This window comes from Mastigoproctus giganteus, chromosome 10 (assembly GCF_048544385.1).
Source record: "Mastigoproctus giganteus isolate SK-2022 chromosome 10, ASM4854438v1, whole genome shotgun sequence".
Taxonomy (NCBI): domain Eukaryota; kingdom Metazoa; phylum Arthropoda; class Arachnida; order Uropygi; family Thelyphonidae; genus Mastigoproctus; species Mastigoproctus giganteus.
The window spans coordinates 126,317,555-126,585,019 of NC_143584.1; the positions used below are offsets into that span (position 1 = coordinate 126,317,555).

The 267,465-nt window shown below is 38.2% G+C and overlaps 1 protein-coding gene across 3 annotated transcripts; it reads left to right on the forward strand.

Moving 5' to 3' along the window:
- The first annotated feature begins 15,060 nt into the window (after window positions 1-15,060).
- Window positions 15,061-226,515, forward strand: LOC150079276 (centrosomal protein of 104 kDa). Of its 3 annotated transcripts, XM_090383351.1 has the most exons (18): window positions 15,061-15,173; window positions 20,590-20,681; window positions 25,208-25,289; window positions 60,652-60,790; window positions 83,458-83,529; window positions 93,348-93,373; window positions 105,645-105,754; window positions 112,494-112,549; window positions 133,187-133,342; window positions 147,170-147,197; window positions 147,295-147,415; window positions 155,228-155,357; window positions 186,120-186,287; window positions 187,753-187,814; window positions 192,120-192,192; window positions 200,196-200,261; window positions 223,980-224,104; window positions 226,241-226,515. In XM_090383351.1, the coding sequence occupies exons 1-18, from the start codon at window positions 15,061-15,063 to the stop codon at window positions 226,470-226,472; spliced, it is 1,851 nt and encodes a 616-aa protein (XP_090239477.1). In that variant the 3' UTR covers window positions 226,473-226,515. The 3 variants fall into 3 exon arrangements, with proteins under 3 accessions (XP_090239477.1, XP_090239478.1, XP_090239479.1); XM_090383352.1 differs by lacking the exon at window positions 133,187-133,342; XM_090383353.1 differs by lacking the exon at window positions 20,590-20,681 and having other exon boundaries at window positions 15,096-15,173.
- The last annotated feature ends 40,950 nt before the right edge of the window (window positions 226,516-267,465 follow it).

Sequence of the window (267,465 nt, forward strand, 5' to 3'; positions counted from 1 at the left end):
TATAAATTGCACATTAGCTCCCTCTAGAAAGTTTTAAAACTGTAAAAAAAAAATTTCAGAATGATAAAAATTATCGTATAAGTAGGCTATAGCAATGTTCTACGTCTTATTGCATCGATCTCATATTGTGAAGACACTTTTCTACGAGATGTCTTAGTATTGCGTTACTCTAAATAAAAACAGAACACCACAGTAAAAACATGTGTTTTTACTCTGTCGACTACCTACCCGACCATGAACGTCGAAACCGGGGTATCGGCAATGGGCTACACTTTAAATACAATACAGTACTATGCGCTTCTCCATTGGATCGGTGTTCTTTTTTTTTAAATTTAGAGTAGCGCAATACTAAGACATCTCGTAGGAAAGTGTCTTCACAATATGATATCGATGCACTAAGACGTAGCACATTGTTATCATTCTAAAATATTTTTTTAACAGTTTTAGAATTTTCTAGAGGGAGCGAAGGTGCAATTTATAACCGCATCCGTATATTGGGTAATATGAATACGTATTCTTACGGTGGCGATGGGTAGGCACATTGAACGCTACACAACTCATTGAGGAGATATTGTATTGGTATTATAATGGCTAAATGATGCAAAAGGTCCTTGAGGTTGTCACAGACATTCTCTCAGATTTGCCAGACAACTGTACTTGCTACTGGGAGTTTAAAACGCTGATGGAACTGACATTCGGGTGACATTCGATTCAAGTGGACCCCATTTCGGCGATGTCTGGACGAACTGTGAAAACAAAATCCTCTGCTTGCACCTTGACGATGGTGGGAATGTTAGTAATCCTGGGTATAACCTCCATGCTAGGTTAGGCAGGCGAAGGGAGATTACGAGAAATCTTTGGCAAGGGATGCAAAGAAAAACAGCAAAGAGTTCTTTACTTATGTAAACTCTAGAAGGAAGGGGATGAATCATATTGGTCCACTTGATATCGTTGGGTCAACTGTTGATGATCCTGCTCAGGTAGCTAACAAACTAAATGAATATTTTGCGCCGACATTCACACATGAGGAGTTATTCAGCGAAAGGAATGCCAGAGGTGTATTCAACTCTGGCAGTAAGCTAGAGAATCTTGTAATAACTGAGAGTAAAGTAGAGGAGAAATTGTTGAAAATAAATACAAGGAAGGCACCTGGGGTGGATGGGATCTATCCAGTTATATTAAAGGAGGCAGCAAAGGAAGTAAGCAAACCTTTAGCCATAATTATGAGAGCTTCCTTGGACTCAGGGGAGGTACCCATGGACTGGAGATGTGCAAATGTGACCCCAATTCACAAAGGAGGATCAAAGGGCGACACAAATAATTATAAACCTGTTAGTTTAACTTCTGTTCCGGGAATATTAATGGAGGCACTGGTTAAAGAAACACTGCAGGATCATCTAGACAAGACTTCAGTTATAGCTCAGACACAGGATGGTTTTGTTAAGGGGAAGTCTTGCTTGACCAATTTGATTGGATACTATGATGCAGTCAAAAAAGAACTGGATGCAGGGAATAACTTTGATTTTATATACTTGGATCTTAGAAAGGCTTTTGATACTGTTGCACATGGAAGACTGCTGCACAAATTGGAGCAGTGTGGCATTGGAGGCAAATTGCTGCTATGGATAAAAGGGTGGTTGACGGGGAGAAGACAGAGAGTGCTAATCAATGGACACCGCTCATCGTGGACTAATGTTATTAGTGAAATCCCTCAGGGTTCAGTATTGGGTCCATTATTGTTTTCTGTATTTATAAATGATATTGATAATGGTATATCAAGCTTAATGTCCAAGTTCAAACAATGCGAAGTTTCGCAGGATTGTCAAGGACACTACGCTACTGCAACAGGATCTGGAAAGGTTGAGCAGATGGGCTGAGAGGTGGCAAATGAAGTTTAACATTGACAAATGTAAAGTACTACATATGGAAAACAGCAACCCCAGAGCAACATATCAACTCTGTGGTACTACACTGACAGTGGTAGAGAATGAAAGGGACCTGGGGGTGGTTGTGCAGGCAGATATGAAGTTTTCTGAGCAGTGCAGATGGGCTGCAAGAGTAGCTCATGTGTATTGTCAATGATATATAGGAATTTTTCTAGCAGGGATAAGGAGGTGATTATTCCCTTGTATAAGGCAATGGTCAGGCCACACCTAGAGTATTGTATACAGGTCTGGAGTCCTCATTTCAAGAAGGATGTAGAGATGCTGAAACGAGTACAGAGAAGGTCAACAAGATTAGTGAATGGAACGAAGGGGTGGTCTTACGAAGAAAGACTTAAGTTTTGCAAATTACACTGTCTGGAGACTAGGCACCAGCGAGGTATATAAAGCCTTGAATGGTTTGAGCATGCTCAATGCTGATGGGATTCTTCCTCTAGCTCAGAATAATCACCTGAGAGGGCATAAATTCAAATTGAGGAAGGACAGATGTAGGATAGATGTGAGGAAATTTGCCTTTAGCCAGCGGGTGGTTGGTTGGTGGAACAGACTTCCATCCCTTGTCGTGGAAGTTGATAGCCCAAATAAGTTTAAGGCTCAGCTGGACAGGTATTTCGAATGAACAGAGGGGTGAAGTGGATGTGGTTATTTTTTATTTATTATTTATTATTTTTTTTTTTTTTGGCTGATGCTGCATAAGCTTGCTTCCTTGCATCAAATGCCTCTGCTAATGCTAATGCTAATGCACAAGCACACTGTTGGTGACCACCCGGGTGTGAACCAACCTAAGCAGGGGTCGAGGTGTGTGCCCACACCACATGGAGGAACGCCGCCCCTGAGTGTTACTAGGCAATACGAGGTGGAAGATGACCCTCATCAAATGGTGCACCACAACTTTGGTTATTTGTGGCTTGAAGTGGTGGAACCCATGTTTAGTCTCCAGAGCTAACTTCTGGTTAACCGTTTCTGATCTCTTCCATCATGCAGTATGATTGATGACTTTTGAGGTTATGATGAACATCATAGCCAGATCCAATCTTCCTTACATTTCGAGGCAACAGCTCTATAACTGTGTTCGCAGGCCAGCCGCTAGTTATTACACAGGACCGAACCTATTGGTAACTCTTCAGAAGGTTTCCGGATCAGCTAGTGTATAATCTTGCAACCACTACTCTGCCAGATAGTGACTGGAGGGCGTCTGAGTAGTGTGTATGCGGCCGGCATTGTCGAGGCCACGTTGTGTCAATGATCTGGGTATATTCTTACCATGTGTGTACGCCATAACCAAAAATTTCATAACTTCTTAGAACAACGTTCCCCCCACTTTTTCTTACTATTTAATACACCATGAATTATCAAACTAATAGAGTAAGCTTATCTGCGAAGAGAGCTAAACCTCCCAAACAATTCCTAGTTCATTTCATAAATATACGTGGTCTCAATTCTAATCTCAGCGATGTCCATTTCCACTTGCAGTCTGCCAAACCCCATGTACGTTTTTCTGACAGAATCTCAGTTATCGGTTGATTCAACTACTGCTCATCTCTGTTGCCCAAATTATTCGCTTTATGATTCCTTTCGTCTCAAAGGTGATATTTGTGCAAATGACCGTTCCGATATTCCCTGTCAAAGACTTGGTAATCTGAAATCTCTTCTTTTTGATTTTCTCTGGCTTAAAATCTCTCTGCCGCATTGTGGCAAATTCATCTGTTGTCTCTACCGTTCTCCCAACTCCACTAATCACTTGGAGCTCTTCAAATTCCTCTCTTTTCAACTTGACTTTCTCCAGTCCAACTTTCCTAACCGTGAGGTGATTTTTAATATTCACAACTCCAGTTGGCTTCCGTTTTCTAGTCACACGGAGGACCCAGCTGGTCGAGATGCTGAGGCTTTTGCAATTACTAATGACCTTGCTCAGATTGTTCATTTAAATAAAAGAATACCGGACAATGCTGACCATACAGCTAACAAGTTTGATCTTTTTCTCACAAACAACCCTTCTAAGTATACGGTCGAAGTGAGTGGTCCTTTAGGAACCTCAGATCACAACTTGGTGATTGTCTCTTCTCCAATGGAGCTTTTATCTCATGGCTATTCCCAACCTCGTATTGTTTGGCATTACAAGAATGCAAAATGGGATGACCTGCGAAATTCCTTTTCTTTTTTTTCCTTCGTTGGATTACTGTTTCAAAACTTCTGATATCAATGTTTTCTCAGATCGTGTCAGTGAAATCATTTTCGTAGGAATGGAATCCTTTATTCCACATTCCACTTTAAAATCCTGTCCTTTATCTAAACCTTGGTTTTCCAATAAATGTGCTAAGGCTGTTCCTGAGAAGAATTGTTTCCAATTCTTCAGTTTCATTTTCTGCCTACACCAAAGGTGGCAACAATTGTAAAACAGTTATTAATCAGTCCAAACTAGATTTTGAACAGGCTAAGAGTAGAAAACGTACTTCTTGCCCTAATGGAGCCAGGCATCCTTGTCTCTAGCCAAAGCTTTTGGCCGTAACTGGATGGTCTTGCCCTTCTTTTGTGGTAGCCATACGGGGGACAGCGCCAGTTGCTCCACTGTCTTCCTCGGGAGACCTCAACGCAAGTGACTTTATCCTGCGCAACACTCGATGCAGTATGATTAATATTTATCTGCGACATTATCCATCTTTAGAGGTGGATCTGTTTAGCTTCGGCTTATATCCAGTGGTAATTCTCTGGAGTGACGCCTGATGGCGCCGCCACAATCTGCCTTATCCGACACTCCTATCTTGGAGTAGGTAGGTAGGTAGGTCCATTGGAGCAATTTTCACGATGTTTATTTATTTATTAATATTTATTACTTTTAATTTATTCTGATTTTATTACTATTATTATACTGGTCTCCCAGCTTGATGGAGCCGCGTTCTCTTCCGCCAAGGCGGTACTCGAAACCGGGTCCATCAGGCTAGTTAGTCCAGTGTCGAAAAGCCGCGTTTGCTTCCGCCAAGACGGTACTGGAACCCTGTCCATCAGGCTGGTAGTTCAGTGTCGAAACCACTGGGCTGTTGCACCCCCTGTGCGATGACCCATTGGTTACGACACTGGATTATTATTATTATTATTATTATTATTATTATTATTATTATTATTATTATTATTATTAGCCTTATGGTGCAAGGAAGCCTGAGGCTTATGCTGCACCAGCAAAAATATTCCCGAGTTACCCTGAGAAAGAGAGAGACAGAGAGAGAAGTGGAAAGGAATCACCTAGAAAGAGAAGAATGATCTTATCCAGCTCAGGATCCTGGGTGTGCCAAACCCATACTCACCAGATGTGAGCCCCTGGGGTTTAGTAGAACTTCTGAAATGCGCAGGAAGAGAAGTGGCTGTTTTGATACAAAAACTGTTAAATGGTATACTTAGAGGAGAAGAAATACCGAAAGAAATGCAAACAGGATATATTTCATCAATTAATAAGAAGAGCGATCGGAAAAGTAGTTCAAATTACAGAGGAATATGCGACCTGAATCTGCTGTTAAAGATTCTTGGAAAACGGATCAGAAATCATTTCGAAGCCCGAATCGAGGTGGCGGACTAACAAAGTGGTTTTTCAGCCGGGAGATCACAAATAGACCATATCGCAACGTTACGACAGATACTTGAAAAATGCCAATCGAAAGGAAAAGAAATCTTTATGATTTTCATTGACCTTTAAAAATCATATGACAGTGTTCCAAGAAAACTCTTATGGAAAGCACTGAAAGAGGCAAATATTGGTGGATAATTGATTAACATTATCAAGACAATTTACAGGAATAATAGATGCAGAATTAAAGTGGGATCAGCTTTGTCACCTGAATTCCACACTTCAAAAGGTTTATTGCAAGGCTGTTGCAAGTCACCAACACTTTTCAAAATTTATATCGACATCTGTCTAAGATGCTGGTCAAAAAAATGCAATTAAATGCGATTGCCGATCAATAAGAACATCTATATTCACAATTTACTTTTTTGCAGTCCAACAGGTGGTGATAGTACAAGATTTAGATGATGCAGCCTATGCATGTCGTAAATTGTTTGAGGATTATAAACGATGGGGGGGGGTCTAAAAATCAATTTTCGCAAGACTGAAATGTTGTCTTCAGGATCAGGACACATTCTAAATATTGAAGGTTTTAAAATCTGAAAATTTTTTTCAGATTTTAGATTCTCAGATTTTCAGATTTCCAGGCTGAAAATTTTTTTCAGCCTGGACTGTACTTGTTAACAGGAGAGATTGCTTCTACAGGGATGGGATACACTTAAATAGAAAGGGTGCAAGAATATTTGCTGATGCTATCGAGGCAGTGTTAGGTGGGTCGGAAAACTGCTAGCTTGGGGGGGAGACAAAGACCAATAGATTGACAGTAGCCACTGGCAGAGGTGAAAGAGATTCTTGCACTGCTTCTATTAGAATGAGCAGAAGCCTAAAAAACAAGATGCATGGTATTTCAGAGACTGCTGGGAGCCATTGCGGCACAAGTAAACACATGGGTTGTGTTAGGGTAGCTAAGAATAGAAACAGGTGCAGGTATACTTGCGTGTACACCAATGCTAGGAGTTTAGTAAATAAATTTGATGAATTTGAGGTATTGCTCAAAACATCGAAGGCAGATATTGTTGGGATATCAGAGACGTGGTGTCACACAGATATAAGGGATGCGGAACTGCAATTTGGGGAGTACAACGTCTACAGAAAGGATAGACAGGATAGGAAGGGGGGAGGTGTTATGCTATTAGTTAAGAAACACATAAAAACCAAGGAAGTGAAGCCAGTCGACATCGCTGGACAGTGCAGTGTGGAGTCAGTTTGGTGTGACATAAACATTGGGAGATCAAAATTGAGAGTAGGAGTGTGCTATAGGCCTAATGACTCTGATGAGTATAATAAGGAACTGTACAGGGAAATAGAGTGGGCCAGTAAATGAGAGTGTCTTATAATGGGAGATTTTAATTTCCCAGATATTGACTGGATTTTGGGGGCTGGTTACTCACACACTAGCAGGGCTTTTGTGGATTTATTGGATGATTGTTTTCTACATCAGCATGTTCGGGAGGCAACTAGAGGGAGTAATACTCTTGATTTGATTATCAGCAGTGATTCTTCATGCATTAAGAATCTGCAGATAAATGAACCACTAGGTGGCAGTGATCACAGTGTGCTGAAGTGGGATTTACTCAAAGAGGTAACTACCATTAGGGGTAAAGGGAAGGGTTATTGCTTCCGTAAAGGCGACTACGATGGACTGAGACAGTATTTAAATTCTATACAGTGGGACCAACTGATGATGTTACCAACAGCAAATTCAAAATGGGAAGCATTCAAAGAACTTATCTTGGAAGCTACTAGGCTTTACATACCAACTAAGAAATATTGTTCAAGGTTTAGGCCAAAATGGATGTCAGATGAACTAATGAGGCATATAGCAGAGAAGAAAAATGCATGGGATACATACAAATTAACACATGACACAGAAGCCTATGATAGATACAAGTTGATATGCAACCAAGTTACAAAGGAGGTTAGGCAGGCGAAGGCAGATTACGAGAAATCCTTGGCAAGGGATGCAAAGAAAAACAGCAAAGAGTTCTTTACTTATGTAAACTCTAGAAGGAAGGGGATGAATCAGATTGGTCCACTTGATATTGATGGGTCAACTGTTGATGATCCTGCTCAGGTAGCTAACAAACTAAATGAATATTTTGCATCGACATTCACACATGAGGAGTTATTCAGCGAGGGGAATGCCAGAGGTGTATTCAACTCTAGCAGTAAGCTACAGAATCTTGAAATAACTGGGAGTAAAGTGGAGGAGAAACTGTTGAAGATAAACACAAGAAAGGCACCCGGGGTGGATGGGATCTATCCAGTTATATTAAAGGAGGCAGCAAAGGAAGTAAGCAAACCCTTAGCCATAATTATGAGAGCTTCCTTGGACTCAGGGGAGGTACCCATAGACTGGAAATGTGCAAATGTGACCCCAATTCACAAAGGAGGATCAAAGGCTGACACAAGTAATTATAGACCTGTGAGCTTAACTTCTGTTCCAGGAAAATTAATGGAGGCACTGGTTAAAGAAGCACTGCAGGATCATTTAGACAAGACTTCAGTTATAGCTCAGACACAGGATGGTTTTGTTAAGGGGAAGTCTTGCCTGACTAACTTGATTGGATACTATGATGCAGTCACAAAAGAACTGGATGCAGGGAATAACTTTGATATTATATACTTGGATCTTAGAAAGGCTTTTGATACTGTTGCACATGGAAGACTGCTACACAAATTGGAGCAGTGTGACATTGGAGGCAAATTGCTGCTATGGATTAAGGGGTGGTTGAGGGGGAGAAGACAGAGAGTGGTAATCAATGGACACTGCTCGTCGTGGACTGATGTTATTAGTGGAGTCCCTCAGGGCTCAGTGTTGGGTCCATTATTGTTTTCTGTATTTATAAATGATATTGATGATGGTATATCGGGCTTAATGTCCAAGTTTGCAGACGATACAAAGGTTGGCAGGGTTGTCAAGGACACTACTGACACTATGCTGCTGCAACAGGATCTGGAAAGGTTGAGCAGATGTGCTGAGAGGTGGCAAATGAAGTTTAACATTGACAAATGTAAAGTACTACACATGGGAAACAGCAACCCCAGAGCAACGTATCAACTCTATGGTACAACACTGACAGTGGTAGAGAATGAAAGGGACTTGGGGGTGGTTGTGCAGGCAGATATGAAGTTCTCTGAGCAGTGCAGACAGGCTGCAAGAGTAGCTCATGGAGTATTGTCAATGATATACAGGAATTTTTCCAGCAGGGATAAGGAGGTGATTATTCCATTGTATAAGGCGATGGTCAGGCCACACCTAGAGTACTGTATACAGGTCTGGAGGCCTCATTTCAAGAAGGATGTAGAGCTGCTGGAACGAGTACAGGGAAGGGCAACAAGATTAGTGAATGGAACAAAGGGGTGCTCTTACGAAGAAAGGCTTAAGTTTTGCAAATTACAGTGTCTGGAGACTAGGCACCAGCGAGGTGATCTGATAGAGGTGTATAAAGCCTTGAATGGTTTAAGCATGCTCAATGCTGATGGGATTCTTCCTCTAGCTCAGAAAAATCACCTGAGAGGGCATAAATTCAAATTGAGGAAAGACAGATGTAGGATAGACGTGCGGAAATTTGCCTTTAGCCAGCGGGTGGTTGGTTGGTGGAACAGACTTCCATCCCTTGTGGTGGAGGTTGATAGCCTAAATAAGTTTAAGGCTCAGCTGAACAGGTATTTTGAACGAACAGAGGGGTGAAGTGGCAGTGGTTTTTTTTTTTTTTTTTTGGCTGATGCTGCATAAGCTTGCTTTCTTGCATCAAATGCCTCTACTAATGCTAATGCTAATGCTAAAAATCAAACAAGTTGATAAAATCAAATATTTGGGATCAATCTTACAAAGTGATAGATCATCTCAAACAGAATCAATAAGAGAATTGCAGACGGCAGAAAGACAATCGGCATGTTAAATTTTATTCTGTGGAGCAGAAATATTCTACAAAGAAACTTATATTTCAAACGATTGTACAAAGTCTTCTATTGTATGGAGCGGTATTCTGCACGTTGAATAGGCGAAGGGAAAACAAATTGCTCTCCACAGAAATGGATTTTTGGAGACGCTCAACAAGGACTTCTGAAAACGGAATTAAGACATTAGAGAGAAAATAGAAGTTAAAAAGAATATTATTGACACTATCAAAGAAAAGCGTTTAACATGATATGGATATGTAAAACGGACGCAAGAAACCAGATATCCAAAGGCTATCCTGGAATGGATATTATGAAAAATATTTTCATTTCTAGCCCTTTCGCTCGCCCATAAGAAGTATTCTATGCTGCTAAGCGCCCTTTATTTTTTTCACCGCCTGTACAACAAAAATAGTGTCACTTCGTCGGAGCTTGTTGCGTTGCACTTTCGTTTTCGAATGCCTCAGGGGATGCGGTCGTTGACGTCAGGCCGTTCTCCCGATTGTAACGAGCAAGCATCGAACGCATTATATCTGAAATGACAGTGAGGGTAAAAGGTGACTATTGAAGTAGAAGAATTAGCAGAACAAAACACATCACTTCTTGTGTAATCAGAATCCTATAAACACATTAATTGTCATTTCGACATTCCGTGCATGGTATTGAATCAATATTTGACAACCCCCCCCCCCGAAAACGACAGAAACTGTCCTGTACAAATATTTTCTTTCTCCAAATTATATATCATTTTTTGTAGTGTCTAGTCGCAATAGGCGACAGGTCCCGAGGTTTGTTCTTTTCCCCACATTATTGACCTGTGAGATCAGAAAATTTGAAAAGGGGAAAGCAAGAAGGATATACTTTTGGGTGAGACTGAATGGTAAGAGCAGACCAGTGAGAGATTTGGAAGATTTTTGTGGTTTTGTAAGTCAAGAACAGAAGAAAGGAATCAATCGGTAGGAAGAAGACAGAAAAGAGAAAAAAATGAATCTCTGGACAAGAAATGCGGCCCCCGAGGCGCCGCGAAGTTTTTCGGGTAAGTCAACCCTCGTTGCTTAAGAAGAAACGGTACTAAATCGCCCAGAGTCAAACCTACCCTACTCTTATTGTATTCGCGTTTATAAGACATTTCTCCTTATAGACTATCAGACAATTGTTGTATCAATTTCTTAGTACTCGAGTTTTAACAGATAATGTGACCTGTCAAAATACTAATTATACTATTAATTTGACATATTTTCCTGTTTTAGCATTAGAACAGTTGTATGTTATAAGACTCCAATCACTCTGGATACTAGTGAGAGCAATGAGGAAAAAGCCCACATGAAGAACACTGTTTATTTGTTGCTTACTAGCAGTAATGTTTTAATCTGCTATCTAGTTTGTACCCAAGCAGTCTTATACAAGTGTTACCCAATTCATGACCAATTACATAACGATTTATTGTACAATTTTGCGTGTTTAATAAACCTTGTTTTGTTTGTTTACCCTTTTGCGTCTTGACCATTCTTTCTAGTTACACATAATTCACTGAATAAGTTTTGTAAAAGAACCATAGTTAATGCGGTGCTTTGGAGCCCAATCACATAGAAAGGAGTCCAAAGTAAAATCACAACGCGGTCCTTGATGCTGCAAGCTTACTCACAGTGACATTCTGAGTAAGTCTTGAGGGCACAGGATTTATTGTCCTAATATACATTGCTAGATGATCATATGAAACCCAGGTTTTCGGGATACACATGGTAGCGTGCGGTCTTGCCGGAAGCCGAGTGATCCACGAGTACGTTGATTGGCAAGCACACACTACAACAGAAAGACGTACGGAACACTATCTCCTGAAGGAAGAAGAAGTGGAAGACCTAAGAGGACGTGGATGGATGGAATATGGGAGTACATGAGAGCCCGAGGTTTAACTGACCAAGACACCTTGAACCGCACTTTATGGCGTTTATAGCTGGCATTTAGAGCAGAAAATTAAAAAAAAAAAATAACTTGTAGGCTGAGGAAACCCATTGTAAATGGAAACACTCCTCTTGAAGAAGAATGAAGCAATTTTAAAACAGATAACTGGTCCATTGCATCATTAAAATCCTGGGGATGGGGCCCTGCTCTACCCACCGTAGTTCCGGCTCTGTATACTCAGTAATTGAATTCAGGACTTCATTTGTAAAATAAATGATCGTTTCAACAATGCACTCGCAAATTAAAAAAAAATGAATAAATAATAATAATAATAACAATGGGCTTTCGCGAGCCCACTATAGCTCACCACTGCCCACACCATTAACCTACACCACCAGCTTTCAATGTTGCACCTAGCAGGACGGGTCCATGAACTCATGGACGTTTGGATTGCTATTTTCTCTATTCGTGTTCTCCCATTTTAGAAAACATTTCCAGGTCTAACGAATACTGACATCTGAAGCATAAGGATTCGTTAGGCCAGGAATGTTTTTCCCATCCTACACTGTGCAGTGTTGGTGTATCTGAACCCACTGTAATCAGAGCTTATTTTTTTTTTATTTATTATTATTTTTATTTTTTTGCTGAAAGGTAGAACTGGGTTCGGTCGTCTGCTGCGAAGCCCCATGACAAATCACGACCAGTTTCTAGTTTCGCTTCTAGCCGTTGGCTGTATGTTATTTGGTTGTGTGACCAATCTCAGTACGCCTGAGAAACAGTTGTATGTGAAAACTTCAGCAGAGTTGCAGTTGCAGATATACTTATACCTATTCCCCAGAAACTGGGATTTTTCATCCAGCAAAACAGGCAAATCGACCAGAGAACACACGCAATTTACAGACACAATGCACATGGGTATTATTATTATATTAAGGTCACCCGTAATTTTTTACATAAATCTGTATTTGTGTGTGTTCTCTGCTCGATTTGCCTGTTTTGCTGGACAAAAAAAACCCCAGTTTCTGGAGGGAAAATCTAGCTATGCTCGCATCATCGACGGGACTCGAACCCGGATCTTTTTCACTCGGGTAGGGAGGACGGAGACGATACCACTGTGCTACCCGCACAGACATGCATGGATATATGAAATAACTTTCTGGTAGACCTTAATATAATAGTTTGTTTTTGCTTTTATGCTTATACCTGTGGATCTGGCGCCGACTACCACGCCAAGTTCAAAGTTTCTTAAATCTTTTGTTTTACCCATTCTTGCACTGAATTGCACAGCATTTCTATGCACATAAAAACATTCAAGAAATCTGCTCACCTGCTTTATATTGCATGGTACAAACACGTGATCCTATCACCGATAGTTATTGTTGCTGTTGTAGAGTTTTAGCAACATTAACGACTAAAGCCATATTGCTCCTTTTTCTGTAAATTGTGTGCGTTCTGTTGTCGATTTTCTATTTACTGGACGAAAAACCGGCGTTTCCGGGAGAAGAAAACCATGTTACCCTCGCCTGAGACCGACTAACTCAGCCACATTGTGAAAAAGGCTCATAAAAATTCCTCACGTCATCGACGGGACTTGAACACATGTCTTTTTCACCCGGTGTGGGGAGGACGGCTATTCTACCAATTGTGCTAACCCCGAGGATTATTACCGATGGAGCACTCCATTTCATGAAGAAGAAGTAGGTGTACTCAATAAAGGGGCCACTCAATATATATTGTGTTTAGGAAAATCGCTCATGGAGTCCCACAGGGTTCGGTGTTAGGTCCACTGTTGTTTTGTATATTTATCAATGATATTGATGAAGGTATATCAGGCTTAATGTCGAAGTTTGCAGATGATACAAAGGTTGGCAGGGTTGTTAATGACAGTAATGGAAGTGTGCTACTGCAACAGGATCTAGATAATTTGGGCAGATGGGCTAAGAAGTAGCAACTGAAGTTTAACCTTGACGAATGCAAAGTACTGCATATGGGTAGAAGTAACCCCAGAGAAACGTACCAACTGTGTGGTACTACACTTAAGGTGGTAGAAAATGAAAAAGACCTGGGAGTAATTGTGCAGTCAGATATGAAGTTCTCTGAGCAATGTAGACAGGCTGCCAGGGCAGGTCATGGGGTTTTGTCAATGATATATAGGAATTTTGCTAGCAGGGAAAAGGAGGTGATTATCCCTCTGTATAAGGTAATGGTCAGGCCACGCCTTGAGTACTGCGTACAGGTCTGGAGGCCTCATTTTAGGAAGGATGTAGATTTACTTGAGCGTGTACAGAGAAGGGCAACAAGATTGGTGAGGGGAATGAAGGGATCCTCTTACCAAGAGAGGCTTAAGTTCTGCAAATTGCAGTGGCTGGAGACTAGACACCTGCGCGGTGATCTGATTGAGGTATATAAGGCCTTGAATGGGTTGAGCACGCTGAATTCTGATGGGATCCTTCCACTTGTTCAGATTACGAACCTAAGGGGGCATAAATTCAAATTAAGAAAAGACAGATGTAGAATAGATGTGCGGAAATTTGCCTTTAGCCAGCGGGTGGTTAATTGCTGGAACAAACTTCCATCTGTCGTTGTGGAAGTTGATAGGTTGAATAAATTTAAGGAGGAACTGGACCGGCATTTGGAGGGGATGGTGTGATTTTTTTTTTTTTTTTTGGCTGATGCTGCATAAGTTCATACATTTGCTTTCTTGCATCACATGCCACTACTACTACTACTACATCGGCAGCTGTACGGTTAATATTAAAAAATCAATAACTTAATGAAGAAAAATTAGCACTTCTTTGACGGTAGCGGAAATCTGTCTTTCGATACTCTCCGTCCTAGTGTGTCTCCGAAACTTGAAGGTCGCGTGTACTGCGAGTGAAGCTCACTTATGCCACTAATACTGTACTTGAGAACACAGAGTAGTCAGAAATTATTAGCTACATGATGCAAGGAAGCCTGAGGCTTACACTGCACCAGCCAAAAAAAAAAAAAAAAAAAATTCTGAATCACCTCAACAGAGAGAGAGCTTACTACTCTGTGCTTTAGAAGGTGCAGAGTTATATCCACATTACCGCCACACCCTTATGGCATCTTTCATAGTGTGGATATAACTTCGCAACTGAGATGGCTTGTTGTATTACCTACCCGCCCACTGATGACGAAGCCAAAAAGCTTCGAAACGATCGTCTGGGTGGTGGTACGCTGAAAATAAATAACAGTAGTATTCTCTACTAGAGAAGCGTTATTTATTTGAAGTAATTCAATAGTAGCTATCTTGTTGTGAAGGCAACCACATTATGAGATACAATTAAAACGATGCCTTCTACGCTACAATCGTAGCTCAATGATGTATTTACACCGATATTATGGACACATTACACTGTAATGTGTCCATTTGAGCACAAAACTTTGGTCGTGACGTCCAAATGTCATAATCACTTAAAACTAGCAGATGTTTACACGTGTTGAATAAACTTAAAAATATGTGCTTCTTATTTTTATTTTCAAGTATTAGCGTTCCGTTTTTTAAATATTTTCCAATTCTAATATTGATTATATGTTACAAGAAAACAACACAACACAACTTTGTTTACGTTGCTAACTAAACTATCCTCTAGTATCTAGTCTAGTTAATGGCTTTCGGAGTGAAGGCTGTTGAATACTCGTCAATTAATATGCGTTAAGAGTTGTCCGATAATGCCTGAGAAATTAGAATTTTGTGTTATGCAAGTTTCTGGGGAAGATGAAGATTACCCTGCTTCAGAGCTTAATGTGCATTGTCCAACCGTAAAAGGATGGCAATCTCCCAGGTTTGTTTGTTTATATATATTAGGTGGGGAAAAAAAAACGGACTGGCTTCGCCAAAACAAAAAAAAAAAAAAAAGAAAAAGAATGGGATTTGAATAGGTATTTTAATGGGTTACTAGAAATTTTGTTTTGTGGTGTAGTACGTTCCAACATTAGTAGCGTTTACAAGTGTCATCACGTGACTACATTTATACTGTATAATATAAAAAAAATGTTCTTTGGGGCTTTATATCCCCATCATGTGTGTAGTTATGTAGAAAAATTTCCGTTTATACTCCGGACGGCTGAGGCCAGAAGAGCTTACAGCTTTTCTGTAACTTTTATTGCGTCTGATTTACCACCGCAACATTCTTAGTATATCGAAGAGGCCCAGTTGGTATTTGATGCTGGCTATTAAATCTGCCATTTGCAATCGCTAACAGAGAGGAAAAAAAAAAAAAAAAAAACTGTGTATAGGGGCCACCCGAGAACCAACTCAATTGTCCAGGGGCGTATCTAGGGTATGTGAGACCGGGTGCCAATCGCAATATGGTGCCCCCCTCCCTTTAAAATTTTTCGTATGTGGATGTTTCAGGTTTTCAGTTGCCCCTTGAACGTGGGTCCCCGGTGCAGTGCATCCCTTGCATCCTTGGGACAGCCAGCCTCTGGATATGCCCATAAATTGTGTGGGTTTTCTGGTTGATTTGCTGGATGAAAATCCTGTGTTTCTTGGGGGGGGGGGGTCGGCCCTTGCTATCTATGTCCAAAACTGACTAATTCAGCCATGGAGTGAAAAAACCCATAAAAATTACTTACATCATTAACAGGATTTAAACTATGGACTTTTCTACTCAATGTGGGGAGGGTGGGAGGCAACAGCTAATGATGAACCATGCACTTTTTTTGGCAGCATAGGGAGTTGATCTCACAATGTCAAATTTGTGTTCGTGTCCATTACCCTAGGACTGTTTCCCAAACTGGAGTCCGTGGACGCCTGGGAGTCTGTATACCAGTTACAGGGGGTCTGCGAAACAGCAGTTGACCATATATATATATATATATATATATATATATATATATATACATGCATGCATATGTTATATATAGGGGTCTACAAACTTTTTTTTATATCTGAAGGGGTCCATGAATTTTTTTTTATTTTTGAAAGGGCCGTAAATCTCAGTCGTTTGGGAACCCCTGTCCCAGGACAACAACCAGCCAGCCTCACATGTATTTGTAGTGTACATGAGTATGATGATATTTAAATGAAAACTGGTACAAAACAAATTCTAAAGGTGAAAAAAACAGACAAAATGTACTCTACAGATGAAAAACTGGGGCATTGCCAGGAACCAGCTGTAAACATTAAGCATGTTTACAGCTGGTTTCTTATTTATATAAGAAAACAGTTGTTAATGTTTTCTTATATAAATAAGAAAACATTAACAACAAGAATACAAATATCAAAAAACATTTTATACAAAAAAAAATTAGATAATCCTATTCACATTCATTAGATCTAGTGAATATTAGTCATTAGAACTTGAATTGTTTAGAAGATATTTTTGTTTGATTTAATGGGGATAAAGCCTGGCCTCTGAAGTTGATTTTCCAGTTAGAAAAAAATATATACAGGACCACAGTTTTCAGAATGTTATAAAAAAAAAAATAATAATAAAAAAATATAAAAATGTGCTTTACCTATGAAATAGAGAAACATTCATTATATGTTGTAATATTATATTTCATTCAACTTACTATGTGGAGTTGAAGAGCTTGAAATTTTTCTGTCATATGTATTTGTGGGGATGAAGATCCTGGCTCCCTGGTAGTCTGTTTTATTATGAAAATATTTTAACTGATGGCATTTACATCAGGCTGAGACAGTTGTCATATAGGTTCCACACAGACAAAAAGCCTGGTTCTTTAAAGCAAGGGTTTACTATAACAAAGTTATAAAATTCCATGCGAGTCAGTTTGTAATCAGTTGCTACTTGCTGAATCACTTCTGCATTTTTTTTTTTACAAGTGCTAAGAAAAATGGGCAAGGAAAAACAAACTTTATTTTTCTCACCAATACTAGAATAATATATTAAGTCAGTATAATAATAACTGCTCTTCATGGAAAAATGTTATTAGTGGAGTTCTCCAGGGTTCAGTGTTGGGCCCATTGTTGTTTTACATATTTATCAATGATATTGATGAAGATATATCAGGTTTAATGTCCAAGTTTGCAAATGATACAAAGGTTGGAAGAGTTGTTAATGACAGTAAAGATAGTATGCTACTCCAACTGGATATAGATAAGTTGGGCAAATGGGCTGAAAAGTGGCAACTGAAGTTTAACATTGACAAATGCAAAGTACTACATATGGGTAGCAATAACCAAAGAGAAACATACCAACTGTGTGGTACTACACTCGGGGAAGTGGAAAGTGAAAAAGACCTGGGGGTAATTGTGCAGTCAGATATGAAGTTCGCTGAGCAGTGCAAATCATGGAGTCTTGTCAATGATATAGAGGAATTTTGCCAGCAGGGACAGGGAGGTGATTATTCCGTTAAACAAGGCAATAGTTGGGTCACACCTAGAGTACTGTGTACAGGTCTGGAGGCCTCATTTTAGGAAGGATGTAGTTGCTAGAATGAGTACAAAGATTGGTCACAGGAACAAAGGGGGGTGCTCTTACCAAGAAAGGCTTAAGTTCTGCAAATTGCAGTGCCAATCAGATCACCTCACAGATCATCTGTGAGGTGATCTGATTGAGGTTTATGAGGCCTTGAATGGGTTGAGCAAGCTGAATGCTGATGGGATTCTTCCTCTTACTCAGATTAAGAACCTGAGGGGGGGGCACAGATTCAAATTGAGGAAAGACTGTTGTAGAATAGATGTGCAGAAATTTGCCTTTAGCCAGCAGGTAGTTGATTGGTGGAATAGACTTCCATCTTTTGTTGTGGAAGTTGATAGCCTAAATAAATTTAAGGCTGAGCTGGACAGGCATTTGGAACGAATGGAGGGGTGAAATGGGAGGTTTTTTTGTTTTTTTTTTGTTGATGCGGCATAAGCTTGCTTTCTTGCATTGTATACCTCTGCTAATGCTAATAATAATTCAGTATAAAAATAATCAATAGATTTTTAAGAAATTGTAGTTAGAGCTGATTTAATATGGAAATCTTGAAGCCACTGCTTCCAGAAGTCAGCTGTCAGGGGCAGCAAAACTGCAGTAGTACTAGTAGTACTGCCGTTGATTTCTTTGTGTAGTGAGGGACATTTTCCTGATTGCAACCAGGTGCTTAGGTTGTTTAACATAGTCCTGCCTGAATGGTAGTTATGTTTATGTGTTTTCGTAATTTTAAGTGACCTATCAGTGCAATGCCACGACCATTACTGAAAAATGTCATGCATACTGTGCAATCAGTTTAATCTCTGAAGCAATCTTTTTTGATTAATGTCCTCTCCTTCAAATATTCTGATCTTAAAATATTTATATGCATAAGCTGACTATGCATATAAATATTTTTATATGCATAGTCAGCTTATGGACCAGGCATATAAACATATATTATATGCCGCTCTATTTTGTGTTCTATTTTTTTAATAATTATAAAATGCTTCTGCATGCCAAGATTATTTTAGCACATGAACAAGATGTCAATACATAGTGCATTCGGAACTTTTTGCATTCATCTTATAACAGTAGTCTCCAATTGATATATTCAGACTGACAATTAGAGAAACTTCAGATGTATACTATCCATGTTCCTGTGTGTAAAATAACAAAATGATTCCTTTCTGATGTGTGCACTTTAATTCACTAAGTCTTATCACTAATGAAATCTTGCCAGCCTTTAGAGCATATTCTTGTATGAGTGTTCAAAATCCACGTCTCACCTTCATACATGGAAGTCTTTGGGATTGGAAGCACTTCATTTTTTTTCAGAAACTTTTCATTTGGCAACAATATCTATATCCGGATTTTCTATCAAAAATTTTTTGCCGTTCTATTGATTCCATTTCACCATCAAATTCAATTGCATCTCTAAGTTTCTTAAGTAGGGAAGAAAGTTTTGGGATTTCCATTTTTGAGAACATTTCATGAATCGTTTTATGAATATTTATGAAAATCATATATTTCGTGTTTATTGTTCTTTCCTTGGTCTTTTCTTCCTGGGTGTTGTTAGACTGTTTCTGGAATTGCATTGTTTTGGAATTTGGCACACTCTGTGCAAAGACCATCCATTTTTAACCAAAACAGGCCCATTAGATTTTTCAAAGTCCAGATTAGACTTACTTCCATTTTCCTTCATCCATAATATTTGCGCTAATTTCAACAGCTTGACTTTTTTAGAATATTGCCTCTTTATGATATGCTTATTTCTATAGCATCAGAAAAGATGGATACAGAAAAAAAAAAAATGCCAATATCCTCAAGAAAATACTATTCCACATTGAAGGGCCAGGGCTGTGCAAAAGCACTTGGGGGCATGGATGCAAATGGAGTTAAGGGGCCTTGTTTATTATGTTGAGACTTTGATGGCTCCCTAGATTGGGGTCCACTAGATCGGGGGGCCCTGGTGTGGCACATCCAATGTACCCCTCATTTGCATGGCTCTGTGAAGGGCTGCTGTATAAATTGGAGTAGTGTAGTTGGGGTGAAGTTACTACCATAGATAAAGAGATTAGCAACAAATGATGCAAAAATGCAAACTTATACAGCATCAGCCACAACCCCCCCCATTTCCCATCGCTTGTCATCCTTCTGATAATTTGTTTAGTTCTGCCTTAAATTTATTCAAAATGGATGTTTGCTCCAACAATCAACTATCTGCTGGTTGAAGGCAAATTTCCACACATCTATCCCATATCCTTTTTCAAAATTTTAAATTTATGTCTCCATCAGATCTCCTTGCAAGCACCCAGTCTCCAGTTGTTGCAATTTCCAGGCCTGAAACCTTTCTTGGTAAGAGCACTCTTTCATTCCCCTCACTAATCTTGTTGCCTTCTCTGTACCTTTCATTTTTTACAGATTCCAAGAGTTATATAGTATGAATCAGAGCTGAAATACTCAATATGTTCTACGTTGATAATAATTTTAATTGTTTTGAATTGATTTTGAATTGTGTTAAATTGATTATTTAATTATTTATATTTTACTTTAATTATTTATATTTTACTTTAATGTACCGGTAAGTTGTCGATTTTTTCGTTTTTTCCGTTTTAATTTCTGGAGGGTATCATACGGAAGTGTTCACGTACGATATTGAGGTAAACTCCTCTTATTAATTTACTAAGATTCCAAGAGTATACAGATACTTTCAGCAATATGGTGTATGTATAACAATTTTTTCTATTAGTTTAATGTATACTTGTTTCTGTTTATTTAGCAGTACTTTTTGGGTAACTTTATTATGTCAACTTTTCTATCTCTTGATTGCCTGTAGATTTTGTCCCTATCCTCAAGTTATTGTCATCCAGTTGGAAAGAAGAGCAAGAATTTGTAAATTGCAAATTTTGTCCCACCAGTATCTGATAGGTAAATAAAAATTCATTTCTTACACTTGTAACTAATCTTTTATCAGTATTTTATATGATATATTATGGAGTTTTTATAAATTAAAGGAAATATTTATAATACTGGGAGTAAAATACTTTATTTGGCATTAATTCTTTCATCAGTAACTAGATGGATATGCATTTTGAAGTTTGTTTCAAACTGTGTTCATTTATGTATGAATTGTTTTGAAATTTTTCTGATATGTGCGGCTATCACATCTCTTTCCAATTAAATTTTGACAAGATTTATAGATAGCAGCATGAAAATTGATTTGAAAATGAGAAAGGTTGTATCTCTTGGCCTAAGTTGTCTGATTTATGCTTACAAAAACTGAAATGCAAAAATTTCTATGCAATTCAGATCCAGAATTTGATAAAACTAAATAAGTAATACATAAATAGATGTAGAGGATATTATTGCATCAAAAAATTAACAATAGGTTTTATTTATATTTGTTTTTGAATTTTTTTGTGAATTTTTTATAGTAATTTTATTCTAATGTTGGGCAATGAAGGAAAAAAAAAAGAGAAAACATTAATAATATTTTGTGAAAAAACTCATTCCATAAAGCTTGCTGCTATTGAAAATTCACTGCAGGGGACCTACCCTTGTTCGGCAACCTTACCAGTTTAAAGGGTTAACATTAACATATTTTGTAGTGGAAAAGCTCATTTTATATATGATCATTTTATATATGATCTTGCACTTCAGGCATATTTATTCTGTATATCGTCTACAGTCTGCAGTTAATTTAGCTCTTGATGATTTATGTCATTAGATATTGTATACCATGATAGGAATTGCTGTAAACTGCAACAAGTAATGATGGAAATGGGCTCCAACTGAAGTATATCTGCAACCTTTACAATCTTATCTGTAACCTCTTCATATGATTCATCTTTTTCAAATACTTTGAACCCTTTTACGTGCCATGGGCATATTTTATTCCATGTGCCATTTAAACAACTTTTAGTAATTTCTGCCCAGGCCTTATTAATGTTTAAGATGCCATGGTAAATATTGTAAGATTTCCAAAGTCTCTTAACGTAAAATTTTTCTCACTGTCTACTGCAGACAATGCCTGAGCAAATGTTGTGCGTAAATAGTACGTTTTTAAATTCGAAATAACACCCCGATCCATAGGTTGGATGAGTGAAGTCAAGTTTGGCGGTAGAAATATGACTCTCACATTCGAATTGAAATCATCTAGCTGCATAGGATGTCCAGGAGCATTATCTAATAGAAGCAAAATCTTGAAAGGAACATTGTTGTCTTTACAATATTTTTCAACCTAGGGAATGAAGCAGCATTTAAACTAATTCTGAAAGAGATATATTGTTATTCATGCTCTCTGGTTCGATCAGAAATGCATGGGTAGGGTGGCTTTATTGATGTCCTTAAATGCATGAGGATTTCCAGAATGGTACGCAAGCAGTGGTTTTAATCTGTAATCTCCCACTGCATTAGTCCCAAGCAAGAGTGTGGCCCTATCTTTTGACACCTTGAAACCTAGCATTGTCTTTTCCTCTTTGGCAGTGTATGTTTGATCCGGAATTTTTTTCCAATACAGAGCTGTCTCATCAATGTTAAAAATTTGCTGCGTTGAATAGCCGCCTTCATCAATAATTTTTTCCGACACATCACAAAATTTCTCTGCAGCTACAGAATCAGCACTGGCAACTTCACCACATACTTTAACGTTGTAGAAACCAGCTTGATGCTTGAACCTATTAAACCACCAGTTGCTTGCCACGAACTTGGGTTGGGGTTTGCCATGCTTACCCTTAATATCTTTATAAATACTTGTTGCTTTTGCTTGAATGGTCATTAGACTGTGGGGGAATCATTTCTGAATCTGATTTTCCATTCATATTATTAACAGCTGTTCCATCTTTGACATAACACCTGAACGCTGTTTTGTGATCACTGTTGATCTTAAGTGTGTTGATCCTTTGACATGTTTTTTTTTTTTTTTTTTTTATTAGTGCAATGTCTTTTAAAATAGTATTCACTGTTGAAGCAGTGAGACCTAATTCCCTTGCAATAGAAGACAAACTTTGTCCTGCTTCGTACTTCTTAATCATTTTCATCCCTATTTCTAAATCAATTTTGTTTCATTTCCTGGCACTACTACCACTTGCACTTTTCGTTGGTCGCTTTCTCTTCATCATTGTAATATGCAGTGCTTTTTTTGGGATGGTATGCAACGGTATGGTGTACCGGCACCTTTATTAACAGTGACGTGTGACATTTGGATGCAGCGCACTTTGAAATTTGTTATGTTTGTTGTTTGGTTTTTAGGAGCATTAGCAACTGAAGCCATATTGCTCCTGGATATGCGGTGATCATTCCCCGACCTTTCCGCATCTTCCGTATTTGGTGGTGACGGGCTCGAACCCCGGTCTAATCAAGAAGCGTGTGCTACGCACTGCAGCTCCTTCCCACCTGGCTACTGAGGCGCCTGAAATTTGTTATACTCTGTAATTTTTTTTCAACATGTTTACCTACTATTCAAATAAGCTTAAAATTATTTAACTAAATTTGCATTTTTTACTGTCTATTTTTAAGATATTTTCTATATAAAACTGTATAATCATTTTTATAATTCTAAATTACTCAGTCGGACCTCTGTTTAACGAAGTCCTTATACAGCAAATTATTTTGAATTCCCCTTGGAAGTTATGTTTAAAATAGAGTCTGTAGAGCGAAGAAAATTTTCGTATAGCGAACAGATTAAGAGAGAATTAACTTGGTACGCACTGTTCGCATTTCTGGCCTTCAGGCAATTAGTACATGTAACTGCAGCTCCTTAACATTACAGCTCACGTGAAGCACAATTTTAAATGGAGTTAGAGGACTTAAAAATCAAGGACATGTGGAGTCTTGCACTCCACATGTCCTTGATTTTGTTTGTTTAAGAAAAACAATGTTTCCTTCAGCAAAATAACTGCAGTGGCTACTGATGGTGCACCAGCATTGGTTGGCCATTACAGAGGATTTGCCGCCTTTCTCAAAGAAAAGATTCCAGAAGTACCCACTGTTCATTGTGTGTTACAGAGATACCATCTTGTAGCAAAGAAACTCAATGGTAAGCTGCATGATGCCCTAAAAGTGTGTATCAGATAAATTAATAAAATCAAAACACATCCGCTTAATTCACGTCTGTTTGCCTTGTTATGTGAAAAAATTATGAAATGTTCAATCAATTACTTTTTCATATGGAAGTAAGGTGGCTGTCAAAAGGCGATAGTTTGCAAAGACTTGTCGATTTGTATGACTCAACTGTCAAGCTTCGTACAAGCATAGCTCCATCACTATGTGATGAATTGAAAAAGCATAAGAACCATCTGTTCTATTTGGCAGACTGTATCCAAAATTTAATGAAGTACAGAACTGACTCGAAGGTAAAGATGTTACCATTATTCAAGCGTGCTAAATTCTATTAAGGTTCCAAGTCAAGATAGGCTTATATAGGCTTATATAGATCTTCATTGGCATGCAGAGATTTTTAGTATTTCTCAAACTTAAAACAATTGGAAGGAGGAGGTAAAAAACTTTAAGGTGATCATTTGGAGTGAAGAATGAAAAAGACTTGTGCAGTGAAATATTTGTCAATGATATACAGTAAATTTTCTAGCAGGGATAAGGAGGTAATTATCTCATTGTATAATGGAATGGTTAGGCTATACCTTGAGTACATGCCCACAGATCTCGAAGCTTCATTGTAGGAAGGATATGAATCTGTTGGAACAGGTGTAGAGAAGGGAAACAGGATTATTGAGGGGAACAAAAAGAGTACTCTTACCAAAAAAGGCTTCAGTTCTCCAAATTGCAGTGTCTGAAAATTAGGACCTGCAAGGAGTTCTGATTGAGGTGTTTAAGGCTTTAAATGGGCTGAACAAGTTAAATGTTGATGGCATCCTTCCTCCTACTCAGATGATATAAAAGAGGGGACATAAATTTAAATTGAGGACTGATTGTTGCAGGGCAGATGTGTTAAAATTGATTTCAGTCAGTGGGTTGTTAATTGTTGAAATATTCTTTCATATAGTGTTGTGGAAGTGGGTACTTTGAATTAATTTAAAGAAGAACTAGACAAATTATTGTCATGTTGGACAAGTGATGTGGGAAGTTTTTTTGCTTTGTTTTTGGCTGATGTTGTATAAGCTTGCTTTCTTACATCATTTTCCAGTATTATTACTAATACTAAATGCAAGGTATTGCATATGGTTGGAGGAAAAGTTCACTAATACTGACACTCATAAAAATCAAATAAGAAGACATGTGCAATGCACCACATGGTGTGTACGTGTAAAAAAGTTAAAATGAAAGGAGTTAAAAAAGAATAAATATAGACATCTGATAAAAACTATATCAAAAGATAATTATTTCTTAGATTTTTTTTGCCCCTTTAGTAGGTTGTAGTAGAAGACGAGTATGGATGCATTATTTGAGATTAATAATGCATTGGTTGTTATTTTCATTATTTTATCTTTTTTATTTAGCTACAAAGATTGAGCTACTGGTTGGTGATGTACCAAATGGTATGTTGGAATCCCCTCAAAATGCAAAGTGGGAGAAGTTTGGGTAAGTATAGGCAACAATTTTTTTTTTATTATTATAAACAATAATTACAGATTATTCTCAGATGTTTTGTGGACTTCAATGACTATAAAGATAGGAACTGATAGATTATGGTGACTTTGCTTACATAGAGTTGTTAATTTAATTACACATTTCTTACTTTTAATATTTAGCTTTTAGTACTTATATGTATGATGGCCTCTGTAGCCGAGTGGTCAGCAGCAGGAGTGCAGTGGCATGTGCTCTTTGAGTATGCTTGGTTCAAGCCCCTGACTGCTAAATACAGTCAATCTGCCAACCCACATTAGACCAGCATGGCAGATTATGATCCATAATCCTCAATATGACTTGTTGAGGAGGCCTCCATCCTGCAGTAGATTGATAATGGCTGCAGATTAGACTTATATGCATAATAGAACATGAATTAGTCAACAGATAGCTATTAGTAAACATCTATTAAAGGTTAATTTTAGCAGTTTAAATAATTTTTTAAATCAGTTAATAATTTAGTTAATAAGTTTTTTTCGTTTTTTTTTTTTTTTATGAAAACCCCAAACACGAGGGGTATTAGAACCTATAGTACTTAGTACCATGCATGGACTGAAGATTGAGAAGATGAAAGAAGATACTTGTTGACATTAGACTTCAACTTCTGTAGATTGTAATTTTCAGGAAATACATATGAAGGAAGGTTGTTCCAGAAAACGGAAGTTGAAGTTTAAAAGTCATGCAGCAGAAACAGAACATCCATGAGACAGAGATTGGAGGGACTCTTTTAGAGATGAGTCATTAATTAATCTGGAAGCCTGAGAGAGATTTTTGGGGTACCCCTCCAGATGTGGGAACAGTATTCCATGGTAGGGCAGATTTGAGATTTGTACAGAGTGAATAGCTGTTTGGAAGAAAAGTAATGTCAAGAGTGAAAGAGAAAACCCAGTTTTTTAGATGCAGAGGAAGCACTATTTGTAATGTGCTTATGCCAAGAGAGATTAGAAGTCAGAGTAATCCCCAATAGAGATATATGATCTTGCTTAGAAATCGGAGATTAAAATTTAATAAAATTAAATAAAATTAAACTTAAGTAAATATATAGCCATGAATACTTACATTCCATGAATACATAGAAGGACAGCATTACAGGAATGCTGTCCTTATGACCCCGTCAGCCTCACATACCAAGACAGTGGTTTTATTAATTATATTTATATGTTCTATACTCTCAAACCAAGAATTTTTGAATCAAAATTCAGGTAAAGTTTTTACCTGAGGGTAAGGATTTCCAGAGAGAGAGCATAGGGATTTGGACATTTTAGGATTAAACATCTATTTGGCAGTTAATCTTCGTGAATGTCTTAATTGTGTGGATAGGGTGAAGATTACGTTAGAGTGAGGATTCTTTTTTTTTGAGATATAATTATTATGGTTATAATTATACCTTGAAAAATCAGGATATAATTATAATATTATTTTTATTAATACAGTGCAACCTCGATATAACATGGGCATCAGACAACAACTTTAATATGCATATTATAAGTGATGCATGTTATAGCTAAAAAGATTTTACCATTTTTTTTGCCAGTTTTTTTTTTTTAACATATATACACTTTACTTAATAAATAAATACTTGTTTTAATGTTTTATGAGTATACAGACAAAAAGATGTAAAGTATTAAAGTATTATGAGTATAAGACTAAAAGATATAAAGTATTATATTATTCCCTTTACATTCTACTAATACACAATGCTGTTATGGACTTATATTTTACACATCTGTTCTGAAATAGTCATGTAATTTAGTTTGTCAGAACTGATGGCAGGATTTTTTCAGTACATAATTCTTATTAGTGGTCTGATGTAATAAATGAAGATGTTCACTGTCCTTCTGATGTTCTAACTATGCCATCACCTCATTAATGTTTTCAAGCACTTTGAAATCCGGTGCTTATTCCTTACACAAGTCATCCACATTATTCTTTTGAGTCATTTCCTATGTCACTGGCCTTCTGTTTGTTGATTGTGTTTCCACTCTTCATAGTGGCTGAAATTTCTTATTTGCTCAGGTAATACATAACTGAAGCTTTTTCATCCATCTAAATCCAAGCAGCCAGGTCATTTTCTCCAAGACTGCCACCAAGTACGTTACAAGCAGCCTTTGATTCTTGTTCTGAAAATGTTGCTAATTTAAGGTTATTATTAATGATCTAGTCTTTTCTAATACATTTTTTCCAGCAGTTTTTGGTTGCTGTTGAGCTTACTTTCTCCCACACTAATCCAATATTGTACGCAACATCTTTCAGTGTTAATGTTTTCAGACAGAAGTTCTAGAACTTAATGATTTCACAACACCAGTAAGTAGCACACCATGATACTAGGCTTTGAAGGCTCAAATAATGTTCTGATCCATGTACTGAATTAGTACAGTTGCGTTCCTTTTGCAGAGAAGTGACTCTGATTTTGCCATCTTTTGATTTCAGGACATCAGCTGAAGAATGAGCTGAACAGTGATCCCACACTAACAGAGTCTTTTCTTCAAATTTTTTTGGAAAGCAGGTGGCATCTCACCAATGGTACAAACTCACTTTCAAACCAAGTAAAAATATCACTCTTCATCTAAGTAATTGTTTTTTATAAATCAGGCAGGAACTATTTTTATAAATCAGGTAGAGATTTCATGTTGATGTGCTTAAAACACCAGGGACTTTGGCTTTTACTGATGCACAATGGCTTTAGCCATTGTGCATCAGTAAAAGTGATTTGTGATTTCTGGTTTTGTTTGTACACAGTAATTTTCTCTTTGTTAGTTTACACGTCTACTTTGTTGGGTGTTTTTTTAATATCAGTTGATTTGTTGGGGAGAAGATTATATTATAGCTTTGTTTCGTCAACTGTTCATCTGTGAATGCACAACCTTGAATCACATCACACAGAAATGCAGGAAGCGCTTCTGCTGCTGTAATGCCACCAAATGCAGATTCGTGTATAAGACTAAGCTGGTATATACCATGATGAGCTTCCATCTCCAAAGCCACCCTTCAGAAGCTTTAAATGTGTCATCATCTTCACCAAGTATTTTATGAAATTTAAGTGCCCGTGCTTTCAAAATTACCCCATTTATTGGTACTTCTTCATTATGCTTCTGTAGAAATCATTGATTAAGCATTTGTCTATATTACTGTTTTCACAAAGTCAGGTTTTCTTTCTTTGGAGGCCTACTTCATCAAGGTTGCACAATATTTCTGTGGAGTTTGTGAATTAATGTAATTCCTCTTTTATCCATAGAAGATTGTTCCTTCTGGATTTGCACAAGAATCCAAAAAATGTTAGAAGATTATCAGTTATGTTCAGAAGCACAATATGGCTTCAAGAAAGGATGGTCAACTGAAGACGCTATAAATCTTCTGACCAACTGTGTCCAACTCACTTGCTGTGTTTGTGGACTTTCAGGGCGTGTTTGACACTTTATGGTGGGAAAGCGCCCGCAGGAGCGTATATCTACAGTGTTATGTGATTGTACTTTAGCGACAGACATATTAAGGTGGTGGCAAAACATCTTACACACTGGGCTCAGATTTAAAGAGGATGCCCCAAGGATCAGTGTTGGACCTCTCTGCGTTCCAGAGGGACCTCTCCTCTGGAACGCTGTGCTGAAGATTTATATCCAGATTTATATATTGCTTTTTGGGGTTTGATTTACTACCTAAAAAAAGGACAGTCTAAGACAATGCTTGAAATTACGACTGACTCAGCCAGCAACTTTAAAAGGGAGAAGAAAAGGCTTTGGAAGGAATTTACTGTTGTCTGGCAAAAAAGATGGGATGAGAGCGAATTTAGTCTTGTAACAAGAAAGTATATTGTGCAAGTGGAATTCTCAACAACCCCTGGAGTTATTTCATGGTTTAGACCTTCTATGACAACTTCTTATCTGCTAACAGGGCATGGGTTCCTCCGGGCTAAGTTATTTTAGCGTGGCCTGGAGCCTGATCCTTACTGCACATGCGGGGAATATGAAACGTGGATTCATGTACTTCTGAACTGTCCATTGTACTCTCAACCTAGAACGGATTTAATGTCTGCGGTTCCAACCGTATTGGAGAACAATGTAAATATCTTAGTTGAAGACCATAATGACTTTACTGCTCTGCAAACCTTCTCAAGATCAGTTTTCATATTGAGGACTCAGCTAAGAACTTCAACTTCTTCTGGGAATTGACTTCACAAATGACCAAAAGACAAAAGGTTTAAGTGTAAACAGAAGATTTAAGATAATGTTATTGTGTTGATTTATGTTAATTAATGTTGCATTGATTTTGTCCAATTGTTATTGACAAGATTTATGTCAATTGTTATTGTAAAGATTGGTTTCTGTGAAACACAAGGCTTATGAGAATCATTTAGTAGCTATCTGATTGTGCTTGTCGACAGGTTTGAAAGTTCAAGCAGACAGAGTAGACAGTGTTGTTAATTGTCCATTGTATATTATATATTGTTTTCTTGGTTCTCAGTAATTCAGAGACTGAGCATATTTAAAAAACAAAGTATTGTACACATCTGTTTAATATAATAATTAGTGGGTGTAACTGAGGAAAATTTGTGGAAGTTCTTCACTAGTAATTCATTTGTGGACACCCACTGGTATTGCACTACATCCGGTGGGTGCAGGACTTGTGCATTCAGCACAAATACCTAATGTAAACCCAGGCCTAGAGAAGGGCGCTGTCTTATATTGATGGTAGTAAAATACCTCGCAAATGTTTTTAGGCTAGATTTGTTGAGGTTCTATGCCAAAACAGATGAACTAGGTGGAGATGGGCTTTTGCCTAGCAGCCACCCTTGACTCTGGGATATACGTACGAAGTGCACCAGGAGGTACAATATAATGTCTTATGTATGTGTAATGAGAATGCTAATGTATATAAAATTGTATATAATATATATATATATATGTTATTATGTTATTTGGTTTTTTTTAGGAGCATTAGCAACTAAGGCCATATTGCTCCGGGATATGCGGTGGTCATTTCCTGACCTTTCCGCATCCTCCATATTTGGTGGTGATGGGCTCGAACCCCGGTCTAATCAAGAAACATGTGCTACGCACTGCTGCTCCTTCCCACCTGGCTACGGAGGCGCCATATATATATATATATGTGTGTGTGTGTAATAATTGTGCATACAAATAAATGGAAATGGAATGGAATTGCACATTGTGGAATGTATACTGCATTTTGTTTCTCCACTTTTAACTCTTTCAATAATCTTTAACCTTTCTTCAATTGTATAATTTTTTCATTTAATAATAATAATAATAAAATTCTTTATTCAATAAAAAAAATTATACAAAGACATGATTCCCGCTACAGATAACCAGAGGAATCTAACAATTAACTAGAGACATCATATTCAATACATATAAACTGCAAATACAAGAGAAACTACTTAGAATACATAGGAATGTGTATAGAAAGGATAGACAGGACAGGAGGGGAGGAGGGGTTATGCTATTAATTAAGAAACACATAAGGTCTAAGGAAGTGAAGCCAGTCGACATCGATGGACAGGGCAGTGTTGAGTCAGTTTGGTGTGACATAAGCATAGGGAAATCAAAATTGAGAGTAGGAGTGTGCTATAGGCCTAATGACTCTGATGAGTATAATAAGATATTGTACAGGGAAATAGAGTGGGCCAGTAAATCAGAGAGTCTTATAATGGGGGATTTTAATTTCCCAGATATTGACTGGAATTTGTGGGTTGGTCACTCGCACACTAGCAAGGCTTTTGTGGATTTATTGGATGATTTTTTTCTACATCAGCATGTTCGTGAGGCAACAAGAGAGAGCAATACTCTTGATCTGATTATCAGTAGTGATTCTTCATGCATTAAGAATCTGCAGATAAATGAACCACTAGGTGGCAGTGATCACAGTGTGTTGAAGTGGGATTTACTCAAGGAGGTAACTACCATCAGAGGTAAAGGGAAGGGTTTTTGTTTTCGTAAAGGCGACTATGATGGTCTGAGACAGTATTTAAATTCTATACAGTGGGACCAACTGATGATGTTACCAACAGCGAACTCAAAATGGGAAGCATTCAAGGAACTAATCTTGGAGGCTACCAGGCTTTACATACCAACTAAGAAATATTGTTCAAGGTTTAGGCCTAAATGGTTGTCAGATGAACTAATGAGGCATGTGGCAGAGAAGAAAAATGCATGGGATACATACAAATTAATGGGTGACATGGAAGCCTATGATAGATATAAGTTGGTCTGTAACCAAGTCACAAAGGAGATTAGGCAGGCAAAGGCAGACTACGAAAATTCCTTGGCAAAGGATGCAAAGAAAAACAGAAAAGAGTTCTTTACATATTTAAACTCGAGAAGGAAAGGGATGAATCAGATTGGTCCACTGGATATTGATGGTTCAACAGTTGAGGATCCTGCTCAGGTGGCTAACAATCTAAACGAGTATTTTGCATCTACATTCACGCATGAGGAGTTATTCAGGAAGGAGAATGATGTAGGTAAAGTAAACATTGGCAGTGAGCTGGATGATTTTGTAATAACTGAGAGGAAAGTGGAGGAGAGATTGTTGAGGATAAACATAAAAAAGGCACCTGGGGTGGATGGGATCTATCCAGTTATATTAAAGGAGGCAGCAAAGGAAGTATGCAAACCGCTAGCCATAATTATGAGAGTTTCTTTGGACTCAGGGGTGGTACCCATAGACTGGAGATGTGCAAATGTAACCCCAATTCACAAAGGAGGATCAACGGCTGACACAAGTAATTATAGACCTGTTAGTTTAACTTCTGTTCCAGGTAAATTAATGGAGGCACTGGTTAAAGAAGCACTGCAGGATCATCTAGACAAGAATTCAGTTATAGCTCAGACGCAGCATGGTTTTGTTAAGGGCAGGTCTTGCCTGACCAATTTGATTGGATACTATGATGTAGTCACAAAAGAACTGGATGCAGGGAATAACTTTGATATTATATATTTGGATCTTAGAAAGGCTTTTGATACTGTTGCACATGGAAGACTGCTGCACAAATTGGAGCAGTGTGGCATTGGAGGCAAATTGCTGCTATGGATAAGGGGATGGTTGAGTGGCAGAAGACAGAGAGTGGTAATCAATGGACACTGCTCAACGTGGACTAATGTTATTAGTGGAGTTCCTCAGGGTTCAGTGTTGGGTCCGTTGTTGTTTTTGGTGTTTATGAATGATATTGATGATGGGATATCAAGTTTAATGTCCAAGTTTGCAGATGATACAAAGGTTGGCAGGGTTGTTAAGGACACTGCTGACGCTATGCTGCTGCCACAGGATCTGGAAAGGTTGAACAGATGGGCTGAGAGGTGGCAAATGAAGTTTAACATTGACAAATGTAAAGTACTACATATGGGAAACAGTAACCCCAGAGCAACATATCAACTCTGTGGTACTACACTGACAGTGGTGGAGAATGAAAAGGACCTGGGGGTAATTGTGCAGGCAGATATGAAGTTCTCTGAGCAGTGCAGACGAGATGCAAGAGTAGCTCATGGTGTCTTATTTATAAGGAGGTGATTATTCCCTTGTATAAGGCAATGGTTAGGCCACACCTTGAGTACTGTATACAGGTCTGGAGGCCTCATTTCAAGAAGGATGTAGAGCTGCTGGAACGGGTACAGAGAAGGGCAACAAGATTAGTGAATGGAACAAAGGGTTGCTCTTACGAAGAAAGGCGTAAGTTTTGCAAATTACAGAGTCTGGAGACTAGGCACCGGCGAGGTGATCTGATAGAGATGTATAAGGCTTTGAATGGTTTGAGCATGCTCAATGCCAATGGGATTCTTCATCTTGCTCAGAATAATCACCTCAGAGGGCATAAATTCAAATTGAGGAAGGATGGATGTCGGATAGATGTGCGGAAATTTGCCTTTGGCCAGCGGGTGGTTGGTTGGTGGAACCGACTTCCATCACTTGTTGTTGAAGTTGATAGCCTAAACAAATTTAAGGCTCAACTGGACAGGTATTTCGAACGAACAGAGGGGTGAAATGGGAGTGGGTTTTTTTTTTTTTTTGGCTGATGCTGAATAAGCTTGCTTTCTTGCATCATATGCCTCTACTAATGCTAATGCTAATACATAGAAAACATAGAAACTGCAAAAACCTCATTTCTACTAACATAAAGCAAATTTGGTGGCCACTACTTCAGTCCTACTGATTTATTCATTTTGCAGTGTATTTATATCTGATGCACTAGAATTTAACTTGTTTTTCAGAAAACTAAATTAAATAAACCAAACTGTCCGGCATATCACAGTGTCAAAGAAAGTCACTTGATTTCTTTATAAATCACTTGTCACTTTGTGTATTTTTTATCTAGTTGAATCCATATCAGTTTTCATACCCTAAGTGTAATTTATAGTCAAAGGAAGGATGTGATGTGTTTGTTGTTTACAAAAAAATTTATTTTGTAACTAATGTAACACATTTGACAAATGATAGCCATATTCCCCTCCAGAGGTAGCTGTTTGTAATTAGTCCCACTTATATACTCTTTTATAGCATTTCTAGCTAAAGGCACATTATAGCCTTAGCAGCTTATGTGCCATTAAGCCTCCATAACAACAATAACAACAACAATTTCTAGCCAAGGTGAAAAACTTGGTGTTTATAGTGTCTGGGTCTCTGATGAATCCTGCTGTTTACAAAAATTACTCTTCAACTGAATATATCAAAGTGAATAGACAGCCAATTTTTAGGTACTTCTTCAAATTTCTCTTCTTGTAAATATGCTAGTAGGATGTACAATAGATAAGAGTATATATCATATTCAGTTTTCTAGTTTCCAATACAAAATTGCTGGTTCTTTGAACACATTACTTTTTTCATAAATCGTTTTGGGGGACATGATCATAGCTATGATATATATCCTTGAAACCACGGAATCAAGAGGTACGTTATATCGAGGTTGCATTGTATTTATTAATATTTATTTATTAATTATTATGGTTTCTGTAATAGTTATATCTCAAAAAAGGATCCCCCATCCCCCTTTCCAATATAATCTTCAACCAACCCACACATTTAAGATGCTCATAAAGATTAGTTACCAAACAGATGTGTAATTAATCATACAACATCCAAATCCATATTCTCTCTCTCTCTAAATATTCTCACCCTTAGATCTGAACTATGATTGGCACGGAGTTTTGATTAAAAAATTCCTAGTTTGAAAGTACAGTATAGATCATAAATATAATTAATTAAACCACTGTCAGGCTGCTGATTTCATAAGGGCAGCATTCCAGGAATATAAGTATTTGTAGTTATCTATTTACTTAAGTTTCATTTTAATGTTATTAAATTTTAATGTAATTAACTAAATTATTAAAATTTAAAAATTATTTAAACTGCTAAATTAATCTTTACTAATAAATTTCTGTTGACTAATTCATGTTCTGTTACACATAGTATTAGTAATAGTAGTAGCAAATGATGCAAGAAAGCATGCTTATGCAGCATCAACCAAAAAAAAAAAAAAAAAAAACCTTTCCATTTTGCCTATCCATCCCATGAAATAGTTTGTCTAGTTCTTCCTTAAATTTATTCTGGCTATCCACTTCCAAAAAACATATGGAAGTTTGTTCCAGCAATCAATGACCTGATGGCTAAAGGCAAACTTCCACACATCTATTCTGTAACCAACCTTCCTCAATTTGAAGTAGTAATAGTACTAGTCAGTACCGTACCTAGGTGTGGGCGAACTGGGTGGCTGCATGGGGTCCATGAATGTAGGGAGCCCAAATTCCAATGATATTTAAATTTTTTTTTTTAATATAAAAAAAATGGTTGTTTCTTAATATGATACTTTAATTATACAAAAAAATTAAATATTGGCTTATTCCAGTAAATATATTTATTTTATAATCAGTGTTAAAAGAAATTAATTTTTGCCTATTTTTATTATTTAAACTTATTTTTAATGCAACACACCACCACAATAATGTTGACTTAACATTTAAAAATTTGTGCACTCTAAATATTTGTGAACATTTTTTGGGATACTTGGCCATTCATGATACTTCAAGGAAATGACTAACAGAATCTATACTAAAAATGTTAGAAACAAACAACATCTACCAAAGTAACTACGGCGGGCCAAGGTATGATAACGGTAGTTACATGAAAGGTAAACATAATGGCGTACGAGCAAGAAGTTTACAAGAAAATAGAAGAGCTTTTTATGTTCCATGTGTTGCTCATAATTTAAATTTAGTTGTATCTAATGCAGTACATTCTTCAACAACAGCAGAATTATTTTTTGGAAATTACAAAGATTATACAGGATTTGCACTGCTTCGCCAAGTAGGTGGGATATTTTAAAATGGCATGTAAAAATTACTGTGAAATCTCTACCATAAACAAGATGGGAAGGAAAGATAAAAGCTATTGAAACAGTACGATATCAGTTACGGTATATTATAACTGCCTTAAATGAAATCAAGGAACAGGCCAAAGGAAAAGATGCAAAATTGCAGTCTGAAATAAAAGGTTTGTTAACTACTACTACTGCTTCAAATTGAGGAAGATTGGTTACAGAAATAACTTCTTTTAAATTTATTATAAGTGTAGTTGTTTGGTATGAAATATTAAGTATTATAAATAAAGTAAGTAAAGCCATGCAAAGTAGTACAATTGATATGAACACTGCAATTATATTGATAGAAGGTGCTCTTAGTCAACTGAACGAACTTAGAACATCAGGATTTAAATTGTGTATGGATAAAGTTATAGACTTTGCAATTGAGTTGGAAGTACCATCAGCATTACCAGAAGTGCAAGTTTCTAGAAAAATACATGAGTTTACCTATGAAACTTCATAAGATGAACTCTTTATTAATCAACCAAAAGGTTTGAAATGGAATTTTTTAATATAATGATCAATGTTGCTATCCTTAGCTTACAAGAAAGATTTGATCAGATGAATGAAATATCCTTGGCTTTTCATCTTATTCTAAAATCAGAAAATTTCATGAATTTATTAGAAAGCGCAGTAGAAATGAAATGTCAACATCTTGAAAGATTTCTCACTGGTGAAGACGGGAACAGCGACATCGATGCCAAAGAGTTATTTCAAGAAATCAAATCTTTGCAGCATGTTTTAAAATGAAAAAAAAAATTGGTTGCTTCGAATTATTGACATTTATTCAATGAAGAAAAAACAGTTGAATTATATCCCAACATTACCACTTCTCTTCAGATATTATTAACATAGTAATAGTATTCGCCATGTAGTGCAAGGAAGTCACAGGCTTTTGCTGCACTGACAAAAAAAAATAATAAATAACCAACCATGGAAATAAGAAAACACAAATGTTTCCCTTCTCACACAGGTAAGTATTCCGTAGACCTTTGAATTTATTCAAACTGTTAGCCTCAACTACCTGTGAGGGCAACTTGTTCCAGCTATCAACTACTTACTGGCTAAAAGAAAACTTTCTACAATATGATCTAAACCTCAACCATTGTAATTTGAATTTATGAACTCTAGTTCTGAAATTGTTTATATCAGTGAGAATTCCACCTTCATTCATTTTACTAATCCAGCTCAGAGCCTTATAACCTCAATCAGGTCACCTCTGAGGTATCTGTAGCTCACATAATCAGAATCTTTCAGTCCCAGATCTCGTTTCTCCACGGTTTTTAATTCAAAACCCACCAAATGTATAATTTATTTGAGGGTTGCTATTCCCAAGTGTAAGACCTTGAATTTAGCAGCATTAAAACATAGCTACCATTTCTGGTCATCTTTGAAGTTTGTTCAAGTCATCCTGAAGGAGTGCTGCTTGCACTGATCATTAATGACTCTACCAATCTTTACATCATCTGCAAATTTTGACATCACACCTTCTATCCCTTCGTCAATATCATTTATGAAAATGAGAAACAATAGTGGTCCAAAAACCGATCCTTGAGGGACCACACTCCTGATGTTACACCAATCTGAACAATATCCATTAATCACAACTCTCTGCCTTCTACCCTGCAGCTTACATGTTAGAATCATACCAGTAATTCCAACCTGTTCAAGCTTATACAGTAACCTCTCATGAGGAATCGAATCAAATGCTTTGCTAAGATCCAAATAAACTATGTAGAAATTATTCCCTAAGTCCAGCTCAGTGGCCATGACTGGATGTTGTTTCATGACAAACGCATTGCGGAAATGAGATTTAGCTTTGATGAGCACGTCTATAGTAGATCTGTTTTTCTGAAAGTCATACTGATATCAGGAGATTTTGTGACTCAGGGAACCAAGTGAGCCTTGTATGAAAAATCCTTTTTGAAAATTTTACATTGCCAATTACAGTTGTGTCTGGAGAGAGGAGTCTTTCAAGACTCAAAATAATTAAAACATATTCACAAGCAACAATTGGCCAAGAAAGAATTAATGGATTGGCCATTGTGTCAATAGAACAAGATGTACTAAAAGATATAAAAACATCAGACGTTATACACAGATTTATATCAAGTAAATATCATAAGATAATGATGGGAAAACTTTTAAGTTTATATAAATAATGTACTAGTTATTAAAGTTTAAATAAATAATTAGGATTTGAATAATTTTTGGGTGTTTCGTATATTTTCCAATTTTACAAATTCCATCTTTAATTTTTGTGAGGGGACCCCAGATGAATATTTCATCTGGGGCTGACAGAAGTCTAGGTATGGCACTGGTAGTAGTAGTAATGGAAAATGATGTATGAAAGCAAGCTTATATAGCATCAGCCAAAAAAAAAAAAGAAATCCGCATTTTGCCCAACTGTACCCTCTAAGAATTTGCCTAGTTGTCCCTTGAATTTATTTAACTCATCCACTTCCACAACAACAGATGGAAGCCTGTTCAAACAATCAGCCCCATGCTGGCTGAAGGCAAACTTCGCTCATCTATCCTGCAACTATCCTTCCTCAACTTGAATTTATGCCCCCTCATGTGTGAAGTCTCATTAAGTGGAAGAATACCATTAATTACTCAGTCTATTCAAGGCTTTAAACACCTCAGTCAGGTCTCCCCGCAGGTGTCTGGTCTTGAGACACTGCAGTATGCAGAACTGATGCCTTTCTAGGTAAGAGCAACCTTTTGTTCCCTTCACAAGTCTGGTTGCCCTTCTTTGCACCCATTACAGCACATCTACATCCTTCCTAAATTGGGGCCTCTAGACCTGTATATAGTACTCAAGATGTGGCCTAATTATCGCCTTGTACAAAGGGATAATCACCTGCTTATCTCTGCTAGAAAGGTTTCTTTATATCATTGACAAAACCTCATGTGCTGTTCTGGCAGCATGTCTGCATATAGAATTTCACTGCTCATAGAATTTCAGGTCTGACTGCACAATTACTCCCAGGTCTTTTTCATTCTCTACTATCCTGAGTGTATTATCACACAGTTGATAAGTTACTCTGGGGTTACTGCTACCCATTTGCAGGACCTTGCAATTGTCAGTGTTAAACTTCAATTACCATTTCTCAGTCCATCGACCCAATTTTGCTAGATTTTGTTGCAGCAGCTCACCCTGACGACTGTCATTAACCACCCTGCCAACTTTATATCATCTGCAAACTTAGACATTAAGCCTGATATACCTTCATCAATATCATTGACAAATATTGAAAACAACAATGGACCCAGCACTGAATCCTGGTGAACTCCACTAATAACATTAGTCCGTGAAGAGCAGTGTCCATCGATAGCCACTCTTTGTCTTCCACTTAACCATTCCTTTATCCCTAGCAGTAACTTTCCCTTAATGCCACATTGCTCCAGTTTGAACAGTAGCTTTTATGTGCAAAAGTATAAAAAGGCTTCCTGAAATCCAAGTACATGATGTTTAAATTATTTTTTTCATTCAGTTCCTTAGTCACTGTATCATTGATAACCACTGTCTCTCATCTTCCACTTATACCCCCTCACATGTGTGTAGTCTGAGCAACATGAAGAATCCCATCAGCAGTGAATTTGCTCAGTCTATTCAAAGATATAAACACTTCAATCAGATCACCTAGCAGGTGCCTAGCCTTCAGATGCTGCCAATTACAGAACTGAAGCCTTCCTTGGTGTGAGTGCCTCTTTTTTCCCCTCACCAATCTTGTTGCCATTCTCTGTACTCATTCCAGCAGCTCTACATCCTTCCTAAAGTGATGCCTCTAGGCCTGTATGCAGTACTCAAGGTGTGGCTTGACCATTGCCTTATACAATGGTATAATCATCTCCTTACCCCTTCTAGCAGAATTCCTTGACAAAACCCTACGAGCTGTCCTGACAGCCTATCTACACTCTCAGAGAATTTCGTATCTGACTGCACGATTAACAGCACTCTGAGTGTTGTACCATACAGTTGACACATTACTCAGGGATTACTGCTACCCATATGAAATGCTTTGCAATTGTCAATGTTAAACTTCACCTGCCATTTCTTAGCCCATCTGCCTAATTTTTCTAGATCTTGTTGCAGTAGCTTACTCTGATTACAGTCATTAACCACCCTGCCATCCTTTGTATTATCTGAAAACTTAGACATTAAGCCTGATATACCTTCATCAATATCATTAATAAATATGGATAACAACAATGGACCCAGCACCGAATGCTGAGGAACTCCACTAATAATATTAGTACATGAAGAGTAGTGTCCATTGATAACCATTCTGTCTTCTCCCACTCAACCATTCCTTTCTCCATAGCAGTTACGTGCCCTTAATGCCACTCTGCTCCAATTTGTATAAGTCTTTTATGTGCAACAGTATCAAAATCTTTCATGAAATCTAAGTGTATGATGTCAAAATTATTTTTTTTTACAACCAGTTTCTTTTCATCTACATCTGAGTATCCAGTCAATTTGGTCAGACAAGATTTCCCCCTTAACAAACCCATGCTGTGACTAAAGTATAGCCGACCAGGCTAGCCAGGTGGGTAAAGTGCCTGCCTGGCAACCCAAAGGTCGCGGGTTTGAATCCCGCCTCGGGCTTGGATCAAAGTACTGCAAAAACCTTGGGAGGTGCACTATGGCCACAGAAGCTGATGCGCCAACAACTACAAAAAAAAAAAAAAAAGAGACTAAAGTATAATAACACTCTTGTCTAGATGGTCTGCATTACGTCTTTAACCATTGACTCCATTGTGTTCTCTTCAACATAAGTTAAGCCAACAGGTCTGTAGTTACTCCTGTCACCCTTTGATCTTCCTTTTGTGAATTGGGGATACATTCACGCATCTCAATCCACTGGTCTTTTCTGGGACTTTCCAAAAGTCTTTTCTGGGACTTCCACTGAGTCCAAGTATGCTTTCATAATTATGGCTTAGGGTTTTCTTACCTCCTTTGCTGTCTCCCTTAATGTAATTGGATAAATCCCATCAACCCCACATTCTTATGTTTAACTTCAACAGTTTTTTCGCTTTCCTCTTGGTTCTTATGAAATCATTTAGCTCCCTGTTAGAGTTTCATAAACTACTGATATTCACTCACCTAAATGATTCCTCATGTGTAAATGTGGTTGTTGAATTCTTATTCAGTTTTCTAGCCACCTGAGGAGGATCATCACAGTTGAACCATAAATATCAAGTGGGCCAATGTGATTCATCCCCTTCCTTCTAGTGTTTACATAAATAAAAAAGTCTTTTCTGGTTTTCTTTACATTCTTTGGCAACGATTTCTCACAATCTGCCTTAGCTTGTCTAACCTCCTTTGTGACTTGATTACAGACTAGTTTATCACCTGATAATTTATATGCATCCCATTCATTTTTCTTCTCTGCCATGAGTCTCAGTAGTTCATCTGACATCCATTTAGGTCTAAGCTGGAATAGTATTTCTTAATTGGTATGAAGAGCCTAGTAGCTTGTATATGATTATTCCCTTGAATGCTCTCGTTTAGAATTTTCTGATGATAACATTAGCAGTTGGTCCCACTGTATAGAAATTAAAAACTGAGTCCACTGTAGTCACCGTTATGAAAGTAAAAACTCTTTCTTTTATCCTTGATGGTTTTTACATCTTTAAGTAAATCCCACATCAATACACTGTGATCACTGCCACCTACTGGTTCTTCTTTTTGAAAATTCTTAACGCATGAATAATCACTGGTGATAATCAGATCAAGGGTATTACTCTCTCTTGTTGCCTCTCTAACATGCTGCTGTTGAAAACAGTCATCCCAGAAATCCACAAAAGTTGTTGCTAATATTTGAGTGACCAACCTACAAGTCCTGTCAATATCTGGAGAGTTAAAATCCCTCTTTGTAAAACATTCAGATTTTCTGGCCCACTCTATTTCCGTGTACAGTTGTTTGCTGTACTCATCAGAGTTATTAGGCCTATAACACACTTAACTGTCATTTTTGCTTTTCCATTGCTGACATCACACCAGACTGACTCAACGTTGCACTAGCCACCCATGTCAACTGGATGCACTACCTTAGATTTTACTAACTTCTTAATTAAGAGCATAACACCTCATCCCTCCTCCTCTCCTGTCTGTTGTTTCTGTATATATTTGTACTGCCCATATTCAAATTCTGCAACCCTTATATCTGAGTGACATGTCTCCCATATACCCACAATGTCTGCATTTGATGACTTGACCAGCACTTCATACAGGTACTAAAGTTAAATATTAAAAAGTTAAAAATGGGTAATCAAATTAACAATTCTGTGTAAATGAAGTGATCATAATTTACCAGTTCTGCTGTATTTTCAGTCACTTTAGAAATGGTGCAGGAAGTACCATGAAATATCTGTGAATAATTTGTAATTCTTTAAGAAATTAAAGGTTTAAGTGCTGATTATTTCCCTATTACATCATTTCACATTTCCAATTATAAATCTATTTGATCAGCAGTACACTGTAAGCACCTGGCATGCTGGTCTTTAGTTTATTCCAGTGCTGAAAAACACTACCCTTGGAAAGACCTATGTGACTTGACTTGCTGAAATTTTGGCTTTCTTCATGGGACACTTCCTTTGAGAGTTTGTTAAAGATTTTGTGTACCAAAAAAAAGTTCTGTGCATCACAGAACAATGAATCAGAATTGCAAATGCAATTGTAATAGTAATGGTTAGTACTGATATGTTGGAATGCACATGGAGAGAATGTTGTTGTTGTTATTTGGTTTTTAGGAGCATTAGCAACTAAGGCCATATTTCTCTGGGAATATGCGGTGGTCATTCACTGACCTTTCCCATCCTCCGTATTTGGTTGTGACGGGCTCGAACCCCGGTCTAATCAAGAAGTGTGTGCTACGCACTGCTGCTCCTTCTCGCCTGGCTATGGAGGTGCCATGGGGAGTAGTAGTAGTGGCACATGATGCAAGAAAGCAAGTGTAGGAGCTTATGCAGCATCAGCCAAAAAAAAAAAAAAAAAAAAAAAAAATCACACCATTCCTCCAAATGCCTGTCCAGTTCCTCCTTAAATTTATTTAACCTATCAACTTCCACAACGACAGATGGAAGTTTGTTCCAGCAATTAACCACCCACTGGCTAAAGGCAAATTTCCGCACATCTATTCTACATCTGTCCTTTCTTAATTTGAACTTATGTCCCCGTAGGTTCGTAATCTGAACAAGTGGAAAGATCCCATCAGAATTCAGCGTGCTCAACCCATTCAAGGCCTTATAGACCTCAATCAGATCACCGTGCAGGTGCCTAGTCTCCAGCCACTGCAATTTGCAGAACTTAAGCCTCTCTTGGTAAGAGAATCCCTTCATTCCCCTCACCAATCGTGTTGCTCTTCTCTGTACACGCTCAAGCAAATCTACATCCTTCCTAAAATGAGGCCTCCAGACCTGAACGCAGTACTCAAGGCGTGGCCTGACCATTGCCTTATACAGAGGGACAATCACCTCCTTTTCCCTACTAGCAAAATTCCTATATATCATTGACAAAACCCCATGACCCGCCCTAGCAGCCTGTCTGCACTGCTCAGAAAACTTCATATCTGACTGCACAATTACTCCCAGGTCTTTTTCATTTTCTACCACCTTAAGTGTAGTACCACACAGTTGGTACGTTTCTCTGGGGTTACTTCTACCCATATGCAGTACTTTGCATTTGTCAAGGTTGAACTTCAGTTGCCACTTCTTAGCCCATCTGCCCAAATTATCTAGATCCTGTTGCAGTAGCACACTGCCATTGCTGTCATTAACAACCCTGCCAACCTTTGTGTCATCTGCAAACTTCGACATTAAGCCTGATATACCTTCATCAATATCATTGATAAATACACAAAACAACAGTGGACCCAACACCGAACCCTGTGGGACTCCACTAATAACATTAGTCCATGAAGAGCAGCACCCATTGATTACCACCCTCTGTCTTCTCCCACTTAACCATCCTTTTATCCATTGTAGCAACTTACCCTTAATACCATTCTGCTCCAATTTGTACAGTAGTCTTCCATGCGCAACAGTGTCAAAAGCTTTCCTGAAATCCAAGTATATGATATCAAAATTATTTTTTGCATCCAGTTCCTTTGTGACCACATCATAATAACCAATCAAATTTGTCAGACAAGACTTTCCCTTAACAAACCCATGCTGTGTTTGAATTATTGCTGCAGTCTTGTCTAGATGATCTTGCAATGCATCTTTAACCAGTGACTCCATTATTTTACCCGGAACAGAAGTTAAACTAACTGGTCTGTAATTACTCGTGTCACCCTTCGATCCACCTTTGTGAATTGGGGACACATTTGCACATCTCCAGTCCGTGGGAACCTCCCCTGAGTCCAAGGATGCTCTCATAATTATGGCTAAGGGTTTGCTTAGTTGCTTTGCCACCTCCTTTAAAATCAGTTAGATGGGGCGAAATCAGTTAGATGGCATATATGTAATTAAGGGTGTACACACTGAAGTGTATTGATTGTTTAAATAAAATAGACGTCTTGCTCTTCCCTAAAATGAAGAAACCATTACAGGACTGCAGATTTCAGACATCAGGTGGTAATTATTGAAGTGGAAGCCTTGTTTTCCGTTCATAGTGTGGAGCTCCTTTTAACCAGTCTGAAAAAGCTTAATCACAAATAGGAAAAATGTGTAGCTCTAGAGGATAACTACACAATAGAGAAGGAAGAAACTACCAGCCAAGTTTCAAATCCCTAACACTACTGCATGCATTTGCAGAGAGTGGATGTATTTTAATTTAGCCCAGTGACTGAAGGTGATTAAGATCAGATATATCGAGTCTTAACCTTTTTAAGCCCAAATATGGAGGATAATATGGAAATAATAGCCCAAAATGGAGGATTGTGGTAATTTGGTGACCCAATCCCTCTCCCCTGACAGGAATCAATAATATCCAAATTATAGCTAGGTACTTTCTAAAATAAAAAAAAACACAAACAAGCTAACAAAAATTCTATATTTTTTCAAAATTAAGATGATTATCTTACTGTTGGCATTAGCATTAGTAGAGGCACATGATGCAAGAAAGCAAGCTTACCTTCAGCCAAAAAAAAAAAAAAAAAAAAATTTCCCATTTCACTGATCAATTCATCCCAAATGTTTGTCTAGTTCTACCTTTAATTTATTTAAGCTATCAACTTCCACAACAACAACAGATGGAAGTTTGTTCCAGCAATCCAACTACCCACTGGCTAAAAACAAACTTCTGCACATCTATATTCTATAACTGTCTTTTCTCAGTTTGAATCTATGCCCCCTCAGGTTTGTAATCTGAGCAAGAGGAAGAATCCCATCAGCATTGAGCCTGCTCAATCCATTCAAGGCCTTATATACTTCAATCAGATTGCCTCGCAGGTGCTTAGTCTCCAGAAGCTGCAATTTGCAGCACTTAAGCCTTTCTTCATAAGAGCACCCCTTTGTTAAGAGCACCCCTTGTTAACAGGAGAGACTGCTTCTACTGGAATGGGATACACTTAAATAGAAAGGGTGCAAGAATATTTGCTGATGCTATCAAAGTAGTGTTAGGTGGGTTGGAAAACTGCTAGCTTTGGGGGATACAAGGACTTATAGATTAATAGTAGCCACTGGCAGAGGTGAAAGTGATTCTTGCACTGCTTCTGTTGGAATGAGCAGCAGCCTGGAAAACAAGATGCAGGGTATTTCAGAGACTGCTGGGAGTCATTGCGGTACAAGTAAACACATGGGTTGTGTTAGGGTAACTAAGAATAGGAACAGGTGCATGTATACTTGCATGTACAAGTTTGGTAAATAAATTTGATGAATTTGAGGTATTGCTCAGAACATCAAAGGCAGATATTGTTGGGATATCAGAGACGTGGTGTCACACAGATATAAGGAATGCAGAACCTGAATTTGGGGAGTACAATGTGTACAGGAAGGATAGACAAGATAGGAAGGGAAGAGGGGTTATACTATTAGTTAAGAAACATAAAATCCAAGAAAGTGAAGCCAGTCGACATCGCTGGACAGTGCACTGTCGAGTCATTTTGGTGTGACATAAGCATTGGGAGATCAAAATTGAGAGAAGGAGTGTGTTATAGGCCTAATGACTCTGATGAGTATAATAAGGAACTGTACAGGGAAATAGAGTGGGCCAGTAAATCAGAGAGTCTTATAATGGGGGATTTTAATTTCCCAGATATTGACTGGAATTTGTGGGTTGGTCATTCACACTAGCAAGGCTTTTGTCGATTTGTTGGATGATTGTTTTCTACATCAGCATGTTCGGGAGACAACTAGAGGGAGTAATACTCTTGATCTGATTATCAGTAGTGATTCTTCATGTATTAAGAATCTGCAGATAAAGGAACCACTAGGTGGCAGTGATCACAGTGTGCTGAAGTGGGATTTACTCAAAGAGGTAACTACCATTAGGGGTAAAGGGAAGGGTTTTTGCTTTCGTAAAGGTGACTACAGTGGTCTGAGACAGTATTTAAATTCTATACGGTGGGACCAACTGATGATGTTACTAACAGCAAATTCAAAATGGGAAGCATTCAAAGAATTTATCTTGGAAGCTACTAGGCTTTACATACCAACTAAGAAATATAGTTCAAGGTTTAGGCCTAAATGGATGTCAGATGAACTAATGAGGCATGTGGCAGAGAAGAAAAATGCAGGGTACGCATAAATTAATCGGTGACATGGAAGCCTATGATAGATATAAGCTAGTCGGTAACCATGTCACAAAGGAGATTAGGCCGGCAAAGGCAGATATTAGAAATCCTTGGCAAAGGATTTCTAATATCTGCAAACTCTAGAAGGAAAGGGATGAATCAGATTGGTCCACTGGATATTGATGGTTCAACTGTTGATGATCCTGCTCAGGTGGCTAACAAACTAAATGAGTATTTTGTATCTACATTCACCCATGAGCAGTTATTCAGGGAGGGTATTGCCAGGGGTGAGTTAAACTCTGGCAGTGAGCTGGATGATTTTGTAATAAATGAGAGAAAAGTGGAGGAGAAATTGTTGAAGATAAACATAAAAAAGGCACCCCGGGGTGGACGGGATCTAGCCAGTTATATTAAAGGAGGCAGCAAAGGAAGTAAGAAAACCCTTAGCCATAATTATGAGAGCTTCTTTGGACTCAGAGGAGGTACTCATGGACTGGAGATGTGCAGATTTGACTCCAATTCACAAAGGAGGATCAAAGGCTGACACATGTAATTATAGACCTATGAGTTTACCTTCTGTTCCAGGAAAATTAATGGATGCACTTGTTAAAGAAGCACTGCAGGATCATCTAGAAAAGACTTCAGTTATAGCTCGGACACAGCATGGTTTTGTTAAGGGAAAGTCTTGCCTGACCAATTTGATTGGATACTATAATGTGGTCACAAAGGAACTGGATGCAGGGAATAACTTTGATATCATATATTTGGAATTTGTGCAGCAGTCTTCCATGTTGCACATGGAAGACTGCTGCACAAATTGGAGCAGTGTGGCATTGGAGGCAAATTGCTGCTATGGATAAATGGATGGTTGAGTGGGAGAAGACAGAGTGGTAATCAATGGATACTGCTTGTTGCGGTCTAATGTTATTAGTGTAGTTGCTTAGGGTTCAATATTGGTCCATTGTTGTTTTCTGTATTTATAAATGATATCATTTATAGATCAAGCTTAATATCCAAGTTTGCAGACGATACAAAGGTTGGCAGGGTTGCGAAGGAGACTAATGACAGTACTCTGCTGCAACAGGATCTAGAAAAGTTGAGCAGATGGGCTGACAGGTGGCACATGAAGTTTAACATTGACAAATCTAAAGTACTACTTATGGGAAGTAACAACCCCAGAGTGACGTATCAACTCTGTGGTACTACACTGGCAGTGGTAGAGAACGAAAAGGACCTGGGGGTAATTGTGCAGGCAGATATGAAGTTTTCTGAGCCGTGCAGACGGTCTGCAAGAGTAGCTCATAGTGTCTTGTCAATGATACACAGGAATTTTTCTAGGAGGGATAAGGAGGTGATTATCTCCTTATATAAGGCAATGGTCAAGCCACACCTTCAGTACTGTATACAGTTCTGGAGGCCTCATTTTAAGAAGGATGTAGAGCTGTTGGAATGAGTACAGAGAAGGACAACAAGATTAGTGAATGGAACAAAGGGTTGCTCTTACGAAGAAAGGCTTAAATTTTGCAAATTACAGTGTCTGGAGACTAGGCACTTGCGAGGTGATCTGATTGAGGTGTAAAAAGCCTTGAATGGTTTGAGCATGCTCAATGCTGATGGAATTGTTATTCTCGCTCAGAATAATCATTTGAGAGGGCATAAATTCAAATTGAGGAAAGACAGATGTAGGATAGATGTGCAGAAGTTTGCCTTTAGCCAGCGGGTGGTTGGTTGGTGGAACAGGCTTCCATCCTTTGTTGTGGAAGTTGATAGCCTAAATAAATTTAAGGCTGAGCTGGACAGGTACTGGAAACGAACGGAGGGGTGAAATGGGAGCGTGTTTTTTTTGGCTGATGCTGCATAAGCTTGCTTTCTTGCATCTTATGCCTCTACTAATGCTAATGCTTTGTTCCATTCACTAATCTTGTTGCCCTTCTCTGTACTCGTTCCAGCAGCTCTACATCCTTCTTGAAATGAGGCCTCCAGACCTGTATACAGTACTCAAGGTGTAGCCTGACCATTGCTTTATACAAGGGGATAATCACCTCCTTATACCATCTCACAAAATTCCTGTTTATCATTGACAAGACTCCATGACCTACTCTGACAGCCTGTCTGTACTGCTCAGAAAACTTCATATCTGACTGCACAATTACCCCCAGGTCTCTTTCATTCTCCACTACCCCGAGTGCAACGCCACATAGTTGGTACATTTCTCTGGGGTTATTGCTATCCATATGCAGTACTTTGGATTTGTCAATGTTAAACTTCAGTTGTCAGTTCTCAGCCCAGCTACCCAACTTTTCCAGATCCTGTTGTGACACACACCATACTGTCATTACTGTTATTAACAACTCTGCTGACCTTTGTATTATCCGAAAACTTTGACATTAAGCTTGATATACCGTCATCAATATCATTGATAAATATACAAAACAACAATGGGCCCAACACCAAACCCTGAGGGACACCACTAATAACATTAGTCCATGTAGAGCAGTACCCATTGATTACCACTCTCTGTCTTCTCCCACTCAACCATCCTTTTATCCATTGTAGCAACTTGCCCTTAATGCCATACTGCTCCAATTTGTACAGTAATCTCCTATATGCAACAGTATCAAAAGCTTTCCTGAAATCCAGGAATATGATATCAAAATAATTTTTTGCATCCAGTTCCTTTGTGATCACATCATAGTATCCAACCAAATTGGTCAGAGAAGACTTCCAGGAGAGATTGTAGAAGCAGTCTCTACTGTTAACAAGCACAGACCAGGCAGAGAAAAATTCTACCCCTTGAGCTTTGCACAATCTCTCCAGGACCAAATTGATCAATAAGGCTCTCATCCTATACTCCCTTCTATCGTGTCTGGGCAGAATTGCAGACACTTTCAAATTTTACCCTAACTCAATGCTTTTTTTCAGAATTGACCTGTACTGCTTAGTAAATCTGCAGATCTCCTGCACTTAATGTCATTAGTGCCAACATGTACAGCGATATCACCTTTTGTGCCCTTAAAAGATGATATCTGCTGTAAAACATCATCAAATTTTGCCCATGGTAGACATACCCTTGTCCTATTCCACCTATCCTTTTGCACAATATATTTCCCATTTCCTTGACAATTGAGTCACCAACAATAACCAGCTCCTGTGGGACCACAGGAGCTCGTTCTGCCCTGAAGGTTGTCACTGTTTTGCCTGGTGCATAAGAGTGTGCTCTGGCATTGAGTTGGGCAGCTGAGAACTTGATGGGCCGCCCCATTTTAATTCCTTCGAGGACATCCACCAACTCTTAAAACTTTCATAGATGCCCATCAGAACAATTAGTTGGCAACTAATTTCTTCACATTCTCTGCACCTGGCACACACAAAGACATCCTCCATGGCTAGATCATGTCCTAGTCTGGAGCATGATTTCCATTTAAATACAATTTAATTAACAATAAAAATTAAAAAGATTTATAAATTTAATTGATTAATTGCCAACTATACTAAGCTAACAGATTCCTGCTACAGTGCTATGTATTATGCTATCTAGTTTTATGTTATGTCTTACACTATCAAGATCAAGATATAGACATTGCTATTCTAATGCTGATGTTGTAATAATTAATAAATACAAAATTTATTCCTTCCAAATAAGTTCTGAAAATATAATATAAAATTTAACAATCAAGCAAAATATATCATATTTTCAAAGAAATTACAATAATTATCGGACCTTTGTACATTTATTAACAAATTCAAAATTTCTCTGAAAATATGTAACTTTATAATAATTATTAAAAAAGTTACAAACAAGAAACCCTTGATGTTGAATACCTTTTGAAAGTTCTTTAAGTTGTGGTTTTATCCTGGAAAGACTCCATTTTAAATCATGTTGTGACTTCTATTGATTTTTTAATTTTTGTAATTGTGAGGGCTGAAAAATCTGATAACTACATATATATGTTGTAGAAAAAAGGAGAATGACCTTCATTGCTTCATTTCTCATGATTTTTTTTTTTTTTTACCTTCATCCTGAATTCACTCAACTTATGTTTGCTGTAATTATATCTGAATGTTTCATCACTTTGCAGTTCAATAAATTGCTCTTGAAAAAATTGCTTTGAACAAACGTTAGAAACTGAAGTGAATTGAGTTTCCAACTTTTGTTCAAAAATTATATTTTGTATTTTAGTAAAATTAATATTTCCATTCTCAGTTAGCAAGTTATCAAGTCAGGAAAGAAGCAAATTTACCTTCCTCCACTCTTTTTTTTTCCACAATTTTGAATTTCCCTTAAAACTGCTTATCTTCTCAGCTAATTCAGTTAATGTCTGATTACAACTTTGTATCAACACATTTAGATCATTAATTTCAGAAAATACATCTAAAAGATATGCTGTGTTTAGCATTCAGGTTAAATTAGATAACCTTGAAATAGGGGGATGACTTTTTTCAGTTAAGAAAAATTCATACCTCATCATGTAATGACATAAAGCACTGAAGAACTTTTCTTTGAGACAACCACTTCACTTTAGAATAATATAGTAATTATTCATATTCAGAACACATCTGACTAAAAAGTCTACTATTGAGAGCCTGTGTTTTTATAAAATTAACCATTTGAATGATGTCACTCATTACAATATCTAAATCTGGTGACAGCCTCTTTACGGCCATATTTTCCCTATGCAAGAAGCAGTGATAGGTGATAATATGTGGATTATTTTCTCTCACTCCAGCACAAAAACCTTGATGAGCTCCAAGCATTGCTGACACGCCATCAGTACAGATACTGAAGCACTGATTCCAGTCCAATCCTTTGTCATTAAAGAAACAATCCATCATTTTAAAACATATCTTCTCCACTTGTAGTTGTGTTGCAAGTGGTCTACAAAATAGTCTTCTTCCATATCAGAAATGCCTGGATATAAAACATACACCATGAGATCATCTTTGTTACTTACATCAGTCAATTCATCCAGCTGAATACTAAATGCTCCGCTTGGTTTTATAGCCATAATAAGTTGATGCTTAATATACTTTGATATATTGTTAATTTGCAACCAACTGGTATCATTCGGATAATGGAATCTGTTGCAACTTCTTGGAAAATTCACTTTCGCAAGTAATACCCACCATGTCAATAGCAGCAGGCTTGATAAGCTCCTCTACTGTTCTGTGTAGCTTCTTGTGCTTTGCAACTTGCCAAGCAATGTAACAAGATGCCAAAGAAGCTTGTTGCACAGAATATGCAAAGCTATTGGCAGGAGTACTCTCAGGCAATGTTGTTTGATTTTTCTGTTCGTGTCTTTCAAAGAAACTTTGTCGTTCTTTTCCTATGAAATCCTTATGTTTCATCTGAAAGAGTCTTTTTGTTTATTGTGCTTCAATGATTCATTACTAAATACTTCACAATGTAGCACTGTGGTTTGACAACTTCACAATTAGTAATAAATGTGAAGTCAATATATAAAAACTGTTCTTTGTATTGTTTTGCCATTTTCAATGTTACATTTTTGTTTAATATTTATTAATAACAATTAAAAACAATTACAAAAAAGGTCTGAAAAACACATACTAAATTTTTCACCAATATGACGCAATATAGCAACCATGTGAGTGCTTGTGAATCAAAGAATTAATGTCCTTACCAGTTTGTCTGTCTGTGATTATACACCCCTCTCATGACAAACCTGCCATTTCATGTTGTATGCTAATGTAATATTTTCTAATGGATATAAAATGAACTATTAACTGATAATTTAAAATCCCTTATTTATTTGTACTTGCTTGAAATTTTAAAAAGTTTGTTTTGATAAAAAATATTTAAAATTTTTTTTCAAAATTAATATTTTTTTCTCGAATGCTTCACGACCTGCTCAAAAACCTTGGAAACCCTAATTTGGGTCACGACCCAGGGGTTACTGGGTCGTGACCCAAAAACTGAAATACTGATTTTCTTTAAATACCTTGTAAATTAAATTTCTGTAATTTTGATTTCACTAATTGTCTGAGATTTAAAATATCTTCTAAATTCTTGCCTTTCCTAAATGGTTCTTTTAGTAACTTCAGTAGTTTTAACTTCAATAATGGATAAAGTTATCATAACAGTTTAATTGCTATATTTTGTTAATTTAAATTCTGTAATAGTTTTAAAATTTAATTCTGTAATAGTTTTAAAATTTAAATTCAGTAATAGTTTTAAAATTAAAATTTAGTAATAGTTTGTCAATTTAAATTCTGTAATATTTTTTAAGTTCAAATCTTATCTAAATAATGGTTGTTACAAGATCCACTTTTAGTAGCTCATTCAAAGATACTAACTGTGCATACCAACATACACTGATGTGCAAAATTTAAGGACAAGTCAGGTTTTCACCTGTATCTTCTCATAGGAGTGGCCTGGATATAGGAAAAGCATAGCAAAGGAACCTCATGAGGTACAGAAATGATGAAGGAAACAATACTGACACAACAACAGAAACAAAACGGTACAGAGGGACTTTATTGAAAAATGGCAACGTAGCACTGGCTGCCATGATACAGATGCATCACTGCTAAAGATGGAACAAAGGGAAGAGGTGGTCCTCAATAGGAGATATGGCCAACCCTAATGTCGATGCAGGCTTTGCACTGCCTGTCCATACTTAGATCAGTGTTGTTGATAAGTTCTTGCGGTAACATCGTCCATTCCTCTGTCAGTGCCATCTTCAGCTGGTGAACATATTCTGGTGGTTGTGGACATGCCGCTAGGCATCTCCTGAGAGTCTCCCATATGTGTTCGATGGGATTTTGATCGGCACGGGCAGGCCAATCCATACGAACAGTGTCCTCACTTTCCAAAAGTTATATCAACAGCTGCAGTGCAATGGGGTGTGGCGTTATCATCCATAAACACGAACTCGGGGCCAATGGAACCTCAGAACAGACACGCACGGGGAAGGATTACCTCAGTACAGTAGCGTGCACCGGTTACAATACCGCCTTCCAGTATCTGGAGTTGTGTATGTCCATCCAAGATAACGCCTCCCCAGACAAGAACACCTCGACTGCCATATCGATCCCTTTCGGTGATGTTTGTGGGGTATAGTGTGCCAACCTCTCGCCAGATTAGCTGATGTCCAGAATCGCTGCTGAGACTGAATCTACTCTCATCAGTAAAGAGTACCTTAAGTAAAAATTTTGTGGTCGTAACCTTTAGAAATAGTGTTGATCCTTAAGTTTTGCACATCAGTGCAAAACTTAAGGACCAACACTATTTACTAACTACTAATGTTGCTACTAAAGCACCAACTGTGCAGTACAACACTCAGGTTAGTGGAGGGTGAAAAAGGGGGTAATTGTGCAGTCAGATATGAAGTTTTCTGAGCAGTGCAGACAGGCTGCCAGAGCAGCTCATGGGGTCTTATCAATGATATACAGGAATTTTGCTAGCAGGGATAAGGAGGTGATTATCCCTTTGTATAAGGCAATGGTTTGGCCACACCTTGAGTATTGCATACATTTCCGAAGGCTTCATTTTAGGAAGGATGTAGAGCTGTTGTTGGAATGAGTACAGAGGACAGTGAGATTGGTGAGCGGAAACAATGGGTTGCTCTTTCAAAGAAAGGCTTAAGTTCTGCAGATTGCAGCATCTGGACACCAGGTACCTGCGATTGTGGTGTATAATGTCTTGAATGGTTTGAGCAAGCTCAGTGCTGCCAGGATTCTTCCTCTTGCTCAGATTGTGCACTTGAGGGAGCATAAATTGAAATTAAGGAAAGGCAAATGTAGGATAGATGTGCAGAAGTTTGCCTTTAGCCAGTGGATAGTTGGTTGTTGGAACGGACTTCCATCCTTTGTTGTGGAAGTTGATAACCTAAATAAATTTAAGGCTGAGCTGGATAGGTATTTGGAACGAATGGAGGGGTGAAATGGGAATTTTTTTTTTTTTTTTTTGCTGTATAAGATTGCTTTCTTGTATCATATACCTCTACTAATGCTAATCCTAAAGATATCATGACTCAAACAGGAAATGGCCATAGGCATTTATGGTATGGTTCATGAGCTCATTGCTTGTATAGTTGTCATTTGCGGTACTTTTCATGAGCACATTGCTTGTATATTTGTAATTTGCAGTATGGTGCATGAAATCATCACACATGGCATGTATTCTAAGGTTGTAAGGTCAGTCTATTAGAAAAACCAAGTTCGTATGACAGTTCTTTTCTTTTTTATTTCCCAATGTAGTAGTAGTGGCAAATGATGCAAGAAAGCAAGCTTATATAGCATCAGCCAAAATAAAACTACACAAATCACTCATCCATACCCTCCAAGAATTTGTGTAGTTTTGCCTTGAATTTATTCAAATCACCTACTCCCACAACAACAGATGGAAACCTGTTCCAACAATCAACCACCTACTGACTGAAGGCAAACTTCCACACATCTATCCTCCAACTATCCTTCCTCGACTTGAATTTGTGCCCCCCCCCTCATGTGTTTTGTTCCCTTTACCAATCTGGTTGTCCTTCTCTGCACCCATTCTAGAAGACCTACATCCTTCCTAAAGTGAGGCCTCCAGACCTCACTTTAGGAAGGAATGTACTGTATACATTACTTTAGGAAGTAATGTACTGTATACATTACTTAAGATGAGGTTAACCATGGCCTTGTACAAAGGGATCATCACCTCCTTATCCCTGCTAGCAAAGTTTCCATATATCATTGACAAAACCACATGAGCTGTGCTGGCAGTCTGTGTACACTGCTCAGAGAATTTCTTTCGTATCTGACTGCACAATTACACCCAGATCCTTTTCATTTTCCACTATTTGCTCAGAGCCTATACGCTAGATGACTAACCCTTCCACTGCCTGCAAACCACGAACAACAAGGACAAATGTAGTACTCCATGCACCCCCCGAACCTGAAAGCTCCACGATCAGGTGGAAACTTATAATTCCATCAATACCAGATTACTGAGGTAGGACCATTAAATATCCCAACTCATCACAAATTATAACCAAATGGAACACGTATCACAGGAAGAGTATGGGGGAGAACCTCCCAATTCTACCCCCATTGATAATGCTGGATATCATAGCAGAACTGGAACTCACCTCAACCATACTCAATTCCTTTCCACCACAAATTGACCCATGGGCGGGACATGGGTCGCAAGGGCAACCTCCAAAGAAAAGAACAAGCACAGCCTCCATGCACAATATACCACCCGGACTTGCATTCTGCTTGACAGCTCCATTCTCCCAAACAACAAAGGAATCAACCCTAATAGTGAATAAATCCTACTCTTCCAAATATCCATGGATGGGATATGGGTCCCACGAGTGACTACTCAACAAATTGCTTCATTAATTGCACTGTATTGACTTGGACCTATTGATCCTACATTTCCAGCATTGAATGGACCTGGACTTGCTTCTTGAATACTCAATCCTGACCTACAGACAGAGTATGCACCAAAAACGGCGAGCAGCCCTCTATACGTTATCCTATGGACGCTAAAATATGATTTATCTGGACGGGTCCCAGTTCCAATGAGCGACCTCCAAATTGGCGGCCAAACTTGGCGCACACGAACGTCAGATAATCCTAGAAGAGACTCAATCCTACTGGTCTATACCAAAAGCCACATGGACAAATCGCAGTCTCTGCATGCAGTGCTGTATTAGTGACCCGAGTTAGCTCCCTTGCCTGGCTCACCTTTTCCACCCCTCCCCGGCGGGTGGGGGAGTGTGACGGTTCCGCTGTCTCCACCCACGCACCACCCCCCATTCTTACTCTCTGGTGGGGTATGCCCCACTGTAAACTGGAGCTGTCTTCTCTATCGGCTCCATGTCTCTGCCGTTCACCCCCGACTCTTCAATCTACCCCTCCACTCTACCTGCACGCAAGTGAATGCTCCACACAATCTAAGTTAAACTATCTAAAATCACCTTTGCCCACTACTTTTGGCCTCTCATTCCTAGCACTTCCCTGCCACGCGAGTGCGTAAAGGGTATGTATATATATATTTTTTTAATATGTTTAAAATATATATATATATATATATATACAAAGGGTACTAGGAAAGTTTTGCAATATGACGCAACAATGAATCACAGGAAGCTGTTTGTTGCTGCATGTTGAGACATGTTCATACGTGCATAGTAGCCGCCGCGCCAAGTCGATGGGCTCAGTTATTCATTAGTAGTGAGAGTGTAAAGTGCTTGCGATGGCATCGTGGTCACGAAATGAGATAAGGACAGTTTTGCGGTATAATTTCGTGCGTGGTTTAACCACAGACCAGTGCTTAGAAGAAATGACTCTTGCACTAGATGATGATTGTCCACATCGTACAACGATATTCAGGTGGTATAGAGAATTCCAAAGGGGAAATTTCACTCTGGAGGATTCTGAGAGGCCGGGAAGGCCACGAACGTCAGTTACGGAGGAAAACGTTACTGCTGTGAGGAAAATGCTAGACGAAAACAGGCGAGTGACCTACCAAAAGATAGAGGATACTTTGGGCCTAAATGCACCAGCAATTCGTTCGATTCTGCAAGATCATTTACACGTGAAGAAACTTTGTTCTCTCTGGGTGCCGTATCAACTGACTGAAGAGCAGATGACACGACGTGTGACTTGGTGCCGGGATGTGTTAAAAAAGTTTGATAAGGGACAATCTCGGTATGTGAACAACATCGTGACAGGTGAAGAGACTTGGCTGTACTATTACGATCTGCCGACCAAGGCTCAAAACAAAGTTTGGGTCTTTGATGATGACGACACACCCGTAATTGTCAGAAAATCCCAATCTGTAAAGAAGAAAATGATAGCTGTATTTTTCAAATCGAGTGGAATTGTGGAACGTGTCGTTTTGGACACGCAGAAGACAGTCACAGCTAAGTGGTATACTGAACAATGCCTACCTAAAGTCATTGGATCTATGAAGAACCTGCGGCGAAAGTCAAGAATGGACACCTGGTACCTCCATCACGAAAATGCTCCAGCTCACCGCGCCAAAGCCTGCACCGAATATTTGACCACGACAGGACTGAAACTTCTCGAGCACCCTCCCTACAGTCCAGACCTTGCTCCCTGCGACTTTCGACTGTTCCCGCATGTGAAAATGAAGCTAAAAGGGAGGCAGTTTTCCAGCGATGAGGACCTTCTATGGGCTTGGGACAACGAGTGTGCTTTACTTCCTAGTGAAACTTGGCAGAACTGGTTTAAAGATTGGTTTCGGAGGATGGAGAGGTGTATTGAATGTAGAGGAAATTACTTTGAAAAAATTAAATAAACAAAGCTGTATTGCAAAACTTTCCTAGTACCCTTTGTATATATATTTTTTTTTTTTTTTAGGTCCTAGCCACTGAAATCTCAGGAAATTAGGTGGCAGGACCTGCCAGAGTAAATCTTAGTCTACTGGTGTTTCCTGGTCTGCCTCCACGGGGCAAAAGTGGGGCAATGTTGGGCCTCAGTAGGGGTCCAGCGGCTAAACGATCAGATGAACAACGGTACACGACACCACACATGTACAATATCCATACACTTTTGAATCTCTGGAATTTCCAGTAAACTGGCATATTCATCACAATGCAAGCAATGCGGAGTTGGGGGAAACCCCTGGTGCTGCTTGACACCAAACACACTTTACACTTTACCCTGAGTGTAGTACCACACAGTTGATGAGTTCCTCTGGGTTGCTACCCATATATAATACATTGCATTTCTCAGTGTTAAACTTCAACTGTCATTTCTCAGTCCATCAACCTAATTTTCCTAGATCTTGTTGTAATAACTTGCCCTGATTTTATTATTATCATTATTTTTTGGCTGGTGCAGTAATAGTTTGTGGCATCCTTCCACACAATATGGCCGATACTAATACTAACTCGCATATTTCTAGGTGAGGGTAAATACCACCCATCGTATTTGATTGAAATGACAATACACATAGCTGGGGTTGTTGTATGTTATATTATTATTACATTAATTATATAATAATAATTGTTATTGTAATAATCTTTATTCACAAATACAATGAGACTTTGCTCAACATATTAAATATGTTCTTATAAAATACAAAATAGCCAAATCAGTGCTAACCAAATTGTATTTTCTTATAGGTTTAATGTTATAAATTGTTGTTTAAGTCTCAGACAGATAATAAGAAACATTTTATGGGAGAATAAAACTGAAAATATATTTCATTGGAAATGTTTTATCAACCTAATTTTTGATAAAATCCTTTCTTGATATCACCTTATTGGCTGAATGAACCTGTCAGTCAGTCTCAAAATGTATTATTTTATTGGCTATTATACTTATCTTCCAAATTAATCTATCAATTGATCACTATGACACTAATAAATATCACTCAAAGAATGTGATGTTTTTAAACATCATATTCTTTGAGTTATATTTATGTTTGATATGCTTAAAAGCATATCAGCCAGACAGTATATTAATTTATTTAACATATTTGAATACCCACCAAATGCACAACAAGCCTTTCCTGGAAGGACTCCTCTTAGCTATAATGTGACAGATTCTCCACCTACTAATCCACTATCAATGAAACTTTGATGTAGCACCCATTTTTCATCCTCAATAATGAGTTAATTCAAAAATGTCACCTTTAAGTCCTTGAGAATGTAGATTCAAAAATGCTTGCCTGATGTCTAAGATTATCTGGTGATATCATGTGTGAACCAGCTTTCCAATTTTCAACACATTTCTCAGCTGAACAAATGGTGAAATGGGTTCAGCTGAGTTTCTGGTTAACTTCTTCAACAATTACAGCATCTTTAAGTTTATGACTAGGTCATAAACTTTAAACTACAAGAAGAAATTTTAAAGTGTGGTCTGAGTGCTTTGTCATTTTTTGTGGTCATCAGACCTGAACTTTCGAAACTACCATTGGCATTTCCTCATATTTATAGCTTCCTCCCCATATATATCTTCAATATTTTTTGGCTGCAGTCATGTTGTTTCTCTTTTCTAAATTTATGCAGTGGTCAGGGTTGGGAGTGCAGTAGCATATTCATTTGTTTTGATCATGGTTTGAGTCTCACATAACTGCTAATACAGTAATTATTATATTCTCATCAAAAATGATTAGTTGTAAACTTCTGTGACTTATGTGGTCTTGTTGGAGTATAAACAGAACATTTTTATGTGCACCATAGCAGAGTAATCAAATCAAATCAAATCAGAAGGCTGTAGTAGTAGTATGTATTTGTTTGACCATAATTCTGGCCTGTGTGCTGCTAAATGTGGTGCTGTTCTTGCATTCGCTCTATCTTGGAAACTCCTTTGACCTTAATGTGACCATACTGAAGTGTAAATAGAAAATTTAAAAACCAGATCATTGTTAACTTGTTAAAACTTACAAATAGACATAACTTATGTCTACACAAATTTTCATCAGTATTTTTCATAGATTCTTGTATAAATAAGACACAAGTTTGACAATGTGAAATGACTCTTAACTATGGGTTAACAAAATATTTACTGATTTTATAACATTATTTATGCAAAAGATTGCAAAAACTGTTGCAAAAATCCTCCAAGCTTCATTTACTTGAAATTACCTACAAGTTTTGTTACCTACAGAATATTCTCTCTTACTCAAATTTTAGTAAAGAAGCTCAAATTTTAGTAAAGAACCTTGGACTAAGAAACATAAAAGAATGAAATGTAAACTGTATGATTTACATAATTTATGATTTATTTAATGTTTGGGTATGTTAGCAACAGTGAAATTGTTCTAAAAGAAATTCAGTTCAGTGCTTTCAGTAATTCATTCAGTTAAATTCAGATTTAACTTTACAATGTGATTTCATTCCTTGGTTATTTGAAGTGGATGATGAGTGAAAATGCACAACCATTAACCATTAGTTTTTACAGAGTAGTATGAGAACATATTCCTCCTGAAAGAATTTTTTTGTGAGGATGAACTTAGAAAAAAACATGTTTTTTTTCTCAATAGTGTTGAAAAATTATACAATGAGAAAAAATGTTTGGCTATTCAAAATACTTTTGATATAAAATATAATATTTGATTTTATCTCTATTAAATATGTGTCAATATCATTTAAATATTTAATATTTATAATTATCAAAATTAATTCTTTTACTTAAAAGAATTCAAATTCTTTTAAGTTGGCTCAGTTATTGTTTAAGCTAAGAAACTATTCAGACTATTGCAATTTGGGTTTGGATAGTTAATAAGAATAATTTTTTTTATAGTTTAAATTTGATGTTTTTTTTTAATATATATGTATTTTTGTTTTAGGGAAATTTCATTATCTGACAATATCCAAACTATGTATAAGGCAAGAGAACTAAGATCAATGCTTGTAGATGTTGTAGCCAGATTTGTTAAATTTGTTCTTCACCAAAATTATGTCAATAGACTAAATTTGTATAATCAGGTATTTTATCTTGTTCTATTAGATTATTACTGATAATTATTACACCGATAATGTATATGTTTTTTAATAGAAATTACATGCAAACAATAAAAAATTTTAAATTATTGTGTCATGGTTCCCTTATAATTTATTTATTTTTCCCATCAGGAGATTACAAACACCACCTGACTATGAATTAAATGTATCAGAAGTTTCTCATCAAAGAGGCTATTCAAAAGCTGTGTGTGTGTGTGTGTGTGTGTGTGTGTGTGTGTGTGTGTGTGTGTGTGTGTGTGTGTGTGTGTGTGTGTGTGTGTGTGTGTGTGAGGAAATGACGGAGAAACTCATATTATTCAGATAATGACACAGTTCATAGACATTACCAGGAATTAGTCTTCTTCTTAGGATTTATTCCATTATTACATTGGTTTTCTTCAACCTAACATCGAAAAGTCATTCCTTTATTCTTTTTTTCCATTTTCTGCTGTCTTCCCAATCTCTATCCATATTCAGGAATCGGTGCAATGAATAATCTTTCATGAACATATAGGCTAAGGTAAAGAAAGCCAGCACAAGAACGACGAGAAACGTCGGATAACTTGCACAGAAAATTAGTTTCTCAACACGGCACTCTAGCGCTGCTCGCTCGGTAAACAGATGGTAGGTGTTATTGGTCTGGAGCAGAAATCGAGAAGAATATATTAATTGACAGGTAGGCATGGCAAACGATGAAATGATTGGTGGTGGGCACGACAGACCACAAGCTACAGGGCATATTATTGAACAAGAAAATAAAAATACAGTCTTAAAAAAATTTATTTTTTTATGACTGTGATTCTAAAGAAAAAAGGTTAGATTACCCCCTCCACTTCGGCCGGGGTTCAAGCTCCCATGGGATTCAAGTCAAGGTAATCTGACCTTTTTTTCACCATTACGAAATAATGGTGAAAAAAAGGTTAGGGCATGTGCGATCAGGGAAAGTTACCATTAGTGCTACTAAAGTAATACTAAACCAGTGTTATCGTGTGTTGTGTTATCGCACCAATCAGCACATTCTTTTCCACCCCTACTTGTCAATCAATATATCATTCTCGACTTTGCTCCAGACCGATAACAATTACCATCTGTTTACCGAGTGAGCAGCGCTAGAGTGCCGTATCAGGAAACTAATTTTCCGCGTAAGTTATCCGACGTTTCTCGTCGTTCTCGTGCTGGCTTTCTTTACCTTTGTCAATATATACTGCACTGTGTGATGCCTATTCAGTTTGCAAGTTTAAATTTAATAGAAAGTATGTTTCTAGCCCAACATTTCAGAGAAAGTTTTGCTCTCTTATTAGTAGCTGAGTAACAATATTTGAAATTAAAATTATGACAATCTTGTAAATAGATAGATGAAGAATACAAATGATATTTCGTTTGTATCCTGACATTATGTTTGCATCATGTACTTGGTTTATGTGATTGTGAAGGCCTGGACCATGATATGGCATCACTTCCATTTGAAACTGAACTTCATTTGGCAATGTTGCCTTACTTATCAGTGAAGACTCATCTCGCTGACTGCTATCAGTATCAGTTGACGTTCTGGTCATTCTTCCCAGTGCCATCAGTTTCCAGTGCTTGTTTCCTTTAAAAGTGAATCTTCACTCAATCTGTGTATTTCATTTTTAATTTTTACTAGTAACCTGATTATGTCAAGAAATAAGAAAAGAGCATTAAAGGAAGAAAAGAGAGTATGCAATGAAGAATGGGGCTTGCAGTATTACATTGTTGCAGTGAAAGATAAAATGATGCATTTGCTCTGCAATGCCATATTGGCAACAGGGAAGAAATACAATGCATATCAGCATGATGCGACTCATAAGGACAAAAAATATGCTAAAATAGGAGAACCACGAAAGTCTGCAATTAATGAAAATGAAAGATTGAAAGCTGCAGCAGCAACAACAAGTATTCAAAATGATGTCAGGACAAGGGATTGACATCACTGAAGTGACATATAAAGTAGCATATATACTTGGAAGAAGAGGTAAGCCATTTTGCAATGTGGAAATCATAAAAGAATTCATTGTTGAAGTTGTGAGATATTTAGATTCAGCTAAGGTTAATAAGTACAAACAACTATTTCTTTCAAGGAGGACCATAACTGATCAGCAACATGAATTAGTCAGCATGCTTCTTCCTTATTACTGTAAATCGAACTTCTCTAAAATGTTCATAATAAGGAAGCACATCAGGGTCTGATGATGATTCAATATAATGTATGATGTCATCCATATGTTGTCTTATAACAGACAATTTAGGATGAGGTGCAACTGATTCTTTGTCATCATCATTGTCCTCTTGTTCTTCATGAAAAAAATTTTCTATAATCTCTCCCTAAGAAAAAATTTGATAGCCTGGATCACCATCATTTTCGAGCCACTGTTCCACATTTCTCAGTTGCATTTTTGTTGCCAGCCCTCAGAAGAGTGTCCTGAAAATTAGACACCTCAACTCCCTCAAATTCCATTTCAGGTTCTATGTTTCGAGCCACTGTTCCACATTTCTCAGTTGCATTTTTGTTGCCAGCCCTCAGAAGAGTGTCCTGAAAATTAGACACCTCAACTCCCTCAAATTCCATTTCAGGTTCTATGTCATACAACAACTTCTTCCAAGCATTGGTCAAGATAGTAATCTCCATATCTTTCCATGCAGCTACTAAGAAAATAGTAGATCTGATGTATGCATGTAAATTTTGCAGTGTCCTGGTGCCTCTTGTATCTTCTTCTGTGTCTTCTGTGTCAAAACAACAATCACCTCTTCCAAAAACTTCTTCTTCAACCTCTTACAAGCAATGATTACACTTTGATCCATTGGCTATATCAGTGAAGTAGTGTTAGGAGGCAGAAAAACACATTTAATTCTCCAATCCCTGCTAACTAACCTCTCAGCATTAGGGTGAGTAGGTGCATTATCTAGCAGAAAAACAGCCTTTATTTCATTAGAAGGAATTTTCAGTACATCTGTCTGATAGCGTTGCACATTGGGTTCAACACCTGGCCACCATTTTTAGGGTAAAAAAAAAATACTTAAAAAAAAAAAAAAAAAAAAAGTGTTCTGGGCTCTGAAAATGCCATTTACAGCCTACTTGAAATTATCATCATCATCACTTGAAAATCGATACCCATGCAGGTGTTTCTTTAAATTTCTGAAGAAAAAATAATCGCTATAGGCCACTGATTTATCCATATTTATGAATGCAGGTCAAGTCTATCTAGACTGTGTGTGGGGGGGGGATTAATTCCTGAAATCTGCAATTTAGAGCAGCACTTGCTTTATGAAATTTGTGTGCAGGAGCATTGTCATAAAGAAGCATAACATGTTGTGTCAATTTCCATTTTTTCTGAGACTATGCACTAATGACTCATGCTGCAAGCCTATCAGAATGGGCAGCAGTATGTCATTCCCAGGTGCCTCCGTAGCCAGGTGGGAAGGAGCAGCAGTGCGTAGCACACGCTTTTTGAGTAGACCGGAGTACGAGCCAGTCACCACCAAATACGGAGGATGCAGAAAGGTCAGGGAATGACCACCGCATATTCCCGGAGCAATATGACCTTAGTTGCTAATACTTCTAAAAACCAAATAACAACAACAACAACAATGGCATTCCCAAACTAATAATAAACTCTTTCAGATTAAACAGGTTCCGAAAATATGGCTCTCCAGTGTCCAGACATCAAGACGAGTTAGTTAGTTAGTTAGTTATTTTGGTTTTTAGGAGCATTAGCAACTAAGGCCATATTGCTCCGGGATATGCGGTGGTCATTCCCTGACCTTTCCACATCCTCCGTATTTGGTGGTGACAGGCTCGAACCCTGGTCTAATCAAGAAGCGTGTGCTATGCACTGCTGCTGCTCCTTCCCACCTGGCTATGGAGGCGCCACACATCAATACGAGAAGAAGTAAGTAATCCTTTCAAGAGCAAGAATAGGTCATACTCACCTGACCTACCTTCATTTACTCACAGAAGATGATCCACAACAGTGTTCACATTGCTATATTAATATGACACATTCTCATTTACTGCTCCTATTATAAACAAGACGAACAATCTAAACGAGTATTTTGCATCTACATTCACGCGTGAGGAGTTATTCAGGAAGGAGAATGATGTAGGTAAAGTAAACATTGGCAGTGAGCTGGATGATTTGTAATAACTGAGAGGAAAGTGGAGGAGAGATTGTTGAGGATAAACATAAAAAAGGCACCTGGGGTGGATGGGATCTATCCAGTTATATTAAAGGAGGCAGCAAAGGAAGTATGCAAACCCCTAGCCATAATTATGAGAGCTTCTTTGGACTCAGGGGTGGTACCCATAGACTGGAGATGTGCAAATGTAACCCCAATTCACAAAGGAGGATCAAAGGCTGACACAAGTAATTATAGACCTGTTAGTTTAACTTCTATTCCAGGTAAATTAATGGAGGCACTGGTTAAAGAAGCACTGCAGAATCATCTAGACAAGAATTCAGTTATAGCTCAGACGCAGCATGGTTTTGTTAAGGGCAGGTCTTGCCTGACCAATTTGATTGGATACTATGATGTAGTCACAAAAGAACTGGATGCAGGGAATAACTTTGATATTATATATTTGGATCTTAGAAAGGCTTTTGATACTGTTGCACATGGAAGACTGCTGCACAAATTGGAGCAGTGTGGCATTGGAGGCAAATTGCTGCTATGGATAAGGGGTTGGTTGAGTGGCAGAAGACAGAGAGTGGTAATCAATGGACACTGCTCAACGTGGATTAATGTTATTAGTGGAGTTCCTCAAGGTTCAGTGTTGGGTCCGTTGTTGTTTTCGGTGTTTATGAATGATATTGATGATGGGATATCAAGTTTAATGTCCAAGTTTGCAGATGATACAAAGGTTGGCAGGGTCGTTAAGGACACTACTGATGCTATGCTGCTGCAACAGGATCTGGAAAGGTTGAACAGATGGGCTGAGAGGTGGCAAATGAAGTTTAACATTGACAAATGTAAAGTACTACATATGGGAAACAGTAACCCCAGAGCAACGTATCAACTCTGCGGTACTACACTGACAGTGGTGGAGAATGAAAAGGACCTGGGGGTAATTGTGCAGGCAGATATGAAGTTCTCTGAGCAGTGCAGACGAGCTGCAAGAGTAGCTCATGGTGTCTTGTCAATGATATACAGGAATTTTTCTAGCAGGGATAAGGAGGTGATTATTCCCTTGTATAAGGCAATGGTTAGGCCACATCTTGAGTACTGTATACAGGTCTGGAGGCCTCATTTCAAGAAGGATGTAGAACTGCTGGAACGGGTACAGAGAAGGGCAACAAGATTAGTGAATGGAACAAAGGGTTGCTCTTACGAAGAAAGGCTTAAGTTTTGCAAATTACAGAGTCTGGAGACTAGGCACCGGCGAGGTGATCTGATAGAGGTGTATAAGGCTTTGAATGGTTTGAGCATGCTCAATGCCAATGGGATTCTTCATCTTGCTCAGAATAATCACCTCAGAGGGCATAAATTCAAATTGAGGAAGGACGGATGTCGGATAGATGTGCGGAAATTTGCCTTTGGCCAGCGGGTGGTTGGTTGGTGGAACCGACTTCCATCACTTGTTGTAGAAGTTGATAGCCTAAACAAATTTAAAGCTCAACTGGACAGGTATTTCGAACGAACAGAGGGGTGAAATGGGAGTGGGGTTTTTTTTTTTTTTTTTGGCTGATGCTGAATAAGCTTGCTTTCTTGCATCATATGCCTCTACTAATGCTAATGCTAAAGACAGAATTTCAACCCTGCAATCACTGGTTATCCTTCAACAACCAATAACCCTAGAGAATTTAATTGATGATAAGGCCAATATTTCTGAATTTTTATGCTTTCTCAAGCAAACTGGTATTTTTAATCTTTTCTGATTAAGGACTTTTATGACTGTATGATATTTTCTTATTTCCTTTTTATTATAAATGAGTAGGCACATTATAGCCAAAGTAGCTTATGTGCCATGAAATCCCAACAACAACCATTTTCTCTGTTCCTTTATGGCTCCTCTTAAATTTTTGAGAACAGCAGCATAGGTATTTCTAGTGACTGTTTTCTTAGCATGTGCTATATCAAAAGAATTTTTTTGCATATCCCAAAAAGTGGTAGTTGTGACTTCCTGGTAGAGGACTCTCCAGTTGAGTCCTAAATTTTTTCAGTAATGGTGACCCATGGTGTTTCCATTGCATGGACTCCTGTTTTCTGTTGGGATGTTACTGATGATGAGTTCATGTTTCATCACCAATTATTATTCTTGAAAGAAACCCTTTATAGATCTTCATGGTGCATATGTAAATTTTCCTCACATATTTGAACCCTGCACTGTTTCTATAGAGAAGTGAGCATTCTTGCCACCTGGTAAGAGCTGATCTTTAACATGGCCAAGTGTTCGTGGAGAATGGTCAGTACTTATTGCTCAGAAATGGTACATTCTGTGGTGGCTATAGACTCTCTAATATGTCTGTCCTGCAGAACTGGATCTTCAATTTTTTGGCACATTTCTGGAGTTGTCATTTCCATTGGTTATCTTGTGTGGATTCTCAATTCCCTTTAAACTGCTTAGACCAAAATTTTACCTGATATTCGGAAGGAGTAGCTTTACCATATACAGCTTTCATGCATTCATGAATAATTTTGGTTCATTCCTTCTTTTGTCAGAAATTTGACATGACCTAGTTTTGCAATTTCATGACATTGGTGTTTTATTTTGGGTTAGGTATTTTAAATCTGTTCTATTCCTTTTTAATTCACTGTATTGAGCTGGACCCACACAAATAAGATTCAGATATTTATGAATATATGATCAAACTATAGTTTTTTAATATATCAACTATCAAGTATATTTATAGTAAAGGTACAACGAATGCCCCTCATACTTAAATTCACCTTGCATTCATAATGCCACACAAAACTCAAAAAAGATGTTCAAAGTCATATCACATAGATGTTCATAGGAATGTGAGTATAATAAAACTACATTTTTTTTAATATATCAAGCATATTTATAATGAAGCTAGATTACCTATTGAATTCCCCTTGAACTATTTTATTACTCAAGATAGAACAAACTTTCTTAGTCGCATGTCTAATACTTTTAAACAAATAACATTACTCAAATATGTTATTTTTGCTTAAAATAATATTCTATTACATACTTAAAATATGAGACATCGCTATTGATGGTCTCTCAAACAGATAGCAGGTGGTCTTAATCCAGTGGATCTGTGATGGCTCACAAAGAAGCATTAGGATTAGCATTAGTAAAGGCATATGATGCAAGAAAACAAGCTTATGCAGCATTAGCCAAAAAAAAAAAAAAGGAAAAAAAAAGGAAAAAAAAAAAACACTTCTACTTCACTCCTCCTTTCGTTCGAAATACCTGTCCAGCTGAGCCTTAAATTTATTTAGGCTATCAACTTCCACAAGGGATGGAAGTCTGTTCCACCAACTACCTACCCGCTTACATCTTCTTTCCTCAATCTGAATTTATACTCTCTCAGGTGATTATTCTGAGCAAGAAGAAGAATCCCAACGGCATTGAGCATGCTCAAACCGTTCTAGGCTTTATACACCTCTATCAGATCATCTCACCGGTGCCTAGTCTCCAGACACTATAATTTACAGAACTTAAGCCTTTGTTCATAAGAGCAACCCTTTGTTCCATTCACTAACCTTGTTGCCCTTCTCTGTACTCGTTCCAGCAGCTCTACATCCTTCTTGAAATGAGGCCTCCAGACCTGTACACAGTACTCAAGGTGTGGCCTGACCATTGCCTTATACAAGGGAATAATCACCTCCTTATCCCTGCTAGAAAAATTCCTGTATATCATTGACAAGGCACCATGAGCTACTCTTGCAGCCCGTCTGCTCAGATAACTTCATATCTGCCTGCACAATTATCCCCAGGTCCTTTTCATTCTTTACCACTGTGTAGTACCACAGAGTTGATACGTTGCCCTGGGGTTGCTGTTTCCCATATGTAGTACTTTACATTTGTCAATGTTAAACTTCATTTGCCACCTCTCAGCCCATCTGCTCAACCTTTCCAGATCCTGTTGCAGCAGCATGGCGTCAGCAGTTTCCTTAACAGCCCTGCCAATCTTTGTATCGTCTGAAAAGTTGGACATTAAGCTTGATATACCATCATCAATATTATTTATAAATACAGAAAACAATAATGGACCCAACACTGAACCCTGAGGGACTCCACTAATAACATTAGTCCATGATGAGCAGTGTCCATTGATTAGCACTCTCTGTCTTCTCCCCCTCAACCACCCCTTTATCCATAGCAGCAATTTGCCTCCAATGCCACACTGCTCCAATTTGTGCAGCAGTCTTCCATGTGCAACAGTATCAAAAGTCTTTCTAAGATCCAAGTATATAATATCAAAGTTATTCCTTGCATCCAGTTCTTTTGTGACTGCATCATAGTATCCAATCAAATTGGTCAGGTCAAATTGGTCTTTCCCTTAACAAAACCATGCTGTGTCCGAGCTATAACTGAAGTCTTGTCTAGATGATCCTGCAGTGCTTCTTTAACCAGTGCCTCCATTAATTTTCCTGGAACAGAAGTTAAACTTATAGGTCTATAATTACATGTGTCAACCTTTGATCCTCCTTTGTGAATTGGGGTCACATTTGCACATCTCCAGTCTATGGATACCTCCCCTGAGTCCAAGGAAGCTCTCATAATTATGGCTGAGGATTTGCTTACTTCCTTTGCTGCCTCCTTTAATATAACTGGATAGATTCCATTCACCCCAGGTGCCTTTCTTGTGTTTATCTTCAACAATTTCTCCTCCACTTTACTCTCAGTTATTACAAAAATTATCTAGCTTACTGCCAGAGTTGAATACACCTCTGGCATTCCCCTCACTGGTTGGTTTTTTTTTTTTTTGGCTTTTTTTTTAGGAGCATTAGCAACTGAGACCATATTGCTCCAGGATATGCTGTGGTCATTCCCTGACCTTTCCGCATCCTCCGTATTTGGTGGTGATGGGCTCGAACCCCGGTCTAATCAAGAAGCATGTGCTACGCACTGCTGCTCCTTCCCACCTGGCTATGGAGGCACCTTCCCCTCCCTGAATAACTCCTCATGTGTGAATGTCGATGCAAAATATTCATTTAGTTTGTTAGCTACCTGAGCAGGATCAGCAACATTTGAACCATCGATATCAAGTGGACCAATCTGATTCATCTCCTTCCTTCTAGAGTTTACATAAGTAACGAACTCTTTGCTGTTTTTCTTTGCATCCTTTGCCAAAGATTTCTCGTAATCTGCCTTTGCCTGCCTAACCTCCTTTGTAACTTGGTTACAGGTAAACTTATATCTGTCATAGGCTTCTGTGTCACATGTTAATTTATATGTATCCCATGCATTTTTCTTCTCTGCCATATGTCTCATTAGTTCATTTGACATCCATTTAGGCCTAAAACTTGAACAATATTTCTTAGTTGGTATGTAAAGCCTAGTAGCTTCCAAGATAAGTTCTTTGAATGCTTCCCATTTTGAATTTGCTGTTGCTAACATCATCAGTTGGTCCCACTGTATAGAATTTAAATACTGTCTCAGACCATTGTAGTCGCCTTTATTATGAAAACCCTTCCCTTTACCCGTGATGGTGGTTACCTCTTTGAGTAAATCCCACTTTAACACACTGTGATCACTGCCACCTAGTGGTTTCTTTATCTGCAGATTATTAATGCATGAAGAATCACTTCTGATAATCAAATCAAGAGTACTCCCTCTAGTTGCCTCCCGAACATGCTGATGTAGAAAACAATCATCCAATAAATCTACAAAGCCTTGCTAGTGTGTGAGTGACCAGACCCCAAATTCCAGTCAATATCTGGGAAATTGAAATCCTCCATTATAAGACTCTGATTTACTGGCCCACTCTATTTCCCTGTACAGTTTCTTATTATACTCATCAGAGTCATTAGGCCTATAGCACACTCCTACTCTCAATTTTGATCTCCCAATGCTTATGTCACACCAAACTGACTCGACACTGCACTGTCTAGTGATGTCGACTGGCTTCACTTCCTTGGATTTTATGTGTTTCTTAACTAATAGCATAACCCCTCCTCCCTTCCTGTCCTGTCTATCCTTCCTGTACACATTGTACTTCGCAAATGTCAGTTCAGCATTCCTTATACTGTGTGACACCACGTCTCTGATATCCCAACAATATCTGCCTTTGATGTTTTGAGCAATACCTCAAATTCATCAAATTTATTTACCAAACTCCTAGCATTGGTGTACATGCAAGTATACATGCACCTTTTCCTATTCTTTGTTACCCTAACACAACCCATGTGTTTACTTGTACCGCAGTGACTCCAGCAGTCTCTGAAATATCCTGCATCTTGTTTTCCAGGCTGCTGCTCATTCCAATAGAAGCAGTGCAAGAATCACTTTCACCTCTGCCAGTGGCTACTGTTAATCTATTAGTCCTTGTATCCCCCCAAGCTAGCAGTTTTCCAACCCACCTAACACTGCCTTGATAGCATCAGCAAGTATTCTTGCACCCTTTCTATTTAAGTGTATCCCATCCCTGTAGAATAAAATTCTACCCTTTGAGCCTTGCACAATCTTTCCAGGGCCAAATTGATCGACGAGGCTCTCATCATATAAAAGCAGTTCTATGTCTATTACCATGCAGTATAAAATAGTTAATTTTGATTATTTTAATATAGCAAAAGCTAGACCTTGTCTTTCTATATATCTTGAAGCCAGCAGGATTTCAACTGCCACAAGTAAACACTATAGATCCGTTAATCAGCCCTACCATCTGATGAGAAATCAGTGTCTCAGAACATACTATAATTTTTCACATTTAAAAAATTTAATTTATGTATATATACAGGATATTTGTGTATATATATATACACGACTTTTTTTTTTTCTGCTTGAATAAGGTGGAAAAGTGTACTGGAAGTTAAAAAGAAATTAAAAGAAAAATGACATTTAAAAAAAAATTATTTATTTTAAAATTTATTTATTTGTAATAATAAATAAAAATTATTTATTATTATTATGTCAGTGGAGAGTAAAGCTAGATTTGACTTTGCCTCATCTATTAAAGTGTTTGCCAATCACAACACTTAATAATTAAAATGTATAATAAAACCATGGCATATTCAGAGCCATCATGCAGCCATAGACATGAAAACAGAAAAAATAAATCACATTAAGAAATACGATAACATGCTTTTACTGTGGATACCTTTATAAAAACATTTTAAATAACAAATAAATAATACCCATTAAATTAGTTTTATTAATTAGTTATACTTTTATATTATTGAAATGTAAAATCAGTAATTATGACTCCATTATTTAAAAGCATCACTGGAAAATGAGAATGTGTATAGTTTATTGTGTAAATGCAATATTATTGAAGTATTAAATAAAGGAAAAAGGTGACTTTATTAAACCCCGCAACAAAGAAGCAAGAGTGCAGGACGAGCAGCAAAAGTAATAAGCGGCCAAAATGATAAAATAATTTTTTTCTTGAGATCTCAGAAAAAAAAAGCTGGACTAATTGTTTAAAACTGTAAAACTTCCCCAAATTTGAAAATTTGGTGCATTTAGCATCATAATTTTCTAAATCATTTTCCCAAGGAGGACCCTGGACCCACTTCCTTTTTCCTAGGATGATTTCCTCGACATTCCAGAAGGTTATATTTTACAAAATAGCCCTGTGTGTGTGTGTGCATATGTATTATTAATAGCCTCTATATTATTATTAATATGCTCCACATCAGGGCAGCCTTCTGATGATGTTATTTATTTAAAAGTAGTGCTTTTTGAGATTACTTTTGCTAAGGAATTTTTTTCTAATTTATATCATAGACTATATTCTCTATTAACCCTCTACACAAGTAGCTTTCCAGACAGAATGCACATGACATGTATATGGTAAACCACTTCCCAGGGATCATTATTTACAGTCGCAGACACAAGCTGCCACCATGAGGCTCTCTTATACTTCCATATGTTGTCTGTATGTCTGTTCTGCAAGACCCTATAGTACTCCCTAGATGCATCAATTTAAACAATTAACATCTGACCACAAGGAAAAGGTTCACCTTGCGGTCAGATGTTGTCCAGGACTTGTTGACCTTCTTGTCTCAAGTCAGGACTTGTTGACTTGAGAATTTCCGTGCAACAGCAGGAGTGGCTAGAGTTACTTCAGTAGTACTCTCCCAGAGGGTACTGCTAAAGGTGGAGGGGTTAGCTGGCTTGTTTAGAACCTGAAGATTGGTAGAGATGATATAGTTTTCTAAGTCTTCACTGCTTCTGGTGTCAGCATGGCCAGGGGTTTGTGCTGTGCCACAGCGGTGAGTGACAGTTTGCATCCATTGAGATAAGAAGCTTCCCCCCCCCCCAAGGAGTACATCAAGTGCAGTTCGGATTAAGTTGATTAAGTTAAAGTTATCCACTCCACGATGACTGTAAATCAAAAGCACATGTAGGGTAATCTGTGTACATGCACTGACAGGGGTGCAAAGAGATCAGATCTTTATTACTGTAATTTCAGTGTTCCTAATTGCAATTGCTGCCCATGGCATTTCAGCATTACACTGTTTAATCTGGTATGAAGAGGGATATCCTAAAGGAGCCTTGTACCCATAAGGGTACAAGGATCCTGTAGGAATATTATGTCAATTTGTTCTCAATTTGAGCTCTAAGTTTAATTTGATCACCTACCAATCTAGCTCTTTGGCCATTAATTCACATACATTTCACCCATTGAGTTGCTGCAGTTGTGGGTGTTCTTTCCATAATTAATTATGTTATGTTATGTTATGTTATTTGGTTTTTAGGAGCATTAGCAACTAAGGCCATATTGCTCTGGGAATATACGGTGGTCATTCCCTGACCTTTCCGCATCCTCCATATTTGGTGGTGACAGGCTCGACGAACTCCAGTCTAATCAAGAAGCATGTGCTACGCACTGCTGCTCCTTCCCATCTGGCTACAGAGGTGCCCCATTGATATGTATGCTTGGCTTTCGAGTAAACAGCACAATTTGGATCCCTGATTGAGTGGTGATGGGGTAGTCTTGCACCTTTTCAGTTGGAGCAAACAGCAGCCTGTTCCTTGTTTGGGCATGCACTGAATTTGTGGCCACACCGAGTGCAATGCCCACATGTTGAATCCTACTGATTACAAGCGTGTAACGTACGGCCAAATTTGAGACATCGCTAACATTTAGGAACTGGAATGTATTCTCTAAACCTGTGACAGTCCCAGCCAACATAAACTCTTTCCTGCTGAGTGAGAATCTGCCCAGCAGAAGGAGAAAGCTCAATGACCCAGTTCACTGCAGTCGGGACTTTAGTTTTGTTAGCGTATTTCGGAATCACGTGTGTCAAGCCCACCTTCCAGGCGCCTCCGTAGCCAGGTGGGAAAGAGCAGTAGTACGTAGCACATGCTTCTTGATTAGACCGGGGTTCGAGCCCGTCACCACCAAATACGGAGGATGAGGAAAGGTCAGGGAATGACCACTGCATTTCCCAGAGCAATATGGCCTTAGTTGCTAATGCTCCTAAAAACCAAAAACAACAACAACCCGCCTTCCAAGTGGTGGTCACTAGGGTTTCTGAAATAGATCTCTTCCTTCAATTTGGTAGAAGTGGTAGGCTTATCAATATCAAATAGTACAGTAGATGAGATGGACCCTTGCATCTTGGGGTCTCTGCTTTTAAACCAACGATAGTTATATGTGGATTTTCTAATATGGAGAGAGCCTCCTCCCTGGTGGAAGTCTCAAAAATGAGACCTGGCATCCTTGTTTTCTGAATGGTTTTAATTTTCAGCTTCCTCATTTGCTCTTTAAGATTTGCTGTTAGGACATCCTTCACAGCTTTGCTATTTTCGCTTTCTCTGTTGGTTTCAGCAATACAACACGAGATTCGGGTATCTTTTTCTCAGCCTTTTTTGAGTTCCTTTTGCTTTGTAGTAGTAGTTTTTTTTAAGTCAGATGGTTTGCTCCTCAATGCCTCTGCATAAGAAAAGGGGCCTTATGGCATTTCTTGAAAAATAGAAATTTTTCAAGAATGGGAATTCTTGAAATATTTCTATTTTGGCACTAAGCCTCTTATTTTCAATGTGCAGGTACAGTATTGTTCCCTCCATTTTAGACCAGCTATCAATATTATCCTTCCTAACAGCCGCTGAGATACAATTTTTTTTTTTTTTTTTTTTTTTGCCATGTATCTTTCCAGTGCTCCTCTGAGCTTTAAGAATTTGTCTTAAAGGTCTTATGGGGTTCTCTGTTTCTGACCTGAGTAGTGATTTCCATTTCTTTTTTCTATTTATGGACATGAATTTTCAAGTCATGGATCACATGAGCACCTCAGAAATTTGATAGTAAATGGATGTTGGCTGGGAGCGGCACGTGCTTGGACTGTTTTTGAAAGAAAGAGTGGGAATTATAGAACCTAATTCAGAAGAACAGTGCCCATGGAAGTATCTGTAGAAGAGCAATGCAGCAGAAACAGTACATGTATGAGACAGAGAGTGGAGAGAGACTGTTTGAGAAGAGTCATTAATTAACCTAACTGCCTTCTGAATGGAATCTAGAAGTCTGAGAGAGATTTTCGGGGCACCAACCCCAGATGTGGAAACAATATTCCATGGTAGGGCGGATTTGCGATTTGTACAGAGTAAACAACTGTTTGGAAGAAAAATAATGCTGAGAGCAAAAGAGAAAACCAAGTTTTTTAGATGCAGAGGAAGCAATATTTGTAATGTGCTTGTCCTAAGAGAGAGTAGAAGACAAGGTAATCCCTAAAAGAGATATATCATCTTGCCTATAAATCGGAGTGTCACCAAAGATAAGCATAAGAGCAGAAGAATCCTTTTTGTGAGATATGAGACAGGACTGAGTTTTAGAAGGATTGAAATCAACTAAGTTGTCTCTGCCCGACTGGAGAATTACCTGGAGATAGGCATTTAAGGAATTGGCAGCAGATATTTGAGAAGTTGAAGCTGATTGATCGGGGTGAGGTTTCTCAAACTGGAAAGTGAAATGCAATGTGCTATCATCAGCAAAACTATGGATAGGATTTCCGGTCAATCGAAGAAGGTCATTAATATACAAGAGGAAAACAGTGGGGGAAAGAACTGAACCTTGGGGACCACTAGCATTAGTGGAAGAATTAGAAGACAGAGAGCCATTACCATCATCATCAGTGAGCGGTCAGAGAGAAAACTGGAAAACCAATTGCAAAAAACAGTTGGCAAACCATAAGATGGAAGCTTGTTTGGAAGACTTTTATGCCAAACATGATCGAAAACCTTTTTAGATGTCAAGAGCAATTGCTTGTGTCTCACCGAACTTTTCCAATGAATTTGTCCATAAATGGATAACATAAGCCAGAATATCATCAGTGGTTCGACATTGACTGAATCCATACTGGCAATTGTTGATCAGACGGAAGGTTTCTAGGTAGTTAAAGAGTTGGCAGTTAATTGATTTCTCCATTACATTAGAAAGAGTAGAAGTAATTGCAATGGGATGATAATTGGATGGGAGGAATTTGTCACCCTTTTTAGGTACTGGCTGGATATGAGCAAATTTCCAAGCAGAAGGAAAAACACCTTTGGAATAAGAAAGTGAAAAAAGGTGGCAGAGAACATGAGTAAGTTCAGGAGCGCAGGTTTTGAGAACAAAAGGAGAAATACCATCAGGACCTGAAGCTTTCTTAGCATTGAGATTCATCAAAATCCTTCTGACGTCCTTTTGATGGAAGAGCACAGGAGACATTGAATGGAGCATGCTGGGAATGGTGGGAGGTGTTTTACACAGATCATTAATACATGAATTGGAAGAAAAATGGGATGCTAGCAGGTCATCTTTATCCTTGACTGAAGTGACAATAGAACCATCTGGTTTTGACAGAGGTGGGAGCAGATATGGGCAAAAGTTGAAGCCAATAGCTTTGGCAGGAGACCAGAATGCTCAGCTACCATTAGGGCAAGAAGCAAGTTTTCTACTCTTAGCCAGTTTAAAATCTAGTTGGACTGATTAATGACTGCTTTACAGTTGTTGTGAGCTTTGGTATAGGCAGAAAATGAAACTGAAGAATTGAAAACAGGCCGTTAAGATATGCAACATTCTTCTCTTGAACAGCCTTAGGACATTTATTGAAAAACAAAGGTTGAGATAAAGGATGAGATTTTAAGCTGGAATGTGAAATAAACAATTCTATTCCTACAAGAATAATTTCACTGACACGATCTGAGCAAACATTGACATCAGAAATTTTGAAACAGTAATCCGACCAAGGAAAAGAAGAAAAGAAATCTTGCAGGTCATCCTATTTTGCATTCTTGTAATGTCTAACAACATGAGATTGGCAGTAGCCATGAGATAAAGGCTTCATTGGAGAAGAGACAATCACCAAGTTGTGATCTGAGGTGCCTAAAGACCACCTCGATCGTGTACTTAGAAGGGTTGTTTGTGAGAAAAGGATCAAGCATGTTGACTGTATGGTTAGGATTGTCCGGTATTCTGGTAGATAAATGAACAATCTATGCAAGGTCATTAGTAATTGCAAAAGCCTCAGCATCTCAACCAGCTGGGTTGGTATGACTAGAAAACAGAAGCCAGCTGAAGCTGTGAACATTAAAATCACCGAGGAAAATTACCTCACTGTTAGGAAAGTTGGAATGGAGAAAGTCAAGTTTCAAAGAGAGGAAGTCAAAGAGTTCGAAAGGTTTGAGATGGGGTGACCAAAAAATATCGCTGGTCATTCTCACTAGTGTTCCTTTTATGGTGGCCGGTATGGCCTGACTCATAGACAAAAATGCTAACTAATTGCATACAAAAATCAAGCAGGAATTCCTTCACACACAACACCAAACTTAAACAGGTGATTCCTCTTCCTAGGCCGAATCTTTTGAGTACAAAAGTAACACATTATTCAAAGATAATCCAAAGAAAAGAACATTAATTTGCAGAGCTAAAAAACAACATGGATGGCCAATTAAATAGCCCTAGAGGGTGCCAAATGCTTTGGATAGTGACAGATTATTGAGAGACGCCAATTTATATAAGTATTATAAGCATATAGGTAACAGAACCACTGATGGATAAGACAGGTGAAAGCTAAGACCAGGGACAAGTGGTTCTATTCATATGGGAATACAAGAAAGATGGGAGTAACTCAGTTATCCCCCTTAAAAGATGGTAGTGGCAGAATCATAGACAACTCACACAATGTGGCAAATGAGTTGAACAGATACTTTGGAATGACTTTTACAATTGAAAATGAGTTTGACCCAGAGAGAAACAGTGAAGAGGAATCAGTTTGCTGTAATTTTAATGATATAATTGTCTCAGTGATCAGTAATCAGTAGCTAAGCCAGGATTTTTTATCAGCAGGTACATTCACAAAAAAAAGGTGTCAACTGCCTAATGCTAAAGTGCAACAATACCAGATTTCAGTGTCTGGGGGTTCAATGTACCTGCTTACCCTACTCTTGCTATGCCACTGTCAGTGATCCATCTGTTGTAAAAGTTATCAAACAAAGGCCTAAGAGGACAAGGCCCCAGAGGCAAATGGTGTACATCTAGTTATACTGAAAAAGTGGTATGCAAATGTATCAAAATATTAGTGCCCCTCCCTTGAACTGGAGAAACATTAATATTTCTCCAATCCGTGAAAGAGGTGGTGGTGGTGTGTTCTGGATATGTTTGAAAAGTAAATGTCTTATGTAGTGTACACTCTTTCACAAGAAACCTTATAATTCAAACCCAAGGACAAAATAATCTTTGCAGCCCTTTTAATTTTTATTAATAAAAAAGTATTTGTAATCTTAAATTTTACCTTAATTGAGCTGATATGGATCTCCAATTTATTCACACAAACTGAGACATTTTATTTATTTTATTTATTTTTTACTGATTCTTTATCAGTGTAACTTATTTGTTAGGAATGGGAAATGTCTGTATTTCCTGGAAAAAAAATTCTGCATAACAAAAAATTTGAACATTATAACAATTGGCATCTAATTCATATAATTTAAACACACAAAGGAATGGTGACTGCCAGATTAAAGTTAAATACAATTTCTAATTTATACTTTAAAAATCTTATCAGAACTCAATTAAAATAGAATTATTATGAGAGTTGTTGGTTATTCGAACAAACGTCCATAGTTTGGCCAAAAATTCTTGTATCAACTTTTGAATTTCTTCTAAATCTCACATTTTCTGTAATGTAGTGAAATCAGTTTATATTCTTAACTTGATAGGTAAAATAAGAAGGAAACATATATCCTTAGTTATTCAAAAGGAAAAATACTTGCGTTATTAATTATTTGAATTCTTTTTTAAACATTCTGTTATGAACAACACAGTAATACTGATGATCAAAAACATATATTCTTTCTTTCTTGTTCTGGCTTTAAAGTTAGCAATTATCTGCTCCCTTTTATTTTTTTATACTTCTCTATTCTTAGCCTTTCAAAAAAACATGCCTATTTCTCTTTAGTAGCTACCCTAGTAGCTACAAATGTGGCACTTTTTTTTTTTTTGTTATTTACTGTGCATAATTTAGCATTAGCATTTCACTTCAATTTAGCTTTAGTAGAGGCATATGATGCAAAAAAGCAAGCTTATACTGCATAAGCCAAAAAAAAAAACAACTTCCCATTTCACCCATCCATTCAAATGGAAAAACCATTTGAATGGATGGGTGAAAAGTTTTTCTCCAAAAGTTTTTCTACTTCTTCCTTGAATTTATTTAAGCTATCAACTTCCACAATGGCAGATGGAAGTTTGTTCCAGCAATTAACCACCCATTGGCTAAAGCCAAATTTCCGCACATCTATTCTACAACTGTCTTTCCTTAATTTCAGTTTACGCCCCCTCAGGTTTGTAATCTGAGCAAGAGGAAGAATCCCATCAGCATTGAACCTGCTCAAACCATTCAAGGCCTTATACACCTCAGTCAGATCGCCTCGCAGGTGCCTAGTCTCCAGACACTGCAATTTGCAGAACTTAAGCCTTTCTTTGTAAGAGCATCCCTTTGTTCTCCTCACCAGTCTTGTTGCCATTCTCTGTACTTGTTCTAGTAACTCTATATCCTTCCTAAAATGAGGCTTCAAGACCTGTATGCAGTACTCAAGGTGTGGCCTGACCATTGCTTTATACAAGGGGATAATCACCTCCTTATCCCTGCTAGTAAAATTCCTATATATCATTGACAAGACCCCATGAGCTGCTCTGGCATCCTGTCTGCACTTCTCAGAAAATTTCATATCTCACTGCACAATTACTCCTAGGTCAATTTCATTCTCCACTACCCTGAGTGTAACACCACACAGTTGGTACATTTCTCTGGGGTTACTGCTACCCATATGCAGTACTTTACATTTGTCACTGTTAAACTTCAGTTGCCACTTCTCAGCCCATCTGCCCAACTTTTCTGGATCCTGTTGCGGTAGCATGCTGTCATTGATAACCCTGTCAACCTTTGTATCATCTGCAAACGTCGACATCAAGCTTGATATAACTTCATCAATATTATTGATAAATATATAAAACAGCAATGGGCCCAAAACTGAACCCTGGGGACTCCACTAATAGCAGTGTCCATGTAGAGCAGTATCCATTGATTACCACTCTCTATGTCTTCTCCCACTCAACCATCCTTTTATCCATTGTAGCAACTTGCCCTTAATGCTGTATTGCTCCAATTAGTACAGTAATCGTCCATGTGCAACAGTATCAAAAGCATTCCTGAAATTCAAGTGTATGATATCAAAATTATTTTTTGCACCAGTTCCTTTGTGACCACATCATAATATCCTATCAAATTTCTCAGACAAGACTTTCCCTTAACAAACCCATGCTGTGTCTGAATTATTGCTGCAGTCTTGTCTAGATGATCCTGCAATGCATCTTTAACCAGTGACTCCATTATTTTCCCCAGAACAGAAGTTAAACTAACAGGTCTGTAATTACTCATGTCACCTATTGATCCCCTTTGTGAATTGGAAATACATTTGCACATCTTCAGTCTGTGGAGATCTCCACTGGGTCCATGAAGGCCTCATTCTGTGTGTAGCATTGAACAGACTAAGTTTGCTACTTAGTGGATTTCATATTGTGGATGCACTTTGCCATGAGTCACCATGGTATTGGCTCCAGAGAAATATATTGCTGTCTTGTTTAAAGTTGTGCTACTACCCAGACCCAGGTTTTGATGCTTTTTTTTGGAGATCTCATTGATAGGCAAGTATGCACAGTGAAGACCTGAACAACTCAGTGACAAGAAATATCCACAATATGTGAGATGCAAGAAGGTGCAGTAAATAAAGTGATAATGCTATAGACTATTGAGTTTGATTTCTGTAGTGGACAACATTATGTAGTCTGTGAGGATTAATAAATAAATTTATTAATGGGAAAATTAATAAATGCAAGGCTTGCACCTGGGGAAACAGAAACCCAAAAATAACTTTAAGATGGGGAGGGGACTAGTTAAAAGTAGTTTAGGACACAAAGAAATAAGGGCAAAAACAAAATTATACCGTCAAGTATGAAGTTTACCATGCAGTGTAAATAAGCAGCCAGGAAGACACATGGCCTCTGAATTATTTATTAGAACTTTGGAAGTAGGTAAAGTGTAAAGTGTGTTTAGGGTGAAGCGGCACCAGGGGTTTCCCCCATCTCCACGTAGTTTACATTGTGGGTGAACCAGTTGACTGGAAAAGCCAGAGATTTAAAAGTGTATGGACTTTGTATATGTGTGATGCCTTGTACCGTTGTTCATCTGGTCATTTAGCTGCCAGACCCCTACTGAGGCCCGACGTTGTCCCACTTTCGCCCCGTGGAGGCAGACCAGGTACTCACTAGAATATAATTCACTCTGGCAGGTCCTGCCACCTAATTTCCTGAGATTTCAGTGATTAGGACCTAAAAAAAAAAAAAAAAAAAATCTCGTACGCGTCGCGGGAAGCGCTAGAAGTCCAAAATGTTGGGCAAAATTAATTTAGATTGGTGATTTTAGATTGTGTGGGGCGTGTTCACGTTGCTGTCAGATAGAGTGGGGTGAAGGCTGAAGACTGGGGGGCAAATAGACAGAAATATGGAGCCGAAAGGGAAGGCAACTCCCGTTTACAGTGGGGCATGCCCATGCCCCACCAGAGGGAAGAAGCAGGGTGGGGAGGGGACAGTTTACTGTCCCCCTCCCCACCCTGCCAGGAAGAGGTGACACAGTGAGCCAGACAAGGGAGTTGGCTCCTGAACAGGTTGTGCAAAATGCCATAGTTGGGAGTCATTCATGGGACTATTGTCCCATCTGGTAGTCAATGTTCTGGGAAGTGGAGTTTTGTCACTTCTCAGAAGAGTTCCAATTTTGTCCTACATGAAGGATCAAGCAGTTAAACCTGACGTCTGGTTGGGGGGTCTCTGAGAAGCTTTGTTTGACACGTCTATTCGAAGTTTGCAGGCAGAGGAATGGTCAATCGTCTGGAAGTAGGTAGTGGGATGACTTTTTTTTTTTTTTCCCTGTATAAGGTAATGGTGAGACTGTACTTGAAAAATATCAGAAAAGCAAGTAGAAGGGCAGCCATATTGGTAAGGAGATGCAGACAGTAGAGAACTTGGAAACTAGACAGCTTAGGGCAGTGGTTTTCAACCTTTTTTTAATAACAGCACCCCTAAGTAATTTATTTTATTTGGCAGCACCCCTACTCAATTTTCTGCCTATTAGATCTGATTCTGTGTGTGTGTGTGTGTGTGTATATATATATATATATATATATATATATATATAATATTATGATATTTATTATAATAATATAATTATAAAAATTACATTTCATAATACAAATTATATATATATACAGTATATAATGTTATTCTTTATATAGAGGCACTAAATAAACATCAATTATAGATCACCACAAAATTAAAAAGATACTGTACACCTTTTTATAATGAAATAAACATATAAATTAAAAAATAATAATAAGTTTAAGTAACTTAAACCCAAATTACGTGACACCCCTGGAATGTTGTTGCGGCACCCCGGTTGAAAGCCACTGGCTTAGGAGAACCTAACTGAGATTTATAAGGTCCTGATGGGATTATTAAAATGAATGAGGGAAGTATATTATCACTGTAAATAGGGATAAGAACCAAGGGATAAAAATATAAAATCTTTCACGAAGTTTATCTTTAGGTAGCATGCTACAGATCGTTAAAGTAAGTTGAAGTAGAGAATTTAGAGTACTGTTCAAGGTGGAATTGGAATGTCACTTTCTGGCAAAAGGAAAAGTATTAATGAGAGTTTTTTCATATGGCCATTCTAATACTAAACCCCTCTAGAATTATCTCTTCAGAAGTATGCCATATTTTTGTATTAATTACTTGTTTTTTAATTTGTATAATAAAGGAATTTATATTCCTTTATTAGCCAGATTTATAAGGAATTTATATTCCTTTATTAAGAACCTGCAATCATTTTGCATTTTAAATAGCAAATTGTAATTGAATAATTATATCTCATTATTCCTGTGGAAATGACTAACAACATATTTTGATTATACCATAAAGGATGATTTATTTGATTTAAAATACTTTTTTTTTTTTTTTTTTTTGTAGATAGGATTGATTGCAATCAATGCTGTTGGAGAAATTACGCCAGAAAGTGGTTCAATTAAAGCGAAGTGTTTGGTAAATTAATAAATTACTCTAAGCATTGTTATCATTGTATAAATTTTTTTATCCTTTTTAAAAGAATTTTAAACATTATATTTTAAGGACATAGTTGCTACTTTAAATAATAATAATAATAACGGTGTGATTAGCTCAGTGGTTATGATGCTGGACCACCAATGCGATGCACCTGAACTTAGATCCCACAGCGAAAAAAAAAAAAAAATTGAGATGGAAAATAAAATACCCAGATATCTCTTTTTACTAAAAAAGTTTATTCACACACACACACACACACACACACACACACACACACACACACACACACACACACACACACACACACACACACACACTCATTGGCGTTTTCTTTGATGTCATCCATTGTAGCAAAACAATGACGCCAAAGCTCCATTTTCAGTTTAGAGAACATACAGTGCAAGGTTGGGGGGGGGAGAAAAATGTCACAAATTCGTGGTGTACTATGTGCTCCTCATTGAAAAAAAAATGATCAGCATGACTTTAATGTTGGATTTTGTTGCACGGGACTTCTTGGGCTTGGGGACACTCGTGTGCCATTCAGATGATTCCACTTTGGTCTAGGATTGTAGGCGAACACCCAACTCTCATCCCCAATGACCATTTTTCTTAGGAAGCTTGGATCCTGCATAGATTTTGCAAACAAATCACCTGCAGTGGCTTTCCTGTAGTCCATTTGATTGTCCGACAGGAAGTGTGGAACAAACTTTGCACACACATGACACATCCTTACATCTTACATCAGGATTGTGTGTGTACTGAGCCTACAGACAGACCAACTTCATGAGCGATCTCAACAACAGTCATTCACCTGTCATTTTGCATGAATTCCTTTACTTTTGTAACATTTTCGTTGTTTCATGATGTCAGAGGGTGCCAATTGCATCTTCCATTGTTTCTTTTTCATTTTTAAACCAATTGAACCACTCGTAAACTGCTGTTTCCTTCAAAGCATCATCTTTATAAATATTCTGTAATGCTGGCAGTGTCTCTGTATTACTTTTCCCAAGTTTAAAGAAGAAAACAAAGTTTGAACATGCTGTTCAAACTTTGACATTCCACAATCAGTCAGCTGTAACATAAGAGTAAAGTGGTTGTGTCAGTTCCCACTTGGCATATGTGCACGCCAAGGTCAATGTCAACACCCCATGAAACCTTATGGCCATAGCACAAACCATTTAAATACCAGCATGCGATTCCAGTAACTTTTTGAATGTATTACGTGTACACCCTAACAAATATTTCTATACTCATTTGTGTATGGTCATCAGTCAGCATGTAAATTTTAATCAGTTAATAGTCAATCAATTTATTAATACTATTATCTTTCTATACTTTAAAATAATATTCTTCCTAATGATATTTATTCAGCCAATGGGAGAAGAAAGATGTGGGTTATATGATAATATGTAACAAATACAAAAATACGTAACAGAAGCTTGTTTTACTGTGGTAAAACAAGCTTCTCTTTAAGCGTGGTCACGTGCTATGTTTATCTAACGTGGCCACGTGGTACCATTATTTATTTAAATAAACTAAATTCAAGAAGGCATAATATTTTCAGATTTTAAAATTCTATATCTATATAACATCGGTGTAGATACAACTCTTAAAAGAAAAACTGCAATCGTAGTGTGAAAGGCACCCACCAATGAAAAGCCAACTAGCTTTGAAACAGTGCCATCTGGGTAGTGGTGGTGCCCACTGTGAATAAGTGACAATAGTCAAACAGCAAAGAGTTCTTTACTTATGTAAACTCTAGAAGGAAGGGGATGAATCAGATCGGTCCACTTGATATTGATGGGTCAAGTGTTGATGATCCTGCTCAGGTAGCTAACAAACTAAATGAATATTTTGCATCGACATTCACACATGAGGAGTTATTCAGCGAGGGGAATGCCAGAGGTGTATTCAACTCTAGCAGTAAGCTACAGAATCTTGAAATAACTGGGAGTAAAGTGGAGGAGAAACTGTTGAAGATAAACACAAGAAAGGCACCCGGGGTGGATGGGATCTATCCAGTTATATTAAAGGAGGCAGCAAAGGAAGTAAGCAAACCCTTAGCCATAATTATGAGAGCTTCCTTGGACTCAGGGGAGGTACCCATAGACTGGAAATGTGCAAATGTGACCCCAATTCACAAAGGAGGATCAAAGGCTGACACAAGTAATTATAGACCTGTGAGCTTAACTTCTGTTCCAGGAAAATTAATGGAGGCACTGGTTAAAGAAGCACTGCAGGATCATTTAGACAAGACTTCAGTTATAGCTCAGACACAGCATGGTTTTGTTAAGGGGAAGTCTTGCCTGACCAACTTGATTGGATACTATGATGCAGTCACAAAAGAACTGGATGCAGGGAATAACTTTGATATTATATACTTGGATCTTAGAAAGGCTTTTGATACTGTTGCACATGGAAGACTGCTACACAAATTGGAGCAGTGTGACATTGGAGGCAAATTGCTGCTATGGATAAAGGGGTGGTTGAGGGGGAGAAGACAGAGAGTGGTAATCAATGGACACTGCTCATCGTGGACTGATGTTATTAGTGGAGTCCCTCAGGGCTCAGTGTTGGGTCCATTATTGTTTTCTGTATTTATAAATGATATTGATGATGGTATATCGGGATTAATGTCCAAGTTTGCAGACGATACAAAGGTTGGCAGGGTTGTCAAGGACACTACTGACACTATGCTGCTGCAACAGGATCTGGAAAGGTTGAGCAGATGGGCTGAGAGGTGGCAAATGAAGTTTAACATTGACAAATGTAAAGTACTACACATGGGAAACAGCAACCCCAGAGCAACATATCAACTCTGTGGTACAACACTGACAGTGGTAGAGAATGAAAGGGACTTGGGGGTGGTTGTGCAGGCAGATATGAAGTTCTCTGAGCAGTGCAGACGGGCTGCAAGAGTAGCTCATGGAGTATTGTCAATGATATACAGGAATTTTTCCAGCAGGGATAAGGAGGTGATTATTCCATTGTATAAGGCGATGGTCAGGCCACACCTAGAGTACTGTATACAGGTCTGGAGGCCTCATTTCAAGAAGGATGTAGAGCTGCTGGAACGAGTACAGAGAAGGGCAACAAGATTAGTGAATGGAACAAAGGGGTGCTCTTACGAAGAACGGCTTAAGTTTTGCAAATTACAGTGTCTGGAGACTAGGCACCAACGAGGTGATCTGATAGAGGTGTATAAAGCCTTGAATGGTTTAAGCATGCTCAATGCTGATGGGATTCTTCCTCTAGCTCAGAATAATCACCTGAGAGGGCATAAATTCAAATTGAGGAAAGACAGATGTAGGATAGACGTGCGGAAATTTGCCTTTAGCCAGCGGGTGGTTGGTTGGTGGAACAGACTTCCATCCCTTGTGGTGGAGGTTGATAGCCTAAATAAGTTTAAGGCTCAGCTGGATAGGTATATTGAACAAACGGAGGGGTGAAGTGGAAGAGGTTTTTTTTTTTTTTTTTTTTGGCTGATGCTGCATAAACTTGCTTTCTTGCATCAAATGCCTCTACTAATGCTAATGCTAATGCTAGTCTTCTTTATTAGTGAAGCGTTATTTATTTGAGGTAGTGCAATACATGGTAACTCATGAAGGACAAGCACAATATGAGATACAGATGAAATGATGCCTTTCACACTACAATCATAGTTTTTCTTTAAGAGTTATCTATGGTGTATCTACACCGATATTATATAGATATAGTAACGTATTTATGTATTCATAGCTGAGCAAGAGACACACAGGGTCGAAAGCTTCTGTAAGTATTTTATGTTATTTTATATCAAAAGAAGCGAGTGCAGCAAGAAGGAGGCAAAGCCTCCTAGTTATTATTGTTATTATTATTATTTATTTTTTGAGATGTTAAAAACAAAATTAAGATGTCAATAAAATATTAGGTATAAAAAATATTAAATGTTTATATGGTGAGGAGAGCTCTAAATGTGAGGAAATTCCACCAGTAGTCACCAAATCAGAACTTATTCCATAAGTTCTGATGTGGTGACTATAGTTAGCTGATGAAGCATGATCAGACTGATCTGTTTTGTTTAATGATAATTTAGCAACACATACAAGAGCTACATCAGGAAGAGGAGTCTGATGTAGCTGTTGAAGGAACTTACACAGAAACTCATCTCAATCTAATGATTTTGTAATAACTGAGAGCAAAGTGGAAGAGAAACTGTTGAAGTTAAACGTAAGAAAAGCACCTGGGGTGGATGGGATCTATCCAGTTATATTAAAGGAGGCGGCAAAGCAACTAACCAAACCCTTAGCCATAATTATGAGAGCATCCTTGGACTCAGGGGAGATTCCCACGGACTGGAGATGTGCAAATGTATCCCCAATTCACAAAGGGGGATCGAAGGGTGACACGAGTAATTACAGACCAGTTAGTTTAACTTCTGTTCCGGGTAAAATAATGGAGTCACTGGTTAAAGATGCATTGCAGGATCATCTAGACAAGACAATAATTCAAGACAATAATTCAGACACAGCATGGGTTTCTTAAGGGAAAGTCTTGTCTGAGAAATTTGATAGGATATTATGATGTGGTTACAAAGGAACTGGATGCAAAAAATAATTTTGATATCATATATTTGGATTTCAGGAAAGCTTTTGACACTGTTGCGCATGGAAGACTATTTTACAAATTGGAGCAGAATGGTATTAAGGGTAAGTTGCTACAATGGATAAAAGGATGGTTAAGTGCGAGAAGACAGAGGGTGGTAATCAATGGGTGCTGCTCTTCTTGGACTAATGTTATTAGTGGAGTCCGACAGGGTTCGGTGTTGGGTCCACTGTTGTTTTGTATATTTATCAATGATATTGATGAAGGTATATCAGGCTTAGTGTCGAAGTTTGCAGATGATACAAAGGTTGGCAGGGTTGTTAATGACAGTATTGGCAGTGTGCTACTGCAACAGGATCTAGATAATTTGTGCAGATGGGCTAAGAAGTGGCAACTGAAGTTTAACCTTGACAAATGCAAAGTACTGCATATGGGTAGAAGTAACCCCAGAGAAACGTACCAACTGTGTGGTACTACACTTAAGGTGGTAGAAAATGAAAAAGACCTGGGAGTAATTGTGCAGGCAGATATGTAGTTTTCTGAGCAATGCAGGCAGGCTGCCAGGGCAGGTCATGGGGTTTTGTCAATGATATATAGGAATTTTGCTAGCAGGGAAAAGGAGGTGATTATCCCTCTGTATAAGGCAATGGTCAGGCCACGCCTGGAGTACTGCATACAGGTCTGGAGGCCTCATTTTAGGAAGGATGTAGATTTACTTGAGCGTATACAGAGAAGGGCAACAAGATTGGTGAGGGGAATGAAGGGATCCTCTTATCAAGAGAGGCTTAAGTTCTGCAAATTGCAGTGGCTGGAGACTAGGCACCTGCGCGGTGATCTGATTGAGGTGTATAAGGCCTTGAATGGGTTCAGCACGCTGAATTCTGTTGGGATTCTTCCACTTGTTCAGATTACGAACCTAAGGGGGCATAAATTCAAATTAAGAAAGGACAGATGTAGAATAGATGGGCAGAAATTTGCCTTTAGCCAGTGGGTGGTTAATTGCTGGAATAAACTTCCATCTGTTGTTGTGGAAGTTGATAGGTTGAATAAATTTAAGGAGGAACTGGACAGGCATTTGGAGAGAATGGTGTGATTTTTTTTTTTTTGCTGATGCTTCATAAGCTCATACATTTGCTTTCTTGCATGACATGCCACTACTACTACTGCTATTACTACTACTACTATCTGAAGCAGTTACAAAGGAACTGGATGCAAAAAATAATTTTGATATCATATATTTGGATTTCAGGAGAGCTTTTGACACTGTTGTGCATGGAAGACTATTGTAGAAATTGGAGCAGAATGGTATTAAGGGTAAGTTGCTACAATGGATAAAATGATGGTTAAGTGGGAGAAGACAGAGGGTGGTAATCAATGGGTGCTGCTCTTCGTGGACTAATGTTATTAATGGAGTCCCACAGGGTTCGATGTTGGGTCCACTGTTGTTTTGTACATTTATCAATGATATTGATGAAGGTATATCAGGCTTAGTGTCGAAGTTTGCAGATGATACAAAGGTTGGCAGGGTTGTTAATGACAGTAATGGCAGTGTGCTACTGCAACAGGATCTAGATAATTTGGGCAGATGGGGTAAGAAGTGGCAACTGAAGTTTAACCTTGACAAATGCAAAGTACTGCATATGGGTAGAAGTAACCCGAGAGAAAAGTACCAACTGTGTGGTACTACACAGTTGGTAAGGTGGTCGAAAATGAAAAAGACCTGGGAGTAATTGTGCAGTCAGATATGAAGTTTTCTGAGCAATGCAGACAGGCTGCCAGGGCAGGCCATGGGGTTTTGTCAATGATATATAGGAATTTTGCTAGCAGGGAAAATGAGGTGATTGTCCCTCTGTATAAGGCAATGGTCAGGCCAAGCTTTGAGTACTGCGTACAGGTCTGGAGGCCTCATTTTAGGAAGGATGTAGATTTGTTTGAGCGTGTACAAGAGAAGGGCAACAAGATTGGTGAGGGGAATGAAGGGATCCTCTTACCAAGAGAGGCTTAAGTTCTGCAAATTGCAGTGGCTGAAGACTAGGCACCTGCCCGGTGATCTGATTGAGGTGTATAAGACCTTGAATGGGTTGAGCATGCTGAATTCTGATGGGATCCTTCCACTTGTTCAGATTATGAACCTAAGGGGGGCATAAATTCAAATTAAGAAAAGATAGATGTGCAGAAATTTGCCTTTAGCCAGCGGGTGGTTAATTGCTGGAACAAACTTCCATCTGTTGTTGTGGAAGTTGATAGGTTAAATATATTTAAGGAGGAACTGGGCAAGCATTTGGAGGGAATGGTGCTTTTTTTTTTTTTTTTTGGCTGATGCTGCATAAGCTCATGCACTTGCTTTCTTGCATCACATGCCACTACTACTACTACTACCTCTTCTGCTGTTCACTGCCATTTGAAACAGCTTGGGGAAAGTGTCAGAACATGGAACTTTGATTCCATACTTATCACTAGTCTTAAGAGACTGAATAAACATTTGGAATTCACTGTATCCTCGTGAACATCAAGTGCCCTTTTTGAATTACTGGGGATGAAAAATGTGTACTTTATCACAATATTAAGTGTTGTTAACACTGAGTAGTATTAGATAATCTGCTTCACCACAGCCCCGAGGCAAACCCCAGGAAGGTTTTGCTGGGCATATGGTTAAATATTCAAGGCATGGTTTATTTTGAACTGTTGTGGAGGGATAAAACCTGCATCATAAACCTGAATCTCCAAATTTTGAGTGCTGCTTTCCAAGAAAAATGGACTTCTTTGATCAGTGTCAAAGGTGTTGAGTGTCATCAGTACAATGCCCAGCCTTATATAGTTATAATCACATGTTGCAAAATTGAGGTGCTTGGTTGGGAAGAAAAAAAAAATCCATACGAGCCATATTTTTCTGACCTTGCAGATTACTACATATACAGAACTTTACAATGCTTGAGAGAAACAAAAGTTTCAATTTAAATTTCAAACTTTTGAAAATAAAATTTTGTTTCACAGAAAGGATTTTTTTTATAAATATTGCATGGAAATGCTTATAAGAAGGAAGCAAAAAGTCATAGAAGGAAACAACAAGAACAAAGAAAAGAAAACAAAAAAAAAGTGAACAAAGGAATATATATATATATATATTTAATTAAAACTTCATTTGAAATGGTTCTATTTTTGTTTTGAATAAGATGAAAAAAAATAACATCACATATGCAATGTCCTAATATTTGTGGTTAGGAGATCAAGGTTGAACTCATACCTCATTTTGGGCATCATTGGATACCATGCTAATCTGTTACATGTGTGCACATTAGTGAAACATGGGAGTTAAATATGCGGTATTCATTGCTTTGAGATTCATAAGAAGTCAAAGATGACAGCACTTGTACAGAATCAGTCAGAGTGTGTGTCCTATGGTTTGGAAAGTTTGAAACAACAGTTTTCTCTGTCTACTGCCAGCTGTGATTTGATTTTTCTTTTATTGTTACTCTGGAATAATACCATTTCTGTTATTTGTGGGCTGTGGTCACATTTAATCAGCTGAGTGTATATTCATATGATTAAGTTCAATAAATGTTGCATATTGCTTCTGCACTTTATGTGTAATGTAAATCTTCATTGCTTCTACCTGTTACCTATATTGGTATTGTAGAGAAATTTCTCTTTTGTTGTTGATTCGGAATCAGCACCTAACCAAGAGTCTATGGTTTCCATTAAAAAAAAATTTTGTTTCTCCCCCCCTCCCCCCCACAAACATCAGGGGTTTTATATTTTGTTTCTAAAGAGATATTTCAGGCCTTCTGTGATCATCTTGCCCTGGAAAATGCCTCATTTCCCTTTTGGTTTGTCCACCTCTCCCTCTCCCCTTCCCAATTTGTTGGCCACTGCAGATTTTATTCTAAGACTTGATTTTGTTTCATTACCACTCCAGTGGCTTCTGACCATTGTTTCTTATAATTGCAATAGTGATGCTGCATTGTGTAGATTGACATGTGGTATTTTATTTTTGGATTTCATCTATTAATAATTGTTTCTATATTAAAATTTTGCAAGTCATTGCTGGCATTACTATTACTATTGTATTCTGAGTACTGTTATATACTTTTTAATACCTATAAATTTACAATGAGAGAAAGGCTTATTTAGCTAAGGAAATCAGAACCTCTCTTAACTTGATTCTGTATATTTACATATATTTACAGTTAAATACTGATGTAAACTGTCAGACAATATCACTTTCTGTGCAGCAGGACAGATGTTATATGACTTTTAATCTTTTTAGAAAGGTTTGTTTCAAATCCCATTGATAAATTACAAAACTTATAGAGGTATTTCTAACCAGGATTAGTCAACTGATGGAAGATGCAAGTATTTTGATTCCTAGTTAGAGAAATGGGATAAAGATCAACTGCACAACACAATGGATGCACGAGTAACATGTAGAAATTTATGAGAATATGATAAAAGCTACTTTTTATTTATGTATCAAGCATATTTATAGTCAAATTAGATAACTTATCAAATGCCCCTCATACTTTAAGTCGCCCTCCATTCAGATTTTCACACCAAACTCAAAAAAGGTGTTCTAAGGCATATCACACATATGTTCATTGTTCATCCTGATTGATTTCTATATGCAGCCATTATCTTTTAAACCAGTTGCAGCAACATACCACAACATGCCACCTTCCCATTTATATCACTCAGAATATCACTCAGAATCCAACAAGTTAAACACTTATTTATAAAATAATAAACTTTTATACCATGTGTAACAATTGATGAATCTGCACCAAGATTAAGCTTGCAAAGGCATTTCTGCAGCCTGTATTACAAGCTACCTTTATAAATTAAGCATTTAAAAATTAAAAACAAATTATTAATTAATTATTGAGAAATAGGATTATCAACCAATTAACTTTTCTTCTGGCCTTTTATCTCTTTTACTTCTATTCTTTGAAGCACCTTTCCTATCTTTCTTTCATGTGCATTACCTGAAAAGCTCAGCTTACAGGAGTTTAAAATCTTTCTACAGTATTATAATGTTCATTAAGGAGTACTATAATAAATGTCTTAATAGTAGATGTGGTCATCTCAATTTTTTTTTTCTTTACTGTCTTCTTTTTTTTTAAATAATGTTACATTCATTTTTATTTAAATAATGTAACATTCATTTTTTTTTAAATAACGTAACATTCATTTTTATACTGATATTTTTACCATTTCAGCTAAATCCAAACACTTTATTATTTAGGTAAGTATAACTTTAGAATTTCGGTTGCATTTTTTTTTGTACCTTCTCAATTTTTATCATTTTGTATCTGCTTAACAACTTTCTTTGTCATTATTATTCTGTTTTAAAGAATAGTATGATTATTTTTGAACATTTTAGAATAATTCTTTTTTGGTTGCTGATATCTTAGATGTAATTCTTTTTAGTTTTGTAAATTTTGTATAGTATAGAGACTGACATTAGTTGTTTGCCTCAAAGAAGAAAGCTAAAAATAAAAAAATAAATCATTTAATTTCTGCATTATATTTTGTAGATTGACTTCAGAAAGGTTCAGTTGGTGTCAAATTAAACATTCTCTATGTTAAATTTATAAATGGGCATACTGGGCATGCATTGATGGGAGCCATAGGTTTTCAGTCCCCAGAATGATAAATTAAAGTTGATTCTTTTGAACAGAATACTATATAATTGTGTAATCTTGCCAGTGATTAATGAAAGCATAATAATAATATTGCTGTGTAGATCTTGCTCATACTGTATCCAGAAATAGTTATATATTGAACATATGTTTTCTGCAAGATCTATCATCGTCAGCCATTTTCAGTCCATTGCAGGATGAAGGCCTCTCCAGCAACTTTCCAGTTCTTTCTGTTTTGTTTAATGGCCATCCATTTACCATCCATTGTTGCCTTCCAGGTTTTCTTTTAGCTCCTCTTGGGTACCATTCTGTTATTTTCTTAGTTCATCTGTCGTCATGTCTTCGAGCTGTGTGTCCTGCCCAAGACCATTTTAGTTCTTTAGTTTTGATAAGAATGTCCTTTACTTGAGTTTGCTGCCTAATCCATGTGTTTCTCTTCTTATCTAACAGTCTGATTCCCAATATAATTCATCCCATTCTTTGCAGTGTAGTTCTCAACTTTTCCATTCTTTTGGTGAGTGCCCAAGTTACATTTCCATAAATCATGGTGGGGGAATACATTGGTTCATTATTTTACATTTCAGAAAAATTGGGATATTGCTCCTCAATATGTGACTATATTTGCTGAATGCTGTCTATCTGAAATTTATTCTTCTCTTGACTTCCAGCCATTTATCATTATTACAGCTAATGACTTGTTCAAGATAAGTATATGAATCCATCTTTTCAATTTCTTCTCCTTCAATGATTATATCCCTTCCTGTGGCATACTTGTTCATCATTACTTTTGTTTTAACCATATTCATCTTTAGTCCAAAATCCTTACTAACTTTGTATAACTGATTAAGATTTTCCTCTAATTCTTCAGGATCATGGCTTATGCTTACAATGTCATCTGCAAATCGTAAATGGTTTAGGTACTCTCCATTCACATTAAATCCTTTATGTGACCAGTCCAGTCTTCTGAAAGATTCTTGAAGGGCAGCAATAAACAACTTCAGAGATATAGTGTCTCCTTGTCGAACTCCTTCCTCAATTTTAAACTTGCTACTGTCTTTGTCTAGTCTAAGAAAGGAAGCAGCTTTCTCATATATTTTCTTCAAAATCATAATGTAAGGGATGTCTATGCCTTGTCTTTCCAGTGCCCAAAACAGTGCCTTATGCTGTATACAGTCAAATGCCATTTCAAAATCCACAAATGCCAAGCATAATGGCATTTTATATTCATTTTCTTTCTGCATTAACTGTGATATTACATGAGGGTGATCCATAGTTGAGAATCCTGTCCTAAAGTCAGCTTGTGGTCCTTGAGGTTGTCACAGACATTGTCTCAGATATGCCTGATAAGCTGTACTTGCTATGTGGGAGTCTAAAACGCTGATGGAACTCATATACTAAGATGAAATTGAAGTCAAGTGGATCCAATTTCGGCGAAGCTTGAATGGCTTGTGACAACCAAATCCTCTGCTTGCACCTTCACGATGGTGGAAATGTTAGTAATCCTGGGTATAACCTCCATGTACAAGCACACTGTGGGTGACCACCCAGGTGTGAACCAACGTAAGCAGGGGTCGAGGTGTGGTGCTCACACCACATGGAGGAATGCCACCCTTCTATATTACCAGGCAGTACTAGGAGGTAGATGACTTTCATCAACTGGTGCAATACCACCACTTTGCTTATTGGAGGCTTGAAGTGGTGGAACCCACGTTTAGTCTTCAGAGCTAAGTTCCAGTGAATCCTTCCCCATCTCTTCCATCATGTAGTATGACTGATGACTTTTGAGGTTATGATGAACATTATGGTGAGATTCAATCTTCCTTACATTTCGAGAGTACAGCTCTAAAATGGTGTTTGCAGGCCAGCCGCTAGTTAGTACATCGGACCAAACTTATTGGTAACTCTTTAGGAGGCTTCCGGATCAGCTAGTGTATAATCTTGCTACCTCTACTCTGCCAGACAGTGACTGTAGGGAGTCCAAATAGTGTATATGCGGGGGAGAGGGCATTGTCATGGGCACGTTATGTCAAGAATCTCGGTATATTCTTACCACATGTACACCATATCCAAAAATTTCATTATTTCATACCCAAAGGTCGTGGGTTCGAATCCCGCCTCGGGCTTGGATCAGAGTAGAAAAGGCAAAAACTTTGGGAGATGCAATATGGCCACAGAAGCCGATGCGCCAACAACTAACAAAAAAAAAAAAAAAAAATTACTTCATACAGCATGTCCCCCCCACTTTATCTTACTATTGAATACACCATGAATTGTCAAACTAATAGAGTAAACTTATCTGCAAAAAGATCTAAACTTCCCAAACACTTCCTAGTTCATTTCACTAATATATGTGGTCTCAATTCTAATCTCAACGATGTCCATTTCCACTTGCAGTCTGCCAAGCCCCATGTACCTTTTCTGACAGAATCTCAGTTATCGGTTGAGTCAACTACCGCTCATCTCAGTTGCCAAAATTATTTGCTGTATGATTCTTTTCGCCTCAAAGGTGGTACTTGTGCATGTGTCTGTTTCGATATTCCCTGTCAAAGATTTGTTAATTTGGAATCTCCTCTTTTCAATCTTCTCTAGCTTAAAATCTCTCTACCTCATTGTGTCAAATTCATCTGTTGTCTCTACCATTCTCCCAACTCCACAAGAGAGGAAGTCAAAGAGCTCTAAGTGATTATTGGAGTTCTTTGACTTCCTTTCTCTTTGCAACTTGATTTTCTCCAGTCCAACTTTCCTAACAGTGCAGTAATTTTCCTTGGTGATTTTAATGTTCCCAACTCCAGCTAGCTTCCGTTTTCTAGTCACACCAACCCAACTGGTCAAGATGCTGAGGCTTTTGCAATTACTAATGACCTTGCACAGATTGTTTGTTTACCTACAAGACTACTGGACAATCCTAACCATACAGCCAACACACTTGATCTTTTTCTCACAAACAACCCTTGTTTGTTGTCTTCCAGGTTTTCTTTTAGCTCCTCTTGTATACCACTCTGTTATTTTCTTAGTCCATCTGTCATCATGTCTTCATGCTATTTGTCTGAAGTGAGTGGTCCTTTTGACACCTCAGATCACAACTTGGTGATTTTCTCTTCTCCAATGAAACCTTTATCTCATGGCTATTCCCAACCCCCGTATTGTTTGGCATTACAAGAATGCAAAATGGGATGACCTGTGAGATTTCTTTTCTTTTTTTCCTTGGTTGGATTATTGTTTTAAAACTTCTGATGTCAACTTTTGCTCAGATCATGTCAGTGAAATTATTCTTGTAGGAATGGAATCCTTTATTCCACACTCCATTTTAAAATCTCGTCCTTTATCTAAACCTTGGTTTTCCAATAAATGTGCTAAGGCTGTTCAAGAGAAGAACATTGCATTTCGTAATTAGCTTGTTTCCAATTCTTCAGTTTCATTTTCTGCCTACACCAAAGCTCGCAACAATTGTAAAGCAGTCAAAACTAGATTTTGAACAGGTTATGAGCAGAAACCTTGCTTCTTGCCCTAATGGTAGCTGAGCATTCTGGTCTCTTGCCAAAGCTGCTACTTTTGCCCATCTCTGCTCCAACCTCTGTCCAAACCAGATGGCTCTATTGTCACTTCAGCCAAGGATAAAGGTGACCTGCTAGCATCCCATTTTTCTTCCAACTCATGTATTAATGATCTTGGTAAAACACCTCCCACCATTCCCAACACACTCCATTCAATGCCTCCTGTGGTCTTCCATCAAAAGGATGTCAGAAGAATTTCAACAAAATCCTTGAAGTTATTACAAAATCATTTAACTCCCTGTTAGAATTTGATAAACATCTGGCCCTCTCTTCCTTGAATAACTCCTTGTATGCGAATGTAGATGCAAAATACTCATTTAGTTCGGCAGCTATCTGAGACTGATCATCTACAGTAAAATCATTGATGTCAGGTGGACCAATCTGATTCATCCTCTTCCTTTTAGAGTTTATATAAGTAAAGTCTTTGCTGGTTTTCTTTGCATCCTTTGCCAAAGATTTTTCATAACCTTCCTTTGCTTGTTAACCTCTTTTGTGACTTGATTACAGATTAGCTTGTATCTACCATAGGCTTCTGTGTCACCTGACAATTTATATGCATCCCATGCCCCTTGACGTGGGCACCTGTACGTGGTGAGGGGACCTCCCAGTGACGCTGCTGGACTTCCAGACTAGCATCACTGGGATCCAACGCCCACAGCCCAGATTCCAGGCTTACATCAATGGAATCCGGCGTGTTTGCCGTGCGCTGCGACCCGTGGAAATTCGGAAAGGGGGATCCTGGTGGTTGAGGGGCCCAGCTTCAATACACCACTTTGGCCCCTGCTTTGACAAGACGGGAGGTCCTGGAAGGCCCGGCTAGGATCAATCGGCTGCGAGGTTCGCCTGCGAGGGTCAACCGTGTCAATGCCATGCCCCTACCCTCATGGTCCGAGGGACAGGATTCAGGCTGGCGGCGGTGCGCGTATGGTGTCTGGGTAGCCCTGGTTCCACTCCCAAGCGCATTTATTGCGTGCCAGGTAGTGGGCGTCCCTTTGGGCTCCGTGGTGGGTGGGGAGCCCGGGCACTGAATCATATAAAAACTCTATGAATCCTGATAAATTATCTTCTTCAGGGGCCCCAACCCAGTCCCTATCTGAAAGCATTGAGAAAGATTCAGATAGCATTATTGCTACAAAGAGGCAGCGAACAGAAATATCATCAGGGCCTGTTCCAAGATTTCTAATTCTGCATTCTACGAATGAAACACCGATTGGTGTTTATTTTATTTATATATTTATATAAATAAAATAAATTATAAATATATTTATACTATAAATAAATATATTATTTATACAAAAGGGTTTAGATGGGTTAGCAGGGTCACCCAAATCAGTTAAGAGGCTCCGTTCTGGAGACCTTTTAATTGAAACTAAAACTGACAGGCAATCTGAGCAGCTACTCCGAGCAACATCAATAGGAGGAGTACCCATAACAGTGACACCACACAGAACACTAAATTCATTGAGAGGTGTCATTTCAGAATGGGACCTTCTCGACATAACCGAGGAAGAAATCTGCTTGGAATTGAAACCACAGGGAGTTATTGCCGTCAAGAGAATTAGTGCGCGTAGGGATGGGAAACTTGTTAAAACCAGGAGCATTATCCTGACTTTTAACTTGCCCAAACCTCCTGATGAGATTAAAGCTGGCTACATTAACTGTCCAGTGCGTCCATATGTTCCAAACCCTTTACGGTGTTTCAAATGCCAGAAATATGGACATTCTCAAATGGCCTGCCGTGGAGTCCTTGCATGCGCTCGGTGTGGTGCAAAGGACCACGAAACAACAGCATGTTCAGCCACAAAACCCACCTGCATTAACTGTGAGGGAGCACATCCAGCCTATTCACGAGCATGCCAGAGGTGGAAAGAAGAAAAAGAAATTCAACGGCTGAAGGCAGAGCTAAACATATCGTACCAGGAGGCAAGGAAAGCGGTGAAACCTCTCAACATCAACAAACCTACCTACGCCCAGAAGGTAGCAGGGAGGTATTCCATTGGAACTCAGACAGACATGTCCATCCCTCCAAAAGAATCGTTTACTCCCATCGCACATTATCTTTTAAGCTCCCAAAAACCTGCACAGAAGGACCAATCAGCTGCCACTCCTATATCGGTACCTCCTAATGCTCCACAAGTAACAAAAGCAATTGCAAAAGAAAAGAATAAGAAAGGTGAAACATCCGTTAATACCCAAGAAAACATGGATGTTGAGCAGAAGGAGGTACAAGAAGACTCAATTTTGGAGCTCTTTGCTGAGGAGGAAATGGACACTGGACAGCGTCCATACTTCCCCAGGAAGGATAAAGCCAAAACTGAAAAAGGTAAGCCCTCAGCACCTCGGAAGCTGCCTGATGGACCCACCAAGCCAAAATAATGGCTAAATTCCTACAGTGGAACTGTCGTGGATTCCGGCAAAATACTGATGACATCAAGGCACTCCTGCAAAAGCATGAGCCAGTCTGCTTTTGCTTACAAGAGACATACCTGAAGGCAAATGAAAACCCTTTACTTCGTAACACCATTATCATTCGAAAGGACAGAACTGGGGATGGACCTGCTCATGGGGGTGTTGCTATAATTCTGGGCAACCATACCCCATATCAAACTATTGCGCTCACCACCAACATTGAAGCGGTAGCAGTTCGCCTTACGGTAGGTTTTTTAATAACAGTCTGCTCAGTTTATTTACCACCTGGGGCTGATATCTCCCAGAGAGACCTTGATGATCTCATTGTGCAGCTGCCTACTCCTGTCTTACTCCTGGGCGATTTCAGTGGACATAACACCCTGTGGGGTAGTGCAAACGTTAATGGAAGGGGATGTGTCATAGAGCATACGCTCAATGACAATGACCTATCCCTTCTAAATGTGGGAACTAACACCTTTTTCCACATGCTTACCCGTACGTTCTCTGCTATTGACCTCTCTATATGTTCCCCCTCTCTCCTTCCTTCAATCAACTGGGAGGTAGAGGAGAATCTTTATGGAAGTGATCACTTCCCCGTGATAACCAGCCTACTTAAAGGGACGCCATGCTCACCTTTTAGGTTACCGCGATGGAAGATTGATCAGGCTGACTGGAACACCTTTCAACACCTGGTAGACTTTAACATCAGTACAGTCAGTCGGGAGCCTATCAATGACGCAGTGGCGTATATCACAGAAAGCTTTGTCCATGCAGCTGCAGCTACAATTCCGAAAATATCTACCCGGTTTCCGCCATTTCCAAAACCTTGGTGGAATACTGAATGCACAGCAGCAAAAAAGGCACAAAATAAAGCTTGGGGGATATTCCGACGATATCCTACCACAGCCAATCTCTTAGCCTTCAAACGTGCATGCGCGAAAGCGCGATATATTCGTCGTCAGAGCCAAAAGGAATCGTGGGTCCGCTTTACATCCACTATTACCCAGTCAACCAGCAGTAAAGCTATCTGGGACAAAATCCGGAAAATGAAGGGTAAATATACATCACACCCTTCATCGGTCCTGGAGTATAATGGATACGTTATTGCAGACCCAACTGCAATAGCCAATGTACTTGGGGAGACCTTTTCTGCCATCTCGTCAACATCTGCTTACTCCCCAGAATTTCTGGTCTGGAAAGATAAATGTGAAAAGGAGCCAATTAACTTTAAATCAAAAAAGTCTTATCCCTATAACAGGCCCTTTACCATGGAAGAGTTAGAAACAGCTCTAACTCTTACCAAGGCAAGTGCTGCCGGACCAGATCTTATCCATTATGATATGGTCAAACATCTATCTGCAAAATCCACATACTAACTGCTTTTTCTATATAACAGAATATTTCAAGAAGAGCAGTTTCCGGATTCCTGGCATAAGGCAATCGTGCTTGCCTTTCCTAAGCCAGGAAAGGATCCTAAAATCCCAACGAACTACCGTCCTATTGCTCTGACTAGCTGTCTGTGCAAAATTCTGGAGAGAATGGTCAATGCCCGCCTTATCTGGTATTTGGAGGCTAATGGGTTCCTCTCCAGATTTCAGTGTGGCTTCCGTAGGAATAGGTCAACTTTGGACCATTTAATCAGGCTCGAAACTAGTCTGCGCAGGAACCGAAAAGAGGTAGTTGTTCTATCCCGGCTCCGCATAGGACATTGTCACTTGACACATTGCTATTTGCTGAGGGCAGACGATCGTCCTATGTGTAGAAATTGTGACACCATTTTAACAGTCCGTCATATTTTAATTGAATGTACTTCCTTTTATTATGACCGCCGCTTATGTTTTAGCCATCTGTCTGAACCTTATACACTCAGACAGGTTTTATCCGACAATGACAACATGTCAGCTATTTTTAAGTTTTTACAACTTATTAATCTAAAAAATTCTATCTAGAATATTTTTATAGTTTTATGCTATATGAACGTTTTATATCGTATATATTTTTTACAATAATATACAAATAATTTTATATGCTACATCCTTTTGACTTGGCGCATTATAGCCTTAGATGCTAATGCGCCATAAAACTCTAAAACAAACAAACAAACAAAAAAGCATCCCATGCATTTTTCTTGTCTGCAACGAGTCTCATTAGTTCATCTGACATCCATTTAGCCCTAAACTTAGAGCAGTATTTCTTAGTTGGAACAAAAAGCCTAGTAGCTACCAAAATTACTTACTTGAATGCTTCCCATTTAGAATTTGTTGTTGGTAACATCATCATTTGGTCCCACTGTACAGAACCTAAAAAATCTCTGAGACCATTGTAGTCGCCTTCACGCAAGCAAAATCCCTTCTCTTTACCCCTGATGGTAGTTACATCTTTAAGTAAATCCCACATCAGTACACTGTAATCACTGCCACCTAGTGGTTCCTTTATCTGTAAATTCTTAATGCATAAATAATCACTGCTGATAATCAGATCAAGAGTGTTACTCCCGCTTGTTACCTCTGTAATGTGTTCAAATGTATCACCATTTCACAAAGGGGATTGAAAAGGTGACACAAGTAACTATAGACCTGTTAGTTTAACTTGTGTTCCGGGGAAAATAATGGAATCACTCAATTAAAGAAGCATTTCAGGATCATCTAGACAAGACTGCAGTAATAGTTAAGACACAGCATGGGTTTGTTAAAGGGAGGTCTTGTCTGACCAATTTGATTGGATACTATGATGTGGTCACAAAGGAACTGAATGTCAAAAATAATTTTGATATCATATACATGGATTTCAAGAAAGCATTTGATATTGTTGCATATGGAAGACTGCTGTACAAATGGTGCCTCCGTAGCCAGGCCGGCAGGAGCAGCAGTGCGTAGCACACGCTTCTTGATTAAACTGGAGTTCGAGCCCTTGACCACCAAATACGGAGGATGCGGAAAGGTCAGGGAATACCACTGCATATCCCCGGAGCAATATGGCCTTAGTTGCTAATGCTTCTAAAAACCCAAAACAATAATAACAATGCTGTAAAAATTGGAGAGATATGGCATTAAGAGCAAGTTGCTACAATGGATAAAGGGATGGTTGAGTGGGAGACGACAGAGTGTAGTAATCAATGGACACTGCTCTTTGCAGACAAACGTTATTAGTGGAGTTCTCCAGGGTTTGGTGCTGGGCCCATTGTTGTTTTGTGTATTCATCAACAATATTGATGACAGTATATCAGGTTTAATGCCCAAGTTTGCAGATGATACAAAGGTTGGCAGGGTTGTTAATGACAGTAAAGAAAGGGATCTAGATAAGTTGGGCAAATGGGCTGAGAAGTGGCAACTGAAGTTTAACATTGACAAATGCAAAGTACTGCATATGGGTAGCAATAACCCAAGAGAAATGTACCAACTGTGTTGTACTACGCTCAGAGAAGTGGAAAGTGAAAAAGACCTAGGAGTAATTGTGCAGTCAAATATGAAGTTCAATGAGCAGTGCAGATGGGCTGCAAGGGCAGCTCATCGAGCCTTGTCAATGATAGATAGCAATTTTGCTAGCTGTGATTATCCCGTTGTACAAGGCAATTGTCAGGCCACACCTAGAGTAGTTTGTACAGGTCTGGAGGCCTCATTTTAGGAAAGATGTAGCATTGCTAGAACGAGTACAAAGTAAGGCAACAAGATTGTTGAGGAGAACAAAGGGGTGATCTTACCAAGAAAGGCTTAAATTCTGCAAATTGCAGTGTCTGGAGAGTAGGCACCTGCGAGGTATCTGATTGAGGTGTATAAGACTTTTAATGGGTTGCGCAAGCTGAATACTGATGGGATTCTTCCGCTTGCTCGCATTAAGAACCTGAGGGGGCATAGATTCAAATTGAGGAAAGACAGTTGCAGAATAGATGTGCTGAAAGTTGCCTTTAGCCAGCAGGTAGTTGATTGGTGGAACAGACTTCCATCTTTTGTTGTGGAAGTTGATAGCCTAAATAAATTTAAAGCCGAGCTGGACAGGCATTTGGAATTAATGGAGGGGTGAAATGGGAGTGTTTTTTTTTTTTGTCTGATGCTGCATAAGCTTGCTTTCTTGCATCATATGCCTCTACTAATGCTAACATGCTGCTGTAGAAAATAATCATCCAATAAATCCACAAAAGCTTTGCTAGTGTGCGAATGACCAACCCACAAGTTCCAGTTTATATCTGGAAAATTAAAATCCCCCATTATAAGACACTCTGATGTATTGGCTCACTCTGTTTCTCTGTATAATTGTTCATTGTAGTCATCAGAGTCATTAGGCCTATAACAAACTCCTACCCTCATTTTTGCTTTCCCAGTGCTTATGTCACACCAAACTGACTCAGCATGCATTGTCCATCTATGTCAACTGGATGCACTTCTCTAGATTTTGTGTTTCTTAACTAATAGCATAACCCCTCCTCTCCTCCTCCTCCTATCCTGTCTATCCTTTCTGTACACAATGTACTCCCCAAATTCCAATTCTGCATCCCTTATATCTGAATGGCATCATGTCTCTGATATCCCAACAATATCTGCCTTGGATGTCTTAACCAGCATTTCAAATTCATCAAATTTATTTACTATACTCCTAGCATTGGTGTACATGCACCCATTCTTACTCTTAATTACTCTACCACAGCCCATGTATTTATAACCTTGTTTTATAACCCTCAGCAATTCCTGAAATCTCCAGCAACTGGCTTTCCAGGCTGCTGCCCATTCCAATTGAAGAAGTGCAAGAATTATTTCATCTGCATGTGGCTACTGTTAATGTATTTGTCTGTGAATCCCCCCCCAAGCTAGCAATTTTCTGACCCACCTAACATTGCCCGATAGGTGGCATTTAGGTGACATTTCAGATATCTTACCAATACCCAGCTATCTTACCAATACCTTCCCCATACTCTTCATCATTTTCAGCTATCTTACCAATACCCATCATCAGGTCATAACAGCATGGTCTGATGATGCGTATCGGTAAGATAGCTGAAATATAGTTACCTTAATGAAATATAAATACCTTAATGTATAGTAGTTTAGGGGAATAGCTATATTATTAATTTCACACGGTGTATGAGTGGTATTAAATATAGTAATAATCTTAATGTTTTTTTTTGTTGTAAAGTGTTGGAACATATCTGTAGTTTTTTGTTTTTTTTTTAAATTCCAAATGTATTTTGTTATGAAATATATTAAAATAACTGCTTATGATTATTCATTATTATACTGGGGGGGGGGGAGGCATGCTGATAAGACTTTGCATAAAGACACCTTATATGCATGCAGTATTCTTTCTGTGTACTATTCCTTTCTGCTGGTCTCTTTCAGTTTCTATGGTCTACTTGAAAATTTCCCTGCTGTAGTAGCACCATGAAGTTTTCATTGGTGATTATATTTGTCACTCTTTATCTAGGGTATCCAGTTTTGTTGCAGGAGCAGAACAGATGGACTGCTAATATAGTATCTTATGAGGACTTCCCATTCAAAGTTGCTAAGGCTCTTGTACTGTATTTCCTCAATCAGTTTACTTCTAGTATGAATACAATCGCTTTTATAGCTTTTCTTGACATGTGAATGATAAGTATATTTTTTATTTTCAAAAGTCAGAGGTTTTTGGATACTGTTGGCAATATAGTGTTATGTTGTGTATGTACAATGTACACTGTATGAATTAATTTAAGATATTTAATATTTCAGTATTGTGTATTTTGTTTTATAATATTGTGTTATTTTAGGTAAAAATTCTTAGTTTTGAGTTTCACTATTCATTGTTTCATTTCACTATTCACCATTTCATGATATGATATCAAATTTGTTTTGTTACTCAGAAAGTTCATTAAGCATACTTTTGCTAACTAATTGATACTTGTGAGCTGAAATTTTGTAATGCTCTAAATCTTATCTTTCAGGAAAGATGGTCTTTCTGAAGTGAATGATTTGGCATTTGATATGTATATTGACCCTGAAGTAGGACATATATTGAGAATGCTGGAACTGAAAAAGCAAAAAGCAATAGCAGGTAAATACCATTAAAAAATTAGTCAAAATTTTACCCTTCTTGAAAAATACCTTCAACAATTTGGAAAACATCTGTAATTTATATATAAATTTTTAAGATTTGTAATGTTACATTAATGCTTTCTGAATAATAATAGTTAAATATTGTTTCTGTTTAGGTAACCCACAACCACTGTTTTGAAAATTCTTCAAAATTACTACTTTGTTGTCATAATCAACATTGTGACAGCATAATTAACACATTTTTATCTGTTTATTAGATTCAACATTCAGCTATTCATCTATTTTCCAAAAAATCACACTAGAATGGGAAAGTTGAATGACATACTAATCAAAGAATAATTATTTGAGATATTTGAAACTAAGAAAGTTCAGAATAAAATTTATATTATGATAAGCATTACATTAAGGAAACCTATACTAGTCTCTTGGTTACATGCAATCTTTAAGAACCCAAACCTGGTTCTTCCATATATGTACTTAATATGGTGATGATGTCATCAAACCATATATGAGGTACAAGCTAAAAGCTTCCAGACTGATGGCGAGGTATGCAAATGGCAGTTCCAGTTTTGCTCTGACTATATCATATTGCTTTATCATAAGTAAGTTTGGTGAATTTTGATATTATAATGCGCAGCATTATTTTGTAATTGTTGTTTAACAGTTTGGTAAATTTTTCCATTTCAGTGTGCTGCATTATTTTGTGACCATCATTTAACAGTTTGGTGAGCTTTGCCATTATGGTGTGTTGCATTATAAGGGGCATTCAAAAAGTTTTGTCAAACACATACTCTAGATTTAGGTGCAAAGGTACAAATAAGCATAGTAATAGGAGATAGTATCTGTACAAAATTTCAGCCATATAACTTATTCTGTTTATTTTTGACAGGTGTGATTCTGAAGTCTGTTGACAATCAAGCCAAAAATGAAAAAATTTGAGCAGCAAGCAGTTACAAAATTCCTAACAAAATAGAATGTGGAATTACCCAAAACATTACACATTTGAACATTGTATATGGTCAAGCTACTCCATCAGAACTTGCAATCTGGGATTGGTTTATTGTATTTAAGCATAGCAGAGAGAGCATCGAAGATGACCCAAGGACTGGGTGGCCAGAAAGCAGCCCAAAATGAAATGGCCAACAAGTTGCATAAATTAGTTATGAAAGACTGTAAAATGAACATTGAACGGATAGCCAATAACGCAAAGATTAGACCTGGGTCAGTATATGCCATCCTACATGAGCAACTACACATCACAAAGGTGTCTTGTTGGTGGGTTCCAAAAATGCCGAGTGACAATCAGAGAGAGGCAAGAGTGAACATCGCCAGGTCTCTTTTGGAGTGTGCCAATCTGAATGAAGATTTTTTTGCCTGATTGTTACTACTGATTAATATTGGGTTCACCACTTTGATCCAGAATCTAAATTTGCTACCATACAGTGGAAACATGCTGGATCACCCACTCCAAAAAAATTCAAAGTGCATTCAGCTGGGGAAGATTCTATTGACAGTCTTCTGGGATTGTTTGGGAGTACTGCTCATTGATTTCCTTGAAAAGGGTAAAACTGACAGGAAGGTAATGTGTTGATCTATTTACCAAATTATGAGAAAACATCAAGTGGCAGTGACAAGGAAAGCTGCCCCAAGGAGTGCTGTTGCTAGATGACAATGCCTCACCTCACAGATGTGAACTGTCAGAAACAACAATGGCCAAATTGGAGTTTGAGTCTTTGCTGCATCCACATTATTCACCTGATATGGGCCCATCTGACTTTTACTTGTTTGGAAAATTGAAACAGCATCATCATGGGAATGCATTTTGTGGATGATGGACATCTGAAACAGGCAGTGACTGAGTGGTTTGATGAGCAAAATACAGACTTTTACTGTTTTCATGTTGAAACACAAATGGGAAAAATTTATAACTGTGAGTGGTGACTGCATAGTGACGTCTTAACATGCACTCTGAAATTTGTGAGTCTGTGATTACAGGAGCTGTGTTTGACAGAACTTTTTGAATGCCCCTTGTATTGTGTGCTATCTTTGATTTGTGGCTACTGTTTAAATGTTTGTTCAGTGCATTCTGTGATTAGTAAAGTGGCTGACATGGAGAAGCAAAGAGTTTGCAAAAAGTTATGCTTTAAAATTGGCAAAATGACTTTGGCAATTCATGAAATTCTTAAAACAGCTTTTGATTCTATTATAATGGGATGGACACAAACATTTGAGTAGTTTTTGAGGTTTAAAAGTGGTCAAATGTCATTTGAAGATTTGGAGCAGTTAGGTTGTCCATTTTTGGGTTAGACTGGCAAAAGCTTGGAAAAGTTGCATTAAGTCATCCACAAAGACTGAGAGCATACCATTAATGATATAGCTGAGATATTAGGCACACAGGTGAAAGAGTTTCTTTTACCTGTGTGCCAGGACCTTCACCTTCTTGTTCCTCAACATGAAATTGTAGCTTAAAGAACTGGGATTTGATGATTTTTACAAGATCCAGGTAGACTGGCAGGTAGTACTAAACATGATCTCAAAATAAAAAAAGTTCCTGGTGCATCCTTCAGTGGTAAAAAAACTGGATTTGGCTGTTAACTCTGAAAGGGGATTACTTTAAAGGGGACAACATTGGCTTATGACTAAGGTAGGTGCAGCACTTACCTTTTGGCTTGCCTCTTGTATACGCAATGTGGTGATGATCAAGCCATATTATACAGTGGGGCCTCGACTTACAATGACATCGACATCCAATATACCTTCCATATGATTTTTTATTTTAAGAACCAATGATATTTGCAGGTACCAATGGCTTTCCGATATAGCTGGAACTATACATGGGTGCAAATTTTCAGATGCGTGGTGTGCAGAACATCACTCATACAGTTGTTCTCAATCAATTAGCATCTTTGTTATTGTCCAGTAAACATTCCTATGTGTTATAGTACTTTGGAGAGTCTCTTTATGTTCTGTTTGATGCGCTTGTTAGTGTGTTTTTGTTAATCATACATAATTACAGTAATTTAATTGTGGTTTTAATGCATTAATATGACTATTTCAATTGACTATTTCTACAATATTTAAACAAAAGGATATTCTAAAGAGTGTTAAAGCTAGTGATGATTCCACTTTTTTTTTTTTTTTTTGGTAGTTGTTGGCGCATCGGCTTCTGTGGCCATAATGCACCTTCCAAGGTTTTTGCAGTACTTTGATCCAAGCCCGAGGCGGGATTCGAACCCGCGACCTTTGGGTTGCCAGGCAGGCACTTGACCCACCTGGCTAGCCCGGTTGGCTATGATTCCACATTGGTACATAAGGGAAGAGACTTTATTTTGGAAATGGAAAGGCTTTTGTTGATATGGATTAGGGAAAAGCAGATGAAGGGTGACACAATGCCTAGACAGTTTATCTGTGAATGTGCTAAGCAGATCTATGACAATCTGAAACTTAAAGCTGCATCAATCAGTGGCAATGCTGTGCTTTTTGAAGACTTTAAAGCTAGCAGAGGCTGGTTCGAGCACTTCAAAAAAAGGGCAAGTATCAAAAGTGTTCAAAGGCATGGAGAGGCACCCAGTGCTGATAAAAAAGCAGCTGAGGCCTTTAAAATTGAATTCCAACAGTTTGTTGATCAGGAGAGTTATCTTCCCCAGCAGGTTTTTAATATTGACAAAACCGGCCTCTTTTGGAAGTGAATGCCCACGAGAACATACATCACTAAGGATGAGATCAGTTTACATGGTCATAAGCATATGAAAGATAGGCTCACTCTCCTGTTGGGTGCCAGTTCCCCTGGAGATTTCAAGCTGAAGCCTTCGCATGCGCATCACTCTAACACTCCAGAGTATTTAAACAATAAAAAGTTGACAAAGGCATGCTGGGAGTGTTTTGGTGCAGTAACAGAAAGGCCTAGCTTACAAGATATGTCTTCAATGAAGGGGCACTTGAAGTTTTCTGTTCTTCAGTGAAGAGTTATCTTTAGAAAAATAAGCTTCCTGTGAGGGCACTGCTCCTGATGGATAATGCCCAGGCCATGGTCCCAACCTTGTTAAATCTCTTGAGGCATATTTTGACTTTGTTCAAGTCAAATTTTTACCACCCAACACCACTCCTCTTCTTCAACCAATGGACCAGCAAGTGATAGCAAACTTCAAGAAAATTTACACCAAGAAAATGTTTGCAAGTTGCTTTGCAGTGACCTCTGGTGAAAATGCTGGCACCCTCAACGATTTTTGGAGGGCAAAGTTCAACATCCAGGACTGTGTAAGGCTGATTGTAAGTTCTTGGAATGATGTTTCCACCAGGTGCTTAAATTCAGCCTGGAAAAATATCTGGCCTTTAATTATCCATAACATTGACTGATTTGAAGATGATGGTGCTTTGACAAATGATATTAAAAAAAAAAAAATGTTCTTGTTTATACTCCAGCATGATCACCAGGTCAGTGGAGTTTACAATAAATCAATCAATACAAATATTAATTGTATTTAGTAGTCACGGGTTTGAACCCCAGTCCACTCAAAGAGCGTGTGCTACTGCACTCGCACCCTTGACCACTCAGCTACGTCAGGCCCTTGTTATTGTTACTCTTGGTAAATCAATGGGTCTGGAGGTTGATGAAGAGGATGTGGAAGATCTTATTGATGCTCATGGGCGTGAGCTAACAACAGAGGAGCTACAAGAGTTGGAGAAAATTACAAAGAGTGACACTTAAGAGGAAGAAGAAGACACCCAAAAAGTGTCAGCTGAAGAGTTGAAGACTGTCATTTCTTGTTGGGAGCGTTTAAGAGAAGTGGTAAAAAAACACATCAACATTGAAAACACTGAACTCATGATGTGCAAAATGGAAGATGGAGTCATTTCTTACTTCAGGAAGCTACAAAAAAGTCGTAAAAAACAGTCCACCGGACAGTTTCTTTGCCAGTAGCAGTAAAAGACAAAAGGCTGAAAAGACACCTGACACAGTCCCACCACTATGCCACCATTGATTTCATCAGCTCTGCACTTCAAGTCTAAGGTAAATGCTAATTTATTGTTTGTTTTAATTTAAGATGTTTTATGATTATTTATTAATTAATATTTAGAAAGCACTCATTTTTAATGTAAAAATGAAGTATAATATGTAAGAAATACTTATTTTATATGTTGTTGGGGTCACCTATCAAGAGTTTGGAATGAATTATAGAAAATCAATGTATTATTGGTTTCAACTTAAAATATTTTCAACATACAATGAGTTTTGTGGAATGAATCACCATCAGATGTTGGGGCCCCATTGTATATACATATGGAATCAACTGGGTTTGGGTGCCTAGAGGTTGCATGTGACCAAGAAACTGGCATAGGTTCTTTTCAAATATAATACATGTCAAATAAATGTATGTATTTGTCATCATGTGAATTATGTTTGTTGCCCCCCAAAAAAGATGGAGGGAAACCATGAAGATAAAGCTTGTTTTGAAACCAGAGTTAAGGATAGTTGAAATATACTTATAAAATATCTAGATGGATATTCAGAATTATTTCAGTCATTCCATATTTTGATTACCATATCCGAATATGAGCTGCAGCAGTTGTTTGATATTCTAAAACTCAAATTTGGATGTGGATCTTATGTCGTACGTTGTTAAATGTAGATTTCACCGCTTGTAGATGTTTAATGTTTAGTTTTTGTGTTTGTGGCATACACGAGAGAAAGAGAAAGAGTTTTAAGATTTTTAACTTTTGCAAAACTTTAGTTGAAAAAAAGCATTAGCCTCTGACCAAGGTTTCCACTAATCTGGTGTCAACCTTTCTAGTCCTCTCCTTCCAGTTATTCTTTTAATAGCTGTTTCTCTTCTTAGCAGTGATTTTTAAGCCAACTTTCTCCTTCCAAACATTGCATTTACTTTATTGCTTCTCCATTATCTTCTTCTCTTTGCATTATTTTAACAGCCAGGACTTCCAGGCTGTTCCTAATATTACTCTTTCTTTACTCATTCTTTACTCTGTCTTCTCTTTACCAAAGAATTAAGTATTGCACATGTAGTATTCCTCCTTTTCCTTCTTTGTACACTCTTAATCTGTCTCAACATCCACATCTTAGTCCACCTCCCCACCCCATTTTCCAGTACTGAGCATTATGCAAAATTTCTAGCCACACTGCCAGACCTTTAAAACCTGCCTTTAAGTTTAATTAGCATTCAGCTGTTACACAATGCTCCACTAATATGCCTCCATTTTATCCATCCAGTTTTAATTATTTTATTACATCTGCATCAATCACTCCATCCCACTACATAACTGAGAAAATATGAATATAAAATTTTAGTTCATAAGCAGCATTATTGGGAAAAATTTAAGAATAATATGGTCTGTTTTATTGTTTAGGAAATCTTTAGAGATAAAAGTAAAAGTTTCGATGCATATTAATAAATCATTCTGTACTGTAACATCCCAATTATTAACATTTGAATTTGAGTTACTCTCTTGAACTTTTTGTTTTGGCTAACTTTATGTGAATGCACACTGAGTGTTTTGCAGTACTGCCCCACTTTTTGTTTTATTTGATAAAAGCAAACTGTCGTACTCTGAGTTTGTTTGATGAAGAATATTTTATATTTTTTTTTACTTTTTAAATTTTTCAAAAATATGCAAAAAGTGTTCACTGTTTTTTGTTTTTTTCTTATTCCTTTGTAAACTACAACTACTTTCACAGCCCTTACTTACATTATACTATATGTATGTTTTATTATTTTGCACAGATGAAAGATTTATATATGCAAAAAAATTGAAGCATGCCATGGAAGTACTTCGAAAGGTAAATCTTTATTGAATTAGTATTAGTGTTATTATTGTCCATACACTGCAAGGAAGACAGAGACTTTTGCTACATCAGCAGAAATAAAAACAACAACAACAACAACAAAAAAACTACCTTATGCGTGTTTTCCACTTTCTCTTTATGGTTTCTGTTAATGTTTATTTGTTGAAAAAGGCTCTTAAAGTTCTTCAGATAAGATTTGATATTGTAAATTCATGTCAAAATATTTGTTACAACATTTTTTATTAAATGTTGAAGTGAAAAAAAATTGAACATTTAAAAAGCTCATTTTGTTATCCTTTGTTATAAATAGCTACTGTAATAAATGTCAACAAATTTTTGTTCATATCAAAGTTTGCTAGCTGACCACGTGAAGCAGAGATCAGGAAGGGAAATATGCTCTGCTTATGTTTTGTTACAATAACAAAACAAGCAAAGCAAATGTAAATAACATTAAAATTTTCATCAGAATATCACATGTAGTAGTATTCAAATAGAATAGAATGATGTAGTAGTCAAATAGAATAGAATGATGTAGTAGTAAAATAGAATAGAATGATTTAGTAGTCAAATAGAATGCATCATCATTTGAAGAGAACTATTTTAAAATTTGCAATACGTTGTAGAAAAGAGAAAAGTGCATAGAATTTGAGTATATGTAGTAAGTTATGTAGTGTTTGGTAAATGTATGCATAATTGTTGTAGTTTTATCTCTGGAACCCCTCTGTCATTCAATGCTCGATTTGTATGGAGAAAGATTCATCTCAATATCTAGTATTAGTATTCTTTTAATAAAACTATTACACACACACACACACACACACACACACACACACACACACACACACACGCACACACACACACACACACACACACACACACACACACACACACACACACACACACACACACACACACACACACACACACACACACACTCCTGCTGCTCGTAAATGATATGAAGCTCACAGGTAATGTGTGTTCTTTTCACTACATCATATATAATGCTTTTGTCCTTAGATAAGATCAAACTCTTTACTGAATTGATGTTAAAGTGATATTAGCAATAGTAGAGGCATATGATGCAAGAAAGCAAGCTTATGCAGCATCAGCCAAAAAAAAAAAAAAAAAAAAAACCCTCCCATTTCATCCCTCCATTCATTCCAAATGCCTGTACAGCTCAGCCTTAAATTGATTTAGGCTATTAGCTTCCACAACAAAAGGTGGAAGCCTGTTCCACCAATCAGCTACCCGCTGGCTAAAGGCAAATTTCCCACATCTATTCTACAACTATCTTTCCTCAATTTGAAACTGTGCCCCCTCAGGTTCTTAGTCTCAGCAAGACGAAGAATCCCATCAGTATGCTTGCTCAACCTGTTCAAGCCCTTGTACACCTCAATCAGATCACCTCACAGGTGCCTACTCTCCAGGTGCTGCAATTTGCAGAACTTAAGCCTTTCTTGGTAAGAGCACCCCTTTGTTCCCCTCACCAATCTTGTTGCCCTTCTTTGTACTCGTTCTAGCAACTCTACATCCTTCTTAAAATGAGGCCTCCAGACCTGTACATAGTACTCTGTGGCCTGGCCATTGCCTTGTATAACGGGATTATCACCTCCCTGTCCCTGCTAGCAAAATCCCTATATATCATTGACAAGACTCCATGATCTGCCCTGGCAGCTCATCTGCACTGCTCAGCGAACTCCATATTTGGCTGCACAATTACCCCCAGGTCTTTTTACTTTACACTTCCCTGAGTGTAGTACCACCCAGTTGGTATGTTTCTCTTCGGTTATTGCTATCCATATGCAGTACTTTGCCTTTGTCAATGTTAAACTCCAGTCTCCACTTCTCGGCCCATTTTCTCAACTTATATAGATCCAGTTGGAGTGGCATACTCTCATTACTGTCGTTAACAACACTGCTAACCTTTGTATCATCTGCAAACTTGGACATTAAACCTGATATACCTTCATCAATATCATTGATAAATATACAAAACAACAATGGGCCCAACACCGAACCCTGGGGAACTCCACTAATAACATTTGTGTATGAAGAGCAGTGTCCATTGATTACCACTCTCTGTTGTCTCCTACTCAATCATCCCTTAGCATTAGCATTAGTAGAGGCATTTGATGCAAGAAAGCAAGCTTATGCAGCATCAGCAAAAAAAAAAAAAAAAAACCACTTCCACTTCACCCCTCTGTTCATTCGAAATACCTGTCCAGCTGAGCCTTAAACTTATTTAGGTTATCAACTTCCATGACAAGGAAGGCTATCAACTTCCACGAAAGTCTGTTATCCATTGTAGCAGCTTACCCTCGATGTACCTCTCCAATTTGTACAGCAGTCTTCCATGTGCAACAGTATCAAAAGCTTTCCTGAAATCGAAGTATATGATATCAAAATTATTTTTGGCATTCAGTTCCTTTGTGACCACATCATAGTAAGCAATCAAATTGGTCAGACAAGACCTCCCTTTGACAAACCCATGCTGTGTTTTAACTATTACTGTAGTCTTGTCTAGATGATCCTACAATGCTTCTTTAACCAGTGATTCCATTATTTTCCCCAGAGTTACTGTGTCATCTTTTGAACCTCCTTTGTGAATTGGTGTTACATTTGCACACCTCCAGCCATGGGGACCTCTCCTCAGTCCAAGGAAGCTCTCATAATTATGGCTAAGGGTTTGCTTACTTCCTTTGCTGCCTCCTTGAATATAATTGGATAGATCCCGTCCACACCAGGTGGCTTCCTTATGTTTAACTTAAACAATTTCTCCTCCACTTTGCTCTGTGTTATTACAAAATCACTTAGCTTCCTGTTAGCGTTTGACGAACTTCTGGCGCTCCCCGCATTGAATAACTCCTTATGTGTGAATGTAGATGCAAAATACCCATTCGGTTTATCAGCTACCTGAGCATGATCATCAATAGTCAACCTATCTATGTTAAGTGGTCCAATCTGATTCATCCCTTTCCTTCTAGAGTTTACATAAGTAAAGAACTCCTTGCTGTTTTTCTTTCCATCCTTTTCCAAGGATTTTTCATAATCTTCCTTCGCCTGCCCTACCTCCTTTGTGACTTAATCACAGACTAGTTTATACCTGCCATAGGCTTCTGTATCGCCTGATACTTTATATGCATCCCATACATTCTTCTTCTCTGCCACTAGCCTCATTAATTCATCTGACATCCATTTAGGCCTAAACCTTGAACAGTATTTCTTAGTTAGAATGAAAAGCCTAGTAGCCTCCAAAATTAAGTCCCTGAAGGCTTTCCATTTAGAATTCACTGTTGGTAACATCATTAGTTGATCCTACTGTACAGAATTTAAAACTGTCTGAGACCTCTGTAGTCACCTTTATGAAAGCAAAAGCCCTTCCCTTTAGCCTTAATGGTAGTTACATCTTTAAATAATTCCCACATCAATACATTGTGATCACTGTCACCCAGTAGTTCCCTTATCTGCAGATTCTTAATGCATGAAGAATCACTACTGATAATCAGATCAAGTGTATTGCTCCTTGTGGTTGCCTCTCAAACATGTTGCTTTAGAAAACAGTCATTCAATAAATCCACAAAAATCTTGCTAGTGTGTGTGCAAGTGACCAATCCACAAGTTCCAGTCAATATCTGGAAAGTTAAAATCTCCCATTATAAGACATTCTGATTTACTGGTCCACTCTATTTCTCTGCACTATTGCTCATTATACTCATCAGATTCATTAGGCCTATAACACACACCTACTCTCATTTTTCCTTTCCCAGTGCTTATTTCACACCAAACAGACTCAACACTGCATTGTCCACCAACATCAATTGGATGCCCTTACTTAGATTTTATGTGTTTTTTAACTAACAGCATAACCCCTCTCCCTTCCTATCGGGGTCTGGAAAATTTATCGGCCGCAATTCACCGCCAGCAATTAATCACTAGCAGTTTACCGCCACATCAGTTTATCGCATAAACAATTTATAGCCTACAAATGATCACTAGCATATTTTACCATCTAGAAGCAATGAGATGTGTTTGGTCAAATCATAAAAAGTTATTTTTTATTTAAGTTTCTGCCTTAAGCTATGATTAGCATATTTTTGGAATTCTATGAACTATGAGGGAATAGTACGGAAATAAAAAAACACATGTATGGAAATATGTATTTTAATAGTTACATGTATCACAAAAATAGTAAAAAATCCATTATTTAAACAATATAACAATTGTTTAATTTTAAACTAAACTAATTATAACATTAGGTATGTCATAGTACACTGCTAAAAATTCAAAATGAATGTTTATGCAATCTTCAGAATCAGTCACGTTGTGATAATTAATTACTAAGAAACTGTAATATTTACAACACAGTATGTACATTATTAATAAGAAATGTTATGCACTATACCTCTTAGATAATCAACAATATCACCCCGTTCATCGTATGCACTAACAAGCCTTTTAATTTGTTCATCACAATCGCGATACTTCTTTTTTTTGTTGCCTGGATCACTTCCACTTAAATATTGTTCAATGCACATTTCGTTAATACTTTGTTCTTTTTTAATGCAATCGATAAATTTCCAAATGTTGGGATGATAAGCAGCGACTTGTTCCTCAAATCTTCTATGCCAACCTTCAACAGAATTATTCGTTCTTGGTAATCCTTCAAGAACAAGCTGGTGTACGTTCCACATTTCATGGGAATACTTTGGTGGTCAATGAAGATGTCGTCTGGTTGGGCATCCAATCCATGTATCCTCAAAATAATCAACAACTTCTTGCGATTCTGGAAAAACAACCGTCACAATAGGAGTGGGCACAATTGCTACCAAAATTCGCATATTTAAAGCAAAATTAGCATCAGTTTCATAACGTTGTTTCAATCCATTATTCTGAATGAAACGAAAAATACATTGTGAAAAGTGGAAAAAACAACCCCATTGCGAAGTGTCAGGAAAAACTCTTCTGCAAGCATTCATCATCGCCATCTCAAAATCTATAGTTATTGATTGCAGGGACATAGCTGGTTCCAATACTTCCGGCTGCTGTAGTAGAGATACATATGTTTCCTCAGACTTGTTAGGCAATAATGCATAAACTAATGGAAGTGATATTTTGTCCTTGAATCCATGTATTGTATACAGCTGATAAAAAAGTAAGTGAACAGTTTTGAAAGTCCCATCGGCATAACAGTGTTCACTTCGCGCTAACAACTGCAAATTTCTTTTTGTACTGAAAATTAACATACGATTGTCCTCGGGTCCAGAATCAAATTGTAGAAACAATTCTCCATTGCATGATGTTTTATATTCTTCTGTAAAAACTATGTCTCTACGATGCGTTGGAAGAACTGGGCCATCAAAATTTCGATTTCTTATATTTTGGATCGTTCGTTTCATTGTATCTACACTTGGAAGCTTCGAGGCTGCTGCTTGGCTACAGGTTCTCGAAACATTTGAAATAATACTATGAGGTGTATTATTTGTTGTTTCTGCATAAGTTCGAATGGTATCAAGAAGTTGTGCTGCCCCAACTCCTGCTGCATCTCCACAATGGTTGTGCTCCTTCCATGTTTTAAAGATGGTGTTATCTACCGTAGTAACTCGAGCGGCACATTTGGTTTTTCGGTAATTTTGACACTTCCAATGAATTTTTGTTTCGTTTTGCCTGTCTTTATAAAACAAATGTCCACTAAAGCACAATTTCAGTTTTCCTTTTTCTGATTTCAAAAATTCCACCGACATGATGCGTTCACAAACTAAAAAGGATGAAAAATAAACTCAAAATAAGAAAATGTTGTGATTGTAAGAGATTTTAAACATATAAGTACCTCCTAATCGGCACGCCCTATCCCTACTCCCCTAAAACATGCTACTTAAGTTAAAGGGATTAAGTAGGTACCTACCTAATTCCAATTTTGGAAAATAACAGGCAATTAAATTAAAGCACCTGCAATGGTATGTATTTCTAGGAAATGTATACCTAGAATATAACTTCCATTTTTAGCTGCACTTAATTCTTAAATAACACCTATAGAAAAACCTTATTTTCAATTTAAAATGACCAATAAATTTATATATAAATCGGTAGTATTGCCTGCGATAAAATATGCTAGCGATCATTTGTGGGCTATGAATTGTTTATGTGATAAACTAGCTGTAAACTGCTAGTTTACCGCTGTAAATAGCAGTGTATGGCAGTAAACTGATAGCGATTAATTGCTGGCGATAAACTTTCCTAGACTCCTTCCTATCCTGTTTATCCTTCCTATACACATTGTACTCTCCAAATTCCAACTCTCCACTGCCTATATCTGTGTGACACCACGTCTCTGATATTCCAACAATATCTGCCTTTGATGTCTTCACTATCACTTCAAGCTCATCAAATTTAATAACTATACTCCTAGCATTGGTGTACATGCAAGTATACATGCACCTGTTTCTGCTCCTAGCCACCCTAACACAGCCCATGTATTTACTTGTTCTACTATGACTCCCAGCAGTCCTGGAAATCTCCATTACCTTGCTTTCCAGTCTGCTGTCCATTCTAATAGAAGCAGTGCAAGAATCACTTTTGCCTCTGCCTGCAGCCACTGTTAACCTTTTAGTCTGCGTATCCCCCCCCACGTTAGCAGTTTTCCGACCTACCTGACACTGCCTCGATAGCATCAGCAAATATTCTTGCACCCTTTCTATGCAGAAGCAGTCTCTCTTGTTAACAAGCACAGACCAGGCTGAAAAAAATTCTACCCCTTGATCTTTGCACAGTCTCTCCAGGGCCCAATTGATCGACAAGGCTCTCATCATATACTCCCTCCTATCGTGTCTGGGCAGAATTGCAGACGCTTTCATATTCAACCCTAATTCGTGACTTTTTTTCAACATTGACCTGTACTTGTTGAGTAAATCTGCAGATCTCTTACTCTTAATGTCATTAGTTCCAACGTGTACAACAATATCACCTTTTGTGCCCTGAAAAGATGATATCTGCTCTACGTCATCAACTTTTGCCCCTAGCAGACATACCCTGGTCCTGTTCCACCTATCCTTCTTACATAGTCTATTCCCCGTCTCCCTGACAATAGAGTCACCGACAATAACTAGTTGCTTTGGGACCAGCGCATTCTGCCTTGGAGATTGCCGCTGTGTTGCCTGATGCACAGGAGTGAGCTCTGTAGTTGAGCTGGGCAACTGAGAGCCTGATGGGCCCCTCATATTAATTTCTTCGAGGGCATTTACCCTACACCTCAAGCTCTCATAGACACCCATCAGAACGCTGAGTTGGTGCCTAATTTCTTGACACTCCAGACACCTAGCACACACAAAGGCATCCTCCTTGGCTAGATCTTGTCCTGTATTAGAAAGGTCGGCAAACATTTCATATTTTGCACATTTTTTGAGACTGTGATGTGTTGGAGAATCGCCCCTTTCATTTCTCCCCCGAGCCACAGCACTCTCGCTAGTCTGGGATCTTTGCTTCACAGCTCTAGTCTGGGTCATGATTTCCATTTAAATACAATTTAATTAACAATGAAATTTAATAAGATTAATAATATTTTTGATTAATTGATAATACTATAATAAGTTAACAGATTCCTAATGCAGTGCTTCGTGTTACGCTATCTAGTTTAACTTTATACCTTATGCTATCAGTTTGAGATATATATATATATATATATATGTTAATCTATTTCTTATCGTCTCTAATATGGCGGCTCGTTCAACAATATTGGCACCAACAACGGGAGTCGTAACTTCCAAAATCGCTAGTAAAATTCAAAATAAGAAGCTAACGAATGCTACTAAACCTATTTAATATCTCCGTAAAACACAATGTACTATATTAAATAATGAAGAATACATTAAAAATTAAAAAATACTTATCCCTTTACAGCAGCCAAAAATCCACCATCCGTACTGTTCTGTGATCCCAACACCCTATGAGAAATATCGTTGAGTAAATCATTGCAAATCTCCGTGTATATATCATTCATTGTCATAAATCATCGTGTGTATATCATTCATTGTCATAAATCATCGTGTAAATATCATTTATTCAATGTAAATATCCTTGAATAAATCCCACTTCAGCACACTATGATCACTGCCACCTAGTGCTTCCTTTATCTGCAGATTCTTAATGCATGAAGAATCATTACTGATAATCAGATCAAGAGTATTGCTCCCTCTAGTTGTCTCCCGAACATGCTGCCGTAGAAAACAATCATCCAATAAATCTACAAAAGCTTGCTAGTGTGTAAGTGACCAACTTAGAAATTTCAGTCAATATCTGGGAAATTAAAATCTCCCATCGGCATTAGCATTAGTTAGCATTAATTGAGGCAATGATGCAAGAAAGCAAGCTTATATAGTATCAGCCAAAAAAAAATAAAATTCTCATTTCACTCATCCGGTCACTCCAAATGTTTGTCTAGTTCAGCCTTAAATTTATTTAAGCTATCACCTTCCACAACAACAGATGGAAGCCTGTTCCAGCAATCAATTACCTCCTGGCTAAAGGCAAACTTCTGCACATCTATTCAACAACTGTCTTTCCTCAGTTTCAATCTATGGCCCCCTCAGGTTCTTTATCTGAGCAAGCGGAAGTATTTTGTCAGCATTGAGCCTGCTCAAACCATTCAAGGCCTTATACGCCTCGATCAGATCACCTTGCACATGCCTAGTCTCCAGATGCTGCAAATTGCAGAACTTACGCCTTTCTTCATAAGCACACCCTTTTGTTTCTCTCACCCATCTTGTTACCCTTCTCTGTACTAGTTCTAGCAACTCTACATCCTTCTTAAAATGAGGCCTCCAGACCTGTATACCGTACTCAAGGTGTGGCCTGACCATTGCCTTGTACAAAGGGATAATCACTTCCTTGATTCTGCTGGCAAAATTCCTATATATCATTGACAAAACTCCATGATTTACTCTGGTTGCCCATCTGCACTGCTCAGAGAACTTCATATCTGACTGCATAATTACCTCAGGTCTTTTTCATTCCCTGAGTGTAGTACCACACAGTTGGTACTTTTCTGTTAGGTTATTGCTACCCATATGGAGTACTTTGCATTTTTCAATGTTAAACTTCAGTTGCCACTTCTCAGCCCATCTGCTTAACTTTTCTAGATTCTGCTGCAGTAACATACTGTCTTTACTGTTATTAACAACCCTGCCAACCTTTGTATCATCTGCAAACTTGGACATTAGGCCTGACATACCTTCATTGATGTCATTAATAAATACACAAAACAATAATACCAAACTCCGGGGGACTCTGCTAATAACACTATTTTGTGTAGAGCAGTGTCCATTTATTACCACTGTCTACCGTCTCCCACTCAGCCATCCCTTTATCCATTGCAGTAAATTGCCGTTAATGCCATACCGCTCCAATTTGTATAGCAGTCTTCCATGTGCAACAGTAAAAAGTAAAGTAAAGTGCAGCCATTATCAACCCACTGCAGGATGGAAGCCTCCTCAACAATTCATGCTGAGGGAAATGGACCATAATCTGCCACGCTGGTCCAGTGCGGGTTGGCAGATCGACCGTATTCAGCAGTCAGGGGCTTGAACCCCGGTCTACTCAAAGAGCGTGTGCTACTGCACTCCCGCTCCTGCCCACTCGGCTACGGAGGCCTGTGCAACAGTAGTAAAAGCTTTCTTGAAATCCAGGTATATGCTATCAAAATTATTTTTTGCTTCCAGTTCCTTTGTGACCACATCGTAGTATCGAATCAGATTGGTCAGACAAGACTTCCCCTTTACAAACCCATGCTGTGTCAGAACTATTACTGCTGTCTTTTTTAGGTGATCCTGTATCACCTACTTAACCAGTGACTCCATTATTTTCCCTGGAACAGAAGTTAAACTAACAGGTCTATAATTATTTGTGTCACCCATTGAACTCCCTTTGTGAAATGGGGATACATTTGCACATCTCCATTACGTGGGTATCTCCCCATGAGTCCAAGGAAGATCTTATAATTATGGCTAAGGGTTTGCTTACTTCCTCTGCTGCCTTCTTTTATATATCTGGATAGATCCCATCCATCCTAGATGTCTTTCTTATGTTTATCTTCAACAATTTCTCCTGCACTTTGCTCTGAGTTATTACAAAATCACTTATCTCCCTATTAGAGTTTGATAACTTCTGGCATTCCCCTCCTTGAATCCTCTCATGTATGAATGTAGATACAAAATACTCATTCAGTTTATCAGCTCCTTGAGCAGGATCATCAATAGTCGAACCATCTATGTTATGTGGACAATATAAGACATTATAAGACACTCTGATTTACTGGCCCACTCTATTTCTCTGTACAGCTGTTTCTTATACTCATCAGAGTCATTAGGCCTGTCTCAAGTCAATTTTTCTTTCACAGTACTTATGTCGCACCAGTCTCAAGTCAATTTTTCTTTCACAGTACTTATGTCGCACCAGTCTCAAGTCAATTTTTCTTTCACAGTGCTTATGTCACACCAAACTGACTCCACACTGCACTGTCCAGCCATGTTGATTGGCTGTACTTCCTTGGATTTTATGTGTTTCTTAACTAGTAGCATAACCCTTCCTCCCTTCCTATCCTGTCTATCCTTCCTGTACACATTGTACTCCCCAAATGTCAGTTCAGCATTCCTTATACTGTGTGACATCATGTCTCTGATATCCCAACAATATCTGCCTTTGATGTTTTGACCAACCTCTCAAATTCATCAAATTTATTTACCAAACTCCTAGCATTTGTGTACACGCAAGTATATATGCAACTGTTCCCATTCTTAGCTACCCTAACACAGCCCATGTATTTACTTGTTCTGCAATGACTCGCACCAGTCTCTGGAATCCCCTGCACCTTGTTTTCCAGGCTTCTGCTCCTTCCAATAGAAGCAGTGCAAGAATCACTTTCACCTCTGCCAGCAGCTACTGTTAATCTGTTAGTCCATGTACCCCTGAAGCCAACAGTTTTCCGATCCACCTAACACTGCCTTGATAGCATCAGCAAATATTCTTGCACCCTTTCTATTTAAGTGTATCCCATCCCTGTAGAAGGAGTCTCTCCTGTTAACAAGCACAGACCATGCTGAGAAAAATTCTACCTCTTGAGCCTTGCACAATCTCTCCAGGGCCGAATTGATCGACAAGGCTCTCATCATATACTCCCTCCTATCGTCATGTCTGGGCAGAACTACAGACCATTTCAAATTCAGCCCTAACTCATGGCTCTTTTTGAACATTGACTTGTACTTGTTAAGTAACTCCGCTGGTCTCCTACTCTTAATATCATTAGTACATAGAGTTCCACTGAACGCAACCCTTACGTAAGTCGGAGAGTTGCTGTAATTTTGACTGTCTTAACTTTTTTTTGTTTTGCAAAATGCAAAAAAAATTGCATTTTCTTTTTTTTTTTTTTTCAATGAATTTCTGACTTGCACAATTTATTACAGTGTATGGAGATTTTGTTCCCGAATTATGACTGAAAGAATAGGGAAAAACATTTCATTGAAACTCTGTCTGAAATTGCCTTAGAGAATATAGAAAGAAATTTGTTACCCAAATTCTTTAGAAGACTATTTGTTTAGCAAAAATAACAAAAAATTTTTATAGATTATAGACTCAAAGAAATTTTAAAAATTTCTTTGTAAAAGTGAGGAAAAAAATAAGTCGTTTACCTTTTTAAAGATTTGACAGTTATAATTCACGACTATACATTGCACGTATGGCACCTCCATAGCCAGGTGGGCAGGAGCAGCAGTGCGTAGCACACGCTTCTTGATTAGATCGGGGTTCAAGCCCATGATCACCAAATACAGAGAATGCGGAAAGGTCAGGGAATGACCACTGCATTTTCCTTGGAGCAATATGTTGCTAATTAGTTGCCTTAGTTGCTAATGCTCCTAAAAACCAAATAACAAACAAACAACATTGCACATATGTTAAAGGATGTAGAACCATGGTTTGTACTGTGACACCTGACCCATAGACCATTTTCTAGAAGGTCATATGCATATTGTAAGTCATTCACACGCACTCAGTAAATTAGTTTAAGGCATTAAGTGACAGAACAAAAGTAAACATTAAATTTTGTTTCAAGTTGGGAAAAAGGGCAACTGAAATTTACCAATTAGTAAAATAAATGTATGTTTACTCTGCTCAATATCATTTTCATCTTTTTTACTGGCTTGAAGTTTAAAGATGGCCATGTGGATCTGGAAGATGATAAGTGATGTGGATACTCGACAATGTTTCAAACCCCAGAAATGGTTGAAAAATGTTGTACATTGATTCCATTCGTCCACTGAATGATCCTTTGAGTGATGGAAGAACCTGGGAAGGGGAGGGACTAATTCATGCAATTCTGGCATAATTGTGCAAATGGAAGCTCATCTGCACTAGATTCATTCTGCACTGTTTGACTGATCAACAACAAAAGTTGCTTGGACTCAAAGCAGTCCAACCTCATTGAAGATATTGATCATCCATCCTACTCAGCTTGATTGTAACTGATGACAAGTTATGTTGTTTTGAATATGATCTACAAACAAAGAACAATGCTTAGAATGGCAATCAACATTCCCTGTGAGACAAAAAAAAAATTTGATTTCAAAAATCTAAAACCAAAATGATGTTGATCACTTTCTTCCCTAACAAGGAAGTTATTCACAAGGAATTTGTTCTATCAGGTAAGACATGTTTTTTTTTTTTTTTTCAAATTTTATTTATTGTGCCTCCAGAGCAATGAGCCCATGTGCACTAAAAACAATTACAAAATTTAAAATTTCCATAAGGCTTTAAACAATATTAATTAATTTAAATTAATAATTTGTCAATCGATTTAACAATTTGTTTGAGTGATCTCAACATACAGTAAGTGCCAGTTATAGTGATCACTGGTTATTAGAATCAGCTGCTCAGTATAATCAAATTTCGAAGAACCGATCCAAATCAGTAAAATGCACTACACTTTCATTGTTTACTAGAATCACATTTTCAGTTATAAGAATCAATTTTGAATGCCTCTGTGATATTTTTCTAAAGCACATTTCTGGAGGTCACATTTATAGAGGTCACAACCATAAAACAATAAAAACAATTTGCAGTTTCCGGTTTATTGGGCTTTTCTGTTAGTGCAATTCTGTTAGTGCAATAAATGGGTAGTACACTCAATTGTCTTCTTATTATTCTTATTATTAGTCATATGGTGCAAGGAAGCCTGAGGCTTATGCTGCACCAGCCAAAAAAAAATTCCCAAGTTACCCTAAGCAAGAGAGAGAGAGAGAGAGGAAAGGAATTACCAAGAAAAAGGAGAATGATAATATCCAGCTCAGGACCCTGGGTGTGCCAAGCCCATACTCACCAGATGTGAGCCCCTGGGGATATTATTCATTTGGGATACCGATAGCTGGAATTCTGTGTTTTCACATTATTATGGTGAAATGTGTTTCCCCTTTTCTGAAATATGCTCTTCATTTCTATATCTAAACTTTGTTTCACTTGCATGTATCATGTTAGTTCCAATTTGTGTGTGCCGGGTGCTTTGTTATTGATTGATGCTTATCTTTTTTACAGTGTTTTAAATTTTACTACCACAAAAAAATGTCAGTGAACAGAAAGAGAGTGAATTTGAGTGTAAAAGATAACTTACGAATTATAAAAATGTACGATAAATTAAACTTAGGCAATATGTCTCAAAGGGAAGTGGCAGTAAAATTAGGAGTGCCTCAGTCATCTTTATCAAAATTGTTAAAATCATGTCACACATTAAACACTAATCTGATTTGTGAGACCAGAAAAGGAAGCGTGAAGGGAAATGCCAAACAGTAGATGAGGCTCTGTTGGGTTGGTTCAAACAGGCCATCTCATTTAATGTGCCAATCAATCGTAACATTCTTCTTCGAAAAGCTAATGATTTTGCCTAAAAACTACACAAAGAGTTTAAGGCGACGGATGGATGGCTGATAAGATGGAAGGAGAAGCATGATATTGTTTACAAAAAACTTCACTGAGAAAAACAGGATTCCAATGGTTCTGCAGCTGACACCTGGTTGAAAATCTCTTGGCAAACTGTGTTAAGCACTTACACTGATGAGCCAAAACATTATGACCAGCAAGTCATTATGCAGATCGAAGCAACTGCAGGTGAACTACAGTATGTGCACGGGTTGGGACATGGTATAAAAAACACCTGATACTGAGCTCCATTAATCAGCGTTACTCTTGTTCTTCAGATGGGAAATTCAGCGGACTTAAGCGAGTTTGACAAACGCCAAATTGTAATGGCCAGATGACTGGGTCAGAGCATATCCGAAATGGCACGGCGGATGATCACAGTCAGCTGTGGTTAGTACCTACTGAAAACCCACGAACTGCCAGCGAGGTGTTGGATGACTACGGCTCATCAATGCTCGAGGCAATCGAAGGCTTTCCCAGATGGTACGTGGCAACAGAAGGGCGACTGTGGTACAACTCACTGGTAATTGGAATGCTGGTGATGGGCGTAATATGTCACAACACACAGTACATCGAACCCTGTTGAAAATGGGGCTGCATAGCTCCAGGCTGCTCCAATTGCCCATGCTAACCATGGTTCACCGGCAACAGTGCCTACAATGGGCATGAAACTGGACCTTGAGTGATTGGAAGAAGATCGTCTGGTCCAATGAATCACATTTCCTGTTGCACCATGTGGATGGCCGGGTATGTGTGTGTCATTTACCTGGGGAAATGATGGTGCCTGGATGCGCTGTGGGACGAAAACAAGCCAGTGGCGGCAGTGTCATACTTTGGGCGATGTTCTGCTGGGATACCCTGGGTCCAGTCATCCACGTGCCAGGTACGCTGATGTCTACCACCTACCTAAACATCATTGCTGACCGGGTACTCCCTTTCATGGCAACAGTCTTCCCCTCTGGCTGTCTTTCAGCAGGATAATGCACCAGGCCACACTGCCCAGATTGTTCGAGACTGGTTTGTGGAACATGAGGAAGACTTCCAGGTATTGGCCTGGTCTACAAATTCCCCAGACATCAATCATCCCATCAAGCATCTGTGGTTTGTGTTGGAACAGCAACTCTGATCTGCGGTGTCTCAACTACGGACCTTACAGGAGTTAAAGGATCTGCTGGTTACGTGCTGGTACCAGATACCACAAGACACATTTAGAAATCTTGTAGCATCCACGCCTTGTCGGGTATGAGCTGTTTTGGCTGCACGTGTAGGACCAACATCATATTAGGTAGGGGGTCATAATGTTTTGGCTCATCGGTGTATAATCCTGAAGACATTTTTAATACAGATAAAACAGGGTTGTACTACAGGGCTACCCAGACCATTGCATGATTTTTAAAAATTCCTCTGTGTCTGCAGAAAAGAAGATCAAGGACAGGATCACAGTTCTTTTAACATGCAACATGACAAGAACAATCAAGATGAAGCTGTTAGTTATTAGCAAGAGTAATCGCCTAGATGTTTTAAAGGAGTAAAACAGCTGCCTGTTGAATATGCCAATAATACCAATGTTTGAATGACATCTTCTTTATTTGAAGATTATCTTCATAAATGGGATTTGAAATTGGATAAGAAAAACAAAAAAATTCCATTGGTTTTGAACAACTGCCCAGCTCATCCAAAGTTGACTTTCAAAAACATTGAATTAGTTTTTCTACCTTCAGTACCACATCACTGATTCAACCTCTGGACCAGGGAATAATAAAAACCTTTTATAGATCGGATATGAGGTGAAGAATCATCCACTCTATAGATGAAGGTTTGGGAACATCATCTGATATCGCAAAGCAGATAATTGTTCTAGATGCACTTCATACGACAATGAGTGTCTGGAATGAAGTTTCCGAAACCTGCATTAGGAACTGTTTCAAAAAATGTGGATTAATTATTCATGATGGGCAACTAAGTCACGATATTGATCATGTGTTGAAAAGCCTGAAGACATGGGTGAACAGGAATTTAATGATTGGATGGACATAGATGGTGATATACAATTTACTACAGCTTTAACAGATGAAGAAATTGCCTAGTCTGTTAGTGATAACTTCGCCAAGGAGGAGAAGAAAAATGAAAATGAACCCGAATGAATTCCAGTTACAAAATGGCAAACTCGTGAAGCCATAGCCATCCTGAGGAGAGCGTTGGAAGAAACTGGTGCAAGTGATTGTGAATATAGACTGTTATACAATATTGAAAAATCTATAAATAGACTTTGTAATGATAATATAAAGCAATCTAAAATAAGTGACTATTTTAAGTTATAATCATATTACAAAGTGTTATGTTTAATTAATATGTATATTAATTGAGCTATGTATAAATTTATTTTTATTTTGCTAACCTGTGGATAAATTTATTTTTATTTTGTTCGGAATGTAAAAATCTGAATATTCTTCCGATTTTTACGTATCATTTAATTGGTAATAAACCTTTGGTAATAAAGTGTAAATTTGTGCTTTATATCTTTATTTTTATAGCCTCTGGATAATATTTGTCGATTTTCGCTTATTAGAATCGCTGTTTATTGGAATCAAAATTCAATTTACAAATGTGTTCACTATAACTGGCACTTACTGTATATAAAACAAACACAAGCTGTCGGTACAAATAGTGCCACCAATTTCCGTTCTGAACCTCATACAGGTACACCACTGTATTTGGTCCAGTAACCGGAATCTTCTCTTAAAAACATTTTGTACATAACAAAAAAGCTTAAAATTATGATGATTTACAAACAAAACCGGTAAATTATCTCTATCAAGGTACAAATCAAATCAAATTATTTATTAGAGCCACCCATTATTTCTAATATATACCCATATATGAATTTTGTCTGTTGTTGTTATGTGTTCTCTGGTCGATTTGCCTGTTTTGCTGGACGAAAAAACCCCAGTTTCTGGGGAAAAACCTTGCTATCTAGGTACATTCATTTAATCAAGCTAAACCAAATGGCCACCTGAGCCGTAGCTCATCTGCCACTTAAAATCATAACTGTTTTATTTGTTAACAACCTTAGTCAATCAATCTTTAACAAAACAACAAACAATTACAAAAGTCTAACTTGACTAATGACATAAATCAAAAGACAGCACACCCTTTAGCCTCGCAGCGGAGTCGGCATCTCTGCCCCCACCACGAGTTTCCGTCCCCACAACGAGGAGGTAGGTTGCCCTATCTAGTGAAACATAGTCTGGTACCTGCCAGACTAAATAATAATAACAATTGATCTTTCAAAAATTCATAATAACAATTGATCATACAGTACTCACACCGGTCCAGTTCCTGCGAACCCCAACACTGACGTTACTGTGACCGACGACCCCCAGTCACCACCGGGAGAAGTCTTCCTACAATTACTAAAAAGGGGGGTACCTCCACACGATACCAACTAATCCTTTTTAGTTCTTCTCTTTAAAGTATCAACCGCCTTTAAATATTCTGGACAAGTTCGATTGTTAGCGCCATGCGCAGAAGGCACCTTCCTCCTCCAGCAATTTACACATTTTGGAGCATCCGCTCTTTGTGTACAAGACTTAAAAGTATGACCACTCCCGGCACAGTGACTGCAGAACTCACCCGCATCACAGTACCGGGCCACATGGCCATACGCCATACATTTATAACATTGTGTCGGTGTCCACAACTCCCGAACACGGTGTGAGCTCCAATTCAAAAACACTCTTGAATATTTTAAAAGGTATCTCCTTACACGTGGGGAAACCTCCACCACTACATTGTACCCTGGAGAGTTCCTTGCCTTATTTTTAGCGAGTATTTTTATCTCGGAAAGAATTTGGTCTTTATTGACGAATCCGTCAACCAAATTCCTTTCCCACAATTCATTTTTAGGGACTCTCGATCTACATCTGAATCAACATCAAAAATTACTAATCTTGGCAACCGACGAAGGGGCCTTTCAACCTCCATCCCAATCTTTTGTACCTCTGTACACTCTTCGATTTTCTTGACATCGACTTCAGAAGCAGTTTCGATCATTACCCTTTTATTTCTTATAGGTCGAACTGATACTATCTTGACATCAGTTAAGACAGGGGCAACTCGTCCCATCAACTCACTCTTAACTTGGTCACTAGTACTATATTTGTCCGCCTTTGCCTTCACTATAATCATTTTATTCTTGGACTTTACCTTACTGGAACTGACAGCCTCTGCATATGATCTTTGAACAGCCACTTCTTTTTCTTTCTGTTCCATCAAAGTGCTCAACTTAGTCTCAAGGAGCACATTTCGAACAGTCAAAGACTGGACCAACTCAGCCATCTTGTCCCAGTATCCCATTACAATATCTAGATCGTGTACACTTGGCTTTTTTAAAGCCGATACAAAAAGCCTTAATTTACTTCTATAATGATCCAAATTCTCCAAGGTGGTAGGTTCTAACATACACCGTGCATATTCCGAGGACTTCTCCTGTGAATCTAGAGGTGTCTTCTGTCTTGAACTCTTCCCATCTGGAATTCTTTTCTTTTCAGGTGGTCTACTCGAGACCTCTCCTGTAACTTCTTCAACTGAAGACTCCGAGTTCTCCTCCGAAGATTCTTCTGATTCTTCCACTGGAGGGACCGGAATCTTTTTCCTAGTTCTTGGCATTATACTCTACAACTTTCTTGACCACTCACAAAATTTTGATCACACGAAATTACAAAAAGAACCAGTCCTAAACAAGCTCTATCTGCCAGCTGAGGGAACAATCACCTCAGCTGCCCAGCCCAGACCACTTGGAGGAAGAGCCTCTTCAAACAATTTGTTGTTCAGGGATCCAAACAAACAGCCGCACTATCACAAGACCAAACAAGTCGCAATGATAAAGTTTTGACCAACTAATCAACAAATCATTTGGCATCTGGGCCAAATGATTTGTTGATTATTGGGCTATCTAGGTACAGACACAAGCTCACTTCACAGGTCAACATAATATCTACCATGAAGATGACATGAATGCCAGTCTCCATCTCCCCACAAAAACAAAAGCCAGAAGGGACCAAGATGAATTGATTTAGCTTAGACTTGCCCCTCCAGCAGGAAACAGGCATACAAACTGAATTGTAACCTGTAATTCACAGTAGAGACAGAGGGCAGAAATAAAAACATTTCGCTGCCTTTCTCAGAGCTGTTACAATGATTTTGCCATATATTTACAAGCTCATCATAGATTCTTCTCTGCTCCACTGCAACCTGTCGCCTCACTAGCCCCCACCCACCTTCCAGGCAGGACGAAATACCTAATATCTTTGCAGGGATACTTCCCCTGAGAAAATATATAAGTCCAATGAATGATCAACAGGTCAGCAAACAATTTGCCAGACAACACCTGAATAGCATCTGTAGATACAGTGTGAAAAACACGAATAATACCCAGAAGAGGGAATCTGAAATCTCTGGGCCGAAAGATGTTTCTTTATTATTGAATTTTCAGCCTTCATAAACCAAGCTCTGGAGACATAAGTGATTGTGGGGACAAAAACACTGTTATGTAATAAATTTAAAGGCCGCCCTTAATTTCCCCATTTCACTCTAGTAACCCTCCGAAGCTTGGCATATAATAATTTAATTCTCTGTTTCAAGTATTTGACATGTTGTGTAAAAAAACAAACTCTCTTCCAGGTACAAACCCAAATACCTGACACATATTGCATTCCTCAAGGACAGGGGTCATCAAACTATGGCCCGCGGGCCAGATCCACCCCATGTAGTCTGTTCATCTGGCCCGGCCCACCCCACCCCGCGCTGTGCTACAAACGATCAAAATTTCTAAAATATATCTATTTAAAGGCAATTCTCTTGGTTGGGTGTAGCAATTCAAAAGCAAACATTGATGATATTTTAAAAGCCAAACAAAAGTTCCATAAATCATTAATCATGATTAATCTTTTCTGCTTATTTTATTCCTAATGTCGCGTTCCTTGATAAGTTTTTATTGGTTAAAATTGGTTGATCAATTTGTTAAAAGAAGTCACCAAGTAAGGCCTCAACTTTGAGTAAAAGAGGGTCTGGTTAGTGTTGTCAACTGTGCTAGGCCACATTCTGTTCTGATTATCAAGGAACTTTTGGTAAAGCATGGGATTGTATTCTTTGACTACTGTTTGTACCCCAAAATCAAATCCACTCTGAATGGTTAGTTGATGATTTGACAGTATTAGAGGACATTAAAAGAAATGTGACAAAGGAATTGATTGTAACCAGTTCAAACTTGTTTAAAAAATGTTCCAATAGCTCTGTGAGGATTCCACTCGTGTAGCTGTTCAAGGTGATTACTTTGAAAATATTAAAAGCGTTTTTCATTCTGATATGGTTTCCTTTAAACTAACTTAGTGCTGGAACTTGATTATCAAACTTTATTTATACAGATTTTGCATAATTTGCAAAAATAAAACAGAACAAAACTTAAACTAAACAAAAATAAAAGAGATTGTTCTGTTAATCAAAGATAACAGATTGTTCTGTTATCTTTGAATAACTTCTAATAAACTTATCATTTATTAAAAGATAAAAGAATTTTTGCAATTTTGAAATAGTCCATGTGTTTTGCATTTTTTACTTAAAAATTTAGTATTCTTATCTCTTCCCCCTCCTCTCCACCCCACCTATATGGTACTTAAGATTGGTGAAAAGTTGGGAAAATATGATATTGAAAAGCAGCTGGCAATTGATGCAGAAGATTTTGATAAAGCACGTCTTAAAAAGGAAAAAATGGAAGAATATCGAATTACAAAGTATGAAAGCATTTGCCTTCCTGAATTAATGGAAATGGATGGAGTTAGTATATTTTTTAGTTTAATATCCAGTTTTTGTTTGATTGGTGTTTATTATTAAAAATACTTACTGTGACATTGAAATTGCAGCACCTTGCGGGAACAGGAATACAGGGAGGATATTTTCTGAGTAATGGTAGCTAAGAAGTTAGTAAACACATGATAAAAATTGCAGATGCTAATGTATGTGTATAAACATATTTATTGACACAAAATAATGCTTACAATGAACAGATCAATAAGATGTAAATCCACAACACTTTTAGATACATTGAGTTAAACATATCGGCATTGAGTTGTACAGGTGTCAAATAGCCTCCTGCCGTATACTCACCAAGCCTCTTGCACTTGGTCCCACAGTACATCTGTGGTCTGTGCTGGCTGCATGTGGCTTTGTAAATGATGCTCAATTATGACCCACACGTGGTTGATGAGAGAGAAATCCAAGGACCTGGCTGTCCAAGACGGTACATTCATACCATGAAGATATGCAGAGAAAGCCCTTACGGTATGCATTTGGATGTTATCCTGCTGAGAAATGGTGTCGGGCACCCCAGTAAGAATGGGGAAGAGTGATATGTTCCAGAATCTTGGCATCAGATTGCTGTTGACAAACACCAGTGATGACTGATTATCAAAACTGATTGCTCCCCACAATGTAACCACCAGGGCATTCAGTATGGCATTTAACAATAGCTCTAGGATCATTGCATTTGCTGTGATCATCAGGTCCCAAGCAGAAATGGGTTCTATTACTGAAGATCATTTGATGCTGTTCTGCAATCTAGATGGCCCCTTCCAGATACTGTTGATGATAGACAGCAGTCATAGATAATCAATGCAATGGTCAATATGCATGGTGATCCCTTCTGCCAGTTAGTGTGCAATGGTTTAACGAATGATAGGGTGGCAGCCAGCCGATGTCACAACTTGTTAGATGGTAGCCAGCATGGCTGTAGGTGTGATGTAAACCTGTAAACAGATAAGCAGATCCTCCTGTTTGTCATACTCCACTACCCATTTGGTGAGTAGTCATACCTTCTTGCAGCTATTGTTGCCAACATCTGTACACTGTGGTATTGTCGCAGCTCACATGTCCTCTTGAGGTTGCTGAGTTGCTGATATCAGTGTTGAACATGACTGTTTGGCATTCTCTACAATCTTCTTACACCCTGGAGTTGGTACCTGCAAGACAAAAGCCTGTTAACTGCATCACACGCATATTGCTTTGAACTCCACGATCCATACTTTCATTTTTATATCAACTGAAACTTCTGTCTGATTGGTCCCATATTTGAATCATTTATATATCAGGTGCAACTCATCAGCTGCTGATTTGCATGCACTTCTGATTATTCTTTCTGGGTGCTGCAATTTCATTGTCACAGGTTATATCTGTAAAGTTATAAAAAATCTCTTAAGTGAAATATTGTAGCAATAGTGGATCCTAAAGTTTTTTATTTCATTTTTTTCACTTTTGATATATTGTTATTCAAACTGGTAGGCACAAACTTACTATAAATGTGTTTATTTCAATATTGGTCCCATATTCCATGTTATTAAAAAGATAATTTACAGTACAAGTAAAAAGCAAAAAAATCAATGTTTAATAATAATAATCCACAGTAGTAATTCATAGATATTGCTTTCTTATAATGCTATTTGCACACATGGGTCTCTCAAATTTTTGTGCTGATACTTTATCTTGTTAGGTAGGCCATGATCAGAAAGGTTGGCATTGGCAGAGGTTGAAGCATGATAAGGACTTTACAGTAGTGTGAACAACCTTGAGAAATTCCTTCAGAAACTCATCACTTCCTTGATTCTGATTGTGTTGAATTTTATCAGAAGATCCATAATCATTGTGTATTTCAGAAAATTTAGAAATTGCACTGTTGGCATAACAGTTTCCAAAAATAGTTGAATTATATGTGCTTTCTTTTACATTAAATCTGTTGAGCATAAAGTCACCATCCAAGCTGAACTATAGGATGACAACAAATCTGGCTGCTTAGGCATATCTACTACTATGAACGGCCTCCGTAGCCAAGTGGTCAGGAGCGGGAGTTCAGTAGCACATGCTCTTTGAGTAGACCGGGGTTCAAGCCCCTGACTGCTGAATACGGTCGATCTGCTTACCAGAACTGGACCAGCGTGGCAGATTATGGTCCATTTCCCTCAGCATGAATTGTTGAGGAGGCTTCCATCCTGCAGTGGGTTGATAATGGCTGCACTTTACTTTTTACTTTTTTTACTACTATGAATCACTTCACATTAGCAAAGAAATATAGCTGTTGTCATTCAAATTGTATGTGATGTTGCAGTATTTCTTGAGGAGAAAGATAATTACATGCTGTTGGATGTGAATTCTTTAAGGGATTTTTTTCCTGGAATTCACAAATACCTTCCTTTCAATGAAGAAGTTTTACAAAAGGAAGATGCCGAAATAGATGGCAGAAGTGATTAAGGGTTTAATTGAGCACAGGGAAAAAAATGTATGACATAGTTATAAACTATTACAAGACACAAATTTTTGTGAATACTGTAATAACACTGGATAAGACAGGCAAAATGTGGGGACAAGAAATCACTAGCAAAGAGAACTAAAAATGGGAGCTAGGAGGTTTATTCTTATATGAATACAAAAAAGAAGAAAATCAGATATGCCTTACTTGATCAGAGTGAAAGAAGTAGAAAGCCTAGCAAAATTGGCAGTTGAATTGAATAGATACTTTGCAGTGATATTTATATTGAAAGAATATTAGTTATGGAGGAAACAGTGATGAGGAATCAGACTGCTGTAAAATTAGTGATATGTTGTGATCTTGGAGTGGAATCTCGAATAAAAGCTATTGTGACTATGGAAAGGTAAGACTCTGGGGGCAGACAGCATACATCATGTTATACTAAAAAAAGACTGTGCTGTATGTTAGTGCATCAGTCCATTGGGAATGTTAGTGAGATCATTATTAAACTCTAAAATGATTTCCTTGGACTGTAAAAGTGCTGGTTTCATCCTAGTTCACAAAGAAGAAGCAAAAGAAGCAATGGGCAATTACAGATCAGTGAGTTTAACTTCTTTAGTTTGTAAGATTATGGAATCATAATCTTACATACCAAATGTGGATACAATTCAGGTCCATCTTGATAGGAATGATATCTTTCATAGATCATAGCATACTTTTTCGAGGAAGTCTTCCCTGACCATGTGATTAATTGTTAATAGTTGATAAATTGGAGAAAATTGGATTAATATTGGTAAGGTCCTTCATTGGATCATTCTACTGCCAGATGAGAGTAACTTATTAATAACACAATATGAAAACTGCAAACACACTGCAGTTTGATAGGTAGCAGCTACCAATCAGTATAAAAACCATTCAGCTAGGTACAAGCTTCATGTAATGTGATGGACATTTAACAGTCTGATGATGTCTGTAGGAATCTTTGCTCCTCTAATATAGTGTTTTCTGGTGGAAGATGTGACTAAGCTGCCAAAAGTCCTTTTGGAACAAAAGCCATAACCACTTCTGACAGCATTTATGTACATCAGCAGCACACTCTGCAAAGTGCAGAAAATTCATAAAGCAGGAAAGTACCCCAATCTGTCTGATGGTGCAAGGAGTAGTCCACAAGATGGGAGGACCAACAGGTTCCAGGCATGAAGAACAAAAAATCCAAACTAGACTTCCAGCAGAGCTGGAAGTCTAGTTTGGATTTTTTTTGATGAAGGTACATCAATGGATATACATCAACCAATTCAACCTAGACATCTGACAACTTGCAACTCAGTCAGCAAGGTCAAGAGGGCAGCAGCTGTGGCCTTTCACAGGAAGATCCCACAGTGCACTAGGCTGCCATTAGCAGTTCCCACTCAGAAACGAGGCCAGCAGATGGTGCAAAGAGTCACAACTGGCACTTGGCATCACAAGAGAATCCTACCTGAGAAGAATTCTCAGGTCAGAAAAGAATGCTCCGAGGTACAGAATAAAGTTCCAGTCTGAGTAAAGGAGTAGTCAAGAGTGCTAGAAAATGGTGGTTATATCCAGGTGAAGGTAAGAGTATAGCACCTGTGGCAGTAGCAATGTCATGCACGGTTATATACTCCTTAGTGAAGTAGTGAGCTCTCAGGGAGCTGCTGACAGTCATTGGGATTGAGAGAAAGAATATACCTGTAAAAGACTATTGGCATGTATCATGAAAGCACTTGGAGCATCCGTAAATGGAATAAGGTTGTAGTCAGGATGAAAGGTGTCTGGTCCTGGAGAAAATAAAGGTAACAATAGCATAATGCATAGGTCAAGTCCAGGTGAATCTGAGATTTAGAGGTTGAAACACACACACACACACACATCATAGCCTCAAAGTAACATCCTGAACTGGTGAGTAAGGGGGACTTGCAGTGTAGAGGTGTAGCCTTTCAAGGAGTTGTTTGAGCAGCTGTTGGGGGTAGTTGTATTTGGCTGATTTGGTATCTGTGCTTCTTAATACTATTGGCAAACAGCATAAAGGTGCCAAAGGCTTCCTTGATCCTGATAAGGCTGCATTCTAGGATTAAAAGATGGCTTGTCAAGACAGTGTATATGATCTACTTAAAGATTGAGATAGATGAGGCATTCATGCATGACGAGTTCAGGACTCCATCTCACCTCATATGCAAAGTGTATCTTCTTGAATGTCAAGTTGATGTAATTTGCTATTGAAGGCATCATGGCCAATAAGGAGAAAGGTTGGCTGGAGATTTGGTTTGAACCATTCAGTGGTAGGTTTGCAAAGATTTTCACAATCAGAAAGAATTTGCAAGTTATACTGCCCTTAGGACAAAAGTTTCACTTCTCTTGCCATCAAATAACAAAGACATTCCATATTGTCTTCTTCTCAGGTGAATTTTGCTGTTCACCTTTATGCTGATGCCAAGATAAGTTGCAATTTCATTTTTTCTTTGAAATGGGCTAGGCCACAGTAGGTAAAATGCAAATGTAGTGGGAGATCCCCAATAAGAACATGAAGGGCTACTTCATGTTCTTGTTTGGTTTTTAGGAGCATTAGCAACTAAGGCTATATTGCTCCGGGGATATGCGGTGGTCATTTTCTGACCTTTCCGCATCCTCTGTATTCAGTGGTGATGGGCTCGAACCCCGGTCTAATCAAGAAGTGTGTGCTACACACTGTGCTCTTTCTCACCTGGATCGGAGGCGCCATGAAGGGCTACTGTGGAATTAGTATGGCAGGCTATTGAAAGTTGGAGTATCAAACAGACAACTGCTATCAAATGCTATCAACATCCTGTTTACCAACCAACTGGTTGGCAAGCGAGATGCTTGCAAGGGATGTTGCTGGTTTGGTGAACTGCACCATATGTCATATTAAGAATATAGACAACATTGCAGAGCAGCTGTAGCATCCTTTCTTTCAACCTTCAGTCTCTTCTAGTAACTCTGGTGAGCAGAATGATGTACTCTTTGGAATTTTCTTTTTGGTATTGTACATGTGAACGAAAGGACTACCAGTTGTCAAGAATTATACCCAGGTGTTTAATGGAGTGGCGGTTGTTGATGGTTTGCCATGAAGCCAGATGATGGCAGTGTGTGGATGTTAAGTTTGCCTTTCAGCATAAGGGCACTTCATTTGTCAGTGGAGATGATCAACTTACAGAGAGAGAAGCCTATGCAGTAAGCTTAGACAACACTTCATTGCCCTGGTTTTAATGGCTGCTCTGGTGGACCCATGTATGGTGATGGCCAGATCATCAGCGTAGAATTGATAGACATATTGGCGAGGATCAAATCAGCCATTTTTCTAGCATAACATGCCAAGCACTGGGCCAATAATCGATCCCTGTGGGCAGCATCTAGTCATTGGTCAGGAAATTTGGTGATATTTGGTATGCATGAAGAGTTTCCTAGAAGAGATGTAGCTAGGGAGGAGTTCTAGATATCCTTGGAGCATTCAGCAGTGGGAGCCCACCTGATGACACTTGGCCACCAGATGGAATCAAATATACCATGGAAATCCACAAAGATAGTTCAAGTTGATTGTTATACAAGGACAGGTCATAAATCCTGCAAAAAGTAATATTTATGAGTTAACAGCACCAGCTACTTATGCTGCAAAGGTATCCACATGAATCCCTTTTATAATGAAAGTTCCTTGATGTACAGGTTCAAGTTCACTTTTAGTTCTTAGTTTCAGGTCTTTTTTTTTTTTTTTTTTACTGGTATCATTTGCTTTATTCACAAAAGCAAATGATGGGCTCCATTCAATGGAGCCATCATTACTTCAATATTTTTGTTCTTGTAATTTAATCCAAGTTATTAAATTAGATAATGTATTCTACTTTTAGAAAAGCAGAATACTTTATCCAATATAAAAAAAAAAAAAAACCCAAACACAAAAGGTATCAGAACCTTTTCGAAAACTCTCCTAATGCATCATAAGTTTCAAATTCTTTCAGAAATCTGTATACAGACTTCTGAAAGAATTTTTTTCTTCCTTTGGTTAACTCTGTATATTGCCAGTATGCGACATCAACACGAAGCAATACAGCAGGTAAAATGGAATGTAACTTCTAACAATCTAGTCTAAACCTCTTCTCCTGTAATTTTAATTTATGCTCACAAGGTCTGAAATTCTCTATAACAGTGAAAATTCTACCTTCATTCATTTTACTAACCCCTCTTAGAGCTTTATAAACCTCAATCAGGTCATCTCTGAGGTGCCTGGTTGCCAAGCTCTGTAGCCACATAATCAGTCTTTCCTCATATGGTCACCCTTTTGCCAATCTCACATGGTGAGATTGGCACATCGAGCACACACAAAGACACCCCCCTTGGCAGCATCATGTCCCATCCCAGAAAGGTATGCAAGTCAGTGGAAGAAGAAAATCATTAATATATAAGAGGAAAAGAATTGAAGAAAAGAACTGAACCTTGGGGAACACATGCATTAGTGGAGAAGTTAGAAGACAAAGTGCCATCTACCACCTGGAGTAAGCAGTCAGAGAAAAATCTGGATACCGAGTTGTAATAAGAGTCAACAATCCATAAGATGGGAGCTTGTTTAGAATACCTTTATGCTAAACAGGATCAAAAGCTTTAGAAATGCCAAGAGCAACTCCTTGAGTTTCACCTTACTTTTCCATTAAATTTTCTCAAATACAAGTAACATAAACCATGATATCACCAGGGTATTGACATTTATAGAATCTATAGTGGCAATCATTGATATCATAGGGAAAGTGTCAAGATAGTTTAAGAGTTGGCAGTGATGGATTTCTTCAATATTTTCAAAAGAATAGAGGTAAGTGCAGTAGAGCAATAATTATATGGGAGGGATTTGTCTCCCTTTTTAGGGACTGGTTGAATATGAGCAAATTTCCAAGTGTGAGGAAGAATGCCAGTGGAATAAGAAAGTGTAAAAGGGTGACACAGAACAGAAGCATGCTCAGGAGCACATACTTTGAGGAACAAGTGGAGAAATGCCATCAGGACCTGGAGCTTTTTTGGCATTAAGATTGTTTAGATTTCTTCTGACATCCTTTTTTGGAAGGTGAGTGGAATGTACTGGGAATCATAGGAGGTGGTTTACCAAGATTGTCAGTACAGGTGTTGGAAGAAAGTAGGAGGTTAGTAAGTTGGTTTTATCTCTAGGTGAGGTGGCGGTAGAACCATCTGGCTTTAACAGAGGTGGAAGTACAGATATATCGACAACATTGTGACCAATAGCTTTGGCAAGAGACCAGAATGCTCTACTACCATTTGGACACGAAGCAAGATTTCTACTCTTTGCCTGTTCAAAATCAAGTTTTGATTGATAAATAACTGCTTTGCAACTGTTGTAACTGTAGTGTAGGCAGAAAATGAACCTGAAGATTTGTATGCAAGTCAATTGAGATATGCATAACATTTTTATCTTGAATAGCCTTAGCACATTTATTAGAAACCAAGGTTTAGATAAAGGACAAGATTTTAAGGAATGTGAAATAAAGGTTTCATCCCTACAAGAATAATTTCACTGACATGATCTGAGTAAACATTGGCATCAGACGATTTAAAACATTAATCCAACTGAGGAAAAGAAGAATAAAATTCTCAGATTATGAAATTTTGCAATTTTGTAATACTAGGGGATGAATAATCTTGACCATGTACTTTGATGGGTTGTTTGTGAGAAAAAAATCAAGAGTGTTAGCTGTGTGGTTAGAATTGTTGGTATTCTAGTAGGTAAATGAACGATATATGTGAGGTCATTAGTAATTTTAAAAGGCTTCGCATCTTGACCAGCTAGGTCTGTGTGACTAGAAAACTGAAGCCAGTTGTAGTTGTGAATATTAAAATCACCAAAGAAAATTATCTCACTGTTAGGAAAGTTGCACTGGAGGAAGTCAAGTTTCAAAGAAAGGGAGACAGAGTTCAGAGTGATTAGTGGGGTTGGGAGAAAGATAGAGGCAACAGATGAATTTAACAGAATGGGGCAGACAGATTTTAAGCTTGACGATATCAAAAAGAGGAGATTCCAAATTAGGAAGTCTCTGTTGAGGAATATCAGAGTGGACAGAGGAATATCAGAGTGGACAAATGTACAAGTACCATCTTTAAAGGAAAGAAATTATAGAGGAACAATAAGGGAAAGTGAGATGAGCGGTAGTTAAGGCAACTGATAATTGTGATTTTGTCAGAAAGAGTAAGTGGGACATGGCAGATTTTAAGTGGATATGGACATCATTAAGATTGGAACTAAGATTGCATATATTTTTGAAATGAATGAGAAAGCCTGTGGTAGATTTAGATCTTTTTTGCAGATAAGTTTTTTTGTTAGTTTAACTATTCATGGTGAATCCAGTTGATCTGGATTCATCATCTGGAACACCAGCTGATCTGGATGCCGCCTAGAGAGTTACTAATAGCACGTGATGGACTGTTAGCAGCCAGCATGTAAAAACTGTTTTAGAACTTGTACCCTTGAAATATAAGGCAAGGAACATTATTGCTGTCATGCCCATCATAACCTCAAAAGACATCACTCGTACTGCGTGATGGAAGAGATGGAAGTTGTTGAAGATTAAAAATGAGTTTCACCACTTGGAGCCTTCAGTAAGCAAAGTGGTGGTATTGCTCTGGCTGATGAGAGTCACTACTGCCTAGCGACTTACTTTAAAAATTATTGTTACCCATGAGTCAACCTCTGTTGCTATTATTTTTAATTGAATGACATACCTGCACTTCTTGGACAGGAACCTGTCTGTAGCCCCCCCCAACCAATATTTTATTTACTCTTGAAAACTGTGTATCTATGGTACCATTGTTTCCTTTGATTATCTGGTTGGGGGAGGTTCTAATTTAAAACCACATAAGCTGGAAGCAGACATATTCTTCCTTAGGGAAGTTTCATTAAACCCTCTTTTTGAGGGTAAAATTTTGGGCATGACAAAATAGCAACCACTTCACAACTGTCTGCTGCAGAGTATGTCCTACACACATCCATGTCTGGTGTGTAACAGGCATGGATGTGTGTAAGATTTTTGCAGGTTTCACTCTCTCTCCTCTCACCTTAGATGTCCTATTCATATCATAGGGTCCATAGCCAGGTGGGCAGGAGCAGCAGTGCGTAGCACATGCTTCTTGATTAGACTAGGGTTCGAGTCCGTGACCACTAAATACGGAGGATGCAGAAAGGTCAGGGAATGACCACTGCATATCCCCGGAGCAATATGGCCTTAGTTGCTAATGCCCCTAAAAACCAAATAACAAACAAACAATCATAGGGTCCGTTGCTGTTTGAAAGAGTACAACGTTATGCTACTCATAGGTTAAGTAAGCTGCACAAGTATCGGTGAGATAGCTGAACATGGCATTTTTCTGTGCTACTTTTCAGCTTTATATGAATCAGTGTTCTAACAAATGAGAAGAGCCACATGAGAAGAGAATATAAAAAAGATATTTTTATCATAAACCATATTGATTTCTACCATTGTAGTGACTTTTTAGCAACAGTGAAAAGTTGCTATGAAACTGGAATTGCTTTTCTTTTTGTGAAACCCCCAAACACAGAAGGTATTAGAATCTGTAGTACTTAGTGCCATGTATGGATTGTAGATTGCGAAGACAGAAGATTCTTGTTGACATTAAACAAGATATCACAACCACTTCCCCCCCACATATTATATTTTAGATATTGAGCATGGTACAATAGCATCAACTTTGAACAACCTCATGGACCTAATTTCTTGCCCCTAGGTGCCATCTATAGACAGTAGTAATCTTCAGACATCACTCTGAAGACATGAGAATTAATTTGTGAACTGTGAACTTTACCATCCAGTACTAAGCCACTTTCTCTCCCCACTTAATCTGCAAATATTTCAATTTCTTATTTTGTTTTAATTACCTATTTGTTGTTGTTGTTTGGTTTTTAGGAGCATTAGCAACTAAGGCCATATTGCTCCGGGAATATGCGGTGGTCATTCCCTTGACCTTTCCGCATCCTCCGTTTATGGTGGTGACGGGCTCGAACCTGAGTCTAATCAAGACGCGTGTGCTATGCACTGCTGCTCCTTCCCACCTGGCTACGGAGGCGCTCGAATTACCTATTATTCTGTTATTATGTGCATGTCCTTATGTTAAAAGTTAATCTTCATTTCTGTGAATTATTCTTTTAATACCAGTGCAGAGCATGTGTGTGTGTGTGGAATTTGTTTTTGGAACTTTTTAGTAAAAGTATTACCATGCATAATAAATATTAAGAAATTTTAAGAAATTTATAAATTTTGATGCTTATAGCTTTTTGTGTTGATAACAGTTAATTTATCTAATGAATCTCACCAGAAAACCATCTGTGCAGTGAGGGATAGGTCCCAGATGGGTGATGTTGGCAGTTATCTTATAAGCAATATATCCAAAGTACAGCTCCTATGCTAATGATCTGAAATTCTTTATTATATCAAAAGATCCTAAACTGTTGAATCAATCAATGAAGAAACCCATATATAGATTAAATAACTAATTGATAGGTAGCTAGATGCCAACTAAACAATGTCAATCGCCCCACGTGAAAATCATGAAGCAAAAATTAAGAATAACATCCAAGTTATTGTCAACAGTGAGAGCATCTACAAAGTTCCTCCCATACAGACCTAGGACTGATGTGATGTGATGTAGGATGAAAACATGGATTTCAAAGAACTTCCTAATGACCAAGAAGAAAACCTATTCTGTATTCCGAAGCTCAAACCTTGGGCCATCTGTCAAGAGCTCATGGGCTACTGCATTATTAAACTGGTTAATGATTATATTAAAGATTTCTCACATCACTATAGATATACACCTCTGAAATCTGGGTTTCCATATCTGCCTTCCATTATAACAAATTCCAAACAATGGAATATTGGGTACTGTGATGGCTGGACTTTTGAGAGGGAACCCATTCACTTCTCCAAATTCATTCTTTAAGCTAGTTTATACACAACCATGGAAGTTCCTATTATCTATAAATTCATGCTCAAAAACAAGAATCAGCATCTCACACTCAAGATGACATTTACTAACCTTAACTCTTCTAAGAGAAATGGTTCCAAACACCATCTGGTATTTCAATACATTATCCACTAATCTAAAAAAGTTCAATGACAATAAAACCTAAAAATGCCAAATTCGTGAGTATACATACTTCTGAAATAATCTCTGACCTCTAATGAGAATGGACCCCCCCCCAAACAGTGGCAAGATTCTCACCATAGTCATAAAAAAGTTAATTTTCATAATAGCTTGAGCTGAGCTTAAGTGAATAAATTCTAGGTATATAATAATATAATGCAAACATAAATATATATGTAAACAATTTCTATTTTATGTAAATAGCTTCAAAATGTCTGTTATGTATGTATGTATGTAAATAATTTATGAAGAATTGATATGTATATGGTTTGTGACAAGATTCTCACCACATTTATAATTTAAATATGAATTTCAATGCACATCATGTTATTAGTATGTTAAATATCTCAAGAATTTACATAATTTTGTATGTTGTATAGAATGAAGTACAGTCCATTCCGGTTATTTGGGACACATCGGGACTAGTGCATTTTGGCCTGATTAAGCGGCTGCCCCAATTATCCGAAGTTTCACGTAAATAGTTAAAAATACAATGTACACCTCCCTTTACAATTGGTTCACTGTACAATCAAATCACATTACAATGAACTCGACATAGTAAAGTACCGTTCACTATACGATGTGCAGTAAGCGCCAGTCATTGTGATCACATTTGTGAATCGAATTTTAACAGCGATTCTAATTAGCAAAAATAGGAGGAATATTATCCACAGGCTATAAAAAAAGCAAAGATATATTAAGCACAAATTTACCCTTTATTACCTTACCAATTAAAATATTAAATGATACATCATAATCGGAATAATTAATACGTACTGTAATATGTACATACTAACTAGTTGACATTTCTGTTCACTGACATTTGTGGGTGGGGGTTAAAATTTAAAACAGTAAAAAGATAAGCAATCAATAACAAAGAACCCGGCACATACAAATTGCAAGTAACATGCTACCCGCAAGTGAGAACGGAGTAACGAGTTACAAAGCTTTAAAAATAGGAATGAAGAGAAGATCTGAAAATTTATTTTTTTATATGATTGAAGATTTCGGAAGTGTAAACAACATTTCACCATAATAACCCACCGAATTCCAGCTGTCAGTATTATCGCAAATTCAGTAAGATCGAGTTTACTGTCCGTTTACGATAGCTTTCACTAACAGAAAAGCCAATAAACAGGTGACTGCTAATTGTTTTTATTGTTTTATGGTTGTGACCTCCAGAATTTCGACCGAACTATGTGGTACCGTCGGAGACAATTGTAGGGTAATCTCCAGTGCCGCGGTCTCCTGCCCCGATTAGACAGCATGCTGTCCCAATTAAGCGAAGTAAACCCTGGCTATTTTCTCGATTGGTTTCTGTTTTTTAAGATTTGCCCCAAATAAACGGCTGCCCCGATTAACCGGTGGCCCAAATAACCGGAATCCACTGTATTTGTATATCAATCAATTGCAAATTGCAAGTAACATGCTACCCGCAAGTGAGAACGGAGTAACGAGTTACAAAGCTTTAAAAATAGGAATGAAGAGAAGATCTGAAAATTTATTTTTTTATATGATTGAAGATTTTGGAAGTGTAAACAACATTTCACCATAATAACCCACCGAATTCCAGCTGTCAGTATTATCGCAAATTCAGTAAGATCGAGTTTACTGTCCGTTTACGATAGCTTTCACTAACAGAAAAGCCAATAAACAGGTGACTGCTAATTGTTTTTATTGTTTTATGGTTGTGACCTCCAGAATTTCGACCGAACTATGTGGTACCGTCGGAGACAATTGTAGGGTAATCTCCAGTGCTGCGGTCTCCTGCCCCGATTAGACAGCATGCTGTCCCAATTAAGCGAAGTAAACCCTGGCTATTTTCTCGATTGGTTTCTGTTTTTTAAGATTTGCCCCAAATAAACGGCTGCCCCGATTAACCGGTGGCCCAAATAACCGGAATCCACTGTATTTGTATATCAATCAAGTCCACTGGCCATGCAGGGATTAACCTGTGGTTAATAACACAGATTCGATAAAACAATACAGTACAATTTTATTAGTAGCCATCAAAAACAACAAATATTATTACTTGTTGGTAAGGGACCTAGCTTCCTTACCAACAAGTAATAATTATAAAACCGCACTGCAAACTTTTTAAATTTTCATATAAAATGTACCTTTTAGTTCTAAAACATCATGACTGTTTTTTTTTTTTTTTTAAATCTTATTCCTCTCAGCATAATCCTGATCAGGAGGATCTTCCAGGTAAAGTAATAAAATTTAGTTGTTTCTGAAAATTTGATTTGGATAATTTTTTTTTCTGAACTGGTAAATTACAGCAATAAAATTTGATCTTTTATAGAAACTAAATATAAAAGAATATCAACACCTCCTCCCAGAAAACCACCTCCACATGAAGCAGTAGTTCCAGCAATCAGTAATTATGTCAGCCACGACGACAGCATCTTACCTACTCTTAAAAGGTATCTTACTGCTGCTTACACATAGTATATTTAAGAGAAACTAGAAGAAATGTTCTTATATTCAGAAATTGGCTTAACCAGAATAAAATTATGTTATAGACAATTGTTCCATTTTAATTATAATATCATTTAAGGTTTGTTGCAAACCTTAAATAACATAACCTGATGTTATAAATCTCATAAGTTTCAATTAGAAATCAAGACAGAATGAAAAAACAGTAGGAAAAAAAATGTTCTTTCAGGAAAGAAAAGACAGTAGAAAGCATTTTTTCTTTGCTGGTAATTGTACTATATAGCGAAAAGGCAAATCCTCTTCAGATGCTTTTCGTTCTGTAGAACTCAGATCTTAATATTAATAATAATTTAATTTGGAAAATTTCTGTATAAATAGATAAAAGAATAAATATATAATGTTAATCAAACAAATAATTAATAGTAATAAGAAAGAACCGCCTGTGATGCATGTGTGTTCCAAGTCAGAAGAATAGTGGTGACAAATGGTCATGATTTTTTTACATTAAAAAAGCTCACATCCACATGATTATTTATCCTTCCAAAATTTGACTGATGATCCAGGAGTATACTCCCTCATTCAGGAATGCATTCTGGAGCCTGTCCCTTCATGATGGTGGGCATATGTTCCTTCATTCACCCAAAGTCTGTCTAAGTTTGAATTCTACTTAAGTCCCCAGACTTAAGTAGAATTCAAAGTGCATATCCTTAGTGCATATTTCTTTAGAGGTCCTTAAAATAAGGTTGCAGGGGACCCTGAACCAATAGTAATTCCATTGTTCATACCCCCCAGAGGGGGGTATGAACAATGGAATTACTATTGGTAAATCTGGTGGTCCTGATGTTCCTTCAACTATAAATATCAATTTAACATTCAACTAAATATTACAAAGTTCCTATTAAACTTGGCTGCCACTTATATTGAGCTTTCAATGATTCTTCAACTTCAAGGAAGGAAGTTCATCAGGTTAACTATTTTTTTTTTTTTTAAATTCACATACAAGTATGTGCAAAGCTCCTTTTCTTCCTCATTCTTAGCCCTATTTTTGCTAATAATATATGATACTCAGCTTTCATCTGTCTCAGTCCATCAGCAATTTTGTTACCTATATGCTTATAAGCAAAGAATCACATTGGTCTGCTAGATATGGTTTAACTGTTGATGATCCTGCTCAGGTTACTGACAAATAGATATTTTACATCTGTGTTCATGTGTGAGGAATTTTTAGGGATAGGGATGCCAGAAGTGTGTCATTCTCATAGGCAGCTAAATGATTTTGGAATAACTGACAGATTGTTAAAGCTTAACATAAATAAGGAACCCTGGGGTGGAAGGCTCTATCTTATTATAATAAGGGAAGCAATGAAACAGGTAATAAAAACTTTAGCCATAATTATGAGAACATTGTTGGATTCAGGGAAAGTCCCTATGGAGATGTGAAAATTTATCCCCAATTTTCAAAGGGGGATCAGAGGGCAAAGTGAGTAATTACAGCCCTGTTAGCTTAACTTCTGTTTCAGGGAAAATAATGGAACACTGGTTAAAGAAGTTTGTAGAAAGAGTCAGCGAAGGCATACATAGAGATGATGCTCAATTCAGCGGTTACATTTTGCTTTATGTTCTTAACATCCTGCAATCTCTTTCCATTGTGGCAATTTTCACCTTGGGAAAGAGAAAGAAGTCTACTGGTGCTAGATTGGGAGAGTAGGGTGGATGGTTGATCTGTACAATTCCATGTTTCTTCAAAAATATCTTCACAACAAGTGCAGAGTGGGTGAAAGCATTGGCATAAGAATGTTCATAATAATGCTGCCTTTCTCTGAAAATTGTGATTTTGACCTGGAAATGTGCTTTAGTAATCTTTGAAGCACCTGTAAGTAGAGCACAGCATTGGTTTTCTCCTCTTCAGTGCAAATTCCTTGTTAATCAACCCTGCTTGTCAAAAAACATGAACAGCATCATCTTGATTCTGTACTTACGCAAACAAAACATTTTTGGCTTTATTGATGATTTTGAAGTCCACTACATGCTCTGACACTTCGTCCGAGTCATACTGAAACACGCAACACCCATCTCCAGTGGCAATGAAGTCAAGGAAATTAGGATTACCTTGACAAGTGTGGATGAAGTCTTTGCATGATGACACTCTTCTTTACATGTGTTCATCTGTGAGGTTGTGTGGCAAAAATTTTTCACAGACATCCCTTTTCTAAAATCATCATGCAGAATTTGACAGATCATCTCTTTATTAATATCCAACTCATCAGCCATGATTCTGATGGTCAAACGATGATCCCTTGCCACAATATCATGAAATTTTGCATCTCTGTTCTCATTTTGACAGATTGACAGTTGTCCACTTCTTGGGTTATCGCAAACATCCTCACTTCCATCATGGAACTACTTATACCATTCAAGCACGATGGTATGACTTAATGTTTTATCACCATAAACAGTTTTTTTAATATTTCATACATTTATTTTGCAGATTTTCCCAGTTTAATTAAAGCAAAAATTTGACATTTGTTTGTTGCTTCATTGAAAAATCATGACAAGGAAATTAGTGCTACTAATTCCCTGATTGTTACTTGCAACCTGTCAGTCTACTGGACAACCTCTGTACCACCATGTGTTGGAAGAAGTTTAAGTTACAACATACCACTTCTGCTTACTTTCAAACTCATTGAACATGACCATAACAGCACCAATCCAGGAACTTTATTGCCACACTTCATATACAATAAATGTGACTTTGCATCATGAGAATGCACCCTGCTACTGCACAGTGTCTGTTAGTTTTTGATCTCCAGAAATATTCTGTGCTCCCACAGTCAACATATTTCTTGGATCAGTCACCATACAATTTTTTTCTTTTTCCAAAGATCTAAAATCACCTGAAAGGATATCAGTTTGGAATGAGTGACAACATCCGATGGGCCAAAATCTGATGGGCACTGAAGGACCTAACAGAAGAAGCAGCAGGAAGAGAACTTTCAGTTGTAGTAAAATTTACAGTAACATTTTTTATATGTCTCATTAATTTTGTGACAGACCTCACATTCATGAACACATGGAAACTGTATGTGGTGATGCATCCCTCTGAACCTCAGATAAAAATTTTGGGTTAAGCAGTTTAAATGTGTTGTAGAATCCATACAAGATAACCCCTGCTCTAATGAAAGTGATAACTCCAGAAATTTTCCAAAAAAATTCAAGGCCTGATTATGCGGGATAAACATGTTGAAGTGTTTTTAACTGCCAGAGCATGTGATATTTCTAAGGGGTGTTAGTACTGACCATTTTCCATGAACACTTGCCATTGCAAAGGTCATTCTTGCTAGGTACCAAGAATGCTCATACCTCTTCTGAAATAATCCAGGCTCAATTTATGACAACAGTTTATACATGCATGATGCAGATCCACAAGGATTTCTTTAAAGCATTGTAATTGAACCATTAAAATGAGAGTGAACATAATCTATAGATTATGTTTACTGGAATGTTCTAGAAAGTCTGAGTATCTTATTATGGGCAATTTAAATTTGTCTCTAAATAATTGGACAAGCAGAAGGAAATTCATTATGGGAAACAAAATTTTTAAATCAAGTGGGTGATTAATATTTGTATCAACATTTTAGGGAAGTTCTAGGGGCAGGAATATTCTAGACCTGATCATCACCCATGAACCAGATGACATTATAGAGCTGACAATACAGGAACCATTAGCAAGGAGTGATCACTGAGTACTAAGTTGAATGATGATGGGGAGAGGTTGCAGGCATTAAAGGCAAAGGAATGAGTTTTAATTTTAGGGAAGAGTGTTATGACAACTTGAGATGCATAGCCTCTGTCAACTGGGGAGTTAGCTCACAGTATAGAATTATGCTATACCTTTAAAGCTATAGTTGCATAAGCTTTGAATATGTATTTACACTAAGAAAATACAGCACTAGGAGGATACTGAGGCATATGAATAATGAACTAAACAGTTTAATAGAGCTTTTCCATGCCATCTTTTTTCTGCTGAAAAAGATGGCATGGAAAAGTTATGGAGTGATAAAAGGTACTGAAGCATTTTGATGAAGCAGATAATGAGAAAGAGCAAGGACAAGGAGTTTTAGAACAAATGTAAATACAAATAAGGGAAGAAGATTAGATCAAATCAGACCCTTCTGTAATAGATGCAGTAAAACAGCACATAATCCAGCTGATATTGCAAATAAATTGAACAGGTACTTTTTATTGATCTTTCCTTTGTAAATCACTTCCACTCCTGCTGGCAGAGGTGGAAGTGATTCTTGCACTGCTTCTACTGGAATGAGCAGCAGCCTGGAAAACAAGGTGCGGGAATTTCAGAGACTCCTGGGAGTCATCGCAGAACAAGTTAATACACGGGCTGTATTAGGGTAGCTAACACAGCCCATGTATCAGCTCCATGGCCAAATTGGCCACAATGGCGCTAATGGGATCCCATGGCTGTACTGTGAACCTGTTTGTACATAACACCTTCGTACACCATAGTGGTGCTGGCCAGACAAAGTTCCACACCAGAACAAATATCCTCTACATTTAAAAGTGATCTATTACCCAAAGAGACATCATTACTCAAAGCTTTTCTAACACAATATATTCCATGTTTAATTGGAATGCATGTGAATAGTGACACAACATCAAAGGAGATCATGCTCTCATTTTCATTTACAATCAAATTTTTCACAAAACCCACAAATTCTTTGCTGTCTTTTATGACATAGTTGGACTGACCCACTATAGGTGAAATCAATTTAGCCAAGTACCCTGACAAAGCATATGTGGGGCTTCCTATAAATGATATGATGGATCTGAGAGGGACTTCATGGAGGAGTTAGAGGGCAGGGTTTTTGGTGGATGGCAGTGTCCCATAAAGAAATGGAAGAGGTACGTAGATGATACCTTTACCATGGTCCAGAAGGGGAGAGAGGATGATGCACTCCATTCCATTGGCTTAATAGCTTCTCCCAATTTATACAATTTACCTCAGAGGTGGAGACAGAAGGTACCCTTCCATTCTTGGATGTACTGGTCTCTAGGATAGGCCCTAGGCTCAAACTTCAGTGTATTGTATAAAAAAACCTATGTGCAGAGGCCAGTACACCCATTATAGTTCAGCACAAGCTGGACAACATAAGAATGGTGTGGTAAAAGCTCTACTAGATAGAGCAGTGTCACACTGTACTACCTCTGAGAACAAAGTGTGTGAAACTAGATGAGTCACAGCAGACCTTAGAAAATGCAGATACCCACAGAGGATCATAGACATATTTAGTAGAGGAACAGAGTCCAACCGTCAGGAACCGTTTGTTCCTGTGGCTACCGCATACATTCCTTACTATCCGAAATTCCTTACTATTCCAAAATTCTCGCATCTAGCGAGAATTTTGCGTGGTTATAAAACACGCTGTGTGCAGCTTCCCGGGCAGAGGTTGCACACAGTTGTGTCCCAAGTAAAAGACCCAATAGCAAAGGACCTGAGTAGTGGAGTGGTATACAGGATAAAATGCCCGGATTGTGGGGAATGTTATGTGGGCGAGACAAAACGACGGCTCAAGGATCGTCTGGGGGAGCATGCAAATGCTATAAAAACCGCTGATTACAACAAGTCTGCTGTGGCCGAGCATTTTTGGGAGAGGCACCATCAAATCTCCATCAAATCTGTGGATCAAGCGCATGGGTTCTGGGACCGTAAATGGCTCGATAGCTTACGAATCAGTTCATCTGACAACAATATCATGAATAGGGACAGAGGTATGCGTATGCATCCTCTGTTTGAAACCATTGTCCTAAGTATGGATGAATGGTTTTGCTTGGCACACTCCCGAGCTGTTTCCGCTTCCAGTTCAGACCATGCGCCGACTGAACCACGTGTATAAGTACCGTGAGCCTGTTATATAAGGAAGTGTTGCAGGAAGTTTTGTTACTGCTGAGGAAGGAAGCCGATGCTTCCGAAAGCTCCAGGTTTCTTATCGTTTTTATTGCTTTTAATCCGGTTTATTTTAGTATATTTTATTGCAAGGATTTTATTACAGTTTTAAAGTTTTCACAATGTACATAATTTAATTTATTATAATATCAATTTTTGTAAATACATAGTGTAGTAATTTTATTTATTTTAATTTGTAAATTTTCAGTTACAGTAAAAATACTTATTCTTATGGTTGGTGTATAAGTTTATTTATTGCTAAGATATGAATTTGCCCAACCTCAGAGGCCTTTTTCAGGATATGTATTTGAAGTTTATAGTTTAAATGTTTCTGCTACATTTAATATAGAGAAATGGTACCTTTAAATCAGCAGAAACACTGATCATGCCAACCAATTAAAATTATTTACATTTTTTTAATGGATTAATCACCCCCCCACTTAACAGTGGATCACTTAACTGGGGATATAAAAACAATGCTCTGTTTTTATGTACCCAATTAAGAGCACTATGAGGGGTACACCTGTATAAGATATTCTGTCTCAGTTTGAGGTTGATCCAGTCTTTTGTTCATTATATAAATAATGCATTGATTGTAATGGTGAATTTACTGTTTGCACTGATTGACTGTGACATATATTTGAAGCTGTCTCTGCAGGATGTGATAAGGTAACAGATTGTGTGCGTGCGTGTGCATGCGTGTGTGCATTAGATACACAGAGAGTGAGCTAATAAAGCCAAAATTCAGTGTTTTGATGGATCAAGTCAAACATCTGAGGAAAAGAGTTGGTGCCTTTGGAAAAAATTATACCAGGATACTTATCAGATACTTAGGGGGGGTGCCTCCATAGCCAGGTGGGAAGGAGCAGCAGTGCATAGCACACGCTTCTTGATTAGACCAGGGTTCGAGCCCATCACCACCAAATACGGAGGATGCGGAAAGGAAAGGGAATGACCACCGCATATCCCGGAGCAATATGACCTTAGTTGCTAATGCTCCTAAAAACCAAAAATTAACAAAGATACTTAGGGGTTCACCATAACATTAATGCTTGAATGCTTGACAGGAAATACTGGTCCCACAGGAGGTTTTAATTCTGGGTGATTCAAGTTTTAGAGAAAAAGGAAATAAATATATTCTGTAATGTGGGTAGGTGGATAAGGACCAAGGTATGTTTGCCAGGTGAAGAGGCTAATGATACTGTAGAACAGTTATCATATTGTAAATGCACAAAAGGCAGTATCATTGCATGGGCAGGTACTAATAATAATAGCATAGACAAATTGAGATCTTAATTCATGGTAATGAGATTCACATCCTATGGACATCCTTTGGATGACCACAGGATGTCAATCTTTCAACTTGCAATTATCTATTATTATGTGAACCTTTCAACTTGCAATTATCTATCATTATCAAGTAAGCTGTGGTCCATAAATGTGTGGATTTTTTTGAGTGAGCAAAAGAAATTAGATTCACTAAATATGATTTTGTGACTTCAAATGTACGTGACGTATGTAGTGATTTTTTTTTTTAAAAAAACAAACTTTGTATATCTGAATTGAATGTTTTTTCTATATAATTTTATGTGTAAGGAAAGAATGTATATTGACTACTATATAAATACATGTATTTGATTGTTCAGGCAATTAGTTTAAGGATATTGTATTCTGATATACATATGATATCTAGAAAATGAAAGAATTTTTGGTGTATTGTTGTTGCATGCTAAATAAATTAATTGCAGCTTTGTTTCTCTTTCATCATTTCATATTATCATTAAGTGGTTCTATTCTGCATCTTTTCCTGCTAAGTTTAAATATCATTTTAATGTTACAGAGGGAAAAGTTTGCCATCTGTGTTTGCTGGAGAGAATACTACAGGAAATAAAGTTATTTCATATGGAAAATTATCTGATAAAGAAAAGAAGAAAGCCTCTTTAGCAATTGAAGTCTTTGGGCTTCCATTAGTAACCTCCATTTTACTGATTATTGAATATTTAATAGAATAACGGACTTTAAATCTTTGTAAATGATTGCAGTTGTCCATTGGACAGATTTAAATTAATTAATGACACTTTATTGAAAAACGAAAAAGATTATTTTTGTTTACTTGAAGTTTAAGAAGTTCTTTAACAATTAAGTTTTACCAAGCAGAAATCAAAAATATTTGTCTGGGTAACTTTATTCCATATATCTAAATACAGGACTTGAGTGAATTCATGTGGTGCATATAAATTAAGAAATTATATATTCAATGTATAGATATCCCTCTGTTTATAAAATGGTTATATTCCTGAAATGGCTTTCATTAGTTAATTGTAATATATCCTGTATGTTTTTGTCCCTAGTATGTACCCAGATTAAAATATTTTCTGTCCCAGGGCATAGTCTGGGACAGAAATAATGTTCCTATTGTTTGTTGTGGACAATCTTTCAGTGATGTAGCTAATTCTAGCACTGGGAATCTATAACATCAGTGGAGGTTTTTTAATTTATTTTTTGAATGAAAATTCCAAGCACAAAAGGTGTTATAAACTATAGTACTTAATGTCATAAATAGGTTAAAAGTGAGAAGACAGAAGATTCTTGTTGATATTGAACTTGAATTTCTATAGATTTAGGAAATGCATGTTCAAGAAGGCTGTTAGCATTAGCATTAGCAAAGGCACATGACGCAAGAAAGCAAGCTTTTATAGCATCAGAAAAAAAAATAATAAAACAAAACCCTTATTTCACCCATCCACTCACTCCAAATGTTTGTCAAGTTCTGCCTTGAATCTATTTAAGCTATCAACTTCTACAATGACAGATGGAAGTCTGTTCCACCAACCAACCACCCGCTGGTTAAAGGCAAATTTCTGCACGTCTATCCTACATCTGTCTTTCCTCAATTTGAATTTATGCCCTCTCAGGCGATTATTCTGAGCAAGAGGAAGAATCCCATCAGCATTGAGCATGCTCAACCCATTCAAGGCTTTATACACCTCAGTCAGATCACCTCGCAGGTGCTTAGTCTCCAGACACTGTAATTTTCAAAACTTAAGCCTTTCTTCGTAACAGCAACCCTTTGTTCCATTCACTAATCTTGTTGCCCTTCTCTGTACTCATTCCAACAGCTCTACAACCTTTTTAAAATGAGGCCTCCAGACCTGTATACAGTACTCAAGGTGTGGTCTGACCATTGCCTTATACAAGGGTATAATTACCTCCTTATCCCTGTTAGAAAAATTCCTGTATATCATTGACTCGACTCCATGAGCTACTCTTTCAGACCGTATGCACTGACTGCTCAGAAAACTTCATATCTGCCTGCACAATTACCCCCAGGTCCTTTCCATTCTCTACCATTGTCAGTGTGGTACCACAGAGTTGATACGTTACTCTGGGATTGCTGCTTCAAATATGTAGTACTTTACATTTGTCAATGTTAAACTTCATTTGCCACCTTCATTTAAAGAGGGCACTGACTCTCTTTAAAAATTACAGCTGTGAGTTACAGGCTCCGAAAAAGCGATAAGTGTTTGCCTTTTTATTTTCATAATTGTTATTTTATATTATACTTTATACGTAATCTTATAGTTATAGTTATGCTAGTTATTTTTATTTTAATTTTGTGGATTACTACTTAATATACGTAAAACCATTATTTCATTTGAATCTTGCAGCCATTGTTTTTGTATATAGTGGTAGGGAATTCAAATTTTTAATTGAGGTAGCTAGGTAGCTCTAACGTATAATTATATAGAGTAATACGCTTCACTGTTTCTATTAGATAGCATTGACATTTAATTAATTTAATTTATTGATCTTATTAATTTAAAATAGCATGCCCCCAAACTAGAGCAGCAAAGCAACGGGAACAAAGTGGCAGGAGTGCTGTGATTCAGGGGAGAACTCCGATTCTCCAAGGCATCAGAGCCTAAAAAAATGTGCAACTTGTGAAATGTTTGCCGAACTCTCTGGAACGGAACATGATATTGCTATGGGGGATGTCTTTGTGTGTGCGCAATTTAAGGAGTGTAAGGAAATCAGGCGACAACTCAGTGTTGTTATGGGCCTGTATGAGAGTTTGAAGGACAGGGTGGATGCCCTCGAAAGATCTAAATTGAGGGGCCCATCAAGCTTTCGGATGCCCACATCAATGCCAGAGCTTGCACTTGGTCATCACACAACACAGCGGCAACCTCCAAGGCAGAATGTGCTGGTCCCACAGGAACTAGTAGTTGTTGGTGACTCTGTTGTCAGGGAAACAGGGAACATGCTTTGTAAAAAGGATAGGTGGAACAGGACCAGGGTATGTCTGCCAGGGGCAAAGGTTGATGATGTTGTAGAGTGGATATCATCTTTTAAGGGCACAAAAGGTGATGTAGTTGTACATGTTGGCACTAATGATATCAAGAGTAGGAGACCGGCAGAATTACTTAACAAGTACAGGTCACTGTTGAACAAAAGCCGAGAATTAGGGTTGAAATTGAAAGTGTCTGCAATTCTGCCCAGACACGATAGGAGGGAGTATATGATGAGAGCCTTGTTGATCAATTCGGCCCTGGAAAGATTGTGCAAGGCTCAAGAGATAGAATTTTCTTCAGCCTGGTCTGTTCTTGTTAACAGGAGAGACTGCTTCTACAGGGATGGGATACACTTAAATAGAAAGGGTGCAAGAATATTTGCTGATGCTATTGAGGCAGTGTTAGGTGGGTCGGAAAACTGCTAGCTTGGGGGGAGATACAAGGACTAATAGTTTAACAGTAGCCATAGGCAGAGGTGATGGTGATTCTTGCACAACTTCTATTAGAATTAGCAGTGACCTGGAGCGAGGGGTGTTGGGGATTTCAAGGACGGATACCAGTCATCCTGAAATAGGTGGGTATATGGGATGTGTTAGGGTAACTAGGAATAGGAATAGGAGCATGTATGCTTGCACGTATACCAATGCTAGAAGTATAGTAAATAAATTTGATGAATTTGAAGTGTTTGTCAAGACATCAAAGGCGGATATTGTTGTGATAGCAGAGACGTGGTGTCACACAGATATAAGGAATGCAGAACTGGAATTTGGGAGTACAATGTGTAGAGAAAGGATAGACAGGATAGAAAGGGAGGAGGTGTTATGCTGTTAATTAAGAAAAACATAAAATCAAAAGAAGTGCACCCAGTTGATATAGATGAACAGTGCACTGTTGAGTCAGTTTGGTGTGACATAAGCACTGCAAAAGCAAAAATATGAGTAGGAGTGTGTTATAGGCCTAATGACTCGAATGAGTACAATGAACAATTGTACAGAGAAATAGAGTGGGCTAGTAAATCAGAATGTCTTATAATGGGGGATTTTAACTTCCCAGATATTGACTGGAAATTGTGGGTTGGTCACTCACACACTAGTCAGACTTTTGTGGATTTATTGGATGATTGTTTTCTGCAGCAGCAGCAGCAGCAGCAGCATGTTCGAGAGGCAACCAGAGAGAGTAATACTCTTGATCTGGTTATCAGCAGTGATCATTCGTGTATTAAGAATTTGCAGATAAAGGAACCACTACGTGGCAGTGATCACAATGTACTGATGTGGGATTTACTTAAAGATTTAATTACCATCAGGGGTAAAGGAAAAGGTTTTTGCTTCTGTAAAGGCGAGTACAGTGGTCTCAGAAAGTTTTTAAATTCTGTACAGTGGGATCAACTGACGATGTTACCAACAGTAAATTCTAAGTGGGAAGCATTCAAGGAATTAATCGAGGATGCTACTAAAAGTTTCATACTTATTAAGAAATATTGTTCAAGGTTTAGGCCTAAATGGTTATCTAATAAACTAATGAGACTCGTAACAGGGAAGAAAAATGCAGGGATGCATATAAATTATCAAGCGACTCAGAAGCCTATGGCATATATAAGCTAGTCTGTAATCAGGTCACAAAGGAGGTTAGGCAGGTGAAGGCAGATTACGAGAAATCCTTGGCAAAAGATGCTAAGAAAAACAGCAAGGATTTCTTTACTTATATAAACTCTAAAAGGAAGGGAATGAATCTGATTGGTCCACTTGACATTGATGGTTCGACTGTTGATGATCCTGCTCAGATAGCAAACAAACTGAATGAGTATTTTGCATCTACATTCACACATGAGGAATTATTAAGGGTTCGAAAATGGCAGAAGATTATCAAATTGTAGCAGGATACTTAATGATTTTGTAATAACTGAGAACAAAGTGGAGGAGAAATTGTTGAAGTTAAGCATAAGAAAAGCACCTGGGGTGGATGGGATCTATCCAGTTATATTAAAGGAGGTGGCAAAACAACTACGCAAACCCTTAGCCATAATTATGAGAGCATCCTTGGATTCAGGGGAGGTTCCCATGGACTGGAGATGTGCAAATGTATCCCCAATTCACAAAGGGGGATCGAAGGGTGACACGAGTAATTACAGACTAGTTAGTTTAACTTCTGTTCCGGGTAAAATAATGGAGTTACTGGTTAAAGATGCATTGCAGGATCATCTAGACAAGACTGCAGCAATAATTCAAACACAGCATGGGTTTGTTAAGGGAAAGTCTTGTCTGACAAATTTCATAGGATATTATGATATGGTTACAAAGGAACTGGACGCAAAAAATAATTTTGATATCATATACAGTGAAACTTCCCTTTAACGGACAGCCATGGGGAACGAAAATGTGTCCGTTAGAGAGAAGTGTCCGCTAACAAGAAGTCTGAGGGAGAAAAAAAAAAGAAAGAAAGAAAAATCGTTAAACGTTTAATGTAAAATTAAATTAAAATATATACAGATTTTGAACAATATTTTTGTAAATAATATACAATTACATACACAAGAGATAAAGAAAAATCGTTAAACGTTTAATGTAAAATTAAATTAAATTATATACAGATTTGCACAATATTTTTGTAAATAATATACATACAATTGTGCTATGCATATTATGACTTTATCTTAAGAAAAATACATACAGTAATCACTTATTTTCTTCTGCACCTTCTTCCGGCTGATAATTTTGTTTTCAACATTTGTTTGGAGTGAAGAAACCATCGAAAGTCCTTCAGTATCTTCTTCAGCGGCGAAAAACATTTTTAAACGATTGATTTGTATGAGCACTTCTTCTATTTTCATCAGTGGTTCGTCATTAATATGTTCTTCGACAGAATGACCTCCTTCCATTTCTTCATCCTCATGAGGAACTTCTTAAAAAATATCGATGATAATGTCGTTGCTATCTATAGCACCATCTTCTGTAGTGAGGTTCGAATCTATATCTTTATAGCCAGGGTCACTTGTAGCTGAAATATCATACATTATCAATAGATGTTGAAGTTCTTGTTCTTCTTGGTGCTCCACATTGCTGTTCACAACTTCAATTTTTGCGTTTGAGAAGCCAGACTTTACAAAACAGTTCACGACAGTTTGTTTTCTAATTGCGTTTACTGAAGAGGAAATCCATTGAATTGCATCTAGGATGCTGATTTTCTTTGCAAGGTCACTCGCACATGTTACATCGTTCATGTTTGCAATGAGATGTCTTAAAACACGTTTTCTGTAGTGAAGTTTAAATTTTTTTATTATCCCTTGATCCAAGGGCTGACACTCTGCAGATGTGTTTGGTGGCAGAAAAACGATTTGAATGTTGGACAATTCAATGTGCGGGTGAGATGCAGCATTATCCATGAAAAGAATAATTTTTCTGTTTTGACGAATCATGTTTTGGTTAAAGTGACTTATCCATTCGCTCATGATATCTCGTGTCATCCACGCTTTTTGATTAGACTTCCAGTCAACATTCAAAAGATTCAACTTTATGCCCTTGAATCAACGAGGATTTTGTGGTTTTCCTATAACAAGAGGTTGTTCAAAGTCTCCCACATATTTGTACACAATAGTACAGTCAATTGTTCCTTAGAAATTTTTCCGCCCTGGCACTTTTCGTTTTTTAGACTCATTGTTTTTTCAGGAAGAGCTTTAAAAAACAACCCTGTTTCGTCACAGTTGTAAATATCCTTAGCTTCAAAATCACGACATAAATCTTCCAATTTGACGGTCCACTCTGTTAGAACCCCAGTATCAACAGAACCACCTTCACCACTTACGGTTTTCCAATAAATTTTATGCCGAGTTTTGAACTTGTCTAGCCATCCCACAAAACCTTTGAACTCATTTACTCCCCTTTTCCCTAATAATAGGCCCATTAATGGGAATTTTTTTAGCACGTTCGCGACAAAACCACTCATACGTAACATTGTCAATTTGAAGTCCAACAGTTTTCGGGAATGATTTTTGAACCTGATCATTTCCGTGTTGCCAAAATTGTTTGAGCAGTTCATTTTTTTTCCCTTTTGGATGTCGCTTACCTGCGTCTTCCCGATTTTGAATTTTGCAGCGAGATTGCGAACACTATTTTTTTGCCGATCATACGCATTAATGAGTTCAGCTCATTTTTAAAGTTAAATGTTTACGAGAAGACATTGTGCACTTCACACGACACTGAAAAAAACTAAAAACTGAAAAGACGAAAGGCCGACCATATTCCCCCCCCCCACCTGCACACACCGAATTAATCAGAAGTTTTACATGTGTCTTAAAATTCTTGAAAAAGGGTTTAGAACCGCGACATAAACATTGATAAAATTCAGAGAATCGGAAATAGAAATAAACACACGATTGAGGCAATACGTGGAAGAAACGTTCCTAGAAAAAGGGCCGTGAGCTCGCCCGCTGTCCGTTATGGGGAGATCAAATTAAATGCTAATCTAAACGAAACAGTGCACATTGCCTGTCCGCATCCGTTACAGAGAATGTCCGCTAGACAGAAGCTGAAAACGCATTAAAACCAATAGAGGTGAGTTGGGGAATTTGAAAATGTCCATTATAGAGAGATGTCCGTTAACGAGAGGTGTCCGTTAGGAGAAGTTTCACTGTATTTGGATTTCAGGAAAGCTTTTGACACTTGCACATGGAAGACTATTGTACAAATTGGAGCAGAATGGTATTAAGGGTAAGTTGCTACAATGGATAAAAGGATGGTTAAGTGGGAGAAGACAGATGGTGGTAATTAATGGGTGCTGCTCTTTGGGGACTAATGTTATTAGTGGAGTCCCACAGGGTTCAGTGTTGGGTCCACTGTTGTTTTGTATATTTATCAATGATATTGATGAAGGTATATCAGGCTTAATGTCTAAGTTTGCAGATGATACAAAGGTTGGCAGGGTTGTTAATGACAGTAATGTCAGTGTGATACTGCAACAGGATCTAGATAATTTGGACAGATGGGCTAAGAAGTGGCAACTGAAGTTTAACCTTGACAAATGCAAAGTACTGCATATGGGTAGAAGTAACCCCAGAGAAATGTACCAACTGTGCGGTACTACACTTAAGGTGGTAGAAAATGAAAAAGACCTGTGAGTAATTGTACAGTCAGATATGAAGTTTTCTGAGCAACGCAGACAGGCTGCCAGGGCAGGTCATGGGATTTTGTCAATGATATATAGGAATTTCGCTAGCAGGGAAAATGAGGTGATTGTACCTCTGTATAAGGCAATGGTCAGGCCACGCCTTGAGTACTGCATACAGGTCTGGAGACCTCATTTTAGGAAGGATGTAGATTTACTTGAGTGTGTACAGAGAAGGGCAACAAGATTGGTGAGGGGAATGAAGGGATCCTCTTACCAAGAGAGGCTTAAGTTCTGCAAATTGCAGTGGCTGAAGACTAGGCACCTGCCCGGTGATCTGATTGAGGTGTATAAGGCCTTGAATGGGTTGAGCACGCTGAATTCTGTTGGGATCCTTCCACTTGTTCAGATTACGAACCTAAGGGGGCATAAATTCAAATTAAGAAAGGACAGATGTAGAATAGATGTGCAGAAATTTGCCTTTAGCCAGCGGGTGGTTATTTGCTGGAACAAACTTCCATCTGTCGTTGTGGAAGTTGATAGGTTGAATAAATTTAAGGAGGAACTGGACAGGCATTTGGAGGGAATGGTATGATTTTTTTTTTTTTTTTTTTTTTGGCTGATGCTGCATAAGCTCATACTTGCTTTCTTGCATCACATGCCACTACTACTACATCTCAGCACATCTGCTGAACCTTTCTAGATCCTGTTGCAGCAGTGTACTGTCATTAGTGTCATTAACAACCCTGCCAAACTTCATATCGTCTGCAAACTTGGTCATTAAGCCTGATATATCATCATCAATATCATTTATAAATACAGAAAACAACAATGGACCCAACACTGAACCCTGAGGGAGTCGACTAATAACAGTAGTCCACGAAGAGCAGTGTCTATTGATTACCACTCTCTGTCTTCTCCCATTCAACCATCCCTTTATCCATAGCAGAAATTTGCTTCCAATGCCACACTGCTTCAATTTGTGCAGAAGTCTTCCATGTGCAACGGTATCAAAGGCTTTTCTAAGATCCAGATATATGATATAAAAGTTATTCTTCGCATCCAGTTCCTTTGTGACTACATAATAGTATCCAATCAAATTAGTGAGACAAGACTTCCCCCGTAACAAACCCATGCTCTGTCCGAGCTATAACTGTCTAGATGATCCTGCAATGCTTCTTTAACCAGTGCCTCCATTAATTTCCCTGGAACAGAAATTAAACTAACAGGTTTGTAATTACCTGTGTCTCCCTTTGATCCTCCTTTGTGGATTGGGGTAACATTTGCACATCTCCAGTCAATGGGTACCTCCCCTGAGTCCAGGGAAGCTCTCATAATTATGGCTAAGGGTTTGCTTGCTTACTTCCTTTCCCACCTCCTTTAATATAACTGGATGGGAGGCACCTCCGTAGCCAGGTGGGAAGGAGTAGCAGTGCGTAGCACACGCTTCTTGATTAGACCGGGGTTCGAGCCCGTCACCACCAAATACGGAGGATGTGGAAAGGTCAGGGAATGACCACCGCATATCCTGGAGCAATATGGCCTTAGTTGCTAATGCTCCCAAAAAAAAAAAAAAAAAAAAAACTGGATGGATTCCATCCACTCCAGGTGCCTTTCTTGTGTGTTTCTTCAACAATTTCTCCTCCACTTTACTCTCAGTTATTACAAGATTATCTAGCTTACTGCCAGAGTTGAATACACCTCTGGAATTCCCCTCCCTGAATAACTCCTCATGTGTGAATGTCGATGCAAAATATTCATTTAGTTTGTTAGCTACCTGAGCAGGATCATAAACAGTTGAATCATCGATATCAAGTAGACCAATCTGATTCATCCCCTTCCTTTTGGAGTTTACATAAGTAAAGAACTCTTTGCTGTTTTTCTTTGCTTCCTTTTCCAAAGATTTCTCGTAATCTGCCTTCGCCTGCCTAACCTCCTTTGTAACTTGGTTACAGACAAGCTTATATCTATCATGGGCTTCTGTGTCGCATGTTAATTTTTATGTAACCCATGCATTTTTCTTCTCTGTCACATGACTAATTAGTTCATCTGACATCCATTTAGGCCTAAATATTGAATAATATTTCTTTATTGGTATGAAAAGCCTGAATGTTTCCCATTTTGAATTTGCTGTTGGTAACATCATCAGTTGGTTCCACCGTATAGAATTTAAATACTGTCTCAGACCACCATAGTCACCTTTACAAAATAAAAAAACCCTTGCCTTTACCCTTGATGGTAGTTACCTCTTTGAGTAAATCCCACTTCGGCACACTGTGATCACTGCGACCTAGTGGTTCCTTATCTGCAGATTCTTGATGCATGAAGAATCATTACTGCTAATCAGATCAAGAGTTACTCCCTCTAATTGCCTCCCGAACATGCTGCTGTATAAAAAAATCATCCAATAAATCCACAAGAACCTTGCTATTGTGTAAGTGACCAACCCACAAATTCCAGTCAATATCCGGGAAATTAAAATCCCCCATTATAAGACACTCTTATTTACTGGCCCACTCTATTTCTCTGCATAATTGCTCATTATACTCATCAGATTCATTAGGCCTATAACACGCACCTGGCCCCGGGTGCCAAGCGAATTCGAGGTCAAGCGATTTTTTCTGCGAAAACAGAGTGCTCATCAAAAGCGATTAAAGTTTTTTCTAATTTCCTACGTTTCTATTAGCTTTATTTCTATATTGTTCTACACTTAAAAGCCACAAGTTAGAACAGAGAAAGGAAACTCACCTTTCTTTATTTATCCATATATTTCTATTTCCACTAACGAACTAACACTTTAACCGCTTGGCCTCCTAGCGGCACTGCTCCTGCCTCCCCGTGGCGGGGCCGGAAATCTTGGCAAGCAAGTCCACTTGCCAAGGGCTAAAAGGAGCAAACATGGCAAACACAGACCATCAGCAGGATATTGAGAACGAAAATCCAAAGAGACAAAAGACTGATCGGATGGAGCAACCTTGCCCATCGTTCTTAATTATCCACTCTCTTACTAGTCAGCCCATTAATAAATTGTCTCCGTTTGTCATACAAAAACATCTGGAGGGTATTGCAGGATCTCCCAAGATGGTGAAGAGACTGCAATCAGGAGACTTACTAGTAGAAACCACCAACCACAGACATTCTGAGAAGCTGTTACAACTGACAAGTTTTGCTGGAATTCCAGTTAAAATATCCCCGCACAAAACCTTAAATTCATCTAAAGGTGTGATATCCAGTTGGGACTTATTAAACGTTACTGAGGAAGAAATAACCCAAGAGCTGCAGGGACAACACGTAATTGAAGCAAGACGAATAATGATCAAAAAAGATAATGTACTTACACCTACAAGAAACATTATTCTCACCTTCAATACACCCAACTTACCCTCCTCTGTAAAAGCAGGTTATTTACTTTGCCGAATCCGGCCTTACATTCCAAACCCTTTAAGGTGTTACAAATGTCAGAAGTATGGCCACTCACAAACTGTATGCAGAGGAGTTCCTGTCTGCCCTAATTGTGGTTCTGCAGATCACATACAAAGTAACTGTACAGCTACAAAAATGACCTGCCCAAATTGCAAAGGTGACCATCCTGCATATTCCAAGACATGCGAAAAGTGGAAAACCGAGAAAAAAATAGTAAAATACAAGGTTGAGAACAAAGTAAGTTACCCAGAAGCGAGAAAATTAGTTGCTCCAACTATAACCAAAAATATGACCTATGCCAATGCTGTGAAAAAATATCAGACCGTCTCCACTCAAACTGATGTAACAGTTCCCACTAACAAATCAATTTCTGATTGGGCTAGAAATGTTCTTTCTAAGCAACAATCCAAGTTCTCTGACCAAGCCAATAATACTCCTCTGACAATACCAGCGGCCTCACCTACTCCGGTCATAGATACCATATCTCATAGTTCAAACGCAAATGTAGTAAAAAATTTTCAGGACACAACCATGGACACAGATGGCACATCCATACAGGATGATCCCCCTCTAGAAATCCATGCAGAAGAAGAAATGGACACAGGTCGACCAGTTTTCTCTAAAAAAGATAAAACTAAATTAGAGCGTCATAAGCCAGTAACCTTCAAAAAACAGTCAGATACAGCTCCTTCAATAAAACACAAATAATGCCTTGTATTTTACAATGGAACTGCAGAGGCTTTCGTTGCAACACAGATGATATCCGTGATCTAATTAGCCGATATTCTCCAGTTGCCCTTTGTCTTCAGGAAACTTACCTAACCTCGCAAATTTCTCCTTCAATAAAAAACTATTGTCTTTATCGAAGAGATCGTAACACAGCAAATGCTGCCCATGGTGGTGTAGCAATCCTGATAAACTCAAAGATCCCAACTAAACATATTCCACTTCAAACTGAAATAGAAGCTGTTGCTGTTCATATAACTCTGAATATTTCAATAACAGTTGTTTCAATATACCTACCACCAAACCATGCTTATTGTTTAAAAGATCTTGAAGATCTATTCCTACAGATACCTCCACCTCTCTGTATATTAGGGGATTTTAATGGGCACCACCCCTTATGGGGCGATCCTAAACTAGACACACGTGGTCGACTCGTTGAAAGCTTTCTAGAGTCACAAAACCTCACCTTACTCAATACTGGTACGCACACTCACATACAACTCCCAACTGGACACACCTCAGCAATAGACCTCTCAATTTGTTCTCCAATACTCTTTCCAACCATAGAGTGGTACGTTTTAAATGATCCAATGGGCAGTGACCACCTTCCAATCATATGCAATGTTTTAATGTCACAGACTCCATCAAACAAGCTCCGCAGGAAATGGAAATTTGTTCGCGCAAACTGGGCAAAATTTCGATCATCAATCTCTCTTGACGAGGAAAAAATCCAGCTCCAAAATATTGATAATGTAACAGACTACATCACATCACATCTCCTAAAAGTGGCCAAGGACACAATACCATTATCAAACCCCCCTGATCGCAAGCATTATAATTATTGGTGGAATGATGAGTGCACAAAAGCAAAGAAAGCAAAAATCAAAGCCTGGAATTTATTTCGGCGATGTCCAACCACAACCAATCTCATTAATTATAAGAAGCTAAGAGCAAAAGCACGATTTGTACAAAAGCAAGCTAAGAAAGAATCCTGGACCCGTTTTGCATCGACCTTTAACAGAAACACTGATCCGAAAACTATATGGAAGAAAATTAGACAGTTATCTGGTAAGTTTCCTACTATACCATCTCCAATCCTCTCCTGGAAAGGGCAAGATCTATCCAATTCCTTAGACATTGCTAATGCTTTGGGCAATACTTTTGCTGAAATATCAGCGGCATCAGCATATCCTACATCATTCCAACGAATTAAAAACACTAGAGAAAAGCATGCCATAAAATTTCAAACCGCATGTACTCTTCCATATAACAAACCTCTGCAATACTTTGAACTTCTGCATGCCATTAGAACAGCCCACAATGGTGCAGCCGGGCCAGATGGGATTTATTATGTCATGCTTCAACATCTCGATGACAAAGCTTTAAGACTGCTTCTGGTTTTTTACAATCGTATATTTTTAGAAAACGTTTTTCCAAATTCTTGGCACCACTCTACTGTTTTGGCATTCCTAAAACCTGGGAAAGATCCAACTAACCCCTATAGCTATAGACCGATCTCTCTCTCAAGCTGCCTGAGCAAAATCCTTGAAAAAATTGTCCACAGAAGACTCGTATGGATCATTGAGTCACAACATCTAATGAGCCATAACCAATATGGCTTTCGTAAAAATAGGTCATGCTTAGATCTTATGGTCAAGGCTGAATTCGCCATTCGAAATGCCTTTGTTAAACGGGAGCATCTTGTAATGGTTTCAATAGATATCGAGAAGGCTTTTGACACTACCTGGCGGCATGGCATACTTAGTGATCTTTACTCTCTTGGTTTGCGAGGCAACCTTCCTATTTTTGTTCAGAACTTCCTACGTACTAGATCGTTTCAAGTTCAGTACCAAGATGCCCTTTCCAAAACGTTTATACAGGAAGAAGGAGTGCCACAGGGATCAGTACTGAGTGCCACTTTGTTTGCTCTTAGAATAGATTCCATCACCAATCAGCTTCCAAATACAGTTGAGACCTACCTTTATGCAGATGATCTTTCCATCTCCTGCCATTCCCAAAATATGAGGTCTATTGAACGGCAGCTCCAGATATCACTTAATAAAATTCAACAGTGGGCCAGCCTCAACGGATATCGACTCTCGCAGCAGAAAACAGTTGCCATCCATTTTTGTAGACAGCGCAACCTTCATCTGGATCCTGAACTTCAAATTTATAATGTCTCCATCCCGGTCACTAATAGCATCAGATTTCTAGGATTAACATTTGATAATAAGTTAAATTTTATAGACCACATTAAAAATGTACGTACTTCCTGTCTAAAAAAGTTAAATATACTCAGAGCTTTATCCTCCCAAACATGGGGCGCAGATCGTACATCTCTGCTTCGGCTGTACCGGGCATTAATCAGATCCCGTCTTGATTATGGAGCTCCCATCTATGATTCAGCCAGATTGAGTGCATTGCGTTGGCTTGATCCAATTCAACACAGTGCCTTGAGACTTTCACTCGGTGCTTTCAGAACATCACCAGCACATAGTCTCTACATTGATGCCCATGAACCCCCACTAACTTTACGTAGGAAAACACTGTTATTGAACTATGCTGTCAAGATACAAAGCTGTGCCATGCATCCGACTCAGTCATACCTGTTCAATCCACCATTAGAAAACCTTTTCAGAAATAAACCAAGCGTAGTAAAGCCAGCTGGTCTTCGCCTTCTTGAACTGATGCAAATTTGGAATGTTCCCATCCTTTCTGTGCAACAGACAACAACTTGTCCTCAACCACCATGGGTTCCACCACCTATACCGACCTGTGACACCTACCTCTCTCAATGGGGTAAGAACATTTTACAAACATCAAATATCAAACAACTTCACGAAGCTCACATTCAAAGATACTTTGACTTCTCTCCAATTTATACAGACGGCTCTAAATCTAATTCAAACGTTGGAGCAGCTGCAGTGTTTCCAAATACCGTTATTTCAGCATCCTTGCCATCTGAATTCAGTATCTTCTCAGCTGAATTATATGCTATCAAACTAGCTTTACAGAATCTCTCTTCTGACTGTGCTTTAAAATCTGTTATTTATACTGATTCCCTCAGCTCAATTTTGGCTTTATGTAACCCCTTAGATAAAGTACACCCTGTTCTAGATGAAATAAAAAGCATATTACTACAAATTGAAGAACGCAATCAACTGGTCACCTTCTGCTGGATTCCAGCTCATTCTGGCATTTTGGGCAACGAACTGGCTGATAAAGCCGCAAAAAATCCAACTAGCTTCGACTTAACTGATATTCCTGTTCCGCCATCAGATTATGCATTAATCATTCAGGCTGCAAGCCTGTCAAAATGGACAGCAATATGGCACTCTCAAATTAATAATAAACTCTTTCAATTTAAACATGATCCAAAAATTTGGCGCTCCAGTGTCCGTACATCAAGACGAGAAGAGGTAGTCCTTTCAAGGGTAAGAATAGGCCATACTTATCTGACCCACCTATATTTACTCACAGGGAATGTCCCGCCACAGTGTCCACTTTGTAATATAAATCTGAGTATTAAACACATTCTCATTGACTGCCCTTACTATGAACAAGACAGAACTTCAACCCTGCTATCACTGGTTAATCTTCGTAGACCGATAACTTTAGAGAATCTCATTGGAGATGATGCAGATATTTCCGAATTTTTCAACTTCATAAAGCAAACAGGACTTTTTAATCAATTCTGAATTTATGAAACTTTTTCATCTCTTTTTTATAATAAATGAATAGGCGCATTATGGCCAAAGTAGCCTATGCGCCATCAAACCTCCATATCAACAAATAACACGCACCTACCCTCATTTTTCCTTTCCCAGTGCTTATTTCACACCAAACAGACTCAACATTGCATTGTCCACCAACATCAATTGGATGCACTTCCTTAGATTTTGTGTTTCTTAACTTACAGCATAACCCCTTCTCCCTTCCTGTCCTGTCTATCCTTTCTGTACACATTTTACTCCCCAAATTCCAGTACTGCACTTCTTATGTCTCTGTGACACCATGTCTCTGATATCCCAATAATATGTGCCTTTGATGTCTTGACTAGCACTTCAAGTTCATCGAATTTATTAACTATACTCCTAGCATTGGTGTACATGCAAGTATACATGCACCTGTTTCTACTCTTAGTTACCCTAACACAGCCTGTGTATTTACTTGTTCCACAATGACTCCCAGCAGTCCTGGAAATTTCCATTGCTTTGCTTTCCAGGCTGCTGCTCAATTGCATTTCAATAGAAGTAGTGCAAGAATCACTTTTACCTCTGCCAGCGGCTACTGTTAATCTATTAGTCCGTGTTTCCCCCCCCTCCCAAGCTAGCAGTTTTCCGACCCACCTAACTCTGCCTCGATAGCATCAGCACATATTCCTGCACCCTTTCTATATAAGTGTATCCCATCCCTGTAGAAGCAGTCTCTCCTGTTAACAAGCACAGACCAGGCTGAGAAAAATTCTACCCCTTGAGCCTTGCACAATCTCTCCATGGCCGAATTGATTGACAAGGCTCTCATCATATACTCCCTCCTATCATGTCTGGGCAGAATTGCAGACACTTTCAAATTCAACCCTAACTCACGGCTTTTTTCAGAATTCTCTTGTACTTGTTAAGTAATTTTGCCGTTCTCCTACTCTTAATATCATTTGTGCCAACGTGTACAACAATATCACCCTTTGTGCCCTTAAAGAATGATATCTGCCCCACAACGTCATCAACCTTTGCCCCTGGCAGACATACCCTGGTCCCGTTCCATCTATCCTTTTTGCACAATATGTTCCCCATTTCCCTGACAATAGAGACACCTACAACAACTTGTTCCTTTGGGACCAGCGCATTCTGCCTTGCGGGTTGCCACTGTTTTTGCGTGATGTTCAAGTGCAAGCTCTGGCATTGATGTGGGCAGCTGAGCGCTTGATGGGCCCCTCAATTTAAATCTTTCGTGGGCATCCACCCTGTCCTTGAAGCTTTCATATAAACCCATAACAATGCCGAGTTGGCACCTGATTTCCTCGCACTGTTGCAGAGAATAGAAATAGAAGGGATAAATAAGGAAGGAAAAAGTTCTATGAGTTTGGAGTTGGACAGTGAATGGCTCCTGACTGGTTAAGGCACATGTTTGTACTGTATTTGGAAGAAATTGGTACAGTTACAGATGCCAGTTCAGATGAACAGTGTCAATTGAAGTCGCTCTGTATTTGTAGAAAAGGAATGCTGCAGGAACTGAATGTCTATGAGACATAAAGTTCAGGGATTTCATAGGAGATATGTCATTAATTAATATGACTGTCCTCTTTTGAATAGAAGCAAGGAGTTTAAGAGATGTTTTGTGGATACCACCCCAGGTTTGGGAACAGTATTTCTTAGTAGAGGGATTTGTGATTTGTACAAAGTCAGTAGTAGCTGTTTAGAAGAAAAGTAACACCAAGAGTAAAAATGAAATCCCAGTTTTTTTATGTAGAGGAAACAATATTTGGGACATGCTTAAGCAGAGAGATTAGAAACTGGAATGATCCCCCATTAGAGATATGCGATCTTATATAGAAATTTGGGTGTCATTGAAGATAAGCAGAGGAGCAGTCATCTCTTATATGTGAGTGGTAAGAGGAGTTTTAGAAGTAGTGAAATTAAGTTTTTTCACCCCATTGGAGAATTACCTAGGAGATTGATCATTAATTAACCTGACTATCCACCACACTATCACTCCCTTAAATTGGTGGTGCATATTCGAAAATTTAAGCTCTTTGAGCAGGGTCAGGTTTCTCATCAGAAACCTGACTTTCCAGTCAGTGGTAGGAAACCCTACTCATAGCTCTTTCTCCCATTACCCTACTCATAGTTCTTTCTCCCACTATTTTCTTTTTTTTTAAAGAAAATAGTGGGAGAAAGAACTGAACTTTAAAGGACATCCTGCATTAGTTAGGATTAAATTTGAAATCATTTACAATTCTGCCTAGACTTTATGTTGATAGAAAGGAGTACACTATGAGAGCCTTGTTGATCAATTCAGCAATGGAGAGACTGTATACAAAGCTCATGGGGTAGAATTTTTCTCAGCATGATCTGTGCTTGTTAAGAGGAGAGAAGAGATTCTTTTTTACAGGGATGGGATACATTTAATAGAAGAGGTGCAAGAATATATTGTGATGCAAACACAGCAGAGTTAGATGGGTTGGAAAACATACCGGGCGCCTCCGTAGCCAGGTGGGCAGGACAGCATTGTGTAGCACACGTTTCTTGAGCGCCTCCGTAGCCAGGTGGGAAGGAGCAGCAGTGCATAGCACACGCTTCTTGATTAGACCGGGGTTCGAGCCTGTCACCACCAAATACGGAGTATGCGGAAAGGTCAAGGAATGACCACTGCATATCCCGGAGCAATATGGCCTTAGTTGCTAATGCTCCTAAAAACCAAATAACAACAACAACAACGCTTCTTGATTAGACTGGGGTTCGAGCCTGTGACCACCAAATATGGAGGATGCGGAAGGTCAGGGAAGGACCACTGCATTTCCCTGGAGCAATATGGCCTTAGTTGCTAATGCTCCTAAAAAAAAAAAAATAACAAACTAATACCTTGGATTGTTTACACAAACTGATAAATTAACAGCAGCCACAGTCAAAGGTGAAAGTGATTCTGCACTCTGCTTCTGTTGGGACATGCAGCAGCCTGGAAAGCAAGGTGTCAGGGATTGCAAGGCCTGCTGGGGTTTCTCACGGGACAAGCAAATACATGGGCTGTGTTAGAGTTACCACAAGTAAAAACAGATTCATGTATACCTGTATCTGTTTACTATACTTCCAGCACTAAATCTAGTAATATAGTAAATAAACAAATTTGATAAATTTGAAGTATTGATTAAGGTTAATTCATCAAATGCACATGTTGAAGGGATATCAGAGATATGGTGCCACTCAAATATAATGGACGCAGAATTTGAAAATCGTGAGTACAATGTGTAAAGAAAGGATAGACAGGACAGGACAGGAGTGGGGAAGTATTATGCTCTTGGTTGAAAAGCACTACAAATTAGAATTAAAGGAAGTTCACCCAAACAACATGGGTGGCCAATGCAGTGTTCAGTCAGATTGGTGTAGTATAAACACTGAAAAAACAAATATGAGAGTAGGAGTATGTTATAAGCCAAATGACTGTGATGAGAAAAAGAAAAACTGTACAGATTAATAGAGCAGGCCAGTAAATTGGTATGTCTTATAATGAGGGATTTTTAATTTTCCAGACATTGACTGGAACTTGTGGGTTGGTCACTCACATCGTAACAAGACTTTTCAAATTTATTGGATGAATGGTTTCTATACCAGTATGTTAGAGAAGCAACAAGTGATACTCTTGATCCGATTATCACCAGTGATTATTCATGCCTTAAGAATCTGCAGATAAAAGAACCACTAGGTGGTAGTAATCCAGGACTGTTCCAGGGTGTATTGCTAACCATGGTACAAACTTTTTTGCCATCCCTTTTTAATAAAAAAAAGTTATATAATGTTTAAAACTCAATTTCATTTACAATTATCATTTATATGGATATGTGTAAGTTTTACATTTTAATTGTGACTCAAAAATGTTTTGGATCAACCATTGTGTATATTAAAATATGGATAGTGTTTCATATTTTATTAAAGAAAACAAAACAAAAATAAAATCTACAAATATAAACATAAAACAAATAGATATTTTAGAATATTATTACTTTATATAAAATAAAGTAATAAATATTCTAAAATATTCTAAAATGTAAATAAATTGCCCAGAATAAAATAACCAGTTCAAATTTTTTGTCTCTTCATTTTGTCATAGCAAAATCCAATGCAAGTTCTTTTTATATCCAAAATTTTAGCGATTTCACTTTCGATTGAAATTAGAACTAAATGATCGAGTCTGTCTTGCCTCACTGATGAACAATTATAAGTTTTTATTAATTTTAGTTTTGAAAAGGAGGAGTGCTCACTAACAGCCACTGATATTGGAATTATTAACACGATTCTTAGAACTATCGAAATATTTATTGATTTTAGTTTTGAAACGGAAGCCTCATCGATAGTCATTGATACTGGAATTGTTAACATGATTCTTAGAACTGTTGAAATGTTTGAGAAAGAATTTGTTAAATTATTTTTTTAATATGCAAGTTGCATTTCTTGTGGACTTTGATTTTCTTAATGAAATATAATTATGAGTAATTTGAATTTCCGTTGCTAGATCTACAGCAATAATATCTTTTGCGCAGTCTTTGCTACTGGTATCTGATAAGTTTAATTCCAAATCAGAACAATGTTTTAAATTTTGTTCTGTTTACATTTTATGTAGAACACTAGACATGTAAAATATTAAAATTATCACTACATTCCCTCAGTTGTTCAAAGCGATCTTCAGTTGTATTATTTGTAGTATCTAATATTGCAAAGAAAAAAATTAATTTTGAAAACATCTTTTGAATATGAAACTGTCTCATCTTCACATTCATATGGAAACATTTTTCTTTTTTTATTTCTGCAGGAAAACTTGGACTTATTTAAAATGATTCTGCAATGTCAGATGCAATTTCAAGAATTTCATTGAAGTGATTATCTGATCTAAAATTTTGAATAATATCTTTTAGTTTCTTTAAATGTTTTATTGATTCTAATAAGTTAATGGTTTTTGTTTTGTAATATTTCACTGGCAATATTTACGTTGCCAGTGAAATAACATGAGTATGGGTGCTTAATGATTTTCAAATACTGAGAGCAAAGTGGAGGAGAAATTGTTGAAGTTAAACATAAGAAAGGCACCTGGGGTGGATGGATCTATCCAGTTATATTAAAGAAGGCGTCAAAGGAACTAAACAAACCCTTAGCCATAATTATGAGAGCATCCTTGGACTCAGGTAAAGTCCCAATGGACTGGTATTAAGGGTAAGTAAGGAGATGTGCAAATGTATCCCCAATTCACAAAGGGGATCTAAAGGTGACACAAGTAATAACAGACCCGTTAGTTTAACTTTTGCTCCAGGGAAAATAGTGGAGTCACTGGTTAAAGAAGCGCTGCAGGATCATCTAGACAAGACTGCAGTAATAGTTCAGACATAGCATGGATTTGTTAAGGGTAAGGCTTGTCTGACAAATTTGATTGGATACTATGATATGGTCACAAAGGAAATGGATGCAAAAAATTATTTTGATATCATATACTTGGATTTAAGGAAAGCTTTTGACACTGTTGTGCATGAAAGACTACTGTAAAATTGGAGCAGTATGGTATTAAGGGTAAGTTGCTACAATGGATAAAATGGATAAAAGGGCGGTTGAGCGGGAGAAGACAGAGAGCGGTAATCAATGGGTGCTGCTCTTTGTGTACTAATGTTATTAGTGGAGCGAGTACAGAGAGGGCCAACCAGGGTTAAGTATTGGGTCAACTGTTGTTTTGTATATTTATCAATGATATTGATGAAGGTATATCAGGCTTAATATCGAAGTTTGCAGATGATACAAAGGGTGTCAGGATTGTTAATGACGGTAATTACAGTGTGCTCCTGCAACAGGATCTACAGGGTGTCTCAAAAATATTGGTACAAATGTTTAGGGGAGGTAGATAACATCTAAAGGAATATGAATTGCATAGAAACCCATAACGGGAAATGTCACCATAAATCAATAGATTGCGCTGTTCATCAGTTCGCGAGAGGGAAAATTTCTGGTTTACTCATTCAAGCAGTAGTCACCGCATGAAGAGCATGCTTCGATATACGAACTGTGAGCTGGCAGACCTGCACCTAGTGTATGGATTAGCAGAGGGCAATGGACGAGCCGCTCAATGAATTTATGGAGAATGCTTCCCAGACAGACATGTACCAGATCACTGTTTGTTTGTGCGTGTGCATCAAAATTTGTGCGATTATGGGTCATTTAGAGGTAACAGGAGTAGTGTGGACAGACCACGTTCGACGCGAACTCCCGCCATGAAAATGAGTTATTGTGTTGAATGCCATCCAGAATAATCCTACTACCAGCACACGTGCCGTTGCCTCTGCCTTAGGAGTGTCTCGTCGCAGTGTACAGTGTGTCTGGCATGACGATTCCTTACACCCCTTTCATCTCCAAAGGGTTCAGTTACTGCTCCCCCAAGATCATCCTGCACTTGTGGCTTTTGCGCAGTGGTTTCTCCAAGAAAGTGTTCAAGACTTGGATTTTCCAGCCTATGTTTTGTTCACGGATGAGGTTTATTTCATTCGGGAAGGTTTATTCAATCAGCACAATGCTCATGTGTGGGCTCAGGACAAGCCACATGGTGTGCATCCCCATGCAGCAGAACATCACTTCACAATAAATGTGTGGGCAGGTATAGTCAGTGACTGCTTAGTTGGCCCATACCTGTTACCATCCCACATGAACTCCGCTAAATATCGGATCTTTCTTGAACAAGTTCTACCAGGATTACTTGACGATGTTCCAGCAAATGTGAGACGCAACATTTGGTTTCAACATGACGGGACGCCTGCCCATTATGGAAGGTGTGTTCGTGACCATTTGAACAGGCGTTTTGGGCATTGATGGATTGGCCGTGGTGGACCTGTTGCCTGGCCCCCACACTCACCTTATTTATCGAGCCTTGGTTTCTTTCTGTGGGGCCCTCAAATCTATCATGTATGAATCGCCTGTGGAGACGGAAATGGATCGCATGGCGAGACTTGTCTGTGCTGCTGCTACTGTCAAAAAAACTCCAGGTGTGTTCAGCCGTGTCCGCCAATCCATGCTGCGTCGGTGTCATGCATGCATCGCATCTCATGGTGGAATCTTCGAGCATCTGTTGTAACATCATGAAATGCATCCATCTTGTACTCCATTGTTAATATTATGTCAAATAAATGTTTTCCGCTAATTACTGTCTTGTGTCATTTCTGCTTCTTGTGCCTCTGCTATTACTTTCCCGTGACGTTTCCGGTTATGGGTTCCTATGTGATTCACATTCCTTTAGATGTTACCTACCTCTCCTAAACATTTGTACCAATATTTTTGAGACACCCTGTAGACAATTTGGGCTGTTGGGCTGAGAAGTGGCAACTGAAGTTTAACATTGACAAATGCAAAGTACTGCATATGGGTAGAAGTAACTCCAGAAAAATGTATCAATTGTGTGGTAATACACTTAGGGTGGTGTGAAAATGAATGAGTTATTAGAAAATGAGTTATTGGGAGTCAGATATGAAGTTTTCTGAGTAGCGCAGACAGGCTGCCAGAGCGGGGGGCATTGTCAATGATATACAAGAATTTTGCTAGTAGTGAAAAGGAGGTGATTATCCCTTTGTATAAGACATTGGTCAGGCCACGCCTTGAGTACTGCATAGGTCTGGAGGCCTCATTGTAGGAAGGATGTAGAGTTGCTTTTAGCAAGTACAGAGAAAGGCAACAAGATTGGTGAAGAGGATGAAGGAGTGGTCTTACCAAGAAAGGCTTAAGTTCTGCAAATTCCAGCGTCTAGAGACTAGGCACCTGCAAGGTGATCCGATTATGGTGTATAAAGCCTTGAATGAGTTGAGCAGGCTGAAATCTGATGGAATTTTTCCTCTTGTTCTGATGGGATTCTTCCTCTCGCTAAGGGGGCATAAATTCAAATTGAGCAAAGACAATTATAGAATAGATGCGGAAATTTGCCTTTACCCAGTGGGTTGTTGATTGCTGGAACAAACTTCCATCTGTCATTGTGGAAGTTGTTAGCTTAAATAAATTCAAGTAGGGAATGAATGTGCGAAATTTTTTTTTTTTTTGGCTGATGCTACATAAGCTTGCTTTCTTGCAACATATACCTCTAATAATGTTAATGCTAATGTTAGAAACAATTTTAATGTGAAATAATTATAAACCAAAAATGAATTTAAAATATATAATTTTATCAGATAGGGTTTTAGTTTGATGATTAGTGTTTTATATTGAATCTGTTATTATAAGATACAATTTCATCAAAGACATCATCAGTTCTCAATAATTCATACCTTAAAGGTTTAATAGTCTCAATTCTGCCTTCCCAACATGTATCGGATAAAGATCTTAACATCGAATTAGGATGTTATTTTTTAGGATCCCCAACATTTTGTACATGATAAGAAAAAGAGTTCTTGAATAATTTCAAAAAAATCCACTGTCTCAAAAGATATTTTTTTTGCATCATTTACTACTAAATTTAAAGTATTTATAAATGTAAAATATATTTAAGGTATAAGGTACAAAAAAGGCTTTGGGGTTAATTTAAAGATTTTTTTTTTTTGGAGACCATTCTTCTTCCCTTCCGTTCCCTTCTTCTATCTTCCCTTCTTATTAGCACTGTTATTGTAACCTTGGCTGTGCATATTTTGGATATTAATAATTTTTTGTTTTAAAAATTCGGTGATAAACACTGTCAGTCCTCCACCAGTAGTATCATAAATTTGGCAGAAACCCAAACAGTGTTCTCTGATTTCTATTTTTGCATTACAAATTACAAATAAGTATCAATTGTTCTTGATGACTGGTATCAGGTATGCAGTCCAAAATTAAAGAATAATATTTAGCTTCCCCAAGCATGTCAAAAATTTTAGATTTGATATTTAAAATATTGTTTTGAATGTTGTTCCCTAAATAATGTGTCATGTATTTTATTACTGTGAATTTTTTGAATGTGATCTGCCACTGTAAAATCAAATTTAGCAATCATTTCAATTAACTGTAAAAAGCTTCCATTATTGTTATCAAATAATTTTGAATTCTTGCCTCTTTTTTGCAGATTTTGTTTTGCTAAATATTGCCCACACAAAAAAAAAAAAAAAAAAACAATTCTTTTTAATACTGCTTGCCACTGTAGTTTCCTTGCTGCACTAAACTCTCATGATTGGCATCTGTTGTATTTCTCAACTCCAAATTTGTATTCAAATCAGTTAATTTTTTATTGCACTCAGCATGGTCCAAGTTTTTGTTGAATAATGTGGTCTGAACAAATGTTGCCAATTTTGGAATCCACCTTTTGTGAGTGGAATATTATTATTAGAAGTAAACAGTTTGTAGATTATAATAATCTGCATTTTGTGATATTGAATAAAGTAACCAATTTCAGGAGATTAATTTTCCATTTGGCAATTTTCTTTCATAATAATCTTATGAAAAAAAAATCTGACATGATTATTTTTTGGAGAAACAGTATTCTTTACTTCTGGTTTATTTTCAACACGTATCATTTTAATTTTGTCTCTTAATATTTCTGACCATTTGCCGGAATGACTAATAGAAATTGGTTCATCTTGTATATTATCATTTATAATTCATTCTTCAGGCTCAAATTGGTATGTCATTCTGTGGTTATTGCTACCCTAACAGTACTTTGCATTTACCACTGGTAAACTGCCACTTTTCAGCCCATCTACTCTCTTTATGCAGGTCTTTTTGAAGTAGAAACATACTCTGGTTACTTTCATTAACACCCTACGAGCCTTTGGATCATCAGCAAACTTACACATTAAACTTGATATGTCTTCTTTATTATCGTTAATTAATATTGAAAACAGTGAGGTGCCAGCACCATATCATGAGGGATTCCATTAATTTCATTAGTTTATGAAGGATAGTGGCCATTAATAACCACTCTGTACCTCCTGCCACTTAACTATCCCTTTATCTTTAGCAGTAACTTATACCAATTGCCACACTGCTTCAATTTGTAAAGCATTTGCACACGTGGAACAGTATTGAAAACTTTGCTAAAGTCAAAATATATGATGCCAGAATTACTTTTTGCATCCAGTTCCTATGTGTTCAAGTTTGGTTATAGAATTAGGTAATCAAGCAGAATGAGCTTCAAAGAATAGTAAATATTTTCTCAGTAAAGTATTTTAAGAATTTTACCTTAGAAATGCCAATAGCTGTATTATGCACAGCATCAACAACTTTTTATAGAATCAAATTTTTGATAAAACAGTGTTGCACTTTAAATTTTCTGTTTAACCCTAGTCTCCTTGTTCAAATAAGCTTGACAAAAGATAAAGCCCATGTTTAAATAAAGCCCATTAAATTATTCAGTGTTGTTTCTAAAAGGTTATGCAGTCCACAAGCCAATAAGTAATGTGGATCAGGTTTGGATAGAAAATCTGTAATGCAGTCGTTTCTTTTATCGTATGTGGATTGCAGCATCACTAACAAAAATGCAGACTTTTTTTTCCCCCATGGGGTGGTTCTCAGTCTGGTAATTATAATGGAAAATAATTGATCAAAAACCTAGCAATTGTGGGAGTGGTCACATTTTTGACATCTTTACAAAGAAGCACATGTAGACAAGAAGGTCTGCATCTGATTTTCTGCATACCAAATGGACAGTATAATGGCCACAAGCATTGCCCTTCATTGGTCCACATCCAGGTGCACTTTTCTCCAATATCTTGATGAATTTTGAAATAATTCTTCTTTGAAGTAGATTCATCTGGAATGTTTTGATTTATTCATTTTAATTTTTTTAAAAATCTTTTGAAAACTGAATTGCTTAACTTAATAAAAGGGATATTGCTGCTTGCTTTGGCAAAGCAGATTGCTTGAAAAGTCACTTTTATCTTTTTCTGAGATAAGTGTGTGGGTTAAAAGTGACCAATCTGGGAAATTTTTCTTGCCTTTGCTTTGAGTCCTTGTGACTTTTACGTATGGTTAATAATTGTATTCTTGTCAAAATGATTAGCATTAGCATTAGCATTAGTAGAGGCATTTGATGCAAGAAAGCAAGCTTATGCAGCATCAGCCAAAAAAAAAAAAAAAAAAAAAAACCCACTTCCACTTCACCCCTCTATTCGTTCAAAATACCTGTCCAGCTGAGCCTTAAACTTATTTAGGCTATCAACCTCCACCACAAGGGATGGCAGTCTGTTCCACCAACCAACCACCCGCTGGCTAAAGGCAAATTTCCGCACGTCTATCCTACATCTGTCTTTCCTCAATTTGAATTTATGCCCTCTCAGGTGATTTTTCTGAGCTAGAGGAAGAATCCCATCAGCATTGAGCATGCTTAAACCATTCAAGGCTTTATACACCTCTATCAGATCACCTCGCTGGTGCCTAGTCACCAGACACTGTAATTTGCAAAACTTAAGCCTTTCTTCGTAAGAGCACCCCTTTGTTCCATTCACTAATCTTGTTGCCCTTCTCTGTACTCGTTCCAGCAGCTCTACATCTTTCTTGAAATGAGGCCTCCAGACCTGTATACAGTACTCTAGGTGTGGCCTGACCATTGCCTTATACAATGGAATAATCACCTCCTTATCCCTGCTGGAAAAATTCCTGTATATCATTGACAATACTCCATGAGCTACTCTTGCAGCCCGTCTGCACTGCTCAGAGAACTTCATATCTGCCTGCACAACCACCCCCAAGTCCCTTTCATTCTCTACCACTGTCAGTGTAGTACCACAGAGTTGATACATTGCTCTGGGGTTGCTGTTTCCCATGTGTAGTACTTTACATTTGTCAATGTTAAACTTCATTTGCCACCTCTCAGCCCATCTGCTCAACCTTTCCAGATCCTGTTGCAGCAGCATAGTGTCAGTAGTGTCCTTGACAACCCTGCCAACCTTTGTATCGTCTGCAAACTTGGACATTGAGCTTGATATACCATCATCAGTATCATTTATAAATACAGAAAACAATAATGGACCGAAAACTGAGCCCTGAGGGACTCCACTAATAACATTAGTCCACGATGAGCAGTGTCCATTGATTACCACTCTCTGTCTTCTCCCCTTCAACCACCCCTTTATCCATAGCAGCAATTTGCCTCCAATGTCACACTGCTCCAATTTGTGTAGCAGTCTTCCATGTGCAACAGTATCAAAAGCCTTTCTAAGATCCAAGTATATAATATCAAAGTTATTCCCTGCATCCAGTTCTTTTGTGACTGCATCATAGTATCCAATCAAGTTGGTCAGGCAAGACTTCCCCTTAACAAAACCATGCTGTGTCTGAGCTATAACTGAAGTCTTGTCTAAATGATCCTGCAGTGCTTCTTTAACCAGTGCCTCCATTAATTTTCCTGGAACAGAAGTTAAGCTCACAGGTCTATAATTACTTGTGTCAGCCTTTGATCCTCCTTTGTGAATTGGGGTCACATTTGCACATTTCCAGTCTATGGGTACCTCCCCTGAGTCCAAGGAAGCTCTCATAATTATGGCTAAGGGTTTGCTTACTTCCTTTGCTGCCTCCTTTAATATAACTGGATAGATCCCATCCACCCCGGGTGCCTTTCTTGTGTTTATCTTCAACAGTTTCTCCTCCACTTTACTCCCAGTTATTTCAAGATTCTGTAGCTTACTGCTAGAGTTGAATACACCTCTGGCATTCCCCTTGCTGAATAACTCCTCATGTGTGAATGTCGATGCAAAATATTCATTTAGTTTGTTAGCTACCTGAGCAGGATCATCAATAGTTGACCCATCAATATCAAGATTGATGGGTCAACTGATTAGTTGTAAACTCTTGTGACCATAGTTGCCTTGGAGTATAAACAGAACATTTTCTTTTTGTATCTTAATAAAGCAATGTAGAATCAATGAAAGATATTAAAAAGTGCAGCTCCCTGTGTTTTAGATGCTTAAATGGGGACCCACTGACTATAGGCATTTGGTTTTAAGGTCAGAAGGAAGAATGATATTATAACTACTTAGCACAGTGATTTCCTAGGGCATAACCATTACTATGCTCTGTGAAAGCTACCATCTCAAAAGTGTATAGTGTTTAAAACTAACTAATAATGACTACTTCAGCAACACTACCATAATATATTTAATCAGTATACTATGAAATATATTTTAATGAGGGTAGGTGATTTTCAGCCCTCTCGTGGAGGAAACTCTGTCTACCCTCTGACAACTGGAAAAGAAACTTTCATTTGAATCCTATTTTCACTTTACTATACAAAAGGTAAATAGTCTACATGCTACTAACCTCATGAGATGAGATGAGGTCTCCTACATGTATTACATCAAGTCGTTCTGTGTTGGCGAGAGGAGATATTACTGGGAGATGTTCAGTGGAATTAGTTGAGGCCTAGTACTCATATTGTATAGCATACACAGTTTCAGAGTAAAGTTAATATTGTGGCAGAGCGAGTATATTCAGGAAAGCTTTAATACTGTTGCACATAAAAGACTACTGTACAAATTGGAATTCATTAAGGGCAAGTTACTGCTATGGATAAGGGGATGATTGAGTGGGAGGAGACAGAGGATTGTTATTAATGGACATTGTTATTCATGGAATAATGTTATTAGTGGAATTCCCTAAGTTTCAGTGCTGGGCCCATTGTTTTTCAAGTATTTATTAATGATATTGATGAAGATACATCAGGCTTAATGTCTAAGTTTGCAGATGATACAAAGGTTGGCAGGGTGGTCAATGACAGTAATCAGGGTAAGCCACTGCAACAAGATCTAAAAAAAATTAGGCAGATGGGCTGAGAAATGCCAGTTGAAGTTTAATATTGACAAATGCATGGTACTGCATTTGTCATTGATAGATATATGGATAGCAGTAATCCCAGGTTAACATACCAACTTTTTCGTGTGATACTACACCCAGAGTAGTGGAAAATGAAAAACACCTCGGGAGTAATTGTGCAGTCAGATATGAAATTCTCTGAGAAATGCAGACAAGCTGCCAGAACAGCACATGGGGTTTTGTCTATGACATATAGGAACTTTTCTAGCAGGAATAAGGAAGTGATTGTCCTTTTGTATAAGGCAATGGTTAGGTCACATCTTGAGTACTGCATACAGGTCTGGAGGCCTCATTTAAGGAATGTGTGTCTGTTGGAATAAGGGTAGAGAAGGGCAACAAGATTGGTGAAGGGAATGAAATGGCCGCCTTACCAAGATAGGCTTCAGTTCTGCGAATTGTAGCATCCAGAGACTAGGCACCTGTGAGATGATCTGATTGAGGTGTTTAAGGCCTTGAATGGATTGAGCAATCTCAGTGCTGATAGCATTCCTCCTCTTGTTCAAACTGCATACATGAGGGGACATAAATTCAAATTGAGGAAGGATAGTTGCAGGATAGATCTGTAGAGGTTTGCCTTCAGCTAGCAGGTTGTTGATCGTTGGAACAAATTTCCCTCTGCTGTTGTGGAAGTGGGCAGTTTGAATAAATTCAAGGAAGAACTAGACAAATTATTGGATAGAGGGATGAACAGACGATGTGGGAGGTTTTTTTAGCTGATGCTTTATAAGCCTGTTTTCTTGCATCATATGCAACTACTACTACTACTAATAATAATAATAATAATAATCACTTTTTTCTCAAACAGTGATGACTTTTAGGATGAAAGTGTCAGTGTTCATTGTGATACATTGGCTCATAGATTTTATGCATAATTTTATGAATATAATGGCAAGGTGTTAGCGATGCCTGCTTTGGTCTCCACAGTAATTGGAGCTCCATCCTATAGAGAATTATGTTATTCATTATAAGCCATATCTGAATTGGTAGTTGCATTGCAAGGACTATGGTGCATCACTGCTTCTACCTCCTAGATTAGTTAAATCAATACCATATTTATCTGTGTATTGGTTGTTCATTAGGTGCTGTTACTTGGTGTCATACCGATCAAGGTTTCTCATAATTTGGGCAGTATTTAATGCTACCATTATAATCTTAGAAATCTTAACTTACCATTTTAATTGAAATACTTGTAAATCTAATTAATTGAACCTTTACTTGAATATAGTAAGACGATAACTAGCCTACAGCCTATCTACAAACTAATCTAAATCAAAAGATTTGTTACAATACTCTCATTTCTGGAAAAGTATTTTCGATCACTCATGATTGCTGCCACACTGTACAGTTCAAACTTTTTAACAGAAAGTAAGCAAAATCAAATAGTAAGAAATTATTTTAAATTGGGGGAAAAATTATAATATTTATATGCAAAGCAGGATTCATAATCTTTTTCTTGAAAAGTATCATTTTTTTTTAACTGTGACCAGCAAAATACAACTGTTCTGTCCTGAATACTAGCTGTTTGAAAGGTCTGTGAATAAGTTTTCCTCAATTCAGTTTTTGTGTTTTTCAGAAATAATGGTATAGAATACTAAACTGGATTTTTAAATGTGATCTTATGCTAAAGCTTTAAATATGTTTATGACATTATTTTGAATCCTGATAGATTAATTGTTTTGTTTTTATGAAGGTGGAAAATTTATATGCAAAGCAGTATTCTCAGCGAGAGGAATCATTAAAAGATATTGCAGATTATCTTCAGGGATATCAGAAGAAAGGTAAAACTCATCCTTTGAATGATTTAATCAAATCTTTACTTTTCGTGCTTCAGAGGGCACTGAAAGATAAAGTATTATCTGTAAGTAGTATTTTATGAGAGTGACCTTTTAAAGTATATATATTATTTTATTTATTTATTTATTTTTTTTTTTTTTGTAGAAATCTAATACTGTATCTGATTTCAGTGTTTTTGACTCCCTAACTATATCTTCAATTTTCTTATAAAACTCTCTCTCTGTTTCATAAATAAATGAATAAATTTATAAGAAATATTTAATTATTATGAATATGTAAATGTGTTTAATTATTTTGTAATTATGTAAAAATAGTAGTAGTAGTAGTAATGGAGGCATGTGATGAAAGAAAGCAAGCATATAAGCTTATATAACATCAGCCCAAAAAAAAAAAAAAAAACAATTTCACACATCCATTTTCTCTAAAGGTTTGTTCAGTTCCTCCTTGAATTTATTTAAGCTATCAACTTCCACTATAGTTTAAATGTTAAAATAAATTTATGTTTTGCATGTTAACCACAGCCAGAGAAGTTGATAATTCACTTGTTACTTTAGTTGTTCTTTTAGTGGCATGGCATGCAGGTAAATTGGAATTATAATTGAAGAAATTGAATACTTTTCTTTAAGAATCTGCATAAATTGATACGTTCATTTATCACTCTATCAGTTATTGCAAAGATAGCAGAATAGGAATTCCATTAGGATATATACTAGGAAATTGGTCACATTATACTTTTAACATCATAATTATTAATATTAATTTGTTGCAACTTTAAGTTTAATTTTCACTTTCAGAAGTATATGTGTTGAAAATAATTAAATTTGAAAAGAACTTAGCTTTTTTACACCATTACACACACACACACACACACACACACACACACACACACACACACACACACACACACACACACACACACACACACACACACACACACACACACACACACACACATTTAAAGAATTTCATTTTCATTATTTAATTTATAGATACAGTATTTACAGAGCAATATATGGAGCAAACTATATGTTACTCTGTTTGGTAATAAATTTGATTTTAAATAATATGTAAATAAATTTCATAAAAAATGAATTTTTTATGAAATTTTTCTCTGAACTTATTTAAAACTCTTTTCTAAGCCCTGAACATTCTGTTTCATTTGACTGCCAACAGCCCTTTTGATCATGTTTAAGAGGCTGTAAATTCATGAGAAATCAGAAATCAATAATTGTTTTGCTTTTATTATTTTTTCTTGATTCCTTCTGCATTTGTTTTTATATGAATGCTGTGAATAAATATTTTTAGTAATTTTATTTTCAGTTTGAAGATAACCCTATCATTTCCTTATGAAATAAATTTTGTGTTTCAGAAACTATATTTTCCTGTTTTAAATTTGTTATAGTGACTTTTTTTTTATAACTAAATCATTGTCCCACCAATCATGTTAAAGTAAATGTTAGATATTGCTGAACAAATTATAGCAGTAATAGCATAAAAGATACATAACTATATTTTATTCTCTTCTAAAGGTATTTACGCTGGCTCTTAATGTGATAAAAGTTCTCATTACTTCGTTTATTCCAGCTCAAAAGTAAGTTCTCTAAAAATATAAATTGTGTTTACTTAATCACTTCCTTGTGCCAGGTTTATTAGTAGTCATTTATTGTGTTTGTTATTATTTACAATGTAATATTGAAGAACTTTGCCAGAATATTCAGATAAGTCATACTTAGAGTTTAAGAGGATTTACAGGTTTTAAAGTTATGAAGTAGTTAAGAGATTTCCTCTCGCACTACTCCTACATTTCATTTATGTATGAGTGCCTGCTTAAAGGATGCCTTTCAACCAGCCAGTTATTTCCAGAGCCGCCTCCATAGCCAGGTGGGAAGGAGCAGTAGTGCATAGCACACTCTTCTTGATTAGACCGGGGTTCGAGCCCGTCACCACCAAATACGGAGGATGTGGAAAGGTCAGGGAACGACCACCGCATATTCCCGGAGCAATATGGCCTTAGTTGCTAATGCTCCTAAAAACCAAATAACAAATAACAAAGCCAGTTATTTCCTTCTTTTTACAAAGTAGTGCTGTTTACCAAATTAAATGCCAGGATTGTGCAGTGTGTTCTATTGGTAAATCTGGTAGGAGAATTGTTAATCATGCCTAGGAGTCATGAGGTGGGTTTTATTGCTCAGTCCAACTTCACTGGTTCCATTGTTGTGGAACATTGTTGGCATGAGCAGCATGTCATTCTCAATTCCTGCTCTAATATTGAGATTTTGGACCGTTCCTATGATTATCACCATCATTCACGTTTCAAAACACGCATGCTGTGTGGAAGATCTCATTAATCAAAATAGATAGTCCCACACACATATGCTGTATTATGGAGTCAGTAATCTTGCATTGTGAGGTGATGGTGGATTTCTTATAATGCAGTCATCATGCAACTTTCTTCTCCCCTGGAATATAGTGAATATTTCTTTTTGTACATGTGTATTTGTCCTCCTCTTGTTCTTTCTGTCTCATCTCGTTCCAATGACACACCATCCACACCAGTTTGTTTTCAAATACGTTTGATGCACATGTACCTGCCCATCTATTTAGACGATTGTATATGCATGCTGTTATTTTAAGCTAATGAAGGAACAAGGAACACTTCATTCTGAAAACTACTTATGTATATTTTAGTGCTTTTACACTACTCTTTTACAGTTTTATAAGAACTTTTATATTACATCAATTTCTGATGCTTGAGGCCTCTTTTCTAATATTTGATTAATGTATCTCCCATGTGCAGGCATTGTAAAAGAATTGCAGGAACTGCAAGGCTCCATTCCCTGTTTACTGTATGGATCATGCTTGTTTTTGCCAGTTTAGCCTCAGCATTCTGGGTGTCTGAATCAATGTGATATTTTGTAAGTTACATAGTGTTGTCTCTGTTAACAAGGCCAGTATATGCAATTTTCAAATAGTATTGTAGGCTCTACAACTTTTAGTGTGTGTATTCAAGTTTTATGGGCTTAATCCATATGCAAATCTAAATTATATTATGTGTGCCAGCAGATTTAATTTAATGCTCTCATTCTTGATGTTCAGTGTATATGCATTGCTCATTGGTATAATCATCATTATATTATTATACCAATGAGCTGATATCCGAGCGTTGAGCAAACCTAGAAACCTTCCATCTGATCAACGATCGCCAGTATGGATTCCGTCAGTGTCAATCCACTGGTGAAATTTTGGCTTATGTTACCCATTTATGGACTAATTCAATGGAAAGGTTCGGTGAAACACAAGTAGTTGCTCTTGACATCTCAAAGGCTTTTGACCGTGTTTGGCATAAAGGTCTTCTAAACAAGCTTCCATCTTATGGTTTGCCAACTGTTTTTAGTAATTGGTTATCCAGTTTTCTCTCTGATCGCTCACTGAGGATGATGGTAGATGGCTCTCTGTCTTTGTCTCCCCCAAGGTTCATTTCTTTCCCCCACTCTTTTCATCTTGTATATTAATGACCTTCTTCCATTGACTGGAAATCCTATCCATAGTTTTGCCGATGATAGCACATTGCATTCCACTTTCCATTTTGAGAAACCTTGTTCTGCTCAATCAGATTCAACTTCTCGAAAATCTGCTACCAATTCCTTAAATGCCGATCTTCAGGTAATTCTCCAGTGGGGCAAGACAACTTAGTTGATTTCAACCCTTCTAAAACTGAGTCTTGTCTTATATCTCGCAAAAAGGATTCTTCTGCTCCTATGCTTATCTTTAGTGACACTCTGATTTCTAGGCAAAATGGTATATCTCTTTTGGGGATTACCCTGACTTCTAATCTCTCTTGGCACGAGCACATTACAAATATTGCTTCCTCTGCATCTAAAAAACTTGGTTTTCTCTTTCGCTCTCGGCATTACTTTTCTTCCAAACAGTTGCTCACTCTGTATAAATTGCAAATCCGCCCAGCCATGGAATATTGTTCCCACATCTGGGGTGGTGCCCCCAAAACCTCTCTCTCAGGCTTCTTGATTCCATTCAGAAGAGGGCAGTTAGGTTAACTAATGATTCATCTCTAATAGAGTCTCTCCAATCGCTTTCTCATAGACGTACTGTTTCTGCTGCATGCGTTTTCTACAGATACTTCCATGGGCACTGTTCTTCTGAATTGGCTTCTATAATTCCTGCTCTCTCTCTTTCAAAACAGTCCAAACACGTGCCATCACCATTCAACATCCATTTACTGTCCAACTTCAAACCCACAGAATCAACTTTTCATCTTCCTCATTTATTCATTCAACTGCCGTTTTCTGGAACAACCTTCCTTCATACGTATTTCCTGAAAATTACAATCTACAGAAGTTCAAGTCCAGTGTCAACAAATATCTTCTTTCCTCTTCTCAACCTCCAACCCAAGCACGGTACTAAGTGCTATAGGTTCTAATACCTCTCGTGTTTAGGGTTCACATAAAAAAAAAAAAAAAAAAAAAAAAAACAAGATTATATTCAGAAGGATTTATGCTTACTTCTGAACCAGAAAGTATGAAATTGTTCAGAACCCTCCCATTAAAATGTTAAAGAAACTGGAATCTATAGTTAATGAACAGGTTTCTAATAAAGGATTTCTTAACTTTTGTGCATTAGGCTACCAACTTCCCAAGTTTTAAGATTTTCCTGAGGCTTGTAAACTAGCCAACGTCCCAAGTTTTAAGGCCTTCAAGGCTCATAAACTAGATGTTCAGTGTGCCCCATTGCTGTTTGTTGTGGCACCCTGACATATGAACTTTCCAAGCATATTGCTAATTTGTTTTTCCTTGGTAGGAAGTCCTGTTACGCTATTATGGAGTCAGTAATCTTTCATTGTGATGAGTGATGGAGATTTCTTATAACACAGTCATTGCACAACATTCTGTTTTCCCAGAGTGTAATGAATAATTGTTTCCAACCACATGCAAGCTATACCAGTTCTTTTTTTTTTAAGCTGATGAAGAAACACTTCATTTTACTTCATTAAACACTTCATTCTGCTTATGTATATATAATGCTCTTATGTTCATTTTTTATAATTTTATTATTTGTAATTTATTTGTTTTTAATTTCTTTATCGGTTTTATATATTTATATATATATATATATATATATATATATTGCTATTTCATTATACATATTTTATATGTTTAATCATTTCCTGTTCTTTTATTAAAATTTTTATTTGCTGTTTAGCCAATTATTGCAAGGTTTTTGAAAGAAACTTTATATATTTATGTCTTTTCCCAATGTTGAAGGCCTGTTTTGTAATATATATGAGACAACATCCTGTATATATGAACATTTTTGCCATTTGTATTAGTGATAATGCATATCATGAAATTTATTTTATTTTAAATTGATTTACTGGTTTTATCTATATATTTTGCTGTTTCGTTATATATATTTTATATATTTAATCACTACCTGTTCTTTCTTTTATTAAAATTTTTATTTGCTGTTTAGTCAATCATTGCAAGAACTTTTATATTTATTTCTATTCCCAATGTTTGAGGCCTGTTTTGTAATATATATGAGACAGTATCCTGTATATTTTCACCATTTGTATTACTGATAATGCATATCATGAAAATGTTGCACAAATGATCTTGATACAGTTTGCCTGACATTGTTTAGCTCTGTGATACCTATGATCAAGTACAAACAGCACCATTTTGTGACAGTTTTTTATTCATGCAAAATTATACCTCAAATGATACTTCCAGCTATTCCTGAAATCTCCATAGATCGACCAATAGATTTGTAGTTTTGAGTTTTTAATTTTACAGAAATTTATATTTATCCTCTATATTAAATTTTAATTTGTATTGATTCTTTAGAAGCATTTTCCTTACTCATAAAGTAACTTTTGCAGGGTTTCAAAGCCTGGAATATCTGCTATAGTTGAAAAGACATTTCCTGAAATTATGAAAAGACTTGGAGATACTGTAAGTTGGGTTCCTGTTTTCACTTGTATAACTTCTTCCAGTTTGTGATTCATTAGAATATGAATAGCAAAGTCTTTAAGATTCTTTCCCTCCAGTAGATACTTCATAATTTACTGTGGCAGATGTTATTCAAATCTGGAAGAACCTAGGCAATACCACAATAAAAAAAAAAAAAGAAGAGGTCTGAATGGCCTCAGAAATTCACAAAATCCCCAACCTACCCTTTACATATTTCTGCATTCAGAACAAATTTCCTTCCATACATTTTGATCCCATCTTGAGGATCCTCTGCAGTGGACCACATGTTAACTTATGCAGTTTTAAAATTATTTTGCAGTATTATAAATTAGATTATAGCAAGGAAATCACATGCATGCATATATATGTAGAGAGAGAGAGAGAGAGCACTGAGCTTGAGGTCACTTTCCATATCAACTGTTATTGTAATGGACTTCTGTTTTGACTCATACATTATGTGAATACAATATTCATGTAGAAGTGTCTAAATACTTTCTTAAATCCAGTATAGGGATTACACTTGACTTATAGCATGGTACAATAATAATACTTTTATATTACTTTACTTTTGTATTATTGTACTATGCCAGAAGTCAGTTGTAATCCCCATCCTGAAATAGGGGATAATGAAGTTCACTGTTGTGAGTACAGTGTGTTCAGAAGAGATAGGGAGAAGAGAAGGGGTGAGGGCTATGTTGCTTATTAAAAGCTGTTCAAATGTGACAAGATAGCTCTTGGACCATAATCAAGTCCAAGCAGACGTCGAGTCTGTGTGGTGTGAGATGGTGTGATGTAGTAATAAAGGAATGATGATATTGGGGGGCTCTGTTACATGCCAAATGATTCCAAAGAGTATGTTAAAAATTTATTTAGACAACCTAAGTGGGGAAGCACATCATTATGGGTGAATTTCATTTCCCTCTTATTGATTGGTAATCATGGACATGCAATATGAATAACAGAAGTAGCTTGGATCGTCTAGATAACCACTGTTTATTTCAACACATTAAAGAAACATTATAGGGTCAAATATTCTTGACCTAACTACTCATTAAAACACAGATTTGTGTTGAAATGGAAGGAAAAATTTTTTTTCAAAATCATTACAAAAGTACAAAACTATTGAGAAGGCCTTGTCTCCTTTGATGTATGTGCTTTTGCATTGCTAGGTTTGTGAAATTAGCATTAACATTAGTAGTGGAAAATGATGCAAGAAAGCAAGTTTATACAGCGTCAACCAAAAAACTCAAGGGTGCCTAGCATTAGCATTAGCAGAGGCATGTGATGCAAGAAAGCAAGCTTATACAGCATCAGCCAAAAAAAAAAAAAAAAAACTTCCCATTTCACCTATCCATTCACTCCAAACATTTGTCCTCTTCTTCCTTGAATTTATTTAAGCTATCAACTTTCACAACGACAGATGAAAGTTTGTTCCAGCAATCAACTACCCACTGGCTAAAGGCAAATTTCCTCACATTTATTCTACAACTGTCTTTCCTCAATTTGAGTTTATGCCCCCTCAGGTTTGAGTGGGCATAAACTTTGCGCTCTCTCAATGCCCATCAGCATTGAGCATGCTCAAACCATTCAAGGTCTTATACACCTCAATCAGATTACCTTCAGGTGCCTAGTCTCTAGATGCTGTAATTTGTAGAAGTTAAGCCTTTCTTCGTAAGAGCTTAAAAGTTTGTACTGTAAGAGTTTGTTCCCCTCACCAATCTTGTTGCCCTTCTCTACTCATTCTAGCAACTCTGGATGCTTCCTAAAATGAGGCCTCCAGACTTGTACTCAGTACTCAAGGTGTGGCCTGACCTTGAGTACTGAGTACAGTACTCAAGGTCATTGCCTTATACAAGGGGATAATCTCCTCCATAACCCTATTAGCAAAATTCCTGTATATCATTGAAAAGACCCAGAGCTGCTCTGGCAGCCTGTCTGCACTGCTCAGAAAACTTCATATCTGACAAATACCCCCGGGTCTTTCTCATTCTCCACTACTCTGAGTGTAGTACCACACAGTTGGTACATTTCTCTGGGGTTACTGTTACCCATATGCACTATTTGCATTTGTCAATGTTACATGTTATTGCCACTTTTCAGTCCATCTGTTCAACTTTTCTAGATCCTGTTGCAGTAGCATACTGCCATTACCATCATTAAAAACCTTGCCAGCCTTTGTGTCATCTTCAAACTTGAACATTGAGCCTGATATACCTTCATTAATATCATTGATAAATATACAAAACAACAATGGTTCCAACACTAAACTCTGGGGGACACCACTAAAATTTCAAAAGATAAATGAGAGATACAATTAAAATATATGATATAATAAAGAAGGAACTAAAGGCCAAAGGATAATTGACAGAAATTAAAATATATGATAAAATAAAGACTGTGCTGGGGCCCCATCTCCACAGGGCACTGGCATACAATCCAAAGAAAATTTGGTGACCAAAGGAAAAGTCAAACTTTAATTAAAATTGGGAAGGGGCTATAGTGGATTCAGGTGTTTTGGTTGCATATATGGTTCAAAAAATTGCAGCTAAAGTTTAACACCTCTAATTGTAAGGTTGAGCATTTGGGAACTGAAATCCTCTAATTGTAAGGTTATGTATTTTGGGAACAGAAATCATAGATTCATGCATAAGCCAGAGGAAAAGGAGCTAAAACTGGTTCAGGACAAAAAAGACAGGTATTATGATCTGACATGAAATTTTTAATGCAGTGTAAGCAGGTGGCCAGGAAGATACACAGCCCAGTCTATGACTTAGCATTAGCAATAGCAGAGGCATACAATGCAAGAATGCAAGCTTATACAGCATCAGCCAAAAAAAAAAAAAAAAAAAAAAAAAACCACCTTCCATTTCACTCATCTATTCACTTCAAATGCTTATCCAGCTCAGCCTTATCAACTTCCACAACAAGAGATGGAAGTCTGTTCCAGCAATCAACTATCGCTGGCTAAAGGCAAATTTCTGCACATCTATTGTACAACTGTCTTTCCTCAGTTTGAATCTATGTCCCCTCAGGTTCTTAATCTGGTCTTAATCCTCAGGTTCTTAACCTTATAAACCTCAATCAGGTTACCTCGCATGTGCCTACTCTCCAGGCACTGCAATTTGCAGAACTTAAGCCTATCTTTGGTAAGAGAACCCCTTTGTTCCCCTCACCAATCTTGTTGCCTTTCTTTGTACTTGTTCTAGCAACTCTACACCCTTCCTAAAATGAGGCCTCCAGACCTGTACACGGTATTCAAGGTGTAGCCCAACCATTGCTTTGTACAACAGGATAATCACCTCCTTGTCCCTGCTAGCAAAATTCCTATATATCATTGACAAGACTCCATGACATGCTCTAGCAGCCCATCTGCACTGCTCAGGAAACTTCATATCAGACTGCACAATTACCCCCAGATCTTTTTCACTCTCCACTTCCCTGAGTGTAGTACCATGCAGTTGGTACATTTCTCTACTGCTACCCATATGCGGTACTTTGCATTTGTCAATGTTAAACTTCAGTTGCCACTTCTCAGCCCATTTGCCCAACTTATTTAGATCCCTTTGCAGTAGCACACTGTCTTTACTGTCATTAACAACCCTGCCAACCTTTGTATCATCTGCAAACTTGGACATTAAGCCTGATATACTGTCATCCATATCGTTGATGAATACACAAAACAACAATGGGCCCAGCACTGAACCCTGGGGAACTCCACTAATAACATTAGTCCACAAGGAGCAGTGTCCACTGATTACCACTCCCTGTCGTCTCCCACTTAACCATCTTAGAGGATCTAAAAAAAAAAATAGAACTTCTAGAGAGAGTTCAGAGAAGGGTGATCAGATTTGTGATGAGTACAAAGTTATGTATACATGAAGAATGGCTTAGAAGGTGTGGACCTTAAAGTTTGACAACTAGATATATAAGGGGAGATCTAATTGAGGTGTATAAGGCACTGAAGGAATTGAGTAAAATGGATGAAGAAGGTCTGTTCTCCCTCAGGGAGAGACATGAATCAAGGGACACACAAATGTAAAGTCTCAGGGAATAGCAGAAGATTGGATCTCATGAATTTCACCCATAGGTGAACTTCATGAGATCCATTTTGTTTTAAACTTAGCTAGTGAGTCTAGCTAAGTTTAAAGCAGAACTGGATATTATTACCTTGTGGGAATGGAATTTATTTTGGCAGCAAACACCTGCTTTCTTGCATCGTTTGGTCTTATTAATACTAATACTGTGACATAGAGGATTCAAAATTTTAATATGGTGAATATAATGCGTAAAGAAAGGACATATGTCATGTGTTTAACGTAATTGCAGTTCCCAGGTTTTTCTCCCATAGTCATTGTAGTATCTATGATGCAGCCATAAGTCAAGCTAGTCATGTATATATAATGTGGGTATTGTGTGTTTTGTTGAAGTTGTTAATAGGCTGGTTTGCTACCACTGATCACTTGGAAAGCTGCCTCCTATTGCTAGTCATTATTGCAAAAAGATGTGGATATTATTACCTTGTGGGAATGGAATTTATTTTGGCAGATGCAGCAAACACCTGCTTTCTTGCATCGTTTGGTCTTATTAATACTAATACTGTGACATAGAGGATTCAAAATTGTAATATGGTGAATATAATGCGTAAAGAAAGGACATATGTCATGTGTTTAACTTAATTGCAGTTCCCAGGTTTTTCTCCCATAGTCATTGTAGTATCCATGATGCAGCCATAAGTCAAGCTAGTCATGTATATATAATGTGGGTATTGTGTGTTTTGTTGAAGTTGTTGATAGGCTGGTTTGCTACCACTGATCACTTGGAAAGCTGCCTCCTATTGCTAGTCATTATTGCAAAAAGATGTGCCAATTACTATCACTCGTACTGGGCCACCCTCAGTACCAGGTGGTTCTGGAGGCTAGCCCTTGACATTCTGTTTAAAATTCAGTAAGAGAGTAGAATACAGAAAATTGGTATGGGGAGCAGTGTATAGCAGATGAGGAAGTGGGAGGTTTCCTTCCTTAAATGGGCTAAGATGATCATTAGCAATTGATATCCCACCTTTGCAGGTTCCAAGCATTTGCAAGTGATCAATTAATAGTCCCTTGCCAGGGAAGAGGGTCCAGCAATTGATCCACCTGCAAGACCCAGGGTCTTCTTGTAGCATTCAATGTGTGTTATCCAGTGTTAGGCATGAGTGTTAAAGGGAGGGGGGAAGTTGAGGGATGTTCTAAGATTGAGAGGTAGTTCTGGATGAGCACGAGTGGATTTCACCAGTGGGTACGTAGCCATCTTGAAAGGTATTGTTATGGGATTTGGAGCATGCAAGAAGAAATTGGAGGCAGCAAAGCTGTCTCAAGTTGATCCCACCCCATGGATTGAAAAATCATCAGTCCCTGGACCAGCAAAGATTCAGCTCCAGTGCTTTTGGGGATGGCTGTGTACATGAGGGAAGAAGGTGTGGTGCATTTTCATTATTAATCTTCCCTAGATTGGAGCCAGCCGAAGTGAAGGTAAGCCTTCTGGACAGACAAGATGGGGAAGGGGGAGATTAATCTCCTCTTAGTTTGGTGTACTGCCTTAGAATCTATGAGATTCTAAGGCAGTACACCAAATTGACGCCGACCGGGCTAGCCGAGTGGGTAAAGTACCTGCCTGGCAACCCAAAGGTCGCGGGTTCGATTCCCGCCTCGGGCTTGGATCAAAGTACTGTAAAAATGTTGGGAGGTGCAATATGGTCACAGAAGCCGATGCGCCAACAACTACCAAATCAAAAAAAAAAAAAAAAAGGCGTCTCCGTGGCCAGGTGGGAAGGAGCAACAGTGCGTAGCACACGCTTCTTGATTAGACCGGGGTTCGAGCCCGTCACCACCAAATACGGAGGATGCGGGAAGGTCAGGGAATGACCACCGCATATCCCGGAGCAATATGGCCTTAGTTGCTAATGCTCCTAAAAACCAAATAACAAACAAACAAACAACAAACAAACAAAAAAAAAAAAAAAAAAAAAACCAAATTGACATGGGATGGCATTGTTAATTTGGTCAGTCTGTGTTGATATAAGCATTGGGATAACAAAAATGAGAGTGGAAGGTGATAAAAAGAAGCATAGACAGTTTTACAGATATATTTAGAGATAGGGATACCAGTGGTAATCAGAATTTCTATAATGAATCTAGGAGTTAAATGACTTTATAATAACAGAAAGCAAGGTAGAACAGAAATTGCAACAGCTAAAGGTGAGCAAAGCACCACAGGTTGATGGAATCTATTCAGTCATATTAAAAAGAGTGGCAAAAGAGTAAGCAAACCTATAGCCATAATTATGAGAGCATCATTAGATTCAGAGGAGTTCCTTACTGGCTGGAAATGTGCAAATCTCTCCCCTAATCGTAAAGAGGGATCAGTGGGAAAACTGCATAATTATAGACCTGTAATCTGACTTCTGTGTTAGGAAAAGTAATGGAATCAGTTGAAAGAATAATGAAGCATTATCTTGCAGGATTGCATTTATTATTATTATTATTATTAGCCATATGGTGCAAGGAAGCCTGAGGCTTATGCTGCACCAGCCAAAAAATTTTTTTTCTGAATTACCCCGAGAGGGAGGGAATCACCAAGAAAAAGAAGAATGATGATATCCAGCTCATGACCCTGGGTGTGCCAAGCCCATACTCACCAGATGTGAGCCCTGGTAATCATAGTATGGATTTGTTTAGGGAAGATCATGCCTTGCCAATCTGATTAGGTATTCTGAGGTAGCTGCAAAAGAACTTGACGTAAAAAATAATTTTGTCATCATATATTTATATTTCAGAAAATATTGCTATTCTTCATCAACAACTTGTGCAAGGAGAAATGTGGAATTAGGCAAAAGTTACTGCTATAGATAAAGGGATTGGCTGAGTGGCAAATGACAGAGTGAGTATGAATGGGCACTACTCTTCTTAGATATTAATATTTTTGGTGCACTCCCTCAGGGTTCATTGCTGTATCCTTTATTGTTTTCAATATTTACTAATGATACTGATTAAGACATTTCAAGTTTAATGTCTAGGTTTGCAGATGATGCAAAGGATGGCAGAGTGATTAATGATAGGAATCAAGTATGCTACTCCAACAAGATATGGATAAATTAGGCTGATGAGCTAAAAAGTGGCAGTTGAGGTTTAACATTGAAAAATGTAAGGTAATGCATGTTAGTAGCAATAAACCCAAATTAACTTACCAATTGGGTGGTATTACACTCATAGTAGCAGAGAATGAAAAATAATAGGGATAATTGTACAGTCCATCATAAAGACTGAGCATTGTAGATAGGCTGCTATGATAGCTTATGGAGTTTGCCCAGTGATATACAGGAATTTTTCCAGCAAGGACAAGAAAGTGATTATTCTTTGGCTGCATCTTGAGTACTGCATACAGGTCTGAAAGTCTCATTTTAAGAAGGATGTGGATTTTTTATAACAGGTGCAGGAAGAACAACAAGATTAGCCAGGGGTACAAATGGATACTTCAAGAAAGACTTAAGTTGTGTAAATTGCTATGTCTGGAAACCAGGCACCTCTGAGGAGACTTGATTTGAGTGCTTTAAGCTTTAAATGGGCTAAGTAAACTAAATGTTCATGGAATCCTTATTCTTTCTTAGATGACATGCACAAAAAAGGACAAATTTAAATTGGAAAAGGTTTCAGGACAGTTGTGCAGAAATTTGCTTCCTTGCATTGTTTTATCACTATTAATACTACTCATGGGTGTAATTTTCAGTTAAAAATAGAAATAAAGAATGTTTATATTTATAAATAAAAAAACACTGCTTTATTAAGAAACATACAGCAGACTGTTTATTTCTTCCTTTCTTAGATCAATATGTGTAAAGGTGTAGCAATTTGACTTATATTTACAAGTAATCTAATGACTACTAGACACATGATCTGTGTGTAATTTTATTGTTCAGCTGCACTTAAATATAATTACATTTCTTCCAGGCACCAAGAATGAAAAAAGCTGCAATGGATTTCATGCTAGATATAACACAATGCAAAAATATGCAGGTAGGTCTTTGAGAACTGATAATATGGTAATAACTGATATAATATAATAAAACTAATATAGTAATATTATTAAAAAGATATATGGAGTGAATTATAAATGATGTCTTCTTTAAAAATTTGTATAGTTTCTCTACTTCTTAGTCTGTTTTAATGACATTCATTTAGTTCTAATCCTTGAATAGTATTTCTTTGCTGGTATGAAAAGCCTAGTAGCTTCTTTACTTCCCTGAATACTTCCCATTTTGAATTTGCTATTGGTAACATCATCAGTTGGTCCCACTGTACACAATTTAAAAACTGTCTGAGACCTATGCGGTCACCCTTACGAAAGCAAAGGCCTTCCCTTTACCCTCTACAGTAGTTACCCTTGACAGTAGTTACGTCTTTAATTAAATTTCACATTAGTACACTGTGATTGCTGCCACCCATTGGATCTTTTACCTGCAGATTCTTAATTCATGAAGAATTGCTGCTGGTAACCAGATCAAGAGTATTGCTTCCTCTTGTTGCCTCTCTAACATGCTGCTGTAGAAAACAGTCATCCAAGAAATCCACAAAAATCTTGATGGTATATGACTGACCAACCCACAAATTCCAGTCAATATCTGGAAAGTTAAAATCCCCATTATGAGACATTCTGATTTGCTGGCTCACTCTATTTTCGCGTATAGCTGTTTGGTATACTCATCAAAGTCATTAGGCTTATAACCTATTCCTGCTCTCAATTTTGTTTACCCAATGCTTATATCCACCAAACTGACTCAACATTGCACTCATCGCCCAAGTCAACTGGATGCACTGCCTTCGATTTAATATTCTTCTTAACTTCTTAAGAGCATAACCCATCCACCTCTGCTGTCCTGTTTGTCCTTCCTGTATATTGCACTCCCCATATTCAAATTCAGCATCACTTATGTCTGAGTGACACCATGTCTTTGCTGTTCCTACAAGGTCTGCACTTGATGACTTAATCAGTACTGCAAGTTCATCAAATTTATTTACAGTGCTCCTAGCATTAATGTATGTGCAAGTATGCATGCACATGTTCTTACTCTTAGTTACCCTAACACAGCCCATGTATTCATTTGTTCCATGATGACTCACAGCAGGGCCAAATCCCAGAACCTTGCTTTCCAGGCTGCTGCATGTACAATAGTAACAATGCAAGAATCACTTTCATCTGCCTTTGGCTCTTGTTAAACTATTAGTCCATCTATCCTTCTTGCACAATTTCCCTGACAATAGAGTTGCTGACAATAACCAGCTCCTGTGGGACCAGCGCATTCTGCTTTTCAGATTGCTGCTGTGTTGTTTGATGCACAAGAGTTAGCTCTGGCATTGAGTTCGGCTGCTGAGAGCTTGATCAGCCCCTCATTTCAGTTCTCTTGAGGACATCTACCCTACTCTATTCAAACTCTCATAAATGCCCATCATAATGCTGAGTTGGCACCTAATTTCTTCACACTCTCTGCACATGGCATGCACAAAGACATCTTCCTTTGCTGGATCATGTCCTGTTCCAGAAAGGTCTGCAAACATTTCACAAGTTGCACATTATTTTAGGCTGTGAGGCATTGGAGAATTGTTCCCTTCGGTTCTTCCTCGAGCCACAGCACTCTCGCTGTTTTGTGCCCATTGTTTTGCTGCTCTAGTCTGGGGGATGGTTTTCGTTTAAATACAATTTAATTGGTTAACAATGAAAATTAATAATATTAATAAATATAATCAATTAATGACATCCTTGCTAAAAAGTAAAAATTCCTTAGCCAAACACAAAAAAGATATATGCCCAACAAGTGATTAGAACCTTCATGTTACTTATTTATCACAATTAAAACCCTATTATTCCCCTGCACTACTCGTTACATATTATGAGATTCGTGCCATAGCACTGATACAATAGCAGTATGAATAGTAAGTCGAAACTTACAAAATCACTAGCTAAATTTAAAAAATAAGCTAACAAATGTGACTAAGAATATTTAGACTATTTGGAAAACACAATTTATTATGTAATTAATCAAAAAGACAGCAAAAATTTTCAAGAAACTTATCCATTTCCATGAGCATAAAATTTGGTGTCATCGCACTTTTTATCTCGTACCAAGTACAAGTAGCTATAGGATTGTGAGTGGAGCTTACAGTGACTTCTTTTGAGCATGCACACACCAAGCTTCCATGTGCCAATCTTACAGAAAGCTGCTTTGAGTGAATACTTGCTCTTTTTTATTTGTAACGTGTTCTGCAAATTATAAAATAATGCAGCAAGGTGCATATTAAACAATTTGCAAACATTAAATTTTGTTATGGGCTTGAAAAGTCCGCCATGGAAACACATGAAATGCTAAATGCAGCTTTAGCATTAGTAAAGGCAGATGATGCAAGAAAGCAAGCTTATACAGCATCAGCCAAAAAAAAAAAAAAAAAAAAAAAAAACCCTTCTCATTTCACCCATCCACTCGCTCCAAATGTTCGTCTAGTTCTGCCTTGAATATATTTAAGCTATAAACTTCTACAACAACATATGGAAGTTTGTTCAAGCAATCAACCACCTGCTAACTAAAGGCAAACTTCTGCACATCTATCCTACAACTGTCTTTCTTCAATTTGAATGTATGCCCCCTCAGATAATTATTCTGAGCAAGAAGAAGAATCCCATCAGCATTGAGCATGCTCAAACCATTCAAGGCTTGATACACCTCAATCAGATCACCTTGCAGGTGCCTAGTCTCCAGACTGTAATTTGCAAAATTTAAGCTTTTCTTTATAAGAGCAACCCTTTTTCCCATTCACTAATCTTGTTGCCCTTCACTGTATTCATTCCAGCAGCTCTACATCCTTCTTAAAATTAGGCCTCCAGACCTGTATACAGTACTCAAGGTGTGGCCTGACCATTGCCTTATACAAGGGAATAATCACCTCCCTGCTAGAAATATTCCTGTATATCATTGCAAGACACCATGAGCTGACAAGACAAGACACCACTCTTGCAGACCATCTGCACTGCACAGAAAAACTTCATATTTACCTGCACAATTACCCCCAGGTCCTTTTCATTCTCTACCACTGTCAGTGTAATACCAAACAGTTGATACATTACTCTGGGGTTACTGCTTCCCATGTGCAGTACTTTACATTTGTCAATGTTAAACTTCAGTTGCCACCTCTCAGCCCATCTGCTCAACTTTTCTAGATCTTGTTGCAGCAGCATACTGTCATTAGTGTCATTAACAACCCTGCCGACCTTCGTATTGTCTGCAAACTTGGACATTAAGCCTGATATACCATCATTGATATCATTAATAAATGCAGAAAACAACAATGGACCCAACACTGAACCCTAGGAGACTCCACGAATAACATTAGTCCACGAAGAGTAGTGTCCATTGATTACCACTCTCTGTCTTCTCCCACTAAACCATCCTTTATCCATAGCAGTAATTTGCCTCCAGTGCCACACTGCTCCAATTTGTGCAGCAGTCTTCCATGTGCAATAGTATCAAAAGCCTTTCTAAGATCTAAATATATGATATCAGAATTATTCTTTGCTTCCAGTTCCTTTGTGACAACATCATAGTATCCAATGAAATTGGTCAGACAAGACTTCCCCTTAACAAACTCATGCTGTGTCCGTGCTAGAACTGAAGTCTTGTCTAGATGATCTTGCAGTGCTTCTTTAACCAGTGCCTCTATTAATTTCCCTGGAACAGAAATAAACTAACAGGTCTGTAATTACTTGTGTTGCCCTTTGATCCTCCTTTGTGAATTGGGATCACATTTGCACATCTCCAGTCTATGGGTACCTCCCCTGAGTCCAAGGAATTCTCATAATTATGACAAAGGGTTTGCTTACTTCCTTTGCTGCCTCCTTTAATATAACTGGATAGATCCCATCTATCCCAGCTTATAGAGAGGATATAATGAAAAAAAAATAAACCAGTTTTCTAGTGGTTTCAATTTTTTTGTGAAGGAAATTTTTCACTTGTGTATTAAAAAAGAAGAAGCTGCATGTCGACATCCCAAAACTAGAAAAACATCAGTGAAGTTTACACCATCATTCGATTGGGTCAATGACTGACCATTTGAGAAATTGTCCAGAAGATATCTATTTCATTTGTTTTGGTTCATGCCATTTTGACAGGATTTGGGCATGAGTTGAGTTAGCATCAAGTTTGTTCCATGCATTCTCACATCCCACAGCACTCAGTCCTCATTTCATTTGAGTTGTTTGAGCAAGCTGTGTCAGATTCCATTTATGACAAAAATTATAACAGATGATGAGTCTTGAATGTGTGTGGATATGACATATAGAGACTGAGTTTCAAAACTTCCAGTGAACATCATGAAGCCATAAAATGGCATGGTAGTCAAAATCACATGTGAAGGTTGTGCTGATTGCATTTTTAAGCAGCAAGGAAGGGGGATGACATTATCAGAATTCATTCCACAGTGTCATTAGGAATGCAGTGTGTGCTACCAAGAAGTTTTAAAACAGCAGACAGGAGGAGAGTCTGCTGTAAATAACAAAAAATGGCTAAATGGTTGGCTTCTTTACCATGACAGTGCACTGTGTCACACATCACTTGCTGTCCAGCAGTTTTTGACTGACAGAAACATTTCTATCATGCCAAACCTACCTTATTTGCCTTATTTGGCTTTTGGTTGTTCCCAAAAGAAGTGTGAAAGGAAAATGATTTTAGTTGACCCAAGTAAACCATTCAACCATCATGGCCTGTCTAAAATCTTATACAAGAGAAGACTTCCAGAAATGTTTTGATCAATGATAGGCTCAGTGGAACAAGGGTACAGTTTAGTAAAAGATTATATTGAAGAATATTAATAATATTAATATATTAATATTATTTAAATTAGAAATTAATTAATAATTAGAATATTAATATTATTGAAAATTAATTATTTGCAACAATCACCAAGCTTTTTGATCAAACTTTCTATATATATATATATATATATGTGTGTGTATGTGTGTGTGTATACAGTGCTGTAGTAAAATTAAACGAAGGTATACTCTGTGAATGTTATGTATGGAGAGAGTATACTGTGCTTATTAATTGAATTCCCGAGGGTATATAGTGTATATATATATATATATATGGCATATTTACTTACTTATATATATGGCATATATATTAAAAATAATAAAACTATAAGTATTGCCTAAGAATCAAATGCTAATAAATTTATTTTTTAATTTTCAGTAAATATTTTAATAATATTTATTTTTTCTAAGTCTTTCAAATACCAGAAGGTATATGGTACTCACCAAAAAAAATCCAGAGGGTATACAGCGTATACCTGCATATACCCTCCACTACAGCCCTGTATGTATATATACACTGTGTTGCCACTTTATTAGGTACACACCTACCTAGTAGCATGTTGAGCCTCCTTTAGCCTTCAAAACAGCCTGAATTCATCTAGGCATGGATTGAACAAGATGCTGAAAATGTGCAGGAATGGAGTACCATGCAGACATGAGTATATCATGCAGTTCCTTGAGATTTGACGGAGGTGTAGGCCTGCAGCGAACAGCCATTTCCAGCTCATCCAAAAGATGTTCAATAGGATTGAGATCTGGAGACTGAGCGGGCCACTGCAGCAAAGAAAAGTCATTGTCATGTTACTGGAACCATTCCATAGTGATTCGGGCTTTGTGCACCGGCACATTATCCTGCTGGAAGTAACCATCTGACTGAGGATAAACTGTCAACATGAACGGATGCACTTGGTCAGTAACGATGTTTAGGTACAATATGGCATTCAGATGTGAATCTATGGGCATCAATAGACCCAACGTGTGCCAAGAAAACATTCCCCACACTGCCCCCACCACCTTGCACAGTAGTCATCAGACATGACAGATCCATGGATTCATGTTGTTTTCGCCAAATTCTGAGCCTTTCATCAACATGATGTACCAGGAACTTTGACTTGTCAGACCAAGCAACTGTTTTCCAAACTATGCTCACGTAATGTTTGCCATGTTGTTGTTGTTGTTGTTGTTTTGGTTTTTAGGAGCATTAGCAGCTTAGGCCATATTGCTCCGGGATATGCGGTGGCCATTTCCTGACCTTTCCGCATCATCCGTATTTGGTGGTGACGGGCTCGAACCCCGGTCTAATCAAGAAGCGTGTGCTACGCACTGCTGCTCCTTCCCACCTGGCTACGGAGGCGCCAATGTTTGCCATACTCTTGTCTGTGGAACACTAATATGTGTAGAAATTCTTCATGTGCTACATGCTGCTGACTGAAGAATGTGTTCTATTTCATCCACATTTTGTTCATTTGCACGTTCAGAAGAAATATGAGCACTGGAAACTGTACCAGTCTCACACAATTTGGTGTAAACACTAATAAATGCTCTCGAATCTGGTATTCTGTGATTAAGAAACTTCTGCGGTATTCTGTATAAGCAGCAGTAGCACTTTCACCACAAAAACCGTAGACACCCACCACATCGGCATATTCATCATGTGTGAAGATGTACATCATTCTTAACAACACTTATAACACCAAACAGCATGAGGTTATAACTGCGTCTTGGTCATGTCTGATTCAGGTAGCTGTGCACACCAGTTTCAAACAGCTGTATCTCTGTATCCATTGAGAATTGGACACATGTTTGAGGCATGTGGTGCAAGAAAGCAATCTTATGAGCTTATGTAGCATCAGCCAAAAAAAAACAATTTCACACAAAACCATTCTCTCTAAAAGTTTATCCAGTTCCTCCTTAAATTTATTTCAGTTATTAGCTTCCACAATGACAGATGGAAGTTTTTCCAGCAATTAACCACTCTCTGGCTAAAGGCAAATTTCCGCACATCTATTCTACAACTGTCTTTCCTTGATTTGAATTTATGCTCCTTCAGGTTCGTAATCTGAGCACGTGGAAGAATCCCATCAGAATTCGGTGTGCTGAACCCATTCAAGGCCTTATAAACCTCAATCAGATCACCTCGCAGGTGCCTAGTCTCCAGCCTCTGCAATTTGCAGAACTTAAGCCTTTCTTGGTAAGAGGACCACTTCGTTCCCCTCACCAATCTTGTTGCCCTTCTCTGTACACGCTCAAGCAAATCTACATCCTTCCTAAAATTAGGCCTCCAGAACTGTACACAGTACTCAAGGCGTGGCCTGACCATTGCCTTATACAGAAGGACAATCACCTCCTTGTCTCTGCTAGCAAAATTCGTATATATCATTGACAAAACCCCATGACCTGCCCTGGCAGCCTGTCTGCATTGCTCAGAAAACTTCATATCTGACTGCACAATTACTCCCAGGTCTTTTTCATTTTCTACCACCTTAAGTGTAGTACCACACAGTTGGTACATTTCTCCGGAGTTACTTCTACCCATATGCAGTACTTTGCATTTGTCAAGGTTAAACTTCAGTTGCCACTTCTTAGCCCATCTGCCCAAATTATCTAGTTCCTGTTGCAGTAGCACGCTGCCATTACTGTCATTAACAACTGTGCCAACCTTTGTATCATCTGCAAACTTTGACACTAAGCCTGATATGCCTTCATAAATATCATTTATAAATATACAAAACAACAGTGGGCCCAACACCGAACCCTGTCGGACTCCACTAATAACATCAGTATTAGTATTAGTAATGGCCGCATGGTGCAAGAAAGCCGGCGCTTCTGTAGCCAGGTGGGAAGGAGCAGCGGTGTGTAGCACACGCTTCTTGATTAGACCGGGGTTCGAGCCCGTCACCACCAAATATGGAGGATGCGGAAAGGTCAGGGAATGACCACCACATATCCCGGAGCAATATGGCCTTAGTTGCTAATGCTCCTAAAAACCAAAAAAACAACAACAACAAGAAAGCCTATGGCTTATGCTGCACCAGCCAAAAAAAAAAAAAAAAAAACCCGAATAAAACAATGATAAAAAAAAATAATAAATAATAATAATTAATAAAAGAAAAGGAAGTTAAACCTATCATCCTATGCGCTTCCCTCACCCGAAGGTACTATCCAGATGACCTTTGAATTTCCCCAAAAATAATCCTTAATAATATTAGTCCATGAAGAGCAGCATCTATTGATTACCATTCTCTGTCATCTTCCACTCAACCACCCTTTTATCCATTATAGCAACTTGCCCTTCATACCATACTGCTTCAATTTGTACAGTAATCTTCCATATACAACAGTGTCAAAAACTTTCCTGAAATCCAAGTATATGATATATTAAAATTATATTTTGCATCTAGTTCCTTTGTAACCGTATTATAGTATCCAATCAAATTTGTCAGACAAAACTTTCCCTTAACTAACCCATGCTGTGTCTGAATTATTGCTGTAGTCTTGTCTAGATGATCCTACAATGCATCTTTTACCAGTGACTCCATTATTTTACCCAGAACAGAAGTTAAACTAACTGGTCTGTAATTTATTAAGTCACCCTTAGATCCCTCTTTGTGAATTGGGGATATATTTGGACATCTCCAGTCTGTGGGGACTTCTCCAGAGTTCACGGATGCTCTCATAATTATGGCTAATAGTTTTCTTAATTCATTTGCTGCCTCCTTTAATATAACTGGATATATTCCATCAACCACAGGTGCCTTACTTATGTTTAACTTCAACAATTTATCCTCCACTTTGCTCCCAGTTATTAGAAAATCATTAAGTACCCTGTTGCAGTTTGAAATTCCAGTATTCCGAAATTTTAAATTCCAGAAGGTTGAGAAACTTCTGGAATTTCCCTCCCTTAATAACTCCTCATGTGTGAATATAGATACAAAATAATCATTGAGTTTGTCAGCTATCTGAGCAGGATCATCAACAGTCGAACTATCGATATCAAGTGGACCAATCTGATTCATCCACTTCCTTTTAGAGTTTATATAAGTAAAGAAATCCTTGCAGTTTTTCTTAGCAACCTTTGCAAATTATTTCTCATAATCTGCCTTCACTTGCCTGATCTCCTTTGTGACTCAATTACAGACTAGCTTATATCTACCATACGCTTCTGTGATATTTTATAATTTATATGCGTCACATGTATTTTTCTTCTCTGCCACGAGTCTCATTAGTTCATCTGGCATCCATTTAGGTCTAAACCTTGAACAATATTTCTTAATCGGTATGAAAAGCTTAGTAGCTTCGACGATTAATTGCTTGAATGCTTCCCGCTTAGAATTTGCTGTTGGTAACATCATCAGTTGGTTCCACTGTATAGAATTTAACTGTCTGAGACCACTTTTAACTGTCTGTAGTCACCCTTACAGAAGCAAAAACCCTTCCTTTTACCTCTGATGGTAATTATATCTTTAAGTAAATCCCACTTCAGTACACTGTGATCACTGCCACCTAGTGGTTCCTTTATCTGCAGATTCTTAATACATGAAGAATCACTGGTGATAATCAGCTCAAGAGTATTACTCCCTATAGTTGCCTCTTGAACATGCCGCTGTAGAAAGCAGTCATCCAATAAATCCACAAAAGCCTTGCTAGTGTGTGAGTGACAACCCACAAGTTCCAGTCAATATCTGGGAAGTTAAAATCCCCCATTATAAGACATTCTGATCTACTGGCCCACTCTGTTTTCTCTGTGCAATTGTTCATTGTACTCATTAGAGTCATTAGGACTATAACACACTCCTACAATTATTTTCTCTTTCCCAGTGCTTATGTCACACCAAACTGACTCAACATTGCACTGTCCATCTATGTCACCTGGATGCACTTCCTTAGAATTTATGTTTTTCTTAATTAACATAACCCCTCCTCCCTTCCTATCCTGTCTATTCCCCAAATTCCAATTCTGCATTCCTAATATCTGTGTGACACCTTGTCTCTGATATCCCAACAATATCCACCTTTGACGTCTTGACCAGCACTTCAAATTCATCAAATTTATTTACTATATTCTAGCATCGGTGTACATGCGAGTATATATGCACCTGTTCTTATTCTTAGTTACCCTAACGCAGCTCATGTATTTATTTGTTTTATGATGACTGCAATCAGCCCCTGAAACCCCCCAGCACCCTGCCCTCCAGGCTGCTGCTCATTCTAATAGAATTTAAGTGGTAATAGAGAGATTAAAATAATATGACGGTTGAACCTGAGCATGCAAAGTAGCAGAAAAAGATATAAAAGTTTATAAATATAAGGTAAAAGTAATAAATCGATTGAAAAGTGCGAAGATGGAGGCGTAAATTACCCAAAATGCCAAAACTAATAGGGGAAGGATAGCAGAAATTGGAGATATTGATAGTGTGAGAAAGAGAGAAAGAATGTGAATATCCTATATAATATAAATGATCTATTATGTGAAAAAAAAATGATCAGTTATTATTGTGTACAAACTGAAACAGATATTCAGATATTTATAAAATGAGAATGTTTGATCAAATTTTTTTTCGCCTCAGAATTAACACATTAAAAATGATAATTATCCCAAAAATAAGAGATATAAATAAAAAATTTATATCATATAGGATATTCACATTATTTTTCTCTTTTGTTCTACTATAACCCCAGGGACTCACATCTGGTGGGTATGGGCTTGGCATACCCAGGCTCCTGAGCTGGATATCATCATTCTTCTCTTTCTTGGTGATTCCCTTCTCTCTCTCTCTCTCTCTCTCTCTCTCTCTAAAGGTAACTTGGGAATTTTTTTTTGGCTGGTTCAGCATAAGCCTCAGGCTTCCTTGCACCATATGGCTAATAATAATAATAATCTTTCTCCTATTAGTTTTGGAATTTTGTGTAATTTACGCCTTCATCTTCTCACTTTTCAATAGATTTATTACTTTTACCTCATATATATATATATATATATAGATATATATATAGACATAAAGATTAGATAAGTGTACGAGTAGGGGTGCTGACCTGTCAGGTGTGGCTACAATGGAAAAAATTAAAAAGTGCCTAAAAAATAAAAGCAGGTTACATAAAATTAAATAAAAATAACCAATAAAAAAATAATTAAATTATTAAAAATTTATCAAAAAAAATTAAATAACTAATAAAAAAATTTTGTTAGTTATGTCTTGTTAGCTGTTTTTTGTCTTTATTTTCTTGTCTGGCATTGTTTAGTCACATTTTATTTAATACAGTACCATTACTGACTTAATCACATTAGGCATATGTCCAGGGACTTACTATTGGTATGGGTTACGCAACCCTAGACTGCCCAAGCACTACTATATTCCCCTTCTTCCAATTACTTTTTGCTGTTTTTAAACACTACATCTTATTTATATATATCTCATGCGTGATTAGGCTGGCCGAAAGCAATATTCGAGATACTCTCTTTCTGCTATTGCTCTTTTGTTTTCTTTTCCAACAAAGTTTAGAGTCTTTTCAACACTACTTTGTGAGTTATTGATTTCTCCCCTTCACTGGTCCATTTGACTCATTTATTTAATTAATGACATCTCGTCACATGGGTAAGATTTACTGTGACCTATTTACACCTCCTTCCCTCCCACCATTCATGGGGCTACTTTAACAGTTATAAATGAATTTATAACTGTTACTTTAATGTTCGGTTATAAATTCGGCTAACCTCTTTGGTCTCCAATACAGCTTGTTGCAGTCACTTCTCTCAGCCCGTTTCACTGTCTCCTGCCAGGCTCGACAGTAAGTTGTCAAATTCTGACTATATTCTTTCATCTTTAAATTTGCTCTTTTTTTGTTAAAATTTCTTTCTTTGTTAAAATTCAAGTAGGACTGTTTGCTATTCATTCAATTCTTTTTAATTGGTATTAATTTCAGCTTAATTTTGCATTTTACTTTTATTTATTATTATATTTGTTTAGTTTTTTATTCCTTTTCTCTTTGGTCTCTGTCATGTTGGCTATGATGTATATATTCACATTTGCTCACTTTTTCTGTCTACTATTATATATCATAACAGAAACTGAGGCTTTACTTCTTGCTGTATTTCTTTTGGTTTTGGCTGCCGGCCCTTTATGGCTTAGTTAAAATCTTAGGATCTATAGCATTAAGTACCATTTATATTTTTTTATTTGTCTATATCTCATTATGGTTGCTGGGTATTTCTGCTATTACTAGCAGAAATAGCAGTTATCCTGATCCATAAACTAGCTCAGTATATTATTATTATTTTATTTCATTCTTTTTTAGCCGTTATGATTTTTCACTACAACTTATTATTATTATTAATTATATATATATATATATATACGTATGTATGAATAGATATATTAGATAAAGTATGCATAGATGGATGTGAAAATTACACAAAGTGCCAGTGACTAGAAGGGTAAAGATAGTGGAAAAAGAAGTATAGTAGATATGTAATAGGTGAAAGAATGTTAATATCCTAAAAGTTATGATGAGTTAAGAAAATTATGGGCTGAATTACAAAGCCAATAGGAGTTAAGTGAACTGTAAAGTAAAATTATTAATAATAAGGTAAAATATAATACAAATGAAATAAAATAAAAAAATTGTAGAGCTGTCATCAAATAGGGGGAGACATATTTAGATAAAAGTCGAATACAGGCAAGGCAGATATGCAGAATCTGTGTCAGCTAAAGTAAATATTGATACATGGTCAGGCATTTCATCAGGGGACTGCACCTGACAATGTATCAGGAACTGCGTTTCTATACTTGCCCATAGTAGTAGAAGAAAGGTAGTAGTAGTAGTAGTAGTAGTAGTAGTAGTAGTGGCATGTGATGCAAGAAAGCAAGTGTATGAGCTTATGCAGCATCAGCCAAAAAAAAAAAAAAAAACATCACACCATTCCCTCCAAATGCCTGTCCAGTTCCTCCTTAAATTTATTTAATCTATCAACTTCCACAATCACAAATGGAAGTTTGTTCCAGCAATTAACTACTCGCTGTCTAAAGTCAAATTTCAGCACATCTATTCTATATCTGTCTTTTCTTAATTTGAATTTATGCCCCCTTAGGTTCGTAATCTGAACAAGTGGAAGGATCCCATCAAAATTCAGCGTGCTCAATCTATTCAAAGTCTTATACACCTCAATCAGATCACTGTGCTGGTGTCTAGTCTCCAGCCACTGCAATTTGCAGAACTTAAGCCTCTCTTGGTTAGAAGGATCCCTTCATTCCCTTCACCAATTTTGTTGCCCTTCTCTGTACACGCTCAAGCAAATCTACATCCTTCCTAAAATGAGGGCCTCCAGACCTGTATGCAGTACTCAAGGTGTGGCCTGACCATTGCCTTATACAGAGGGACAATCACCTCCTTTTCCTTGCTAGCAAAATTCCTATATATCATTGACAAAACACCATGATCTGCCCTGGCAGCCTGTCTGCATTGCTCAGAAAAGTCAAAATATGCCAAGAAACAAACTGAAAACGAAACTGAAAATATAATAAGAAAGTGAGCGATACCTGGAGTTTTCAAGTAATGCATAGCAGAAGTAAGCTGGCGAGAAAATAATATGTAGCTGAAGGAAAAAGGCTGGGAAATACAGTGAACATATTTAGTAGAGTTGTTTGTTTGTTTGTTATTTGGTTTTTAGGAGCATTAGCAACTAAGGCCATATGGTGCCTCCATAGCCAGGTGGGCAGGAGCAGCAGTGCGTAGCACACGCTTCTTGATTAGACCGGGGTTCGAGCCTGTGACCACCAAATACAGAGGATGCGGAAAGGTCAGGGAATGACCACTGAATATTCCTGGAGCAATAATGGACTAAAAAATGCATGGAGATACATATGATTAGCATTAGAAAAAAGAAATGTGGTTGGAATAATCAGACTTTACTATAATAAAGTCGTAAGATATACTAAAATAAACATATGACAGTTCATAGATAAATAAAAAGTATTGAACAAAGCGGTGATAAAAAGAATGCATATCAAAACTGATAGACGGTAGACCAAGTGATATGGCTACAATATATTAAGCTGACAATTGAAGTTGAATAATCTCATATAAATCGAAAAATTACCAATTAGGGGAGTAATTGCTTACATATCTAAGCATAGAAAGAAGGAAATATGTGAAGAATCACATAATGATTTGAGATAGAGAAAAGTTAGATTAATAATTATAATCTGTAGTCCAAAATGGAGTGAACCAATATTGAAGTGATATCAGTAATCATTACTGTAATTGATAGAATGTCTTAAATCCAAAGTTGTTTCAGATATAAATTTTTTGAGTATGAGAGTAGCCTGTGCGGGCGTAGATTTTTGCCGCTCCTGGAACAGAGAAGTTTTTTCTGATTTATTTTCTGTTTTATTAGCTTAAATTGGCATATTAACTTATTTTCTAGAGTAGCTTTATATTCCTATTTATGATACTTAGTTTATAAAGTAACTTAGATAGGGATTTTGTAGGTATTACTTAGTATCGGTAAGGGTATCAAATCCACGTGTTTACCGTTCGTTAATTGCCACCATTGTTACGCGATACAAAATATCTCGAACTAGATAGCATAAGCTTAATATAGTATAGTATAGTACGTAATATTGTCAATTAATCAGTAAAATCTATTAATCTTGTTGAACTTCATTGTCAATTAAATTGTACTTTTAACTATACATAGGTTACGTAACATAAATAATTAGTAAAAATAAATAATTAATACTTAACTTGATATGGAAGTTATATAAAGGGATTTCGTAGATAACACTCAATACTGAAACATAAATATAGCGTTATAACTGTGTTGGGATACAAGTTTAGGGTTTTAATTTTGTACTGAAATTGGAATTTTATTGAAATTAAATCGAAATCATGACTCAGACAAGAGCAGCAAAGCAAAAGGCTCAAGCTAATGGGAGTGCTGTGGCTCAGGGGAGAACTGAGGGGGACAGTAGCCCTCTGAATCACAGCCTTTTAAAATGCACTACTTGCTTGATGTTTGTGGACAGTCAGGTACGGGACATGATACTGCCATGGGGGATGTCTTTGTGTGTACGCGATGCAAGTAGTGTAAGGAAATCAGGCGACAACTCAGCGTTGTTATGGACCTACACTGCAGGCTTGAAGGACAGTGTGGATGCCCTCAAAGGATTAAAAGTGAGGGGCCCCATCAAGCTCTCAGCTGCCCACAACAGTGCCAGAGCTCGCACTTGGTCATCACGCAACACAGCGGCAGCCCCCAAGCCAAAATGTGCTGGTCCCAAAGGAACTAGTAGTTGTTGGTGACTCTGTTGTCAGGGAAATGGGAAACATGCTTTGTAAAAAGGATAGGTGGAACAGGACCAGGGTATGTCTGCCAGGGGCAAAGGTTGATGACATTGTAGAGCAGATATCATCTTTTAAGGGCACAAAAGGTGATATAGTTGTACACGTTGGCACTAATGATATTAAGAGTAGGAGACCGGCGGAATTACTTAACAAGTACAGGTCACTGTTGAAAAAAAGCCGTGAATTAGGGTTGAATTTGAAAGTGTCTGCAATTCTGCCCAGACACGATAGGAGGGAGTATATGATGAGAGCCCTGTCGATCAATTCGGCCCTGGAAGGATTGTGCAAGGCTCAAGGGGTAGAATTTTTTTCAACCTGGTCTGTACTTGTTAACAGCAGAGACTGCTTCTACAGGGATGGGATACACGTAAATAGAAAGGGTGCAAGAATGTTTGCTGATGCTATCGAGGCAGTGTTAGGCGGGTCGGAAAACTGCTAGATTGGGGGGGGGATACAAGGACTAATAGATTAACAATAGCCACTGGCAGAGGTGAAAGTGATTCTTGCACTGCTTCTATTGGAATGAGCAGCAGCCTGGAAAATAAGATGCAGGATATTTCAGAGACTGCTGGGAATCATTGGGGTACAAGTAAACACATGGGTTGTGTTAGGGTAGCTAAGAAAAAGAACAGGTGCATGTATACTGACGTGTACACCAATGCTAGCAGTTTAGTAAATAAATTTGATGAATTTGAGGTATTGCTCAAAACATCAAAGGCAGATATTGTTGGGATTTCAGAGATGTGGCATCACACAGATATAAGGAATGCAGAACTGGAATTTGGGAAGTACAATGTCTACAGAAAGATTAGACTGGATAGAAGGGAGGAGGGGTTATGCTATTAGTTAAGAAATACATAAAATCCAAGGAAGTGAAGCCAGTCGACATCGCTGGACAGTGCAGTGTCGAGTCAGTTTGGTGTGACATAAGCATTGGGAGATCAAAATTGAGAGTAGGAGTGTGCTATAGGCCTAATGACTCTGATGAGTATAATAAGTAACTGTACAGGGAAATAGAGTGGGCCAGTAAATCAGAGAGTCTTATAATGAGGGATTTCAATTTCCCAGATATTGACTGGAATTTGGGGGCTGGTCACTCACACACTAGCAAGGCTTTTGTGGATTTATTGGATGATTGTTTTCTACATCAGTATGTTCGGGAGGCAACTAGAGGGAGTAATACTCTTGATTTGATTATCAGTAGTGATTCTTCATGCATTAAGAATCAGCAGATAAATGAACCACTAGGTGGCAGTGATCACAGTGTGCTGAAGTGGGATTCACTCAAAGAGGTAACTACCATTAGGGGTAAAGGGAAGGGTTATTGCTTTTGCAAAGGTGACTACGATGGACTGAGATGGTATTTAAATTCTATACAGTGGGACCAACTGATGATGTTAGCAACAGCAAATTCAAAATGGGAAGCATTCAAAGAACTTATCTTGGAAGCTACTAGGCTTTACATACCAACTAAGAAATATTGTTCAAGGTTTAGGCCTAAATGGATGTCAGATGAACTAATGAGACATATGGCAGAGAAGAGAAGAAAAATGCATGGGATACATACAAATTAACACGTGACACAGAAGCCTATGATGGATACAATTTGATCTGTAACCAAGTTGCAAAGGAGGTTAGGCAGGCGAAGGCAGATTACGAGAAATCTCTGGCAAGGGATGCAAAAAAATTAAGCAAAGAGTTCTTTACTTATGTAAACTCTAGAAGGAAGTGGATGAATCGGATTGATCCACTTGATGTCGATGGGTCAACTGTTGATGATCCTGCTCAGGTGGCTAACAAACTAAATGAATATTTTGCATCGACATTCACACATGAGGAGTTATTCAGCAAGGGGAATGCCAGAGGTGTATTCAAATCTGGCAGTAAGCTAGAGAATCTTGTAACAACTGTAAGTAAAGTGGAGGAGAAATTGTTGAAGATAAACACAAGAAAAGCACCTGGGATGGATGGGATCTATCCAGTTATATTAAAGGAGGCAGCAAAGGAAGTAAGCAAACCCTTAGCCATAATTATTAGAGCTTCCTTGGACTCAGGGGAGGTACCCATGGACTGGAGATGTGCAAATGTGACCTCAATTCACAAAGGAGGATCAAAGGCTGACACAAGTAATTATAGACCTGTGAGTTTAACTTCTGTTCCCGGAAAATTAATGGAGGCAGTTAAAGAAGCACTATAGGATCATCTAGACAAGACTTCAGTTATAGCTCGGACATGGCATGGTTTTGTTAAGGGGAAGTCTTGCCTGACCAATTTGATTGGATACTATGATGCAGTCACAAAAGAACTGGATGTGAGGGAATAACTTTGATATTATATACTTGGATCTTAGAAAGGCTTTTGATACTGTTGCACATGGAAGACTGCTGCACAAATTGGAGCAGTGTGGCATTGGAGGCAAATTGCTGCTATGGATAAAGGGGTGGTTGACGGGGAGACGACAGAGAGAGTGGTAATCAATGGACACTGCTCATCGTGGACTAATGTTATTAGTGGAGTCCCTCAGGGGTCAGTATTGGGTCCATTATTGTTTTCTGTATTTATAAATGATATTGATGATGGTATATCAAGCTTAATGTCCAAGTTTGCAGACGAAGACGAAGGTTGGCAGGGTTGTCAAGGACACTACTGACACTATGCTGCTGCAACAGGATCTAGAAAGAGTGAGTAGATGGGCTGAGAGGTGGCAAATGAAGTTTAACATTGACAAATGTAAAATACTACATATGTGAAACAGCAACCCCAGAGCAACGTATCAACTCTGTGGTACTACACTGACAGTGGTAGAGAATGAAAAGGACCTGGGGGTGGTTGTGCAGGCATATATGAAGTTCTCTGAGCAGTACAGACGGGCTACAAGAGTAGCTCATGGTGTATTGTCAATGATATATAGGAATTTTTCTAGCAGGGATAAGGAGGTGATTATTCCATTGTATAAGGCAATGTCAGGTCACACCTAGAATACTGTATACAGGCCTGGAGGCCTCATCTCAAGAAGGATGTAGAGCTGTTGGAACGAGTACAGAGAAGGGCAACAAGATTAGTGGATGGAACAAAGGGGTGCTCTTACAAAGAAAGGCTTAAATTTTGCAAATTACAGTGTCTGGAGACTAGGCACCAGCGAGGTGATCTGATAGAGGTGTATAAAGCCTTGAATGGTTTGAGCATTCTCAATGCTGATGGGATTCTTCCTCTTGCTCAGAATAATCACCTGAGAGGGCATAAATTCAAATTGAGGAAAGACAGATGTAGGATAGACGTGCAGAAATTTGCCTTTAACCAGCGGGTGGTTGGTTGGTGGAACAGACTTCCATCCTTTGTCGTGGAAGTTGATAGCCTAAATAAGTTTAAGGCTCAGCTGGACAGGTATTTTGAACGAACAGAGGGGTGAAGTGGAAGTGGTTATTTTTTATTTATTTATTTTTTTTTTTTTTTTTTTTGGCTGATGCTGCATAAGCTTGCTTTCTTGCATCAAATGCCTCTACTAATGCTAATGCTAAATCCAAAGGTGAAAGGGTGTAGTAAGAATCCAATGTTGAAAGAACAGTAAGTAAGTCCAAGGATAAAGAACTAGTTTAAATCCAATGATGAAAGAATATGAAATAATTCCGAGGATATAAATTATAAATAACCTGGTGACTTTAGACCCAATGGTGGTGGTGTAGTTAAGAATCCAATGATGAAAGAACTGGAAATAAGTCCTAGGATACAAAACTAGCTTAAATCCCAAGATGGAAGAACATGAAATAATTCCAAGGAAAATGGATGCCTTTAGACCCAATAGTGGTGTAGTTAGGATACTATAGAAAGTAATTTATACTAAAATCCTAAGGCGACTATATGGTAACTTACTACTATACATTTGAATATCCACCTCTGGATTTGTTTTCTACTTAAAATGTACAGCCACCTTAGGATTTTAGTGATTTGATATTGCTACTGATTTAGTATAAATTACTTTCTATAGTATTCTAACTACACCACTATTGGGTCTAAAGGCATCCTTGGAATTATTTCGTGTTCTTCCATCTTCAGATTTAAGCTAGTTTTGTATCCTAGGACTTATTTCCAATTCTTTCATCATTGGGTCTAAAGTCACCTGGTTATTTATATCCTTGGAATTATTTCATGTTCTTTCATCATTGGATTTAAACTAGTTCTTTATCCTTGGACTTTATCCTTGCACCGTGAGACACAACAGAGGTTAGGGGGGTATATAACTATACATTTTGTATAGACTGAAAGTAATATGTAATCAAACAGCAAATATGTTGTTTATATCAAAGTTGTAGTTTATAAGTTTTTTGAATTTTATATTTATTGCTTTTTTGAAATGATGGTAGAGGAAAGCTTTAGGGAAATTATTTCCTCTACCATCATTTCAAACAAGCAATAAATATTATAAAAAAAAGGCCTGTACATAATGTATAGTTATATACCCACTAGCCTCTGTTGTGTCTCACGGTGTAGAAAGCCTGTGCCCACTTATTGGCTATGCACAGGGGTATTGTGTTTTGTTATGTCCGGCTCACTGTTTTGTTAAGTTTTGTCAACGTCATTATTTGTATTTCAATTTTTTCTTCTTTTTACATAACAATACCAATACTGACTTAAACACATGAGGCATTTATTCAGGGACCAACTATGGTATGGGTTTAGCAACCCCGGATAACCCGAGGACAACTATATTCCCCTCGTTCCAATTGCTTTCTACTGTCCTTAATAACTACAACTTATTTCTTGTGCTCAATTAGGCTGCCCGAAAGCAATATCAAGATGCTATTCCTCTGTTATTGCTCCTTTTTCCTTCTTAAACAAAGTTTAGTGTCTTTTCCACACTACTTTGTTAGTCATTGATTCTCCCTTTGCTGGCACTTTGCCTCATTTGTTTAATTGTTTACTTCCCCGTCACACAGGTACGGTTCACTTTGACAATTTCACACCTTCTTCTTCCCCCCCCCCCTCACTCAGGGTTACTTCAACTGATATAAATATACTTTACAGAGAACTATCGAGATGCTATTCCTCTGTTATTGCTCCTTTTTCCTTCTTAAACAAAGTTTAGTGTCGGCTTTCTTCTTTGGGTCTCTGATGTTGCTCTGTAATCACCACACGTAACTAACTTCACCGCTACCAGCCTAAGCAAACAGTAAGTTGGCATTAACCTGACTTTATTCCTTTATCTAAAGTTACTTTGTTTAAATCTCATACTGTATTTTACCTTCTTTTTGATTTCAAACTTTAACTCATTTTTCCTTTAACTAGATTTAATTGGCATTATTTTAGCTTTTTAGCTCTGTTTTATACATATATATTTATTTTTATTTATGTTTGAATTTTATTCCTTCCTTTTGGTCTCTGTCAGGTCGGCTATGATGTATACATTTCACACGTATACATCATAATGGAAACAGAGACCCTGCTTATTGTGGTGGCTCCTACGTTTTGGCTGCTGACCCACCCTTTGAAAAAGTAGCCCTAGGACCCACTACTTTAGGTACCATCATTATTATCATTATTATTTTTATGTTGATCTAATTTAATTTCAGGTTATCTGCTTTTACCTTGCTGGCATTCTCAATTTTTCCATGGTAATTACAATTGACAGGTCAGCACCCCCCTACCTAATACACTGAAAAAAAAAAAACATTTGACTATATTTCATCATGGTGTTCGGGTATTTCTACTATAACTAGTAGTACTCTGGATCCACAACCCGGTTTTATAATTTAATACTTTTAATTGCTTGCTTAGTCATTCAGAAATGTGATTAAATCCTATTATTTTTTATCAATATTATATATATATATTATATAATTATATTTATATATACAGGGTGGTTCAAAAGTCAATAATCTAAAGGTGAACTGTACAGACTACAATATGCAAAAAAAGCCTAGTAAACATGGGTCCTTAAGTGCATTGTTTTTGAGATATTGCACATTTCTAGTTGGGATCCACCACTGGCTTGTTTGTTTAGGTTAGGTTATGCTCATTCTCTCTCTCTCTTTCCCCTCTCTCAATGCTCTGAGACGTAACAGGCATACTAGTATTTGTCAAAGGATCGTCAACATGGAAAGAGGTTACAGCAACAAAGAGTATGCAGACGGCATGCACTTCATGTATGGTAAAGCCAATGGCAGTGCATTTGAGGCTGCACGTTCGTACCAAGAAGAATTTCCCCGCCGAAGGCAGCCAATAGGTGCACATTCATCAGGGTACATCAATGCTTTAGAGAACATGGGCGCTTCGCACATGGAGTACGAGCAGTTAGGCCCAGAAGCATAACACCTGATGTTGAGGAAAGGGTGTTAGAAAGAATAGAACAAAATCCGGGAATTTCGTATATAGCAGGGTGTGGCAAATTTTACATCGCCAATTACTGTACCCCTACTATATCCAGCGTGTACAAGGTCTCAGCAATATAGACTGCCTTCCCAAAGTGAACTTCTGCCAGTGGATGCGACAACTACGTGTCCTGAATCCCCAATTTTTAAACAACACTTTGTTCACCTATGAAGCTGGGTTTACTCATGATGCTATTTTTAATTTTCATAACTGTCACATTTGGTCTGACGAAAATCGTAATGGAAATCACAAGTTACAACATCAGCAATGTTTCCCATTGAATTTCTGAGCAGGACTAATAGGAGACCGTCTAATTGGACCACACTTTCTGCCAAACAGGCTAACAGGATGGCTGTACCTTCAGTTCCTGCAGAATGTTCTTCCAGACCTCCTTGATAATGATAATGTTCCACTTCGGCAATGTCAGAACATGTAGTTTATGCATGATGGTGCACCGGCACATTTTGCTCGAGTTGTGACTTGGTATCTAACTAGAAGGTATGGTCAATGGTGGATAGGTAGATGTGGGCCTGTAATGATCACCAGACTTAAATCCTATGGATTTTTGTATCTGTGGTCATGTAAAAAACTTGGTGTACACTTCTGACAGTAACACAGTTTAGGAATTGCAGCATCGGGCTGAAGGAGCCTTTCAGCAAATCAGAAATTACCCAGGAATGCCTGAGAGGATTCACAACTCAATGCAGAGAAGACTAGAAAGCTGTGTATGGATGCAAGAACACCTTTTGTAACATCCTGTAACATGTAACATCTGTAAAATCCTGTGGTGTTGAAACCAAAAATTAAAAATGTATTATCTTGTGTTTAATAAAACCACCCTTAGCAAAGGATTCACAGCTTTTTGCTAAACTAGTGCTCCCATAGTCAGTGGTGGATCTTAACAGAAAATGTGCATTATCTCGAAAACAGTTCATTTGTAGCCAGATGTTCACTGGGACTTTTTTCGCTTATTTTAGTTTGTACTTTTCACCTTTAAATTATTCACCATCATTTTTGAAACATCCTGTATATATATATATATATATAATAAAAGTATAATTGGTACTGTATAGGTATTCAAAGTGTATTAAAACATTGGCATAAAAGTACTTAGCAGCCATAAGGCCAAAAGAACCTATAAACACTAAGATAACCTGTGTTGGTTTTTTTTTTTTTTTTTTGGTAGTTGTTGGCACATCAGTTTCTGTGGCCATAATGCACCTCCCAAGGTTTTTGCAGTACTTTGATCCAAGCCCGAGGTGGGATTTGAACCCGCAACCTTTGGGTTGCCAGGCAGGTACTTTACCCACCCGGCTAACCCGGTTGGCCCTGTGTTGGTTTACATTGCTATACCCTAGAAATAAATATATAATTAGCAATAAAATAAAAATATATAAAATAGAATAAAATAAAATAATGATTATGAAGCTAATTATTGATAATCAGATACATTGAATGGCACTTTTTCGAGGGCTAACACCATTCAATATATCCCACCAGTAATTAGCAAGGCTGTCTGTTTCTGATTGTTATCTGCCTGTTTAACTAGATCCAAATAATTAAACTAAAGGCAATCTCTGCTAAACTTTAAATTTAACAGCAAACAGGAAAGATAATAGCTAGCCAAACAGATAGCTTTGAAACAAATATACAGAATATAATACAGAAAAAGAGTGCCAACCATAATTTTCATTTCAGATGTGGTGTTTTTTATTTATTTTATATGTGTGCAAAAGAAAGCTTATGCTGACATAAGGAGAAAGGAGGTAAGAATAAGTATAGTACCTCAATTTCCCTCGAATTCTCTAATAGATCTTGAGGTATAAGTATAAAATTTTAGAGTTAGAAAGTAAAAAGTGAAAAGCAAAGAAAATAGCTTTTTATAATGGTACTTAGGATATACCGGGAGCGTAACTGCCCGACAATCTTACAATAGTAATTAGATTACAGACTGATGTAATGTTCAATCTACAATTGATGGCATTAATCTGATCTGACATACCTTTTACATCTATTCCAATATTTCATAATGTATATATATATAAAATAATGTTCTTAATTTAGTTTAATAAAGTAATTATTAAAAAAAAGATACTTTTCAAATTCAAAATAATAGATATCTAATAATATCTTGTAATTTTAAAAATTGATAACCTATTTTAAAATTATAGAACTTGCAAGCTGTAACTCATTATACCCTGGAACCACTTCAACATAATATGCATATTCGTCTAGTACAAGGAAAATGTGAATTGATTGAAAATTTATTGAAAAAGTATCCATCTGACCAGCTCGAGTAAGCACTTAAATTACTTGTTTTAAATCTGTATATGAAGAGTCATTAGTTTGTAGAGTGTTTTAATGAAAACCTTAAATTTCAACTATTTTCATCTCATTCAGAAATGTTTTTGCAACATCTTGTCTATATCCTAAATTTTTTGAATTTCCTCTTTTAAAATGGCACCTTTTCAAAGGGGAAATTCAAAGAGATATTCCAGTAATATTGTACAATATAATAATGTTCATATACATAATTTTCATATACTATACATTAAAAAAGTTTTCCTCCTAGTGATATTTATTCGAGCCAATAGGAGAAGAGGGTGAGGCAATTACATCGCTACAAATGCAATTAATTATTGACAACTGCCTCCATAATGTTCACCAACCTTGTGCATGTGATTCTCTGTCTAACATTTGATGTTCAATTGTAACATTTTTTGTTTATTAATGAAAATTGTATATTTGTAAATACCGCGGTTTAGTATTTTGTAAATATTTTAAATATTTGTATACTTTGTAAATATTTCAGTTAAATACAAAAAAGACTGACTACAACATAAGTCAATTTATGATTGGTGTAATCACTTTGAAAGAAAAGACTATCTTAAGGGAAAATGGCTGCCCATGTGTCACTGATGAAACATTGCACAATGTAAAATTTTTTCAGCAAGTCTGCAATATCCACTTATAGGCATAGCTCTGTGTTTTCCATTAGTATTTACTTTTGGAACATTACAAGTTGGTGCAGGCATTAAAATTGAGTAACAAAAATGATATAGATTTTGCTGTGACTCTCAACAAAAAGTGGATGAGGATGGTGTGGCCATATAGCTTGTTTTTCAGTGATGAAGTCACTTTTCACTTGAGCAGTAAAATCTGCTGCCACAATCAAGTGTAGAGCACTGAAAATGCTTATCAAGTCATGAATCATAATAGGACTCTGCAAAACTAAATGTGTTTTGTAACATTTGACATTAGAAAATCAATGATCCTTTCCTTTTTATGGAAAAAACAATCAATGGTAACATTTTGTACTTGAACTGTGGTTTGTCCTCATCTTCGTGAAGGTCCTGCTGATTTCAACTTCCAGCATGATGGTATGTCTATTCATTTTTGTTGGACATGTGAAAAATCTCAATAACGTGGCACAGTTTGGCTGTAGTAGCTCTTGTGCCATTGAACTCCCACTTCAACAACAACAATCTCAATTACACACTACCTCAGTGATAGGTGGGATGAGGTACCAAAGAAGAAGAAGATGTATATTCCTGGTTCTCCCAGGTCTCCAAATCTAACACCCTGTGACTTCTTTTTGCAGGACTATATAAAAGGTGCCATGCTTGTAATTGCCAACAGACATTCCCAAAATGAAACACAAGGCCATTGAAGTAGTGGCATCACTTACCACAGACATGCTGCTAAAGGTCTGCGGAGAAATGGACTGTTGAATTGACACCTACCATATCACTTTGGGGTCATATCAAGAGTGTGTGTAGGGTCCATAGGAAACTTCTAGAGATCTCTGTTATAACTACTGTAGACAATGATGACACTATTGGAAGGTTGATGATGCTATTCTTTTATTATGGCTTAGGAAGCAAGCAGCCCACTCTGGGTAACAGGGTTGATTTTAATGTATTGGAAACTAGGAGCTCATCATTATATTAGACTTTTTTTTTTCTTTTTACAAAATATTATTTATTTATTTTATATATTTGTTTATTAACTAATATTACAGATTCAGTTTAGTACAGTTTCAGATTCCTAATCCTATATAAATAATAAGTGCAAATAAAACTTCTGTTGCCAATACACAAACCCAAGAATATAAGCTATTATTATTAAAATAAATAAATAAATAAACAGCTTCTTAGATATTTAGTTGTTAGATATATTAGAAACACAACAGGTTATTTTGTCAGTTTCATTTAGTTTATAACAATCTAAAATTTGTAACAATCAAACAATCTAAAAAAAAAAAAGGTAATTTTTTCATCTTTTTTTATAACTGTGCAAGGTATTTTTTTATATAGATTGAATTTATAGTTATTTTAATATAAGTTGCAAAAGTTATTTCCTAAATGAAAAATTCTGTTCACAAAAGAATAAGACAAAACTCATTTACTTAATATTTTTTATTTGTTTTTAGTATTTTGCCTCTAGAAAAACTGATGAAGTTCTTAGTGAATGGATTGGAACATCCAGCTGCTCCAATTCGAGAAAAGTTGCTTCAGCTTATCATTTTTCAGTATCAGAGGCTTGGCTATCCACTGAGAGAATATTTGCCATCAGACTCAAATATTTCAAAGAGAAGTGCTTTGTTGCATCGTTTATTTCAGGAAATGGCAAAGATTGATAAAAAGCAACTAGGAAATGTATAAATAAATATGCCAGATGATTATAAAGTTTCTTCAGGGTTTCATGACTATAGAATTCTGTGTGTAGCTGCAAAGAGTTGAAAATTTGTATGGAGTTTCTGTCAAACATGTGCTTGATTCCCTAGGTGAAAACTTGCATAAAGTTTGCAAAACCTGCCAACTTTTAGAAGCTGAAAATTTTTTAATACAAGTCAGCTTTCAGCTGCAAAAAAAGGGGAGATCATGAAGATTTTGTAAAAAGCACATTTTAATGAGAATTATAATATGCACTTTAGAGCAAGTCAGAGCTGATAATGTGATTTAGTTAATTATATTGACAGATAAATTCAAAACAATTGGAGGCCAAGGTAAAAAAAGCCCACACAAGAAGCATGCAAAAGTTCGATGAAATTTACCGGTAAAAGTACTTTGCCGTAACGGCATTTGTATTATTGCTCGCTCAGTAAACAGATGGTAGGTGTTATCAGTCTGGAGTAGAAGTTGAATCCCAAGGGAGCTTGAAACCCTCTCGAAGTGGAGGGGGGTAACCTGACCTTTTTTCTGTAGAATCACTAATTGAATTAACTAATTGAATCACGAACACAGTCATATTGGAAGTTCTGGTATCGTAAAAAATGTTTATAACGTAGTTTCACCGGTAAACTTTTTCGAAGTTTGCCGTTCTTCTTGTGTGGGCTTCCTTTACCTTTGCCTTTTTTTTTTCTTAATAAACAGTTTATCCACTAGTCCACCAGTGATTCTAAAGAAAAAAGGTCAGGTTACCCCCTCCACTTCGGGAGGGTTTCAATATCCCACGGGATTTAATTTCTACTCCTGACTGATAACACCCACTGTATGTTTACTGAGTGAGCAACAATACAAATGCCGTTATGGCAAAGTACTTTTACCGGTAAATTTATCAAACTTTTGCGTGCTTCTCATGTGGGCTTTCTTTACCTTCACCCAATTGGAAATATAGATAATTTAGTTGCTACAGCTTTCCTTGAATTAATGAAATAAACGATGAAATAAACCCATATTAGGAAATAAAGTTATATTATTACAGCTTATCAAAACAATAATGATGGATACATGCATTACTTCAATTTAATGTAGGCACATTTGAAAGTGAGAAGACTTATAAGTGAAACATTTTGAATTTGTTTCTGAATTAAAAAAAAACACAATTTTATGAGTTTCACTACAGATTGTATATATAACCTGTGCTTTTTTTTGTGTTGGTACGCAATGGTACGGCGTACCGGCTCCTTTATTAAGAGTGACGTGTAACATTTGGATGCAGTGCACTTCAAAATTTTTAATATTCCGTAAATTTTTTTCACATGTTTACCTACTATTCAAATAAGCTTAAAATTATTTAACTAAATTTGCATTTTTTTTACTATCTATTTTTAAGATATTTTCTATATAAAACTGTATAACCATTTTTATAATACTAAATTACTCAGTCGGACCTCTGTTTAACGAAGTCCTTTTATAGTGAATTATTTTGAATTCCCCTTGGAAGTTATATTTAAAATAGTTTTCGTTGAGCGAAGAAAATTTTCATATAGCGAACAGATTAGGAGAGAATTAACTCGGTATGCACTGTTCGCAGTTCTGACCTTCAGGCAATTTAGGCAATTAGTGCTGCTGCAGGAATTAAAAGAGCTAAAGCATTCTACAACTTAGTGGTACCTGGTAAAATCTATCCGACCACCTGTCCCACATACGGAAAAGTCGCGCTGGTCAAGAGTGAGCAGTTCAAGGTGTATTCCCAATGGACTCTGGCCCACCTTCTACTGCAGTGGTGTCCAACCTTTTCCCGTACAGGGGCCATATTCAAAAAAATTCCAAGTTAGATTTCTTTAGTGTGTTACATTTTCGATATCTTGCTGCATGTAAAAGTAAAATTGAAAATATTCGAAACTTTTATTAAGTACAATACACAATTACATTTACTAAACAAAACATTTAATGAGCAAAATTTTTTGATAATTAAAAAATTTAAAATACTGTTTTAGTTCACTTTACTCGCGGGCTGTAGGTTGGACACCTTTGTGAATCAACCGTAAGCGCCCCGTTCGAGAATTAGAAAAGGGATTTTCTTTTACTCCAACAAATAATCATCTGTTGTTTCGCAGAAGTGCGTTATCCACATTTTCCCTATCTCTGTTTACATGGTCACAGTACCTGAATATCCCAATGACACCGACATTTTGGACAGTTTCAAAAAAAAACAAAAGAAAAAATTCAAATTTAAATTTAAGAACTAGTGACAATATCGATGATGAGAGAAGGAAAAAGAGGACAACGAAGGTATTAATCCTTCTAAACATAAATTGTTGGTATTTGGTGAAAGTGAAGTTGGAAAATTGTCAATTAGGTTACAGTTAAATGAAAGAAATGCAATTTGTGGATACCTAATTGATAAGAAGGTTTCAGAAGAATTGAAGCATTTGATGAATGCTCTGAGTACAATACCAATTTCATGGAGTGAATGTGAATGAGGATTTTCACAAATGAATCTGATTGCCAGTCCAACCAGCGCTTTGTTGATGACAAAAACAGTTTCTTCACTGTTTTTGTCATCCAGCAAAATATGTCGTTGTTGTTGTTATTTGGTTTTTAGGAGCATTAGCAACTAAGGCCATATTGCTCCGGGGATATGCGGTGGTCATTCCCTGATCTTTCCACATCCTCTGTATTTGGTAGTCACGGGCTCAAATCCCGGTCTAATCAAGAAGCGTGTGCTACGCACTGCCACTCCTGCCCACCTGGCTACGGAGGCACCAAAATATGTCAATTCGTGGCTGCTTTGGAAACATCATTCAGCAACCGACACATAAAGTGGAAGAAAAGAAGTCTGCATAGGACAGGGGTTGGCAACCTGCGGCCTGCGAGCCGCATGCAGCTTTTTTAACACATGAAGCACAATTTGAAATGGAGTTAAGAGGACTTAAAAATCAAGGACATGTGGAGTGCAAGACTAAAATGCCTTAAAACTGAAATTGAGGATTTGTAGAGGCAAACGGCTGCCCTTGCAATTCTACACAAATGGACGGCAATAGATGACTTTAAAATGCAGACCAAATTGGGACCCATATATAAATTTGAAAATATTTGCATTTGGACTTCTCTCAGTTTTTGGTTCGACGTATTTTTGTGAGCAAATATTTTTGAACATGAACTATATAAAAAAATAAATCAAGAAACCGTCGTCTGAACAATGTGAGCATGTTTAAAGCTCAGCATGTTTAATTACAACATGCTCGCATGATGTTGAGAGACACGCTCAAGAAGTTCATCAGCAAAAGTCACATTAATTTGTACTTAATTAGTTGTTTGTTACATTTTTTCGATGTATTAATAAAGTATTAATACATCGAAAGTATTAATAAATAATATTTCAAAAAATATATAGATTTTAATAAATACCTTCCCACTCTATTCTATTTCTTAAAAAAACTCTCACCCCCCCTCAGCTTGAGCTGAGGTGCGGCTCTTCAGATTCGCTCTTTTTTAATTAGATCAAAAATGGCTCTTCACTCAAAAAAGGTTGCTGACCGACCCCTGGCATAGGGTGTTAGATGAGAACTTAATAAAAATTTGGAACATTCTACAAAAACTTTATGAAATCATTTTTACTTGTTTTACTCACATTTTACTTATTTTTTTATATACTTGAATAATAAATTTATGCTTAATAAACCGTGTGTTAATACACTTAATTTGTTGTTCTTATTCTAAAAACATTACTACTAAAGTAGCAGTGTCAGGAAAAAAAAATTTCAGAGTTTCTTTTCATATCCTTTCAATTTTCAATTTTTCCTGATAGCAAAGAATGAGTACCGGCACCTATTTTTTTTACAAAAAAAGCACTGTATATAACTATTTATAAACATACAGCTATAAATTTTATATATTGCATAAATTGTATATAATGATATTCTATATACTGTATGTATATATACACTCAGTGATCATCCCAACTGTAACGTACTATGACGCATAGCACACAGTATAAAAATCCAAACAGTTTTATACACTACAGCAGTGGTAATTTGCATCTGATCGTGCAAGTCAAAGTGATAAAGAAGCATTTATAGGATGTAATAAACATATCATGGAGTTTCAAACAGGCATGATTATGGGAGCTTGTGTGTTGGGCATGTCTTATCGTTTGCTCAGTAATTAAGGTGTTGTACTATGTCCCACTGTGCTTAAGGTGTACAAAGAATGGTGTTGAATGGGTCACACCACTTCCTGCCAACAGAACTGTAAAGGATTATGCAATGTGGATGTTCATGGTGAGCAAAGGGTGCAGCACATTGTATGGGCTCGATGATACCTCACTGTGTGACAGTTGACATCGCAATACAATATGGGAAATGCAAGAACAATATCCGAAATGATGATGTGCTACACACTCAGATGTATGGAGTTCCACAGCAGATAACACAAGAGACACCCTCTTCTCACTACTGATTATCGTCAATGGGCAAGTTTGTTTGTTTGTTTGTTATTTGGTTTTTAGGAGCATTAGCAACTAAGGCCATATTGCTCTGGGATATGCGGTGGTCATTCCCTGACCTTTCTGCATCCTTCGTATTTGGTGGTGACGGGTTCGAACCCCGGTCTAATCAAGAAGCGTGTGCTACGCACTGCTGCTCCTTCCCACCTGGCTACGGAGGCACAATGGGCAAGTGCTATGATGTCAACATGCTGGTTGGACACTGGAGGACTGGAAATGAGTGTGCTTATCAGATGAGTCCAAATATCTGGTGCAACATGCAGAAAGATGCTGTTGTGCGTGGCACAAGCAACACAAGTTCACAGACCCATTTTGCATGGTGCCCACTATCTAGGTGGGTGGTGGTTTGCTTAATACTGGGCATGTTTTGCTGGCAAGAACTAGGACCCCCTGGTGTATATGGACCAATGTTTCACTGGTGAGGTCTATCGTATGCACTCTGCCATGTTACATTTTTTTTTTTCCTGGACAGAAATGGGATCTTCCACGATGATAATACGCCATGTCACTGTGTGATAATATACTGTGCACAAGTAATTCGAGGAACACAGTGATGATATCATCCATCTTGGTTGGCCTCCAAATTCACTGGACCTCAATCCAATTGAACACCTGTGGGATTTTTTGGAATGGGAAGTGAGGTGTATAGACATGCAACTGTTATCTGTTTTGACACTGTGGAAATCCTTGAAATCAGCATGGCTGTAGATCCCTATGGATATCTTCAGACATCTAGTGGAGTTAATGCCTAGGTGAATAGCGGCTGTTATCCATGCAAACAGTGGCACAACATGATATTAGGTAGGTGGTCATAATTCACTGATCACTGAGTGCGTATGTATATACATAATATCAGTGTAAATGCACCATAGTTTACCCATATACAAATTTGTATTATTATAATATGGTGTATTTACACCGATATTATATAGTTAATTTCAACCCATAACATATGCCTTGTGTGTTTAGTCTTCAAAGTATATATGTATATACAGTGAAACCTCCTTTAATGAATAACTCTATATAGAGGACACTCCTTGTTGAGGACACAGTCTTGGATCCCACCCCTTAAGTATCTGAAATTATAGGTTAAGTAACCTCTCCAAAGAGGATACTCTTAGTATAGATGTAGACACTTTGATAGGTGTCCTTTTTGATTTTTCATCCTCCCTGCAGCAGACATGTAGATTTTTTTAAGGGACATTTCAGATGAACACGTTCGTTGCTGGTTACACATACATACATATTGTCATAGTTCTTCATTTAGCCATAAAGGTAAGTGAATTTCAAGTTTATTACAGTAATAGTGACACTGATTACACTTCTTATAGGTACAGATTATTTGTGGAGTAGATTGCAGAATATGTTTTTAATACACCACTGCTGGTATAGAATTTACAAATTTCTTTTTAACTTTGTAATGCACATGCCAGTGGAACTAAAGCAGTTCCACTGGAGTGTGCATCACTTAGCAAGGCAATAAAATTGTGAACCTGAGAGATGCTGTTGCTGAGAGAGAGAGAGAGAGAGAAAGGGGAGAGTTTTAGTGTGAATTTGAGAATACAGTTGTAAACAGTACTATACAATAAATTTCTTTAAAAAAAATTAATACCCTACAAATGCATTTATATTAGAGTCCTCTACAATTGCATGCTGTATTAATAAAACTGGTCAATTAAACTTAATTGTACACTTTGATTGAAACCACTTCATAGTCTATCACCATTAAACATAAGGTTTGTTTAGATCTTCAGAGTGTAAAAAAACCAACTCGCATATCTGGCACTACCATCTATCTATTCTGTAAGGCTCAGTTTTGTTTCCTCAGAGTATGTGGTTGTTACAGTACTGTAGTAAATTTCAAGTGAACAGGAGAGGGTTCAATCCTTTAATCATTTTGAATGCTCAGTTTTTGGGATTGGTTTTATATTGCAAGTTTGTTATGGAATGGATTCTGTTTTGAGTATTTTTCAGAAAATACGTAGTGAGATATCAGCAATGTGCAGAAGGACCTCATTTATCTGAGTTTCTATTAACCAAATCTGTGTTAATTTCATCAGCCAGCCACTGAAAAATAAAAAGAATGTTAAATAAATAAATATTTATTTATTCTTCAGATGGCAGAGGTCAGGAAAATTAGTGTCAAAGAATGTACAGCCAAGCTGTAAATGAAAGCTTTTGTACCAGTCAGTAGCACTGATCTTGGAAATGTTTATGTAATAATTTATGAGCTGATGAGCCACATTTCTTAACCATTGCTTGAATCAGAAAATATTAATAAATAGAATGTCAGTATTTGACAAAAACAAGGAGAAATATAAGTTCTTGTTGGTTTTGACATTCAGTTTCCATGATTAATTATGATAAATTTTCTCCAACTTGTAAATACTCTGCTTATTATTTAAATAAGTAAACTTATCAACTGGTACATTTAGAATTTTGGTTTTCGTAAATGCTGTGAAAAAGTAAAATTAAAAATTTATTAATTTAAGAAATACTTTGAGATAATTTTAAAATAATTTCTGGAGTTTGAGGCCTTATATCTCTCAGAGTACTAGTCAGAAAGAGTAAATATTGTGAAATATTCCTATATCAAGATATCTGATGTCAGATTTGTATAATTGCATAGTTCAAATTTGAAGCACTGGATGTGAGAACAACTAATTACACTGGCCAATAAAAAGAAATTTTTTTCGTATCTCTAGAGCAAAAGTTGAGATTCTAAAGGACATTATTCATTGATTCCAAACCAAAATTATGCCTCTATCATGTCTCCATTGAAAAATATAGCAAATTTTAGTAACTCAATGAATGACCAATTTCAGATATTATACAATAATAAATATACTAACTCAAAAATGAATATTATTCATTTTAAAATATTTTAATCAAACATATAATGTACTGCATACATTCTCTTTTCTTAGAAATGTTTGACTTGGAGATTTTCTTGTAATCTATTTTGTTCTCCCTCCTAAGAAACCAGCAGTAATCTCCCATCAGGGCAGTATCCCAGCAATATTGAACTATATAAAATGTGGATATATCCTGAACACAGTGTTCCCCCTTGCCAATCACTTACAGCTCCCAAATTTTGAGTTAGAAAACTGAGATGGAGGATGAAGAAAAATGAATTTTCAAAGACATTTGGCAACCCATACTTTATAATATTGCAGTAAAGTTGATGCCAGTGATTCATAATTATGTTCTTACTGTCCAAGAAATCCATGCAAACTGCTTTAAATGATCACCAAGCTACAAGTGTCTAAAGTTTTGTTTCAAATATATCATCTCTGAAGAGTTTCTTTATTTGAGGCCTAATGAAAATTCCTTTTTTAAGTTTTCATCTGTTAAATTGGGAAACACTTCCTTTAGGTAGCAGAATTAACTTCCTTCCTTATCCAGAGCTTTAACAGAATTCTTCATTAATCTAAGCTTTTTTTGCAGAGGTGGAAGAAGAACCTTTTTTTGGTTTTAATAGCGGAATATTTTATATTACTTCTCCTGGTAAAAATTCTTCCCTCCTTTCCCACTGCTGCACAATATAATTTTTTTTCTGTTGCAGTACTATCCACTGAACGTAGAAAACAATGGTATTTTGTGAAACAATTACTTTAACATCACCACAGATATAGGCGCCTCCGTAGCCAGGTGGGAAGGAGCAGCAGTGTCTAGCACATGTTTCTTGATTAGACCAGGGTTCCAGCCTCGTCACCACCAAATTCCCTGACCTTTCAGCATCCTCCGTATGCTGAAAGGTCAGGGAATGACCACCACATATCCCAGAGCAATATGGCCTTAGTTAGTTGCTAATGCTCCTAAAAACCAAATAACAAACAAACCACAGATATTCCAAGCAAAGTGATGGTACCTTGTTTGCACTTAGGATCTTGGACATACTTTCAGGCCAAAGCATTAAGTAGAGGAATTGATGGGAACGAATTCCATTGTGCAGAAAAACTGCTTTTAAACAATATTGAGACATCAATAAATATATGCCATTCATTAGGATTGTGTTCAATGCCCAGTTTCTTCAGAAGACCATTAATATCTGTGCAGTAACATATAGCATCTTCCATAACAAAATATTTCGAAAACACTTTGTTATTTTCAATATATTCTAATTTTAGTTCCTGCTTCAAGTGACTTCCACTGCTGTAACCTAGAATCAAAGAGGTCTGCTTGCTCTTGAGATTAGTTTAAATTACAAAGTGAGTCATTCAACTCTTTCTGTTTAATTAAGTGTGTTGAGTTATAATTTTCTGGTTCTTAGTTCTAATATGTGGAAGTGGACAGTCCAGCAAAGTCTGCAGCATAAGAATTGTTTCTATATTCATCACTGCTTCCTTTATCCCATGATTTTTTGGTAGATCTGCTATTGGCAGGTCTTTGTTATGTGGAACAGGCCTTATTGCAGATGATATGTTAGGATATTTTTTGCTGTGCTTGCTTTTTTTGGACATTGCTTTTATTTTTATCATGCAGAAATAGCGATCATCAATGTGGTTGCATTGTTCGTGGCACATCATAGGAATAGCAAAAGGCATATATTTTTAATATTCCCAGTTAGCCACATCTTCAGATTTGTGGTAAAAGTAATACAGCACATATACAGAGCCCAGATTTTGTCCTGCTTGCTTTCAACCAAAATATAAAGAATATGCACATTTGGTAATACAGTACTTCAGATTTTCTTTTCTAAGTTTTTGTTGTAAACCATCCATGCAGAGAAGAAATTGTACAGCTGATCCAGACACTTCCTATGCTTCTGCTTAAACATTTTAATAGTAAAGTGCTATGCAAAATGCAAAGAAACAAACATTATGCAGTAAACTATGCATACTAACACTATAACTGTTTTTCCATTACTGAAGGAGAGAGGTAGACAGACAAGGTTGAACAAGGTTAACTCTTCCCAACTTGGGAGATCTTTCTGAAATACTTGGTAAGTGTTTTTCAATTTATGAAATGCCCTCTATTCCACAAAAGAGGCACATACAGTTAACAAGAAACAGAATGCACGCCATAACCTACCCTTTAGATTATCTGCTCTTCTGCATTTCTACTATAGAAAAGACTTTGGAAACAGTTTCCATACCCAAACAGTCTTCCTTTACACAGTATATCAATTGAGCAACCTATATATCAATTTTCCCTTAGTGCAGCTTCAGCATTGCATCCCTGCGTGCACAAATGCATTTACAAATAATTTATTCACAATGAAATGACTGGAATATAATGTGATGGGTTACTTCTTTGCTCTTTTAGAATGTTATTAACAAGTAAAAATCCAATATGATTTTTACTTTCACTAATATATCAGCTGTTTGCAGTCAGTTTTTATTCATAGACTTTAAAATTATTATTATTCTTAGCCATATGGTGCAAGGAAGCCTGAGACATGCTGCACCAGGCAAAAAAAAAAAATTCTGAATTACCCTGAGAGAGAGAGAGAGAGAGAGAGAGAGAGAGAGAGAGAGAGAGAGAGAGAGAGAAAAGTAGAAGGGAATCACCAAGAAAGAGAAGAATGATGATATCCAGCTCAGGACCCTGGGTGTGCCAAGCCCATACTCACCAGATGTGAGCCCCTGGGGGTATAATTCTTAAAATTTCACATCATCACAATTTCTATATATACAGGTTTTTGTGTTTATAATATGTACATCTTACTACAATTTAGGGACTATTTCCCTAAATAGATATCTGCAGTAGCTGTAATGGGCTATAAGTTTCATCTTCAGAGGCCACATGCCTAAGATTCTCCCAGTTATAAGTGATCAGGTGATGCATAATAGGCTCTGGTCTGAGGAATTTATTGGAGAAGGTAAATTGGTCCTGTGGGAAATAGGATAGGATTCCCAGTTTGGTTAAAAATTATTGGGATGGCCCAGGAGAATCATTGGTTGTCTTGATTTATAGAAAAATGAGTTTGGTATTATTGTCATTTTCGGATTATGGTGTATTAATCCCAGACTCTGTCCCTTGCTTTGTTAGTAGCCTTCTGCTTGGGTAATCAGTTCATTTCAGAGTTGATGCTAGATCAATCCAGGCATTTGGAATGGGCATATTCCTATGTATGTATCACCTGCAACGATGGGAAGGGCTGAAGTGAGGCTTGCATTTAGCCAGGTTTTAGACTTGAGGTGTTTGTGTGATTTTTTAAATGTAAATTATGCTGATTAATGTAAAATATGTATGCTGATTTTAAATGTAAAGCAGAAAGCTACATTACACTAGCCAACAATTTTAAACTTTTTTTTTGATAACATGAATGAAATCAACTGATTTTGACTAAATCGCATCGCATTTGAAAACGAAAATGACAGTAGTTCGTAGCATGTCACATTTTCGTGTTATGGCTTCGTGTGCCTTTTTTTTTCCAAAATTTGTGATTTTTTACTTATCTAAATGTACAAGGTTGTTAAAATTGAAGTATCCCTATGTAGAGGGCTCTGGAGTGAGTTCTAAGGCTCGTATTAAAGAGAAATTTTGATAACAGACACAGTAAAGAATGCAATCACCATTTATTGCAAAAAAAAAAATTAGTTACAAAATTTGTCACCGTATGGTGCGTAACTATCTTAGTTACGATTATGTAAATAACTTATGTTATTTAACATAAGTTATCTGCATAACTTAACATAAGTTATTTGCATAATTGTAAGTTATTGCCACAGCGCCACTACTCAGCTCTACTGTACTGTTTAAAAGCAAAGCAGTTGCTTCAAAATCATACAGTAGATGTTTGCCTGCACTACAGCAGCAATGCCAACAATGTTGCAGGAAAAGGCTCTATTAGTGAAGCTGTACTATCAGAACAGCAACAATGCAGCTGCAGTTATCAGAGAATTCTGGTGTCAGAAGCACATAAACCGTGGACCTATGAATTTTTGTGCTGTCTGCAAAATGATTACGAAATTTGAAGTGACAGGACGTCTTAGTGTTCAACCAGGTAGAGGTTGAACACGAGTGGACTCCTCTCGTGTTGAAGATGTGGCTATGGTTGTCATGGATTTATCAAGTCAATCTCCATGTGGTGGTGCCAGCGTGCCAGCTGTTTCTCATAGCAAAAGGCATATATTTTTAATATACCCAGTTAGCCACATCTTCAGATTTGTGGTAAAAGTAATACAGCACATATACAGAGCCCAGATTTTGTCCTGCTTGCTTTCAACCAAAATATAAAGAATATGCACATTTGGTAATACAGTACTTCAGATTTTCTTTTCTAATTTTTTGTTGTAAACCATCCACGCATAGAAGAAATTGTACAGCTGATTCAGACACTTCCTATGCTTCTGCTTAAATATTTTAATAATAAAGTGCTAAGCAAAATGCAAACAAACAAACATTATGCAGTAAACTATGCATACTGACACTATAACTGTTTTTCCATTACTGAAGGAGAGAGGTAGACAGACAAGGTTGAACAAGGTTAACTCTTCCCAACTTGGGAGATCTTTCTGAAATACTTGGTAAGTGTTTTTAAAGTGGACATGCCATATTTCACTGTAAGGCTAGTAATGTGTCAGGTGTTGCGGTACTATCCTTACAAGATGCGGCTAAAGCATGGTGATGCAGATATTCATTTCACATACGCACTTCAGTTTCTGGCACGAATGACAGTGGATTTCACTTGGCCATGGAACATCCTTTGGAGTGATGAAGTCCACTTCTGCTTAAATGGACAAGTGAATATGCACAACTGCCGCATTTGGGCAACAGAAAACCCTCGAGTTATCCAAGAGGTCCCTGTTGCATTCTCCAAAAATGACAGTGTGCTGTGGATTTACGGCCACATTCATGATTGGACCATATTTTTTTGAACAGGTAACAATGACTGGACCCCCGCACCTGTTCCATCACTGGACAGCAATATTATGAAATGTTGGCAAATTTCGCAATACCAGAGCTGCAACAACGTGCCTTCAGGATACCATATTCATGCAAGATGGTGCGCCACCCCACATCCACCATTGTGTCCAAACATTGCTAAGGCAACACTTTACAGATGAATGGGTCATCAGCTGTTGTTTCCAGACATCTTGGCCACCCCGATCACCGGACCTCACCCCATGCAACTTTTGGTTGTGGGGTTTTTTTGAAGAACCAGGTGTATCGGGAAGGATGTGAAACTCTGGCCGATCTCTGAAGGACAGCATTAGACATCATGTGCTAGCTATTCCAGTCGACATGTTATGTTCTGCTGTAGAAAATGCTGTTCTTCAAATAGAAACTGTTGTTGACCAAAAGGGAGGACACATTGAACAATTGTAGTGCTGTTCAAGTGATTTGTATTACCACAGCGCCAACTAGTGACAAATTTTGTAACTAATTTTTTTTTCCAATAAATGGTGAGCGCATTCTTTATTGTACCTGTTGTCCAAATTTCTCTTCAGTAGAGCTTTATAACTCGCTCCAGAGCCCCCTACATAGGGATACTTTAATTTTAACCACCCTGTACTTGACTACTTTCTTGTAAATTTATTGCTTGAAATAGAAATTATGATTAGTAAACATTCCAAATAGATAAAAAATAGCATATTTAAACTTTATAAACACCTATTTGGATTTAATTAAGCAATTAACTCAAAAAGTGGAAGAAAAAATAAGAAACTGTACTAATTCCAGTTATTTTTTCATCTTATGAGCAGAATGGTCCTCCCTTATCAGAAACTAGCAATAGTCACCTACCATTGCTGGATCCCATCATCCTTGATACCACTGCTGCATAGTGTGGATATCTTGGTTGAATCATTTCTCTTGCTTGTCACTGACAGATCCCAAGTTGTCTGAAAAAGAAGTCCAGATGCGAATGTAGGAACTGTATCTTCTGCGACATTGGCATCCTAACTGTTAATAGTTATGCGACAATTCTTCTATCAATTATTTATACTTCTCAACATTTTTATTCCCTAAAAACCCACTAACAACAGCTCTGAAGGATTTCCATGCAGCTAATTCGGTGGCACTCAGTTTAGAGATGTCAAGAGCAACTGCTTGTGTTTCACCAAACTTTTCCATTGAATTTGTCCATAAATGGGTAACATATGCCAGAATATCACCAGTGGATCGACACTGATGGCTTCCGTGATGTTTGATCAGACGGAAGGTTTCTAGGTAGTTTAAGAATTGACGGTTAATTGATTTCTCCATTATTTTAGAAAGAGTAGAAGTAATTGCAACGAAATGATAATTGGATGGGAGGGATTTGTCACCCTTTTTAGGAACTGGCTGGATATGAGCAAATTTCCAAGCAGAAGGGAAAACACCTTTGGAATAAGAAAGTGAAAGAAGGTGGCAAAGAACAGGAGTAAGTTCAGGAGCACAGGTTTTGAGAACAAGTGGAGAAATACCATCAGTACCTGGAGCTTTCTTAGCATCAAGGTTTGTCAGAATCCTTCTGACAACCTTTTGACAGAAGACCACAGGAGGCATTGAATGGAGCATGGCGGGAGGTGTTTTACGCAGATCATTAATACATGAATTGGAATTAAAATGGAATGCTAGCAACTCAGCATTATCCTTGGCTGAAGTGACAAAAGAACCATCTGATTTTGACAGAGGTGGGAGCAGAGATGGGCAAAAGTTGCGGCCAATAGTTTTGGTGAGAGACCAGAATGCTTGGCTGCCATTAGGACAAGAAGCAAGTTTTCTACTCTTAGCCTGTTCAAAATCTAGTTTGGACTGATTAATAACTGCTACAATTGTTGCAAGCTTTGATGTAGGCAGAAAATGAAACTGAAGAGTTGGAAACAAGCCAATTACAATATGCAACATTCTTCTCTTGAACAGCCTTAGCTCATTTATTGGAAAACCAAGGTTCAGATAAATGATGAGATTTTAAAGTTGAGTGTGGAATAAATAATTTCACTGACACAATCTGAGCAGACTTTGTCATCAGAAGTTTTGAAACAGTAATCTGATGAAGGAAAAGAAGGAAAGAAATCTCATAGGTCATCCCATTTTGCATTCTTGTAATGCCAAACAACACGAGGTTGGGAATAGCCATGAGATAAAGGCTCCATTGGAGAAGAGACAATCACCAAGTTGTGATCTGATGTGCCTAAAGGACCACTCACTTCGGCTGTGTACTTAGAAGGGTTGTTTGTGAGAAAAAGATCAAGTGTGTTGGCTGTATGGTTAGGCTGGTATTCTGGTAGGTAAATGAACAATCTGTGCGAACTCATTAGTAATTGCAAAAGCCTCAGCATCTTAACCAGCTTCGCAGTTTTGATAAGACACACGCAATAGCATATACCGACGATTTGACTCTCATCTTTGCAGGCAAATCTCGCCCAGATCTCGAATCTCTCACCAACATGGTCCTCTCTGATCTTGCTTGGGCAGCCACTAATAAACTGAGTATATCTCCTTCAAAGACCAAGATGATGACTTTCAGGGGAAAATCTGATTACAGTACACCTCCGCTCATTAATGTTCCATCCCAATGTTCCATCCCAATGGTTCCACAGCTCAAATATCTCAGAGTTATTGTGGATGACCAATTAAATTTTGTGGCCCACGTCAACTATCTAACTTCAAAGATCAAAAAGTATACTAATGCTCTAATCAGAATTACCAAGACTGAATGGGGATTAAATAGAAAAACTCTTTCCCTATATTACAAGGCTGTTTTTGTCCCAATGGCCATGTACGCCTCTGGAGCGTGGTTTCACAGGGCAACAAACATCAAATTTAAAGGTAAACTAATCACACTTCAAAGATCTATGCCCCTTTCCATGCTTTGCGCTTGCAGGACAGTATCCTCTGCTGCACTGCAGGTGTGCTTAGGAGATGTGCTTCCAATGGACCTTCACCTCATGTACAAAGGTCTCAGCTACTGAATAAAATACAGAATTCCCACTGAAATGGGCTTGGCACACCCAGGGTCCTGAGCTGGATATCATCATTTTTCTCTTTCTTGGTGATTCCCTTCTACTTTTGACTCTCTCTCTCTCTCTCTCTCTCTCTCTCTCTCTCTCTCTCTCTCTCTCTCTCTCCCTCTCACAGGGTTACTTGGGAACTTTTTTTTTTTTCCTGGTGCAGCATAAGCCTCAGGCTTCCTTGCATCATATGGATATTAATAATAATTAATAATTAAAAAAAATTAAATAATTAAATTCTTGGCATAACCTGTAATATAGATGCAGATGTGAAGCAAGAAAAACTCAAAATATGGAAAAATTTGATAAACATCTGGCAAACCAGATGGGATACCAGCCAAACTGGGAATGTGACACGAAACTTTATATCAGATGTTACCTTTGCCACAGGAAGAGATGTTAAGAAACGGTTCAGCCCTAGTCTGTACTCTTCATACTTAATCACTGGTCACGGATCCCTAAATTCAAAATTATTTCAATTTGGCCTTGTCAACTCAGAGCTTTACTCCTGCGGGTCCAAGGAAACTTGGACTCGTGATTTATCATTGCTCCAACTACAATGACCAAAGATCAACAATAAAATTTTATCATAATAATTTTGCTGAGGGAAATGAAGCTATAGTCGTGGTAAATGAAGAATCCTTTCAGACATTTCTAAGATTTGCACTAGAAGTATTCACAAAAAGAAAAGAGATGTTGGCTTTTTGAGACAATAGGCTTTTTGCATTTATCTAGAAATGTATCCTAAACTTCAAACAATAGAGAAGAGGAGAAGAAAAAAAAAAATATGCTGATACTTGATTATGCCCTTGGACTCTATTGAAAATAATACTTAGTATTCAGCACACCTATCATGGTTATATTATAAAATGGACTTACTAACCTGACAGGACATACCTAAGATAGAATACTTGCTATGATATTTCTCTTTTCCCAGAAGAACTAATTTCAAACCAGAATGACTTTTCGATAGGACTCATCCGACTGGACTACCTGATTGGACTTTACTGGCTGCATTAACCTGACAATACGAACTTGCCTTCTCCTTCCATGGATCGGAGTTTTTATTTGCTGTTTCTCAATTTCTGCTCTTAAAGGGGGCACAAATTGTGGCCTCACGAGGCAAACTCTTTTGCTAGTACCCAGGATTTGGGTCTCCTGTGGGACGGGATTGCTGGCACTCACTGCTTTCTCCAAATGGATGCGAGATTAATTTTTTTTTTTTTTTTTTTTTTGCTGGCACCCAAGGACTCATTACTGTCTGTGGGTGCAGGATTTTGCTGGTGCCTGGGGTTGGACTCCCTAGGTACGGGATCATAGCATACACTAGTCTTTCACTTAACAAGTGGACTTTGGATTTGTTTTTTTGATATTTTTATTTATTTATTTTTATTTTTTTTTTGCCGGCACCCAAGGACTTTCATTACTGTCTATGGGTGCGAGACTTCTTTCTCCTGACCTCTTGCCCTTCTCTCGAGGCGAGAATTTACTGGTGCCTGGATTTGGGCTCCCTAGGTACGGGATCGTAGCATCCACTAGTCTTGCACTTAACCAGTGGACTTTGGATGTTTTTTTTTTTTTTTTTCTCTTTGAATGATCCCAAACTCATTTTGGGCATTCAGTACGAGCTACTGAGGTTTGCTACATTACATGCGTAGTTGCGGCCCACCTCCCTGTCGTGTAGACAGACATTGGGCAGGCCTTCCAGGTGATCGCCTGCCTGGAAAGCCAATCTCTCATGATGACAGTATGTCAATTCCATTACCTCGTCAGCATGGATTAGATTCTTTAGATGAAAAGGTATGCAATGAAGGTGCCATTGCCAGAGACCTGAGAACTTCAGCTGAACCTGAGTACACACCCAATGAAGAGACATTGGAACGGAGCTGTTTACTCAAGATAAATTGAATGACTCCATTAGAGATCTAGCTTTCTCCTGAAGTTGAACTTGACTTGAGACTAAAGCAGAAGCACTTTGTTAAAAAAGGTCAGTGTTTCATTATCTTTCATAGGGATCCTATGAAATGCCAGTAATCGCTGCCAGTAAGCGAAATCCAATTTGACGCCCCAAAATATTTCGATTAAAAAATAAAATAAGATAAAATAAATTAATAAATAATTATTATTAATTTATTGAAAAAGAAAAGAATTACAACATCTCACATACCGATGAGCCAAAACATTATGGCCACCTACCTAATATGATGTTGCTCCACCACGTGCAGCCAAAACAGCTCATAGCCGGCGAGGCATGGATGCTACAAGATTTCTAAATGCGTCTTGTGGTATCTGGTACCAACACATAACCAGCAGATCCTTTAACTCCTGTAAAATCCGTAGCTGAGATGTCACAGATGGGAGTTGCTGTTCTAACATAGCATTAGCATTAGTACAGGCATTTGATGCAAGAAAGCAAGCTTATGCAGCATCAGCCAAAAATAAAAAATAAATAAATAAAAAATAACCACTTCCACTTCACCCCTCTGTTCGTTCGAAATACCTGTCCAGCTGAGCCTTCAACTTATTTAGGCTATCAACTTCCACAACAAGAGATGGAAGTTTATTCCACCAATCAACGACCCGCTGGCTAAAGGCAAATTCCCTCACGTCTATCCTACATCTGTCTTTTCTCAATTTTAATTTATGCCCTCTCAGGTGATTATTCTGGGCAAGAGGAAGAATCCCATCAGCATTGAGCATGCTCAAACCATTCAAGGCTTTATACACCTCTATCAGATCACCTCGCCGGTGCCTAGTCTCCAGACACTGTAATTTGCAAAACTTAAGCCTTTTTTCGTAAGAGCAACCCTTTGTTCATTCACTAATCTTGTTGCCCTTCTCTGTACTCGTTCCAGCATCTCTACAACCTTCTTGAAATGAGGCCTCCAGACCTGTACATTAGGTGTGGTCTGACCATTGCCTTATACAATGGAATAATCACCTCCTTATCCCTGCTAGAAAAATTCCTATATATCATCGACAATACACCATGGGCTACTCTTGTAGCCCGTCTGCACTGCTCAGAAAACTTCATATCTGCCTGCACAACCACCCCCAGGTCCCTTTCATTCTCTACCACTGTCGGTGTAGTACCACAGAGTTGATACGTTGCTCTGGGGTTGCTGTTTCCCATATGTAGTACTTTACATTTGTCAATGTTAAACTTCATTTGCCACCTCTCAGCCCATCTGCTCAACCTTTCCAGATCCTGTTGCAGTAGCATAGTGTCAGTAGTGTCCTGGACAACCCTGCCAACCTTCGTATCGTCGGCAAACTTGGACATTAAGCTTGATATACCATCATCAATATCATTTATAAATACAGAAAACAATAATGGACCCATTCCGGAACCATGAGGGACTCCACTAATAACATTAGTCCACGATGAGCAGTGTCCATTGATTACCACTCTCTGTCTTCTTCTCCCTCAACCACCCCTTTATCCACAGCAGCAATTTGCCTCCAATGCCACACTGCTCCAATTTGTGCAGCAGTCTTTCATGTGCAACAGTATCAAAAGCACTTCTAAGATCCAAGTATATAATATCAAAGTTGTTCCCTGCATGCAGTTCTTTTGTGACTGCATCATAGTATCCAATCAAATTGGTCAGGCAAGACTTCCCCTTTACAAAACCATGCTGTGTCTGAGCTATGACTGAAGTCTTGTCTAGATAAACCACAGATGCTCGATGGGATTGATGCCTGGGGAATTTGGAGACCAGGGCAATACCTTGAAGTGTTCCTCATGTTCCACAAAACAGTCTCTAAAAATGTGGCCTGGCGCATTATTCTGCTGAAAGACCACCAGTAGAGGGGAAGACCCTTGCCACGAAAGGGTGTACCTGGTCAGCAATGATGTTTAAGTAGAGTGTAGAGTGTGTTTAGTGTCAAACAGCACCAGGGGTTCCCCCCATCTCTGCGTAGTATACATTGTGGATGTGAAGCAGAACGCTGTCAATGCCAGTGGTTTAAAAGTATATGGATTTTGTATATGTGTAGTGTCGTGTACCATTGTTCCTCTGGTCATTTAGCCGCTGGGCCTCTAATCGGATCCAAAGTTGACCACACTCTGCCCTGTGGAGGCAGACCAGGTACCCAGTAGTTTAGATATTATTCACTCTGGCAGTTGCTGCCACGTTTCCTGAGATTTCAGTGGCTAGGACCTTTAAAAAAATAAAATTAAAAAATAATAAAAAATAATTAAAATAAATTAAAAATAAAATAATTAAATAATATAAAAAATAAAAAGGGGAAAAGCGCTAGAATTGGTAGCCAAAAGTCGTGCAAGGTTTAATTTTGCATGATTCAATTTTGGCGTGTTGGGTATTCTTTGGTGTATAGGTAGAGTGGGGGGGAGACTGAAGACTGGGGGAAAGACAGAAGAATGGGGACGATAGAGAAGAGTACCTCAGTGATCAGTGGGGCCTGCCCAGGCCCCAAGAGAAAGGAGGGGACCCAGGGAGGGGAGGAGACGGAGAACCGTTTCCCCTCACCGGGGAAGAGGGTATGAAGTAAATTGAGACGGAGCTCGATTTAGGTCGCCAATAAGGCACTTTGCAGCAAACTGCACTGTCAGGTCTGGTGGTATCTGTCTAGCCTCCACAGAGTTCCAATCAGGTAGTTGTCACTCATGAGACTGGTCCTGTCCATGCTGTCTTGAGTGTAGTCCTTGCAAGTGGTAGTCAGGTCCAGTGTTTGTCATGTTTTTATCACTCTTGTCCAAGAAATGGAGTTTACTGGCCGGGTCTGTTGGTCATTCAGTAGTCGTGTTTCAATTAGTCACATTTCATGGTGACTTGTCTGGGAAGTGGAGTTCACTCCAGACTTCGTAGCATTCTGTGGTCAGTCGCCTCCGATTTTGAATCACATCCGGGGATGGGTGTCTTAATCTGGTTTGCTGTGATTTTCGTGAGGGCATCATTCTATCCTACTGTGGTTGGATAGAATGGCTTGTTGCCTCCATCCAGGCAACAAGCCATTGCTGCTTGGGTTTGTTGCATTGCAGTTTTCATGGTAGTGGGTTGCTGTCTATTCAGGTGGGTTTGGTAGTTGTGGCAGGGTCAGTCTTCTTGTGAAGAGACTTTGGGAATATTTGGAGAATGCTTTGTAGGTGATGTCACTCTCTAGGATGTGGTGCTCTCTCTCTTTAGGGATAAACTGTAGCTCGGTGATCAATAGACTGCCAGAGGTCCTCATAGAATCGGCAGTCAATATATCAGGTGGTTACAGGTCTCCTGTGAACCACATGCACAAAATGGATTGTTGGCTATTACCAGTGTTGTTAGCTTGCCGCATATGGCACCATATCCAGTTAATAAGTAAGTGCAATAGAGTCCCAGGAAGAACCATGAAGGCGATTTTGGATACATTTTTACGTCTGGGATGAACTGGAGAGTTATCCCCCTTTTGTGGATGTCATCCAACGTTGCCGTACAGATTGGAGGTAGTTTTGCAGTCATTTCTTTTCTGCAAATCGATTCCCAGCAGGGTCCATGATGTGGTCCCTGTATGTTGTGCTCTTTCCTCATTCGTCCAAGCTGGTACAGCATGCCTGTGTGTATCACCTCCAGGTCAAGAGGCAAGGCCCCCATGATCACCTGCAGGGCATGGGTGGAGACAGTGTTACAGGCTTATGTGGTAAGAACTGGTCGGTGAATAATATTGAGTTTCCTGCTGTTTGCCGCTTTTGTTGTCTTGTTCAACCACACACATGAGGCATATGTAGCTGCTGGAATGAAGACCGTTTTGTAGAGGAGGGCGAGAATGTGCCTCTTTAGGTGCACTCTCATCACCCAGGCCCGGCAGACAATCCTTGCCACTATTACTGCATATTCATCTTTGGATGTAGTTCAGATGTGGTAGGAAAGATAGTTTAGTGTCGAGAATGATTCCCAGGTGCTTAGTTCCATGACCAGTTTTATGGTTTTGCTGTTAATTTTAATTTGTGCAGGCCTTGTGGATGGTATCCTTTGAGGTGGTGCCTTCTGGTCCATTCCTGAAGGATTGATAGGACTCCATTTGCAGTTGTTTCCATCTGTTCCCTTGAGTCAGCTTCCAAGATCAGGGTTAGGTCATCTGTAAAAGCCAGTGCCTAGATGCCCCCAAGGTCCATGGAGAGGAATTCATCCAATATGTAGTTCCAAAGGAGTGGTCCAAGCACAGAGCCCTGCGAAAATCCTCTGTAGATCTGTTTTTCAACTCTAGAGTAAGGTGCCTGGATCACCACTCTTCCGTTGGTGAGATAACTCTGCAGGCAGTTGTACAGGTTCATGGGAAGGTTTGATCGCCTCAGTTGCGCAAGGACGGACGCTCGGATACCAGAGGGTGTCGAATGTCCCCTCACAATCGACTGAGACGAGGAGGAGGAGGTATTTTCTTTGGCAGTTTTCAGTTGCGGCAGTGATGAATCGGTCTCTCTTGAACTTGAATTCAAATTGATTCTGTTCAGGAAGCTGTGCTCGGTTGTAGTAGGTTTCTATCCTTTGATGTAGGAGCTGCTCGAAGACTTTGCTTAGTACAGAGAGAAGAGTGATTGGGCGGTATGAATCAGGCATGTGTGGTGGCTTGGTTGGGCTTTTCAGAATCAGTTTGATGTTGACAGTTTTCCAGTCTGTGGGAAAGCAGCTGCTTTGGAGACAGTGGTTGTATAGGTCCAGGAGAAGATTTGGGCCAAGCTCTGCCACCTTTTTGACTATTTCAGGTTCTATCATATCCATTCCTGGTGATTTCTTGTTTCTTAGTTTGCCAACAGTGGATATTTAAGTCCAGTTGTGTGAAGGGTGCGTCTGTGAGGATGGTATGATATGTGTCATTCTCCTGGCAGATTTGCCCTTGCTCAGGGGAGTTTTGGCTGTCCAGGGTTTTGAATATGGTGTTTAGGATGTTGTTAACTGATTGATTCCAATTTTTCGTAATTCTTCCTTGGGACGTCCTGATAGAGGGTGTCACCTCACCTCTGGCCAGTCTGTTCATTGTGATTTTATAGACTATGTCCCAGGGATCTGAGTTTCCCACTGTACAGACCAGGTGAGATTTAATGGTTGTTGTATTTATGGGCATCCAGTTTTCTAGACCACCAGGGAATGGCTTCTGGTCAGGACTTTCTCTGAATGGCCTAGTTTGCCGCAATTTGCAACAATTGCATTTGTGACTGCATACTGGTGGAGGTCAGTTGTTTAGGTCTGGTAGTGTTCAGTCGACAGTCTGTGCATTTGTAATGATCGCTTCCTCAAACACATTCCACTCTGCCTTTTCCACAGCATATCTCGAGCTTGTAGCTTATGATGGTCTCTTGATGTATTGGTCTGTGCATGGTGAAAGTGATGGCACAGTGGTCAGCTGTGGTCCAACCTTCCAGTCCATTATATAGCGAGCGAGTATTTAGGTAAGTGTAAAGTGTGTTGATGTCTTGCGGCACCAGGAGTTTCTCCCATCTCCGAGTTGCTTACATCGTGAAGTCACGAGTTTGCTGGGAAAGCCAGAGATTTAAAAGTGTGTATTGAATTTGTGTTATGTTGTGTACCATTGTTCATCTGGCTGTTTAGCTGCTAGAACCCAGCTGAGGCCCAACGTTGCCCCACTTATGCCCCATAGAAGAGATCAGGAACCTAATAAACTATTTTTACTCTGGCAGGTCCTGCTGTCTAATTTCCTGAGATTTCAGCGGCTAGAGCCTAAAAATATATATATACTGTATACAGGGTGATTCACTACAGGGCGACAAACTTGCAGGAGGTATAGGAGACACAAAGACGAATCGGAATCACAGCATTGCAGGGTCCGAAATGCCTTCGTCATGCGATAGAGGATGGTGAACGGGAGGTCGCGTGAATAGCGATCCCGCTGGAAGTCAGCATTTGCGATCCGGTAGGCAGTAGGATGGACGAGTATTCAAACATTGAACTGGCCAACATGCACCTCGCGTATGAAGCTGCGGACTAACGGGCGCGCTGCTCTGCGCTTGTACCAGAAACGTTTCCTTCGCAGGCGTGCTCCTCATCATATGATTTTCGCTCGTGTGCACAGAAGGTTACGTGAGACTCGTTGTTTCACGAGAGGTACCATGAATCGAGAGCGAACGACGAGGACGCCAGACAATGAGGAGAATGTCCTACGTCTTGCAGAAGGCAATCCAAGTACGAGTACTCCAGCGATAGGCCAACGATTGGGTATTTCCCAATCCACTGTATGGAGGATACTGTCAATAAACCAAATGAGTTCATACCATCTGCAACGCGTCTAATCATTGGAGCCTGTGGATTATCCACTCTGGAGGACTTTTGCTACTTGTTTTCTTCAACAGAAACGGTTCGCAAATGCTTACTTCCAGCGGGATCGCTGTTCACGCGACCTCCCGTTCAACGTCCTCTACCGCATGACGAAGGCATTTCGGACCCTGCAATGCTATGTGATTCCGATTTGTCTTTGTGCCCCATACACCTCCTGCAAGTTTGTCGCACTGGTAGTGAATCACCCTGTATATATAATAAAACATATACATATACACAAATAAAATATACAGCGTGTTTCAGTTAAACGTTTCAGAACTTCTAAGAGGGGTAGGGTACATCCTGACAACTCGAAATCATATAGCAATGTGGGGTCGGAAATGCTTTCCTGAAGCGGTGTTGTACACAGAAGCACCATAAAAAGAAAAGAGACCGTAAGTGAGAAATCGTTTTAATAATACATGAAAAGAAGCAAAAGGTACATGGATTAAAGTAAGTGTTCGAAGTTTCTTCCACGGGCTACAATGCACGCCTCACATCTCCGACGCATGGACATCCGAACATTCTGGAATACTCCAGGCGAATTTCGAATTTCTTCGGCAGCTACTGCGATTCTTGCAACCAGCTTCTCAGCATTGTCAACAGGGGTGTCATAAACTAGCGATTTCATATGACCCCAGAAATAAAAATCAAGACATGATAGGTCGGGTGACCGAGCAGGCCAACGCACGGGACCACCACGTCCGATCCACTGTTGACCAAATGTGACATCCAGGTAGTTACGAACATCTCCGCTATAATGGGTAGGGGCTCCATCGTGTTGGAATCACATTGTGTGTTGCGTCGATGCAGAAATCTGTTCATCTCTCAAACGTTGTGGCAATACTTGCTGCAGAAAGATCAAGTAGATAGGTCTGGTTAGATGACACGGTAACAGGTAAGGTCCGATGAGGTGATCTCCCATAATACCGGCCCATTCATTGACCGAAAATCGAATCTGTGCTGCACGACGTCGTATTGCATGCGGGTTCTCGACCGCCCAGATATGGTCGTTATGCGTGTTGAAAATTCCTTCCCTTGTGAAGGATGCCTCATGGGAAAACAACACTTCATCAGGAAAAAGGGGTTTTGTAGCACATTTTCCAAGGTACCACTGTGCGAAAGCAATACGAGGTGCATAATCCTCCGGTTGCTGTGTCTGGACACGCTGCCTGGAGTATTCCAGAATGTTCGGATGTCCATGCGTCGGAGATGTGAGGCGTGCATTGTAGCCCGTGGAAGAAACTTCGAACACTTACTTTAATCCATGTACCTTTTGCTTCTTTTCATGTATTATTAAAACGATTTCTCACTTACGGTCTCTTTTCTTTATGGTGCTTCTGTGTACAACACCGCTTCAGGAAAGCATTTCCGACCCCACATTGCTATATGATTTCGAGTTGTCAGGATGTACCCTATCCCTCTTAGAAGTTCTGAAACGTTTAACTGAAACACCCTGTATATGCGTGTGTAATATGTACATATGTGCGTGTCTTCAATTGTGTGGAAAAATATCGCTTAGATGTAAAAAGGTGGAAAGTTGGCATAATTAATTTGCAGTTGTTTAAGATTTTGGTGTGGGGCATACGCTTGCGTAAAGATAGAGGGGGAGGAGAAGACTGCAGACTGGGGGAGTAAGGCAGAAGTATGGGGACAATAGAGTAGGCGACCCCAGTAGATCAGTGAGGTCTACTGAGGTCGCCTCACCAGAAGGAAAGGAGGGGTGGGGGCAGCTGGGCTGCGTGTCACAACAATTCTGTCCGAGTTGTCCGGTATTTGTCCTGGAACAGGAGCAAGGATCCCTTTGTTCGAGCTATGTTGATGTCCTCAGGTTCTGCTTGTGGTTGTAGGCGACTAGTCGTGTACCTCATGGGTGTTCATTATTAAGTTCACTCCTTGTTCCTCCTTCGTTTTCAGTCGATGTTCCTATGGTTCAGTCTGGTTTGTTTTTAGTTGGGGTCTCATCCTTGCGGGCAATCCCCGAGTGTTTATCGGTTCTTTTGTTGTGTTTATAGTAGTAGGCTGTTCGCCTGCTTTGTGAATTAACATTTGTCCCCAGTCGGGGGCTTCTGTGATAGGACACTGGGGTTTCCTTTTCATTTCACCTGATTAGTTCCAGGCTTTTTTCTTGTTGTTTACTGTTCATATTTTTAAACAGTGCCTTGGGGCTTATATTTATCCTGATCCAGTTGCTTTAGTCAGGATTGAATTTATCCTGGGAGTGTTGTCATTTGTGGGCGATGGCATAGTTGGCTCTTCGTCTTGCAAACAGTTCCTGGGCAAAATCAGTGAATGCTAGGTACTCATCTTTGGTGTCCAGAAGGTAGTAGTAGTAGTAGTAGTAGTAGTAGTGGCACATGATGCAAGAAAGCAAGTGTAGGAGCTTATGCAGCATCAGCCAAAAAAAAAAAAAAAAAAAAAAATCACACCATTCCCTCCAAATGCCTGTCCAGTTCCTCCTTAAATTTATTTAACCTATCAACTTCTACAACGACAGATGGAAGTTTGTTCCAGCAATTAACCACCCGCTGGCTAAAGGCAAATTTCCGCACATCTATTCTACATCTGTCCTTTCTTAATTTGAACTTATGTCCCCGTAGATTGGTAATCTGAACAAGTGGAAGGATCCCATCAGAATTCAGCGTGCTCAACCCATTCAAGGCCTTATAGACCTCAATCAGATCACCGCGCAGGTGCCTAGTCTCCAGCCACTGCAATTTGCAGAACTTAAGCCTCTCTTGGTAAGAGAATCCCTTCATTCCCCTCACCAATCTTGTTGCTCTTCTCTGTACACGCTCAAGCAAATCTACATCCTTCCTAAAATGAGGCCTCCAGACCTGTACGCAGTACTCAAGGCGTGGCCTGACCATTGCCTTATACAGAGGGACAATCACCTCCTTTTCCCTGCTAGCAAAATTCCTATATATCATTGACAAAACCCCATGACCCGCCCTAGCAGCCTGTCTGCACTGCTCAGAAAACTTCATATCTGACTGCACAATTACTCCCAGGTCTTTTTCATTTTCTACAACCTTAAGTGTAGTACCACACAGTTGGTACGTTTCTCTGGGGTTACTTCTACCCATATGCAGTACTTTGCATTTGTCAAGGTTGAACTTCAGTTGCCACTTCTTAGCCCATCTGCCCAAATTATCTAGATCCTGTTGCAGTAGCACACTGCCATTACTGTCATTAACAACCCTGCCAACCTTTGTGTCATCTGCAAACTTCGACATTAAGCCTGATATACCTTCATCAATATCATTGATATTGATGAAGAGGTGTTCAAGTCCTCTTGGTAGGTATCTGATCTTGGTGATTAGGGTGTTGCGTGGGTCGTCATAGAGCTGGCAGTCATACATGAGGTGTTGCCAGCTCTCTAATCCTCCACAAACACAGGTGGGGTCGCCTTGGATCCCAAGGAGTGATAATTTTGCATTAATGGCTCCATGGCCTGTGAATAGATAGGTTGATTGTAAGCCAGGGGAGAACCAGTTGGGTGATGTGGTGTATACCCGAGTCACATTAGGTATGAATTTTCTCGTGATGTCCCCAGTACTGGATTTTGCCATCTCTCCTGCCACACTTGTATTAGGTGCACATTAAGTCTCTTCTCTGTTTTCTGATTAGCGTCTGGGTCTGTTGTGAAGTCCAGGCAGGTTTTTGGGATGCCCTTGGTATGGTGGTACAGAAGTCCTCGTCTGACTCCAGGTCCAGTGGGATTACTCCTGCAATGACTTGGAGAGTGTGGGTAGTGACAGTACTGTACGCACAGGTGCGGGCCGTAGTATGGTTCTTTAGGTGGAGTCTATTAGTCACTTGTTGGAAGCGAGTGTGGCCTTTTGGAACCACTCCTGCGCCATACGTTATGATGGGGATGTACACAGCCTTGTAGAAAAGATGGAGCGTGTGCTGGGTGAGTCCCCAATCCTTTCGGTTGACACTCGCGATCATGGCTGAGTAGGATCTGATTTTTTTACAGATGTATTTTATATGCTCTGTGAAGGTTAGTTTGGTGTCTTGGATCACACCCAAATATTTGATCTGTGCAGAGAATTTAATGGTTGTATTGTTTATCTTTATTTGTGGGGGCCGACTGATTTGTAAGGTGCCTTTGATTAACATTGAGTTGGTCTTTGCTGGGAAGATGTGCAGCTGATTGCGTCGAGCCCATTGCTGCAGTTTGTCCAGGGAGGTGTTGGCCATGATTTCCAGTTCTTGTGAATTTGCCGTAACGGTAATGATGAGGTCATTGGCAAAAGCCTGAGTTTTGACCTCGCCACGATTCTGGGTAAGGAAGACGTCCAGTAGGATGTTCCACAGCAGGGGGCCCAGGACCGAAAACTGCGGGTAGCCTCTGTAAATGTTCCTAGTCAGTGTCTGGAAGGGGGCTTTCACTATGATTTCTCTGTCTGAGTGGTAGCTTTTGACGAGATTGTAGTGGTTTCCCGGAATACTACGGCCCTCAACCTCGCCAGGATGCTCGGCCACCAAAGGGAGTCGAACGCCCCAGCGAAGTTCACAGAGATCATGAAGTATTTTTTGTTGCATGTGGCCACTTTATCCAGTAAGTGCCGAAGCTCATCCACTGCCGAAGACCCCCGTCTGAAACAAAACTGGTTCGTGGAGGACAGCCCAGCCCTGTCATAATGCTTCAAGAGTCGGGAGTATAGAAGGCGATCTAGTAGTTTGCTTATTACAGTGAGAGGGGCGATAGGCCTGTATGAGTCTGAAAGGTCTGAAGGTTTGAAAGAGTTCTTTAAGATTAATTTTACCTTAACCTTCTTCCAATCTGTTGCGAAGGTTTCTGCTTGAAGGCAGTTGTTATATAGATTGAAGAGCAGGTCGGGTGCGATCTCAACCACTTTTTTAATCATTTCTGGTTCAAGCAGGTCCAGTCCTAGGCATTTGTTTTATTTTATCAGTCAGGCTTTTATTTTATCAGTTAGTCAGTTCCTCTTCAGTGAAGTATTGTTCTGTTTCTTGGGTTTGATAGGCATCGTTTTGTTGGCACTGATGCTTTTGCTCCTGGGTTGTCAGTGAGACTGCAGGGTGGAAGACTGTGTTTAGGATGTTTGTTATTGAGCACGCCCATGTAGTTGTCATGTGTCCACTCAGGAGTCGGGTAGCAGCAACTACGTCCCCTAGGGAGTTTGTAGTAACTTTGTGCACAAGTCCCGAAGGGTTGGTGTTTCCAGTAGACTGAACGAAGTGCTCCCAGCATTCCTGTTTGGCTCTTCGTATCTGGGCAGTGTATATGTTTCTTGATGTCCTGTAATTTTGCCTCATGGCCTCTACTTCCGCGGCCGGCCAGCTTCTTCTTACTCTTTGGAAAGCCTTTCGTCTGGTTTGGGTCTCCTTCCTAAGTCGCTGAAGTTCTCTACTCCACCAGGGCACCGCGCCAGGGACTGGATTTCTCTGAGGTATTGCCGCTTCGCCAGATCGTGTGATCAACACTGTGATTCTTTTTTGTAGTATGTTGGAGTCCTGTTCGGTCAGTAGTTCGCGATGTTTCTGTTGTTCAGCAGGCAGCGTTGCCATGGTCTCCCAGTTTACCTTCCGGATGGAGAATGTTTGATGAATCTGCCTTGTGAGAGGAGGTTGGTTAACTATGCGGTTGAGGTGGAAGGAGATAGCTCGATGGTCTGAGGTAGTCATGCATCATGCACTGTCCACCCGTTAATATTACTTGCTGTGTTTCTGGTAACCATTGTCACATCTATGGTTGTCTCCCCATGGTGTTACAAAAGGTCAGGAGGTTGTTAGGCTGATTCAGGACCGTGATGGGGGAGTTTGCCATGAACTCTTCCAGTCTTTGCTCGTTTCTGGTTGCCCGTCGGTCTGCTGTGGGGCTGTGCCAAACTGGCGACTTTCTTGCATCAGTACCTATAATAATCCGTGTTCTTGGCAGTGTGTCCAGGACTGATTGGAAGTACCTGACTGCAAAGGTGATATCTTCCCCAGTACGGCAGTATAAAGCAACGACGCAGTTGGAACCCAGGGCGGTGAGTATGTGGGCACAGGCCGCCCAAGCTGTGCAGAATGCGTGATCCTTGTTGCAGTTATGTTTCGGTTCCTGACCACTATTGCGGCCCATGGGGTGTCATCTTCCGTTTGAATAATTTCATAGTTCAAAGGGTATTCTCTGACTGCCTTGAAAGCAGTATATGGCTCTTGTAGGATGAGGATGTCAATATTCTCATCCGTTTTCACTCTGACTCTGACCAGAGCCACTGCTCTGGCTCTTCGTGCAGTAATTTGCAGAAAGGTGACCCGGGTATTGTTGTATGCTCTATTGTGTGTCCCCACAGTCTAGTCGGGCTTGGTTCGCCTTGGGGTTCCCTAAGAAGGTCTCTGCTTTTGTCCATGTTCCTTTCCATATTACTATTTCCGGATAACGGAGAGTCGTCGGTTTATCGGGAATTCCTCTCTACTATCAAGAAGCACTGTGAGCGTTATGAAAAATGAAGTCAGCCACAAATGCGTAGCACAAAAAGAAGGCGAGTTATGAGCTTTTAAGGTATTGGGCTATCCCCTCAGCCACTTGTGGGGGGAAATAGCTGGGTGTAAAAATAGCCTTAGAACAACGGGACTACTTCCCTATGGGGTTTCTGGGCGCGGCGAACATGATGGCAGCATTAAAAAGACAGTAGAATCTACTAGAGAAAAGTTCAGCCTTTACCATAGAAAGCTTATGGCAGAAGGGGGGAGAGAACATAAAAGTAATTATTTTTGGGTAAAATCACACACAGTTTAGTGGGAAGTGTTGGGACACGAATGTTGTCCAAGGTTACAAGCACCGTTGCACCTCCAAAGTCAAGAGCAAGGTAGAAACGTGGCGAACGCGTTATATCGGACGCCTCTCTATATCCAAAATGTCAGCCACATGGTGACCACGTGGTCTGACACAAAGAATACAAATAGTGATGCTTCTAGCCAGCCAAAGACGTCAGAGTGCCTGGCACATGGATGACTGGACCCGGGATATCCCAGTAGAACATCGGCCAAAACATGAAACCGCTGCCACCAGCTTGTTTTTGTCCCACGGTGCATCCAGGCGCCATCGCTTCCCCAGGTAAACGACGGACACGTACCCGGCCGTCCACATGGTGCAACAGGAAACGTGATTCATCAGACCAGACGACCTTCTTCCAATCACTCAAGGTCCAGTTACGATGCTCGTGTGCCCATTGTAGGCACTGTCGCTGGTGAACCACGGTTACCATGGGCATTCGGAGTGGCCTGCGGTTACGCAGTCCCATTTTCAGCAGGGTTCGATATACTGTGAGTTGTGACACATCACCACCATTCCAATTACCGAGAATTACGCCACAGTCGCCCTTCTGTTGCCACGTTCCATTCAGGAGAGCCTTTGCTCAGCTTGAGCACCAGCGGTTCGTGGGTTTCCCTTCCTTGGACCGTTTTCAGTAGGTACTAACCACGGATGACCGTGAGTATCCCACCAGCTGTGCCGTTTCGGATATGTTCTGACCCAGTTGTCGGGCCATTATAATTTTGCTTTTGTCAAACTCGCTTAAGTCCGCTGCCTTTCTGAAGTTCTTCTGCCATCTGAAGAACAAGAGTAACACTGATTAACAGAGCTCAGTATCGTGTGTTTTTTATAGTGTCCTGACCCGCACACGGGCCTTAGTTCACCTGCAGTTGCTTCGATTTGCATAACGACTCTCTGGTCATAATGTTTGGGCTCATCGGTGTATAATATAAAGAAACAAACAAAAATTACAAAATCATTCTGAAATTCTGGAAATAAACTTTAAATTCTAAATCCCAGTAATCGTACTCTACCACAATAACAAAATAAAAGGAAAATTAAATTGTTAAAAAAAAAATTACAAATCTATGTTTCATTGTTTTAAGAGATGCGAATCTACTAATTATTTCATTTATTATTATTATTATTATTATTATTAGCCATATGGTACAAGGAAGCCTGAGGCTTATGCTGCACCAGCCAAAAAAAAAAAAAAAAAAAAAAAAAATTCCCAAGTTACCCCCTGAGAGAGAGAGAGAGAGAGAGAGAGAGAGAGAGAGAGGGAGAGAGAAGTACAAAGGAATCACCAAGAATTGTGTTTATTTGTTCCAAATGATCATTTTCCATTGAAATTATTGCCAAATTAGAGAGTCGTTATTGATACATTGTTAATCGTAAATCACTTTTCATTAATTTTAATTTTGAAAAACTCTGTTCACCTGAGCCAACTGAAACAGGAAAATCGTCTAAAGCCATAATTGGCAGTAGCATTAGTAGTGGCATATGATGCAAGAAAGCAAGCTTATACAGCATCAGCCAAAAAAAGGGAGGGGCCCCATTTCCCATCTGCTCCAAAAGTTTGTCCAGTCCTTGCTTGAATTTATTTAAGCTGTCAACTTCAACAACAGATGGAAATTTGTTCCACATTCAACCCTCGCTGGCTAAATGCAAATTTCCGAACAACGGTTCTACAATTGTCTTTCTTCAATTTGAATTTATGCTCTCGCAAGTGCACAATCTGCGCAAGAAGAAGAATCCCATCAACATTGAGCCTGCTCAACTCATTCAAGGCCTTATACACCTCGATCAGATCACCTCGCAGGAGCCTAGTCTCGAGAAGCTGCAATTTGCAGAGCTTAAGCCTTTCTTGGTAAGAGCACCCCTTTGTTCCACTCATTTGCATAAATTTTTAATGCAACTGCTACATTTGAAAAAGTATCTGTAAAAATTATTTTAAAAAATATATTGTAACACTTCAAATGGAGTAACGTCTTTAATATAAATCTGAAGTACATATATAAATCGCAGGCCGAGCTGGCATGGCTTAACATGTCACAAAATGTCATCTCGGCGCTACGGAAGCAGTTTAAAGAGACAGGAACCATTACCAGAGCTGGCCAAAGTTTACACCAAACAGAACAGACTGCCATTTGGCTCCAACAGCATGACAGAACCCGACGACGTCCTGTCAACGCTTGAGGTTGCTGTGGCCACAAGTGAAAAAAAAATTACAACTAGGCTGTGTTAAGAAGGCTCAATTCAAATGGACCATTAATGCCAAACCACTGCAGAGCTCTTCGAAACTGGTGCTGTGAACATGTGACTTGGTTCTCTGTCAAATGGAATATAGTTCTGTTCTCTGATGAGTCCCGTTTTAGCCAACAAACAGATTCTAGACATTATTTCATCTGGAGACAACGAGTAATGCGGTATTATGGTACCGCATCCAACATCAAAAGGACACGTACGGTGCAGGCGGTGTTCTCATGTGGGGCAAAATAATGATCATCGACCCCACCCCTCTTCGTGTTTCTGATAGGGTACCGTACTGGACAGGGGAACCAAGAACAACTCCTTGAACCCTATGTGTGACTTTTTAGGAGTGCAGTTGGTCCTCATTTTTTTTTCATGCACGACAATGCCACTGCAAATAGAGCTCAAATGGTGGAGGAATATTTTGAAATTGAAGGTATCCAACGACTGCCGTGGCCAGCGCGATCAGCAGACTTAACTATGATCGAACGTATGTGGGACACCCTTGGGGTCACAGTGCTCTCCAGCAGCCAACTTGATCACTTGATGAGCTAATGTCTGTGCTGGTGGAAGGATAGGATTTGTTTCCACAGAATACTATAGACACTATTATATCGAGGATGGTTCACCACTGTCAGGCCTGTTTAGCCATTGGATGGGGTCATACACCGTATTAATGTCATATGACCATATTTTCGAGCGTCTTGTATTAACTTCTGTAATGTGATCTTTTTGGTAATTCTTATACAACCCCTATAAATGTTCCTTATACCTGTCCGAAGTTTCTCGCTGCTTCCTCATTTCATCGTTATTCTAGGGTATGCTACATACCAAATTTTGTTCCTCTTCATTGCTAGCCACGAGTTGCACCACATTTTCTATGAATGTTAATTTGGTCCAGCAGTATATGTGGAACAAATTAAAATAAATCTTGAAGTCTTAAGAGGAATATTGGATCATTCGTGAAGGAACGCTTCAAGCTCCTTGAGTGATGAAGTTGTCAGAAATTTGCTTCTCACTCTTCTCCAGGCATCCCTGCAGTGGCCCAATAACGTTCAAGTCTGATGATTGTGCAGGCCATGGGAAATGCTTATCTTCAGTTTTATGCTCCTCAAACCAAGGTTGGAGACATCACGTTGAAATATGAGATCGTTTTTTTTGGAAACAATGCACTCGGACAAACCTGGTCACTCAGAATATAAAGAAAATCAGTGGCAGTAATTCGCCAGTTCAGGGTGATGATAATACCTAAAGAATACCAAGATGTTACTGCACAAATTATTGTTGATCCTCTTCCATTTTTGAAGGTTGTCGTAAGACAGCATGATGCGCTTCCTTTGGCATTTGCCAAACGCAAACTCTCCCTGCTGTTGAAAAAGTGTGAATAATGATTCGTCTAAAAAAATAACATACTTTCAGTCATCAAGTAGCCAGTTTTGTGCTCTTTACACTGTATCCTTTTTCTAGCATCATCATCGGTAACAATTGGCTTGGAAACAGTGGCTCTGCCATAAATTTCAGCTTCACGAAAATCTCGCTGAACTGTTTTGCTAGAAATTGGACTGCTGAGACTCACTTAAGTTCTGCAGTTATTTTTGAGGCAGAAAATTTATATTATCGAAGCTGAGTGAACGAGACCGCCACCTTTCCAGTGTGGCGGTCTCGTTCACTCAGCTTCGATTTTCTGCCACAATTCGTCCCATCAGATTTTCTTTTTCCATACTTGGTGAATGCAGACATCATTTTGATGCAGTTGCTCTGTGCGGTAGCACAGTGGCATTCCCACACCGGATGGAAAAGGCCCTGATTCGAATCCCGTCGATGATGCGAGTAACTTTTATGGGTTTTTTTTCACTCCGTGGCTGAGTTGGTCTCAGGCGTAGATAGTGAGGTTTTCCCCTCGGAAAAACTGGGATTTCTCATCCAGGGAATACACACAATTTACTGATGCAATACACAATGGTAGTTGAAAGCAACTGTCCAGGTTACCCTAATGAATAGATTTTTTTTATGCACTTGCTCTGGATATATTAAAAAAATCAACAGTTTAAGTCACTGATGTGATGCCCCTGCTGAACGAGCACCAACAATATGATCTCTTTGGAATTCGGGTTAGTCATTTTCATGTACCTTTTTACATCATCTCTAAATAAATATAACTTTTATTGCCTTTCCCTCACTATACTATCTGCAAGAAAGAAAGAAACAAACAAAAATCATTGCATGATTTTTTTGTTATACAGTCATTTCAAAATCTACTGCTTTCATAACAGGTGTCACCATTATATTGTCCAACAACTGCACATGCAAAGGCAGTTATTAGCGCACAACAGCAGAAAGAATCATAGCGCGAATAATTATGACAAATAATATGAGTGTTGGTTGAAACAACCGATAATACAGATTCGTCAGAAAAGTACCTGTGGGCCTTGAAAATTGCCGTTCGATGCATTGTCGCAATTCTTTTGCAATTCCCATTTTCTCAGCAGGACAATGCGTCATGCACACAAGGCACAGTTAGTACAACTGCGATTCGATTAGAATAATGTAATCCTGCAATTCAACCTAGAACTTAGGGAATTTTTAACTTTCCAGATATTGAACTGGAAAGTTAAAAATACCCCTAGGTTCCAGGACCTGCCAGAGTAACTTAAGTCGGGACAGACCAGGAACCCAGTAGACTTAAGTTACTCTGGCAGGTCATGCCGCGTAATTTCCTGAGATTTCGGCGGCTAGGACCTAAAAAAACAAAAAAACTTATGTACACTTGCACATTAGCATTAGCATTAGCATGAGTAGAGGCATTTGATGCAAGAAAGCAAGCTTATGCAGCATCAGCCCAAAAAAAAAAAAAAAAAAAAACCCACTTCCACTTCACCCCTCTGTTCGTTCAAAATACCTGTCCAGCTGAGCCTTAAACTTATTTAGGCTATCAACCTCCACCACAAGGGATGGAAGTCTGTTCCACCAACCAACCACCCGCTGGCTAAAGGCAAATTTCCGCACGTCTATCCTACATCTGTCTTTCCTCAATTTGAATTTATGCCCTCTCAGGTGATTTTCCTGAGCTAGAGGAAGAATCCCATCAGCATTGAGCATGCTTAGACCATTCAAGGCTTTATACATCTCTATCAGATCACCTCGCTGGTGCCTAGTCTCCAGACACTGTAGACATATCAGAACATACATATATATGCACATATACACAACAGTGATACATGTAAATAAATATATACGCATCCATGCAGTCGTAATTACTTTGGATGTTTGCATACAGCACGTATGCATGCATTCATATGGCAGGAGCAGGGCAGTGCATGTGATAATTAGGCCAAGACTAGGCGAAGATTATTTTTGGGCTAGATTAAATTTAGTGCGTAGGGCGTTCGCGTCGTGTATAGGTAGAATGGGGAAGGAGAGGCAGAAATATGGGGGCGACAGAGGTGATTCCCCCAGGTGGTCAGTGGGGCATGCCCATGCCTCACTAGAAGGAAAGGTGGGGTTACGGGGGAGCGAGGCAACGGGTCGTCTCGTCCCCCTTGCCAGGAAAGAGTAAAAAGGAGAGCCAGGCTAGTACTTGGCTCAGGCAGCCAGACCGGCTGCTATTCGTCGTTCATTTCGATTTTTTGTCTATTTTCATGGTTGCCCGGTAGGTCATCTTTGGTGTTGTGCACATTTTGGCTTCTGGCCATTATGTGGCTAATGGGCATTCAGGTCCCATCTTCTTCTGTACAAGTCTTCAGCGAACTTGGAGAAGGCAACATATTCCTGCCTCCCGTCCAGGAGGTGTTGTTCTCTATCTCTGGGCAAAAAAGGTGATCTGGGTGATGAGCTGGCAGTGGAGGTCATCATAAAGATGGCATTCATGCATGAGGTGGTGCCAGTTCTCCAACTCTCCACAGAAGCGAGTAGGGTCATCTGTAATGACCAGGGCTGTAAGCTTAGCCTTAAAGGTACCACGTCCCGTTAGCAGGAAGGTCGCGTGGAATCCCAGCGTGAACCGTGCTGGAGCCATTGGGTAGAGTTTTCCAACGTTGAGGAAGAATTGTTTGGTTACTTCTCTCTTTGGGACTTCTCAATTTGGGAATTCTCCCATCTGATTTGTCAGGTCTGCATGAGGTGACACCATCGATCTTAATCTGTGGAGGTCTCTTGTAATCTACGGCACCCTTGAGGAGAATGGAGTCCGTTTTGGGTGCAGAGATCCTAAGGAAGTGGATATTGGTCCACTCTTGTAGGATTTTAAGTGCATGATTTGCTTTACTTCCCAGCTGGATTCTGCTGTTTGCCTCTATCATCAGGATGAGGTCGTCTGCAAAGGCTTGGGAAGACGCTTCTCCTACATCTGAATTCATTTAGGAATTCATCCAAGACGATGTTCCATAAGATGGGTCCTAAAACGGAGCCTTGTGGACAGCCTCTGTTAATTTTTCTGGTGAGTATTTTATTTGGAGCATTCACCATGATGAGTCTATTGGAGGGGTAGCTTTGGATTATTCCATAGAGGTTGTCTGGCATCCCAGTTCCCCAGAGCCGGGCCAGGACGCTCGGCCACCAAAGGTTGTCGAAAGCCCCAGTGAAGTCGATAGAGATAGCCAGGAAGTATTTGTTTTCTGTGGCAGCTGCACGTGCAAGGAGGTTCTTCAGGGCATCCACAGTCGACGTTCCCGGTCTAAAGTCGTACTGGTTTGGGGACATTAGGTTTGCCTGTAGGTAGTGAGCCTGTATACTAGGTTTGCCTGTAGGTAGTGAGCCTTGGAACAACTCCTGTTAACAGGAATTTTCGAAGAGTTTACTGCAGACTTTTAGTTATGCTATTGGTCTGTAGGAAGTCGGTTGGTCTGGTGGTTTTGTCGGGTTTTTAAGTATGAGTTTAATATTTGCTTTCTTCCAGTCCTTCGGATAGGCCCCAGTTTGGAGACATAGATTGAAGAGGTTCAGTAGCATATCGGGGGCTATCTCCACCACCTTCTATAATTTCTGGCTGCAAGAGGTCCGGACCCGGACATTTCTTACTTTTAATAAGGTGCGCAGCCGCTTGTAGTTCCTCTATTGTGAAATCCGGTTCCCTGTCTTCTGTTCAGTGGTCGTTATTTTCTGTGCACATCGTGATTTGTTGAGATGTCTGCAGGTCTACATGAGGGTGGAAGGTTGCGTCCAAAATATTGTTGACAGATGCCTTCCAAAAATTGGTAACATCTCCCCGTGGTGTTATGGTGGTTGAAATTACCTCTTTTGTTTTTTTTTTTTTTTTTAACATAGGCCCTAGCCACTGAAATCTCAGGAAATTAGGTGGCAGGGCCTGCCAGAGTAAATTATTGTAATACTGGTGTACCTGATCTGCCTCCACGGGGCCAAGTGTGGGCAACGTTGGGCCTCAGGGGTCCAGCAGCTAAATGACCAGATGAACAACGGTACACGACAGTACACATGTACAAAATCCATACACTTTTAAATCTCTGGCCTCAACAGTGTTCTGTTTCACATGACAATGTATACTACGCGGAGATGGGGGAAAACCCCTGGTGCCGTTTGACACGAATACACTTTACACTTTACACAGTGCATCCACTTCTGAGGCAGACCAGGAGAGTCTGGCTCTCTGGAATGCTTTTATTTTGTTGTGGACTTCTCTTCGGAGCCTCTGGAGTTCTGGACTCTACCATGGTACAGCACCTGAGGCAAGTTTTCATCGTTTTATGGAAGCATTCGCTGCTTTAGTAATGATCGCTGTGACTGTTTTTTGGAGTTGGTCAGGGTCTTGCTTTGTTTGAATTGCAGCTTGCTGTGTATCTTTTTCTATCTTTTTCTGCTATTAGAGTGTCTTTGAACTGGTTCGAGTTTGCAGTGTGCAGAGTATACTTGTGTAGCATTTTTCTCTCAGCATATTGTCTGATGGTCTCTGTTGAGTTGGAAGGTCAGGACCCTGCGGTCGTACGTTGTCCAGGCATCCTGAACCTTCCAGTCTGTTATATTGCCAGCAATATTCCTAGTGGCTAGAGAGACATCGATGGTTGATTCCCATCGTAGGTTGCAGTAAGTCGGTAGTTTATTAGGTTGGTTTAACACTGTTATCGTTGATGTTACTAGGAATTCCTCCAGGTGCTGCCCATTCCTTATCCCATGCTTGTCCGGGGTTTGGCTGTACCAAGCCGGTGACCTGCAGTTCACGTCCGCTCCTATTATTAGTTTCTGGTCGGGGAGGATATTTGTTACATGTTCTAGGTACCTTGTATCCATCGTTATGTCCTCTCCAGGGCGGCAATAAAAGGCTACGACGTAGAAGGCTCCCAGTGCTGAGATAAGATGTGCGCAGACTGCCCAGGCCGTGCAGAGGTGAGTGATCCTGGTAACTGTTGTATCTGGGTTTCTGACCACAATAGCGGCCTAGTGGATTTCATTTTCAGGCTGTATGATCTTGTATTGTAGGAGGTATCCCCTTACTTGATTGGCGGTTGCGTATGGTTCTTGGAGTATTATGATATCTATATTTTCGTCGTCGGCTTTCATCCTGACCTGGTCGGCCACTGCCCTGGCTCTATGTAATCTAATTATCTAATTAAGATAAGTAATATAATTCTTCCCGCGTTTAGCTGGAAGAATTTGATTATTTAGTGTTGAATTGTTTATGGTGTGGCGCCATAATCTGTTCTGGATTGGGTCAAGCTCTTGTATTTTTGGTATATTGGACACATACTGTCTCTGAGGGAGTGGGAGGCATCCATTCTCTGATTCTGCAGTTAGCACAAACGGCGTCTGTGCTCTTATTTGGGCAGTCGGTGAAGTTGTGGCCCTTGCCAGCGCAGTTGCCGCAGGTTCGCACAGCCTGGGAGCATGTGTGTGACATGTTATCGAACTTGCAACAGTTGTAGCATTTGATGATAGCTACATGTTCGCGGAATCGGTGGCTACTCCAATGTATATAAACACCAGTCTGATTTATAAGTATTTGCCAATCTACTGGGCTCAGTTATACAGACCAGTTGACTGTGCTCCAGGACTTGGTCTTGATGGTGTGCTTGGGTGTCACATGATCATTTAGATTTTGATCTGGCAAATGTTTGGACAGATTTCTGTCAAACAATTCTCTTTTGATCTCCTCTGGTTTGATATCCTTATCTAGGTCATATGTAAGGATGGAAGGCCTCTTCCTTCTTGGGGGTTCAGCCCTGAGCCCCAGGGTTGCGATCTTGGGGTTGGCTATTATTTGGTTTATTTCCTCTGTGGTCTCTGTTTTGATGACCACCCTTGGATTCCTTGTCTTTCTACCGATTTTATTTTCGTGGTCCTTAGGTCATCGGAGAGTTTATCAATTATTGCCTGCTTAATGCCTTCACTAGAATGTTTATACTCTTTATTAAGGGATCTCAACACTACAAGGTTAGTTGGCCGAGTGTTGGATTTCTCCTTGGCTTGTATTGGTTGTGTGGTTGTGTGGTCACACTGAGCCAGTGTCCTCAGCGCATCTGCATAGGAGGGCGTGCGCTGTGGCATATTTTTTGCTCCTCCTTCCATATAGGCTTCCAGTTTAGCTGTGGCTATTTTATTTCGGATTCTAAGTATGTTCGGAATAAAACGGACTCCATTTTGTTCCATAAAGTAACAATTTGGCCTCTGAGGCCTGCAGAGATTCTGTTGCTCTGGTCCCTGAATGGGTCCTCTAGGACTGTCTTGAGAGTGCGTGCTTGATCCAAAGGGTTCCCTCTGGGATTGCAGGGTCCATGAGGGAATCCTTCGGCTTGATTTCAATTTGTTTTCCTTGTTGTAGGGAGTCAGGATCATCATGAGCATCCTTTGGTAGGCTCTGGCTTCTAGTTGCTTTGTCCGATTTAGGGACTATTTGATTTTTATTTTTTCTTTTAGCCAAAGAAATTTCAGCCATATTGGCTTTCTGCCTCCTTTCATTAATGAGCGACTTAAGCCTTGAGATGTTAATTGCGTTGGCCAAAGCGGTGGTGTCGGTTTAACTTCTTGAGTATGGATCTGGTGTTCAGGGTTAACTTGTTCGCAGTCAGAATCAAATTGTAGCACCTCAGGCTGGTCACTGTCTTTTTCGTGTGGTTCTCCCACCATGTTTGTATCCATTTCGGATTTTCGAAGTTATCCGGATTAGTGGATTCTAGGCGCGTTATTTTGTTAGAGGGATCTGAGAGCTGTTGGAGGAAATGAACCACTAGTCCGTGGGTATATTTTTTGCCTTTCAATCTGCAGGCGAAGATTTGGGTTCCCCCCCACTAGCAGTATGGGGGGGAACAGCCTAGTATAAAAGTGGCCCTAGGAAAACGGGGTTACTTTTTTTTCGGGG

Coding starts and splice junctions, on each gene's coding strand:
- LOC150079276 (XM_090383351.1), top strand. CDS start 15,061: ATGCCTGAGAAATTAGAATTTTGTGTTATGCAAGTTTCTGGGGAAGAT. Junction 60,791..83,457: donor GACTAAATTTGTATAATCAG/GTATTTTATCTT, acceptor TTTTTTTTGTAG/ATAGGATTGATTGCAATCAA. Junction 147,416..155,227: donor ATCTTACCTACTCTTAAAAG/GTATCTTACTGC, acceptor TTAATGTTACAG/AGGGAAAAGTTTGCCATCTG.